The 264,182-nt window shown below is 35.6% G+C and overlaps 6 protein-coding genes, 1 long non-coding RNA gene and 1 other non-coding gene across 13 annotated transcripts; 4 read left to right on the forward strand and 4 right to left on the reverse strand.

Annotated features, from left to right (window-relative positions):
• The first annotated feature begins 10,110 nt into the window (after nt 1-10,110).
• LOC127871650 (uncharacterized) lies at nt 10,111-31,726 on the forward strand. The gene is made up of 8 exons (XM_052414769.1): nt 10,111-10,154; nt 13,115-13,169; nt 13,929-14,505; nt 15,121-15,244; nt 17,970-18,054; nt 22,536-22,606; nt 29,609-29,683; nt 30,979-31,726. Exons 2-8 carry the CDS (start codon nt 13,124-13,126, stop codon nt 31,297-31,299), a joined length of 1,299 nt encoding a protein of 432 aa, XP_052270729.1. The 5' UTR covers nt 10,111-10,154; nt 13,115-13,123; the 3' UTR covers nt 31,300-31,726.
• An 8,844-nt stretch (nt 31,727-40,570) lies between these two features.
• Nucleotides 40,571-44,748, forward strand: LOC127871657 (uncharacterized). The gene is made up of 3 exons (XR_008045494.1): nt 40,571-40,641; nt 41,190-41,317; nt 41,692-44,748. It is a non-coding gene; the product is annotated as an uncharacterized LOC127871657 (long non-coding RNA).
• A 5,881-nt stretch (nt 44,749-50,629) lies between these two features.
• On the forward strand, nt 50,630-77,256 carry LOC127871661 (protein kintoun-like). The gene is made up of 5 exons (XM_052414785.1): nt 50,630-52,281; nt 60,804-60,980; nt 65,698-65,870; nt 66,328-66,635; nt 70,793-77,256. The coding sequence occupies exons 1-5, from the start codon at nt 50,656-50,658 to the stop codon at nt 71,536-71,538; spliced, it is 3,030 nt and encodes a 1,009-aa protein (XP_052270745.1). The 5' UTR covers nt 50,630-50,655; the 3' UTR covers nt 71,539-77,256.
• A 1,394-nt stretch (nt 77,257-78,650) lies between these two features.
• On the reverse strand, nt 78,651-135,704 carry LOC127871662 (uncharacterized). Its single transcript, XM_052414786.1, has 5 exons — nt 135,108-135,704; nt 85,217-85,607; nt 82,477-82,647; nt 81,780-81,997; nt 78,651-80,286 (listed from the first exon to the last, which is right to left on the reverse strand). The coding sequence occupies exons 1-5, from the start codon at nt 135,420-135,422 to the stop codon at nt 80,056-80,058; spliced, it is 1,326 nt and encodes a 441-aa protein (XP_052270746.1). The 5' UTR covers nt 135,423-135,704; the 3' UTR covers nt 78,651-80,055.
• A 903-nt stretch (nt 135,705-136,607) lies between these two features.
• LOC127871664 (pecanex-like protein 1) lies at nt 136,608-206,499 on the forward strand. Of its 3 annotated transcripts, none has more exons than XM_052414787.1 (37): nt 136,608-136,889; nt 139,620-139,914; nt 140,277-140,423; nt 142,141-143,535; nt 145,393-145,902; nt 148,738-148,884; nt 149,670-149,705; nt 151,068-151,245; nt 151,879-152,006; nt 152,580-152,673; nt 154,065-154,203; nt 155,088-155,132; nt 158,984-159,165; nt 161,874-162,060; nt 163,736-163,907; nt 165,105-165,215; nt 166,419-166,522; nt 167,567-167,700; nt 168,366-168,489; nt 169,661-169,747; nt 171,171-171,321; nt 171,984-172,119; nt 172,745-172,922; nt 173,929-174,037; nt 174,712-174,841; nt 175,498-175,556; nt 177,278-177,493; nt 178,274-178,333; nt 179,601-179,794; nt 180,959-181,189; nt 181,684-181,790; nt 184,657-184,804; nt 190,719-190,885; nt 192,363-192,441; nt 193,212-193,486; nt 203,262-203,568; nt 203,804-206,499. In XM_052414787.1, exons 1-37 carry the CDS (start codon nt 136,737-136,739, stop codon nt 204,089-204,091), a joined length of 7,203 nt encoding a protein of 2,400 aa, XP_052270747.1. In that variant the 5' UTR covers nt 136,608-136,736; the 3' UTR covers nt 204,092-206,499. The 3 variants fall into 3 exon arrangements, with proteins under 3 accessions (XP_052270747.1, XP_052270748.1, XP_052270749.1); XM_052414788.1 differs by having other exon boundaries at nt 151,882-152,006; XM_052414789.1 differs by lacking the exon at nt 155,088-155,132.
• Nucleotides 206,500-211,956: 5,457 nt separating this feature from the next.
• Trnae-uuc (transfer RNA glutamic acid (anticodon UUC)) lies at nt 211,957-212,028 on the reverse strand. The gene has a single exon. It is a non-coding gene; the product is annotated as a tRNA-Glu (tRNA).
• A 14,078-nt stretch (nt 212,029-226,106) lies between these two features.
• Nucleotides 226,107-229,836, reverse strand: LOC127874350 (contactin-5-like). Its single transcript, XM_052418601.1, has 6 exons — nt 229,556-229,836; nt 228,843-229,136; nt 227,955-228,275; nt 227,638-227,751; nt 226,607-226,681; nt 226,107-226,409 (listed from the first exon to the last, which is right to left on the reverse strand). The coding sequence occupies exons 2-6, from the start codon at nt 229,099-229,101 to the stop codon at nt 226,393-226,395; spliced, it is 786 nt and encodes a 261-aa protein (XP_052274561.1). The 5' UTR covers nt 229,102-229,136; nt 229,556-229,836; the 3' UTR covers nt 226,107-226,392.
• A 9,551-nt stretch (nt 229,837-239,387) lies between these two features.
• Nucleotides 239,388-253,221, reverse strand: LOC127871665 (hemicentin-1-like). 4 transcript variants are annotated; one of them, XM_052414790.1, is made up of 13 exons: nt 253,097-253,221; nt 252,584-252,892; nt 248,548-248,841; nt 247,978-248,268; nt 247,453-247,740; nt 246,845-247,135; nt 246,298-246,585; nt 245,859-246,152; nt 245,246-245,572; nt 244,872-244,982; nt 243,468-243,542; nt 243,234-243,286; nt 239,388-242,975 (listed from the first exon to the last, which is right to left on the reverse strand). In XM_052414790.1, exons 1-13 carry the CDS (start codon nt 253,209-253,211, stop codon nt 242,883-242,885), a joined length of 2,829 nt encoding a protein of 942 aa, XP_052270750.1. In that variant the 5' UTR covers nt 253,212-253,221; the 3' UTR covers nt 239,388-242,882. The 4 variants fall into 4 exon arrangements, 3 of the variants coding, with proteins under 3 accessions (XP_052270750.1, XP_052270752.1, XP_052270753.1); XM_052414792.1 differs by having other exon boundaries at nt 252,584-252,889; nt 253,097-253,186; XR_008045498.1 differs by lacking the exon at nt 239,388-242,975 and having other exon boundaries at nt 245,295-245,572.
• Between the last annotated feature and the right edge of the window lie 10,961 nt (nt 253,222-264,182).

Below are 264,182 nucleotides of genomic sequence, written 5' to 3' on the forward strand. Positions count from 1 at the left end.
AATTTACCCCGTTTACCTCTGGTAACATAAATGATATGTGCTCATTAAAATAAACATGTAACACTTTATTACGCATCAAATAAAAATTGCAATTATTTTATCAGCCTTGTATTCTTCGAATGGGAATACTTGTAAATGTTATAACTGCCTTTTTTTATTTAAAACTTTCCGCTGTCTGCTGAAAACCATTGAAAATCATTACTACCAAAAAATCCAACAATGCCCATTGTAAGAGTAATTGCATATGTATAAACCCTTTAATAAGTGTATGTAATTTTTTTAAACATTACAAATATTGGAAGGCAGTCACCAGACAACAAAAACAATCGTAATTTTGACATTTTAGAAATGTATACTCTTCGTTTGTCATTGTTTGTAAATACTTGTCTGAAATAACATTAGATGTATTTGAACAACTTATATAAACATTATAAGAGAAGAAAATATCTTTATTTAATTATTCTTTCATTTCTTATTATGTAAATCGACGTCCCTGCCTATGCACTCAAAATAAATAAGGAGTCAAAATACTGCATTTAAGAATGTTTAATCAGACAGTGATATACTAGCAATAATACGAGGAAATAGTGTACACATAGTCTATACATTTGTCTCCCAATCTCGTCAGCCTTATACGTGTTGCTCTTACAATGGTCATTTTTCATCCGTCATTTACCTCCGTTACATACACACTTAATTACTTAATTTGATAGCTGGTTGTGCTTTTTTCTAGTCGCATTCCAGGATGACTAATCTCGGAGATTAATTATTACCGGTATCTTGTTACGCAAAACGCCTCCTGCAATGTGTGTTACAATGTGTTTAACAGGTAGTTGTTAAGCTGACAATTCCTTGTTTCTCGCTGCCTTGATGAACATTATCGATAGTGCTCTGAACTTACAGAGTCACACAAATGGAACATCACAAATCCGTTCTTTCGTTTGACCTGTAAAAAGCATTTCGTCTCAGTTCGTATAAATTGAGGCAATAAAGGTTCACTAATATTCTTGCAAAGCAAAATACCACATATGAAGCAATTAACATCAGTTGTAATATATCTTCAAACTACACTTGCGTCCGTTTCTTAGATTATTGTGATGAAAAATATCTGAAGTATCTAGGTAAAACGTCATTTCCAGCAACTGTTGCTACACCAATATAAATATAAATCCAATATCGAATCTCGATTACTCATCAAGCAAACAACACTTGAGCATCTTCTATTTATCGTTTTTCAATATTGCAATTAAAATGATCGTACCATGACACCAATCGAAGAATATGCGCTATTTATATGCGGCATTGACATGAATTGAATGAAATTCTACACTGGAACTGATATTTATTAAAATTCAATTCATATCTACAACTTACACTGACGTTCATAGCATGTCAATAGTATCAATGTACCATCATTGCAATCGTGTTTGCAGATTAAATACGTTTTCACTTTCACGTGTTGATATTTATGTGCATTTGTAGATATTAACTTGTGCACGTGTTTTAGCTGCACGCGATTTTCTCAATTTCACAATCGTGTTTACCTTTAAGCTTGTTCATGCGAGATTTTAAAAGTGATTCCCTTTCCACAGTCGTGCTCAAAATAAAGAGTGGATGTTTCATGTGTTAGTGTGTTCTCTATTTCACAGTTGTTTTCGCATTTAAGCTTGTCCATGTGTTTTTTAATGTTCGTGAATTCTCATTTTCACAGTCGTGTTCATATTATCATGTTCATTTGATTCACATGTTCGTGATTTCCTCATTTTATGATATTCTCCATTCAGTTTTTAAGTTTGTATTCCCATCACTTCTCTATGATTGAACATGGTCAAATGGCCAGCGGGTTATACTGGCCTTGGACCGACCAAACGTCCACAATGTCAGTGGTCAAGCTGTAGCCGTTAATCACAGGCCCATTGTCCTCCAGTGACTTGTTACGTCTCCATGCCAACCAAACACTTATACCAGTTCCCATGGCAACAATCACGACCATGACAACCGAGATTACAATAATAAAGTTTATATTCTCGTCCGAATACACATATCCATCCATGTTATTTGGAAAGCAAAATTATCATTGTTATATTTAGTATTCCAAATTATTTATGTAAGTTTTATTCAATGTTTGGCACATTTATGTGTATGTATTCTAAATTTCGAAACAGCCGCGTTTATAAGCACTTTCACAAACTCTGTTACTCCTGATTTCACATAGTTCATTCATTCATTCAGATGTCTTCAATGATGTTTTCCTAAAGAGCTTTTGTAAAAAAAAATGCATTTAAACATACACTTTACAGAGCGCACAACTGCACACTTTACATATCCAGATTATCCCGACTTGTTTATTCTTTCCGGTGGAGATCGAGCGCGAAACAAAATTTGCATACCGCAAAACCACTACTAGTTACCGGATGTAAAAATAAGTGTTCGCTTGTAAAATACCTGTCGTTGCTTAGTTAAAGCGACCAACGCCGGCCTGTCCGTACACCGGCATCTGTGTTGTAATTTAGCCATGTAATGTTGCTTCCTTGTTAAACAGTCGGCTAATATACTAACCATCAACGCTAGAATTTCAAAGTCAGCAATTCATGATCAATACTTGGGCGTGTTTTCCCATATTGCTTAGCTAAATATCTCTGGCTCTATCTATTACGAAGGGAACGTAGACTATGAATCATTAATGATGATGTATTGTTTGGCTATACAAAAATCTTCCATGGGTTGAACATCCAGGTATACACGACGCGAAAATATCTGAAAATTAGGTAAATGCGACTGTATTACTATAAGTGGTGGGGTTGATGGTGGACGTGATGGTGGTGGTCGTGGCGACGGCTGCGTTGGTGGTATCGGCAGCAGCAGCAGCAGCAGTAGTAGTAGCATTAGTAGTAGCAATAATAATAGTAGTAGTAGTAGTAGTAGTAGTAGTAGTAGTAGTAGTAGTAGTAGTAGTAGTAGTAGTAGTAGTAATAGTAGTAGTAGTAGTAGTAGTAGTAGCAGCAGCAGCAGCAGCAGCAGCAGCAGTAGTAGTAGTAGTAGTATTCAGTTTGCTGCATTCGATTTTATTCGCGAAGTTAACATTAAACAAACATAAAATAACTTGTAATAGAGATTTGAAAATTTCTTCATGTATTTTCATTTGTGTATTTGAGTGTTTAATCGTTAAAAGAGTCGCTAAAAAAAAGTTTAACCGACCTATGTTACCTTCTTTGACGATGTTACTGGACAAAAGACTTTAGGACTCTCTATGAGACCTAATTGCATTAATAGCTGTCAAGTTGTTCGTCTAACTTAACAACTACAATACGAACAGCTTGAATAATACATGATGGCAACACATTGTGACAATTACACTTACGTACGCAATTGCTTACATTATTATGCCCGGCGTAATGTGGAAAGCGTCCTTTAACTTAAGCGACCAACGTACCTCAAGAGAAGCCTGTACAATCGCGCAGTCTGGTCAGTAGATATCCCGTTCGCTATAAAGTCACGCGAGGCTTCGTGGTCTCAATAGCGGATCCGTGGTCAAGTGGTAACACACTGGCTTCACAATCCAGAGATCGCTGGTTCGATCCGCCGCTGCACCTAACCTACTAACCTCTTTCGCATGAGACGTTAAACCGAGGTGCAGTGTACTAGGTGCTATACACCGGGCACTAAAAGACCCAGGGTAACCTCTGGAACGGGGTGTCTCCTGTATATTGCACTATCCCCCGTAACCAACTAACACGTCTTTCTGGGGGCGATGGCCATATGGGAGACAATCCCGGTGCACTCGATAAAAAAAAACGGTCTCAATAGCGGACAAGGTAAATCCTGGTCAGACTGCGCGATTGCGCATGCTGGTCCCGAGCTAAGCCGGCTGCATAAGGCGTTAGATCGATTTTCGCATGACATGGCTTATTTATGTTCAAAAAATGTATTCCTGGAACTTCGCGCCAAGGGGCATGTCCTAGCCTTAACGATCACCTGCTCGAGAGAAGGGCTGTCTACATGGTAAGCCTACATAATTTCGATCTAGAAAAGGCGAACATGGTCTGTTAAAGGCAATACAATGGCATATGTGTTGTTTTTATTAACACATAGAAAAAGGTGTAATTTGGAACTTTGCATTCATTACCACATACAGTAACGTTTGCTTCAAAAGGTTTTGCAAAATGCTAGTAAAGTGTGACATGCCCTTACTCCACAGTACAAGGCTGTGCTTAAAATACACATAGCAGTATTAAGCCCAAATCAATTCGGCATAGGATAAAATATATAATACCAAAGATAGATATATAACTAGGCATAATGCACAACAAAATTGTTTGTTTCAATTACCGGTAATCCCACCAACCCTAAATGTTGGTGTCGAGCAAACACTTTGGGGAATTTCAGGTAAATTTTACATTCATTGTTTTCTGCATTCGATCATGTTTGAAAAATATGCTGATAAATGTAAAAAATAAATAATATGTTAACAAAATTAAGATCATTTGTATCATCGAAATTACTTTTGTGTATAGTGGACAAAAGTTGCCACTAACAATTTGGCTGATCTACCTACACTATGCTTTTAATGCAAATCTTTCATTTTTCATAACTCGAGTATTAATTAACGATTAAAACAATTAAGTTGGTATATTGAACAGTTTTCTAGAAATTATAATAATAAACTCGTGACGTTGCGTGAAGCCTCGGTGAGAACCGACTTTGTCTTTCGCAGACCGCATACAAGACGCACGATTTTGAGTTCGCAAGACTCCTGCATACGCTTGATGAAAAATTGTACGCACGGTCATCGTGCGGTCGACACACGTTTGTTAAATTTCAAAACGACTCATGTGATTCTGTGTAAGATCGTGCGTGCATCGAGCGTTAAACGCAGGGCGGAGGCAATACTTACGTGCGATAATCGTACTATTGTTAAGCAACCCTACGATAGCCGCATGTCTAAACCCGCGGTTGACAGTGTATCCGCACGCTCATCACAACTTCCGCCGCGTACAAGCGTACAAGCCACACTTAATGCATTAACAGGGTGCAGGATCACGTGACTTTGTTGGGTTCCCTATTGTTACTTTAATGGATGTAAAAATTACGGTAAGTAGTGCTTTATTTAAAATAACTTTGAATAACAATTTTTTTAAGAGCTTTAACAAGTGCATAAAAAGACCGTTTTTGTGCTGCTTATGGCAATGTGTGAAATACATCAGAATTAGTTTATTTAATAAGCCTTTTTTTTGCACTAAAGATTTTTGCAAATGTACTTCAATAATTTGAGATATTTGCAAATATAAATTCTTCACGGTGTGATTACATTCTATCCAGTCCGTGTGTAAACCCCTGAAAACTCCGTTGATTCTGCACCCATAAAGCGCTTGTTTATATTTAAAGTGATGAGTTATCGATGGGCAACAAACAGGTTATGAAGTAAATTTCTCGCGCCGGAGTGAACTTACTAATTGTAACAAAGATCAATACCGAGTTGCCTTGGAAAAAGAGAATTAAAGCTTGCTTAAATACAAATGAGTCACTCACTGTATGACTCTCGTGTCAGGTCCCTTGATCGAATTGCAAAACAGTGAATTTCGTTCACTTTTTATGACCTTGTTATGACTATAGGCGCACCCAGAACCGTCTCTTTACGCCAGCGCATCTTCTTGGTCAAAACATCTGTAGTGCACCCTGGTGTCGCTTGCATTTTTGTGCACTAATGAATTAACATTTACTTATTTGCGTATTATCAACGTGCTTCTATCGCAGTCTTCTTAGGCTGGTCATAACATAAGGGATATAGTCGTAATACAAGTCTTCCCACACTCTGAGAATTGTATGGTCATTCGGCGGACACATTTTTTAGGAATACCGTTAGGACTATCGTGGTTACACATTAAAATCCAGGGGGTGACAATGCGATAGTACAATGGCGACAATACGATAGTACGATGGCGACAATGCGATAGTAAGACGGCGACAACGTTATCTCGTTCCCACGAGTTGTTAAGAAGTTATATATGTAATTACCACGAGCTGACTATGCCATGACCACGAGTTAGCTATGGCGTTCCTACAACATAGTAAGATGTTCCCACGACTAAATTACTATTCAGTTTTCACGACTTTGTTATTCGTTCCCTAGAAATAGTTATCACGTCCCAATTACGTATTAAGACTCGATTAGTCATTGTCGGCTCGGGTACAACTATAAAGTACCCCGTGTACTCTTCCGTATATAACAATGTACGCAGAGTACGGAATATCACGGACCTATACACTCGTATATTTCCCTCGGGAAATATACTTTAAAGTGATATTATGGGCATCTAACAGTTTATAGGTGTCTATCGCAACCGTTGTTTATTTTTTGGTGTTTTCACTTCATATACACTTATATTTGTTAATGCAGCATCAACATACTAAAACAATATCCCGGAAAGAGAAAAATAATGCATTTGAATATCAACCGTTCTTTCGTTTGAGAACTGATCATGCATGTACGATGTGATACTAAATCTAGTAATCTAGTTTTAGTGCAGATTCGTCCATACGACACAAAGACCAGAGGCGTAGCGAAGGGGGGGGGGGGGCAGGGGGGGGGGGGGGCACTTTGCCCTGGGCGCCAACATAAGTGGGGCGCCCGAAGAAGACTCATTGTATTCGTATTGAGAAAGCTGCATACTGCTTTTGTTGTTTGTTATTTAATTCGGCGACTTCAAATTCTCGATCTTCCTTTGCAATGGCTGATGGATTTAAAAAGTGGGAAAAAAACTGAAAAACTTGTGGCACATGAAGACAGCCCAAGTCACCTTCAGTCCTTTACTACTTGGAAAGAGGCAGAGCGATGGCTCATGAATGGAAAAGACATTGATGCAAACATTTAAGATCAGATTCAAACAGAAAAACAACGGTGGCGCGATATTTTAAAACGTGTGCTTAGTTGTATTAAGTTCATTGCCTCTCAAAATTTGGCATTACGAGGCCATAATGAAAGTTTGACAGTTGAAGTCAACAACAAGATTCATTCGCCTTAAAGACTTGAACTCAAAGTTTGTATTCGTACTGGATGTTCACAATCTTGCTAAAAGCGAGGATTTGAAACTCTTCGCCAAAATTGCTTCGATTTAGCCAATTTTTATGACACTGATATTCAATGCGAAGAACTGTTTAACGAGATTCAGGACTGTAAAATGTTACTAACTAGGAGAGGACTGGTGATTTCTTACCATCAACACCTTTGGAACTTATTTCTTTCATTGTGTCGTATGGTGATGATGTATTTCCCAATTTGCGTATTGCTCTGCAAATTCTTTTAATATTTGCGGTGTCAATAGCCAGTTGCGAGCGTTCCGTCAGCAAGCTGAAGCTCATTCTCTCATACCTAAGGGCATCGATGGGACAAGATCGTCTCTGTGATCTCGCACTTCTCAGTTTAGAGGAGGAAACGTTTGAAAAAAAAAAAACTTTGATGCTATCATTGACAAGTTTGCGGGCATGAAGGCTTTACAAATTAATTTAGTATGAAGAATTTTGGAATGGGCGCATTGGGTGACTGTTGCTAAAAACCGGCAATATCATTGTGTTGTCGTTGTAGAAGTAAAAATTGTATTGTCTCCAATTGGTCTTCCTTGTCTGTCTTTTTAGCTCACCTGAGCACAACGTGCTCATGGTGAGCTTTTGTGATCGCCTTTTGACCGTCGTGCTACGTTCGTCGTCATCATTTGCCTTGTTTGTTAAAAGTGGTATTATGTCATGTTGCGTATCGACTTATGTGCTCTTATTTTTCAATGAGACCGAATACTGCACTCCAATGTTTCACAGGGAGAAGGGGCGCACATACATTGTCACCGGGCGCCGAGTAATGTCGCTACGCCTCTGACAAAGACACTATTTTGTTTTACGCATCATTTCGGTTTACAGGACTCACCAGTCACGTAAAATATCGAAAAGGTTTTATAAAATTTATTTTCATAAACAACTGGTAGCAAAATGAGTTGCAGATAATTGGTCAGTAACCACATTTTAACTAACTCTTTTGACTTGTTAATTCTTTTCATCTCAATTCAACGGTGAAAAATGCCCATACTATCACTTTAAACTAATCCGGGATACTTATGCTAAACTGGTCTTGTTGGCTCATTTTTGGCAAATTAATTTCAAATTAATTATGGTCATATAGTTTATGTAAATACATGTAGTCTTAAGGTTCATGTAGAGGCTTCATTTTGAAAAATGTGGGACCCCAAGCATTGAACTCAAATTTGACTAAAGGAAGAGTGCCACATTGAAAATGTATACATATATGCTTTAAAGGATGTTTTTCCTTCAAACTGCTACCAATTTTGTACATCAACGTATCATACCATCCACAAAATCAATCAAAATACAAAGCGATTTTAACACTAAAATATACATTATTTTCAAAAATCTGAATCATGTTTATTCCACGTATTTCGGCGGAAAATTATATAACTAGTGAATAATATCGACATTGACGAGGGCAAGTTACGCTTAAATAGTAAAACAAGTTTACATATCTAGAAATATCAAAACTCGAACACATGTCATTTCATCACCATGGGGGCAGCCATTTGTAAATTCATAACATAGAAAGAAACATGCTAAAAACTAACTCATCGCCTAATTGACATTCCAAACGGTTGACGATGACAAATGCATTGGGTTGTAATCTTTCCGTTGATGTTTGCAAACTGCACGATCAGACCTCATAAACACTCAAAAGAATAACTATGTAAGAAGCATTTCACCAATGTTTACAATTGTTGTCGAATCACCATACTTATATTATTGCGCATAAAATAGTACGCTTACAGACTGACAGAAAGATCGATACGTAACTCCGTTAAATTCATCACGGTATACTATTCTATTGATAATATATAATAACACATCGCTTTAACAATCTAAAAGGAGAAATAATTCTTTTAAACAAAGTTTTTAATAACGAAAGTGAAAACAACGGAAGTTAGATGGATATTCTGTGAGATGCACTTCGGCTCCAGAAAAAACAATACAAATAAACTAAAAAAGACGTGTGGGGGACAATTTTCAGCTGGAAAATATTTGAAATAGGGTAAGTGATGATATCTCTACGTGGTCATTTCTGTTATTGAGTGCGATCTCTTGCTGAATAATGTTAATAGTTGTTTTACTAGTTGCGAACCAACTGTCAAAATATGTTTGTGTTTTCTCAGGTATGTGTATACACATACCCGGTTTTCTCACTACTGCACGTGGTTTCGACCGATTTGTTTTGCACGTTTTTCTACGGAGCACAGCGAGGGCCACGTTTTCAAAATGGGTAGAAGTAATCGAAATATAAAATCAATCGGTTTGCCAATTTCTTTATAATTCTTTACAATTTTATATGTCGTCTGCAATCTATTTCAATTTTAGATGGTTTAAATTTGCAATTTGGTTGAGAGGTAAATAACAAAATTGTTAAGCCTTTGAAGAAGAATTGTGACTCTTACTATCCACCATACCTGGATTTTTAAAAAGTAGTTACGTTTTAGTTATTTTTAGAACTTTGTTTAGGAAATTTATCCAAAATAGGCAGTTGAATAAAAACTCATTTGTTGTTTTATGACAATAATTTTCTGTGAAATGTTGCTAACTTGACCTTGTATATGTATATAGCTTTGTATTTATTCAACTTAAGGTAGTGCATATCCTTCCTAACTTTAGATTGAGATTTTGTAAATTAGTGTAAAAATGTATTGGTTTTAAACCAAAATATGAATAAAGCACACAAATATTGAATGTCAAAAATGTGTTTATGTTATTCTATCCGTCTTTAGCTTTAAAATGATATATAGTTTGACCATATTGTACCACATTGAATGAAGAAAAACCAAAGCGAATTTTTAATGAATTTTATCCCCCCCATGAACCTTAAAATGGCCTCTATATTATCGAAACTCATACCCCAAAAAGCATTTTAAGTCTCAGATGCGTAATTATCTGTTATCTACGTCTCTGACAGTCTTTTGTTCTGGTGTACGTTCACTAGTTATTGCAGTCTGTGTTCAAGTCTGCACGTTTCATTATAGTATGAAACCAAGGGAAAATGAGAGATTTTTTAAAACGGGCCTCAGAGAGCTCTTCAGTCAGAAGGTCGGAAAAATTCCGCGAATTTCAAAACGGTAATATTTGAGATATAGTGTTCTTAAATTCGCGATTGTATATTAATGACACGTAAATATCGATTATGCTTAATTTGATTGATATAAACATCGGTAAACCTAACTATAAGCATGTTTGCGATTACCCGGAAGAAATAAATTTGTTCTAATTGACATTTTATCATTTTGCACCCTTGTCGGATGTTTCATGATTCGGACAATTGCGTCTAGTCATTAAAATAGTTCAGTTCATTACAACGGAAGAATGATTAAGATTAAAGACGTAAATTTTATAACACAATGTTCATCGTTGCCGGAGGTTTCATGATTCCGACAATTGCTCCTGATCGTTATAATGGATCAGTTTATTATGTATGGAAGAATATTTTAGATTAAAACTAAAAGCATACAATATCCAAATTTAGTTTTATGGGACCTAAACACTGGGCCTGGCAATATGAGAACATCTTAATTATCGTTAAATGTCATATTTGCTTTTATTGTAATTTTATAGAAACCATGTTTCGTTTAAATTATACATGTACCTCAATAACATGTACAAAATCTTGTAAACTGTTGTTGAAGTAAATGACATCAATTTCAATGCAAACTTCTGTATTTCCTTGTAAAGAATTAAGACTTGAGTAATTTGTTAAAACTTAAATTACAAACCTCTCAACATGTAACCTGACATAAACATGAAAGCCAGTGTATTTTTTTCTCCATTTTGGCAAAGTCCCTTCGGATTGATAAAAAATGCTGCATTTTGCCTAAAATAAGGGTAAATGCTTCAAAATTTGCAATACAAGTGTTTTGAGTATTGTATTTTCTAAGGTTGAACTTATATTACTGGATGGAAGATGTTAATTTTTTTATAAACCTACAAATATAAACTTTAAGGTCACATTTAGGCAAAATATATATTTTATGCTCCCAATAGGGTGGCATATAGCAGTTGAACTGTCCGTCAGTCAGTGCGTCCGTCCGTCCGTCGGAAAAAAACTTTAACATTGGCCATAATTTTTTAAATATTGAAGATAGCACCTTGATATTTGGCATGCATGTGTATTTCATGGAGCTGCACATTTTGAGTGGTAAAATTTCAAGGTGAACATCATCCTTCAAGGTCTAGGGTCGAAAAAACAAAGTCAAGGGAAGTAATAAGCTTTAAATGGACATAGTTATCTGACCTGCTCACGTATATATTTTTGTTGAATAAATCAAAGCAGCGCAGTAGGCGGCATTGTGTTTCTGACAAACACATTGTGGTAAAAGGTCAAGGTCATCCTTTACGGTCTACGGTAAAAAATACAGATTTAAGGGAAGTAATAAGCTTTGAAAAGGGAGAAAATTATTCAATATTGATCATAACCACTTTATATATTTGGCATGCATGTGTATCTCATGGAGCTGCACATTTTGAGTGGTGAATCTACAGTCACGGTAGTGGCTTTTAATTATTTGCTACTAAAAATAGAGATTTGTTACAGACAATTATTTTCAAGGGAAGTAATTTATATAATTATAAATCTCATTTTATATATTTTCTTACCTAGAATTAAAATTCTTTTCACAGTTACTGAACAGATTTATTATTTTGATTATTTATAACCCAAATGATTGATTTTTCAAAGTTTTTGTTTAAATGATATAATTATTATTTCTTTGATGTTCATAACACACCTGTGACAGGTCGGGCTACCGTAACCTCGTGAAGAGGCCAGTAGGACCTGTAAATAAACTCTGAAACACACATACACACCTGTGGACTTATGTCCATATATACATGATGAACTCTGGCTATGATCTCTTTTAAACCACAGGCCTTGGTTGTCAGTGATGTCTGACATGGTCATAATTGACATGACGCCTAATATCTATGATCGCTCCGCCCGCTTAATCACATGGCTCAGCGGGTAGCAAACCTAGACAAGCTAACACCAAAATGGCTTCATTGCCTATATACTGTATGTAGATTGACGCGATATTCCGGATTATTTTTATGGACTTTTTGACACCATATGACACTTTTTTACGGAGTTTGTGTCCTTTAGTTATTCTGCGAATGCAAAAAAATATACGTTTATAGAGAACATCAGTTAATTATAATGGCTTTTTCGGTACATGAATAACGCTCTCAAACGCTTGCGCCCTGACCGAAATCGAACCTGTTATCACGTGTGATGTTGGTATTAGCAATAAATTAACACTTTTTCAACGGCATTTACCCATGTTATTTACGAAACATTTCCACTCGTGTATTTGACACGAAATAGCGCTTAAAACTGGGATTTCGGTGAAGTTTTACACGCTTTTTGACACCGAGTGTACCAAAATCCCACATGTTATGACGTATAAAAGTGATATTAATAATATTAAACATTGCTTATGGGACATTTATCAATCACTATAATTGAAAGTGCAAGACAGCACAATAAGTTTGGTCATTGTCAAATATAAAGTAGGGCTGTATGAAGGGGAATTCAGTAAAGCTACCTGTATCAGACGCTGGCGCAGGTACCGACTTCTCCCAAGTTCGGCATTTATTGGTTATATCAGTAATAATAAATCTTATTATGTGGGATTTATCGATTCAATTCTATTAAAATAGAAACATATAATCGTTTCACTTGTTTCTGACACACAAAAAACTCTATTTATAACGGGGATTTCGTTAAGTTACGCAAAGTTGGTACCAATCTTCTCTATTATTCTACAAGAACACGTGATATAATGCATACTTAATAATGCGTAGTTATTTCTAACATAACATTTCCAGTTTTTTAAATAAATCATCTCCCCAAGGGAGATGATTGCTATACCTGCCTAATGATAAATAGAAATTTTATTTCAATGCGGCGCAGTAGGGGGCATTGTGTTTCTGACAAACAGATCTCTTGTTTCTATTGGGAATGGGGAAGAATAACGGACTTGATTTTGAAAAAGAAAAAATAACACTGGAAACCTTAATATTGTTTTAGGTAGACAAGATGCCATCAATACCAGTGCGCAAAGGAACAACATTGAACAAGAGAAGTAAAATAACTTTTTTTGTTTAATCCACATTCTTAAAGATATCTGAAAGGCATCAATAAATTTACATTGAATACAATTAAACAGAACTGATTCACATTTTTCATTATTAAATCAATGTAACGCGTATTGTTCAAAATTGTGAAAAATTTAGTTGCGAACTTCATGAAATTGTGAAAATTTTAGTCGCGAACTTCTTGAATTTGTGAAATTTTTAGTTTCAATTTTCCCAAAATTGTGAAAAACGGCCATTCTCACAGAAGGAAAAAAAGCCATTACTGCTTAATTAACATAAAGGGGTCCTTCTACAAACTTTCCATGGACCATAACTATGTGTTTCTAGTATATTTGTAGAGTCAGAACAGTTACTTCTGTTACTCCTTTAGTCGCTTTTCAAATTTTAAATAAATCAACAATCCTAGTGATAGAAATGTGTGTGTGCTAGCGTCTTACCCAGATAGAGTAGATTTAGGCCCCAGCAAGTCAATTTCAAAAGTTAGTAGTCCGGCTCAGCATATGTTTTCTTTTAAGTTTTGAACAATTTTATGTAATATTTCAGTGAACATCCCTGAATAGGGTTTGTCTATGAAAATAGGCAACATGGAAAGCCATGAAAATTGATTGCATATTAGTATGTTAAATATATAGTGATTAATGTTGTATCTTTTTTTGTTTGTTCAAAGTAAATGTAATATGTACACAACTTTTTTCAGCCCTATCGTTATATTTAGTTTCAATTGCTGCATCCTTCATTGATTTCAGATCTCCCAGAAACTAAGGAGAGAAACCCAAAAAATAAAATTCAAAGTAATAATGCAAATGATGAAGATAACCAGGAAATGGTGGAGGATATGGTTGAAATGGAAAATGATGATCATGACAAAGAAAATGTGAAGCCATCTGCTGTGATGGAACCACACAAAGAAGACTTGAAAACAAATGTGACCAATGAAAGTAGTGAGAGGAAAGAAGTCAATGCATTCAAAACACATAACCCTGAGAAACCTCTGGATACTAAGTCAAAAATAAAACAATATCAGCATGTAAACAAAGTGAAGACAAATGGAGCAAATGCGGCCACTAAACTGCAAGGTAATGGGAAGTCGTCTGAAAGACAGTGTAATGAGAACCATTCCGCCAAAGCAAAAACAAGGCATCTGTCTCATGAGGAGCAAGGTGCACGTCCCAAGACTGCTCTACATGGCGGCTTTGAGATGAAAGGATCTGAGATTGATTCTGAGCAAAGGGGTAATAAAGTTCATCCTATGGTGGAAGGACAGAAGAAGAGTGGAAGTAAACTGCTGTCTATGGTGAATGAGCCGCTTCAGCAACACAAAGGGTTTGTTGGCATTAATCCAGTAAAGCATATCTCACCAATCTTCAAGTCAGTACCAGATTGTGTTTTTGTGTGTGGGTTTCCTTAATATAAGAACTTTGTCTGCATTAAATGATAACATACAAAGAAAGTAGCTTACATTATTCACTTTTTTCATTCAAGAATACACCCTTTGCCAAAGTAAAGATGAAGTTCATAGAAACAATATGCAAACAAATTCTAACAAACTTTGCATTTTTAATATACATGAGGCAAGATTTACAATCATCAGTAGAACATACATGCACTTCTTGTGTTGGATCCTTATCCATCTTATCAGTATATGACCCTCGCTGTGGGAAAACAGGGCTAAATGGATGTGCGTAAAGTGCCTCCCAGATTTGCTTGTGCATTCTGCACAGGGGAATCAGGGATGACACTTCGCTTTAAGTGGAGATTTTTGCTAAGAAGAGTTCGTCTAAACGCAAAATACCATAAAAGCCGACAGGTCCCTGCCATGGCTAGTATGGCTAGATAATTGACTCACATGCATTCAGCCCTGTTTTCTTCAGAATGCAGCTCAGGTTAAAGCAGGTCTGCTCTTTGTTGGTTATTTTGCACAGGTTGTTCTATCTGCAGCCCCAAGTTTGGGTACCTGAGCAGCAAGAAGGACCTGTTGGCTGAGAACAGCCGTCTGAATGCCCTGCTGCAAACACAGGAGGCTCAGATCAAACACATGCAGGGGGCCTTGGATAGCAACCAGGTAAACTGAGGAGGGCACAGTGTATTGTGTAGCTACATCTGGGTAAGATCTTGTCTAAGACCAGAAAGCCAGTTTTAATTTTATGCTCCCCTGAAGGGAGCCATATAGTCATTGGTTCATTGCATCGTCTGTGCTTTTGTCTGGAAGTAAATCCATCTTCTTGTTCTGAGCTGGATGTATAGAAAATCATAATATTGATAGAGGGCTTGAAAGTTGAATTGCAGAGGAACTATGTCTATTGTCTTTGGGACTTTTTTAACTTTTTCATTTATAGAGAACATTGAGAGAAAGTGCAGATTACAAGAACTACAACTCTTTTCAGTAATTTTGGAGCTACATTTTATTGCTTTTAAATTATATTTGTATAGTCTGTTTCTTTTTATGCCCCGGGATTGAATGATCGGGGGTATATTGTTTTTGGCCTGTCTGTCAGTCTGTGTGTCTGTCAGTCTGTGTGTCTGTCACTAAACTTTAACATTGGTCATAACTTTTGCAATATTGAAGATAGCAATTTATATTTGGCATGCATGTGCATCTCATCAGCGTTATAGATAATTTTTTACCCATGGGGGTAAATACCCCCACTTTTCATTTAGCATGTGGGTAAATGGTCAAATTTTGCCATGCTTGAAGGGTAATTTGCTAAAAGTAAAACAAAAATATAGCCGGGGTACAGACACACTACTTTAATCATGTTAAACACAATAAACTATGTGTATTCCTACATAGTAGCATTGTATTGTTGGCAGATTTTCATTTGAGACGAACTTTGTCTTTATCGTCCACCACCGTGAGCCACGGAAAACTGTTTTGCCAACTTTCACAATACACTGTAGTTGTTATATGAGCGTTTAAGTGTGTCCTTTTTTATTTGAAAACAGAGGAAATCAAATCATTTAGTACTGGCAGTACATGGTTTTTACTCGATACAACTTTTGCCGTATAAAAAGAATCAATTTTACTTTGAGAAGTAATTTGTTTTGGCTTCGAAGAAGCCATGCTGACCTCTTCATGTAAATAAACACATAAGCGCTTGACTGTCTGTTATAAAAATTAATACTAAATTTACCATGCGTCTAGATGATATAGAGTATACATACAGACTGGCTAACTATTTCTACAATCCAACGCACAAATAAGCTCTAATTTTTACGATAGCCAGTCTCATATTTTGGCGAAAGACAATCAGCTGTTTATATTTTTTGTTTACGTTGTACGCAGAGAATTTACATCATTTGCGTTAGTCCAGATTGGCTTGCTTAAATGTACGCACGGAAATGATAAATTGAGCGTATCTTGATATTTCTAATGCGTATATTACGCTGATATGCAGCTTATCTAGAACGCTGCTCATGGAACTGAACATTTTGAGTGGTGAAAGGTTAAAGTCAAGGTCATCCTTTAAGGTCAAAGGTCAAATATATGGCTTCAAAGCAGCACAGTAGGAGGCATTGTGTTTCTGACAAACACATCTCTTCTCAGAGCTCCAGATAAGGATTTGTGAAATTAGTAACGGTACTGCCACTGACAGAAAGAAAAGGAGTAACGCTTAAAATCAATTAGTACCTGTACTACCATATCCAAAAATACAGGTAGTACTGTTCTACCCGTGTTCTTGGATATTGAAGGGTGTATAACTGACTTTACAGAAACATTGGCAGCAATTATAATACTAGTAAATATATGTAGCTTCTTAAACAGTTACTGTATTAGGTTTTCCATTCTGAATTATGATGCTAATACAACTACACATTAAAACTCATGACTAATACTATTTCTTCATTTTTCTTGACAAGAAAACACAAGCCAACTAGTAAGCTAAGTAAATGAACACTTATTTCACTGTCTCATCCGTTTCCCATCGTGTTTTCTAACGTTTTACGCCACCGATGCAATCAATTCGTTTAATATCGGGGCGACAATGTCTTTTTCTGGGTTTACAGATTTAATGTCAGCATGGGTAGAAGACACCGTATGTAGTCATTATATGACAACAAAGTGTTGTTTTGAGCCACTTTCGGTTAAGCCGGCATTCAATTGCGCGCAGAAATGTCGTTTTGACGGATTTACAAGTTACAGGAAATCACGCGACAGAATAGACAATAATATATGAACCCAGTCTACAACTTTTCGGTAATTTAAATTAACGAAAAGCGCCGTTAGGTTAGAGACAAACAAATCACGCCGCGCTGACGCAGAAGTATCGGTACGGCCAGATTTTTTTCGTAAATGCGTAAAATGGATATTAATGTCGTAATTGTACGTCCACTTTATAAAAATAAATGTGTAAATCTTCATGAAAAAGGCGTATTTACGGCTGTACGGCCCTTATCTGGAGCTCTGTCTTCTTTTAGCATGACATTCTTATTATTTATAATATCCATTGCTTGTGTGGTGCGTAAGTCTGCAAGTTGTGAATGTATTTCAATCAACATTCATTTAATGCTAAATGGCTTTATGAAAAAATGCCAAGTGCAAGACTATACCCTTCTTATATTATGGTATAATTCAGAGTTATTTCCTTTTATAAATGTTAATTTATGTTCAAGCAACTCCACAGCAGAGCAACGTGTTGGCCTGGAAACTATTATTTTAGTAGAAAAGTCAAAGAAGCCCTCCTGTTTTCTTCATGGAAATTTTAGAGCATGACCTATTACTTGATACAATCTGGGATGTTCCCTGTTCATTTTCAAAAACTTATATCTGTTGTGTTAATATTTGACAGGAAGACATTGCTAGGCTGCATCAGGAGACAGAAGACACCAGAGAGCTCTATGCTGAAACGCTGGTTCGACTTAATATTGATCCAGGTGGGTGGTGATTACAGTAATTACTTGAAATGGGTCATTTTAAACTGATTATCCCATATCATCATGATTTTCATTTTTAAAGCACAAAAAGCCAATACTTTTTAAACGCATCAAAGGCATAAATTATAAATCAACACATCACTCATGACCAATTAGGAAAACACACTTCCTTGTCAACTCAATTAATAATCACTATAATCGCTGTCAGGCAGGCAATTTACCTCCACTTATTTAATGTCTGTACTTTAATTGGCATTGTATTACCTGGTAATCCCATATTGTCCAGACTTCCATTTCTTAAAGCATAATCAGCCAATATTGACTATAAATGTGCATAAGAATTGCATACAAAGAAATGTATACAATCATGCAAGTGCTTTTTCAGCTCACCTGAGTGCAACATGCTTATTGTGAGCTTTTGTGATCCCCTTTGTTCCTCTTTGGTCATTCATCGTCAACATTTACTTGGGTCACTATAAAAACCACATTTATTTCCAATCTTCATGAAACGTGGTCAGAACAATTGTCTCAGTGATATCTTAGACAAGTTCGAAAGTGGATCTGGTTGGTTGAGAAACATGGCTGCCAGGGGACTTGGCAGTTTCCTTATATGGCTATAGTATAACCTTGTTAACACTAGAAGTCACATTTATCGTCCAATCTTCATGATACTTTGTCAGAACATTTTTTCTAATGATAGCTTGGATGAGTTTGAAAAGGGTTCAGGTCTTTTGAAAAATGTGGCTGCCATGGGGCGGAGCATTTTTCCTCATATGTCTATAGTAAAACCTTGTTAACATTCAAAAAGTTGTATTTTTTAGTCCTATCTTCATAAATTTTGGTCAGAACATGTGTCCCAATTATATCTTGGACGAGTGGAAAAAAGGATCTGTTTGGTTGAAAAACATGGCCGCCAGGGGACGGAGCAGTTGTCCTTAGATGGCTTTAGTAAAACCTTGTTAACGCTAGAAGTCACATTTATCGTCCAATCTTCATGAAACTTTTTCAGAGCATCTTTTTTAGTGATAGCTTGGATGAGTTCCAAATTGGTTTGGGTCTGTTAAAGAACATGGCTGCCAGGGGGCGTGGCATTTTTCTGTATACACTGTATATGGCTAAAGTTAAATTTTTATGACACTCTTGAAGTCTCATTTTATAGTCCAATCTTGAAACTTGGTCTAAAACAGTTTTTCTAATGATACTGTAGCTCGCTCGGCTAAGTTCGAAAATGGTTATGGTTTGTTGCAAAACACGGCCGCCAGGGGCGGGACATTTTTTATTATATAGTGAAATCTTGTTAACACTCAAAAAGGAATATTTTAGTGGAATTAAAATGAAACTTTAATAGTAAGAACACTTTGTCTCCTATGACTTCAGTAAAAACTTGTTGATGCTATATAATTGAACTTTTCTTGAATTTTTGTCCGAAACGCTTTCAGATATTGACTGGATTTTAGCTGTGTGATTCCGTTTACATGACTCACAGATAAAGTTCCAGTTTCGTTTGGGTCCATAGATTTTTGACAAATTTATGGGCCTGTGTACATGTACTTAGAAATAACTCTTTTCTGGCAAGGCTTTTTTTGTTCTGTGAGAATGGTCGTTTTTCAGAATTTTGGGAAATTCAAGTCTCAAATTTTCACAATTTCAAGAAGTTCACGACTCAAATTTTCACGATTTCAAGAGGTTTGTGACTAAAATTATTTTAACAATTTTAGAAAGTTTGCAACTCATATTTTCATAATTTTGTACAGTTGGCGATTCATTTTTTTCACAAAATGGGGGGGGGGGCCAAGTACTTCACAAAAACAGGAAAAAAGCTCTGTCTGGATTTTTTCTGAAACACTTACAGATACTGACCTTATTTTGGGGGTGAAAGTCTTCTTACATGACTTACAGATCAAGTTTGAGGTTTATTCTGGTCCATTGATATTTTTTACAAATTTACGGGCCTTGGACAATTTTTTTTCTAAAATAGCAGCAGCTCCAAAATGCTGTAGGGGGCATTGTGTTTTACAATCACATTTCTTGTTTTATATTTGTGTACAGATCGTTTTTGCTTCTTTTGTTTCACAGTGCTATAAATACATGCATTAGTTTTTATGCACCCATTCAAAACGGCACGGATTATAAGATCACCCTTGGCGGGCAGCGGTGGTCAGGCGGCATCCACAGCAGTTTCCGCTCTCTAAGTCAAATAGTTGTCATCCGATCTTCACCAAACTTGGTCAGAAGTTGTATTCAGACAATATCAAGGTCAATTTTGAATATGGGTAATGCTGGGTCAAAAACTAGGTCACTGGGTCAATTAGTGCATTTTAAGGATTTAGCATGGTGTCCGCTCTCTATTTGAAGTACTTTTCATCCAATCTTCACCAAATTTGGTCAGAAGTTGTGTCTAAATGATTTCTAGGACAAGTTTAAATATGGGTCATGCTGCAGCTGGGTCAAAAACTAAGTCACGAGGTCACTTAGTGCATTTTAAGAATTTAACATGGTGTCCGCTCTTTATTTATAGTAGTTTTTATCAGATCTTTACCAAATGTGGTCAGAAGTTGTGTCTAGATGATACATGTACCTAGGTCAAGTTCAAGTATGGGTCATGCCGGGTCAAAAAATAGGTCACAGGATCAATTAGTGTGTTTAAAACAATCACAATTGTGTCTTGTACACTTATAGTCCAGTAGTTTTGATGTCATGCAACAATTGTTTTGCTGGTTTTCGTTCCTGCTTTTGCACGATTTTGAGGAAATTGACAGTAGGCATGTTATTTACGGGTACTTTTCTGACCACAAGACTGTCTGGATCGGTATAGTTTGTATGGTTAGTTATGCAGTAAAATGGTTAGTAATGTAGTTGTTGCTTAATTATAAAAAATATATCAATTTGCCTTTCAAATGGTTAGTTATGACATAAAACTATCATTTTGCCACTCGAATGGTAAAGTTATCAAGTTGTCCAAAACCTTAAAACGGGCGTATCTTTGACAGTTTGGCCCTCTTGTTTGGTTAGTGATGTGATTGCAAGACATTGCATTCACATGTAACACTTGTCTCCCTTCCTCAGAGATCAAGGTCACACTAAGTGGTCAGATGTCAAATACCTTGTCTGTACTGTACTGGTCACTCATTATCAAATTTAAAGTAACTCGCCCCTTATGATCACCATGATGGGACAGAGTGTTACATGTATCACCTGTCTCCTTAACCAAAAAGGTCAAGGTCATATTAGGTGGTCAAAAGTCAAATAATGCGTTGAGTTTAAAAACAAATGTGGTCTGGAATGTGGGGGCATCCATGCCTTATGGTTGCAGGTCTTTTTATGCCCCCGGTAGGGTGGCATATAGCAGTGGAATTGTCAGTCCGTCTGTCTGACTGTCAGTCTGAGTGTCCGTCCGAAAACTTTAACATTGGCCATAATTTTTGCAATATTGAAGATAGCAACTTGATATTTGGCATGCATGTGTATCGCATGGAGCTGCATATTTTGAGCTGTGAAAGGTCAAGGTCATCCTTCAAGGTCAAAGGTCAAAATCCAAGGGAAGTAACAACTTTAAAGGAATTTCTATTTTTTATCATTTGGCAGGTATAGATCATTTTCACAAGTGAAGTAATATTTTTATGCCCCCGAAGGAGGGCATATAGTGATCGGACTGTTCGTCCGTCTGTCTGTCACACTTTGCGTTAAGGTTTCGAAAAATGCTCATGACTTCTATGTCGCTTCAGATAGCAATTTCATATTTGGCTTGCATGTGTATATGGACAAGGCCTTTCCATACGCACACAAATTTTGACCCCTGTGACCTTGACCTTGAACTTGGGGTCCGCGTTTAGGTTTTGAAATCTGTGTTTAGGTTTTGAAAAAAGCTCATAACTTCTATGTCCCTTGAGTTATAACCTGCATATGTGGTATGCATGTGTATATGGACTGTGTATATGGACAAGGTCTTTCCATAAGCAGAAAATTTTTGACCCCTGTGACCTTGACCTTGAACTTAGGGTCTGCGTTTAGGTTTCAAATCTGTGTGTAGGTTTCGAAAAATGCTCATAACTTCTATGTCCCTTGAGATATGACCTTCATATTTGGTATGCATGTGTAAATGGACAAGGCCTTTCCATACGCACATAAAATTTGACCCATGTGACCTTCACCTTGAACTTAGGGTCTGCGTTTAGGTTTCGAAATCTGCATTTAGGTTTTGAAAAAGGTCATAACTTCTATCAAGCTTTTATAGGGGGCATAAGTCATCCTATGGTGACAGCTCTTGTTTAAAGGGATATAATAAAAAAAGTTTGTTAATTCAAAGGGGCACAGAAGGGGGCATTGTATTTCTGACAAACATATCTCTTGTTGTATACCCGATGTGTGTGGAATGTTACAGTATAAAATTGATGATAAATATATCTACTTGTAGGTCACTTTGTCATTTTTCCACTCACACAAATCATTAGACTTACCAATATACATGTACTTGATTTCAGAGACCATGAAGCCCATTAAGCCTAGTGCAGAAAACAGACTGCAGATGCAGGCAATCAGGGAGACAGCTAAGGTACCAGTATTTCAAACAATCTTAGATGCAACACAAATTTGTCAGTGATCAAATACACAAATGGACAGTTTAAAGGGTGGTCATATTTTTAAGCACGTGCCCAATAGGAACAAAGAATGCTAGAAGTGGTTTTGGTAGTGTTGAAATATGATTATCAAATTGAGTTCCTGTCTGCTTAAATAACACATGGTATGGATATGTTTTTTGCTCATTATCCCTAAGCAGAAGTTATTGTCATTTCTATATAAATTACATCCCGTTAGGAGAGGGAGTCACTGTCTCTCAGTTGGTCATTTTGTCCACCTGAAATGTTATAAGTTTGTGGAGTGGACTAACTCCACTTTTTCTCAGTCGATTAAATTTAAACTTAAAAATATTTTGTCACAATGAATTTTTTTAGTAGATGTGCAAGACATTTTCTATCCCTGGTGATCCACACATTCCCGAGTTATTTGTAGCTGACAAAACAGTGTGGGAGTACAAGTCATGTCTGTTTACTTTCATGTTGAACATTTTCAGGAGAGTTCAACAGAACAAATCAATATTCAGCAACACAATTTATATTATGTAATTTTTACACATTTTTGGGACATTCCTGTCAAAGATTTTTAACCAGGTTTTCCAAAGGAAAAAACTGGTTATTAGATTGGCGAATATAGGCGGGCTGGCAGGCAGAACGAGCTTGTCTGGGCCATCACAATGTCATTCATTTTGAGATTTTAAAATCATTTGGCACATTTATTCTTCATCATTGGACGGTGGGTCGCGCGGAAGAATTACTTAGATATCTCCAAGGTCAAGGTCACACTTTGAGTTCAAAGGTCAAAAATGGCCATAAATGATCTTGTCCAGGCCATGACTATGTCATTCATTGTGAGATTTTAAAATTACCGGTACTTGGTACATTTGTTCACAATCATTGGACAGTGTATCATGCGAAAGAATTACGTCGCTATCTCCAAGGTCAAGGTTGCCACGACTAAAAATAGATTGAATTTGACACAAGGGGGGTAACTAGGAACAATCAGTAACAATGCACATTTTGAATTTTTAGCTCACCTGAGCACAATGTGCTCATGTTGAGCTTTTGTGAGCGCCTTTTGTCCGTCGTGCGCCGTCAATATTTGCCTTGTGAACACTCTAGAGGCCACATTTATTGTCTGATCTTCATGAAATTTGGTCAGAACATTTGTCCCATTGATACCACGACTGAGTTCGAAACTGGGTCAAAAACTAGGTCACTAGGTCAAAAAAAAAGAAAAACCTTGTGAACACTGTAGAAGTCACATTTGATGCCCAATCTTCGTGTTACTTTGTCAAAATGTTTGTCTAAATGATATGTTGGTTGAGTTCAAAAATGGTTCCGGTCTATTGAAAAACATGGCCGCCAGGGGGCAGGGCAGTATTCCTGATATGGCTATAGAGAAACCTTGTGAACACTCTAGAACTCACAATTTGTGCCCAATCATCATGAAACTTGGTCAAAACATTGGTTGCATTGATATCTCGTACGAATTCGAAAATGGTCCATATCGGTGAAAAAACATGGCCGCCAGGGGGCGGGGCAGTTTTCCTTAAATGACTATAGTAAAACCTTGTTAACACTCTAGAGACCACATTTATTGAAAAAGATTGGTCTGTATGATTTCTTTGATGAGTTTGAAAATGGTTACGTTTGCTTGAAAAACATGGCTGCCAAGGGGCGGGGCATTTTTCCTTATATGGCTATAGTAAAATCTTGTTAACACTCTAGAGGCCACATTTATTGTCCGATCTTCATGAAACTTGGTCAGAAGATTCATCCCAATAATATTGTGGACGAGTTAAAAAATGATACTGGTTGGTTGAAAAACATTGCCGCCAGGGGGCGGGGCATTTTTCCTTATATGGCTTTAGTAAAACCTTGTTAACACTCTAGAGGTCACATTTATTTTCTGATCATCACGAAACTTGCTCAGAAGATTTGTCCCAATGATATCTTGGATGATTTCAAAAGTGGTAACCTTTGCTTGAAAAACATGGCTGCCAAGGGGCGGGGCATTTTTCCTTATATGGCTATAGTAAAATCTTGTTAACATTCTAGAGGCCACTTTTATTGTCCGATCTTTATGAAACTTGGTCAGAAGATTCATCCCATTAATATCTTGGACGTGATACCGGTTGGTTGAAAAACATGGCCGCCAGGGGGCGGGGCATTTTTTCTTATATGACTATAGTAAAACCTTGTCAACACTCTAGTTATGTTATAAAGTGCTGCTTTAATGTATTCTTACAATGAAGACAATGTTAAGTTAATATCCTTCCTATTTTGCATGTTAAACTTGCAATAATGTATAGATTCTTAAAATAAAATATCACCATTTATTCATAACGTCTTTATTTTTTCGGCGTAAGCTGTATTAAGCCAGCTTTTCACCCTGACTTGACCTTTGTAAGTGTCCAATAATATTCAAATAAAATTTCCTGCGGCTAGGTACGAATGAATACACTTCATTTATTCCATTGGCTGATTTGAGTATAACACCAGAACATTGGAAACATATCCGCGTCTTTGTAACACTGTTTTACTGCATGAAACAATTTTATCTCTAATGAAAAGGCTCAATAGATAGAACAGTTTTACAATCAATTTTCGACATAAATACAGTTTGTGCGTTCACCTTTTATTTTCAGAGAATTACCAGCGCAAAAGCGTTTATACTAAAGGCTATATTCTCATATTTAGTACTTACTTGCATTGCATTTCAACCCGCGAGGTTTCGGGTCAATTCGCGGTTAGTTTGTGAAAGTCAGAGTTTATATACAGTTCATCACCGGAGTTCGCAGAAGGGGTTGCGATCTTTTCATTGAAGGAAAAAATTTGAATCTATGCTATTTTTGTCTGATGGAGTAAATAGTTCGTTTAGTCGCTTTGTCGATATATCAATATTTTAGGCACAGCTGTTGCCTTGGTCGTGTACAGTTTGCGTAAACAAGCCGTCGTTTCAGCAGCAGAATTGTTACCTAACTTTAATGCATTGCATTCCAATCCGCAAGGTATCAAGGTCAGTTTGCGGTCAGTTGCAGAAATCTTTATATAAACGCCGTCTCGTAAACTTTGTGCACTTGAAGTCTGTTTTGATCAGAAAGATACTTAATAAAGATATTCGGCGATATTATTGTGGTATGTCAATCATCGATTTTTAATATGTTTTCAACATTTGCATGATAAGGACCAATTTTGATAAAATTAATTAGAAATATTTATCCATTTAGACCAGTTTATTAAGCATGAGCACAATAATTCACTATACTATAATTATGCAATTAAATAAGATTCGAGTATTGCCGGCTGACCTATTTGCACTCGTTTATTTTCATGTTTCTTGTGTTTTTCTATTCTGTAAATATAGATATCTGAGTAATAATATCACATAAAGCAAAATAAGCCACGAAATCTGGCGCAACACCCCGTAATTGATTTGCTTGTGATGTAGCTAAGAACTGCGCAGAAAAAAGGCATCCGCATCTTTTTATCTCATAGAGATAACTTTTGATCGTTCATAAACATCGACCACAATCAACGCCGTATATCTTTTTTAAAGATATTTCTTGTTTTATTTAATTCAGTTGACCAATTTTCATGAAATTTGGTCAGAACATTTGTTTCCTGTGTAGTAAAGTTTGGTTTTATTATGTCATTATTATGTACCTTTAACTGTTTTATTTAATTTTTCATAACACAGAATGTTCATAATTAACAACTGTTTTAGTCATTATTACTTATGGTAAGCCTATCAACTAAGAGATAGCTGAAAGAAAGACAACATGTACACAATTTTGCAGTATCTATCTCCCTTGTTTAACCTGCTGAGTCATATTCCCCAATCTATTTTTCGGCATAAGCTGTATACGCCAGCTTTTCACCTTAGCCTGACCTTTGTTAGCGTCCAATAGAATTCAAATAAAACTTCACGCGGCCAAGTACAGATGAATACACTTCATTGACTGCATTGGCTGATTTGAGAATACGACCAGAACATTGGAAACATGTCCGCGTCTTTGTAACACTGTTTTACTGCGTGTTCAGCATGAAACAATTTTATATCTAATGAAAAGGCTTAATAGATAGAACAGTTTTACACTCAATCTCGACATCAATACAGTTTGTGCGTCCACCTTTTATTTTCAGAAGATTTTCAGCGCGAGAACTTTTGCACTTAAAGGCTATGTTCTCATATTTAGTACTAACTTCCATATTCCTGTCAACATGTTAACATGTTAAAGTATAGAGAGCAGTGGAAGCGAAGACTCACTTTAATGCATTGCATTTCAACTCGCGAGGTATATCGGGTCAATTTGCGGCCACTGTGTGTGAATGTCAGAGTTTACATACAGGTCATCGCTGCGTCTCTACCCTATGTGCTGATCGGAGTTCGCGGCCAGGAAAATAATCGTTACATAATAAAGACGCTATAGCGTGAACTAGGTGAACTGGAATTTTCTTTAGACCAGACAGATGTTAAATGAAGATATCCAGCGATATCATATGGTATGTCAATAATAGATTCTTAATGTGTTTTACAACAATACCATGATAAATATTATTTTTAATTAATTTAACAAGAATTATGCCATCATATTGACTAATGAATTAAGCATGAGCGCAATGATTCTCGATACTGTTAATAATCAAATCAAATAGCAACGCCAGACAAACCACTAAAACAGGTTTGTTCGAAGAACGCGCGTATGAATATTTAAAATATGTACGGATACTTCGCGTGTGGCCGATTGACTCATATGTTTTAATTTCACTTCCATTCTTCTTTTGGTTTTCTGTTTTGTATCTATACGTTTATGACCAGCAATATGTAATAATGCAAAATAAGCCGCGAAAACTCTGCGTATCATCCCGTACTGCGTTTGCTGCAGCTAAGAACTGCACAGAAAAAGACATTCGCTATCTATGATCTCATTCATTGAAGTCTTTACCTTTCATTAACTGCAACCACAAAAACGCCGTATATCTTTTTTAAAGATATTTCTTGTTAGTTCTGCTCTAGAATTTGTTAGACCCCAGATATTGATCATTGCAGTGTGTAACTATTTACCTTACTGACCCTCTCACTGTGCTGTATGCCAGATGTTAATATCAGTGGTAAGTAATAAAAGCTGGTTGAACTGTTTGATATATTTTATTTCACAGTGGGAGTATTTAATGCATGTTTTTAATAATTAACAGAAAACAGGGTTTTTTTACCTTATATAACAGGCGCCGAATATCAGCATCTTCCCCCACCAAACTAGGCTGGTTTTTTCCCCTTTCAGAACCAAAAATTCCCCCTAAAAAAAAAAAAAAAAAATTTTTTTTTTTTTTTTTGAGAAAGATGTGTCTCATGATTATAATATCTCAATTCTATTTCAATTTAATCTTGCAAAACGTTATAAATTATGAAAAAAACAATATAAAAAGTGCAAACATGTACAAATGTATTGTAATAATGAGAGAGTAAGTAAACAAATCCCCCAAAAAGAGGAATGCCGCGAAAATTCCCACGCGCACAATTTTTCCCCAAAGTGGAAAATCCCGCGTAAAATTTCCCCCACATATGGGCTAAAGGCCCCAAGTTCCCCCACAACCCCAAAAAAAACCTGGAAAAATATGTAATTTAAATGCGAACTTCAAAACAAGATTCCATAATGATTCACTCTATATAATTAATATTTAAGATATGTTAACAAATATCAAATGGATACTCTATGAAAACAATGAAGAAATAATTTCAATTATAAGTTTCTGGAGTTAAAAAACAGAATCAGAATGAACCTTCAAAATCAAGATTTACCTTTCTTATTTGCCGAGTTAATTTATCAAGATTAATCATTTTCAGGCTTTATGTATTTAAATGATGTCAGAAAATTGAAAATAAAACGGTAATGAATGATACACAATATAAATGAAATGAAATATAAAATTGATACATTTTCATATAATTTCTAAATTGTTTAGTGTAAAACAGCCTACTGTTGAATAATATGTTTATGAAATGATTCAAGTAAACGGCAATACCTTTACTTAATTGAATTACAACCAGTCAGCAGTGTCGGAAATAAGCGATTGTGGAATAAATATTTCCGCATTACATAAGTGCTCACAAAGTTACATAACTCGTTACCATCTCGTGACCAGTTCACTTGCGTAAGTAAACTAGACTGCACTACCACACCTGGATACGACAGTTGAGTTCGAAAATGGTTTGGATCTATAAAAAAACATGGCTGCCAGGAGGGGGGTCTTTTTCTTTATATTTATATAGTAAAAAAACATGTCAACATTCTAGAAGTCAAATTTTTTGCTTAATCATCATAAAATTTTGTCAAAACATTAGTTATGTGGATGTCTCGGACGAGTTTGAAAATGGTCGTGATAAGTGGAAAAACATGGGCACCAGGCAGTGGGGCAGTATTCTTTATATGTGTTTAGTGAAAACATGTGAACAGTCTAGAAGACATTATCTTCATGAAATTTGGACATATCTTGGAAGAGTTCAAAAATGGTTCAGCTCTGTTAAAAACAACATGGCTGCCAGGGGGCCATTTGTTGTTCATTATTCATGAAAAATTCATGTAAGAAAATTGTTTCATTGATATCTTGGGCTGCAAAAAACAGGTCATTTCTTTTTATCTCAGGTGAGCGACTTTGGGCCTTTCAGACCCTCTTGTTTTCCTTGATCAGACTTTTTTTCAAATTTAAATCAACGTTGCCATGACTAAAAATAGATTCAATTTGATGCAAGGGGGTAACTAGGATCAATCAGTAACAATGCACATTTTGAATTGTCTCCCTTTATCAGATTTTTTTTTCCAAATTGAAAACCTGGTTTTGTGACAATTTTGTCCCTTGTTAAGTATTTTTAGTGCTGTTTTTTTTTCACTGTACATGTATATGAACATGTGCTTTATCATGCCTTGCTGAAGTATAAATACATCTTTCTTATATGTTATTATTCAATCTTTCAGATGAGAGTTGAGTCCCTGTTGGAGCAATTGGGAGAGATGCACAATAAATCACTAGCTGGACTTGCATTCTTAAGGGTTGGGCAGTTGTCGTATTTATTGTAGTTTTTGTTATGCCCCCGAGGGGTGGCATATAGTTTTTAGCTCGGCTGTTTTCGGAGGAAACCCGAAGTATTGTCATAGCCAGCTTGTCGTGTCGTGTCGTCCGCTTTGTGCTAAAACATTTCCATTTTGTCATGGTTTTGAAGATTGGCTCTAAAATCAAAGTGCTTCAACCTACAACTTTGAAACTTCGTATTTAGCTGCACCTTGATTGGGTCACTAGGTCAAAGGTCAAGGTCACTGTGACCTCTAAAAAAATAAAATCTGACAAGCTTTCATTTATTCAAAACTGCACCCGCAGCCGAGCGTGGCACCCGTTATGCGGTGCTCTTGTTTAACTGTCCATCTGTCAGTCTGTCCGTCTGTCTGAAAACTGTAACATTGGTCATAACTTTTGCAATATTGAAGATAGCAACTTGATATTTGGCATGCATGTGTATCTCATGGAGCTGCAAATTTTGAGTGGTGAAAGGTCAAGGTCATCCTTCAAGGTCAAATATATTGCTTCAAGGCAGCGCAGAAGGGGTTTTTGATTTTGTATTTTATAAAAAAATTATACATGAACATGCAGAAAATATGTATTAATAATAAAGTACATCTACACATGTTTACATAAACATGCATTTTGAAATGGCTGATCAAATAATCCGAATTGGGGCAATGTTGGTCCAACTGATAATTGCACAAAATGCATATGCCAATTTTTATGATGAGTTTTTTCACTCATCAAAAGTATAATTCATGTGTATTTGGAAATTGTCCATGAGTATTTTACGCAAATACGCATCTTATCTGGCCCTCTGTACAGAAATGAGTCGCCATATGAAGCCAGCGTAGCTCTAGCCCAGTCTGTGCTGTCTGGTCAAGAGCTACCCTGTCGTATAATGAGACCATGAAACCCTGCATGACTTTATAGCAGACAGTGTTGCACCAGGCCAGACTGCACCATTGGGCAGAAGAACCATTTCTGCATTACACTGGTCAAATTATATGTGATGTTGAACTTTCTAAGAACACATGCTATTTCATTATTTTTGCGCTAAGTTTTTATTCAGAAGTTTTTTAAAGGATTACCCAATATATGAGACAAAATGATTCTTTATTACATTTAATTTTAAAATTATTCATGACTGCATGTATTTTGGAAAATATTCTGGTATCTTCTGAAAATTCTACATGCATTGTCGAAAGATTTGAATAAGGTGCCCAATCTTATTTTTCCATTTATTAATTTTATCAAATAGCAATAAAAAATTAAGACTTTGTTTCAGGATGCATCTCAAAGGAGACTGGACAAGATGCCCTATTGTGTCATCTGTGACCATGAGGCTAAAATCAAAACATCAACTTTTGATCCAGTTGTTCAGAACAGTCAAGCTCAACATGTTGGCATCAGTGCCATTGACAAACCAATATCTGCTAAAGAGTGCTCTGAAAACACTGCAGCAATCCACAAATCGGCTGATGTCAGAAAGGACAAAACAGCAGAAACATTGGAAGACAATTTTAAAGCAATTGACTTGAGCAAGAAAAGTGCTGAAATTCACACTGAAAATATTCATGCTAATGATGATGGCCTTATATTAGCCTGATGTTTGGTATGTGAGTCTACCTGCATGACTTTCTGATCAAGGTTGAGTTCTTCTTTAAAGTGTGGAGTTGTTCGATAAAAGTGTAGTGAGGGGGCATATGTGCCTTTTGTTGAGGTTTTCATTTTCTGTAGTAGGTATATTTGACTGACCAATGCCATGCTTGTACTTTGATAAAATGGCATCTACGTCAAATACCGTCATGCAACTAAACTATGTATTAATTGTTTTTATAACATTTTATTTTATTTACTTTTAAGACCATTTGATGAAATGATCAGCCATGGTCTTTTCTGACCTTATTTTATTAAACTCTTCCTGGAAATTAGCTAGGAAACTCACCAAATTTAAAGTCACTATAACGCTCAAAATCAACGAAAATTTCGTTAAGTATTTCGTAAAATAAAGTTAACACCTTAACAATCAGTGTTCCTTATAGCAATAGCCAAAATTTCAACGCTAGATGTGGTATGATTACTTAGATTTTTGTAGATACAAAATGGTCGTTTTTATTTATTTGTGGCCACAATTAATTCCGGGTGTGTAGAAATACCGAATTCCCCGTAATTACCGATATCCCCCGACACCCCAGAAATCCCCCGAAATCCCCAATAATATTTATTATTTATCAAAATACTGCGGATATTAAGATAGAATATTGCAAAATACAATCAATTCACTGATGCCAAAAATTGTTTTTATCCATGTTTGGTAGTGAAAAACTAAAATATATACATAATTATTGGGATTCCGAGTATGAATTCATAGTGCATGTTTTCACAAGCACGATCAGGTACAGAAATCCCCGCTGTTAATATTGTTGTTAAGTTTTTGTCTGTACCTCTTCTTTCTAATATCAAAAAGCCACCCAGATGATTTTTTGACACTTGAAGAGCTTTACAGCGGGGATTTCTGTACCTGATTGTGCTTGTGAAAACATGCACTATGGATTCATATTCGGAATCCCAATAATTATGTATATATTTTAGTTTTTCACTACCAAACATGGATAAAAACAATTTTTCATCAGTGAATAGATTGTATTTTGCAATATTATATCTTAATATCCGCAGTATTTTGATAAATAATAAATATTTTTGGGGATTTCGGTAATTACGGGGATTTCGGTATTTCTACACACCCGGAATTAATTGTGGCCACAAATAAATAAAAACGACCATTTTGTATCTACAAAAATCTAAGTAATCATACCACATCTAGCGTTGAAATTTTGGCTATTGCTATAAGGAACACTGATTGTTAAGGTGTTCACTTTATTTTACGAAATACTTAACGAAATTTTCGTTGATTTTGAGCGTTATAGTGACTTTAAGGTTACTAACTGCAGTTCAGAACTCTAATAATTATACCCCCATTACCATTGGTAATGGGGGCTATATAGGAGTTACTTTGTCGGTCGGTCTGTCCGGAAATTTCATCGGATCTTCACCAAACTTGGTCACAAGTTGTATTTTGTAGATGATGGGTCATGCCGGTTCAAAAACTAGGTCACAGGGTCACTTAGTGCGTTTTAAACAGAAAGTTTGTTCTGACCATAACTATGTCATTTATCGTTAGATTTTAAACTGACTTGGTACATTTGTTCACCATTTTCGGACGGTGTGTCGCGCGAAAGAATTACGTCGTTATCTCCAAGGTCAAGGTCACACTTGGAGTTCAAGGGTAAAATGCTTGTCCTGGCAATAACTTTGTCGTTCATTGTGAGATTTAAAATTCATTTGGCACATTTGTTCACCATCATTGGACGGTGTTTCGCGCAAAAAAATTACATCAATATCTCCAAGGTCAAAGTCACGCTTTGAGTTCAAAGGTCAAAAATGGCCATAAATGAGCTTGTCCAGGCCATTACTATGTCGTTCATTGTGAGATTTCAAAATCATCTGGCACATTTGTTCACAATCATTGAACAGTGTGTCGTGCGAAAGAATTACGTCCATATCTCCAAGGTCAAGGTCAAACCTGAGTTCAAAGGTCAAAAATGGCCATAAATGCGCTTGTCCGGGCCATAACCATGTCATTCATTGAGATTTTAAAAAGACTCTGTACATTAATTTTGTTCACAGTCATTGGACGGCTTGTCATGGGAAAGAATTCAAGAGGTCAAAATGGCCATAAGTGATAATGGCATAATAATTCTTAAAAATCGCCATAAATTCTTGTTTTGTGAAGACCTCATGCAAAATAGTCTGTGTCAATGCAGCATGTGGAGGTATACGTCACGTCTGTGACAAAGCTCTAGTAAAAGTATGGTATGAAATGGCAAATAAGTGAGATCCCATATTTACCGCATACTTCTTTCAAATAGTATTTGTGTCAGACATTATGTGTTTAGCTGATAACAATTATAATCATTCATTTGCATGAACTTTTTGTTATGTATTAAAAATGTTTCAGTATTTTGTGTTTAATACAATGTTATTTGTTATACCAATTGTTTAATGAACTATGAATTTGTGTATGAATAAAAACTCAGCGTACATGTCCTGTGTACATTTGTTAAGGTTTCTGTCTCTCTTAAAGGGACCGCTTAGACGACTCGGCCAACCGTGCTGATAGTGGATGTATTTTGTACTTTATATTAGCAATACTCTTAATGTCACAAAAGATAATGATAACAACAGAACTCTCCAAATTATTCAATCGTTTCGCTTTGCAACGCTTTATAATTTTCAGGTTTTTTAATCGTCAAATGATGCATATACTTGAAATTTTAGAGCATGGTAAATGTTTAGTATAACTGTTTCCTCACAAATATAACTACAGCGAAAAATTGCTATATCTGTAACATTTTCTTATATTTTGTCAATTTACCAAAACGTACAAATCTCCATGTAAGCACTGTTCTTTTATGTTTGTATATCAATGAATTATATGAATACTTGAAAAGTAAGAAATCTGAAGTACCGGGGTATACAACTTACCCAAGATTATGTCGAAATATTTATGTTTTTATTTGCTGACGATGTAGCACAGGCATCGGATTCAGTTTTAGGTCTATTACAGCAGCTAAATTATCTTCACGAATTTTGTCATGCCTCTAATTAAATTAAATGTAAATGCGGATAAAAGAAAAATTGTTGAAATAAAAAATGGATTAAGGGACACAAATCATCATTTCAAGAAGAAGTATTATCTTATATTTGTTTCGTGAATTATCATACTGTATACACAATTGCTGTCCATGAACTTTTTTTATAATGTTGAGAATTTAGTTATTGTTTTTATTGAGTATTACACATGTTTGGTATATATAGTACAATATGTTTTATTCACGATGGTGACTTCTTAATTGAGTTGATAAATTATATTTGTATTTATTATACATGTAGAATGTGTTTATGCTCTGTTAATATTTGGGCCTTCGTATTGACGTTGAATAATAAAGTAAATATAACAAATAACATTATCAAATGTACGTCATGTGATGATGTCATTGCGAAACGACTGTTTAATGATACAACCTGCATTGGCGCTTCCATTAGCGCAATATCCTTAGCGTTGGCTTTGTCTTTTTTTTTGAGAAATGCAAAATTATCAATTACGTCGGCAAGAAGCCAATATGTGTATGCATGCAGCATCCTATACATGTTGTACGCAATCGTTTGATGTCGTTAGCGATTTAATTGGGTGGAAATTCGCTCGTCACACAGGAAAAACTCATCCCAATGCTTTTTAAAACTCCACCATGCCACATCTTATAAGGTTCTCGCGTTTTAAATGGGTTGAAAATATATGTTTCTGTAAATTTTTGGATGAATGAATCTTCGCTGAATCACACTACATTGCCCGATATGAAAAATAATGCGATACATGCTGAACAAACATATAAACTCTAATCACCCTGTAAAATTATCCATGAAACTTTAAAACAATCGGGCCTGAGCGGCATCTCGGAAGTTGCATTGGCTCATTTATTAATGCATCTCAAAAAAGAGGTGGCGCCCGTGATTAACGGTCGTGTATTTATGTTTTCGAATTTCTTCACATATGCTCATGCTTGAAAAGGTCCGCTTTTTGAATATAGATATGGACCAAAGGCTTTGTCATTTTTTAAAAACTAATAATGGAAATGATTATCATTTTCTTCTAACATGCACAACCATCTTCTGATATTTTCCTGAAAGTTTAAAGTTTGAAAGGTATATAGCCATTAAACTATACAAACAATAGGTCCCTGTATACACCCGCTACTACCACGGACTCTAGATGACTCTAGATCCGTGCTACTACCAAGAAATTTAATATACTGAAATCATGAGTTGCCGGGAAGAAAAGGGTATAAGGAGTATTTCTATGTTCTTGTATTATGCTTTTAAACGTAGAAATGCGTTACTTTATAGCAGTTAAATATCAATAGCTGTACCATTACATACATGTATATATGTGTATTGAGATGTTTGAATATGCAATGTTATTTGCACTTGCAAGGGCCGGAGGCCACATAGCAACAAAAATTGCATCTTGCATCTTGATTGCAAACACGTGCTTTGGAACAGACGAACAGGCAGTATGACGCACATTATCGATTTTTTTACGCGCAGAGAAGCAAAAAAGGCCGTCAAACTTATTAAACACTTCAACGACAATGGGTGTCGATAGCTGTCTTTGAACATATACTTCGCTACAGTTATCAACAGTTGGGTGTGTATATGTTACGCAATCAGTTGCTCTTCTAACGCAACACTTTGCGGTCAAATGTCTTGAATATGCTCAAAAGTAGATTTAGTTATTTGACAGCAAAAACCATTAGGGTCTGGTGTGTTTCCATCGAGCTGCGCGTGCCAAGTAAAGTATACGAATTGTGGATTTTTTCCCCCATAATACTACACTGTTAGGACAATACATGGCCATCTGACCGAAAAACACATACATTTGTTCTGTTAAAAGATCTAAAAAAGTAAATTGTATGCTATAGGGCCTATGTTTCTTTATAGATATTTGGTTAATTTGAGCAAATAAGCTCGGAACGCATAAAAGCACGCTTTCATTACATCCACGTTACTAACGTCTGCTTTGCAAACAGTATTACTGAATAACATAATATTGAACACTAAGATAAGATAAGCTTTATTTAAAGTCGGCAAGACAGCAACATATACAAAACAAGCTCATGTGAGCTTTTGAACCGACTAGTGTACAACAAGGGTATATAATAAAACAAATGTAAACCAGCTACAATGTTTAGAGGGTATGTTACATGATAGTTACACAATTGTAAAGGAGGCATAGTATTAAGTAAGAAGGCATCATAGTGCACCTAAAAAGTAAAACATCAAACAGTTTAATTAAAAAGACCATGAAAAATGCCTATCCGCTTATATATAAATGGTTAAATGAGTATCATCTCTATAAGCTAATGGGATGACATAAATAAGTAAAACAATTAAAAAGACTGTTTAAGAATTTTACAATAGGAAAACACAGAGACTTGGCACATGAAGCAGATTGGCAGTAGTCATGATTTGCAGCACAAATACAACACATAGCTATAGGCGATTTAAAATTAGATATAAGCAACGACATAAAATCGACACGAGCAACACCATGCAAAAGGCAAAAAAACACAGGCATAGTATATGAAACACTACATTGACTGCTAACTTAAACACAAAGGGGGGGGGGAAATATGACCATGCAAAAGGCAACACAAAAATACATGTAAGCACGTGAGAAAAAACCACATAGACTGCAAGCTGAGGCACAAAGGGGGACACGGAAATACATATAAGCACATGTACAATACCACAAAATACAAAGCTGAGACACAAAAGGGGAAAATATGAAACATGCAGCAGGCAAGCAATACAAAATACATAAAGCACATGAAATACCACATTTACTGCAAGCACAAAGGGGGGGGGGAAAGAATATGCAGCAAGCAAAACAAAATACATATAAGCACATGAAAATGTGAACTCCAAGAACTGCTCGTCGGTGATGTTGGTGCTCACCTACCCAGAATCAGAGGCTATGCATTTGCAGGTTCTGAAGTGATCTGGGAGTGAGTTCCACAGCACCGGCGCAGCGTACTTGAAGGAGTTCTTACCATAAGAAGTGGTTCTAACCGCTGGTACCTGTAATAAATTGGAGTATCTAAAATTTATACCTGTTGACTTTTTTACGACAAGGTCTGATAACACAGGAGGGGCAATGTTGTTGACTATTTTAAAAGTTTCTATAGCCATGGTTCTCATCCGGCGGACATGCAGCGATGGTAAGTTTGCCTTTGAGAGTAACATTGAAATACTTGAGGAGTAATCATCGTAAACAAATCTGAGTGCACGCTCTTGAATCTTTTTCCATTTTTCTAGTATTGCTTTCTGAGCAAAAGTGCCATGCCAATGAGCAAAAGTTAAAATTTGATAAAACAAAAGTATAAAATATAGTGAGCTTATTTAGTTTGCTAAGGTTGTTACCAATTCTTTTCAAAACATTGACCTGCTGTGCAGCCTTTTTACATATATTACTAACATGAGAATCAAATTTCAGCAGTCAATGTCCACTCCCAAGAGTTTGACGACTTCATCACATGATATACTGAATCCATCTAAATCGAAAATTGGGGATCTGCTGATAGTTTTTTGGCCCAAAAGCTATAGCCTGAAATTTGTCAGGATTTGCCTGCATACAATAAAATTAAACCAGTCAATTAAAATTTTACTTTCATCTTGAATTACTTGTTTCAGTTCATGAAAATTAGGGAAGTGGAAAGAGAGCGTATAATCGTCGGCATAGTTGTACAGAGTACCTCTTTTAATAAAGTAAAACATATCGTTTATAAAAATATTGAATAAGAGGGGGTCTAGTATAGAACCCTGAGGAACACCCTTGTGAATGTCTTCCCAGGAGCTAACAATATTTCCTATTTTAATCTGCTGCTGTCTGTTTGACAGGTATGATTTTTAGAGTTTGACAGAGTTTTCTGATACACCATAAGCCTGCAGTTTATGGAGTAGGATATCATGTGGAAGACAATCAAACGCTTTGGAGAGGTCCATTAGAATGGCAGCAACATATTCATTGTGATCTAATGCAAATTTTCAGTCTTCTAGTACAGTCCAACCTGCCCGAGCGACCGCCTGTTAATAGCGACCAACAGTCAATAACGACCACACCGATTTCCTCCCGAACGATTTCACTATATATTGAACCTGCGAATAAAGCCCACCTGTGAACAAAGACCAACGACCACCCTTTTACATTCCCAAATCTCCATTTTGATAGCTTAAAACGACCACTGCAATCATAAAAATCAACGATTTCGCAACTTTCAAAAAACAAAATGGCCGCCAGGACGCTGCGTAGTCACGTGATACAAATTTTACCAGTGGACTCGTCGGTCGCTATGGAGATATTGGCAAGTGACGGTTTATTGCACTTGATAGCAGTTGTTTGTTTCTTTAACATGCATTGCTAATTGGTAGTCGCCTGCTTCTTTTATGCATTTGACAGTTTGTCAAAAGTGTGAAAATTTGCCTTTGTATTTAAGTGACTCGCGATTAATGTACTAATTGCCGAAAATATCAAAGACAAATTTGGGGCTTTCATAAACTCATTAAGGAAATTAACGGTTTCATATCATTTACGATGCCTATTTAAGACAAATATTTTGATAGGCATTCTCTTCTTAAATTTCTCCGTTATAAGACGTTCATAGATTATAGAAAGGTAAATTGTCAATTCAAGTTAACCATCATGGCTTCCAAGTGTAAGTTCTTGACGTTGGAAGAACGTGTTAAGGCCATTAGTTTGTTAGGTAAAGGACACAGTTGTAGACGAGTGGCTAGTGATCTTGGTGTAGGAAAAACTCAAATTCAGAGCATTTTAAAGCGTAAACATGAGTTTATGGACGAATTCGAGGAGAACGTAAACTGTGAAAGTAAACGCCCTAAGCGTGAGTCGGAATTCGCGTCAGTGAATGACTTAGTGCATAAGTGTAGAAAGTGTTGTTACATGTAATAAATATACAAATGTAAAACAAAACTGTGTTTTCAATCCTTTATTTCATTATACATGCAATTTTAATAAAGTAGTCTGGCATACATGATTTTTTCTAAAACCGCAAAGCAAATTATCAAAAATCTTATCAAAGTAAGAGGACAATTGTTCACTAAGGACATTTTCAAAGATTTTTGATGGGATGGGAAGAATACTGACTGGTCTGTAGTTTGATTTATCTAAAGGGTCTTTCTTTTTGAAGATAGGTGTAACCTCCCAGCAAACATGCACATATGGGTCCCATATGGGCTGTTTCTGGGCAAACCCATATGGGAAAGCCCATATGGGAGTCATTTGGGTCCAATATGGGCTAGCCCATATGGGAATGCCCACAAGGGTCCCATATAGGTCCCATATTATTGCGCTATCGGGAAAAATATGTAAACTTGTATTTCTTTGATTAAAAACTCATTTCTTAAAACGTATGTAGGACTAACTTGATCTAAACTGCTAATATTCTACCCAAAAATAGAAAATCAATGCATAAGCAAATAATATGCGGCCCATATGGGTCCCATACGGGTCCCATATGGGAGTCATTTGGGAGCTATATGGGCCTGCCCATGTGGGAATGGCGATAAGGGTCCCATATAGGTCCCATATTATTGCGCTATCATGAAAAAGATGTAAACTTGAATTTATTTGATTAAAAACTCATTTCTTAAAACGTATGCTGGACTAACTTGATCTAAGCTGCTAATATTTTACCCAAAAATAGAAAATCAATGGATAAGCAAATAATATGCAGTCCATATAGGTCCCATATGGGTCCCATTTGGGCTGCCCAACAAAGGACAAAATCAGCTACCGGGCTGTTTCTGGGCAAACCCATATGGGTAAGCCCAAATGGGAGTCATTTGGGACCTATATGGGTTAGCCCATATGGGAATGCCCTTAAGGGTCCCATATAGGTCCCATATTATTGCGCTATCAGGAAAAAGATATAAACTTTTATTTTATTAAAAACTAATTTCTTAAAACATATGTATGACAAACTTGATCTCAACTGCTAATATTTTACCCAAAAATATAAAATGAATGCATAGGCAAATAATATGCAGCCCATATGGGTCCCATACGGGTCCCATTTGGGCCGCCCAACAAAGGACAAAATCAGCTATCGGGCGCACATTTTTTTTGAAAATTCTGTTTTTGATATGGCTTTGTTTTAAATAATGTATATACTATGATTAATATGAAGTTATTTTCAAGAGATAATTTCAATTTGAATAATCGCGCAGAAAAATAAAGTATTTAAATAATATGCGCATGCGCAGATGTTAATTCCGCCTCGCGAAAACATTCAAGACAAAAACACTCGAAACGGTAATTTGTTAAATTGTGATATTATACACGTAATTATATATTTCTTTTGAAATCAGATATATATTGCTGATCACGCATTATTTATTTATCTGTTACTTCAATGAATGCCTGTGTGTTTAATAATTTAAATTGCATATTATTTCTTCATCGCTTTGCCTTTGTCATGTATTTTCGCGACGTAAGTCGTAACGTTCGTTTATCGCCATAGATCAATCTCTTAGTTAAACTGCTTAATTCAACTTGATTCTGCCTAAAATTCAATACAAACTATTTATAGCAGACAGGCCCATGTCTGACAAAATGAAACACTAAATTAGTAATCATGCTAATGCATGAGAATCTTACATATCTCATACATTGATAATATTAATTGAAACGTATAATATAATGTCTTTTATAGGTCTTTGATTACTTGCACGCAAGCCAAGGTTGTCTGCCTGTGGACAAATTTTAATGATTATTTAAACACATATTTGCAGAATATTAAAAAAGTCTGTGTATTAGGAAATAATTAATTTCGTAATGTTTATTGTACAAATTTATTTCAGAAAATAAAATATTCACCACCACCTGGTTTGCCAACATCGTCTTTACAAGGAATGTCCAGCAGTGCATGACAGAGGCCGGTCACTCCCATTAAGTCCAGCTGAAGAGCCTTCCCAGTTTATAGGACAAAGTAACTAATTTTTGTGCTTGAAACTTTAACTTAAAATAATTTCAGTTTTGGAATTACTGCTTATTAAATGATAGTTAATTACATAAATAAATGATGTAAACAGATAATCCAACTGAAAAAATAAATAAAATACACAGTCATTTAGTGATCTATAATAATACATACTTCTACTAATAAAAGAAACAAATTGACGTTGACGGGCATATAGGTGCAAGTTGCTATAATCAGCCCTAGCCGTACAACAGCTGTTGGGACAAATCGGGCCCACCGCCGTTATATCGGCACACATCCGATATAATTATATAAGACCCAGCTGTGATTTATATTATTGTCAACATAATTTTAGGTACAGTTCTTTTTTACTCTGTCTTCAGATGCAGTTACACAGATTTTAACGGTGTTGGAAACAATCAGAGACGAGAACAGGGAAATGAAGCGGATGCTGCAGCGGCTCTTGGCTAGGTCAGCTACTGATGACGAGCCAATGCAACTGCCAGAGAACATCAGTCTTCCAATTGGAACATTTGAGCAAATGGATGAGTTTGAAGAGCATCTTGGTGATGAAGCTACGATCCATCTTTTCTAGGACTGCTGCATAGTTCAAGTTTTTGTATCAAATATATTAAGCAATGTTGTCAATGTAATTGACAGTTCTTTCTTCATTAATCCTAAACCATTCCTTTAAGGCTCATCTTCTAAGAAAGCATACAATTTTTTTTTATCTGGAAATGAAATGGTATATATTCCTTTGCAAAAGAAGAAACAGCATTCCAGTTTTTAAAGGTTTTAAAAGACATATATATATATATATATCATGTGCAATTACGAAAAACACTAGAATGTATGAAGATATCAAAGATAATAATATGGACTTGTTCTCGAAAAAGGATTTGCCATTTATTTGAGTTTTGGATTTTTTTGCAGGGTTTTTAATTTCTAGTTTATAAAATATTTTGTTTAGTCTTGCAAGTATGTTTCAAAGCTCTAGATAAGGATTTGTGAAATTAGTAACGGTATTGCCACTGACAGAAAGAAAAGGAGTAACGCTGAAAATCAATTAGTACCTGTACTACCATATCCAAAAATACGGGTAGTACTGTACTACCCGTGTTCTTGGATATTGATGGGTGTATACCTTACTTTACAGAAACATTTGCAGCAATTATTATCCCCACGCTTTTTGAAAAAAAGGTGGGGATATTGTGGTGATCTCCGCCGTCCGTCCGTCTGTCCGTCCGTCTGTCCGTCCGTCCGTCCTGGCCACTATCTCCTCCTACACTAAAAGCACTAGAACCTTGAAATTTACACACATGGTAGCTATGAGCATATGTGCGACGGTGCACTATTTGGAATTTTGATCTGACCCCTGGGTCAAAAGTTATAGGGGTTGGGGTGGGGCCGCGTCAGAAATTATCACTCATTTTTTTAGGTTATTTTACATTTACTTCTTTATTTCTACACCGATTCACTTCAAATTGATACTGGACCTCACCTATGACAATACGGTCAATCTCAACCATGCATGGCCCCATTCCCAACCCTGGGGCGCCCCGCCCACATAGGCCACACCCACCAAAAATTTCCATTTACTATAATTTTTTCATTTCTACACGGATTCACTTCAAATTGATACTGAACTTTTGTTATGACATTAGGGTCAATCTCAACTATGCATGGCCCCAATCCCAACCCTGGGGCGCCCGCCCACATAGGCCACACCCACCAAAAAAATCCATTTACTATAAAAAAAATTTAGGTTATTTTACATTAACTTCTTCATTTCTACACTGATTCACTTCAAATTGATACTGAACCTCTCTTATGACAAAACGGTCAAACTCAACTATGCATGGCCCCGTTGCCAACCCTGGGGCGCCACGCCCACATAGACCACACCCGCCCAAAATTGCCTTTTACTATAATTTCTTCATTAATACACTGATTCACTTCAAATTGATACTGAACCTCTCTTATGACAATACGGTCAATCTCAACTATGCATGGCCCCATTACCAACCCTGGGGCACCCCGCCCACATAGGCCACACCCTCCCAAAATTGCCTTTTACTATAACTTCTTTATTTTTACACCCATTCACTTCTAATTGATACTGAACTTCTCTTATGACAATACAGTCAATCTCAACTATGCATGGCCCCATGATCAACCCTGGGGCGCCCTTGGGTCAAACATGCGGCGTGGGGATACGCGTCGGCCTCTGCCGCGCCATTTCTAGTAATAAATATATTTTGCTTCTTAAACAGTTACTTTATTAGGTTTTCCATTCTGAATTATGATGCAAATACAACTACACATTAAAACTCATGACTAAATACTATAACTTTATTTTGCTTGACAAGAAAACACAAGCCAACTTGTAAGCTAAGTAAATGAACACCAATGTCACTGTCTCATCTCAAAAGAATCATTGCTTTAGCAGTCAACTGTCAAAGTTGGCATAGACTATGCCAACTATTACAGTTAAACACTCAAGCAAACACTTCAACTGGGCTTACAGATTGAATGTCAGAATGGTTAGACGACCGTATGTAGCCATTATATGACAACAAAGTGTTTATTTGAACCGCTTTCGGTTAAGCCGGCCTTCCATGCTCGCAGACATATTGTTTTTGACGGGCTTACAAGTTACCGGAATCACGCCACAGAATAGATAATAATACTGGAACCCAGTCTACAACTTTTCGGTAATTTAAATTAATGAAAGAGGCCGTTAGGTTAGAGACCAACAAATATGCCGCCCTGACACCGACGTATCAGTACGGCCAGATTTTTTTCGTAAATGCGTAAAAGGGATATTAAAGTCGTAATTGTACGTCCAGTTCATAAAAATAAATGCGTAAGCCTTCATGAAAAAGCCATATTTACGTCTGTACGGCCCTTATCTGGAGCTCTGATGTTTTCTACAAATGTTCTTTGAGTACATGGTGTGTTATTTGTATTGGTTAAAGATTTAATATGCATGGGTATGCTTTTGAGTAATGTGTAGTACATCAGGAAAATACTTGAAGGTATTCTGTATATGTATTATATATTAAATATCAAAATAATAGAAGTCCTTAATTCTATAGTTGTATAACTGGTCAACATATATAATGTTATAGAAAAACGTCTTATTGCTTGAAGTTATGTCTTTATTGTTCCATGAAATAGTTTTACTGTTGGTTTGGGTTTATAGATTATGAGTAACATTACTCCATGCGGATAGAACATTAGATAGAAACATGTTTTCGTTAGCAACTTCATGTAAAATATTTTTGCTGATGTTTCATTCAAAAAGTTAGGAATCACCATATTATTTTAGAATTCTCTGGTAGAATAGTTAACGTGGGATCCTCCTGCTATGTATGTATGTATCCATTTATATGTGTGTAATACTTTATGTGAATAAAAGTTGAGAGTACTTTAATAAATTTTTAAGTCTTTTAACAAAAACCTTGTATTTCTTGCAGGATAATGATATTTAGCTCTTGAACATTTTGATATCGCTCTGTTCCAGCAAGAAGAAATAGATAAAACATTTAAAAAAATGAAATTGGAAGTACATGTACAAGAATCTTTTGTCTGATGTTCAATTTGAACACAGTATTTCATGTTTGCAGCCTACATATTATTTCTAACATAACCTGAATTTCCATTAATGTGTTGTCCAAAATTTTACAGGCTCTGTGTACCCATATTAAATACAATGCTACCAGTTTGTAGCCCATATTTAGAACAATACTGCCCGTATGTAGCCCATATTGAGTAAAAGGGCTGCCTGTATGTAGCCCATATTGAGTAAAAGGGATGCCCATGTTGGACCTATATGGGTCCCATGTGGGCACCTATATGGGCCCCATGTGGGCTGTTAACATGGGACCCAGATGGGTAGTGCAACCGGGCTCCACATGGGTCCTATCTGGGCTGCCCCATATACTTTCATGGGGCAGCCCAGATGGGACCCATGTGGAGCCCGGTTGCACTTCCCATCTGGGTCCCATGTTGGCAGCCCACATGGGGCCCATATAGGTGCCCACATGGGACCCATATGGGTCCCATATAGATTGTTTGCTGGGCTGGGCTTTTTTCAATTGGTCTGGAAAGATACATGAGTCAATGGATTTGTTTACAAACTTAGTAATAGGTGTAACTAGAGCCTCTTTGCCAGCTTTCAATAATTTCACAGAAATCTTATCTACTCCTGTGGCCTTTTTTGAGTCAAATTTGTTTATAATTTTAATAACCTTACTTTCATCAGTATGTTCAAAACTAAAATGTGTTTTTGAGATTGTATTCATTTTCTCTTCAATTTTACATAGGCTTGGGTGGCTTTCACAGTCAAAAATATAATCTTTGCCTATGTCCTAAGCTACATTTGTAAAAAGGTCATTAAAAATTTCAGCAACTTCAACATTTTCAGTTACAATAGCATCATTTTCACTTAAAATTATTTTAGTTTGATTGTTTTTTGATTTATTGGAAAGGTAAGGTTTAATAGTACCCCAGAAATCAGATGTCTTACAACTCCCAATGCACCTTTCTTGAAAATATTTGTTCAGGGATTTTTTCTTAAGGCTTGTAACAGCATTTCTTGCTATTCTGTATTTATTCCAAGTTTTTGAATTTTTATTTTTCAAATATTTATGATACATCATTTTCTTCTGATAGATAGCCTTACGTAATTCTCTGTTCATACATGGTAACGGAGCATTTCGTTTATACATTTGTTTGTAAGAAAAAAATTGACAAAGAGCCATAAAAAAAATCCCCACCCTCTGATATTAAAATCCAATATCAGAGGGTGGGGATTTTTTTTTATGGCTCTTTGTCAATTTTTTTCTCATTAAACATGATTTTATATATTTATTTGAATATATTGGGCTCCTAAAAAATAAAAATAAAAAAATACTATCCAGGGTACGTTACTTCCACCTGTGATCTTAATCAGTTATATAATCATCAACATTTAGTTTTCTGAAGCTTCTATAGCTAACCTTTTGTTTTTCAGTTTTTGGCACATTATTGTTTACAACAGTACTAATAAAATTATGACAGTCACTAACACCTGTGCTAAAGTGAAGAGTTTTCATGCATAGCTTATTTCTATTTGTTAAAATAACATCAACAAGAGATGGTTGCATATTTTTCATGAAACATGTAGGTTCTTTAATTAAATTAACAAGGTCAAGAAGGTCTATTATATCACAGAGTGGTTTCCCTTTAGTGTCACTAAGCAGGTCAAAGTTAATATCTCCAATAAACATACAGTTGTCAAATTTTGTAAAGCACTTGTCTGCAAGGCTAGTAAAAATTTCTGAGAAACTGTCAGGTTTTATATTTGGAGGTTTGTATATACATGAAACTAGCCATTTGCACTTACTAAATATTATTTCAAAAGTCATACTTTCTAAGTGTTCTGCTTCAAGATCTTTTATTCTTCTTGCAGGGATGTCAGACCTTATAAAACAAGCGATACCTCCTCCGTGGGCATTCCTGTCTCTGCGCTCAAACTTGTACCCTGGGGCAACAAACAAACTGTCCAAAAACGTTTCATCTAGTTTTGTCTCTGAAAGATATAACATGTCTGCAACTTTATTTATGCCCCCTTCGAAGAAGAGGGGTATATTGCTTTGCTCATGTCGGTATGTCGGTCTGTCGGTCCGTCCACCAGGTGGTTGTCAGATGATAACTCAAGAACGCTTGGGCCTAGGATCATGAAACTTCATAGGTACATTGATCATGACTAGCAGATGACCCCTATTGATTTTGAGGTCACTAGGTCAAAGGTCAAGGTCACGGTGACCCGAAATAGTAAAATAGTTTTTGGATGATAACTCAAGAATGCATACGCGGCCAACAGGGCGAACTCTGAACAATATAACTGAAGCAACTGGTCTGTAATCCTAAATCTATAATTATCAGTCCAATGAAACATCATCCTTTGAGTAAAATAAAGTGGACCAGTAAAAATATTATCAGAATATGATTTTTTTTTGAATATTTTGTATATTAAATATTGTGTTAATGTTTAATTTTGTTGATTAATATAAATATAAGCAGGACAGGGGAGGTAATACACTATTATATCTTTCTTATATACAGGGGAAACAAATGCAATAAGTTAAAACTTCATGTTTAATGAATAGAGGATATCACCCCCCCTAATTTTTTTTTAAACATCATCTAATAAATTACCACAACCCCACATTAAACCCCCCTCTCACCCCCCACCCCTACCCCCACCCCCCCTACCCCACAACCCCCGAACCCCCGTCCCCCATTTTTTTAAACATCTAATAAATAACCCCACCCCACATTATACCCCCCTCTCATTCCCCCCTAACCCCCGACCCCCCCCCAATTTTTTTAAACATCTAATAAATTACCCCACCCCACATTATACCCCCCCTCTCACTTCCCCCTACCCCCACCCCCCACCCCCCCATTTTTTTAACATCTAATAAATTACCCCACCCCACATTATTACCCCCCTCTCACCCCCCCACCCCCTACCCCCCCCCCCATCCCCCTCACCCCCTAATTTTTTTAAACATCTTATAAATTACCCCACCCCACATAATTACTCCCTCGCATCCCCCTACAACACCCCCACCCCCAACCCCCCCCATCTTATAAATTACCACACCCAACATTATACCCCCCCTACCCCCACCCCCCATTTTTTTTAACATCTTATAAATTACCACACCCCACATTATTACCCCTCTCACCCCCCCACCCCCCCTACCCCCCCCACCCCCCACCTCCCCCAATTTTTGTTAAACATCTTATAAATTACTACACCCAACCCTATACCCCCCTTTCACACCCCACACCCCTACCCCCCCCCCACACCCCCTACCCACCCCCCCATCCTCCCCCTACCCCCCCCACCCACCCATCCCCCCCAAAAGTTTTATTTTTTTAAACATTTAATAAATAACCACACCCAACATCATACCCCCTCTCACTCCCCCCCCTACCCCCCCGACCCCCACCCCTCCACCCCCCCCCATTTTTTTTAAACCATCCTTATTAATAACCACACACCCAACACTATTACCTACCCCCTCTCACCCCCCCCCACCCCCCCCCCCCAAAATTTTTTTTTAAAAACAGGGAATAAATTACCACACACAACATTATAACCCCCTCTCACTTCCCCCTACCCCCCCTACCCCCCCACCCCCACCCCCCCATTTTTTTTAAACATCTAAGAAATTACCCCACCCCACATAGGACCCCCTCTAACCCCCCGACCCCCCACCCCCCCCCAATTTTTTTAAACATCTATAAATAACCACACCCCACATTATTACCCCCCTCACCCCCACCTCCCAACAACACCCCCCACCCCACCCCCCCCCCCAAAGAAAAATGTTGTTCTTTTTTAAACATCTTATAAATACCACACCCCAACATTATACCCCCCCCTCCCCCCCTACCCGCCACCCCCCCAATTTTTTTTAAACATCTAAGAAATTACCACACCCCACATTATTACCCCGCTCACCCCCACCCCCTACCCCCCCCCCCCCACCCCCCCCCCCAATTTTTTTTTTTTAAACATCTAATAAATGACCCCACCCCGCATTATTACCCCCTCGCACCCCCTACCCCCCACCCCCTCCCAATTTTTTTAAAACATCTTATAAATTACCACACCCCACATTATACCCCCCCTCTAACCCCCCCTAACCCCCACCACCACCTACCCCCCACCCCCCCAAAAAAATTTTTTTTTTTAAACATCTAATAAATTACCACACCCACATTATTACCTACCCCCTCTCACCCCCCACCCCCCTACCCCCCCCACCCCCCAATTTTTTTTAAAAACATCTTATAAATTACCAACACCCCACATTACAAACCCCCCTCTCACTCCCCCGTATCCCCCACCACCCCTCCTACCCCCACCCCCCAACCCCCTAAATTTTTTTGTTAAACATCTAATTAATAACCACACACCCCACATTGTTACCCCCTCTCACCCCCACCCCCAACACCCCAACCCAACCGAACCGACCCCCCCCCAATTTTTTTTTATAACATCTTATAATTTACCACACCCCACATTATACCCCCACCCCCCCCCCCCCAAAATTATTTTGTTTAAACATCTAATAATTACCACAACCCCACATTATTACCCCCTCTCTAACCCCCCACCCCCAACCCCTCCCAATTAAAAATATTTTTTTTTATAAATTACCACACCCCACATTTTACCCCCTCTCACCCCCCACTCCCATGCCCCCCACCCTCCCCCTTCCAAATTTTTTTTTTAAAACATCTAATTAATTACCACACACCACATTTTACCCCCCCTCTCCATCCCCCCTACCCCCCCCCACCCCCCCCCCCAAAAAAAAATATATATAAATATATATATTTTTTTAAACATCTAATAAATTACCACACCCCACATTATACCCCCTCTCACCCCCCCCCCCCACCCCCCCGCCCCCCCCCCGAATTTTTTTTTTAAACATCTTATAAATCACCACACCCCACATTATACCCCCCTCTCACTCCCCCCTTGATCATGACTGGCAGATGACCCCTTTTGATTTTCAGGTCACTAGGTCAAAGGTCAAGGTCACAGTGACTCGAAATAGTACAATGGTTTCCGGATGAAAACTTACATAAGGTCAAAGGTCAAGGTCACAGTGACAAAAAACGTATTCACACAATGGCTGCCACTACAACTGACAGCCCATATGGGGGGCATGCATGCATGTTTTACAAACAGCCCTTGTTTGACAAGATTTCATAGATTTCTGAAAATTTATAGCGTAGACTATTTATGTTCAGGTGTCCAGCAATAAATTTTTGCTGATGTTTTTACGCAGTTCATATAGTTCCTCAAAAGGAGATTTTATTGGTTCTTCATTTTCTGAATTTGAGTCTAAGTTATTTTGGTCCGGTAATTAATTTAGAATTAATTTTGACGAGTTATAAATTGGTTAATGACTAGTGTATCTCTGCGTATCGCTCAATTTATGGGAAAATCTATAATTTTATAAACTTTTTTAGAGCTACTAAAAATTCTTTGCTCTAGCCTATTTATTTTCTTAAATTTTCTATGATCCGTATTTTAGTCCATTCATGCCGTATCAAAATTTTTTAATTTCTTTTTTCATCTATTTCAAAGTTTAATAAAATAGTGTAAAGAGCTAATATAGATCCACCATTTAACTTGCAATTACACATCTGTCAGATAAAACTGATCGTGCATTTACACGTTCCGGGCCTCAGAATTTTCTCGACCTTGCGGTTAACTCCCTTTACATGTTTGCGCATGCTCGTAGCAACAAGCACAAACAAAAATAAGCATGGCGTCGAAAAAGACATTCGAAGATTTGGATCTTTCTCAGGAAGAATTAAAGCGCATAGAAAACGCTTTAAAAGATGAGAAATTTCGAAAGATGTTCGTTGAGTATGCAGAAGAAATTTCAGACCCGGCGAACAGAAAACGATACGAGGAAGAGATCGCGATGATGGAACAAGATCGGGGCATGGATGTGCAATTTGTAAATCCGAAACCAGGTCATGTTCTCAAAACCATTATCGATGGTCAGAAAGCCTTTATCAACATTTGTACAAGTGACAAAATGGGACAACCGACTTCGAAGAAAAGTGTCAGCGAGACCGGCGTAAAAGGCCTCATGTGGCAACTTCCCCATTCCTTTTCCCCACCCAGAGAGGATTATGACAAGGCTAAGAAAATTTGCATGGTTTACGATGTTGTTTTTCATCCTGATACTTATACCATGGCCCGTAATCCAAAGTTCTTGAAGCTTGTTGAAGATACTGCTATAGAGGGCATTGAAAAACAGCTTGGGGTTAAAGTTGATAAGAACAACATCCGCCGACCAAAGAATTTAAAGTATAAAGGCAGCCCAGTTGCTACTGTTATTAGAACACGTAAAGATCAACAGAAAAAAGAAAGCAAAAAAGATGAGAATGATATTCTGTCAAATATGCCATATCCCTACGGCAGTGAAACCACTGCGGAACTAACAGAAAAAAGAGCAAAAGAAATGGAAAAGAAGGCAAAAGATGAGGCAAACAAAGCAAGTAAAACCAAAACAACAGTTGCGAAGAAAGCTGAAGAAGGATTCACAATGCCAAAGTACAGCATTATTCATCGTTCTGATATGGACATTCAGGAATTTAGAAATGCCCCTGATTCCCGTCCGTCTACAAGACCAAAGGTGCTGGTGGTGACCATTGATTTGCCTCTCTGCAACTCTGCTACTGGTGTTGACTTGGACATTTTTGAAGACAAACTTTCACTGAAAAGTGAAAAGCCTCCTTATAAACTGGACCTGAAGCTTCCTTATGCAGTTGATGATGAGAATGGGTCAGCCAAATTCGATAAAAGCAAGAAATGCCTGATTGTCACATTGCCTGTTGTACCGGGCATAACTCCTGATTTACCAAAGTATGGTGAAAAAGGACAAGAAACTCAGCAGGATGTTCCTCCACTTATTGAAGAGCTGCCACCATTGGAAGCTGCTACGGATCTTCCGCCCCTTGAAGACATTGATGAACCATCTGGCTCAGCAGATGAAAAGTCTGAAAAGGATGATCATCCAGAATGTACAGAGAAGAAAGTGAAACCTCAAATCTCCTATTCTTTGCCCGAATATGATTTCAATCAAGACTCAGAAACTGTTACATTTATTTGCCATGTTCGAAACGTTAAAGATGACTCAGTCAGTAGGTCATTTCCATCACCATCATCTGCTGAAGTCAAGTTTTTATCGATTGGGTCTGGGGGGTTTCCCATGCACTATTGTCTCTTTGTTGCATTTGATGCAGACTGCAGGATTGTTCCAGAGCATACGACCATTGATGCCTCAGAGAAGAATCTGACAATTACATTTTTGAAGGAGAAGGACTGTCGAGTTCAATGGAACAAGGTCTATATTGGTGCAGACAGTAAAGCAAATGAGGTGGGTGTAATCTAAATGCTTTTTGGTATCTGTTTGTGATGTAACCTAAAAACAAATGTGTTGTGGACTTGTGTGTGTTTATAGTCAAATTTGCATTTTACTCTAGTTCATTGAATGGATCACGGGTATTGGGCGCGTGGCCAAGTCGCTTTAACACTATCAATATGTCATAAAACAACTTTTTTCATCAAAAAAAATAATATAAAAAATTCTGATATAATATATCGTCGCTTTTCGTTCTCAAACCTCGTAGCTCCAAAAATTTTAATATAATTTTTTCGTCTTTTCCGAATATATGAAGTCTGGCGCATGTTTTGTGCTATATCTCGTAGCTCTACGCCATAAGAGCCCTAGAAAAAAGCCACGTGACGAAATGTTGTAGAATGATTGTTGGCTTTTTTCCCTGCGAAAAGTCGTAGCGACGCTATTTCACCTATAGGTACGTCGTTTCGTTTGGACAAATTTGACAAAAAAGTTTTTATAATTTTTTTTTATTTGCAACTACGAGGTTTCCTATCAGGACGAATTGTTGTACCTCATAAAAATGACAAAACTGTGGTGACAAAATATCGTAGCTACCATGTCTGACTGTCAGTATGACTTATCAGTATGACTTACGCGTCTACGGCTTATACCGTATTTGGCAGCTTTATTTGTTTGGTATTTTTACAGAATTTCAATTTCTAAAACATCGTTATAAAAAAATGAGACGTTTTTTTCTCTCTCCTGAAAAGTTGGCATTTTGTAGCTAAAAGGTTTGAGAACGACAGCGACGATATATTAGCTATACATTATATCAGATTTTTTTTAATATTTTTTTTTTGATGAAAAAAGTTTTTTTATGACATATTGATAGTGTTAAAGTGACTAGGCCACGCGCCCAATACCTGTGGAATGGATATGTGATACATACTTTTGCTCAAAATGTATTATTTGCCTCAAAAGTTATTTTTTTGTATTCCTAAGTAACTTATTTATTATTATTACATAAATAAATCTTATTAATTTTGTTCAATGTTGTCATTCATAATCATATTTACAACTGATTTATTTGTGTAATTGTGAAAACAAGCAAAAAAAAAATTATATTAGGGCTTTATTTATGCTTCTTTTGGGTTCATGAAGTTATACCTGTATTAAATGCAAGGAAATGCAATTGTATGAGTATTAACGCCCCTATTACCAGACAAAACTAGAAATGGCGCGGCAGAGGCTGATGCATATCCCCATGCCACATGTTTGACCCAGGGGCGCCCCAGGGTTGGTAATGGAGCCATGCATAGTTGAGATTGACCGTATTGTCATAAGAGATGTTCAGTACTATCAATTTGAAGTAAATTGGTTTAGAAATGAAGAAGTTAATGTAAAATAACCTAAAAAATGAGTGAAATTCTCTGACCTGGCCCCACCCCAACCCCCATAACTTTTGACCCAAGGGTCAGATCAAAATTCCAAATAGTGCAGTCGCACATAATTATGCTCATAGCTACCATGTGTGTAAGTTTCAAGGTTCTAGTGCTAATAGTGTAGGAGGAGATAGTGGCCAGGACAGACGGCAGAGATAACCACATAATAGATTTCAAAATCTAAATGCGGACACTAAGTTCAAGTTCAAGGTCACTGGGGTCAAAAAATTTATTTGCATGGAAAGGTCTTGTCCAGATACACATGGTTACCAATTATGAAAGCAATATCTAAATGGACACAGACATTATGAGCTTTATTTGAATCGCAGATTTCAAAACCTGACCGCGGACCGCATGTTTAAAAATTTGATGCGCATGGAAAGGTGTTGTCCAGATACACATGCGTACCAAATATGAAAGCAATATCTGAAGGGACACAGTAGGTATGAGCCTTTTTCGAATCGCGGTACAAGATTGCGAAACCTGAACGCTGACCTCAAGTTCAAGGTCAAAGGGGTCAAACATTTTTATTTTTTATGCGCATGGAAAGGTGTTGTCTAGATACACATGCATACCAAATATGAAAGCAATATCTGAAGGGACACAGTAGTTATGAGCCTTTTTCGAATCGCGGTCGCAGGAAAATCTCTGACCCGGCCCCTCCTAAACCACCATAACTTTTGACCCAGGGGTCAGATCAAACTTCCAAATAGTTCACCGTCGCACATGTTTCAAGGTTCTAGTGCTAATAGTGAAGGAGGAGATAGTGGCCAGGACGGAGGGACAGACTTTGTCAGTTGGTCCTGAAAATTTAATCAGATCTTCATCAAACTTGGTCAGAAAATGTATCTAGATGATGTCAAGGTCAAGTTTGAAAACAATAAAAAGGGTCATGCCGGGTCAAAAACTAGTTCACTTAGTGCGTTTTAAACCGAAAGTTTGTCCAGACCATAACTATGTCACTTATCGCTAGATTTTTTAAATGACTTGGTAAATTTGTTCACCATCATGGGACTGTGTGTCATGCGAAAGAAGTACGTCAATATCTCTTAGGGTCAAGGTCACACTTGGAGTTGCCCATAAATGAGCTTTACCGGGCCATAACTTTGTCATTTATTGTGAGACTTTAAAATCATTTGGCATATTTGTTCACCATTATTGGACGGTGTGTCATGTGAAAGAGTTACATCAATATCTTCAAGGTCAAGGTCAAACTTTGAGTTCAAAGTTAAAAAATGGCCATAAATGAGCTTGTCCGGGCCATAACTATGTCATTCATTGTGAGATTGTAAAATCACTTGGCACATTTGTTCACCATCATTAGACAGTGTGTCGTGCGAAAGAATTACGTCGATATCTCCAAGGTCAATGTCACACTTTGAGTTCAAAGGTAAATAATGGCCATAAATGATCTTGTCCGGGCCATAACTATGTCATTCATTGTGAGATTTTAAAATGACTCTGTACATTAATTTTGTTCACAGTCATTGGACGGCGTGTCATCTGCAAGAATTCAAGAGTTCAAAGGTCAAATGGCCGTAAATGATAATGGCATAATAATTCATAAAAATTGCCATAAATTAGCTTCTCTTGTTTTGTGATGACAGCGTGCAAAATATTCTGTGTCAGTGCAGCATGTGGGGGTATATGTCACATCTGTGACAAAGCTGAATTATAATAATATACTATAATGAGCATGTTTAAATATTTATATTATAATTTGAAAACTTAAAATAGGAACTGGCAACATGCAGTCGTCTCATTGTTACCTTATAATTTAAGCATGTCCTGGGTCTGTGTATGATGTGTTTGACATGCAGGTATTCAGTGCGTCAAAGGCACAGCGATTACAAGTCCTCCTTGCATTAATTAAGAAATTGCTAAACATTCCCACAGTGGTTGCATGCCATATTCTTGAGTTAAAGCCATATAAATGAATCAAAGGCATATTTTGTGGAGTAAATGCCTTATTTTTCAAGGTGAGTTTATTGTTGTTTTGATGTCCCAAGATTTCCATCTTTGGGTAAAACAATTGCAGTGAACCTTTCTGCTAAGAATGTAGTCTTCATGAAAACAAATGCTTAAAAAATAACTACAGCAATTATTCAGGAGAAGAAGGGCATGATAGCTTTTGTTTAGATAAATTGCTCACATTGCATGTTTTTTTGTGCAAGCTTCTTCATTATGCAGTGTTTTTTTTCACCGTTTTGGGAATGGGGCCGGGTCCCTTTGGATTGGGAAAATTCGCAGCGTTTTGACTACATTTATGTAAAATTGGGAAATTAGTGTTGTTGTTGTTTTGCTAAAAAATATGCTCCTAAATTGAGGATACAAGTGTTGGTATTATATTTACTAAGGTTGAACTTATATGGACGGGAGATGGAAAAAAAAATTGTGATCCAAAAAAAAAAATTTTTTTTTTTGTGGGGATTGGGAATTTTGAGCTCCCATTTGGGAAAAATGTATACCTTTTTTCATTGGGAATGGGTTACCGGATCCGATTTTGAATGAAAAAAAACAATGTTATGTATCCTATTGGATTATCAATGGTCTCCTTTCAGATTTCATATTTATTTTATGCCAGGCCACCATTAGTCTCAGCTAAAATAGCATGATTGTGCACTGTATGAAATTAAGGAATTGTTTTTGCAAGAAATAATGAATATATTTATCCACCTTAATGCCTAGAAATTTACATCACAAAAAAATGTGATCGAGGCATTGTTAACATGCGTCTAACGCAATCTCATTATGGTGGTCGTGATTAAATTGTCTGTTTCAGACGTATGACATACATGCGATTAATGCATTAGACAATTACTCAGTGCTCGAAAAGTGTCCTATGTCTTCTGCAGACACTAAGCGTCTCCAATGAGTAAAATGGCGTTTGTTCAGTGCAGAACGTGTGCACAGTGCCCTTTCTATGCAAGATTGACTCAAACCAAGCGCTTGACATTAGATTGTCGCATACAAATTGTGACCACCCCTTAAATTAAGAAGTTATTGCTATATGATGTATTATGATTGCTATTGTGTGTATTTTTGTTCGTCCTGAAATTGAGTGTACTCAACTGAAAAAACTTCTTGATGGACTTAGCTCGTTCACATCATATCACCTTAGTGTACACAAAGTAATTTTGACTTTACAATTTTGGCAGAATTATAGCTCTTGTCATTTGTCACATTATAGAAAAATGAGTCACAGAAATTGTCAAATATTGCGTGTCCACTAAGTACTCTTAAACTTGGAGCCACATTTTGACTTGACTATATAATTATGTACTCACATTATTACAATGGGTTAATTTTTGCTTTTTTAGATTTGTCAAAAATGCTTATTCATCATTTGAAAAAGAAGTGTAATTATTAGTAAATTAATAAACTGGCATTCATGGTATTATTTTGTAAATGACAAAAAATGGCTTGTTTTGGTGTAGCAAACAGCAATCAAACATGGTTGGTTACCTGATAAATACATTTTGAGGTCTATTTATAGATTTGAAATCATTTTGGGGATCCTTGGTCTAAAATTAATGTTCTGGAACATTACCACATTGACTTGGCAGTAATTTCCATAATGTACATACATGTCATGTGCTATTTTTGTCTGTAACACAGTGTAGTGTATACCTGCAGAAGTCAATACACCCCAGGTAAAATGGGCTTGAGCATTGGTTTTCAATCCATTGCTGTAATGCACACCATATAACAGGCTTAGTCAGTTAGTGACTGCCTGTGGAGTTGCACAAACTAAATTTTCATAAATGATAAATTATGTTTAAGTTTGAAGTGATCTATATGTGTTGACATTGCACTGCATGCAACTGAATTTTCAATAGAAAATATATTTTGATCACAGCTTGTGCTTTACTTGAAAATAAAAAGTGGACATTTTAAATGTAAAAGTTTGAAATTTCATACATAATCAAATTCATCAGATCATCTGAGCTGTGTCATGTGACATTGGGCCTTATGCCATTATTGTATTGAAAATTGTGAACTTAAATGTACATGTACGATCAATACATGACCTTAAGGTATTGCCAGGAAATTATACTGATATGGATTTTTTCTGTCTGCCCATAAGGCACCAATAAGTGCTATTGGTGTTTCATAGTGAAGAATTGATCCTGGAGTTGGCTTAATACCTTTGACGATAAGAATAGTATATGGCACCAATAGCAATGTCTGGAGCATGCAGGAATACCTTGGCAAAGATAAAACAGATGAGAATATTTGTTCATTTACTGACAGTTATGTTAATGGTCATTTCATACACTGTGTTTAAGAAACATTTGTAAACAATTTAAGTTTTCCTTGAATACATTTGAATGTTTTGCTTTCAATTGTAATTCTGATTGGATACTTAAAAAGCCTGTGGGTTTCAAATACATGTGAGTGGCTAATGGTAGATGGAAGAAGGAAGATAAAAGACTTTAATGTGCATTGTAAAACAAACGCATCGTTGCAGTGTGGAGTGGAATATACCTATCTCTTCCTTGAAAACTTTTAACTGTCAAACATGTCAAATGTTGATGATATTGTTAAGGATCATGGAAAGTCTCTGTCGGTGATTGTGTACCCATTACAGGCTGTGATTTGGGTAACATGCCACATCTGGAATATTCTGCGTTTGCTCTTGGTAGGTGTTGACTCGCAGGGATCCATTCTTAAAACTGAAATGCATCAATTATATTGTACAAAAAGATCACAACACAATGGATCTTATGCCATTACGCGCAGTCTGGTCATAGCCTTTGCTTTCTGCTATTAAGTAACCCAAGTTTAAGTGACCTCTTACCAGAATGGCGGCATTTGGCAAAAGACCCATTTTTGCATGATATGGGTCAAAATGTTTTCCTGGGTTGTTACAATTCAGACATTAAAATATAACTAAGTTATGTTGGAGGAAAATTAATATGTACTTGATGTGTTTTATCAGAAGGGATGACATATACAGATCTCAGTGACATTCTTTGTAAAATTTGTATATCATCAAATTAAATGCATTATTCAAACAAAATAAATAACAACATTATGGCGCTTAAATGTCTTCTTGCATTTAAATGTTTAGTAAAGAAAAATCAATATATACTAGTTGTTCTTGAATGCTCTGAGCTTTTATGAGGACATAAGTACAGCTCATCCCAGGACCCGGAGGGTCAATAGCTGGGAGTTGGATTATTGCAACAAAAATATATACTAAATTAAGGTTTACATGTAAATCATTGCTGGTTTAATTAGTGTCCTAAAATGATGTTATAAGGAAGAGTGTTTAACTGGGTATTCACACCAGTTCTGAAATGTTAACTGTCTGATGTGAACTGTCTGATGAAATCGACAAACTGGTATGCATGATGTGGCTGTATATCAGTAAAGCTTGCAAAGTGGGTCACAGAACACTCGAGAATTGAGCTTTCAGTATTGGATATCATAGGGAAATAGAAAGTACAATTGGCTTATTATTTGAAGGTTTGCTAATTAAATGTAATTTGTAACCACAATTTTTGGCTTCATTTCAAGTAAAAGGATCTTTAAAATAGAAAGGTAATTTGTGGCTTAGAATGTTTAAATTATTTCAGATTAAGGTTTATACTTTGTTGCACAAGAAAAGAAACTTGGTAATGATCCCGTTTCTATTTGTTTTATAACTCAATGAAGAGAATGCATCACTGCTAAAAGTTACATTTATTGAAATCCACAGATTAATGATTAGCCCTTTCAGTGCGGGAACCGAATTTTAAAGGCCTTTGCAAACAGTTTGGATCCAGATGAGACGCCACAGAACGTGGCGTCTCATCAGGATCCAAACTATTTGCTATTCTGATAGTATTCTTTGAAAAAAAATCAAAGAAAATGCTAATTTTAGAATTTCAGCAGACATTTTAGCAGATGACAAATTTCCCAGCATGCAAAGGGTTAGGTTTGTATGTGCTTGACCTAGATAGGCATGTGTGCAGAAGCCGTGCAGTCATGGCCGAGATGTTTACACCAGATATCTGATATCCTTGACTTCTTGAACCTATGTTTGCAAGGTTTTTATCATTTAGCAAACCCTGCAGTGGGAAGATACAATGTTTCATACAGTTTTGTCTGTGTGTTGTTTTTAATGAAATAAAAGTAGTGTAAACATTCAAAATACTGCCAAATTGCAGCTTAAACATTTTTCATGTTTTGTTATTTTTCATGTTTTGTTTTAAGTTCAGACCAGTGTTGATGTTGAAGAAAATTAAGTTCAACCTTAGAAAAAACAAATGTTCTGATTTATCTTAGCAAGGTAATGTTTTGTGTTTGTTATGAATTTGTCAAACAGTAGTAATTTTATTTTTATGATAAGATATCAGTGTTGATTTTTAAAACAGGCCTTTCTTTAAAAAAAAATTATAACAGCATTTTGCATAATTTAATTTTCAAGATTTGTTACTAAACGTTTTCTAGGTAGTGTTTAAACTTTGATTCTTTATTGTAAATAAAACAAACAATGTGAACGTCCATTTGCAACACTTGGAGATTGACCTGATCATCTCTTTAAGGTCCTTTTTTATGGGAATTAACTGACAAAAAGCTTAACAATAAGACAAGGGCAAACCACAAATAAATAGAATAGCCTCAGTAACTGCCTTGGAACGTTAATGCTAGACATAGCATTTGGTGTTTGAACTGTACCAAAGATACATTGTATAAAGTGTACTTTTTATGCACGCACTTTCAGAGATTGGGTATACAGATTTGCCCTTGTACTTTCCATCATTCTGTCAGTCTGTAAAACAAGTCTTGCAGCTAAAATGACTTGTGGCACATGTAACATGACTGTTGATAGTAAAATGAATTTTACAAACATATCAACCTGCATGTAAATCTTCACACCACTATATGTTGTTTCTAAATTGTACACATTATTGGGCCCACTTTTTAGACAAAAGTGAATCTGGGGACACCCTATCAACACTTAAAATAATCAGGTAATAATATGCCAATAAGGTTAAACTAACCGCCAGTGTTTGAAATTAACCATTGCAGATCTTGTGTTTATAATTTACATCCCCTGTCAAGTTACATATAAATATATACATCTTTGCGACACCCATGAACAGACATGTTACTCTGTGCTTGCAGGAGAAGCTGTTTTTGACCACTGAGAATCTTCAAGAAGAGCTTGACCAGTTGCAGGCCGAGGGTGAAGCCATGGGACGAACGGAAGAACATACCCCTGAAGCATCCGAGTCAGAGGTCAAGGTTGCAGAGGTCAAGGTCACAGAAATGAACCCTAAGAAACTTCGACTGAAAATCACTGTGAGTGTCCTCCGTGTTGGTTTCCTTTGTTGTGTGAATGGTCAACAAAGGAATTCATACACTGTGTCATTTGGCCATTAATATTTTAAAACTGCTCAACAATTCACTGTTTTAGCAGTTTTTATGTCCCCCACTATAGTAGTGGGGGACATATTGTTTTTGCCGTGTCTGTTGGTCTGTTGGTTGGTTGGTCTGTTGGTTGGTTTGCGCCAACTTAAACATTTTGCAATAACTTTTGCTATATTGAAGATAGAAACTTCATATTTGGCATGCATGTGTATCTCATGAAGCTGCACATTTTGAGTGGTGAAAGGTCAAGGTCATCCTTCAAGGTCAGAGGTCAAATATATGTGGCCAAAATCGCTCAGTTTATGAATACTTTTGCAATATTGAAGATAGCAACTTGATATTTTGCATGCATGTGTATCTCATGGAGCTGCACATTTTGAGTGGTGAAAGGTCAAGGTCATCCTTCAAGGTCATAGGTCAAATATATGTGGCCCAAATCGCTTATTTTATGAATACTTTTGCAATATTGAAGATAGCAACTTGATATTTGGCATGCATGTGTATCTCATGGAGCTGCACATTTTGAGTGGTGAAAGGTCAAGGTCATTCTTTAAGGTCAAATATATGGGTCAAAATTGCTCATGTAATGTCACTTCTGCAATATTGAAGCTAGCAATTTTATATTTGTATTGCGTGTGTATCTGGAGCTGCACATTTTGAGTGGTGAAAGGTCAAGGTCATCCTTCAAGACAAAACATCATATAGGGGGACATTGTGTTTCACAAACACATCTTGTTTCTATTTGTAACTGTCTATATTAGCATAGGGATGTAGAGGGATGGTTTTTTGACTGTTGTGTTGTTGTTTTCTTTGTTGAATCTTTACTGACTTTGCATCATTAGCAAAAATGAAAGCAAATATTTTCCGACTCAATAGACAATACTTGTGTTTATTGCTATTCTAACAAAACATCATGTATTTAAATTGAATGCACTATAAACTATAATAAGATGGTGTGTATTTTAATTTTACCTCAATAGTAATTATACCCCCATTACCATTGGTAATGGGGGCTATATAGGAGTCACTTTGTCGGTCTGTCGGTCTGTCCCGAAATTTCATCCGATCTTCACCAAACTTGGTCACAAGTTGTATCTTTATGATGTACAGGTCAAGTTTGAATATGGGTCATGCCGGGTCAAAAACTAGGTCACGGGGTCACTTAGTGTGTTTTAAACCGAAAGTTTGTCCCGACCATAACTATGTCATTTATCGTTAGATTTTAAAATAACTTGGTACATTTGTTCACCATCATGGGCCGGTGTGGTGCGTGAAAATAGTACGTCGATATCTCCAACGTCAAGGTCACACTTGGAGTTCAAGGGTCAAATGCTTGTCAGGGCCATAACTTAATCATTTATTGTGATATTTTAAAATCACTGGCAAATTTGTTCACCATCATGTGACGGTGTGTCGCTCGAAAGAATTACGTCAAGATCTCGAAGGTCAAGGTCACACTTTGAGTTCAAAGATTAAAAATGGCCATAAATAAGCTTGTCCGGGCCATAACTATGTCATTCATTGTGAGATTTTAAAATCATTTGGCATATTTGTTCACCATCATTGGACGGTGTTTGGCTCGAAAGAATTACATCGATAACTCCAAGGTCAAGGTCACACTTTGAGTTCAAAGGTCAAAAATGGCCATAAATGAGCTTGTCCGGGCCATATCTATGTTGTTCATTGTGAGATTTTAAAAAGCGTTTGGCACATTTGTGTACCATTATTGAACTGTGTGTCGCGCGAAAGAATTACGTCGATATCTGCAACGTAAAGGTCACACTGTGAGTTCAAAGGTCAAAAATGGCCATAAATTATCTTGTCCGGGCCTTCACTATGTTATTTATTGTGAGATTTTAAAAATACGTGGTACATTTGTTCACAACCATTGGACGATGTGTCATGCGAAAGAATTATGTCGATAACTCCAAGGTCTAGCTAGGTCACACTTGGAGTTCAAAAGTAAAAAAATGGCCATAAATTTGGACAGCATGTCATGCGAAAGAATTCAAGAGTTCAAAGGTCGAAATGGCCATAAATGATAATGGCATTATAATTCTTAAAAATCGCCATAAATTTGATTCTCTTGTTTTGTGAAGACAGCATGCAAAATAGTCTGTGTCAATGCGGCACATGGGGGTATACGTCACGTCTGTGACAAAGCTCTAGTTAAAAATGAAATGTGATGTGTTCTTTGGTGTTTTTATGTCCCCCACTATAGTAGTGGGGGACATATTGTTTTTGCCCTGTCTGTCTGTTGGTCTGTTGGTCTGTCTGTCTGTTTGCGCCAACTTTAACATTTTGCAATAACTTTTGCTATATTGAAGATAGAAATTTGGCATGCATGTGTATCTCATGAAGCTGCACATTTGGAGTGGTGAAAGGTCATGGTCAAGGTCATCCTTCAAGGTCAGAGGTCAAATATATGTGGCCAAAATTGCTCATTTTATGAATACTTTTGCAATATTGAAGATAGCAACTTGATATTTGGCATGCATATGTATCTCATGGAGCTGCACATTTTGAGTGGTGAAAGTTCAAGGTCAAGGTCATCCTTCAAGGTCAGAGGTCAATTATATGTGGCCAAAATCGCTCATTTTATGAATACTTTTGCAATATTGAAGATAGCAACTTGATATTTGGCATGCATGTGCATCTCATGGAGCTGCACATTTTGAGTGGTGAAAGGTCAAGGTCAAGGTCATCCTTCAAGGTCAGAGGTCAAATATATGTGGCCCAAATCGCTTATTTTATGAATACTTTTGCAATATTGAAGATAGCAACTTGATATTTGGCATGCATGTGTATCTCATGGAGCTGCACATTTTGAGTGGTGAAAGGTCAAGGTCATCCTTCACAAGGTCAAGGTCATCCTACAATGTCAAACATCATATAGGGGGACATTGTGTTTCACAAACACATCTTGTTGTAATGTTTAATTCAAACAACGGTAAGCAACTGTCAGTCTTGATTCAATTATTTGATTTATTTTATTGCATTTAATTATTTCTGTTGCACATTTAGTAAAAGTTTCTTTTCAACTACCATACTTTCCATTCTTGAAACGTTTATTTCTCAGAATAATTGATTGACTTAAACTGGCTTGTTGACTCATCTGAACAGTCATCCACTTAAAAGCACTGTTGAACATATTTATTAGAGCAACATCATGTTTCTGCATTTAATATTTATCATTAAATTATGTTAAAGGCTGTTTTATGGCAACATCTGGAATGGCATCGATTTTTGCATGTAGTGGAAAGTGTGAATATACTGTAATTACCCTAATTATTGGAAATGAAGGATGTCAAAATTATTTACGATTAATATTTATGAAGCTGCGCAATATCAATTTCGAACAGTAACTTTGACACTTAATAATAATTTCCCTTGTTTTTGGTAAAAAAATCGCTTAATTTATCAGGTTTGGTTTGGATTTAACACATTATAGGATAAGTCATTTTAAAATTTCCATTTATTAAGACAAATGACAATACCCAGTACTTAGGGTAAACTTTGGTAGTTATTTGTGGCTTAACTGTTGTAAGGTAGAGTCATTGTTTATGACATGTGTTGTTTGTGGGGAGGGTTTAGGCGCCTATCTGAAGCAAAGGCCACTCATGCCTGACTGGGGCGGTTCTGAGCTTAGGGATTATTGAATTCTGAGGCTGGCAGCTGTGTCAGTAAGTGAGAAACTAACTTTTCAGCAACAGCGTATTTGCTTATTTATTTTCCATAATTTTTGGCTGGCTGTCCAGGATTGACTACTTTCATTGAAGATAATTTTATTTTATTTCTGTTTATATATATGAATGGGTAGTCGCAAGTTGTCAAGTACTGGAAAAACAGCTTACCGAGGAAAATGTTAATTACATGTTAACTGTATCTGTCTGAAGTACTCATATACCCTTAATACTGCCAAAAATCCTAACAAACAAATGCACATCATAAATAATTACTTCAAGTGAACACTCCTGGATAGCAGAGTAACTGTTGCAATATAATAAAGCTCAAAATTACTAGCTTGAGGCTTGTAAACTCGATTAGCAAACATTATGATGTTTTATCAATTTCTACTTAATACATGTGCTCTGTTTTACTCATGCGTACACGTATGTTTTACAAGTTGAAATATACTGTAACACTAATTTGATGAGATACATTTTCATTGCTTACAGTTGAATCTTTAGGAAATCTTGTTTTGAAATAATTTTTTATGCATTTAGATCAGTGTGAAGTTAGTAACATTTTGAGCTTTATTGCAAATATAGTCTTTAACAACTGAAATGTTGTGTATGTATAGATTGTGTCTCTTGAATGAATTTTGATTTGCCCTTAAACAGATCTGACAAAGCAGTGCAAGGGTGGTACATGTAGTCCCACTTATGACAATTCTCTAGTTCCATTGTGAAAGCATTTATTTTATAAAAGCCGCTGCTGCCTACAACCACCTTTGACTTCCGAATTGATCATGCACCAAAGGCTGCTCCATCATTTGAACTTTTGTTTGCAACCTTTCAAGTATTGATTTGAAAGCAAATTTTAGTCTAGTCATATACAGGATAGTACCTATTTATAGTATTAAAAATACATGCTGCATAATATCCCGCAGTGTTTTTCTCAGAGACTTGGTTTTGGTTTTCTCCAGAACCCAAAGGCAACATTTACAACGCTAGAGGACGGTCTCCCAGAGTGCGACGATGATGACCTACCGCTGTCAGCAAACATTGAGGTGGTTCACACCAGTGAGGTACCTAACCTGCAAGGCATCCTGAAGTCAAGGTCAAGCTCAGAGTGCTCCACGGAAGATCAGTCATCCAGGTAGGGTTAGTAGGAAAAGGAATGAAAGGGGGGGGGGGGGGGGCAGGTGTAGCAAGCTTAAGTTGACTACTGTTGTGCTTTGAGTCAAAATGTGTGCATGTACAAGAACATTTGACAGATTTAGCTTGTTGATGTCGTCCAGCTGTTTTCATTGGATAACACCTAACATTTGGAAGGTTAAAGTTCAATGTTTAAGCACTGAGCTATTCTTTATCATAAATCTTATTGCATTATCAACTGCAGAGTCATTTATCAAACAAATCGTTTTAACAGTTCACTTTTCCACATCTTGAGATGTCCAACAGAATAAATCCAACTTATTTTTATTTTATCATACAAAATTCATGACAATTATATTCTCACACGATTGCTTTTTAAAGATATGACTTAAAAGAAACACCACTGTTTTAAACCAGCGCACATTTTTTATTCATAAAAACAGTTCTCCTCCTAACAGTGGTGACAGTCCAACAAGCCCACGTGACAGCGACGGTAACCGGCGGTCCGTGACCTTCAGCAACCACGTGGAGAAGGCCACGTTCAAGACAAATGCCACTGTTAGCAGCCTGACAAAGGCCCTTAAGAGCAAGCGCCGTAACCAGCGGCGCCGTGAGGGTCGCAAGGACGGGAGACAGCGGCACAACAGCAACGGCAGCGAAGGCAGCAGCTGTGATGACATGGAGACTCAGAGGCGCAGCAGTGAGAGCCATAGTGAGGAGGACCTGGAGTGTGAACCAGACAACGATCAGAGGGAGCAGGCTGCTGGTAGGTGATAGGAAAATCTATCAATATGGAACACTTGAACCTGTGTTTTACCTGTGGGGCCCCTAGGCAAATCTATCAATTTGGAACACTACCAGTGTTTTACCTGTGGGGCCCCTAGGCAAATCGATCAATATGGAACACTACCAGTGTTTTACCTGTGGGGCCCCTTCAGGTGTTTAAGAATGTTGTCATTTTCAGGGAGAACATGACTTTATAAATTGAAATGTGTGATGGTGGTACACTGTAACTCCAATACAACGCGGTCAATGTGGTCCAAGCCGCGAAACAGCGTTATAAATGGATCCGCGTTATAAGTTTTGAGCTCATTTATTGAAGGATGCTATAAAAAACAGGTATAGTATAGCCTATAATTTAGGTCTTGTTTATTGCCATGCTTTGTTGTCATCAGAAAATACATGCATATAAACCAAATGGTATCGTTGACAGTATACATACCGCTTTTCTAATGTGCACATTTATCCGATAACCCAATAAAATTACATCACTTAAAAAATAATAATCTTGAACATTTATGACGATAAATATGCTTAAATTCATAAACACAAAGCAAATGCATACGCCATTTTTTAGAAGTGTAAAGAGTGTACGCATTCATGCAAAAAACTTGTCTGGTACCCTGCCTCTTTTACTGCGGAAAAGAAGCCATTACGTAGTGAAAGGGGAGGGAACCCAGACTAGCAAAAAACGTGTTTACCGGGGACTTTCTGATACAGGGCAAAAATTAAAGTGAATCTCTGTTAACAATTACACTGCGTTAGCATGTAAATAAATCGTCTGGATTATTTAATTAATATCTCGTACATAAAACTGCAAGATTAAATGCCTAAATACTAGAATGATAATGAAATGACAGAAAAACTTGTTTTATTCTGTGCGCAGTATATTTCACAGCCGCTCTTTTAATATAGTCAAACTGCAATCATAAGAAAGTAAGAATGTTTTAATCGTTTTGAATAACTTTAATTTGATATTTATCCCGCTTGCACTTAACTTATTGAAATTAGCGAACCATACCGCTCTAATAAGGAATACATGTAATAAACACTGACACGCGAGTTTTTCACACTTTTATTGACATTACATAACAGATTAACACCAATTAGCTGTTGATGTTGTTGTCCTCGAAGCGATTAAAATCCGTTAAACAATCGGTTGAATAAAGCAATCAAGATGTGATCGCCGCCATCTTTGAATTTTTTGAAAATACACGAAGTTGCATAAAATGGATTTGAATCAGAAATGGAAGGTTGGAGAAAAAAACGGGATCCAAGCACCCCCCGCGTTATATTGGATTCAGCTTTCTAACTGAGAGCGCTATATTGGAGTTACAGTGTATTCCCATTTCAGATGCATACTTCAAGTAAAGTAATGTAAGCACATTGGGCAATCTCATTTTAAAATAGGGCGACACTGAATGTGAACTTATTTGATGTAGTTCCTTTGCCTATATTAAATATATCTGATTTATTGTCCCCTACTGGTTTCACAGGAGTGGACTTATGGTTTTCGCTCTGTCTGTGAGTCTGTCACACTTTTCTGGATCCTGCGATAACTTAAATCTTCATATTTTTTCATGAAACTTGAAACATGGATAGATGTTAGTATGGACATTATGCACGTCATTTCATTTTATTCCTACATCAATAATTCTGGTTGCTATGGCAACAAATATATATAAAAAATCTGACAATGGTGGAGCCAGTAGGGGACATTAATTGCTTGGCAATAGTCTTGTTTATTGTGCTTTTGTTGTGTCCTTGAGGGTTTGTATGTCACATAATTATATGCAAACATTTGTTTAATTTCATGCGTTTCACTGGTTTAAAAGTCTTATTGAAGGGCTAGATGCATATGAGATTGTATGCTAAATCTTCTGGTGTAAGTGTTCTAACATACACAATTGTTTTGACAGATTGCATGTGCTTATTAAACCATGATGGTATAAAACATAGGATACTTGTAACTATTGATGTCATTTGTTGTACTAGGGTATAAAGTAATCATGGAGTCAGCTTTTTTTTAGCTCATCTGAGCACAGCGTGCTCAATGGCTGTGCTCAATGGTGAGCTTTTGTGATCACCATTTGTCCATCGTGCGTTGTGTGTCAGCAACATTTGCCTTGTTAACACTCTAGAGTCCACATGTATTGCCTGATCTTCATGAAACTTGGTAAGAATATTTGTCCCAATGATATCTTGGACGAGTGTGAAAATGGTTCCGGTTGGTTAAAAAACATTACCGCCAGGGTGGGCATTTTTCCTTATTTGGCTATAGTAAAACCTTATTGACACTTTAGAGGCCACATTTATTGTCCAAACTTCATGAAACTTGGTCAGATCATTTGTTTAAATTATATCTTTGATGAGTTCGAAAATGTTCTGGTCTGTTGAAAAACATGGTTGCCAGGGCAGGCATTGTTCCTTATATGGCTTTAATAAAACCTTGTTAACACTATAAAAGTCACATTTGTAGTCCAATCTTTATCAAATTTTGTCACAACATTTGTTCTAATGATATCTTTGGCTGTAAAGAACAGGTCAGTTCCTTTGTATCTCAGGTGAGCGACTTAAGGCCTTTCAGGCCCTCTTGTTTTTAACACAAATAATCAGACTTTTCTTGAATTTATATACAAGACACAGAGAAAAAAATTGGAGGCAAAAAAGCGTGATTTGTATTTGAGAAATCTTCGTATCAGATCATGTTCAATAATCCTCTGGTCAAAATTTGTACATGTGTAGCGTTAGAACTTAGAGATTGTTTGCATGATCTGTTTATAAACAGGGTCCTTTTCATAGGCTTTTATCAAGTGTTACAGAAATATCATTCTGCCCCTTTTATGAAAATGGTAAATTTATTGTATAAACACATATAACCATGAACAATTTTATGAAGATAAACCAAACAATAATTGAAACTGTATATGCAAAAATATTTTTTTATGCTCCCCGAAAATTTTCGAGGAGCATATAGTTGCCAGTTTGAATTACTTCCTTACTTCCTTCCTTTCGTCACACTTTTGTTACAGTTTCTCATTGCGCCTTAAATATTTTACTGATCTCTTACATATTTGGCATGTAGTTACCTTGCATGGACCTCTACCTTTTGATGCGGTTTGAGGTCACTGGGGTCAAGGTCACCAAGGCTAATAATAGATTTTCCGTCACAATTTTGTTACAGTTTCTCATAGCATCTTTAATATTTTTCCAATCTCTAACATATTTGGCATGTAGGTACCTTGCATAGACCTCTACTTTTTGATGAGGTTTAAGGTCACTTGGGTCAAGGTCACCGAGGCTAATAATAGATTTTTCCGTCACAATTTTGTTAAAGTTTCTCATAGCACCTTCAATATTTTTTCGATCTCTCACATATTTGGCATGTAGGTACCTTTTATGAACCTCTACCATTTGATGAGGTTTAAGGTCACTGGGGTCAAGGTCAAGGTCACCGAGGCTAATAATAGATTTTTCTGTCACAATTTTTTTACAGTTTCTCATAGCACCTTCAATATTTATCCGATCTCTTACATATTTGGCATGTAGGTACCTCTCATAAACCTCTACCTTTTGATGAGGTTTGAGGTCACTGGGGTCAAGGTCAAGGTCACTGAGGCTAATAATAGATTTATCTGTCACAATTTTGTTACAATTTCTCATAGCGTCTTTAATATTTTTCTGTTCTCTTACATATTTGGCATGTAGGTACCTTGCATGGACCTCTACCTTTTGATGAGGTTTGAGGTCACTGGGGTCAAAGTCAAGGTCACCGAGGCTAAAAAAAAAATTCCGTCACAATTTTGTTACAGTTTCTCACAGCGCCTTCAATATTTTACCGATCTCTTACATATTTGGCATGTAGGTACCTTTTGATGAGGTTTGAGGTCACTGGGGTCAAGGTCACTGAGCCTAATAATATATTTTTTTACGGTGGTTATTAACACATAGATTGACAAAGCACATCATCGGGGAGCATCCATCAGTTTCACTGATATTCTTGATATAAAAATGTAATATTTTAATAATAATTATTGTTATCCATTACTAAAAATATGTTTCCATCAAATTTATTTTGACAGTGTTTTTTTTATTGACAATCATTTTTGATAAGATAAAGAACCATATCTTCCAATATTTCAGGTCAAACAGTTGAGGAAAGTGGCAAGGTTACTGAAGAAATCCTTGAAGACAAAACAAAAGCTCATGAAAAGCAAAATGGAAAAACCCCTGGTTATCAGATACATTCTAAGAAAGGCAAATCTAAAAAGAAGGCCAAAAAGATTGCTGAGGAAGTGAAAAGCAAGATGGCAGCAGTCAGAGCTAATAGCTCTTCTGGCAATGATAGTGATGATGATGAAGACCATGCTTTGGAAAGAACTAATAGTGTTGAGAGTGAAGAAGCTTTTGTGACTAGAGATGAAAACCAGCAGAAATTGGTCGATGTGACTAGAGAGAGTGCTGCTATGGAAATAGTGGAAAAGGTTGAAATGGCCGCAAGGAAAAGTGATCTCAAAGCTGATAAATATGGCAGTATCAATGACTCAGGTGGTAAAATAAGTGATACATCAGGTGCAATCAATGATGAAATAAATGGCAGCTCTAAGAAAGGTGTGAGATTTAGTGAAAACGTGGACCGTGAGAAAGGTGATGGAGGTAATGGCGAGACTGGAACAAAGGGAGGTAACGGGAGCATGTCTAGCAAGAAAGACAATCAGGGTGAGAGAAAGGGGGAACAGAGTGGAAAGGGGGATGATGTGAGAAAAGGGGAGGTGGAAACAGAATTGAGTTGGAAAGAAGTGGACAGGGCTAGTCCATTTAATGCACACAAAACTCAGTGTGCATTCAACTTTTCCAACGATGTGATGTTTGATTTAGATATTGACTAGACAAGGGCATGTAATGGCATTAGCCACTGGGTTTACATTTATGTGTGAGTTATTGATAGACAGTTAATGTGGACAGTTTTCAAAACAGGTGGCTTGTGGCTAATGCTATTACTGAGATGTTCACATCTTGAAATGTACACAAATGACACGAGATATTTACAAATAGTAAAAAAAATCATAAAATGTATGAAAAAAACAAAAACAATAATCGCTTTAGATTCTGTTTGTTATAATCATACGTGTACCATGCATGTGTCACTATGTGGTTTCTGTAACTCTTCCTTTGTTGCGTGGTCTGTCCTTGATTTCAAATAGGTATTGTGTTGATTGGTTGTCCATTGCAAGATTGAACTGCTTGTTGTCTAGACTGTATCTAAACCTCCCTTTGAGTGTGAGTGGCTTGGGTGAGTTTCCTGCATTTATATATTGAGAATTGGGTCACAGTTATGTGTGTACATGGATCATAGATTTGGTACTTTTTTGTTAACTTTATATTTGGTATGTTTTTAAGGGCTAAGGAAGAAAGAAGTTTTAAGTTCCAATCATTTAGAAGTAAGCATGTTTGTGAAGATTTCGAAAAAAAGCTTGGGGTAAAAATGTATCTGTCACAGTCACTTAACCTTATACATAATTATTGCTTTTTGTCAATCATTAAACCACAAGTATTTTTTTTTACTTTATTAGTTGTGTTCATGCCATCTCAATAATTTTGTATGTTTTTAATTTTTACAACTACATGTGTAAGATTATCACATTTAATCAATATTTCTGGGTATAACTGTACATAATAAGCAGGTTTTTTTTCCACTTTTTGGGAAGATAGCCCATGGCTTTGGAATTGGGAATTTTATCGGCATTTTCATGAAATTGGGAAAATAAATTCATTAGCCCTTTTTTCCACATGAAAAGTCCACTGATTAGGGAAATACTAATTTTGATTTAACTCTTTATAATCATTCAAATTAAAAGAAAAAAAACATATAATACTGTGTTAGATGTAATTGAATTAAAATTGAGATAAAATACACATAAGACTTCTTTCAAAAAAAAAAAAAAAAAAAAATTTTTTTTTTTTTTTTTTTTTGCAATTGGGAATTTTTTGTTACATTTTGGGGAAAAAAGTATACTTTTTGGGATTGGGAACATAGCCGAATTTCGGCTATAAAATCGGGCAAAAAAAAAACCCTGATTAGTATATGACTGAAATTACAAATGTACGTACATTTTCTTGAAGAATTCAAATGGTCAAACATATTTGTAAATTTAAATATAGGGCCATATGCTGCAAACGCAGTACCTTACATACACTTAAAACTTGACAATATTTATAATAACAATCTGTCATTTAATATCTCCATAAGTGAACATCCTTGTATTATCTTTCCTGTTGTGATTATGCCACATCCATCATGTGCGTTTTTAATGCTCATGCTTATATGCTTGTCATGAAATGACGTTTTTGTATTTTGTATATTTGCAGATTCAGTGTCATCTTTTATAAATTGCATATTGATTTTTGGTTAAAATCAATTGTTCAAATAACTATGAACTTTGTTACAGGTTTTGTTCATATTTTGTTAAATTTGTTTTTAAAAAAAAAAGAAGAAGAAAATATGTCTGTGATTGAGATCATCAACATGTGATAAAAGTAGTGTTGTCTTGAATATAAAGCAATTTCATAAGTGCTTTACAGTGATATTTGAGTAATATGGAAATAGCTGGCAATTAAGTCATTGGTTATCACTTTGTGGATCATTCATTCATTGAGAATGGCTGGCTTCCAAGTAGTTGGACATGTTTTGTGAGACATTTGTAATGCTAACTTGCAAGTAATTGTCGGTTGTTGACTTTTGACTCGATTCTAATTGTAAGGTAAATTTTCTTAATTTCTAACTTTTATTGATTATTTTTTAGAGTATGTCCATATGAGAATGACCAATTTGCCTCTCATGGTTATTACTAATTTTTATGTCATTGATAATGTCTAGCTTGTAAGTCATTTTTAATCGCTTACTTGTATGTCATTGGTTATTACTAACTTGTATGTCATAGGATGAGTTGTAAGTAATTGGTAATCGTTTTGTTAATGTTTATTTTTCAGTTGATCATTAAGAATGACATACTGCATGATTAAGATTTTATAGGAAGTCACAATTGTTTTTGTTTTTTTTCATTGGTGATTTCTAAATCTATAGCTATATATGTTTTTGTAGATAATATTCGAAATTAATGGGGAAAACAGTTCATATCTAAGGAACTATAAAAATGTGTGGAAGATGCAAAACTTCATTTTGGTGCATGAGGACGATGCCGCTTTGGTTACTTGTTTTTTTTAAATTGACTATTGAACAAAATGTCAGAGATATTCTACTCATTCATATGTAGGCATCTGCATATTGCTCTGATGAAGGCAATGTGCAACATCTTCATGTCAGTATTTCTAGTCTTGATATTCACTTGAAACATTACAAAACATTTTTGATTCTTTGTATGAGGGCACTGACTAAGTTTTAAGAAGCTTACCCGAGTGTAGCAGAATTATACCCCTTTTTATACGCCCGTTTTTAAAAACGGGACATATTATAGTTTCACCCTTGGCGGGCGGCGTCCACAGCAGTGTCTGCTCTCTAATTCAAATTGTTTTCATTTGATCTTCACCAAATTTGGTCAGAAGTTGTGTCTAGATGATATGTAGGTCAAGTTCAAATATGGGTCATACCGGGTCAAAAACTAGGTCGCGAGGTCACTTAGTGCATTTCAAGCATTTGGCATGGTGTCCGCTCTCGTTGAAGTAGTTTTCATCTGATCTTCACCTAATTTGGTCAGAAGTTGTGTCTTGATGATATGTAGGTCAAGTTCGATTATGGGATATGCCGGGTCAAAAACGAGGTCACATAGTGCATTTCAAGCATTGAGCATGGTGTCCGCTCTCTAATTGAAGTAGTTTTCATCTGATCTTCACCAAATTTAGTCAGCTGTTACATCTAAATGATATCTAGGTCAAGTTCAAATATGGGTCATGCCGGGTCAATAACTAGGTCTCAAGGTTACTTAGTGCATTTCAAGCATTGAGCATGGTGTCTAGAACCTTCGAACGGGCGTATCTTGTGACAGTTTGGCACTTGTTGTATTTATGAATTTTATGTTAATGCTTGTGTTTAATACTTTATGGCTTGGAGGTTATCATATTTGCTCACTGACAAAGGGGCTACAATTCTTATCTGCATTGAAGCAGAGTAATGCCCCTTTTGTACTGTTAAAGTTTGTGCCATTTGCATATATTGACCAACGTTTATGAAATTTCTGATGCAGTTAGAATTGGTGTTCTTTACCGTAATTTCGGTGTAAACATAGTGTACATGCAGACATTGCTGGGTATTGATTTGGACCTGTGGGTTAAAGGTCATTGTAACTAAAAATTAAAAAACATATTTGACTATGCTTTGAGTTGTTATGCTAAAATATGGTTTGTTATTAGCATACATGCAGACTTATCTTTGGGTTTGTATATCTGGTCAGTGGAGTTCTGATGAAGGTCACTTATACTACAAATAAAAACCAGTTTCAACTCATAAACTAGAGTTTGATAAAGGTTTTGCTTTGAAATTTGTGTGAAGGTAGCTTATGTGCAGACCATCCTTGGCACAGTAATTCAGATAAAATTGGTAATGCGATGGAAATTTCTTTAAGCGGCATCACCACATTTCTTGTTGCAATCTAAACTGTCATCTTTAATAAAGGTTTGAACGTACTATAAAACTGTTGCAAAAATTCACTATAAAAAATGTACTTTTTACTTTCAAATCCCAAGAGTAGTTGATCTTGCCGTTTTGAAACAGCCCTTGTTACTCTTACCGTGAGGTAAGGTGGGGTTACTGTCCCTTTTTATGTCACCCCACCACTATAGTGGGGAACATATTGTTTTTGTCCTGTCTGTTGGTTTGTTTGTTGGTTTGTTTGTTTGCCCCAACTTTAACATTTGCCATAACTTTTGCAATATTGAAGCTAGCAATTTAATATTTGGCATGCATGTGTATCTCATGGAGCTGCAAATTTTGAGTGGTGAAGGTCAAGGTCATCCTTCAAGGTCAAAGGTCATATATATGGGGACACAGTTTTTCACAAACACATCGCTTGTTGGTTTATTGCTTTGGCAGTGTCTTTGGAATGAGTTTAACAGCTGTGTTTCAAAACAGTCTGTCATAGGTGTTGACATGTTTTTTTCAAGACAGTTAATGAATGTTGTTTTTTATGAGTTAATGTGCTAATAATCAGCAACTTATTATACCCCGCCATAGGCGGAGGGATATTGTTTTTGCGTTATCCGTCCGTCTTTCCGTCAGTCCTGAGCCGTATCTTAGAAGTGCTTTAGCGGATTTCATTGAAACTTGGTATGAGTATATATATGGATAATTGGATGATGCACACCAAATGGCATTATATTCCATCTGTAAATAACAGAGTTATGGCCCTTTGTATCTTGGAAAAATGCTTTTTGTGTGTGTCCCAAGCCATATCTTGGAAGTGCTTTGGCGGATTTCATTGAAACTTGGTATGAGTGTCCAGAAGCATATTGGCAGGGGATATCAATTCAACGAATTTGCTTGTTATTTCTTGGCTCCACATATGCAATTTTTAATTACAAAATCCAGTTTGTTCAATTCAATACAATTGTGTTTTGTTTTGACCTGGTTTTCTCTTTCTTGTAAAAAAAAGAAAGAGAACAATTCTTAATTTGCTAGTAAATGTTTATGCAAAGTGGGTTAATGCCAAGGGTGTAACTTCTTTTAGGTCACGTAGGCCTTGGCCAACACTTTTCTCCCGAAAGTCATAAACATACAAATCTTACAATTTCATTGAAATAAGTTGGGGAGGGATGTCTGAGGCATTGCGTTTAATTAAACTGGTTGAATTTTCGAAAGTTACACGTGAAATGTTCCTAATACAGTACAAATATACATGTATAATGCTATATCATAAAAACTGGGGCTGATAAGAGCATGCACCTGTTATTCTAATAAAATGTTATGTAAACAATACTATTGTAATTAATGTTTAGGAAAAACAAAGGTCAATGTTTGATAATGAACAAAAAATTTAGAAGAGAAGAAGAACTTTATCTCATTTAAAACTGAAGGAAAAGCACTCTACCATACAGGGCAAGGGATATCATTAATAGATATTAAATGCTATCTTCATTAACAACAACAAAATATATTTTGTATTTCATTGTTGTCATCGCTTATTTGATTAAATGTTTTGAGATATGTGATGTAAGAAACATTAAAATATCTTTGAGTATATCCTCAAGGCACCTAAGATACTACCCCCGAACAATTGTCAGGCCTGCCAGACCCCCCCCCCCCCTTCTCACACACACTCCTCACAAGTATCCAGCCTTCACTTTTGTTTTCTAAGCTACTTAATTTATTGTAATTTTTTCACATATTGGTAACATCTACCTGTACTTTTATGTTAAAGCTGGATTGAACAGATGCTGTTTTGTTACTTCTGCTTCACTCTTATTATCTTTATTAGCGATAATATAAAAAATACATGAAGTACAAATATTCAACTGACATGTGAATAAAATTCTGGTAAAAGTTATGATGTTAATTCAGATGTATCTGTTATAACATCATCTTCTGCTTTCTGGCAATTCGATTGCATTTCTACAGTGTTGTTATGGGACCTGCAACAATAAACGGTAAAACAGTTTGCTCTTCATGTTTTTCTTTATTCAAAGGTTAAATTAACATTTATTGACTGTTTAAAGCACTCTTGAACCATGTGTCTGCATTATACTGATATTAATACATATAAATGTGATACACTGGTGCCAATTTGCACATTGTTGCTGGACACTGGTGCAGGCAAAAGCCCCTCCTACACCCTTTCACATTACCAAATGAAAACTGGTTTTGTTTCCATAAAATAAACTACATTTTTGTCCCCTATCTGTGAAACCTGAGGGGACTTGCATTCCGTCCGTGTGTCTGTCAGTCAGTCCGTCACACTTTTCTGGATCCTGCGATAACTTTAAAAGTTCTTAATATTTTTTCATATAACTTGAAACATGGATAGATGGCAATATGGAGATTATGCACGTCATTTCATTTTGTTCCTTTGTCAATTCTGGTTGCTATGGCAACAAATATATTTAATAAAAAAAATATATTTTTTTTAACTGACAATGGTGGAGTTTATCCGCTAAAGGACCATATTGCTTGGCAATCTCTTGTTCATTAGTAATTATTATCACCCGCCATCGGCGGAGGGATATTGTTTTGGCGTTGTCCGTCCGTCTTCCCGTCCTTCCGGAGCCATATCTTGGGTGGTGCTTTGACAGATTTCATTGAAACTTGGTATGCGTATATATATGGATGCTAGAATGATGCACGCCAAATGGCATTGTACACCATCTGTTAATAACAGAGTTTTGGCCCTTTGTATCTTGAAAAAAATGCTTTTTTGAGTGTCAAATATAACACTTTTGTGTCCAGAAGCATATTGGCGGGGGATATTAATTCAACCAATTTGCTTATTTTTTCATGATGGTTCAATTCTAAATTTAAGCTTCGTGCTAAATATGTGATATATAGAGATTGACAATCTGCTCTTGAAAAGAGGAAGAGCATAGACACTTGCCAAATAGATATATCGGTAGGCATTTCATAGTGGCAGAAAACATTCGCGTTGCTGCTTGTAAAACAGAACTTATATACTACTATAATATAACATGGCTGGCGGTCATAAGTACTGAATGATATCTTCTGGCATTGTTAGTTAGACTCGGCTTTTGCATGCCGATATTCCGTTGAAAGTTCACTAGTTATCGCAAGATTGAACTGTAAAGAAAAGTTCGTTGTGGTCTGATTAATTTGAAGTGATCCAACGGTTGCGAAATGGATCACTGTAATTATATGAAACTTGTTATATTTACTCATGCAGCGGACAGACAGGCTTTATATACTTATGTTTCGAATAAGAGTCTAACAAACATACACGATAATGTTTGATCTATTTTTGTTCATGCGAAATTATTGATTATTGTAATCTGTGTTTGATTAATGTTCATTGGTCAGAAAAATTAGTTAGAAAAAGACACCTGCAATCTTTACTGAGTTTATTGCACATAAAATACGATATATTACAAATAAACAAAATAATATACACACGAACATTACACACTGCTATATGTGCATGCATACAAGCATTCACAACACACATGCGCCAGATCTGAGCAGAAACCGGACTCTGCTCTGCAAGACACACCGTACTCACCCCTACAACCAACCCATCACCATCGTTCTACAGATACGACAGTTGACCTGGTTCACAGCAAATAATTTAAATTGTATTTCAGTTCATGTGAAGTAATGGAACTTCATGTAGATATATATAATGTACGGTCATACACAATTTTGCGTATCTTCGTAAGCACATCTTAAACACAAAACCCAATGGGCACAAAATAATACTTTTATTAAAATAATTTATAATTAATTCATCCCGTTTTGTTATAGCACCCTCATATTTGTCTCCAAATATGTAATGGATACATTATTGACAAGTAGGATGTAACCAAGGATAATTTTGAGCCGCGATCGTGAATGGGCAAACGGGTTTTTATACACGTGCGTTAAAAGTCTTCCCAGACTAGGCCGTGCAGTCCGCACAGGGTAGTCAGGAACAACACTTTTCGCAAAGAAGATACTTCCTTAAATCGAAAAAATACAATAAAAGCGAATAGTTTTGTCCCTGATTAACCTGTGCGGACTTCACAGGCGAATCTGGAAGCCACTTAATGCGTTAAATCCCGTTTCACCAGAGCACGGCACATTTACAAATTATCATCAATTTGGAGAGTGTATTTTGTATGTATTTCAATGTATTTAATCTGAAAGCGTCTTCCGTAAACATCGTACGTTTAATCAAACTTGTTCCACTTGTTTCGAATATTGCCTCGGAGAATTAGACAGCTAATACATACGTGAATATTATCGTAAGTGTAAACCCGTTTACAGTAAAGTACTCGTTAACGCAAATTAGCAAATCTGATACACACATTATCCGGCTGTCCGGTAAGCACAGTTTGTACACGCGCTTCTTAGCTAGGCGACGCGGGTTCAATCCCCGTTCCCGGAAGTATGTGAGTTTTAATGGTGGTCACCATACCGGACAAGTGGGGTTTCCTCCGGATACACGGGCTTCCCCCACATTACAAGACCACACCAACATTGAAAATATATTTCAGTAAATAACACTTGACAGAACATAGCAGTTATAATTCAATAATGCGTCCCAGCTTTCGTGTGTAGAACAGTGAATAAGTAAGGAGTGCTAGGACACAATCCGGATCCTCACACAGTGAAGCACCAGGCGAGGAAGAGGAAGGACCTCAAAAGCTTTGAGATACGCACACTCACAAATAAAGAATATAGTACATATACAGATCAAAACTTTGCATGTCGTTATGTACACACATTTCTTGAACCCAGCCTTTGGGCCGCGCACTCACAGCACGGTGGCCCCTTGTCGCGCGCGGTATTGCATCTGGGGCACGTGGTTCTGCAGCTGCGCCACGAAGTCACGTGCTCCTGTCAGCGACATCTTCGGGTGCAGATGCACTAGCAGCACAGCTGGTGTTCGCCAAGGGGGCAAATAAACGCCAAGGCGGATAACTCTCTTCACTATGTTCACCGACAGCGGAGGAGTTGCATCCCATGTGTATCCGCAACTTCCTACCTGAAAACAAATTATTACGTGAAGTTCTCAGACTTTATGTGAAAAATGTATTTTACCTGTATGTTTTTCACTTGAACGACATCTATTTCTTTGATTTATACAACACATTTACTCCAGGAGAAACATTTGATTTCAAGGCGTCGTGGGAGACAGATGAACTAAAAAAAATACATTCGGACAAAGAATTCTTTTACAGCGTTATCAGCATGTTTTATTAGATAAATAGGAAAAAACGATTACTCAACAATCAAACGCATGCGCGATTTGTTTTCTTTTGAACCTTTTAAAAGTATTCAGCATGAACCGGTACATAAGATTTTCGACACGGATGGAAAAACAATCCTACTTCCAAATAGCGATTCAATTACTTATTTTTAGGATAATTGGTTGCGTTTTTTTTTCGATTTGCAGATAATATATCATTTCTAAAACAACAGTATTGTGGCCATGAACACACAGCTTATGACGCGAATAGACTATAAATGTTTTCTGAAAAAAATGTTGTTTAAGATACCTCGATGCTATGTTGCAATGTTGCTGTATGTTGAATTTAATCGTAACAGTATGCAGATGTGTTTTCACAAACAGCAACGCTTTGTGTTTATTAACGTTTGGAAATGTTTTAATCACCAACCAATTCAATAGAACGTTTAAATACATGTTTATTTATGCTAAAGTCGTACAATTCATTCAAAATTTACAATTTCAACTACTGCAAAACGTATCGTTGGTCGGTCGTAGTTTAAACATATATGAGCATATTGCTTTGCATCTCGTAAACTAAAGAGCAAATACATGTCGGCATCGTTGGCGCTAACGATGCGATCAAGGTTCATTTTCTCCATCTGTACGTTGCATCTTGCCATGATACGTTCCACAGCATATTCGTTTTCGTTTAAAAAATACTTAGGATTCTACATCTTCCCAGGTGCGTGTACAGAAAACCGGAAATATCATCTGTGGATATAAGTATCTGCACCTGTGTTCTCTATTGTTTAGCGAATTTTTTAATCATTCAGAAATTATCATTAAAGAGGATACATTTGTACCCCGCGTCGTTTTAATGTTACATGGATGCAAACATTTAATCGTTTAATCATGCTAATTCGAACATTTAAACTCTTACAAGTATGCGGCGTCCAAAATGCTCGTTCGATGTTACCATTGATTTGCATGTATCGGAGCATTATATGGACATAATTTGTTTGAAATTGGGAACTTATGACATTTGTCACCATAATATATATATATATATATATATATATATATATATATATATATATATATATATATATATATATATATATATATATATATATATATATATATATATATAGTCAATATTTAATGGGACACAAAAAAACACAAAGTTGGAAAATGTCTTCCGAACGCAGGCGTATTTCGCCCAATTTACCCACCATAACTTCACGTACCAACAAATCAAAACTGACAAACGCTAGTCGCCATGGAGACGCTCACGTGTAGCTACTCACCCCAACGCAAGAGAAGAGCCCGCAGCATGCCGGCTTCCGCTCAGACAGTTTGCTCTCGGCCATGACGCCGACACTGGAGCTTAGTTCCACGCTCTCGAAGCAGTCGATTGGAATGTTCTGGAAAAACACGTGGTTCACTTTGGACACCGTCAGCTTGTAGCCGCCGCTGCCGCCCTTGGTACTGGGAGCAGGTTCTCCAAACTCGGAGATACTGGCGCCTGACAAACAAAACTAATCATGCTTTTTTATCGCAAGGTGCCAATTTATAGGCAAACTGCACGTTTACAGTAACAAAAGCTCACAATACAGTTTTGTTTGTGGATCGTAATCTCTCAAAAACCGCATTTTAGCTGCATACATGTCATTTGAAGGCTACCTCTATGTCATCTTTAACAAACAATTTGTATCTGACAGAGGAGTTGTCGAGTAGGCTTTATCGTTTCTATTTGTCGAAGATGTACGCACTTATTCGGACGTTGTTTTGATGTTAACTGTGATTAACTTTGCCCGCGTACATATATTGTAGGCATAATTGCTGTAATACATACTGTATATAGATTATTGCATGTATGTGCTATTGTTTCATTCTATTATAGATGCGCTTTTGTACTTTTTATTGCTCCATTATAATAGAACACAAAAGCGCTGTTTCGAAACAAGAAACTTAAAAAAGATAAGTCATCATATTACTACCAACCTGGTGACATTTCTGCGCACATCAGCAACATTCGGCGGTTAGTAAGGCATATTCGACCATCGCCTAGCGGCGGCTTGATTGGCCTGGCGGTCCCTGCCTCCTGGAACTCCACATCCCGGAAGTACAGCCAGCTGCCTCCCAGCAGTAGCCGCTCCCCCTCCGACAGCACACCTGCAGTGGTGAAAAAAAAACAACAACAATACGGGTAAAAAGCTTACAGAAAATATCTCATTATGGTGCACACAGAATGTTGATGCAATAGATGAACTTCTTACCAAGACTATTTTCTAATGCGCCATCATGATGATATTTACAAGTAAGTCGTCCATAAAACATGTATTCACCAAAGAGGCGTACATTTCGGTTTAATTTAAAGGACAATTGACTACTGAATCGTCAGGTGCGGGGAATAATGAACTACTAGTATACGGCCATCTTTAGGCATCGGTTATTTGCACTGTTGATTTTCTGACTGTTGATTCCACATGCGTCACTGGGAATACAATCAAGATTTGATTACTCGATAATGATATTATTAAACAACTTTTAGCTGTGAGCATAAAGACTTCGAAGCCAGAATTCGGATGATCAGGTCCTACATGTTTAAGTCATCACGGTTTCTTCTGGGAAACGAGGCTCGTACATGCGCGGATTTATCAAGGTTTATTGCGCGGTTTTACTACAGCGTACGCCGCAGTCCTATCGGCACAAGGTTTACTGTTGTGCACAGGTGCAAAACGAATTAAAACACGTGCTCCGATTTGCCACGCATTTGTGGAATCAAAAGAGTTCCGCTGGCAAGGGTATTTTAATTGGGCGACCATCCGCCCCAATGTTATGCAGAATAAGAATGCCAGATTAACAAATCATATCTTATTATCAAACAGTACCCGCATGATGATATTGATCTATTTCATGTCAAAAGCTTCTTGACTGTTTTCCGTTTGTGATCGATGTAACTTTTTTAATTTACCAAATTCATTTGCCCTTTTGCACTGCAGAAGATATGTACGTGTTAAGCAGCATACACTGGTATTCGGAACCAAAATCGAAACATTTTTACGATTTGTAAAACACAAGGTTTGCACCTTGTATTATTACATTAAAACTTCAATTTCGCTCAAAGCGATAACATTACCACATACAAATATTTTAAAAGATAAAATATCATAACCAATTACATTCTTAATTCTTATCAGTTCTTCTTCATTCCTCGCATACAATATCCGCGTCTGATTTATCAGAGTGTTCAGATATTACAACGCAATAATATTGATGTTAGACATGCCAAATAATCCGGTGGGAAAGTGAATTGGCCAGGTGAACGCGGGTTCTTGGAATAAAGTTAACGTATGTTGTTGATCCCATTCACGCTAAACAAGTTAAATAAATAATATCAAATTATAATTTATTTTTGAATAAAATCATATGACGTTTGACTAGGAATGAGCCGCGTCATGCGAAACTTTGTCTTATGCAACCTCTTAGTCTGGTCAGGAGCTACCCCGTCCGCTATAAAATCACGCAACGTATCGTCGTCCCTTTATATCAAGACCAGACTGTGCGGATTCGCAGGCTGGTCTGGAGCTACCATGTCCGCTATACAATCACGCAGCGTATCGTCGTCCCATCGTCCTGTCGTTTCAAATAAGTTTTGCCAGTTTTAGGACTTAAAATGATTATTCTAAATAAATGTGAATACTTTCCAACGACATAATTTTGGTAAGCCATTATGTCTGCAGATTGAACAGGGTGACTAAAGTTCACATAAATAATACACAATTCAGAGCATATTCATAATGGATTTGTAATTGTGTTCGGTATAATTAGCTAATGAATAATAGTTTACGAATGCTTTGTTATTCCAGCCAAATCAACAACTGGTTCTCATTATTAGCTCTATAAACACACGCGTATGATAGCGTTGTATTTGATTGTGGCTATAGGGGTATATAAAGCACGTCTCTTAAACTAGAATAGCTAATTGACACGTGGCAGTAATAACCACTTGTTAATGATTGAAATGAAGCACGTGGCGGACAGATAGAATGGTAATAAATGATGGTGCAGAACGTAGTGTTGCTTTTGGCCAGTAATTCAGTAATGAACTTACACAATGATATTGACGATTTACCACAAACAACTGACCCGATCAGAAGTAGTTGTCAGTTGAATTAACTAATGCCTTATGCATTATTCAACAGAAAATTGGTTTATTGGATGTGTGCATGATTAAATGGACATATACATGATTCGAACACCGACGCACGATTAAATGGGCAGACGCATTATTCAAGGCACAGACGCATGATTAAAGGCACAGACGCATGATTCAATAAGGTGACGTATAATTCCACGGACAGGCGCACGATTCAAGGCACACACGAATTATTCCAATGACACATGCATGATTCAAGGCACAGGCTCATGATTTAAGGAAAGACGTATGCATGAACATATTGGTGAAAAAAATAACTAATATTGAAAGAAAGATTCACTAGATGGACATGTGATGAAATTGATGACCGCATGAAAAGCAATAGACTTTACTAACTGACACCTGATTAATCAGAGGGACGCCTGCCATTATAAATCAAAATAAATATACATATAGTTCCAGAGAAAGACCTACGGACATCGATACACCAGACATACTCATGCTCCAATTGCCTTACATCTGTACACAGACACACGCATATACATAATTCCACAAACGGTCGCATGGCTCAGCCATACTTACCTTGCAGAAGCTGCTCATACGTCATGGTCTCGCAAGGCTTCCCGGGGGCGTCCCAGATTCCCACTTTCATTTTCGTGCCCTGTTTGAGAACCTTGTCGCTGAACTTATAAAAGTACTTGTGGCGCGTGTGCGCGTTCTCGAAGACCTCTTGCGACATCGGCGTAAACGCGCCCCAGGTGAAGTCCTCTTGTTTTGATTGGTCTATGACGAGGGACTGGTGACTATCACGTGACGGGGACGGTGGCGGTTTCGGGGACGCCTGCTTCAGTAAATTCTGAGAATGGTTGGTTCGTTTGTCATTTCCGTTTACGTTCTGTTGTTTGGTAGGTGTAATCACGTGGTTGGAGGCTCGAGGTGGCGTCGTTATGACCGTCAATGCAGAGTTGTTTGCCTGAAAAGTAAACATGTAGCAATAATGTGGGAAAACAAACTTCAAAATAAAGAACGTAAATTAATTTTATCGGTGATCATTCGCAAACGCTTTAATCTTCCGTGATGCTTGTAATTGAACAAGTATATACTCGTACTTGTTACAATATCACTACCGTTTTTAACGAACAACGATAACTTAGACATAAACTTGCGTTCAATAAAACCGCATGTTCATTCGAATATTGTGAATATTGTGATTCTTGAATAAAGTTCAAGAAACCACCATCTCATAATATGCGGGTTGCAGCTTGCATTCAACAATTACGTCTGTCAAAATGAAGATTGCTGCTTGCATATAACAAACATATTTTTTCGACATGTGCATAGCAACTTGCATTATACAAATCTCTCTTTGCTTATTTTCATCGCAACTTGCGTTCATTTCAATGTTAATGTATAGCTACAGAGAATGTTCACTAGCTTAAATAAACTTCAAATGCCGAAATCACAAACAATTAAAATTGAAATTTTTGTTAACGACACATGGTTCAATAGTTTTCTCTTGAGCAATTTTTAACAATTTGTGTCGTTGTCTATATATCTGCCAACATCGTTCGCCTTTCCAGTATTAACATTCCAGTACAGGTAAACAACAGGTATTGGTAATGCGGATATATCTAAATGTCTTCATAAAACAGTTCGCATGATGTCAAGGCAGTACTTTGATTGGCAACATCAAAACATATCAGGCAAACATGTTTTGAGATTTTAACCCATTTATGCATAGCGTCTAGAAAAAAGGGCTCGGAAAACAGCGTAGACCCAGATGAGACGCCGCATGATGCGGCGTCTCATCAGGGTCTGCGCTGTTTGCTTAGAGGAATTTCTGTAAGATTTTTTTTTGTTTTTTTTTGTAAGAAATATTCTTAATATAGAAATAAATATACTAGACATCCCTAATTTTGGAAATAAATTTATCCAATTTAGAAGGATGGGAGAGTCCACTAGGCATAAATGTGTTAAAGTGTTCAGAACATTTGCAACGTATGCTAATTTATTCTGTATCCTCACATGTACCTGGTAAATGTAAGTTATACACAGAGGACACGTTAATACTATATTATATGAATTGTTGATATAAGCATAAACATAAAACTGATGGTGATAAATAATGTAATGTTATTTCTGAAATTTGAGCTCGCGTGCTTAAAGAAAATGAAAAGTATGCTTCTTTCAATGGCCATGGCGTCTGTGAATGGGTTTTTAGGTTCAGATAAACTTCTCAGGAATGGTTAAGGTGATTTCATTCCAACGAAGACACTAGATCCCTTCATTAAAATACATGATAATCTAGTTTTGCAATCTAGTCAGGATCTTTCAGAGCGACTGGGTATGTTTTTATGTATTTTCAAAAAATTAACTCAGCATTTTAACTTGCTAAGCAAAGTATTTAAAGATATCATGAATAACAGACATGTTGACGAGAAACAGAAGTTACTCACGGTATTCGAATCTGAAGCAACTAGATCAAGGTATTGCACTTTGAATACTTATGCACACTGGTTTGTTAGCGGTCCTTATGTTGTCAGCAATTGTAAATTAGTCTATCTGTTTTTGGTACTAATTGTTGATATTTGTTTGCTTTAACTGATAACCCACTAACACAACTTTTTTATATGATATCTCTGTGTGTAACGTTATTTTGCTCATTTATAATTATATCATTTATGTATCTACAGCCGCTGGAAACGGGCCATACTATGGGCTTATTTGACATATGCTGAATGTCTAAATGATTACATACTTAACAGTTGCCCCTGCAGTTCTCCTCAGAAATAGGTCAATGGTGTTCCTCAAGTATGTGCTATGTTTGTCAGAAATGTGCGCTCTCCTGATATTATGTATGTATAGAGGTCTTTTAAAAAGAAGACATACTTTTTAGTTAAAACAAAATACTTCGTAAGTATGTCATACTTCTATAATGTTTTAGAATAATAAATGCAATGGTTTAATGTTTGGTCTAGGAGTCAGTCTTTATTTGATAATCAATGTGTGTAATAGGAAATAGCATGTCGTTTAACAGCAATTTCAGGGAAATTTCATAAAATATCGCCTTTTAAGACGGCACCAATGTTACATATTGAGCAACCGTGCACTTAAAATGCACCAACGAACAGAACGAAATAGTTGTGAAGTTCGCAGGTGCAGGCCAGGATATCAACGACGCTATCAGCATCGCCGAGAGTGGTTTCGCACCCAGCGGTCACCAGCTGATGAAAGAGATATTTAAGAAAAATACAGTATCACACAATCGTATCATGCCTGAATTCTTACAATACTTACTCTCACTGAAGAGCTGAGGGGTATATACACCTGTGCACTTATGTACAATGAAACGAAATATGAGATTCTGAACATTCCAACCAAAAGCCAGTATTAGTATCCTAATAGGGTAAAGTTTAATCTAATGTATTGAATGAATTATAGCAGGACAATAACATCTTATTTTATTTGATTAATAGTCTGTATTCATATACATATAATAATACCACTATTTCATTTTTTTTAATGATTTTGAGGACGAATGTAATTAACGTAGTTAAGTGAGAAGCATTTGTAAGTTTGTATTTTATATCTGACATTTTCCTATTAATTGAGAGTTTAAGTTCAATACAGATGTAAAATATTTACCACAATTGCCATAATAATCCATGGGCTCTGTATCGGGGCCCATCAGCGTGTGCGCCATCATAATCGTGCTTGTATGCCGTGAAAACAAAAGGAAAAAGCGAAATTCTGGAAACTTTACGACTCAATTAAGAAAATCATTTTGTTACAAATTATTTTTTATTCTACCATGACCCTCGACACTCTTTGTGTTCACAAAAAAAGAAAGTCAGTGTGGTATATTTTGCCACAAAGAATGGGTGGAACCTAATATTGTGAAATTCAAGAAAATGCACATACTTAAATGCGCGATCTAGCAAACTTATGAACAAATCCATATGACGTCAGATCAAATATTAACTCATTTCCTCTTGTTATTGTACTATTACAAATCGTCTTAAAATCTGTTGGCATACTATATAAATTTGTCTTACCGTATTTAATTTCAATATGCTTTCTAGATTTGAATGAATGTCATTTTTTTACATTAAACAATAAAATGCGTATGTTTTTTTTTTTGGCGTTTTATTTTATTAAAATTGTATGGAAGTACATGGATATTTGTTAATAGCATTAAATGCGTTTTTTTAATTTAAATATTTTATCTTATTTGCTTTTAAAGAACAATACAAGCTTTTCTATTCATCCTGTATTTTCGTCATTTCCCAAGCTAGAGCAGAGCTGGTTTTGGTAACTTTCCCAATGATTTAAGGAATTTTAGCCAAATATACAGTTTTACTACTTTATTAAATGATTCCAATTGAATAAAGTGAGCATTTTACAAAATCGACGTTAAATTTTCATTTCCACTTTCTAAATTGTGAAGATGACCATACACTCTTTAAAACTTGGGAAAACAACTTTTAAGAAAAATTTTAAGTAAAATTGTCGAATGCTCACAATTTGTCAAACATAAACAATATAAAAACATACATTAGGAGGAGACAGTGATACCTACACTATCAAACATTCATTCGCAATAAAAAAAATGACCATAATTGTTCTGGCTTGAATAGTACTTCATTAAAAAGAGCTTCACAAATAGTTTATATATAAGCGTCGTGAAAAAAAAATCCGGCAATTACACTTTAAAGAAATTGCTTTACTGGACGAGTATCTAAGTCTCTTGCGTATTACATATTTGGTGTTAGTTTGATGCTTGTTAGTGCAGTTGACAATATTATTACACCATCTATGATGATTAAATGTTGGGGTTGGTCGCACATATGCTATCAAATAGGTCAAAAACAACTGCCTATTTTGACTTCAAAAGTACGTACAGTCTTGGACGCATTGTAGTTAAATTTCTTATGAAAACGATAGATGAAATGAAAATAAAGTGAAAGCAAATATTTTGTTTGCAATAGCGTGACGTATAGGCGAAAACATTATGATGTTGTTTTGTTTTTTACTCTGAGTGTTTTGTAATACTTACACATAATACGTGTTCGATTTTAAGGCACTTTTCAAAAGGAGACATTCTGTGGCATGTACGAGCATTTTATGTATATAATGTCTTTTCGTGATTACGGGACTAGTCTTATATCGTAGGTTTGCAAATGCAATGTTTGTTTTCAAAGACACACATGTCTAAGAATTTCTCATTATAGATGTTATTATGAATAATATTGTTGTTCTTGGCTAGCACTCAAATCCAAGTTAATTAGCAGTGCTTACAATTGCCCTACTGTCTTTTGCCTCACCTGTTATCAGCCTGTCATGTGATATTTTATAACAATTTGACATGGCAGGGCATAAGAACCGACCGGATCTTGCGCTGAAATACTTTTGCAAAATTCAGGTCCATACCTTTACAATTACCAATTTTAGAGGTCAAAGTTCAATATCCTGAGTCTGTGTCTAAATTTGTCTTAACTGTCAAAATAGATTTCGGAATTAATTTGTTGAAATGTTCAAAACCATGAAAATGCAGAGGTTTACATTAATATCTTGTTATCTACAATTTAATATACAATGTAAATTCAACTGTTCTTAATGTCTGTATGTATTCTACACAGCCATTGATAATAAGTCAATGTAAGATTCATAATTACCGGTACTTCAAGTGTTGTTATATCGAGAACACTCGAAAATATATTTTTTCGTGAGCGATTTCTGGTTCCGATTTTGTTTATTGTGGTTGATATACACAAAGTTCAAGTCATAACGTATTGAGAACATACATTAAGAAAATACATCTTAAGTGTAAAGAGGTTTTTAATGATTTAGCTTGTTGCCTAAGACCTTTCATTTGTCGGGAGCAAATGTCATTCGTAGAAGAGTTAATTATATGATGTACTACGCTTGTATGCATGTATGCCTGTGTTTTATTTACGATTTTAGCGAATACAATTATGTTACCATCTGTTCACGGGATTTCATAACACATACATAACATTGTGCTTTTGAATGCAATAACAATATCGATTCTATAATGCTATAGCATTCATGTGTAATGCTTTTACGGATTGATTGATTTTGGACCAGTCCAGATTCATAGTTAAGGTCAAAGTTACAAGAAAATAGCGCGGCCCTATGTCCATATAGTCAAGAAAACTGAGATCAATGTGTGTTCAACGAAAAGTTTTAATTCTGATCTCTGATCCAGACCCATGCAAAACTTTGCTGCTTACTTCTCTATTATATCAAGGCTTAACCTTTTTTCAAGTAAACTGCGGAATATCAGCGGTTTGGTAGACCGTAAAGAAATGTATCTACATTTACAACCAGATCTGTACCATTTTAAACAGATAACTGTTTTGCATATCCGACTTTTGTAAACAGATGTATTTTTGAATTCAGTTCAACTTGGTTGCCAACCAGTCACGCTATGTAAAAAGAAGAAATACTGGTCTCTGACATTCGTTCTTGTGAAACGGATTTTGCAACATTATATTTTTTCTGGTTAAGTAAGCGAAAAGCATATGTGCTCGAACAAACGTGAAATATACATTTTGTAAACATTATACATATTAGTTTACAATATGCAGAACACTGAAATATTTTAGATGGAAATCCTTAATATTATAGGGATAAATATAATATTACAAGTGTCGGTTTTGCTAGATAATTAGCAAGCGTGATATTTTATTTTATTCATAAAGCAAAACTACTGTAATGAAATTACCTAGGAAACACGTTCGGCATTATTTCTCGATTATTTTAAACCAAATGTTCATGATTTTATTTTATTCTTCACTTACTGAAATTCAATCATCTTTAGAAACAATTATTACTGTTAAACGAAACACATGCACACATTTAAGTGTTTAAAATTTGTTCACCTTCACTTTCAAGTGTCTACGCCATTTCATTTTCTGTTTGCGTATGCCTTGATAAGATTCGAATTTCCTGACATATTTCACACAGTAATTTTCACAGCTGTTAAGACATTTCTGATCAGATTTTCACATTTAAAGTATTTACAACTAGAGCAGTTATTAAGGCAAGTTTGTTTTTTACTAGACTATGTTGCATTGTTAAGTTAATGTTATATCCTGTCACAAAATCGGCCTCTTTAAAGCAGATCATATAATACACCAATCGGCATTCCTCAGTAAGTCCGGTTACTGTAAACCGTTTGCGAAAATCTGCCGCTAGATAGAATGCATGCGTGAGATTGGTATTATTTTCTAAGATCAAAAATATATATAAATATGTAAACCAATTGGTTGATGATTATTATTACTGAAACACTTAATTTTTATGATCAATAAAAAGTGTTGCAGAGAACATTCCCCAATTAATAAAATGAATAATTATTCATTCAAACGCCATTACAAACCAGACTGATTTTGTAAATAGCCTAACTCACACGCGCATCAAGTTTTGTAATCATTTTCATATGTTCCGTCTTTTGTTTAAGTGTTTCAGTGATCACACGAACGTGTGTGTGAATTTGTTGAAAGATTCAAGTAAACATATAAGTATATTTCATGTAGGCTTAATGTAAATACAATGTTTGTCTAAAACTGGAATAAGCTACAATTTTTAACTATTTAGTCTTGTGTTTGAGAGTGTACATCTTTTTAGAAATTTGCAGACAACACAATGCATCTATTGTTTATCTACGCATTAAATCTCTTAAATAGGTGCTTGTACTGAAGTGAGCAATGAGCCATTTAAACAACAAAAACACATGACTGTATTTGTTATAATTACTACAAATTTTCTAAAATGTGTATTACTATATATAAAATATATAAAATATGCTCTCAATACAATCATGGTCTACATTTAATCTGAATAACTCAACGTTCTGTTTCCTTGATATGTCATGGTTCTAGTTTTTCTTGTGATTGACTTTTCCTGCGAATCGTCGAGGCAGTTGAATTAATAGAAAAAAAAGAAAGATACTGATGCACATTGTTTGAAACTGTTTGAAGCAGTTTTAACCAAATAGTATAAATGGTGATATTGTTCAAATTCTTAGTGATTCTTCCAGAAACCACTAGCTCCGACATAGAAATGCTACTTTCGGTAAATCTTAACACTATTTACAAAGAACCTTTTGTCTCGCACGACGGAAGCCGTTATAAGCAATACAGAAACATACACCTGTCTTCTAATAACCTGGGAAAATATAATTGTTTTGGAGAACAAAAATATGTACATATTTGTTTACTCTGCACTATTTATGAGAAAATTCAATAAAATTATATGTGTTTATTTAATTATTTCCCTATAAAGCTGTGTAAAATGCAGGATCTTATGTGTTGCAGTACAATGACGTATGCTGGTTAGGAGTATATGGGACAGAGGCCCCATTTACGTAATCTAGTGCTACGGCCCCAAACAACTTCCTCAGTGTGGATTGACCGATTGAACAAAACACGTTTTAAATATCAATTTTGAAAGTGAAAGTATCTTTTTTTTTATTGCATTGAAACATTTAAAAGGGGAAAGATAAATAATAATTGTATATTTGTTGCTTTATAACATCACATTTTGTTGTTTAAATTGTTAACACGCGTTGATTTGTAAAAATGAAAATTTGCAGTCTAGTTGTTTTTATGGAAAATAGTATTCGTGTTATCACTTTAATGGGATAATTGAGATCTTGCGTAATAAATCTACGTACGTTTTATCACAGTTCCCGTGATGAAATGATTGTAAACCATTTGCATGTAGCTATCTTCGTGAGGTGCTAATCTTACATTAAATTTTATTGTTTGTGGGTTTGAGAAAACATTTATCTTCAGAATGAGATACTGATTGAACACATTTACGAGATCAACCTGTTACACTTTTTATTACATTAAACACCAATAGAATGCACCAACATGTAAGTTGTATCTTATCTCTCGCTATTGTTGATATGCCTGAATTCAAGGATTGTATGTGATGTATAACATATTAAACGGCACTTTACTAGACGAGAGTAATAAATATAGCATACCGTTAACTTTTATATAAAAAGGATCTTGGTCTAGTGTTTGATTATTATATTCAAACATGCCACGACGTTCTCCAATGTCTTAGCCGAGATCTGATAAGTAATTTCAGTTAAAAAGATATCGTAGTTGTACCGGAATTCATGTTTTGACTTATTACCTAAACTAACGTTGGTGAACATTTTTTTCTTCGCGAACAACAACAATTAATCATAATTCCAGTTGTTTAAACATAATACCATTGCCAATACTGTTATATCCTAAGGGTTTAATGTTTTGCGTATGTTGATTGTTTTGACATTATACAAATACGAAAAAAGACAAAACCACTTAAGCTGTAAATTATACGTTCTCAAATGACAATACAATGTCATTAACAAGTTGAACATATTCAATCTCGAAAAATGTAAAAAAATTTATCTGAATTAGTATTCGTTTTTTCCATAAGAAGACTTACCGATTTTCGTAAAATACTTGTTTATGCAAGTTTAAGAAACATTCATGAGCTTAAAAAACTTGCCTAAAAACAAACATAAACGTATAGGTGTTGCATACATAATTTATGACAAATATGTTGATTAATTTGTCTTACAAGTATATCATTAGAAACTAAACTTCGGTTAGAAAGTGTGATGAGTTTCACAGGCAAGTTAGCTGGTAACGTCGTCAATAAAACTGCACGAGTCTGTGAAACACACCCTATACATCTGCAGATTTCTATGGCAGTCTAAAGAGTTACAGTAACTATGACAGCAAAAAAAGTTTGAACTCGTACTGAATGCTAGCGTATAAAAGTATTGGAAACGTTAAATGTATCAGACAAAACGCACAAATGCACTGAGAACAATCAATGCAAAGCATTTTGGGTTTAAACTTGTTTAAGGAGCTCCACACCATACATCATACACAGAACATTTAAGTATAATTTTTATACATGAATAAAGTTATTGACAAGCAGATCCTTACTACAATATCGGCCGTATTATATGTTTTTAAAATCCATGTACATTTCATGTAAGATTGAACCATTTATTAAAGTGATATGTATTAGCAAAAGTATACCCGTGTTAATGTAAAGTAAAGCTGTTGTAGTATGTCCTGCTACTTTCTTTGTATATGTCGGACATCCATGATAAATTGCAAAAGCGAGTGTACGTATGTGTATCATTATATCTATGTGCTGAATGCATTTTCGTAGATCTATCGGAGATTCTTTTAATAGAATGTATCCTGAACATTTGTTTATCTGCTTTGATCATATTTCACTTTGTAGACATTTTACATCCAGAATTATTTGATAAAGATCATCGTTTTGCATGATTTTAATATTCAGCAATGTGTGCAACTAATACATGTATGCATTTATTCGTAACATACATAACGAATATCACATATACAGGATGAGAAACAAAATCACCGATCTCTTCTATCTTAGTTCACGCCATTTGATGGCTTATGCATCAATAGCAGGCAGCAATCAGCTGACGTAGCCAACTTGATGTATTTGCTGATAAAATGGATCACCAATTATATGCAACGCAAATATATATGGACTACCTAAATAGGTTTTTTACAGAGATAACGGTAACTATATGTTCAAATTATGCAAACGGTACCAACGACTTATATGATAATTTATTGAATAACACGAATAAATGGCCAAATTTTAACAGATAAACGCTGGGTACATTAAACTATTAAATATTGTTGTATGGTTTGATTATTAATATTCAACATTATCTAACATACCTAATATTGCTCTCGCACCGCTTCCCTATTTAATATGTAATCGTAAAGATGAAGCACTGTAATGTATATATGAAATGATTAAATTTTATAGATTGCATAACTTTTCAATACGAAACAGGGATTTGTTTATGCTGTTTGGTAACAAAACCCATTTAAACAAATAGTACGTATCAGAAGTAGTGCTTGCTATGAAACCGAAACGCGGAAATTCAAAGCAGCAAGCTATTACGTCAAGTCAGGTAGGATTATATTAATTCTGTATTATTTGTTACATTAAAACTGTTACTACTTTTTGCAGAAAGTATCTTGCCATGCATAATCGATAAGTTGTTCGGAAAGTAATACATACTATATGAATTACTTGTGAGATTTCAAGAAATACTTGAAGTGTTGATCGATGTATATGTTGTATTCAGGAAAACAACAATTACAACTATTATATCTAGCCTATCAATGTATAATATTATAATATTTGTCTAAATATATATATTCCCAGTCATGATGTCGAAAATTTACTATGAGAATATTGGTGTTTAAATATCAACGACATTTTCAGCGAATGGATGATCATTTTATCTTGCTGGCGAGCATTCACTCACAAAGTAAATAAACGTTGGTGTGTAAACTTACCTTTAACAAGTGCATTCATTCGGTATCTGCCAAATACGAGAACAATTCCCATGTAGAAAAGCAAGGAAGTAAATAAACACAGATGAGTAGTGCGTTTTGATGTCTACGCATTCGTTGCTGTGTATGAGTGTTTTATTAACATTTTCAAAGACTAAACAGATCAAGTTATGTAGTATTTGGTTTCACAAGTATAGGAGCTTTGTTTTGGTCGATTACCTTAACAAATATGGGGAAACTTGTTACTGGTCTATCGCGAACAAATAATATTTTGTTTCTCTTGAAACACCAATCAATGCCCACGTTGATGCTAAACATGGATCGACACTTATTATTCATTGTACGTAAATTTTGACACTTTTTTTTTTTACAACAAATACATTGATATGTTTACAGACACACCACTTATATAATTAATAATTATACACTGACACAGTTGCGTGGGGATGGAATTGTTGTCTAAGTTGCTATTAATGTAAAGCCTTCGTTGTTCCAACTCTTCACGAAAATTAATTAAACGACAATCACATGACCGAAAATACCGGCTAAGCTAATTTACCGCAAATACATACACAAAGAAGACATCCAACCAAAAGTGATAGAACCGCGAATATGTGTGCAAATGTTATACTTCTTACGTGATAAATGCACATATACAATAACAAACAGTGAACAGTAAATATTGTCTCCAATGACATTGGTGTTGTTATTTAGAAGCTATACTATCACATCCTTGAGAGAAATACAAACATACAAAACACTAAAATGATAGCCATATTTTTTTACCGCCACATTGAATCTGTTTGATATAACGTTGCCTGATATATTTTTTTAGATCAGTTCAACAGGAAGTTTCTGTATCAGTTGATGTTTTGAGGTAGGTTATATTACTCGGAATGAACTATAATGTCGTCACTTTTAGTAAAATGATATCAAATTTAACAAAACAAACAATTTGATACCAATATTTAATACATTGGTGATTAAAAAAGCAATACAAACAGCAGAATACATATTTTACAAATATAAGGCGCATGTGCTCATGACGTCATTATCAACAGCTTAAACGTCAAAAATCATATTCATTCCCATTAAAAATGCAGCGTCGTAGCGATTTTTTTTTCATTATATCTTTTAAAATGGGGACGTAGAAGTATGATAAACAGCAAAACAGGTTACCGCCTAATCGTTTTGTAATATATAAGGCTCGGCACGAATAAACTAACAGCTCCGCAAGCCTCGCCTTTATTTTATTCTAAGCCTTGCCTAATATATTACAAAAGAGCACGCAATAACATGTTATTCTCTCTATATAAGAGCATTACAAAATATCCGAGTAGATTGTGTATACGAAGATATGTGCGCATAACTACATGTATAAACATTTTGCATGGCAATATATAGCTATTATTTATATAGTATCTCATAAGACACTTCACCTCGGAATAAAATTTGATGAGTTTCACAGACAAATATAATGATAATCTTATGAAAGAAACTACATGACTAATATGTATAGCCTGTTAATAGAGATATATAATATATATAATAAGAACGACGTTAGTACCAGAAGGTCCTATTTCCTTTCACATTTGTTAAATACGCCCGTCTTGATGGCGATTCATGTTTTTTTTTATCATATTCCTTACTGGTGACATCACAAAACTTTCTTCCCCGCATACCCCAAAGTATGCTTTATATATATTGATGATGAGATGAAGACATAAACGGGAATAGCCAAATCAAATTTATTCCCAAGTGCAAAGCTCGTGTGTCGCCATCGACACCAATAATCACATTGTATTTCTTCTCTAACATTTCCGACCATCCAAATAATTATAGGTTTGACAAAACCGACAACAGTTTTGAATGGTCGGATCTTTTGGCGGAAACAACAGTAAAACATACGAACTGCGCTTTTTGGTAAACCGGACTTAATGCGTTCCCGTAAAGTGACCATCCCGATAAGCCTGTGCAAACCGCACACTGCACATATTAATCTGGAAGACACTAAACGCAACTTCATTACACCAGGTTTTCCCAGAGAGTGTGTCTTATGTGTGAAACGCCATCTGTATAATTATGCAGGGCAGAAACATGAACACATATTTGTCAAGTATGGCCTGTAACTTTTCCCATTTCACAAAGATGCGTTTTTTCATTCAGGTCTTCGTTCGGCTTTTGGCAAAAAGAGCCTCAATAATTATAAATTATTCAGAAGGCGGATATCTCTTTTGAACGCATTCCATAATTTGCAAACCTGCAATTTACAAAGAATAACAAGCCTGTGTTTTACATATGTTTCTCTAGCACCTCAACCTATTTATACTGGCTTGTGTAAATGAAATAAAAGAGCTAAAAGTTCTTCACCTTTCCATTGTCTAATGTAAAAGTTCATTACCTTTTGACGTGAGCTAATTAGTTGTAAAAGAACAATCGCAGCCACTTCTAGTGCCAAATTATTTGTACAGATTGTCACAAGAGCGTATTTCTCGTAGCGGGGACCTCCCAACGGCGGTAAGATATTTAATGACATATGCTTGGAAGGTGTCGAATATCTGCCCGGAGTTTGTTACTAGGATTATACTTTTTGAAAGTTTATGTTTATCTGTTTATATTGACGATATTTGTTGGCTTTGGAAAATTGTCGATTTTAATTCACGAGTGATTAGATTTGTTTTGAGTGGTGTATTGTCTATCATCAGAACCACATTTAAAACGGTAATCTACTGAAACCAAAAAATTATATATTAATTAAATGCTTCTACACCGTTCTTCTACATTAAACAGATTTAAACTTTACTATTGTGCAGGAATGTTATGTCATGACGCCTCACTAACGACGTAATTAAAAAAAGTGAAAACTATCAATCATTTTGAACTGTTTAAAACAGTGAATTGCCAGTTTTAAATAATATATATTTCGAAACAAAACGAGCGCATAAAATTAAAGTTATTCTCCTGACGACTATGACAATCGATTTAGTGCGTTATCAAGTGTCGATCTATTGCATGATAGAAAGCAATAGTGATATTTTATTTTATTCAGAAAGCAAAAGTACTGTAACGAAATTCCTAAGGAAATAAGTTCGGCATTATTTCTGGTTTATTTTAAACCAAATGTTAATGATTTGTGTTTATTCTTCACTTACTGAAATTCAATCATCTTTAGAAACCAGCTTCCCTTGAGTATTACTGTAACTGGAAACACATGCACACATTTTATTAAATGGCTTCATTTGTTCACCTTCACTTTCAAGCGTCTGTGCCATTTCATTTTGTTTGCGTATGCCTTGAAAAGATTCGTATTCCTGACGTATTTCTCACAGTACTTACCCGTTAAGAAATTTCTCATCAGTTTTTGACATTTCAAGAATTTCAAATTACAGCAGTTATTAAGGCAAGTTTGTCTTTTTCTGGAATATGTTGCATTGTTAAGTTAATGTTTTGTCCGGTACAAAATCGACCTCTTTAAAGCAGATAAAATAATAGCCCAATTGTCATTCCCAAGTAAGTTCGATTATTTTAAACCATTTGTGCAAATCTGCCGCTAGATAAAATTCAGGCGTGAGATTGAATTTTTTCTATGATCAAAAACAACCAGTATAAATATGTAAACCAATTTGTTGATAATTATTATTACTTAAACACTTTATTTTTATGATCAAGATGAAGTGTTGCAGAGAGCATTCCCCAATTAATAAAATTGATAATTATTCATTCAAACGCCATTACAAACCAGACTGATTTTGCAATAGCCCAACTCACACGCGCATCAAGTTTTGTAATCATTTTCATGTTTCGTCTTTTTGTTTAAGTGTTTCAGTGATTACATTTACGTGTGTGTGAATTTGTTGAAAGATTCAAGTAAACATATAAGTATATTTCGTGTAGGCTTACTGTAAATACAATGTTTGTCTTAAACTGGAATAAGCTACAATTTTTAAATATTTAGTCTTGTGTTTGAGAGTGCACATGTACATCTTTTTAGAACTTTGCATACAAAACAATGAATCAATTGTTCGTCTACGCATTAAATCTCTTAAATATGTGCTTCTACTGACGGACGTGAGCGATGAGCCATTTTAACAACAAAACACATGACTGCATTTGTATATTATAACTATTAATTGTCTACAATGTTTATTATATTATATATATAAAAAGATCTCAATAAATGATCTAGATGTAATCTGAATTCTCAACGTTCTGTTTTTGCGCAGCATATGGCAAAACACTTGTGACAATTTGTTATAGTGGCTTTTGAATCCATATATTGTATGAATTATTTTCCATTTCTGATTTTTTAATAAATAATGTTTACTCGGTTTTACGAAGAAAGCTTAAAATGTTAGTTTCCTAGTGCTCTTCCTCGGTTTGCCTTGATATGTCATCGTTCAAGTTTACCCGAGATGGACTTTTCCTGCGAATCGTCGAGACAATTGCATAAACAGAAACAAAACATAGATACTGATACATATTAGTTGAAGCTGTTTGAAGCAGTTTTAACCAAATAGTATAAATAGTGATATTGTTCAAATTCTTACTGATTCTTCTAGAAACCACCAGCTCCGACATAGAAATGCTACTTTCGGTAAATCTTAACACTATTTACAAAGAACCTTTTGTCTTGCACGACGGAAGCCATTATAAGCAATAAAGAAACATACAACTGTCTTCTAATAACCTGGGAAAATAGTATTTGTTTTGGAGAACAAAAATTATGTACATATTTGTTTACTCTGCACTATTTCTCAGAGAATAAAATAAAGAGGTACACACGTATATAATATTTGTTAATTTAATTATATCCCTATACAGATGTAGCTGTGAATAATACAGGATTTAATATGTTGCAGTACAATGGCGTATGAGAGTTAGGAGTATATGGGACAGAGTCCCCTTTTAAGTTATCTGCTACTACGACCCCAAACAGGTTTCTCAGTTCGAATTGACCGATTGCTCATTAAACAAAACACTTTTTTGAATATCAATTTTGAAAGTGAACGTATCTTAAAATTGTTTGCTTGCATTGAAACATTTAAAAGAAGAAATATAAATAATAATTGCATATGTGTTGCTTTATAACATCACATGTCGTTGTTTAAATTGTTAATACTCATTGATTTGTAACAATGAAAATTTGCACTAGTTGTCTTTATGGAAAATATTTACGCAAATACATTACATTCATGAACTTTTTTATTCTTTTTATCACTTTAATGGGATAATTGAGATCTTGCGTAATAAAACATTAGTTATCTAAGTTCTTTTTTGTGGGTTTAAACATTTATCTTCCGAATGAGATACTGATTGAACACATTTACGAGACCAACCTGTTACACTTTTGATTACATTAAACACCAATAGAATGCACCAATATGTAAGTTGTATCTTATCTCTCGCTATTGTTGTAATGCCTGAATTCTTGTATTGTAGGTTATGTATAACATATCGAACGGCAATTTACTAGACGAGAGGAATACAGATTGCATATTGTTAACTTTTATATAAAGAAGGATCTTGGCCTGGTGTTTGATTATTATTTTCAAACATGCCATAACGTTCTCCAATGTCTTAGACCAGAACTGAAAAGAAATTTAAGTTAAAAAGATATCGTAGTTGTACTGGAATTCTGTTTTGACACATTACCTAAACTTACGTTGGTGAACATGTTGTTCCTTCGCGAACAAACGTTATTCATGATGTTCTTTACACAACAATTAATCATAATTCCACTTGTGTAAACATAAAACCATTGCCAATTCTGTTATTCTATAAGGGTTTAATGTTTTGCGAATGTTGATTGTTTTGACATTATACAAATACGAAAACAAGACAAACCACTTGAGCTGTAAATTATACGTTCTCAAATGACAATACAATGTCATTTACAAATTTAACATTTTCAATCTCGAAAAATGTAAATAAAAAAATATCTGAATTAGTATTCGTTTTTTCCATAAGAAGACTTACCGATTTTCGTAAAATACTTGATTATGCAAGTGTAAGAAAAAATCATGAGCACAACTTGCATGAAAAACAAACATAAACGTAAAGTTTTTGCATACAGAATTTATGACAAATAGGCTGATTGATTTATTGTACAAGTATATCATTAGAAACTAAACTTCGGTGAGAAAGTGTGATGAGTTTCACAGGCAAGATAGCTGGTAACATCGTCAATAAAACTGCATGAGTCCGTGTTTGTGTAGCGCTGGATAGCAAATAGATCAAATACTGACCGGTATGTAAAGGGCCCATCCACTTGATTCTCAAATGATGGACAATCTCTTGTAAAACTAAAATGACGTTTTATGTTTGTTAGGATTATTTCCTCGTAACATCCTAACAATTTTATCCACCACAAAACCCGTATTATGATTGATATACCGTGGTGAGTATGGTTTTGCAGCCTTTTGCGAAAATGTATCAGTCGACGTGAATTATACCTTATCATTTTTATGTTTAAGTGAACATCGCGTTTATTGCCATTGTTGAATAGCGGTTAGTGTGTGCCTTCTCGATCTTTTCCGATCACCTCAATTGCGTATACGATGAACTTGATACACACAACTTATATAACATGTAATAGTACCGATTACAACGTGAACATATTGTGTTGAACTTCACTTCATCAGCAGGATGGAATTATCAAAAACCGTTCGTTCATAAAGGGCATGTTAAAAAAATAGCGTGTTAACTTCGTGCATTTTTACAATGTATACAGAAAAGACGATAAGACGAAGACCATAAATTTGAATAACAATATATTTTGCAACATAATAAACATTTATTCATTTACAAACGCATAATTTTGACACAGTTTCATACTAAATATACATCTAAAACACATCCCAATAACTGGCGCATTATTAACAGTTCAATTGCGTTCACAGCACTGAATACCTCTATTGAGCAACCATGCCCCACTCCCAAGATGTACTTGTATACAATTAACCGATGTATTTGCGTTAGCGTATTAAATTTTGAAACACTAAATGTATCGTTAATTCTATTATCCTTTAAATTTTACATCTCAATTTATAAAGCATGTCTATGAAACACACCCTATATATCTGCAGATTTCTATTACAATCTAAAGAGTTACAGGAACTATGACAGCAAACGCTTAGAAATCTAGAACTTACTGAATGCTAGCGTATAAAGGTATTGGAAACGTTAAATATATCAGACAAAACGCACATATGCACTGAGAACAATCAATGCAAAGCAGTTTGGGTTTTTAACCGTTTTAAGGAGCTTCCAACCATACATCATACACAGAACATTAAAGTATAATTTTTATACATGAATAAAGTTATTGACAAGCAGATCCTTACTACAATATCGGCCCTATTATATGTTTTTAAAATGCATGTACACTGCATTTAAGATTGAACCATTTGAAAATGGTAAATTATTAAATGGATATGTATTAGCGTAAGTATACCCGTGTTAATATAAAGCAAAGTTGTTACAGTATTACCTTCTACTTTCTTTGTATATGACATCCAGGATAAACTGCAAATGTAAGTGTACGTATGTGTATCAATATATCTATGTGTTGAATGCATTTTCGTAGATCTATCGGAGATTTTTTTTAAAGAATGTATACTGAACATTTGTTTTTCTGCTTTGATCATATTTCACTTTGTAGACATTTTTATTTTATCGTTAAATCGCTTTCGTAGCCAACTTGATGCATTTGCTGATAAAATGTATCACCAATTATATGCAAGGCAAATCTATTTTGCCTATCTCGATAGGTTTTTACAGAAATAACAGTTACTATATTTTCAAATTATGCAAACAGTACCAACGACTTATTATGATAAATTCTTGAATTACACGATCATATGGCCAAATTTTACCAGATAAACTTTGAGATCATTGAACTTTTTAATATTGACCTGTGATTTGATAATTAATAGTTAACATTTTATAACATATCTAATATTTCTATCGCACCGCTTCCATATTTGTATATGTAATCGTCAAGCTGAAACACTGGAATGTATATATGAAATGATTAAATTTTAGAGATTTTATTAATGTTCAATGCGAAACACGAATGCATTCATGCTGTTTCGATAACAACACCTATTAAAACAAATAGTACATATCAGAAATAGTGCTTGATATTAAACAGAAACGCGGGAATTCAAAGCAGCAAGATATTACGTCCTGTCAGGTAGGATTATTTTCATTCTGTATAATTGGTTACATTTAACCTGTTACTACTTTTGACATAAAACACTGCTCTTATCCTTTTATAACAAATTGCAGAAAGTATCTTGTCATGCATAATCGCTAAGATGTTCAGAAAGTAATACATACTCTATTAATTACTTGTGAGATTTCAAGAAATACTTGAAATGTTGATTGATGTATATGTTGTATTCAGTAAAACAACAATTACAACTATTATTTATAGTCTATCAATCTATTATTTATAATATTTGTTTCGACACCATGACCGGGAATATATATATATATATATATATATATATATATATATATATATATATATATATATATATATATATATATATATATATATATATATATATATTCGTTGCTTTGTATGGTGTTTTATAAACATTTTCATAGACGAAACAGATCCAGTTATGTAATATTTGGTCGGAGCTTTGTTTTGGTCGATTACCTAAACAAATATGGGGAAACATGAAATTGGTCTATCGCGAACAAATAATAATGTATGCTGTTTCTCTCAAAACAACAATCAATGTCCACGGTGAGGCTAAAAGTTGATCGACACTCATTATTCAATTTACGTAAACTGGACACTTTTTTGTTACAACAAATTGATATGTTGACAGACAAACCACTCATGTAATTAATTATACACGGACACAGTTTCGTGGGGATGGAATTGTTGTACAAGTTGCTATCAATTTAAATCCTTTCTTGTGCCACGCTTCACGAAAATTAATTAAACGACAATCACATGACCGACAATACCGGCTAAGCAATTTTTCAACAAAAACGTAGAGGTATGATAAACAGAAAAACAGGTTACCGCGTGATCTTTTTGTAATGAATCAGACTTGGCACGAATAAAAGAAATAATAATAATAAAATAAACGGCTCGACAAGCCTCGCCTTCATATGAGTCTAAGCCTTGCATGAAATATTACAAAAAGATCACGGAGTCAACTGTTTTTCTCTATATATAAGTACATTATAACATATCCGAGTAGATTGTGTATACGAGCATATTAGCGAATAACTAAAAGAATGTGCATGGCAATATATACCCTTCTACAAAGTATCTCATAAGAAACTTAACCTCGGAGTGAAATTCATTAAGTTTCACAGACAAATGTGATGGTAATGCTATCAAAGAAACTGCATTACTAACATTTAGAGCGTGTTAATAGAGATATAAATTACTGTCAGTACCAAATGGTCCTATCTCATTTCATATTTGTTAAATACGCCCGTTTATTATATGCTTTCCGATTGCTTTTAGAGAAATATCAGTGAACTAAAACTGATATTTCACTGATATTTCACCGTATCAAACAGTGAAAAATAAACAGTGAAAATTATCGATAATTTTCATTGTTTTAATGGAACTATTTTTGAATATGTTTGGTTTTCCCATTGTGACCTCCAATTATACCAAGGGTGACTACTCTGCATAGAATGTTTATAAAAAACATACGGAAACAGCGGGGAATTATATTGTCCGGAATGGCAAAAATACAAACATATTCATTTGTAAGCATAAAATAAAAGAAAGTTTGTTGGATTCGGTCGAATATCAGTTTTAATTCACTCGAGATCATAGACATTTTTTTTTACTCTTGGCAGCGCCGCTCGTGAAAATATCATTTTGAATGATCACTCGTGAATATCAAGAGCTGTGTTCGTGAAACACAACGCCCCCTACTGCGCCGCTTTGAAGCCATATATTTTACCTTTGACCTTGAAGGATGATCTTGACCTTTCACCACTCAAAATGTGCAGCTCCATGAGATACGCATACATGCCAAATATGGAGTTGCTATCTTCAATATTGCAAAATTTGATCTTTGACCTTGACCTTGAAGAATGACCTTGACCTTTCACCACTCAAAATGTGCAGCTCCATGAGATACACATGCATGCCAAATATCGAGTTGCTATCTGTAATATTGCAAAATTTGACCTTTGACCTTGACCTTGAAGGATGACATTGACCTTTCACCACTCAAAATGTGCAGCTCCATGAGATGCACATGCATGCCAAATATCAAGTTGCTATCTTCAAAATTGCAAAATTTTGACCTTTGACCTTGACCTTGAATGATGACCTTGACTTTGACCTTTCACCACTCAAAATGTGCAGATCCATGTGATACGCATGCATGCCAAATATCGAGTTGATATCTTCAATATTGCAAAATTTGACCTTTGACCTTGACCTTGAAGGATGACCTTGACCTTTCACCACTCAAAATGTGCAGCTCCATGAGATATGCATGAATACCAAATATCAAGTTGCTATCTTCAGTATTGCATAATTTGACCTTTGACCTTGACCTTGAAGGATGACATTGACCTTTCACCACTCAAAATTTGCAGCTTCATGAGATACACATGCATGCCAAATATCAAGTTACTATCTTCAATATTGCAAAATTTGACCTTTCACCTTGAAGGATGACCTTGACCTTAACCTTTCACCACTCAAAATGTGCAGCTCCATGAGATACACATGCATGCTAAATATCAAGTTGCTATCTTCAATATTGCAAAAGTCATGGGCAATGTTAAAGTTTTCGTACGGACGGACGGACGGACGGACTGACGGACGGACTGTCGGACGAACGGACAGACTGACTGACGAACAGACAGACGGACAGTTAAAAAACTATATGCCACCCTTCAGGGGCTTTGAAAAGTTATGGCGAATGTTAAAGTTTTCGGACGGACGGACAGATGCCATATATTTGACCTTTAACCTTGAAGGATGACCTTGACCTTTCACCTTTCAAAATGTGCAGCTCCATGAGATACAAATGCATGCCAAATATTCAATATTGAAAAAGTTATGGCCAATGTTAAAGTTTTCGGACACACAGACATACGCCATATATTTGACATTTGACCTTGAAGGATGACCTTGACCTTCACCTTTCACTACTCAAAATGTCCAACTCAATGAGATACACATGCATGCAATATATCAAGTTGCTATCTTCAATATTGAAAAAGTTATGGCCAATGTTAAAGTTTTCGGACGGACAGACGCCATATATTTGACATTTGATCTTAAAGGATGACTTTGACCTTCATCTTTCACCACTCAAAATGTTCAGCTCCATGAGATACACATGCATGCCAAATATCAAGTTGCTATCTTGAATATTGAAAAAGTCATGACCAATGTTAAAGTTTTCGGACGGACGGACAGACGCCATATATTTGACATTTGACCTTGAAGGATGACCTTGACCTTCACCTTTCACCACTCAAAATGAGCAGCTCTATGAGATGCACATGTATGCCAAATATCAAGTTGCTATGTTCAATATTGAACAAGTTATGGCCATTAAAGTTTTCGGACGGACGGACTGACACACTGAAGGACAGTTCAACTGCTATATGCCACCCTACCGGGGGCATAAAAATCGATATTCCACCAAATCCAAAAAATTTCCTCTATTTAATCATGAGTTGGCGATTCATGTTTTTTTATACGATTCCTTACTTATCGCAAAACTTTCTTCCCCGCATACCCCAAAGTACACGTTATGTATATTGACGATAAGATGAAGACATAAACGGGAATAGCCTTATCAATTTTTTTTCTAATTGCAAAGCTCGTGTGTCGCCATCGCACACCAAAAATCACATTGTATTTCTTCTCTAACATATTCGACCATCCAAATTATTATAGGTTTTATTGAACAAAAAACACTCTTTAATAGTCGAAACTTTTGCGGAAACAGCAGGAAAACATATGAGCCTCGTTGTTTGGTTAACCGGGCTAAATGCATTCGCGTAAAGTGACCTCCCTGATAAGCCTGTGCAATCCGCACACTGCACATGTTAATCTGGACGCCACTTAACGCTAATTCATTAAACCAAGTTTTCCCAGAGAGTATCTTATGTACGAACCGCAATCTGTATAACTATGCACGACAGAAACATGAAAACATATCTGTAAAGAGTGGCCTCTCGCTTGCCCTTCAGAAAGATGCGTTTTTTTCATTCAGGTTTTCTTTCGTCCTTTGGCAAAAAGAGCCGCACTTATGCTACATTATTTATTTAGTGTATAATTATGTTGTTTGCATAATACGCGTTAGATAAAGTTATGTATGTGAAACAATATTGAGATGGCGGCAATCTCTGTTGAACACATTCTATAATTTGCAGACCTACAAGTTGCAAAAAATAACTTCACTGTGTTTAACATGTGTTTCTAAGGCATCTCAGCCAATTTATACAGGCTTGTTTAAATATAATAAACGAGAAAAACGTTCTTAACCTTTCCCTTGTCTATTGCAAAAGTTCATTTCATTTTGATGTGAGCTAATTGGTTGTTAAAGAACAATAGAAACTACTTCTAGTGCCAAATTATTTGTACAGATTGCAACAAGGACGTCTTTCTCGCAGTGGTTACCTTCCAACGGCGGTACGATATTTAATGACATATGCTTGGAAGGTGTCAAATATCTGCCCGGAGGTTGCTACTAGGATGATACTTTTTGAAAATGTATGTTCATCGGTTTATATTGAGAATATTTGTTGGCTTCGGAACATTGTGGCCTTTAATTCACTAGTGATCAGATTTTTTTTGTTGTGGTGCATTTTCTATTATCAGAACCACATTTAAAAAGGTTATTTACCGAAACAAACAAATTATCTTTTTATCTAATGTTTTTAAACCGTTCGTTTACTTTAAAAAAAACGTCATTTCGAACTGTTTAAAACAGTGCATTGTCAGTTTTAAATCATATATATTTCCAAATAAACCAAATAAGCGCACAATTAAAGTTATTTTCGTGACGATTATGACAATCGATTAAGTGCGATCATTTGTACACGTATATTCATCGACTGACAGGCGCGTAATCTATGCAGAAAAGTAGTCTGATGACGTGTGATATTCAAATATTATGCAAAAAAATTATATAAACATACATGAAATTAAAAACACATAAAATGCAGTAATAATTAGACGCAGTACAACTTACGGTATTTGCGCATTTTACCATTTATTATTAGTATGAAGTATGCACCACGCAAGCTAAAATAATTTTGTATATAATAAATCAATCTGTTCGCGTTCGTTTGTGTTTAACTGCATATTATATTGATTTTGGCTTAACAACGAAATCATTTGGTACTGCATGACCCTTTTCATCATCATACTATTTCCGCAACTAAATATTTAAAGAAGAACATACCCTCTATGACATAAGGTCCTTAATGAAATCTAAATCTAAATCGTTACATACATGCATGACAACAAACACCTTCACAAGCCAGAACTCATCATAAATGATAGTACATTAAGGTTTGTGTTCAACTTAATCCTCGTTTTCAGGTTAGTGACGAGCGTAATGAATTTCGCAGACAAAAAATACCGTTACCCTTTTGTAAACAGAAGCTGCAACAATTGAAGTCAACATGGTAATTTGTTACTATGGTTTGATTACTCAAGATTTACAGTGCACCATTGGCTTGCAATGCGTTCTCTGAAAGTCCTTATCAGATTTATACAATAACATTATTTCAAGAAGTGCAAACAACTTTTTGTCGCCATGGGAACAGTTGATATAACAAGTTTGTTCTTTTCTGGAATATGTTGCATTGTTAAGTTTATGTTTTGTCCTTTTACAAAATCAGCCTATTAGAACTTAGTAACATTAAACCCAAATCGTCATTTCTCAGTAAGCCTGGTTACTGAAAACTGCTTGCGCAATCTCATTTGTGGTAAATCTAATGCAGCTTGTTTCATAGACCGGGCGGCTTTCTTAGTAGTAGAGAATGAATGGGACTACGAATACGATGATCGCTGGTTCGAATCCCGGCCTGGAAACATTGCTTGTTGTAGTTGTTCATGGAATTTATTATAAATTAAGTATATCCCTTATTCAAGTATGGCGGTTGATAGTATGTTTGTGCACTAAGTAATGGTAATTCAGGAAAATGCGTAGGATAGCTGGCGCTAAATTGGCAATTGTCGGCTAATGTACTACATAAAAGTACACCGGGTGCTATTAAGTATGCTAAAAAGTACCCGGATGGAATGGCCGGATACCTTTAAGCGTATTTTTCGTTCCTGGGTTTAATTGTGTTATACCTAAGAATAAAGAGTACACGGAGTATTTTTAAGTAGTACGTGAGCCGAAAACGACCCATGAAGGCAACTACTATTGGTCATTGTCAACTCTGGTACTACATATGAGTACCACGGGTAATCTTGAGTATTCTACAAAATCAACAGGGTACACAAATATACAAGGAGCTCTCGTTACAATTCATTTAAAACACGGGTTCATTGTTTAAATGCAGACCTTCTCTTTTTATCAATATGTATTTTTTCCGTGGGTCCAGGACCAAACCTTTACTTTTCCTTTCCTTTTCCTTCATTTGAAAAATCCCATCTGTAAGAAAAGGAAACGGTTGTTTAATACCAGTGAAACAATATATGGAATATAGAACATTCCATATAAGCTTTACATACCAGTGCAGCTCGAACATAATCCACGAGCATTGGTGAGTAGTTCAAACTTTCTTTTTGACCAAATTCACGAATTTCTATTCAAATTAATCACATTAACAAAATAAAATCAGTGAATGAAATGCATCAAATAAGATCATTTAGTTTATGCTTTCCGGTGGTTTATAGAGATATATCAAACTGATATTTCACTGTTTCAAACAGTGAAAAATAACAGTGAAAAATATCGATATTTTTCACTGTTTGACTGTGAAATGACGCCATAAATCCAGCTAAATTATCCAGTTAAACTCTTATATAATGTAAATAAACGGTGAAAAAAAAGCATAAAATAAAAAGAAAATGTGTTTGATTCGATGGAATATCGATTTTATTTCACTCGTGATCATAAAAAATACATATTTTATATGATCACTCGTAAAATAATATCGATATTCCATCCAATCCAACAAATATCCTCTATGTAGATATTAACTCATAAAATGCGCCAGTTTGTTTCCCTCATACTACGAAAATTTACTTTCAATTTATCCATATGAAAATAAGCTACTAAATAAGTGTAGCCTTGACATGTTGTAAATTAACAGTTAAACGAACGTTTAAATCCATCAAGGCATGTTAAGAAAACTATTTGCACTGATTAGACTTATGTCAAAACGTACGCGACTCAAATGTGATTATATATTTAAAAACTTACAAATATAAGTCATGGAAACATTAAACATAGAAGATGTTACATAACATATGTTACTTTAAAATAGCTTATAATTTGCATTTGCGCCACCTCCTGTTCTTAGAGCCACCCCCTTGGAATAAGGTCCATCTTTTTTTGGAAAAATGAACAATCCTCACATAGATCGGCAAGAAGCCAATGTTTTGTTCATGCAGCAACTTGTGAATGCTTAAAGCAATCGTTTGATGTAAATCACGATTTAAAAGTGTGGAGTTTTGCTCATCAAACACGTAAAAGACATTGATTTGCTTTAAAACAAACAACATGCCACAACTTATAAAGGTCCTCACGTTTCCTAATGGGTTGTGATTGTATGTTTCTGTACATAAGGGGACGAATTAATCTCCGCTGAATCGCACTACATCGACCGATTTAAAAACATTGAAATATATTGAACAACAACAACAAATAAAACCTACTCATCCTGTAGAATTATCCGGGAATTTTCAAAACATACAGTCCTTTGCGCCACCTCGGAAGTAGAATTCGCTCGTCTATTGATGCCGCTCAAAAAGGGATGGCGCCCGTGATTAACGGTCGTGAATATACCGATAGATAAATGCAAATGTGACATTGAAATTATTTTCTTAGAGCCAAAACACAAGATTGAAATATGTTAACCAATAAGTTAGTTGATGTTTATGATTCATTAAACACTCACTTTAAACGATTAAGTTCAGGCGTTGCAGAATGCCTTTTTCTATTAAAATTGATAAAAATTCAAACGCCATAACAAGCCAGGCTGATTAAATTATACTCTTACACACACACAAACACATCAATTGTTGTATAGTGTTTATCATTTACGTCTTCTTGTTTAAGTGTTTGAGTGATTTTATTTACTTGTGCGTGAAATAGAAAATAGATTCATTATATTTGCCTTAAATTGTTATATGTTACATAAAACAAGTTCATGGAATCATGTTCAATCAAGATTCTTAGTGAGTGTAAATATTTTTTTTTGATCTGCATACAACATAATGATACCCAGTGTTTGTCTTAGCATCGAATCTCTTTGCTATGTGCATGTACTGATAGACGGAAGCAATCAGCCAGTTGACGTGTAAGTTTCGTTTTTCCGTTACTACAACACATGACTGCATTTCTACAAAATAAAGACTATAGTCTAATATGTAAATTACTTTATATACAATATGCTCTCAATCTATGATTCATACGTTTTCTGAATGTCCTTTTCTTTTAACTCTTCCTTATGAAAATGAATTGCATACTTAGTTACTTAAATATGGATAGTTCGGTCTTACTTGGCCAGCATATGGGAAAACACTTTTTGGAATTTGTTCTTGGCATTTTAAACCATTTATTGTATGGATTATTGAACACTGTTGTATTGTTAATCAATTGTGTTTAATAAGTTATACGTCTATGTCGAAAGTTAACACATTCAGTTTTCCAACGCCTTTCTTCTGTGTATATTGATCTGTAATGGTACTTATATTTCCACTGATCGCCCTTTGCGGATTGAACATAGCACATGGTCCCTGCAGTTGAATCAATTAACAGAAGCAATATCACGAAACTGATACCTAAACCAAAGAGTATGAATGATGCTATTGTTTAAATGTTTAGTTATTGTTGTAGGATCCACAACCTTCGACATAGAAATGATTCTTTCAGCAAATCATCACACTCATTACACAGAACCTTTGTCTCGCACGGCGGAGGCCGTAACAAATGATAGATAAACCTACTCTTTGCTTCTAATTTCTTGATTAAACGTCGTTTTCTCCAAACTAATGCATTTGCACTTGGTTAATTGTAACTTGAGTAAATAAGATTTGTTTTGGAGAATAACACAAACATCGCTTAAAGATTTTTTTAACTCTGCGCTCTTTCTGATGGGCATAAAATAAACGATATACACTTGATTATTTTATTTGTTTATTGCATTATGTACCTGTGCAACTGTAGCTGTGTATAATACAGGGCCAATATGTTGCATTTTTATATTGTAGGAAGGTGAAGAGAACCATATAACATATATGAGACCCAAATTAGTTCCTTAGAATGGGTACACCAGTTGCTCAATAAACAAAACTCATGGTTTAGTCTTGATTTTGTAAGTTAACGTAGTTTAAATAGTTTGATCTCACATTGATAAATTTACTACAAGATGGACAAATCGCTATATATTTAATAAATTGTTTATGTGTTGTTTTTAAAAAGCCTTCTATTCAGTGTGTATGTTTGCATTTTAATCTTTCTCTATACACATTACTATTACACTACTTTGTGATGGATTACAAATCATTGTTGTTATTTACTGTGCATTTATGTTTTATAAAATATATTTAAACATTATTCAACTGAATGTATCATGAACATTTGTTTATCATATTCGATCATATTTCGTTGTCTAGATGTTTTACACACGTTGATTTATTATAATGACTATTTTGAACTTGTTTGAATGTTTGTACACAACATATTATACTTTTAAACTGTATTACTATTGCTATCTCTTGTATGCGATGGTTTAGAACTAACATAATAAAACTACATAAGTTTTGATCACAGTTCGCGTGATCAAAGGGTTATTACCTGTAGCTACCGCCGCGAGGTTATTATCTTACATTTATTTAAGTTCGTTTATACGTATACGAAATATTTTTTCTCCCGAATGTAATACAGATTTAAAACATTAACGATGCCAACCTGTTACACTTTTGATTATATGATACTCATGTTGAGTACAAAAACATTTGTATTATATGTTACACATCTATCTTGTTAAAATGCCTAAAGTTTAAGACGTTGATTTTTGTTCACAACATCTTAAACGGCAAATCACTTAATTATACAACTAGATAAATAAAGATAACATACTGTTAACCATTGAATAAAAGACGTATTTTTTCTGATGTTTGATTATTATTTAAGACCATGTCATTTACGAAGTTTCCCCAGTTCTTAGCCTTGAGCTGCTAAGTGTTTATGTTGAAACAATGCAACAATAGTACTGGAACGTTTGAAAATCAATTAAGCTTTGTTTGATGTAAACTTACAAAGAAAGCAAATATCATTTAGATCGGGTTTGTTTGGGTTAGTTTTACTAGAAATGCATGCATATTAACAACACAACTGAATATGTTTTGAAGACTCAGTGGTAATACAATAATATAACAGTTCAAACTACGCCTGACGTGTGTGTTCATAGCATATTGACGACTTTTGTGCAAGCGCATCAAGCCCCGAAACTGCTTTTAAAAGGGACTGTCCAAAGTATGTTCGCGTATTGCGATACATTTGTGGAAAAGTTATTGACCTTGAATTATCATTTAATAAATTTCATCGTATTTAACCGAGATTTCAACATGGTACAGCTGATCCAAGAATATTGTCTTTTGACAAATGCTTGGTCTTTCTGAACCTTCACCGTAAGAGAAAAGTAGCCATTATTGAATCACTATAATGGTAAATGCATGTGTGGATTTATTAATATTATCGAACGACAATCTCATGTACATGATTTTCTGTTTATTAGGACTTTGTTTCTAATAGCTAGTAACAGTTATCAAAATATTTTAGATACATCGGCAAATCGTAACATTTTTTTTAAAGGATTGTATCTACTCGAAGGAATGTAGACATTCCCATAACGAGAACTATTATAAAGAGTGTATATTTTGGTTAAGTAATTTTATATCTATTTGATTGCTCATATAAAAAAAGTAAGGTCAGATGTTGGTTGCTCCATAGTTTAACATTTATTATTATGTAACAGTCACTTTCCGTACACTCCTTGCTATTCTTTGACCCATTACCTAAAACCAAAGTTGGAAAACGTGTTAGTTCTATGCGGACAGCGTTATATTCATGATTTTCTTAATAGAGCAATAAATCATTAGTCAACATAAATAAATATAATGATATTTCCAATTATCTAATTACATGAGGTTTCAATGTTTTGCGGATGTTGATGATTCCGACATGTTACATATGATTGGAAAAAAGAAGAAAACACGAGCTGTAAAATATAAGTTAACAAGTGACAAAATATATCATTTTCAAATTAAACATTCTCGAGTTCGAATAATGAAAAATAACAAAATAACCTGATTCAGTAACCTTTTTAAAGAATAACGTTATATATTAGAATACTTGTGTATACATATGTTTAAAAAAATAATGCGCATATATTGCATAAAAGGTCTTTGAATAAAAAATGTATTACATAAAAGTATATGTATTTGGTGTAAAAGTATACCACAAGAAACTTAAGCTCGGTGAGAAAGTGTGATGACTTTCACAGACAAGTAACCTGGTTACGTCGTCATTAAGGCTGCATTACTTGTGTTTGTGTAGTGCTGGATAGCACAGATATAAATGTTGGCCATTATGGTATGAAGGTCCAATCTGCTTCAGTAGTGCTGGATAGCACAGATATAAATGTTGGCCATTATGGTATGAAGGTCCAATCTGCTTCAGTAGTGCTGGATAGCACAGATATAAATGTTGGCCATTATGGTATGAAGGTCCAATCTGCTTCAGTAGTGCTGGATAGCACATAGATAATGTTGGCTATTATGGTATGAAGGTCCAATCTGCTTCAGTAGTGCTGGATAGCACATAGATAATGTTGGCTATTATGGTATGAAGGTCCAATCTGCTTCAGTAGTGCTGGATAGCACAGATATAAATGTTGGCCATTATGGTATGAAGGTCCAATCTGCTTTAGTAGTGCTGGATAGCACATAGATAATGTTGGCTATTATGGTATGAAGGTCCAATCTGCTTCAGTAGTGCTGGATAGCACAGATATAAATGTTGGCCATTATGGTATGAAGGTCCAATCTGCTTCAGTAGTGCTGGATAGCACAGATATAAATGTTGGCCATTATGGTATGAAGGTCCAATCTGCTTCAGTAGTGCTGGATAGCACAGATATAAATGTTGGCCATTATGGTATGAAGGTCCAATCTGCTTCAGTAGTGCTGGATAGCACATAGATAATGTTGGCTATTATGGTATGAAGGTCCAATCTGCTTCAGTAGTGCTGGATAGCACATAGATAATGTTGGCTATTATGGTATGAAGGTCCAATCTGCTTCAGTAGTGCTGGATAGCACAGATATAAATGTTGGCCATTATGGTATGAAGGTCCAATCTGCTTCAGTAGTGCTGGATAGCACAGATATAAATGTTGGCCATTATGGTATGAAGGTCCAATCTGCTTCAGTAGTGCTGGATAGCACAGATATAAATGTTGGCCATTATGGTATGAAGGTCCAATCTGCTTCAGTAGTGCTGGATAGCACATAGATAATGTTGGCTATTATGGTATGAAGGTCCAATCTGCTTCAGTAGTGCTGGATAGCACATAGATAATGTTGGCTATTATGGTATGAAGGTCCAATCTGCTTCAGTAGTGCTGGATAGCACAGATATAAATGTTGGCCATTATGGTATGAAGGTCCAATCTGCTTTAGTAGTGCTGGATAGCACATAGATAATGTTGGCTATTATGGTATGAAGGTCCAATCTGCTTCAGTAGTGCTGGATAGCACAGATATAAATGTTGGCCATTATGGTATGAAGGTCCAATCTGCTTCAGTAGTGCTGGATAGCACAGATATAAATGTTGGCCATTATGGTATGAAGGTCCAATCTTCTTCAGTAGTGCTGGATAGCACAGATATAAATGTTGGCCATTATGGTATGAAGGTCCAATCTGCTTCAGTAGTGCTGGATAGCACATAGATAATGTTGGCTATTATGGTATGAAGGTCCAATCTGCTTCAGTAGTGCTGGATAGCACATAGATAATGTTGGCTATTATGGTATGAAGGTCCAATCTGCTTCAGTAGTGCTGGATAGCACAGATATAAATGTTGGCCATTATGGTATGAAGGTCCAATCTGCTTCAGTAGTGCTGGATAGCACAGATATAAATGTTGGCCATTATGGTATGAAGGTCCAATCTGCTTCAGTAGTGCTGGATAGCACAGATATAAATGTTGGCCATTATGGTATGAAGGTCCAATCTGCTTCAGTAGTGCTGGATAGCACATAGATAATGTTGGCTATTATGGTATGAAGGTCCAATCTGCTTCAGTAGTGCTGGATAGCACATAGATAATGTTGGCTATTATGGTATGAAGGTCCAATCTGCTTCAGTAGTGCTGGATAGCACAGATATAAATGTTGGCCATTATGGTATGAAGGTCCAATCTGCTTCAGTAGTGCTGGATAGCACATAGATAATGTTGGCCATTATGGTATGAAGGTCCAATCTGCTTCAGTAGTGCTGGATAGCACATAGATAATGTTGGCCATTATGGTATGAAGGTCCAATCTGCTTCCGCTTCATATTATAGATAGGGTCTTGTAAAACTAAGATGCTGTTTTATTGTTTCGTTGGATTATTCTCTCGAAACATCCCATTACGTTTCTCTCTTACAACACTCGCAGTATGCTTGATATACCATAGTGATTGAGGTTTTGCAGCCTGTTGCGAAAATGTCTGGGTCTACGTGAATTATACCGTATCAGATTTATTTCCAAGCAAACACACTATGTATTGCCACTGATGAAAAAAGGTTATCGTAATTCTTTTCGATTGTCCCCGACCATCCGAGTAACACGTATAATGGAGTTATTAAAAGCCAACTTAAATAGCATATAATGGAACGGATTGAAATGTGACAATGCTGTTTTAAACTTCTTTAGCAAGATAGAATACTCAATAAACAGATCCTTTATATAGGGAAAGTTGCAACTTTAAACAAATTATAATGGATGCGTGGCTTAACGATAAATGCAAAAAAAGCTGAATCATCCTGACTTGTGGAAATATTCTTTTGCAACATCATGCACAAGTACAATACAATTCTACTTTATTATTTACGTATTGGCCGACTTTCCATGATTTATATACAGTTCAACAAAGACACATCACAGCATTTAAGGATGTGCCATTGTAAACAATTGTAGAGCTTACTCAGAATGGGCTACATGCAGTATGCAATTAAGCCCCACTCCCCAAACATTAGTTTATACAATACATCTATGTATTTACGTTAGCGTGTTAATGTGTGACTTATAAAAATTAAAGGTATCGTTACTTCGTGGCCATTTGTATTGTCTTTACTATTTTTATCTAAATATTTAAAGCAAGTCTGTGAAACCCAGATCTACAGATGTCTATTACAATAGTTGCATTAACTATGGCAGCAAAAGTTATTCTAGTCACAACGCGTACTGAATGCTAGAGAAAAAAGATATTGGAAGTATTTAGCATTGCAACATAAGTAAATATCTATTTAGTCTACATGCAATCAGTATCCCATGAGAAACTACATATTCGGAGTTTCATTAACAAGTTAGCTTGTAATGCCATCACAGAAAATGCATGACTTGCATTAAGCGCTCAAGTTAAAACTCGCACTGAATGCTAAAAAATTACGATATTACAAGCATGTATTGTGACAACAACGAAACTTCAATGAGATATTGGTGACAAGATTTTGAATTCTGCAGACAAGATTTCTGGGTATCTTACAGACACTCCAATATAAATCATACTCAGGTTACCATAGAGTTCAAAACATTGTCTTCATTCCCGGGGACGGCATGTAGTTTCCCATCCACTCTACGAACGCAACGATTATTACAATCTCTTTACGTTATAAATGACCAAGCGGAAACTGTTAAAACGGTATCACTTTGTAATTGTAAATGTAAACAAAATATAAACAAAGTTTAACGTGTTTTTACCTGCGAAAATTCTTAGTAATGCATTTGGTCCTTTGTTAGTGACAAAGAAACACTTGTCAAACAGTGAGACACAAAAACAAAGTACTAGACAAAATGCACAAATGCACAACTAACACACACGAAAATATTCAAACTGGGGTCACAGCGTTAGACCGATATATGCTAAGCATTGCATTAAGAATGTATTTGGTAATAAAGTGCTCGTATGTATATCTATGTATCTATATGCTGCATGCTTTTTCTTAGATATATCGGAGAATCTCTAGATTTAATGTATTCTGAACATTTGCTTATCAGCTTTGATCATAATTCCATGTCTAAACATTTTACATCCATGATGATTTACAAAAACAAAAGCATTTTGAATTAGTTTGATATCAGTGTATTAGTGTATTACTAAGATATATGTGCATGTATGCTCAAATTACATTTATAATATCACAAACATAAAATGGTAAACAACACCGATCTCTTGTGTCTTATTCAAATTATTTGATTTATTTTAAATACATTTTTCCTAAACAGTTTTTATTATCATGAAATCGTTGACGTATCAAACATGATGCATTTGTTGATAAACATGGCATGCAACGCAAATCTATTTGGAATATCTCAATCAACAGAGCTTATGATCACTATATTTTCACATTATGTAAACGGCACCAACGACTATTATGATTATTTATCAAATAACACGAGTATATGACCAATATTCAACTCATAAACATTGAGTACATTAAACTGTAAAATATTGTTCTGTGGATGCATAAGTATTATATCAAAACATTTTCTAAAGAATATAATAATTCTCTCCACCGCTAGCCTATAATAGTATTGTTAAATGTTAAGATAAAGCTGAAACACTGGTATGTATATATGTAATTATTTAATTTTACACATATGACCAATGTTCAATACGAAACAGACATTGATTGATGCTGTATCTGGTAGCAATACCTATTCTAACAAACAGTACTTATAATAAGCATGGTTTGATATGAAACAGAACCCTAGTCATTAAACGCGCTAGAAATTAGGTCATTTCAGTTCAAATGTGTTTTATTCTCGATTATTTGTTACATTTACCCTTTTACATAAAACACTAATCTTATCATTTATAATATAAACACCACAAGTATCTTGTCATGCATTATCACTTAGTTGTTCAGAAAGTAATATATAAGCTGTAATTGTCTGTGATATTTCAAGAGCAATAGTGATAACTCATTTAGACATTCGGTATACATGTACGTGCAATCAAGATCTATGGAAAGTTTATGAACTGTAATATGGAAGGCTTTGTAGAAGTGATAGATATACAACAATCTTATAAATGGCATATTTACATGATGTTTTCCACGTCAAAGTATGAAGACACACCCATAACGAGCACTTGAACAAAGTGCTAATATATTTATGGTTTATGTCTCGCATAAATACTGATTAACATGCGCAAGCATCACACATGTGCAAACCTACGTTGAAACATTTGTTCGATAAAAAAGTAGAGTTCCAAGTCGCAGCGTCGAGTTCTGTACTGTGATAACAACAGTGTATGAATATCACCGACGTTTCAGAGATTTGGTGTGGATAAACATAGGATGATTGAAAGATCATGCTGGCGACCATGCAGGGCCCAAATAAATAAACGTTGGTGTATAAACTCTGCTTTCGCCAGCGGATTTAATGCGTTATTTTACACAGTCCGAGGACCACTCTGATGTAGAAAAGCAAGACAGCGAATAAACAAAGAGGGTTAATGCGATTTGATATATGAGTATTATATATGAGTATTCATTAATTGTAATTAGGATGTAATTAACATTTTCATAGGCGTAACACATCTCGTTATGTAACATTCGATTTCAGAAAAATCGGCGCTTTGTGTTGGGTGATTATCTAAGCTTATAGGGGGTAACACGTTATTTATACTGTGCAAAAAATAAGTATGTTGTTTTCTTTAAAGAGAGTATACACGATTTCATTTGTATATGTGTTCAATTGTGATATATTGATACAAATATGTTATAATAACACAAAATAGGCAAGAACAATTATACATTGAAGACGAATTTGATAAAATGCAGCAAAGACAAATTAGCGCCCCGAGCCGATCGTGACGCAGATATTTCGTATATATTTTCCTACAATAACCGAAGCATTCATCTTTTTATTAGAATCGGAGTTAGTGTTCGTGTGTCGTATGAATAGATATCGTTGCAAGAAATTAAAATAATCCGTAAAACTAAATTTAGATTCACATCGTACATGCATGATGTACATGCTGGCGAATTCGACCGTTAAGACATTTTCGATTTCAGAATTAAATATATGGCTTATTTCGCATTTTTCGACACATGTTCTTCTTAACTTTTATTTTAATTTATATTGAAATATATGTATAATAAGTTTTTAACACGTTTTATATAAATTTATAAATATTTGACAAAATCGTGCATACTCGCTTTAAAACAGTAATAAAAATTCGTGGTAATGTTAAAGGTGGAATTACATTCATTATTCACTTTCAAGACTACGGCTGGTATAAGTAGCTAACTTTTTACATTAAAATTATATTGTTAAAACTTTAAACTTCACATCGACAACAGTGTCGACCATTTGGCGTAAATAAGGATTGAGTGGCAATGTACAGTTATCCTCGGCTACCGTTGAACGACCATGTCTGCAAATTTTCAACCTGTGTGACAACGGGCCTGTCAACGACCATTGTACGCATGGAACGAATAAAACACTGATATCAAACTTAATCGTCGAATGTTAATAATGTAGTCTCCCCATCCTTGCAGTTCAGTAGAAAACGTTAATTTAATACATAGAACGTAGAACATATCATTAAATTACAAAATGTACATAAATAGAAAACTAGGTTGGTTGTTGAATACAGAAATGTATTTAGCACACAGTAAAATGTCACTGGTAAAAAGGATTTTGGAACGTTAAAACTTGCTATTGCAAAGGTGTAAGTGGTGGGTACAACTTAGTTTGTCGTTGTAACATCATATCTTACGTCTGTGAAAGACTGAGTAACTCACGGAAACAACTGGTTTGAAGCATGGTTACGACATAATTTACCAATAATTCTACACAACGATTGGTTTAATGCATGTGCGTAAAGCAGTCCGCATAGGCTTATTAGGGACGACATTTTTCGCTGTTATGATATTTTCTGTTTAAAGAAAGTATTGTCGCAAAATTAGAACTTCGACGGTAGTAATCAAAGTTAAACCTTGCACAAATTATCTTAACTAAATTTTAATTTAGTCAAGAACCTGTGGTCTTATTTACGGATGCTGCCACCACTCCATTTGGACACATTTCCATGTAACTTGTACACTAGCCGTGCTAGTAGAAATTAAATAAGCCATTTGTTTCTGCAACAACAGTTTATTTACATTATATACACACATTATTTCAGCATTTCCAACAAAAGTCAAACATTAGACATTTAAAATATATACACCACGTCAGAAATATGTTAAGTTTAGATACATTCTCAAAGCTCCAAAAACAACAAAAACATCCCTTCCAAAATCCCCTCTTCAATATAACTTCAGGTTTATATACTTAACCCCCTACCCGAACTCTCAGGTTAACCTGAATCCTCGGTTAACCTGAATCCTCGGTTAACCTGAATCCTCGGTTACCCTGAATCCTAGGTTACCCTGATGAACAGCTCTGTAACAATGACCATTCAATACCGAAGTGTCAGATACCCATTGATAAACAATTATCCAGAACTGATCTGATAATGAGTGTTGTAGGTGTATCTGAGTTTACATAATATATTGTAATCTACCTGAAGTTCTATCACCTTAGATACATGCACATGTTTTATGTAGTACATATTGATACCAGTATTAATGAATAATACCTCAAAAAGTGAAAATAATCATTATTGCTATTAAAACATTTTAGATGCAAAATAGCAAAAGAATCACTAAAAAATAAATAAAGAAGTAAATGTCTGATTTTTAAACATGCAACACTACTCCCCCCTCAGCTTGACAACCCCTGGTGTCAAATAAGCGAAAAAAAAAAAATTTAATCCAAAAAAAATCGACATTCCCCTTTAACTTAAAGAGGGAAAAAAACAATACAATAATGAATACAGCCCTAATATATATAAGTTATACTGAATTATTTTTTTATTTTTCAAAAATTGAAAAATGAATACATGAGATTATATATACAAAGTACATTTTATACTATCATCATTTTGGAAACGGTTCTAAAACATTAGAATTCATTCATTTACAAATTAATGCAAATAACAGTAGTGTGCTTAATGTCTCTTTCCACATACAACATATGAAAAGTTCGATAATACTTTAAAAGATTATTCTAGTTAGAATTATTTCAATGAAAATCACATATTATCATTTTTGGTGAATGAATCACTGAAAAGCTTTTTTTATTTTAATGAAATTAAATCCAGTCACAAAAGTAAATCCAATTCGCAGGGAATATTTAGTCCAGTCACACCAAATAAAAAAAATGATGTAAATTATTTACAAATAAAACACAAACACACGAAAAGAATCCATATTAAACAAAATTAAATTGTTCATCTGTGCTAGTCGTTTCGCCTCACACGTTTCGCCTCACACGGACATCACGGTGGGAATTCATCAATCATGCCTACCCACTCATGGTCAACAATGTCGCCTGACCATGGTGGACCCTCCGGGGCGACTTACCCGCGACTGCCTTGTCTGGAGCGGCAGGAGGGTCGCCCCCGGAGGGTCCACCATGGTCAGGCCACATTGTTGACCATGAGTGGGTAGGCATGATGGATGAATTCCCGCCGTGATGTCCGTGTGAGGCGAAACGACTTGCCAATGATGAACAATTGAATTTTGTTTAATATGGATTCTTTCCGTGTGTGTGTGTGTTTTATTTGTAAATAATGTACATCTTTTTTTTTATTTGTGTGTGACTGGACTAAATATTCCCTGCGTATTGGATTTACTTTTGTGACTGGATTTAATTTCATTAAAAAAATGCTTTTCAATGATTCATTCACCAAATATGATAATATGTGATTTTCATTGGAATAATTCTAACTAGAATAATCTTTTTAAGTATTATTGAACTTTTAATATGTTGTATGTGGAAAGAGACAATAAGCACACTACTGTTATTTGCATTAATTTGTAAATCAATGAATTCTAATGTTTTAGAACAGTTTCCAAAAATGATGATAGTATAAATATGTACTTTGTATCGTCCCTTCCGGTGTTCAATTTTAAAATTGAATTGTGCCATAATCTCCATCCATCTCGCCATTTTATCTGTGGGAGATTTGAATGACATAATCCATCGTAACGAAGAATAATCTGTCCTCACTAAGAACTCGCGTCCCAGTAAGTAAGTCTATATTTGTGCATGAAGGTAACCATTCAAAGCAATTCTCGACGAGCAACACAATATGATCTCTGCGCTTTTGTAAGAGATTTGCTGGCGAAGAATACAGGTTTCTCTATTTCACATCCTGCTTTGTCACAATACTGCATCTGGGACAAGCAACCACCAACCCAAGTATCACTCACATCAACATCCAAAATAAACATTCCTTCATCCTTTGGATAAACTAAGATGTCTCCACTTACAAAAGCAGACTTTAAATCTTCAAATGACGCCTGTTGCTCCGCATCCCAATGAAATTTCTGACCGGCCCTCATCAGTTCATTCAATTGTGCAGCTCTAGTAGAAAATGACCTGATAAATCTTCTATAATACGAACAAAATTGAACGAAACTTCTAACTTCAGTTAAGTTCTTTGGCGCCGGCCAATTTTTAATTCATTCAATTTTATCATCATTTGGTTTAACTCCTTCCTTGCAAACTGTAAATCCAAGAAATTTAACAGAGGTTTGAAACAGTTCACATTTCTCAGGTTTCAGTTTTAATCCAGCGTTCATTAAACGTTGAAACATTTCACGCAAACGTTGTAACTGTTCTGTGAAATCTTTTCCAAAAGTAATAAGGTCATCTAAATATATTAATAAAGACTTCCATTGAATGCCACGAAATATTAATTCCATACAACGCTGAAATGCCGCAGGCGAATTTGACAGTCCCATAGGTAATGTCTCATATTCGTAAAGTCCATTTCTACTAGTACAGAACGCTGTCTTGGCTCTGTCTTTTTCCTCTACCTCTATTTGCCAAAATCCTGAAGCAAGATCACAAGTACTAAAATAGACAGCTCCATCCAAACTGTCCAAACACTTGTCAATTTTGGGTAGCGGGTATGAATCTTTGACTGTAATGTTATTTAAAAGTCTATAGTCAATACAAGCACGAGTACCGCCTCCCCGCTTTTTGACAAAACACATTGAAAAGACCAAGGGCTATTACTCTCCCGTATAACTCCTGCTTCAAGTTGTTGCTGAATAATCTTTTCTTCCTCGCCTTCAAATGCCTTGGGTACCCGCCGTGGGGGTACTTTTATTGGTCTATGATTTCCAACATTTATGGTATGTTTTACAACACTGGTACGCCCTAAATCACTAGGACCAATTGAAAATATAGGTTTAAATTCATCCAATAGATTCACAGGTAAAATCCTTTGATTATCAGAAAGTTCTGCGCTTTTACGTTTGTACAAATCTTGTAAAGGTTTGCACCACTTGGAAAGAATTTTCTCTATGTCAGAACTATCACTGCACGCTTGGTTTAATCCATGTGAAACATTTTCACTTTGAAGTCGAGAGCTTTCTAAACCACTTTCTTGTAAATCCTCCGCATAACCAAGAGAAGAACCTTCTTTAATGGTGACACTTTCTGGCGATGCATTTATTATCCTAATCGGTATTGGACCACCATTGTTCACTTTTTCGGCATTGAAGACATTATTTCCAATTAAAAGTCCCTCACTAATGCCTTTATTTGCTAGTGAATTTTTAACAAATTGACCGAATTTTGTATCAAATACACTACCATTTGATTTAATTCCGGGAATTAAACACTGTGATTCTGCTGATAAAACAATATTTTTGTTACAGGTTACCCTGACTGCTCTAAGAGGTACATTTTCAATAACAGTGTCATATTTCTTACCATTTAATTTCAGGCCAATCTTGTTTAAGTTATAATTGAAATTATGTAAGAAATCTAGTCCCAGTAGTCCATCATCTCCAATATTTGCTACAAAAACGTCCCACTGAAACACGTCTTTACCTATATGAATTTCAACACTAGCAACACCATCTATACTTAAAAGTCCATTATCCGCAACTTCAAGCCTTATGGATGAATCCACGGGTTGTAATTCCGGCCTTAAATTATCAGCAATTTTATTGAAAAGTGCTGTAGAATTATTGTTGCACAGGCACCTGTGTCAATTACAAAATAACAAGTAATATCACTGAGTAATGTTTTCAGCAAAACTGATGTTCGAAATTAATCCCTCTGCATTTCACAATTTTATAACGTTGTCGTTCGCTAGGTTGGACCAATACAGGGCCGTTTGTACCAGTCCTTCCTAGTTTAACTTATTGCTTCCCAGGTTTCCGCCATTATTCCGTTTGCAATCGCGTGAAATATGGCCATTTAAGCCACAGTTATAACACACAATATCTTGCGGGGTTCTAGCAAACTCCTTGCGAGGTTGTTGAGAAGTAGCCCTCTTATTGGGTTGTTGGTAGGACTGCCGGTTAACAATCTTAAAACTTTTCATCTGATTTGCAAAAATATCAATTTTCTTGCCAATTGAAGACTTGATGTCTTTGCCGAAAGCCTGAAGTCTCTCCTCTGTAACATATTCAGCAGAAGCTGGCTTGCTCGATTGCTGCACCTCTCGTACTCGTGCGCTGTCTTTCACTTCATCTTTAAGACTATTGTAGGTCTCAAGAATAGTCCTAGCCTCCTCAATGGTCTTTGGATCCTTCATGCCAATATTCAGGGCAGCCTGTTAATCCTGTAAAGCCTTAATGAAATAACGAATGTTGATTGTCTCCCTTGTTATTCCATCCGCAGTGGGGTATCCTTTTATCACCAGTCTCCTCATATCAGAGATATATTCCGTTAACTTTTCCTTCGATTGTAGCTTACGACTTTCCAACTGAGCCAGATAAGAGGAACTGTTACGATGTTCCTTATATCTCGTCTCGAGAGCCAACATCAATTTACTATATGATGCTGTGGTTTCTGATGTCGTCTGGTTGAAGGCAAACTCAGCAGCCTCTCCTCTGAGACTACTTTGAAGACGGAATAAACATTCATCTTCATTCCAACCGCAAGATTCTTGTAAAGCTCTAAAAGGCTTCACAAAACTTTCCCAGGAAGTCTTCCCATCAAATAAGACTTGTCTTGGCATGGGTATTTCATGCCCCTACCTCCGTGGAACTCCCCTGTTTTCCGAAACTTCTGCCCTAAACAATTCATTTGCCTTTGACAGAATTCTTATCTCATCATCTTTTTCTGCGCTTACTCTATTAATTTCATCTTGATATTTATTTATCACAGAGTTTCTTTCGCGAATGGAATCTTGTAAGTTTCTTTCTCTGGTTTCTTCCGAGATCACCAGTTTCTTTTTTAAGTCAGCAATTTCTTGCCGAAACATTTCTTCTTCACTATTATCATCGGACATGTTGATTATTTATTATTGATATCGTACTGATATTATACTATCACTATGACACTAGTTTACACCAAATGTAAGAGATAATCCAGTTATTTATGGTGAAGCAAACGCTATAATCCCTAGATCCACTTTACTGAATTGTACACTGCTTTCAAATGAGCCATCCGATCCTGGCTTCCAATAGGTGTAAAAAAATAATAATACACAAACTCATTAAATACAATATCTGAATAACTTGGTATTGATTTGCACCTTTTAACATAAATTTTATTTTGTGGCGAATGTCTTTTGTATGTTTCTGCAAAACATGTAACTTTTTTTTTGGATGAGGACACCTCTTGTAAATTTCAGAAAAAGTCACTTTCACTTTGTTATTTTCCATTGATAATTATCAAAATTTAATCAGATTTTGATTGTCCTTCACCACCTTTGGGTGCTACTTTCGTGAGAGCATCTTTAAGTTGACTAATTTCCCTTTTTAAGCCTGTAATATTATCATTTTTCTGCATAATAATGGCACGTACAACATTTGTAAATTCATCCAATTCTTCCCGAAGATGATCGCACATTGAAATTCAAGGCCAATCTGATGTAACGAAGCTTCTCGTTCAGTAAGTTGCTCCATCAATTTTCTGAATTTTAACACAAACGCACGTGTTATATATATATAAGTCCATATCCCACCGCTTGGCACCAGTGTCGCAAAATTTAGACTTCAACGGTAGCAATCATGTTAAACCTTGCACAAATTATCTTAACTAAATTTTAATTTAGTCAAGAACCTGTGGTCTTATTTACGGATAAGTCCATTTGGACAAATTTCCATGTAACTTGTACACTAGCCGAGCTAGTGGAAATTAAATAAGTCATTTGTTTCTACAACTACAGTTTATTTACATTATATACACACATTATTTCAGCATTTCCAACAAACGTCAAATATTAGACATTTAAAATATATACACCACGTCAGAAATATGTTAAGTTTAGATACATTATCAAAGCTCCAAAAACAACAAAAACATCCCTTCCAAAATCCCCTCTTCAATATAACTTCAGGTTTATATACTTTACCCCCTACCCGAACTCTCAGGTTAACCAGAATCCTCGGTTAACCTGAATCCTCGGTTACCCTGAATCCTCGGTTACCCTGGTGAACAGTTCTGTAACAATGACCATTCAATACCGAAGTGTCAGATACCCATTGATAAACAATTATCCAGAACTGATCTGATAATGAGTGTTGTAGGTGTACCTGAGTTTACATAATATATTGTAATATACCTGAAGAACTATCACCTTAGATACATGCACATGTTTTATGCAGTAAATATTGATACCAGTATTAATGAATAATACCTCAAAAAGTGAAAATAATCATTATTGCTATAAAAACATTTTAGATGCAAAATAGTAAAAGAATCACTAATAAAGAAGCAAATGTATGATTTTCAAAAACTGCAACACTATATTCTAAGAAAAAATCAAGTTGAGGTGGAAAGTGTCGTCCCTGATAAGCCTGTGCGGACTGCACAGGCTAATATAGGACGACACTTTACGCAAATGCATTAAAATGGCTTTTAACAGAGCACGACTCATTTTAAAGCGCGACTCTTACCGATTGAGTTCGTCCGAAATAAAAGCCTTCGTTGTATCAGTCATATTGAAACATGCGTGATGTCGGTACCACGAGATACCGCGTTGTATCAGCCATATTGAAACATGCGTGATTTTTGGTACCACAAGATACCGCGTTGTATCAGCCATATTGAAACATGCGTGATGTCGGTACCACGAGTTAAGACGTTGTATCAGCCATATTGAAAAATGCGTGATGTCGGTACCACGAGATACCGCGTTGTTGAAACATGCGTGAGGTCAATACCACGAGATAACGCGTTGTATCAGCCATATTGAAACATGCGTGATGTCGGTACCACGAGATACTGCATTGTATCAGCCATATTGAAACATGCGTGATGTCAGTACCACGAGATACTTCGTTGTATCAGCAATATTAAAACATTCGTGATGACGGTACCATGAGATAACGCGTTGTATCAGCAATATTGAAACATGCGTGACGACGGTACCACGAGATACCGCGTTGTTTCAGCCATATTGAAACATGCGTGATGTCGGTACTACGAGATACCGCGTTGTATCAGCCATATTTAAACATGCGTGAGTTTAATACCACGAGATACCGCGTTGTATCAGCCATATTGAAACATGCGTGATGTCGGTACCACGAGATACCCCGTTGTATTAGCCATATTGAAACATGCGTGATGTCGGTACCACGAAATACAGGCAGCTCAGACGTTCCCATGACTTACTTATGCGTTATTGCGACTTTCTAACTCTTTCTCTGGACTTAATAACTCGTCATTATGACTTTCTAACTCGTACCCACGACTCACTAATTCGTTTTCACGAGTAAGTCAGTCGTTGACGCGAGTTTCTTAGTTGTGGGAATGAGTTACGAAGAATTGAGAACGAATTACTAAGTAAATAAAAATTGCAAACGTAACATCAGTGTCACCGTCTGCCCCTGTAGCTGTGGCGTCCCGACGTCACAATCACATCACCGTAATTACCCGCCAAGACATTTTACCGCAAAATGCATACAACAAGGACAAAACTATCCAACGCGAACCTCGAATAATTTGTTTAAGCATGTTTGATATTGTTGCACATGTTTGCTTCTTACTTGATAAATGAACATTGAACAGGCAAGTTGTAATTATTGTATTTATTGACATGAATGTTGTCATTTACCAACTACACTTTAACACCCTTGAAAGACATGCAAATATACCATAAAGAACTTAAGTGATGGCCGTCTTTTAAAGTACATTAAAAGACATTTACGTAGATTGTTTTTACGAACAAATGTTCGCATAATATTCCAGGTTTTGCATGACAACATAGATAACGATCTATTTAGTCTGCAGGTAAAACGTATCTCATAAAAAAACTACATATTCGGAGAGAATGTAATGAGTTTCACAAACAAGTAAGCTGGTAATGCCATCACCGAAAATGCATGACTTGCGTTTAGCGCTTGTTAGCGGTGATATAAAATAAGCGCCACATAAGTGCTATAAGGTCCTTTCTTACCCTTTCAGACATGAATGATACGCCCGTCTAGTCAGTAGATTTCGAGTCATGCTTTTTTTCTTAGATTCCTTCCTAGTGTCATCAGATAGCATTCCTCCCCCACAAACCTCGTATTATGATTTATATATCCTGATGATGAGATGGCGGCAGTTTGCTGCTCTCGGATAAATTTTATGTCTATGAGTCTAAGGAAATAACCTTGAATATATTTCCAAGTGCAAAGCTCGTGTATAACCACCGCATAACAAAATGTATTACTTTTCTAACGTTCCCCGACCATCGAAATTATTATAGGTTAGATACAACCAACGGCACTTCTGAGTATTCGATACTTTGGCGGAAAACAACTTAATAACATAAGAGCCGCGCTCTTGGTAAACCGGGCTTAAAGCATGTGCGTAAAGTGACCTCCCAGACAACCCTGTGCAATCTGTGGATTACACATGCTTATCTGGACGACACTTTACGGACATGCTTTGAGTCCGGTTTTCTCAGAGCTTGGGTCTTATGTGTAAAACGTCATCTGTATAAATATGCAGGGTAGTACGGAATACCGTTAGGGCCATCGTGGTTACACATTAAAAGCCAAATGGCGACAATGCGATAGTGCATTAGTACGATGGTGACAATGCGATAGCACGATGGCGACAACGCGATAGTACGATGGCGACAATGCGATAGTACGATGGCGACAATGCGATAACGCGATAGTACGATGGCGACAATGCGATAGTACGATGGCGACAGTGCGACAATACGATGGCGACAATACGATGGCGACAGTGCGATAGTACGATGGCGACAATGCGATAATACGATGACAGTACGACAACGCGATAGTAAGATGGCGACAATGCGATAGTACGATGGCGACAATGCGATGATACGATGGCGACAGTAGGACTATCGCATTGTCGCCATCGTACTATCACATTGTCGCCATCATACTATCGCGTTGTCGCATTGTCGCCATCGTACTATTGCATTGTCGCCATCGTACTTTCGGATTGTCGCCATCGTACTATCGCATTGTCGCCCTCTGGATTTTAATGTGTAACCACGATGGCTCTAACGGTATTCCGTAGAAACATGAAACATATCTGTCAACAGTGGCCTGTCAATTGACCTTTTTTAATTACGTTTATATAAATGTTGCTTTCGTAATACGAGTTTGATAATGTTCTTTCTATGAAACAGTATTGAGAAGGCGGCAATCTCTGTTGAACGCATTCCATAATTTGCAGACCTACAATTTACAAAGAATAACTTCACTTTCTGTTACATGTTTTCTCCGTCATCTAATTCATATACAGGCTTCTATAAGCAATGATAAAAAAGCCAATATTTCTTCACCCTTCCCTTGTCTAATGTAAAAGTTCATTCCTTTCTGACGTGAGCTAATTGTTTGTAGAAGAACACTCGCATCCACTTCTAGTGCCAAAGTATTTCTAAAGATTGCCACAATGACACATTTCTTGCAGTGGTTACACCCCAACGGTAAGATATTTAATGACCTATGCTCGGAAACAGTCAAATATCTGCCAAAGATGACTACCATGAGTATTCATTTGTGAAAGTGCATGTGTATCGGTATATATTGAGGATATGTTTGTTTCCTCTGCACTGTCGATTTTAATTCACGAGCGATCATAGTAATTTTTTTTGTCCACATTTAAAACGGTAATCTTACGAAACCATCGACATTTATTTTTATTCAATGCTTAAGAGTAACAACGTGGATGCGTGTATCATTGATTGATAGAACGTGCCATCGATGTAAAGTCGTGAGATAACCATGTATCACAACTATCTTGCACAAATTAAAAAGTATCATATTGATATTCATGGAATAAAAAGTACATCAAAGGCAGTGATAAAACGAGACCCATGTTAGTATAAAGAATGCACCACGCCGACTAACATGATTTGGCATGCAATAAATAAATTTATTTACTTTCGTCTGTTTATTACTGAATGTTAAATTACTATTGGCATTGAAACACATACATTAGTGTTACTTCATGACCCTTTTGATTACCTGACATTTGCGTCTTCATATTTAAAGAAAAGCTATGGAACACACCCTCTATGGCACAAGATTCTGAGTGAAATCTAAATCGTTACATAAATGTTTGACATCAAACGCCTCTAAAGCAAGAATTCTGTCTTAATGCTACTTCGCTGTAAGGTAAGTGACGAGCGGAATGAGTTTTACAGACACGACTACCGGTAATCCTCTTGTAAACAAAAGCTGAAACATGTTATATCAACATTTTTTTTGTAACATAGGTTTGATAAATTCATGTTAACCCATTTATGCCTAGCGTCGAGAAAAAAAGGCCTTGGCATGATGCGGCGTCTCATCAGGGTCTGCGCTGTTTGCTTAAAGGAATTTCTGTAAGAAATATTCTAAATATAGAAATAAGTCTACTAGAAATCCCTAATTTTGGAAATAAATTGATGCAATTTAGAAGGATGGGAGAGTCCACTAGGCATAAATGGGTTAAATCAACATTGGTTTTTGTAACATAGGTTTGATATTCATGTGAACCATGCACATTTTGTTTGCGATGTGCTCTCTGAAATTCCGTCAGGATGGCGCAATATAAACCTCCACCCGCGCCGCGAAAGCTTTGATCAATATGTCTTGTCCTTATTATTAAATAGAAACATAATTCCGCATTACTGACACCTTTGACATGTAATTCATTTGAGTTACGTCTGGATATACAGATCTGCCGAAAGTTACAGCCCATGCAGGCCTTGTTATGACCACATTTGATCTTTAACCTCTGACCTTGAAATTGACTTTTGATGTAGGGAGACAGGAATTAACACAAGAGTGTCGTCTCCTCATGCTGTTCTTAAGTTAATTACACTAGCATGAAGCATGACAAAGGTAAAGAGTGGACATGCTTTTTGTATTGCCACGTTCTGCCGTTTAACTCTTAAGTGTAGCCATACGATGGAATGCTTTGTGCCAAGTTATTTTAAAAACCATCAATATATTGCAAAGTTATTGCTGAGACAGGAATCTTCAGTCTGTTGTATGGCCATATACAACGTTGAACTATATGTGTAACCTTGAACTTTGAGGTCGAAGACGCATGAAATTATTGAGGATATATGTGGCAAGTTTTTGTTTTAATCCATCAATATATATGGCAGAGCTATGACGGACCGCGCGGCATACATGATTATGCCGCTTTCTCCGAAGGTGGTGGCATAAGAAAGTGCATGTGTTACTATATCACACAACAGGTCAACCGAATATGTCTAAGAATATGAGCAACTATTGAATATCATACTTGATAAGATGCATTCTTTATCCTGCGAAAGTCTGAGACTGTATTTTACAAGCTTATTTTGCGCATCCAAACTCATTTAGAGTCAGGGCAGGTAAATGCGAGGTCGAACGACATAAACGCGTATACCAACAATATCCCCTCGCAAAGAATACTTGCACAAGAATTCCACAAAACCTTTCCATATATAATAGAAAGCTCGAGTTAATTAAGACATGAGATTGCGAGAGAATTTCGTGTCATATATACACCGAATGTATCTTACCTGTCCAACATTTCGAGCTAACGTGCGGGATTTTCTGTGAATCCAAAGTGTACAAAATCATATGTGCATCACATGCACAGGTGCATTGTATGCAAAAGTGTGCAGGTGTTCGATTTTCGACTTTATAATAAGGAAACTCGGATTTCCACATTGTATCGTACATTATACCTTCTGCATCAAACATCATGTATATTATATGGGCAATCATCTGACCACATTTTTTATGAACAGACCTACATGCATATTAACATGCAATAAAAGCTCGTTTACTTTCAACGAATCTTTGTATGTGGAGCCACGGAAATCCCCTTAAGGTTTTTAAAGCTTCAAATATTAATAAGACACAAAAAGTGTTATGAAAAATGGTTTAATGTTCAATCCCCGGCCTGGCCGCCTAACTCGAGTGGAATTTGGTCATACAATCCTCACAACAGCCATTCTTCAACTACCTCTGATCCAAGCAGGACAGTAATATAAATGAAGTATGAGCCTTCGGTACTAATGAACCAGGGAAAAGTGTAGATTGTTTAACTTTACCGCCATTTTATGACTGAAATACTGTTGCCAACGGTGAAAAAGTGATGGTTTAATTTTAAATGGTTACGTACATTGGTCGGCGAGACAACGTTGATCTGTGTAACGGCAGCTCTTTGTCGAGGATCCTCCACCCTGATTTCCGTTCCAAGATCGTCTTCGTCCACTTCCGGTCCTCCGCCCTCAGCCACCGGCGGTAGGGAGAAACCAGGGCGCTCCCTCGTGGCGGTACCGCCTGTCACCAGGGTCTCCCGTTGCGTCGCCGTCATGAAAGGGTTCACCCAGACGGCCGGACTTCCACCGCCGCCACCAACGGAAGTGCCGTCTTGACGTCGTATCGGAAACTCTACATTGTCGTATGGTTGATTGTCAATATCCGCTGACATCATTTGCAATTAAAACAAACCAAATAATTAAAAACAATCTCTTTAAATTAAAGCGCTCTTGTTCACTGTTAAGCATACATTAAACCTGCATTTATTAGACGCACATTTTAAGTGGTATATAATCCACGTGGGAAAAGCGGACGTTTTAACAAGAACAAGAACAACACAACAATCGAATTATCCTACATCCATTTCCACTAGTCACTTTGCATTACGGCTTCTGTTTGTAAACGATCGGTTGTAAACCGCACTAATAGAGATGAATATTTTCCCGGTGATGCTCATTATAAGCTGTCAGAATCCAGGTGCTTTGACGACTCGTGCATCATTAAAGGGCGTCAACTCTGATATTTAAGTTAAGTGCATTTGACGGTGATTACTGCCCATTTTGACAACACGCTTTGGCTGGTGTGTGCTATTCGGGATATCTCCGTACGAATTGGGTGCTAGGTTTACATGTGTTCTCAATCTTATCAACTTCATCTATAGTCTTACGGTACTACAACATCCGCTGAACAAATCTGATGGAATTACATATGAGCCGCGTTCTGAGAAAACTGGGCTCAATGCGTGTGCGATAAGTGTCATCCCAGATAAGCCTGTGCACAGGCTAAATAGGGACGAAACTTTCCGCTTTTATGGTATTTTTTGTTTCAAGGAAGTCCCTCCTTACCGAAAATCAAGTTTAAGCGTAAAGTACATATGTAGTAAAGAATAAGCTGGTACACTTTGAGAAGTGCTTTTTAATCTTCGAACACACGTCATTGCGTTGCTTTGTTTACACATTTATACACTATCTTCAGGGTGGTGAAAGCGAGTGTTGCTTGTAACTCCTTATTATTCAAGGAAAATGATGTCCAACGGATAGTTTATTTAGCGAGGCTTTGATAACCTACATCGCACGTCTATTTTCTTCATGCATGGTTACAATTGCGTGTGTCTACAATCGGTTGTTGACGTATAAAGTTAGGGCTTCGATAGCAATGTTTCGTTGTAAATTAACCAAATTATATATCAATAAACATGTTTAATGTTTTTTTAATAAATCTTGTATCTACCCGCGCACTCAAATTTGCGGTATCTGATACACCGAAGATGTGAAAATACTCGACCATACGAATACGAGAGTGTGTTGTAGCCGTTTCTTTTCATGACGACGATTCTAACAGTCTGTCACTTCACCGTACCTATAAATTCAACATGGCCGAAAATGTACATCCTGGTTGAAATATCGAAAGTTCTTTTCGCTTTTAACCATAGCTCTTCAATAAATTAAGAAAACATGACATAATAATTAACTGCTCTTATTTGTAAGCGATGGGTTCACACGTCCTCGATGTCCTTCGCCAGGGAATATGGGCGTCGCTAACTGGAGGCTGGTTCTTCGATCCTCACCTTAGCATTTTTATCAACACATTCCACCTGTATCTATGGATGTTTCTGTTGGCTCTTCCGTTTATTCTTCACCTAGTATGTACTTGTTTTGGCTACCGTAGCTTAAACTCTCGCTTTTTGTGATGACATAATGTTACATGTACAGGAAACCTCCATAGCAAAGTCTACCAGGATTTGACAGTTAATCGAAAATCATCATAGAAGCAACAAAACAGAACTGACTAAAATTAGGCACCATAATTGGATAGTCCATATAAACGTACTCCCAGAGCCTTTGATAATTTTTGCTATGGCAGCTCTGGGAGTACATATGTGCTCCTTCATATACACAATCGCAAATATGCTAAAAGATTTCATGCGCATCACTTAACCAATGGCGTTCGTTACCAATTAAGGAAAGCCCTGAATAAACTTCATGAACACATTAAGTTTATTTGAACGGCAGCCTACTGACGTTATCTTTTGCATGCAACCTAAAAAACAGGACGATATTTCAACACACTATTCTTGCTGTCATTTTCATTTTGAAATTTCGAACAGTGTTATCCAAACTAACTATCTGAAAACCAGAGTGAGACCGAAGGTCAGTAACTAATCCTGTAACGATTATATCACTCCAACTACTTTCCATCTCATCAAATTAACAAGATTAATGAATAATCTCTGTTGAATCGACGATTCCGGGTGGCCATTTTAAATGTTTCTACTGCCCGATATAGTCTACTGACACCATATAGAATATATGGGGTCAGCATGTGACGTCAAACAGCCAATGCAAGAAGAGTATTTTGTTGATGGCATGATATAACAACATCTCAAACCACTTGCACATAGTATGCCCACAATAGATTAATGCGGTATATATAGTATTTGATGTATTGGGGTTTGAATTCCCCAAACAGGCCACTTATCAAGAATTTATGCTGATGTACCTCAGTGTCATTCAAATTCCCAATAGAAAAAAAGTATATATTTTTCCCAAATGGGACTTAAAAATTCCAAATTGAAGATTTTCATTTTTTTGTTAAGATTTTAACATTGAGTTTATCTGATCTCCCTTCCCGCTCTTTAAGTTCAATCTTAGTAAATATAATCTTGAAAACACTTTATTCTCAATTTTGAAGATTAATAAGCAAAACAACAATATTGATTGCCCATGTTAGGTAAAAAGAATGTGATATTTCTCTTTCCCTAGGGACCCAGCACCATTCCCAAAATGGTGTATAAACATGTACATTGATTTCTTTATTAAAGTTCAAAATTATTGTTTTATAAGGAGACATAAATAAATTATAACTCTGGTAGACTTTCTATATAGGCTTACCTTCTGCAAACAGGTCTAGTCAGTACTATAAGACATGTTAGCTGAAATTCGATTAGCTAATATTTATCATTTGTAGATTTTAATGCTTAACTATTCAAACAAGTCTATGCAACGTTTTTTTCCTCTTGACCAGATGGGTTAGTTTGAATTATATGTTGACTTCACTGTTAATTTTGTTCCACAAGAGTTCTTGTTGTTTCTTGGGGTACATACTTGATTCGATCATGACCATTCTGAATTTGAGCAATTTCCATATGTTAACTGGTTAAAATTAAAATACGACCTAAATTATTGCCAACAACAAAACAAACGTATATGACGTAACATAAAATAACCATTTGCTATACTTGAAAAAATAGTACCGAAATGACCAACACAGATCATATTTACTATAAAAATCTACTTCATACATAAAGATATATTTGATCAGCTTTCCTTGCGGTCTTAAAATAAATGACCTGTCACCTAATCTCATCCGGACAAATATGAATAACACTATAAAGTCACAGTGTGCCACAATGACATGTTTTCTCTGTGCATTCAAATAGAAGTGCGTGGTCAGTGTCTTGTTTTGGCCATATTTTGCGCTGAAATTTGGTTCCATTTCCATTAATCTCAAGAAAAATTTCCTCCTCAAATACATGTAACTGCCTTTCATTCCCAATAAATGGTTTCAACATTTTTTTATTTTCACAAATATTGCTTAATTCAGTTCATCTGGGACTCCCTATCCACTGGGTCACATCTACGAGTTAACACAATAGTGTGCAGTTGTTTATTCTTAATTTTACACGTATAGTATTGCAATTTAGTCAAAACTACATGACTTTTTACTAATCTAAAAGTTCTCAGCCCTATGCCCAAAATGGAGATAGAAAACTTGACAGATGATTTTCTCTTGCAATTCATTTATTGGCTTTAGTCAGATTTTAAAATTACATGGTAATACAAAATAAGATATAAAAATGGTGTTTTTGAAAAATGTTTTTAGTTTTGGTTGCAAGTGCAACAAATGATTTATCTTTGGACATATGTAAGATGGTGACATCATATGCACTTAAGTTAATTAAGTAAAATAGCACAAGAAAAAATGTTTGAGGTTCAAGAATAAGTATCGTAACAAATGACAACAAACTATGTGAAATAATTATGCTGGTATTTCTTTATTCTTTATAATGCATATATTGTATCTTTGTAATATCTTATTCCAAATATTGCCAAAATTTTATATTTACACTTACCAAAATCTGACGTCTTTAATAATTTTTCATTTTTCCTACCATAAAAAATTAAGTTCGCTAGTATTTTCTAAAGAATCTCAATGCTTAAATTTTTTGCTAGAGCAATTCTTTGTAAAGATCAGTTGATTGCTATTGTTAAGTGTGAACTAAGGCAGTTTTATCTTGTAATAACCTTGGATGTACAATTTATGGCACTATTATTAACCATCTAATATATTAGTAATTATGAAACTCTTTCAGACGCTGTCCCCTACATTTCTGGTATGGGCAATCTACTGTGCAGTCATAGGGGTGGTGTTTGCCTTATTGAAGTTCTTCAACTATCAACTACACCACATGTTCGACACTAGTGAAGTGATTGAAGAAGTGAATGAGAAAAGCAACAAAGATGAGACAGCAGTGGATAACTCCAGCGAGGGTGTTAAAATGACTGAAATGGGCAGCACTAGACCTGAGCAAAGTGATGATAAATCAGACACACTGGCAGAAAGCAAACTAAATATATCACCAAATCCTCTTAGAGATAAATTTGAGAGTAAGCAACTTTGTGTGTTAATTTTTTTAATATCATTATTTTCTGTCTTGTAATACTTTAAATTGATTTCAAATATTTTATCATCAAAAAGTTTACTTTTATTATTATGCTAATTACCGGTATTTTTCATAAAATGTCTCACATTAGTTTCAAATATCAATGTACATGTTACTGATTAGGGCATTCCTGTTTGAGCAACACAGTTTTTGAGCACCATTAAAACAGTTCCCCTTAATAATGTTCAGAGCAGACAAGGTTTTGTAAACATGATTAAAAGAGTCACCCATTTAAAAGGTGCAGTAATGTATTTTTGCCTTTAGTAATAAATAGATCATTGCAAGCTTTTTATGATACATTTTCAGGTAAACTAACTAAAGATGGTAGATGTTGTATATCTATTCGGGCCGAGAATAAAGCACCATTAGCTGTAATGGACAGAGATGAAATTGAAAAGCAGGCAGTTGGTACTTCCAAGGATGTACTTTCACTGTTGGGAGAACATTCTGACGGTAATAACAGTCTTGCATTTGAAATATTGAATATAGATGGTATTAGCAGTTTTAAGACTTTCATTTTAGAGTGCATGATTTTCGTACTCTTACAATAGCTTTTATTGCAAAATACATAGTTTACTGAAAGTCTGTACTTAAGTTGTCAAACAATCAGATTTTGTTTGGGCTAATATTATTGCACGTCATAACACCACAATATATCCAGTCTACCTAGCCTAAAAATGTGGGATTAAGGCTAACATCTACTATACTTTTTATGTTTGGAAATATAGGTACAAAGTAAAGCTGCCTAAAAAAATATTTGTATGGGTAATTCATGCATTGATTCCTGAATCGGAATACTATTACTCATTACTATGCACTGGTGTTTATTATGTATTAGGTTTAAATAAGGGATGAAAATGAATACTAAAAATGATATTTGCATATTTTTTCTTCATTATTTGAATATATTCTAATATAATTTATTTTTGAACTTAAGATTGTCCAAATTTACAAACGTCCAAAGTAAAGTACTGTTCCTATTTGGCACAAATTCTACTAACTTTAATGCAGCTTTTATAAAGGGGATAGAGTTATTCTTTTTGAAAATGATTAATTGTTGTTCATTTTCACTTAATTCTAAAAAATTTCAAAAGATATAAGATATTTCTGGTATATATACATGTATAACCATGATTTTCATGTATTTGGTCGTATCACTTGAGTTTGTAAAATAATATCGAACACCAGAGAGTAGCATTGTGAATGGATTTAACTTGCTTCAACTAAAAATTGTAGATGTATATTGATATTTGAGTAAAGGGGCCTTTTCACAGATTTTGCATGTTTTGAAGTTCGTTACTAAATGCATTATATTGATAAATGTAAAAATTGGATCTTAACAGCTCCAGTAAAAAACATGAATGCAACTGGGCTCAAACCACTGGAGTAAATGGAGTAAAAGTCTATCGCTTAGACCACTCCGCCATCCGTCCTCGCACAATGTTTGGCGTATTTTATACTTTATATAAGGAATCCTCGAAGTATCACAAAATATACCTACAACAACAAAACTCTCCAAATTATTCAATCGTTTTGCATTGCAACACTTTATAATTTTCTGGTTTTTAAATCATCAAAAGATGCATTTAATGGATATTTTAGAGCATGGTTAATGTTCAGTATAACTGTTTCTTCATACATATCATTACTACAACCAACATTTGTGAATCTGAAACATTATTTAATTTTTTTGTCAAGTATCAAAACGTGGGAAGGCCCGGTTAAAATGATTGGTCATTTAAAGTTTACTCAAATTGGGTTGCCTCTGTTGTCTTTATTGCGAGACGCTGAACTGTGAATGACTTGTCAACTATCTAAGATAGTCAATAGATAAAACACAGTGTATTAACAATTTGTAAACTCTAAGATAAAACCAATAACGACACTACCCCTCTGTATATTCCCACCAGTGTGCAAATTATCATCTCATTCATTAATGGCAGCTGTTATCTTAACAATTACTGTTACAGGAAAGTCATCAGCACTAAACAAAAAATGTGACTGTACTTACATATTTTTTAAGTTTGCTATAAAAAATGAATATTCGAACAATTTCAATTTGAAAAAAGCAATGCAAGAAACAATGACAACAAAAAATCTTCTATATACCTTGATTCAAATAACGACTGATACATTATTTTATTACTAACAGCCTTATGATTTTTTCCAGAAGATACACCAACAGATGGTGAAGACGAAGCTAGCATTCCGAACACTATAACAACAAAAGCGGATGTAGAGGCTGAGCCTTCCGAGTTCCAGCTTAGTTTTCCTGATAACAGCACTGTCTCTGTAGCAGCCAAGTCCCCTAGCGAGTCAAAACATTCCTGGGATGCGGATCTTAGCGACACCTCGCCCAAACATAGGCCAGAGAAAGTGAAAAAACCCAAGCGTAAAGCTCACAGGGCTAGAAGTAGTGCCCTGGAATCAGCTGGTCCTGCCTCTAGAGATTTCTACAGAAAGTCCCTTCAGCCTAGACCTTCTCTTCCTCCAAGACCTTCTCTCCCTCCAAAACCAGCTCGACAAAAGTTGGACTCTGTGATTAACAAGGACACTGGGGTGAGTATTGTTAGGCCATGGAGTGACCAGACAATATCTAGAACGAAACAGATGCTTGCAAGTGATGAGATAACCGTGATTGATTTTGAGGTAATGAAAAATATATCTATGGAGTATGAGACTAGAAACAAGAAGCCAGTGGTCGAGCAGGATGACAATAATAGTTTCCATGATAATGATGAAGAAACCACAATGAAGAAGACTAGTGTTTGTACTATGAATCCTAAATATGTTTCCGGATTTGCAGCTAAGAAAGCGGAGCATAGTGACAATAAATCTGACCAGAATGTACCTCCTTGTAGTGATAAAGTACATGTAATTACGCCAAATCTGCCACAGGAATCTGTCTCAAATACTGTAGATTATGCTGATGATTGTACAAAAGCTCAAGAATCAGGTTTTGTTTCTGACTGTGAAGAAACTATCAAAGGCAAAGAAACCCATAGTCATGCTTTTAAGAGAAATGCCATAAGTGAAGAACGCACTGTTGCCAAAAGCAGTAAACCCCATTTAAAAACATACAGTCATCCATCAATGAAATTGACACGGACAAAAATTGCTTCTAGTAGCAGTGACTCTGAATCTGATCTTAGTCTTGGTGAGGTCTACGTGGCAGATAGAAATGCGTCAGTCTGTGATACTAGTAGTCATAAAGACCTTAAAGCAAAAAAGAGCCCAAAGCACAAAAATGGAAAGATCTTAGCCAGGCCAATAAGTGCTGAATTTGTGAAATCAAATTCATTTAATGGTACCAAAAGCAATTCAGGAAAGACCAAGATGAAAATTCATTCCAGTCCTACTCTGAATACAAGTACATCGCAGGCCAACAATGGAAAGTCAAAAGACGTTGGCTTTGCAAGAGTCAGCAAGATGCTGGCACGAGCAGCGAATGAAGTGACACGTGCTGACTCGCCCGCGTCTGTCGGTGGCCATCCTTCCACGTCACAACAGAGCAGCATTATAGGCATCGACTGGCTCTTCGATGGTACTGACAGCGATTCTTCTGGTGAGTTTTATAATGAGGAAGTGAGGGTGAAGCTGTCTTTTGTAAAAAGATGTTAATGATGACAGGGTTTTAATCTGAATTTGGGGAAAGGGCCCGGCCTTTTTTTAGGGGGAAAAAAATCGCACGAAACTCCGGATTTTGGGAAAAAAAAGCACGAAACTCTGGATTTTGGGGGAAATAAGGAAAGTCTTAAATAATCAATTTAGCATATTTTACTGTTTTTAAAACAAATTCAAGGTAACAGATAATTAAATTATGCTATATTTTTCTATTTTCTACACTGGATCTGGTTAACTTACATATTAAAAGGTTAAAAAAAAAAATTTTTTTTGGGGGGGGGGGATAAAATCTAGGGGAAAATTTACCAGCTGAGGGGAAAAAAAAACGGGGGGAAAGGGCTGTTTTTCGGCAGGTCACAAAGAAGGAAACAAAACCTGTCAGATGGATATTTTTATAAACCTTTGGTAATTTCCTCACACTGATACGCATTTATAAAAGTTTAAAATTGCCATTTATCATGTGTGAGTAATTTATTGTAAATTATAAAAAAATGAATATTGGCTGTGCTTGGCACTGTTAATGGTACTTAAAACGTTATTGATTGCTTAGAGTTTAAAGAACTTAACTTGATTATTCCTAATATGATTTGGTCAACAACTTCTGTTCAGAGTTTTAAAATGTCTGAACATGTTTGTACCCAGGCAAACAAAGTTAGAGAGGGGGGTAATTGCAGTCACTGACTCTGTCAGTTATTATGCTCCCCCAAAAAAATTTGGGGGGAGCATATTGTCGCCGCTTCGTCTGTCCGTACGTGTGTCTGTGTTTCCGTAGGTCCGTCCATGCACAATTTTTGTCCGGGCTATTTCTCAGCAATTAATGACTGGAATTCAATGAAACTTTATGGGAAGCTTCACTACCAAAAGGAGATGTGCATATTATCAGTGGGTTCTGGTCGGATGATTTTTCACAGAGTTATGGCCCTTTGAAATTTTCCATTAACTGTACATATAGTGCAATTTTTGTTCGGGCTATTTCTCAGCAACTAATGACCGGAGTTCAAAGAAACTTTATGGGAAGCTTCACTACCAAGAGATGTGCATATTATCAGCGGATTCTGGTCGGATGATTTTTTTCACAGAGTTATAGCCCTTTGAAATTTTCCATTTACTGTTCATATAGTGCAATTCATGTCCGGGCTATTTCTCAGCAACTAATGACCGGAATTCAATGAAACTTTATGGGAAGCTTCACTACCAAGAGGAGATGTGCATATGATCAGCCGGTTCTGGTCAGATGATTTTTCACAGAGTTATGGCCCTTTGAAATTTTCTATAAAAAAATTCTTGTCCCCCCAACTACTGAGCCCTCAAGACGTTTCCTTTTATCTGAATATATAGTGCAATATTGTGACAAAAAAACCTTTGGGGAGCATCACCCGTCTTTGACTGTTTCTTGGTTTGTCTGTTTGCCGGTCAACCAGTTAGCATTAAACATTTTTAGTTTGGTGAGCTTATTCCTTTTACATTCTCAAGGATGTTAATTGAAACTTTACATGTGATCATCACCATGTGTGCAATAGTTTTTGAATCCCCGAATATCTATACATTTGAGCTTTATTAGCCCTTGAACATAACTGGCACAGCCACTGGTGTAATAGTAATGTTTATGACAAAACTTAAGTTGTATCAGTTATGATTTCTCCTCTTTATCTGGTTTATTCTAAATTCCAAAGCATTTATTGAAGTGCATCTTTAAAAAGACCTTACAAAACATTTAAAGAAGCTTTTTATGTGCTTATAATTGAAAAAATAAAAATTGTTAACAATTATTAAACTGGTTGGAATAAATTGTTTCCAGATACCAGGACACATCATGACCAAGATTACGACAGTGTGACCTCCACGTCCAATTCCCTTGACGACAGTTTCTATGACAACCAAGCCAGGCAGGGATTTGCTGCCAGCCATGACACCGACACAGTGACCTCCCCTGACAGCACTGACCTTGACCCTCAAAGTAACAAGGGGGAGCAACTCTCTGATGGGGAGATTGACCCTTTGACCATTTTGTGTTATGAATTTGCACCTAAGAAAATTGGATCACAAAACAAGGCAAATCTAAGCAATGCAGATGACTATGAAGTTATGTCTGCACCAAGTGATAAACAGACCATCGAAGTGCATGGCACTGATGAAGCAATGGCTGATACAGAAGTTACTGAAATCAAAGTGGATGACATTGCAACTGAGCAGGCTGAAGTTCCCTCGGTGGACACTCAGTTAGAGGCGATGAGAAAGCAAGGGGCAATTCCAAAACACTTCAACAAGCCTGTACCAGCATTGCCTGAACCAAAAACAAGCACAGAAGGTAAAAATGATTTGTTTAAGCTTTCATCATATATGAAGTAATGCTCGAGCTCTGGATAGCTTGGGAGCGAAATAGCGTGGATGCCACACCCTGCTTCTTTTGATTTTAGCTCGACTATTATATATGAAATATATATAGTGGAGCTATTCCACTCACCCCGGCGTCTGCGTTAGCGTTAGCGTGCAAATATTAAAGTTTTCGTACTACCCCAAATATTTTCTTTGTCCCTTGACATATTGCTTTCATATTTTGCATACTTGTTTACCAACATGACCCCAACCTATAAACAAGAGCAGCCTACTCTATCAAGCATTTTGTCATAATTATGGTCCCTTTTCCTTTTAGAATATGCAGCAAATGTTAAAGTTTTCGTACTTCCCCATTTATTTTCATTGTCCCTTGACATATTGCTTTCATATTTTGCATACTTGTTTACCAACATGACCCCAACCTATAAACAAGAGCAGACAACTCTATCAAGCATTTTGTCATAATTATGGCCCATTTTCCACTTAGAATATGCAGCAAATGTTAAAGTTTTCGTACTACCCCATTTATTTTCATTGTCCCTTGACATATTGCTTTTATATGTTGCACACTTGTTTACCAACATGACCCCAACCTATAAACAAGAGCAGACAACTCTATCAAGCATTTTGTCATAATTATGGCCCCTTTTCCACTTAGAATATGCAGCAAATGTTAAAGTTTGCGTACTACCCCAACTATTTTCTTTGTCCCTTGACATATTGCTTTCATGTTTTGCATACTTGTTTACCAACATTACCCCAACTTATAAACAAGAGCAGACAACTCTATCAAGCATTTTGTCATAATTATTGCCCCTTTTATACTTAGAATATGCATATTATTGATAAATCTATGTTAAAGTTTTCTTACTACCCCAAATATTTCCTATATTCTTTGACATATTGCTTTTATATTTTGCATACTTGTTTACCAACATGACCCCAACCTATAAACAAGAGCATACCACTGTATCAAGCATTTTTACATAATTATGGCCCCTTTTACACTTAGATAATTGAACATTTTGCTTAAATTGCCATAACTTCTTTATTTATGATCACATTTTATTATTACTTTGACAAAACAACACTTACCTGAATACCACAATGGATTCCACCCAAACAATACCCCACACCCCTACCCAGAATCCTTTCCCCCCCCCCCCCAACCTCCCCCCCCATTATTTTATATATATATTTTTTAAACATCATCTTATAAATTACCCCACCCCACATTAAACCCCCCTCTCATCCCACCCCCCCTACCACCCCCTACCCCCCCCCCATTTTGTTTAAACATCATCTAATAAATTACCCCACCCCACATTATACCCACCTCTCACCCCCCACTCCCCCTACCACCCCCATACCCCCCCCATACCCCCCCCATTTTTTTTAAACATCAACTTCTAAATAACCACACCCCACATTATAACCCCCCCTCTCACCCCCCTCCCCCCCTCCCCTGACAAAAAAAAATGTTTTTTTCCTTTTTTTATTTTTTAAAGATCGTCTAATAAATTATTGAATATGAACAATTTCCTTATGATGGCTTACGTTATAATGTCAAGCACTCGAAAAGTCGAGCGTGCTGTCCTCTGACAGCTCTTGTTTATCAATATTGTAATATTTCTTCATAAATGACAGTTTCAGCTTTGTTAATGAACATACTGCTACATGTACCGGGGGTAATTCTAAAATTATAAATGTGTGCCCTGTAAGTTATTTATTGAGAATTTTGTACTTAACAAATGCGCTGTACATGTTCAAATCTATGATTTTCCTTGTTGTTAGTAAGACACTATCAAAAGCTTATTTTAAATGCTATGTTTGTAATGCAGGTATAAAACAGTTTCAAACAAAATTAGCCAAATAGTTAAAAGTCTTTTCCTGGTTTATCTACGGGTCTGTTAATCAGAGTGTTCCCAATGCAAAATCTGTATTCCAAATTTGAAGTCATTTTCCCAATTTCAAAATACCTTTTAATTTATTTTTTAAGAAAGATGATTCCAATGATTATTATATCACAACTTTATTAGCTCCGCTGTTTTCGGAGAAAACTCAAGGTATTTTCATAGCAAGCTAGTCCGCTGTCCACGTCGTGCTAAAACCTTAACATTGGCTCTAAAATCAAAGTGCTTCCACATACAACTTTGAAACTTCATATGTAGCTGCACCTTGATGAGTTCTACACACCACGCCCATTTTTTGGTCACTAGGTCAAAGGTCAAGGTGTGACCTTATATAAAAAATATTCTTTTATTCAAAACTGCACCTGCAATTACATCTAACAAAGAATATAACTATAATTTATATAATTTTGGTCTTCTAATTTCAATTATTATAAAAAGTTATATTAAATTTCCAAATTCAGTTGACTTCGTGTGAAGATAATCCCAATGTCATAATTTCATTTCTTCCAAAATGGCCCGTAAAAGGCCTGAAGTTTAATATATGATTTAGTATAAAAGAACATATATTTTTAAAAGTCTTATTATCATTGCTATTTTGCTTGTCTGATTATGAGGCACACATTCTTTCTTAAATCTATGATTTTTTTTTGAAAATTGTCATTTTGCAAAGCTCTATTTGTCCAATCCAATTAAAAAAAATGCATGTCAACCACAAATTAGAAATACATGCCAGGAGTTAGTACTGTAAATGCATATTGGACACTTGAAGGCTTCAGCCCAGTTGTCTGCTGCTCGTGGACTTGTTGTCATAATTTGGGCATCTTTATTACGAATCTGCAACCGTTCTACTCAAAATTATAATATATGAAATAAAAATAACAAATGTTCTTCAGATGTGCCTGACACCAAAGCGTCTAGTCCGTCATCATTTGACCTTTCTGACCCGGAGGAGTTCCACAGGAAGTTGATAGAGATCCTTAATGAGCCGCCTGAGAGCTCCCAGGAGCAGCTCAAACGGGTCATGGCTGCATTTGATAAGAGTAAGTCCTAATCAGGTCCCTCAGTTCTGTAGACTTTCAAAGCCAGGGCCCTTATTCACAAAGCTTCTTATAGAAAACTGTAAAATGTTTGAAGTATGTCGCTGATTCATGCATATCATATTTTGCAATAAAATGTATTATAAATTGTTCATATGTAATTTGTATGTCCCCCAGTCTATACTGGGAGACATATTGTTTTTGCCCTGTCTGTTGGTTTGTTGGTTTGTTTGTGTCAACTTTTAACATTGGCCATTATCTTTTGCAATATTGAAGACAGCAACTTGATATTTGGCATGCATATGTATCTCATGGAGCTGCACATTTTGAGTGGTGAAAGGTCAAGGTTGAAGTCATCCTTCAAGGTCAAAGGTCAAATATATGGGGGGACATAGTGTTTCACAAACACATCTTGTTTAAATTGTTTTTAATGTTTTACCAGCTTGTTAACCCATGCTTAATGAATTTGACAAATAGAATTTTATATGAATATTTTACTGAAATGTTTTATTAGTAGTTTTGTCAAAAATAGTTAAGAAGTCATATAACTTAAAGATTTATATTTTAATTTTAAAATGTCATTATAATGATATGTCAAGTTTTTTGTGTGGGGCTACCTTATTGCACCATTAATTGGCAAACTGGAGAATGACATACTTGTAGTTTTGCTTCTCCAGAAATTCTGATCTAGGTATCTAATTATAGAAAATATTTTATTGAACTGTATTGTTTGTTTCCAATCCAGCCAGTTGCTTTATATACACACATATATCTGTCATGTTTTGCAGAAAATAAAAGGAGTGGAAGACAAGGTGGAAAGGAAGGTATGTGACATATATATAACCATATGACTGTGTGGACACAGCCCCCAATCATAAGCAAAGTAATAATGGCTATGTACAAACAGCATAAAACCAGAACAGCCTGTGAGTAACTTGCAGTCTGTTCTGGTTTTATGCTGTTCGCTGCTCATCAGCATGTAAGGGTTGGAAATGAAGCATTTAACATTGAATTCAGTAAGAAGGGTCTTTAATTATATTAAACTTTCTATGGGACTAAAAATGCGTCTAAGTTGTCAAGGGTTAAAAGTTGTTACAAAACACACCTCCAACTGGCCAATATTAAACGTCTTAAATATTAACCACTTTGTCTGGTTGCCCTTAGCCACTTTTTTTTTTATCAGAGCAGTAAAAAATAAACACTTCATATGAAACAGAATCTTTGTAAAAGTATCACACAGTAGCTTAGGGAACAGTCCGGTCATATAATATGATTTAATAATTAAGTGAAGTAAAAACATTTTAAATAAGTGTTTTATACAGTATTTAGCATGATTTGATGTATTGGTAAAGCTAATTCCACCAGGTTGTGATACCAGTTATTGAAAAGAAACTGCTATACAAATGTACCTGTCTGTTATACATGTATGGGGAAATTCAGTATTATATCACATTTTGGCTATATTAACCCTTTTACCCATAAGGAGCAAAGTGAAAATGGCTTTTGCAACCAGCATAAATCAGAACAGCCTGCATGTAACTCGCAGTCTGTTCAGGTTTTATGCTGTTTGCTGCTCATCAGTATCTAAGGGTTGAAAATAAAGCATTTAAAACTTGAATTTAGTAGAAAGGTCTAAAATTTCATTTAAGTTTCTAAGGGACTACAACTGCGTCAAAATACTATCTAAGTGGTAGAGGGTTAAATCACATTGTCGCTTTATTAGTCTCCTACCAGTGAAACCGGAGAGGGACTAATGGTTTGCGCTCTGTGTGTCTGTCAGTCAGTCTGTCACACTTTTCTGGATCCTGCAATAACTTTTAAAGTTCTTCATATTTTTTCATGAAACTTAAAACATGGACAGATGGCAATATAGAGAATATGCACGTCATTTCATTTTGTTCCTACCTCAAGAATTCTGGTTTCTATAGCAACAAATAGACTAGAAATATTGCTGAATATGGTGGATCCTGCGATAACTTTATAAGTTCTTCATATTTTTTCATGAAACTTGAAACATGGACAGATGGCAATATGGAGATTATGCATGTCATTTCATTTTGTTCCTAAGTCAAGAATTCTGGTTGCTATGGCAACAAATAAGCTACAAATATTGCTGAAAATGGTGGATCCTGCATAGGTAGGGGATTTTTATATCTTGGCAATAGTCTTGTTAAAACTCATTTCAGATAAGAGTGTGAGCGTGGGTGAGTCTGGTCAGGACCTGGGAGTTGGTCTGTTCAGCGTAGATGATGTTGACACTAAGTCTAATGAGTCCAAACCAGTAACCCCGACTGAGATATGCAGTCTATTGCCTGATGATCAGGAACACCGCCGTATGAAACGGAATGCACGCAAACCAGTCAGGTAAGAGGTTCAAACTGCTTCCTTGTATATGTTTTGATACAACTCACGTATTTCTGTGATATATGTTTTGATATTTGTTCTGATTTTGTATGCCAGTCATCTATTATTCAGATTTACAATTAATAAAGGGTAATACTCTTAAATAGTTTACTATGCACGTTTTTTTGAGACAATTAAAACTAGATGTGTCATCATGTGCATCTGTGCTTGAAGTCTACATGAATGTCTGGACTGTAACTTCATCATCAATCAACCAATTTAAAAATGGCATTCACCAAATGGGGAAACAATGGTGCTAGCTCTAAGGCCAAACTCACGCTTAGAGGTCATTTTTAAATGAATAAAAAATGAATGACATTATGGAAAACCTGCTGGAAACGTTGCCAATGGGCATTTGGTATAAAGTACACATTTATGTGAACCATCCCAGCTATGTTCAACAGATGAATTAGTGCACTAAAATTACCCGAAAGCAAATAAATTTCCTCTGTATTATAAATGAATGCTTAAAAGTAGAGCAACTTTTTCCTGAAATTTCTTATCTGAAGAGCTCCTTTACACCTACAAAAGGTGATGACCCCACACACCCCACCAATATCCTCCATGCTAAGTTAATGGTGTTTCCTTTGTTAGCAGGAAGCGTCGTCCAGCCAGACGCCAGTCCCCTACTCCCCCTGTGTTGCTAGGTGACAATTCACACATAGCGGAGTCCCACGAGGACACAACAGAGGGGGCCACCCACCTGTTCCAGGATGAGGAGGGTATGCCATCCCTTTGGGGAGCATGTCATATACATTTTAAGGGTTCATTTAAGCCATTCTGTCTGTGAAATTAAGAGGGGCCTTGTTGAAATTGACAATAACATCATTTTTTTGACAATCACAAATGTCAATAATTGATTAGGCAAAATTAAAATAAAAAACACATACAAAAGCAGCTAAGATTCAACTCCTTTACAGGGACAAATTTCGTTAATCTTCTATCAGATCTGATATCCGATCAAACTTTATATTTAAAATCAAATGTTGTCTTCTTGCTATTAGATATATAAGTACCAGTGTATGAATATTTATTCCCATGTTGTCTTCTTGTTATCAGTAACTATATTTGCCATTGTATGAATATTTATTCCAATTGTGTCTTCTTTTTATCAGTAACTATATTTTCCATTGTATGAATATTTATTTATGCTCAATATTTTTCATAAAAAGTCCTAATCATAAAAAATTCAGATACTTGAGCAGGACTTTAAGGAGTTTTTCTTTAAAATTTTCCTTAGGATCTTTTTTTAATATATAGGTCAAGGCAAACTACTGGTATATTGTGTGTTTCAGGGAACTGGTTCTCTTACACGTTTGGAGAGAATGGTATGGGAGTAGCCATGTCACTGGCAGAGGCAGAGGAAAAGAACAAACCAATCTCTGAGGAGTATGAAGTCTTTTCTATCTACACTTCATGTTTTCAATTGTTTAAATGTGATCTCTTTTAACTTAAGTGTGTTTTCTTTGGTGAATATATCATAGCATGTTTCCTCTTTACTCACTACTACGACAAACACTGAAGTCTTATTTTTTTATGTAACTATATAATTTATTATACCCCCATTACCATTGGTAATGGGGGCTATATAGGAGTCACTTTGTCGGTCGGTCTGTCTGTCGGTCTGTCCCGAAAGCTTGTCCGGGCCATAACTAAGTTTTTCATTGTGAGATTTTAAAATCATTCGGCACAATTGTTCACCATCATTTGACGGTGTGTCGTGCAAAAGAATGACGTCGATATCTTAAAGGTCAAGGTCACTTTGAGTTTAAAGGTAAAAAATGGCCATAAATGAGCTTGTCCGAGCCATAACTTTGTCATTTATTGTGAGATTTTAAAATCATTTGGCAGATTTGTTCACCATCATTGGACGGTGTGTCGCGCAAACAAATAACGTCTATATCTCCTAGGTCAAGGTCACACTTTGAGTTCAAATGTCAAAAATGGCCATACATGAGCTTGTCCAGGCAATAACTATGTCATTCATTGTGAGATTTTAAAATCATTTGGCACATTTGTTCACCATCATTGGACAGTGTGTCGCGCAAAGAAATAGGGCGATATCTCCAAGGTCAAGGTGACACTTTGAGCTCAAAGGTCAAAAATGGCCATAAATGAGCTAATGTCTGGGCCATAACTATGTCGTTCATTGTGAGATTTTTGAAATCATTTGGCACATTTGTTCACCATCATTGGATGGTGTGTCACGCGAAAGAATTACGTTGATATCTACAAGGTCACACTTTGAGTTCAAAGGTAAAAAAAAGGCCATAAATGTGCTTGTCCAGGCCATATCTATGTTGTTCATTGTGAGATTTTAAAATCATTTGTTCACCATCATGGGACGGTATGTTGCACGAAAGTATTATGTCGATATGTCCAAGGTCAAGGTCACACTTTGAGTTCAAATGTCAAAAATGACCATATATGATAATGGCATATTAATTCTTAAAATCGCCATAAATTAGCTTCTCTTGTTTTGTGAAGACAGCATGCATAATAGTCTGTGTCAATGCAGCATGTGGGGGTATACGTCACTTTTGTGACAAAGCTCTAGTTTAAACAAAATGTACTATTTTCTATATTTTCACACAATTTACTGTACTTGAACACCATTTAATATGCTTTCACACAGTTAACTATATTTAAAACAATTTACTGTTTTTCTAACGCATATTTCTATATTTATCACACTTTTATAAATTTTATTAAATGTTAAATCAGTTAACTCTATTTTGTCATAAATACTATATTTAAAAGTAGTTGACCATATTTTCCAGCCCCTGGAGTTCTGATTCATGTACCTGTGGTTCCCTGGTGGTTTTGGACTCATTGAAGGACGATGTTGACAAGCCTGGCCCCCACAGCAACCGTCACCCACCTGGGGTCGATGTACGCAACCCACGTGGGGTGCTGGAGGTACGGTATGAGAGTGGCTAGCCTTGTAGTGTAGCTTTGCTTGCTGTAGATCATTGTGTGTGTGTGTGGTTGTTGTGTGGCAAGCTAGAGCCTACTAGAATAATAAGAAGTGATATAATCAGTGTGATTATCAGTGGGATTTAAATATTTGCTGTTATTCATTATAACAAATATTTAAATATTTGATATCTGAATGTTTTAAGTTGTTACTGTTGTTTGTGTTGTTTTTTTATTTTTACTGGAGTCTACATGGTTTAATGGAATTTACTGGAGTCTACAAGCCCTCTAGTTTCGTTGTATTTTGTGTGTTTATTTTGTATGTGTGAGTCTTGTCTACTAAAATTGTTTTGTGCCTTGTTTTGGCAATTTGCCATAAATAAATGAACTCATAGCATAATAGTGTCTCTCCTGCTGGTACACTTTGTGTATATGATTGCAGTCTGTGTGTTTCAGCTGCAGAGTCTGAGGTTTTATCCCTATACAGTTTACTTGTTACATTTTTATTAGAAGCCATTCACAAACTAAATTTGATGTTGATTTACATATTTATTAAAATATTCAGCAGGCAGAAATAAAATTTTCTTAAAGTCGTGAATTATGCAACAGTACTACTCAAAATTAATTAAAAAATTTCTGTTATCTGTTAGAATAGTCAACAGAATGCATGTGCACTATTGTGTAGTTGATCAAAAAAATACTTGAACATGTTCTGATGCAAATATCCTTTGTTCTTGACGACTGTCTAGCAGCATTTTTTATCAATCCAATCTTCAAATACAAATGTAAAAGAACATTTACTTGTAAAATGATCAATCCTAATCACAGAATATTTTTGGTGTTGCGTGCACTAACCTGCAGTTGTGTTGTGTTTGTTTTATTAACAGCATCTGAGTGGACACTTTGATCCAATAGTTCTAGCCAGTCTGGACGTAAGAGTTGTTTGCATGTTGGGTTAAGGTGTTGCCTGTTATTAGACAGGGATTTATTTCCTCCGATTAACAGGTTTATTAATTCTTTGTTTTGTGCTTAAATATTGAATTTTTTTTTATTTAATAACATTTCTATGTTTTGCATGAAAAATATACCGTAGATTTTCCAATGGGAACAACTTTCTGACCGCTTGCACATGTAAAAATTACTACTCAGAACTTTATTTACATTAGACAAGCAGTAAATAACACAAATTCTGACATAAAAAAATGCCTGCTGACTCCAGCCACTGTACTGCATTTTCAGCCTGCTGCAATTTCTAATAGCCATTTGAATTTTGTATTTGGGATGGAACATTCATGTAAGGCATGACATTTTTAGCTTGACTATTTATCTCTTAGCTATACTACTCACCCAAATGTTGATACCTGTGTCCGTAAAGTGCCATTTGGTAAAAGGAAATGTGCAAAATCTCTGTATAACTGACTTGACTACAGTTTACTTAAATTATTTATTTGAAAATTCACATATGTGTTTGAAGTCATGAGGTCGCTATTACAGCCTGCAATTATTTAGCAGAAATATTCCCCCTTTTTGTACTTTCAACCTTATGGTAAATTTGCAAGAACTCAATTTCACTGTTTCTACTACAGGTATTTACATGTAGCTATATGAAACTGAACAGATCTATTTTGAGTCATTGTGTGAGGTCACTGGTGAAGTGCCAAAATTATGACCGGTAATTTAGCAGAATTTTGCCCCTTTTTGTACTTCAAATTATTGTTTGCCTTCACGTTCTCCATAGTCTATATTTACTGCAGGTATTGCAATAAGTACTTTTGGATCATTATGCAAGGCCACAGACTAAGGCCTATAAATCTGACATGCAATTAAACAGAATTTTACACCTTTTTATGCCCCCGGATCGAATGATCGGGGGTATATTGTTTATGGCCTGTCTGTCTGTCATTCTGTCCCAAAACTTTAACCTTGGTCATAACTTTTGCATTATTGAAGATAGTAACTTGATATTTGGCATGCATATGTATCTCATGGAGCTGCACATTTTGAGTGGTGAAAGGTCAAGGTCATCCTTCAAGGTCAAAGGTCAAATATATGTCTTCAAAGCGGCACATTAGGGGGCATTGTGTTTCTGACAAACACATCTCTTGTTGTTGTTTCATAATTCAGGTTTACGTTTGCATGTGACTACTCCTAACTCTGCTTTTAGCATGATTAGCTTCTTTTTTAAACTTTGAAAAGTCAGGTTTATATTAGTGTGCAAGTTATGATTCCCTTAAAGCTTGCATGCGACCAGTACTTTTTTTCTGCTTTCATTCTCCACCTAACATGTAGACCTGTTGGTTGCATTTTGGGACAAGGTCAAGGTCACCAATGCTATCAATGTATTAAAAGTTTGCATTCAGTTACTACAGTTAGGTTGGAGATATTGTGCTGAAATGTTGCGTGTAGGGAGCTTACATGCTGTTCTAGCAAATAAGTCGATTGAGTTGTCATGGTCACTTAAACTAAAAATAGAAGAAGAGTTTCTGCGCAATAAATTAAGTTCAAATGCTGGTATTTTTCTGTAATTTTGTTTGTAGGTAGCTTTAATGCAGAAGATGTTGGAACTGTATTTTGGATAAAAGGAATCAATATCACTGTTTCTTAAAATAGAAAATCAATTTCCATTTAAAAGGTTTAGTTTCGATAGAGTTAGTGTGCTAAAGTTGCTTGTATATAATTTACATTCAGAACTAGGTTGGGATTGCATTTGAGGTCAGTTGGGTCAAGGTGACTGTTACTAAAAGTAGAAACATGGTTATGGTTGGAGATATTGTCATGGTTATTGTCATGGGTCTGGAGGGATGTAATATACTGTAATTTTCCGTGTAGGTAACTTATATGAAGACCTTGCTTTGCAAAATTAATTAAATTCACCTAGATATTGTTAAAATTTTGAAAAATTAATTTTTTATTTTGCTCATTTGCTCATTTTAATTTATAAATTGACATCTTTTAGTTTACATATACTATACTATATAACAATTGCAGATATTTAACTTCAAATATGTATTTGTGGTGATTATATCAGGCGACTTCCAGAAAACTTACATTATACTATCAAAGTGGAAGAATAGTCAAGTGACAGCCCTTGCTGAAAAAGCTGGGATTGGTATTTACTGGTTTTAAGTGTCACACCCCTGTATTTCTTTTTAATGTTCGGAGTATATATTATATGAGGCAACTATACGAAGCAGGAACAAAATTAAAATTGTACTTTGTACTATATATATTATATGCAATTTGTGCTTTTGTACATGTAGGTACATGTCATGGTTATTATATACAAGGACACTTTGTATTCTTATCTTGAGGATGATAAATCACAAGGACTTCTATACAAAACAAAAAGGCAGTAAAAGAAGTGTTAATGATTTTTGCAATGAGTAAAGACAGATCAAAATTAAATAAGAGTTATTGCCCTTTGTTACTTTTGTATGATGTAACTTTTCAGGGCTATATCTCAGAAACTATATAAGATTTCAACATAAAACTTCATGGGTGTATAGATATCAATGAGGAAAAGTGCTGTGCACAAGAGCGATAACCCTACACTTTCCTAAATTGAGAGTTATTTGCCTTTGTTTTTTGTATGATTTAACGTTTAAGGACTACAACTTAGATAACGATACAATATTTCAACTTGAAACTTTATGAGTGAACTCGGCTAAGAATGGGGGGAATTTTCTTGCAAAAGAATCATAACCCTACACTTTCTTTAATTTTTTTGTATGATGGAACTTTTTAAAGCTATACTTCACATACGCTACAAGATTTCAACATTAAACGTCATGGGTGTATAGATACAAATGTATAAATAAGGAGAATTGCAAATGCATAAAAACAATTACCTGACGCTTAATTATTATTTTGAAAATAATATGTATACATATATCAAGGGATTTGCTACCATCAAAAAGCAAAATTTTTTAACTGAGGTAGATTGATTGAACAAATTTGCTTGTTCTGTTATGCACATTCAATTAAAGGTAATACCCCAAATTTTTTATTTAAATCTAATTTCTTATAAACGGCTCAAGATATCTAATTGAAATTTTGCACATTGTTGTAAGTGAACTTTCTCTACAAACTTGCTTTGAAATGATTCATCCATGACGTTCTTACACTTCTGAACCACATGCAGGTTTTGTTGTCTAATTCTTAACATGCAAATAGATGTATGCAACCAGTACTATTGAATTCCTTTGCCTATAATTCTTTTCTTAGGATCGAAACAAATATTTTTTCTTTGACTTATATTTGATTAAAAAGCATGCAATATAGAAATGCAAAACAATTATGGGAGTTTTGATAATCTGATATTTTCTAATTATGTGTTATTATCAATTAAAATGTTTTGAAATAAGATTGAGAATAAAAGAGAACATTTCAAATGAAGTGTCTTTGACAGTTTTAAATGCTGGAACAAAGGGTAATTTTTTTTTTTTTTAATATATAATTTTTTTAGTACTCAAAGTACCCTTCAGTTTAAATTTCATCAATACACTTGGTGCTAATGTCTTAAAAATTCTTCAGAATGTTCTATAAGAAAAGGCTTACGTTCTCTATTCTCATTATGTATAATTTTATAGCGTCATGCGCATAAACATTTGTTTGAAAGAATTCTTTCATAAAAAAATTGCATGTCAGATAATGAAAAAAAGAGTTTGCTTTAACATTAAAAAAATATATATGATGAATTGATTGATGAAACAATATCTATACATAATTTTGTTTACATGGATGCAAATAAAAATGCTAAAAAAATTGGCCTGTGTCGTTGCAGGACTATGTTGACCGTTTACTGGAGAGTGGGCGTCGCTTTGATCTCTCAGATGACTCGGACTCCAAAGACACATCGTCCCAAGATGTTCCTACGACCAAACACTTCTACAAGTTCAAAGTTCTACCAAAGAAATTCCTCAAGATATATTTTGACAGACTGGCCTTGTTAGCTTTGTTAGATAGGTAGGTATGATTGATGTATGATTCAGCCTCTTAACACTTAATCATTTAGATACGTATTGTCATAGCCAGCTCATTGTGTCGTGTCGTGTCTGTTGTCGTGTCTGCCGTCCGCGTCGTGGTAAAACCTTAACATTTTGTTAAGGTTTTGAACATTGGCTCTAAAATCAAAATCTAAAATCAATGTGCTTCCACCTACAACTTTGAAACTTCATATGTAGCTGCACCTTGATGAGTTCTACCCGCCACACCCTTATTTGGGTCACTAGGTCAAAGGTCAAGGTCACTGTGACCTCTTAAAAAAAAAGAAAAGAAATTCTGACAAGTTTTCATTTCTTCAAAAATGCACCCGCAGCCGAGCATGGCACCCGTTATGCGGTGTTCTTGTTAAGTATTTGTAGTCCCTTAGAAAGTTAAATTTAATTAAAGACCTTTTTTTTGCGAAGTTCAACCTTTAAAGGCTTCATTTTCAACCCGTAATAAGATACTGATGAGTAGCAAACAGCATGAAACCTGAACAGTCTGCAAGATACTCGCAGGTTGTTTTGATTTTATGCTGTTTGAACATAGCTATTTTCACTTTGCCTCTGAGTGGGAAAGGGTTAAGTGCTTTCTGTTTTTATATAGATTTAAACCACGTGTTTGTTTGTTTAACATTAATTAATTGGCTTACTCTCATATTTAAGGTTAAAATACTTCCCAGCAAACCCATAATTACATGTAGATATGAAATTATAGATATTAATAATAATATTTTTGTTTGTTTTTATAAGCATCCCCTCCCCTCCAATGTCAAGGTTCAATTGGCAAAAAAGTGTTTACTTTATCTAGTGAATATCCAATTACAGAAGGTTTCATGGTTCCTGAGACAGATAATTAAGCGGAAATGTTTGATATGAAAACAATTATAACCATATTGATTATTTGGATCTAAGTTAGCAATGTTGTACTGTGATTGCCTTGGACAGGATATCACACAGTATATTGCAACTAGTAATTTTAATGTGGCAGTTTAAACTAGTGTTAGACTAGTGTTTTGTAATTATCAGCAAGAGACAAACCATGCCTTTGACATGGTAACCAATGGAATAAATTTATACTCTTGCAAAGGAAGTTTGACAGGGGCACATTGGAGGCATTCTATCGGTTGGGTGGTCGATGGGTTAGTCTGCCTTAAATGTAATATGTTATAAGGTGGAAAAAATACTTTGTGTTATAAGGTGGAAAAAATACTTTGTGTTATAAGGTGGAAAAAATACTTTGTGTTATAAGGTGGAAAAAATACTTTGTGTTATAAGGTGGAAAAAATACTTTGTGTTATAAGGTGGAAAAAATACTTTGTGTTATAAGGTGGAAAAAATACTTTGTGTTATAAGGTGGAAAAAATACTTTGTGTTATAAGGTGGAAAAAATACTTTGTGTTATAAGGTGGAAAAAATACTTTGTGTTATAAGGTGGAAAAAATACTTTGTGTTATAAGGTGGAAAAAATACTTTGTGTTATAAGGTGGAAAAAATACTTTGTGTTATAAGGTGGAAAAAATACTTTGTGTTATAAGGTGGAAAAAATACTTTGTGTTATAAGGTGGAAAAAATACTTTGTGTTATAAGGTGGAAAAAATACTTTGTGTTATAAGGTGGAAAAATACTTTGTGTTATAAGGTGGAAAAAATACTTTGTGTTATAAGGTGGAAAAAATACTTTGTGTTATAAGGTGGAAAAATACTTTGTGTTATAAGGTGGAAAAAATACTTTGTGTTATAAGGTGGAAAAAATACTTTGTGTTATAAGGTGGAAAAAATACTTTGTGTTATAAGGTGGAAAAAATACTTTGTGTTATAAGGTGGAAAAATACTTTGTGTTATAAGGTGGAAAAAATACTTTGTGTTATAAGGTGGAAAAAATACTTTGTGTTATAAGGTGGAAAAAATACTTTGTGTTATAAGGTGGAAAAAATACTTTGTGTTATAAGGTGGAAAAAATACTTTGTGTTATAAGGTGGAAAAAATACTTTGTGTTATAAGGTGGAAAAAATACTTTGTGTTATAAGGTGGAAAAAATACTTTGTGTTATAAGGTGGAAAAAATACTTTGTGTTATAAGGTGGAAAAAATACTTTGTGTTATAAGGTGGAAAAAATACTTTGTGTTATAAGGTGGAAAAAATACTTTGTGTTATAAGGTGGAAAAAATACTTTGTGTTATAAGGTGGAAAAAATACTTTGTGTTATAAGGTGGAAAAAATACTTTGTGTTATAAGGTGGAAAAAATACTTTGTGTTATAAGGTGGAAAAAATACTTTGTGTTATAAGGTGGAAAAAATACTTTGTGTTATAAGGTGGAAAAAATACTTTGTGTTATGAGGTGGAAAAAATACTTTGTGTTATAAGGTGGAAAAAATACTTTGTGTTATAAGGTGGAAAAAATACTTTGTGTTATAAGGTGGAAAAAATACTTTGTGTTATAAGGTGGAAAAAATACTTTGTGTTATAAGGTGGAAAAAATACTTTGACATTGCTCAAGGTATTTCATTAAAAACGAATCACCATGAAGTGTTGCTTTCAAGCCACTTGTTTCATCCCAAGTGATCTACATATTCCGTAGCTATGTCCCGTTGTAAAGAGAAGAAAAAGCAGTGCTGGGAAATTTGTCAGAGTTGTGTCAAAGCTCTAGTTTATTCCTGTCATATAATCCATCTTAATGTTTCACTTCAGAAACCTGTCTGTGATAGAGAATGTGATTGCCACAGTGATGGCGGTGCTGGTGGGAGCCCTGGGGGGTCTGGTGCTAGCGGGCAACTTCTACTACGACATCTGGATGTTCGTGTTCTGTCTCATCATGGCAAGCTGCCAGTACTCCCTTGTGAAGAGCGTCCAACCAGATGCTGCTTCCCCTATGCATGTAGGTATTGCAGTAAAAAGAAAATAACAGGTTACTATCCCATATTTACTGCCTATATTCGAAAGCATAAGGAAGTAACTTTTGTACAGCTCATCTGTGCTCAATGTGCTCGTGGTGAGCTTTTGTGATCATCTTTTGTCTGTTGTGCAATGTTCGTCGTACATAGTCAACATTTACCTTGTTAAAACTCTATATGCCACATAATTGTCAAATCTTCATGAAACATGGTGAGAACATTTTATACAAATGTTATCTCAAGTTCAAAACTCGGTCATGTTGGGTCAAAAACTAGGTCAAATTAAAGAGAAACTTGTGACCACTCTAGATGTCACTTTTTTTTCACAGTTTTGTTAAAATGCTAATAATTAAACATTGTTTACACTCTAGAACTTGTAGAAGTAACAGTATTTGCCCAGTCATCATTAAACTTAATCATAACATTTTTTTCTTATGATATTTTGTCAAATTCCCAAATGGTTCTGGTTTGCTTTAAGGCATGCCTTTGGGGGCTATCACATTTTTGAGTGCAATCTTCATTGAACGATTGTATCAATAATAACTCCCCCAAGTTTAAACATGGTTTTGATCTTGAAAGCAAATGTTGCTTCCAGGTGGCTGAGTAGTTTTCCTTTATGGCTTCAGTGAAACTTTTTTTAGCACTCCAAAAGTCACATTAGTTGCCAAATCAAAATATAGCTTGCTGAGAACATTTGTTCTAATGCTATGAAAGCTAAATTCAAAAACAGTTTTTTTCTAATGATAAAGATCTGCTGGGATGGGGTGGCAGTTTTCCTACATGGCTTTTATGAAACATAATCAGCTTAGAACAGTTCAGTTCCTATGGGTCTCAGGTGAGTGTTTACCGGTAATGGCTTTTGGTCCTCTTATTCTGTTTATCAAACAACTCACACCATTTTTTAAAGTAATAATAAAATATAATCTAATTGTAACACCCTTGATTTGATTTCCATTGCCATGTAGATGCCAAAAATAAATGTTAGTTTGTTTACATAGCTTTGTTTGTGAATAGCAATTTTTTTAAAATTGATTAAACAAATTTACATCAAGGCAGGGGTCATCAGCGAAAATTTCCCCGAAAGTCGGCCAATGTCGCTTTATTTTAACAATTAAGATAATTGAAAAAGCAGGACTCTTAATTTACATTTCCTGATCTATGATTTCAAATGGTTAAATAATGCAACTTATAACAAAAATAGATAAGATATAACAAACAAAACAGGACTTCTCCATTTCCCCTGCTCACTTCTCCTTATATGCCAATCAAGAGAGTAGTGACTTCCCCCTTAAACTTGACCTTAGGCGACCCCTGCAAAATAAAATTGCTGATAAAATTGTTGTATGATTTTGAAATTAAAATACAAAAACAATTCCTAACCTGTCTACATTATTTGTGAGGGAATTGGTTATGAAATAATTTCTCCAGCCATTTCCTCACTACATCATTTTTAGCATGGCAGATGTCATTAACAACTGTCTTGACATGATTGAAATACTGTTAAATATCACAACAGAATAAACAAGTAAATAACCACAATTAAAAAAAATAATTATAATACGGTTTTGTTTGCTGTTCTACATTCACACAGATTCTTGTTATATAACCAAACTCTGTCCTATTTCCGTGGGCTTTTACTATACTAATCACTACGTACAGGGTTACAACCACCTGATTGTGTTCAGCCGCCCGTTCTACTTCTGCCTGTGCTCTGGGCTGATGCTGCTCCTAGATCACGCCAGCCAAGGTGCCTCCCCGCACACCATTTATGTTTATGGGATGCCCTTCACATCAACATCAGCCCTCTGGTTGGCGAGGGATTTCCTCAAAGGTGAGAATAGAAATTATAGGATTTATTAATATTGATGGTTTGTACAAAATGCTTATAATAATAAAGAATTATAAGGCCTCCAAAATTTAGCCTGTGTTTTCAACTCCTCTTTAATAACTATTGTATGTTTTTCCACAATAGAATGTATGGTTACAAAACGTCGTGTTTTTAATTATTTTTTTAATTGCTGTATGAATATTTCTGAAACTTACAAAGTTAAATAACTGTAATGTGTATACGATTCTAATTAAAGAAATTTGGCTACCACAAGATCTGGGAGAGTAACTGCTATTTGTCTGATATTCCTCCATAAAATATTATAGAATCATTATTTATATTTTGGGTCATGAAATTTGTTGTTTAAAAAAAAATGACTGTTGAATGTTAAGTTGTAGGATTTCTGTTTGTGCCAAAAAAATAGAAGTCCCACGAATAATAATATGTTTCAGCGTATAGTCCCACAATTTTGTGTTTTCAAATCCTCTTTAACTACTGCTTTGCTCAAACTTTCATACTTGAATAATATTTAGATGATCAAAAGATAAGAATTTTGGCTGCGATTAGTTTTTTTAAGCATTATGGGCCTTTTTATGTTTTCCCTTTATAGAAGCCTCTAGAGGCCACACTTATTGTCTGATCTTTAAGAAACTTTGTCAGAACATTTGTCACAATAATATCTTAGATGAGTTTTAAAATGGTTATGGTTGGTTGAAAAACATTTTGGCCAGGGGGGCAGCATTTGTCCTTTTATGGCTATAGTAAAACCTTGTTAACACTCTGAAAATTTATTGTCCAATCTTCATAAAACTTGGTGAGAACATTTGGTCTTATGATATTTTGGATGAGTTTGTAAATGGTTCCAGGTTTGTTGAAAAATATGGCCACTAGGTATTGGGGCATTTTTCCTTATATGGCTATAGTTAAACCTTTTAAACACTCTAAAAGTCACATTTATAGTTCAATCTTCATGAAACTTGGACAAAACATTTTATTATGATATCTTGCGGCATATAATTGGCCAATTCCTATGTATCTCAGGTGAGCAACTTTGGGCATTTCAGGCCCTCTTGTTTTACAATTTGAATAGAGCTAACGTGATCAACAAATGTTCTCATTTAATAAATACCATATGATATGAAAACTTTTTTCTAGTAATTAATACAAACAATACAAACATTTCTCTGTTTTGATTTTCAGTGTTTCTGCTTTGTCTGCCACTTGTGTTCACGGTGGGTCTGCTGCCTCAGGTCAACACATTCTGCATGTATGCACTGGAGCAGATAGACACACACATCCTTGGAGGCAATGGTAATGAGTATACAAGGAAGGCAATTGTTTGAAATCTGTTTGAAGTTTAACCCTTGACCACTCAGAGGCAAAGTGAAAATGGCTTTGTGCAAACAGCATAAAACCAGAACAGCCTGTTCGGGTTTTATGCTGTTTGCAGCTCATCAGTATCTAAGGACTGGAAATTAAGACTTTAAAACTTGTATCTAGAAAGATAGGTCTTTAATTAAATTTAAATTTCAAAGGGACTTCAAATGCGTCAATATTTTGGTATCTAAGTGGTAAGGTTAATAAGTGCATCAAAATGTCATGGTGATTGAGAGATCTTCCCACTAATATTACAAAATTTATTTAAATATCAAATATAAAAGTAATATACAAAATTATATTAAGCAAAATGTTGATCAGTTTTGAAGTAAATATAAGTGTACCCCTTGTATTGAGTGTATCCTGAAATAGCTATGTCATAGTAAATCAAAAATGTTTAATTTTAATGGATTATTAAGTAAAAATGGCTTTTGCAAACAGCATAAAACAAGAACAGTCTGCGAGTTACTCGCAGTTTGTACAGGTTTTATGCTGTTTGCTGCTTATCAGTATGTAAAGGTTAGAAATGAAGCCTTTAAAAAACTTGAATATAGTAAGAAAAGTCTTTAATTATATTTAACTTTCTAAAGGACCACAAATGCTTCAAAATACGTATCTAAAAGGCAATGGGTTAATATAAATATGAATCTGTTTAAATATTTGCTACAATAAACAGGCCAACATCACCTGACCTCATTTTGACCTTAGCATTTACCTTCTTTGGTCAAACTTGTAAAAAGGTAAAAAAAAACTGCAAAATAACAGATATTTTGTCTATTATCAATAATACTTCTTACAAAGCTTTGATGCATGCATGGATCATGTCTTTGAACACTATCAACACACCCACATCACCTGACCTCATTTCAACTTTGACCTTCACCTACTTTTGGACTTAGAGTTTACCTACCTGGTTGGACTATTTTGAAGGTCAAAATACCACTTCATTTTTAAACTTTGATACCTGAAACACTGTTATCTATGGAAACTATCAACCTGACCTCATTTTGACCTTGAATGATATTGACCTACTTTATGACCTCCACTTATTTTAATGTGCCCATCAATCAATACTGCCAAGGCTTCCTAAGGGGGCATATACGTTTATTGAATGCAACATGTTCTTGCCTGTTTCAGCCACAGTTAGCCTGGTGTCTTCTGTGTACTCTATCTGTCGAAGTCTGCTGGCTGCAGGGATCCTGTATGTGATATGCTACCTCACACTAATACAGCTAGGCAAGGTAGGTGCATTTGTTGGCTGTATTTTTTATGAAATAATGTCAAATGTTTGAAAGCTCCCAACATTGGGGGTGTGGAGATAGAGAATACTATGTTAGTGTGCTGTGTACTTTAATTTATCCCACGAGTGAAGAAAGGTTTACATGGCAAGCCTCGCCATGTAAACCTTTCTTCACTCGTGGGATAAATTTAAGTACACAATCACACTAACATAGTATTCTCTATGTCTGAGATTAGCCCGGCCATCAAAGAAGACACTTTCCGTCTAAACTTGATTTTTGCTAAGAAGATATTTTCTTCAAAGGAAAAAGTTCATAAAGGCGGATTGTTGTCCCTGAATCTGGGACGACACTTTATGCATGTGCATTAAACCCTATTTTCACAGAGCAATGCTCATATGTATATTGTTTCGCAACTATCAGTAAGTCAGTCAGATTGTCTGTTGGTTGGTTCTTATCTTTCCACACCGTATCTAAATTCTTTTTACTCAGTCTTTTATATGGTAAGCACTTGGAAGGGAAGGAATACACAGTAGTACAATTTGAAATCAACAGGTAAAGGTTTTAGTTTACAGGGTTTTTTAACATGAAAAGAGGTTTCTTCATTAACAGCAGAGTATTTAGCATATGCTTTTACCTACTGCATGTATCATCTAAGTTAGTATGCTGTTTATTGGGAAGAAAGGAAGAGGCCTGTTGATGTTGAAGTCAAAGGTTTATTGTACATGGCTTGTAACAGAGACACTTCTTTTCCTCAAAATACCTAGTGAATGATGCATACTTGGACATATTAATAAGAATTCTAGTGAGTCTTTACAGAAGAATTATGAAGTCACAGAGAACAAAGTGAATGCAAGATTGAACAAAATCTCCATTGCACTCAAAGTGTTTAACAAATATCTCTTGTTTTTACATCAGGCATATCATGGGAAATTAGGAAAACTGGATGATATACATGTTTTAAAGTTTCCTCAGGTCACCATATATAAAAATAGCTGTTTCAGATTATGATTTCAGATAACTTTACTCAAACCATATATTTTTTAGAACATTGTGGATGACCCAAATCCCTGTCAGAACCGTGAGTTTGCCCAGACAGCAGCTTTCTCCATATACAATGCTGTGCTGATAGCGGTCTCCTACCATCTAAGTAGATCTGCCTCTGACCCAAGTGTGCTCTGGTAAGTTGTCATATTAATGCTAACAGTACAAATAAAAAGTCATTTGCTAAACCAGCGAATTTTTTTTGCCAATCAGGAAAAGTACCAGTACCAAATTGGGAAAATTGTGAGCGAAAAACTCTGAAATTGGGAAAATTTGTCTAATGAAGTCTTCATATTGGGAAATTGGTGTATTTGATTTTTTTACTCCTAAAAACTTTAAAATTGATAACTAAATGTTGTCAAATTGTCAATATTTTACTTATGTTCAAGCCATAGAGCTACATAGAGAAACTAACTAAATGTAATATTGCATTTTATTTATAAAAAAATTAATGCCTAGCAAATGTTGGGCTCATTTCTCTAATATTCTAAGTTTCTAGTTTTTCTGTACTATGTAAATAATGTTGCATTTTCAAACAACATGTTGTGAATCCTTATAGTCCTTCGCTGTCAATTTAGAAGAGATACAAACAAGCAATGTGTAAGAATAATCAAGTGCAATGTCTTGGGAAAGCTCTTGTGTATTTTTTAACATGAACATGTTCCTGTTAGGAAAACTCCATAAATATTTTTTTGCTTACTGTAATACATCTAATGAACATAAATTAATTTAAAAAAACCTGTTTCTGCTGCAAACCTCTGTGATCAAGGTTCTATGTAAGATACACCCCGCTATGTTGCAGGATGTTGATACGGGACAAGGTGTTGGGAGAGAAGCAGGAGAAGGAGCCCGTGAAGAAGGCTGAGGACTCTGAAGTGACAGAGGAGATGGAGGACCCATTGCCGGACAAGATGAAGAAATGTGTGGTATGTACATGCCAATTTTTAACAGCAAGCTTAGAAGCAACGTGAAAATGGCTGCATGCAATCAGTATAAAACCAGAATAGCCAGCAAGTTACTCGCAGGCTGTTCCGGTTGTTTGCTTATTACTGCTTACCAGTATCTTACGGTTGGAAATGAAGGTTTTAAAACTTGTTTCTATGCAGAAAATGTTTAATGAAATTTGATTTTTAAGGGACTACAAACTTGTCAAAATGTGTATCTAAGGGTTGAAATCCTTTCTTGTCTAGATCCCCATTTTGATGTTTTTTTTGTGGTTCCTTAGAAAATCTAATTAAATCAAGACCTATCTTAATAGATTCAAGTTTTAAAGGCTTCATTTTCAAACCTAAGGTACTGGTGAGCAGCAAACAGCATAAAACCTTAACATCCTGCGAGTTACTCGCATTTTTACATTGCTTCTGAGTGGGGAAGGGTTAAAAAAAAAACTGTTACTGTAAAGTTTAAAGATGAACTATGATGAATTTTCGCTTCTATTCTATATTTTTTAATGCATAGATAGATTTCAATTTTTACCTCGAATTCCTCATAGCCTGATGATGTGTCATGTTTACAACTTCCATGCTCTTTGGTTAAATTTAAGGACATAGCTCAAGGTCATGAATTTTCATTTCCCCTCTGTTATTCATAGTTAATCTTTTAAGGGGCCTTTTCACGTTTTGGTAAATTTACAAAATTGAAAAAAATTGTTTCAAATTCGCATCTGATTAATGACTAGGATGATATGATTTTTATTATTATTGACATTATTCCCAATGACTAGAAGATGTTTCATGAACATTGCTTATGCCCCTTAGTGGAAGGTCAAGGTTATAATTCAAGGCCACGTGTCATGAATTTTCATTTCTGCTATTGAACCCTTATTAGTTAATGTTTGTCTAGTTTCTTAAGTAGTTGTTATATTGAGTGACACATCTGGTCTTCTGCAGGTTAAGTCACATTTTGCCTGTTAGTGATTTGCTGTTCTGGCGTGCTATTTTTTCACAAGATGGCATCTCAAAACCAAATATTTCCAATTTTAAGATCTGCCTAGTTATTTTAAATGTGAAAACACATGAACTATGTATGCAAAGACAAAAATGGACAATGAATGTGAACTGTAGTTATTTTATTTGAATGTATCTTCATTTGTGACAGAGCGAGCGTTTGCAGTCGGACCTGTTGATCAGTATCGTGATTATGATCCTGTCGTTTGCCATTCATGTCAGCACAGTGTTCATTCAGGTAAGCCCGAGTGCAACAAAGACTTAGGGTAATAGAAATAGTCCAGAACCTGGGAAGAACTAGTACTTGGTGTCTTAGATGAACTTTTTTATGCCCCCAGATAGAATGATAAGGGGGTATATTGTTTTTGGCCTGTCTGTCATTGTATGTGTGTGTCTGTCCCAAAACTTTAACCTTGCTCATAAAATGAAAACTCTTGGATCTATGTTCTTAAAACTTCACATGTGTATGCATCTCATTGAGATCTACAATCAAGCATGGTTTGAGGTTACTAGGTCAAAGATCAAGGTCACTGTGACCTTTACATTCAAAATATAACCTTGTTTCTAAAATAGCTGTCATGCGGCTTCAAAGCGCAGTAAGGGGCATTGTGTTTCACAAACACAGGTCTTGTTTAGCTTAACTCAGACGATCAGATTTGAATTTCCACTGATAACCAGTCTTTTTTCGAATTTACATGAATAAACAAAATTAGAATGAACCTTATGGTTATGCAATATCATTTAAATAAAAGTGAGCTTCATTGTTATGTCGAAATATGAATATTCATGGGACAAATTTGTTTCAAAGAAATAAGTGGTATGTACCTACAGACTAGTTGAATTCTAAACAAGTTATATTTCAAATAGACTGGATATGAGCAAATCCCTCACTGTATGTATTTTAGCCACTGATATATCAAGTGCTGTATTTGACTGTGGGTAATATTTGGTTTCTCATCCACTAAGTCATACGGATGTGTGTCTTTCAGCCACTGATAGATCAAGTGCTGTACTTCACTGTGGCTTGTATGGGGTTCCTCATTCACTACTTCATACTGATGTATGTCTTTCAGCCACTGATAGATCAAGTGCTGTATTTCACTGTGGCTGGTATGGGGTTCCTCATTCACTACGACATACCTATGTATGTGTTTTAGCCACTAATAGATCAAGTGCTGTATTTCACAGTGGCTGGTATAGGGTTCCTCATTCACTATGTCATACTGATGTATGTCTTTCAGCCACTGATAGATCAAGTGCTGTATTTCACTGTGGCTGGTATCGGGTTCCTCATTCACTACGTCATACTGATGTATGTCTTTCAGCCACTGATAGATCAAGTGCTGTATTTCACTGTGGCTGGTATAGGGTTCCTCATTCACTACGTCATACTGATGTATGTCTTTCAGCCACTGATAGATCAAGTGCTGTATTTCACTGTGGCTGGTATTGGGTTCCTCATTCACAACGCCATACTGATGTATGTCGTTCAGCCACTGATAGATCAAGTGCTGTATTTCACTGTGGCTGGTATCGGGTTCCTTATTCACTACGTCATACTAATGTATGTCTTTCAGCCACTGATAGATCAAGTGCTGTATTTCACTGTGGCTGGTATCGGGTTCCTCATTCACAACGCCATACTGATGTATGTCTTTCAGCCACTGATAGATCAAGTGCTGTATTTCACTGTGGCTGGTATCGGGTTCCTCATTCACTACGTCATACCAATGCTGCGTAAAGAGATGCCGTGGCTCTGCTGCTCCCATCCAATGCTCAAGAGCGAGGAACGAGACATGTATGAGGCCAGAGGTAGGCAAGGCTTTCGATCCCATTGATTAAGATTTATGAACCTGTCTATTCTAATTCCATTACATATAAATAATTTAGGTTAATGGACGACTCTTGAGTCTGGGTAGAACCAGTGCTCAGGTGTTTTGGAGAAAATTCTGAGTGGGGTTCAAAACCAGAACCTTCTGATCACTGGGCAGACTTAATATTTACTAGACTACCATTATATCATTGTAGCCAAAGTATGAATGTTAAATGGCAGTTAAAGAATACCATTAAGAAAAAGGAACAAAGGCTGGATATTCTAGTAATTTATTTTTCCCTAAAAAAACTATGCCCCCAAAAAATGGTTTATTATTATTCATTACCTCAAACTTTAATTATCTGAATTTCTTTCAACTTATAATTATATTTTCATTCCTACTTCTGTCTAATCTTTTTAGAAATTAGATATATGTTTTAATTTTAAGTGTTTTTTTTAACATATCAAATAAAAAGATTTGTTGGAATTGAATCATTTATAGCCAGATGCCTTTAAATAACTCATTTTCAAAATTTTTAAATTATATGTTCACATGTTCCGAACATACACAATTTGAAAAAAAATAACAACAATGTATTATCCAATAAATAATGGTCATTTTGAAATAGAATTAAAATGAAATGACTTTGTACGCCTCCAGGCCCTGCTAAGATCATGTGCTTTGAGAAGCTCTACATCTGGCTGAGGTTCATAGAGCGTAACGGCATGTACCCAGTCATCATGATGTGCGCACTGACACGCTCTGTGCCTGTGGTCATATGCAAGTTCGGAGACTAGTATGTATGATTTATTATCTACTGTATTATGTAAGTTAAGCAATTTTCAAGCCATATTCCTTTTAGTGCCGATGTGCACACCAAGTGTTACTGGGTGTCGACCATTACCATTTTGAAAGACAGATTGAAGAAAACAGATTAACCCTTTGCATGCTGGGAAATTTGTTGTTTGTTAAAATGTTGTCTGCTGAATTTCTAAAATTAGCATTTTCTTTGATTTTTTTCAAAGAACACTATCAGAATAGCAAACAGTTTGGATCCTGATGAGACGCCACGCTCTGTGGCGTCTCATCTGGATCCAAACTGTTTGCAAAGGCCTTCAAAATTCTGTTCCAGCACTAGAAGAGTTAAATAGAAACAAAATGTAAAGAGATAGTATTGTTCAGATCTTTACCTTTGTACCCACTGTATCATTCTCAGAGTAAATTATTAGTATGTACTTATAATTGTTAGGATTATGTAGGTTACATATCATCTGTTCATGAAAACTGTAAGTCGCAAGTAGTTACAAAGTATTGCTTTAAATGTCACATGTAAACAACACAGTGTAGTTTTTGATACAATAACAGCTTTTAAGTTGTAGATTTGACATAGTTGACATGCATGTTTCAATGTTTGATTTCAGTGTTGGTCCGCTTGTCCTGGCAATATGCTCGCTAAAGATGCTGCGATTCACGTTTTCCAACACGCCGAAACAGCACATGATCCTAGCCTTCACCACACTGTTCTTCAAGTATGACATGCGTTGGGCGTCAGAAACCATGATCATTGACTACTTCTTTGTTGCCATCATTTTCATGAAGGTATGAGAGATTATCTTAGGGTTTAGATATGGAAACATTTCCATGAAAAACTCATGGTGGTGCTTTAAAATACTTTTCTTCAGTAGATTTATTATGCCCCCTTTCAAAGAAGAGGGGGTATATTGTTTTGCACATGGCGGTCGGTCGGTTGGTCTGTCGGTCCGTCCACCAGATGGTTTCCGGATGATAACTCAAGAACGCTTAGGCCTAGGATCATGAAACTTCATAGGAACATTGATCATGACCAGAAAATCCTACCTTCATCTGTTTTAATGTGGCGATGTTTTTGGGAAAAGACTTGTTGACTTGTTTTTATAGCAAGCTAAGTAATTAAAATTGACAAATTACTTATTTATTGCTCATTGCAAGAGATTTTGCACACAAGTTTTGTACACTAGATATACAATGGAACATGATATGTTTTCTCAAAGGACACTTGACCATTGAGTTTTCCAATAGTTGTTGTACGTTGCAACTTGCATACATGATTATTTTCTTGTTCTTTTATCTCCACACTATGGTTTTGTATTTAAGTTGTCATGTTCTTGAAAATGAAGTTTAATATCCCCCAACATAGGCGGAGGGATATTGTTTTGGCGTTGTCCGTCCGTCCTTTCGTCTTTCTGTTCGTCCGGCACTTTTGTGTCCGGAGCCATATCTTGGAAGTGCTTTCGCGTATTTCATTGAAACTTGGTATGAGTATATATATGGATAAGAAGATGATGCACGCCAAATGGCATTGTACACCATTTGTTAATAACGGAGTTATGGCCCTTTGTATCTTGAAAAAATGCTTTTTTGTGTCTGGAGCCATATCTTGGAAGTGCTTTGACGGATTTCATTGAAACTTGGTAGGAGTATAATATATGGATAAGAGGATGATGCACGTTGGCGTTGTCTATCCGTCCAGAAAACTTTTGTGTCCAGAAGTATATTGGCGGGGGATATCAATTCAACGAATTTGCTTGTTATCATATACATTGTCCCCTATGGTTTTCTTTTTCAGTTCTATGACCTGTACTTGAAGATGAAGTTTATCATCACTTACATCGCCCCCTGGCAGATTACCTGGGGCTCGGCCTTCCACGCCTTTGCACAGCCTTTCAGTGTACCTCGTATCCTTGACAATGGCTTGCATTTCCTTAGCAACGGCTTGCATGTCCATAGCAACGACTTGAATGTCCTTTGCAATGGCTTGCATGGTGTGTTTGTGTTTTATCGGATAGAATCCGATAGATGTCTTGTTGGTGTGTTTTGCATCAAATGATCTTATACTTGCCCTCTGTCTTAATCCTTTGACACTCAGATACAATGTTGAATTCTTTTGTTTTCCCATACAAAATCAAATTAAATTAAAGACCTTTATTATAAAATTCACTTTTTTAAAGGCTTCATTTATGCTGGTTGCATATTGCTATTTTCACTTTGCTTCTGAGTGGAAAAGTGTTAAGATTACCATTGCCATGGTCCATATTCTGGGGAAAATTTACCAGATTGTTGTTAAAGTACATGTATCCGTATGTACTTCTTCAATTCTATGTTTGGTTTAATACCTTTAATTTGATATTTTATTTAATCTTTCACTGGTGGCTTAGTTTGTTATTGATGATTAAACCATTTGCCAAAGTAATTTTGTATGGCTAATAATTTTATATAAATGTTTATTTCAACCATATAAACATTGCAAAAAACACTTAAAATATCTTATAGATAAAATCTGCTCCAAAGTTTTTTTTCCGTACATAATTGTATACAATTCATCCCATTAATGTCCTTGACAAAATACTAGATTCTGCCATGTTGTTTCTGCAAGCGGGGGTGTCAGCTTTATTCTCAACGCCACTCAACCCATTTTTGGGCAGTGCCATTTTCATTACCTCCTATGTGCGACCAGTCAAGTTCTGGGAGAAGGACTACAAGTGAGTAAAACCAGTCTACTCATGGACTCATTATTAACAAGGTCCCTTACCATTCGGGAAATTGTAACTTAAATTGAACCATATTTTATTTGAAAGCTAGCCGTAAAAGGACCCGTGCACATTTTGTGAGAACTTTCTGATACATTTTTGACATCACTTCGTTTGACATTGCTACGGATAGTTTCCCAAAAGAATGTCCTGAAATCGGTAAGTAAGAGAAAATGTAGCAAATAAAAACGCTGATACAAATATTGGTAATGATTGTAATAAACCAGAAGCAAGGTATAGGATATTATAAATACTTATTTAAATATTTTTTAATAAAATGACATATTCGTAAATTTTAAGATGCTTAAGGAATGTCATGAATTTTAGAACTTTACATTATTCAGTATTGTGGTTATTGCCAATGTTAAAGTTTCTGTTTTAAGTTCACTATTCACTTGCATTGTGTAAAATTCATGCATACAACTGTTGTTATAAAAGTGTTGAAGTTGTAGTATATTGGGCTAATGTATAACAAGTAATTTTGAGCAAATTATTTTGTTTAGTTATATGTATTTATAACAACTATTTAGAAGGGACAAATATGTACTTTTGCATTATGTTTTTTTAAAAGAATCAGTACTTATTTGTAATTTTCTGTTCTATTTCAGTACAAAGCGTGTGGACCATAGCAATACAAGGCTCTCACAGCAGCTAGAGAGGAACACAGGTTGGTACGATAACTGAGGTTGAATGATGGAAAAATGTGTCTTTTTTTTGTTCACTAAATTTCATGTTTTACTGTGATGAGTATTGAAGAGGATTGAAGTTTTAGTGTAACTGGACTGATCACAAAAATGATTAAATCAGAGGAAATATTAATCATGTATGCTCTAGAATGGAGCAGAATAGATGTTGATTTATGCCCCCACATATTGGGTAAGCATTACACTTGTTAGTCCCCTACCAGTTTCACCAGAGGGGACTTGAGGTTTGCGCTCTGTATGTCCGTCAGTCTGTGAGTCTGTCACACTTTTCTGGATCCTGCCATAACTTTTAAAGTTCTTAATATTTTTTCATGAAACTTGAAACATGGATAGATGGCAACATGGACATTATGCACGTCATTTCATTTTGTTCCTACATCAAAAATTCTGGTTGCTATGGCAACAAATAGACTAGAAATACTGCTGGAAATGGTGGTTTTCTGGATCCTGCGATAACTTTAAAAGTTCTTCATATTTTTTCATGAAAATTGAAACATGGATAGATGGCAATATGGACAGTATGCACGTCATTTCATTTTGATCTTACGTCAAAAATTCTGGTTGCTATGGCAACACATAGACTAGAAATACTGCTGAAAATGGTGGTTTTTTGGATCCTGCGATAACTTTAAAAGTTCTTCATGTTTTTTCATGAAACTTGAAACATGGATAGATGGCAATATGGACATTATGCACGTCATTTCATTTTGTTCCTATGTAAAAAATTCTGGTTGCTATGGCAACAAATAGACTAGAAATACTGCTGAAAATGGTGTTTTTTTGGATCCTGCGATAACTTTAAAAGTTCTTCATATTTTTCATGAAACTTGAAACATGGATAGATGGAAATATGGACATTATGCACGTCATTTCATTTTGATCCTACGTAAAAAATTATGGTTGCTATGGCAACAAATAGACTAGAAATACTGCTGAAAATTGTGGTTTTCTGGATCCTGCGATAACTATAAGTTTTTTTATGAAACTTCCAACATGGATTGATGGCAATATGGACATTATGCACGTCATTTAATTTTGTTCCTACTTCAAAAATTCTGGTTGCTATGGCAACAACAACAACAAAATCTGACAATGGTGGAATCTCTGACAATGGTGGAGCCGGTAGGGGACTTTAATTGCTTGGCAATAGTCTTGTTCATCCATATGTCTTGTTGTTAACCCTCACAGTGCTGGAACCGAATTTTGAAGGCCTTTGCAAACAGTTTGGATCCAGATGAGACGCCACAGAACGTGGCGTCTCATCTGGATCCAAACTGTTTGCTATTCTGATAGTATTCTTTGAAAAAAATCGAAGAAAATGCTAATTTTAGAAATTCAGCAGACGACATTTTAGCAGTTTACCCAGCATGCAAAGGGTTAAGGCATTTTGTGACTACTCCTCTTGTGACGCATTTTAAAGTCCAATTCCTCCAGTCTTAGAGTGTATATCTCCCTGCAAATCACAATTTAGTTATACAATGACCACTCATTGATGAGTAATTTCATATTTTATTTTATAGCATATTTTATGTTATAGAAATGATATTATGGACTGTTTCTGTATTGGGAGTTTTAAAAGTTCAATGAAAAAAAATTATTTTCCCAATCCAAATGCCCTTGCAACTTTTTCAACAAATGACTGGAAAGACTACAGAAAATCATTAAATTTGTATTCCCCTTCTAGGTGCTGATGACAACAACCTGAACTCCATCTTCTATGAGCACCTCACCCGCTCGCTACAGCACAGCCTTGGCGGGGACCTGCTCATGGGTCGCTGGGGTAACGCAGAGCAAGGGGACATCTTTATCATGGCATCTGACTCTCTCAATGCCCTTGTTCACATCATAGAGATGGGCAACGGGCTGGTCACATTCCAACTCAGGGGTCTGGAATTCAGGGGTAAGACACTTGCATTGATGCTCTTTGAACAACATACCAAGCATTAAGGGTGAAATGTTTGTATGTTATTAAGAAATGAAATTCAAATATAACAGATTCATGGTTAACTGTCTTTATCATGGAAGTATATCTATTTAAACAGAAATGTTAATATGAAAACAACTTGCTCAGTACTTTACTGTTAAGTTTTTTCTGTGTTTGTGTACATTGGCTTACTTGTGCGGTTAACTTTATAAGAAATACAGATATAAGTATTGAATGATCAAATGATATGGTGTAGATTGGCTTACTTGTGTGGTTAACTTTATAAGAAATACAGATTCAAGTATTGAATGATCAAGTGATATGTACAATATCAATTCTAAGCTTAAGAATTTATGTTTATTTGTGTTTTCAGAAAAATTTCTGGAAATTATTTCATTTGTTAAATTTGTTATGTGTGTTTGAAACCAGATAAACGTGAAAGCTGAAAGAGATAAAAGATCCTCTCAGTCAAGTAAAACATTAACCCATTATTGCCTAGTGTCTCGAAAAAGGCCTTGGCAAACAGCGTAGAACCAGATGAGACGCCACATGATGTGGCGTCTCATCTGTGTCTACGCTGTTTGCTTAAAGGAATTTCAGTAAGAAATATTCTAAATATAGAAATAAATATACTAGACATCCCTAATCTTGGAAATCAGTTGATCCTATTTAGGATGAGAGAGTCCACTAGGCATAAATGGGTTAATAAGACTATAAAGTGGGGTCTTTACCTACTTGTTGTGTTTTATATTTCAGGAACTTACTGCCAGCAGCGAGAGGTAGAGGCCATTACAGAAGGGGTTGAGGATAACGAAGGTGGGAAGTCATGACTTTTAAAGTGCAATTAAATAGCAAAGACATTTATCGTTGAAGCAATAGCTTAAAAATATTAATATTAAGTACAAAACACAGATTTTGTTATCTCTCGCAGAAGGAAGAGGGATATAGTTTTGGTGTTGTCCTTACATCTATTGGTCTGTCACAGATTTTTCACGGCTATATCTCAGAAACTGAAAACAATTTCAACATGAAATTTCATGGTTGTATAGATATCAATTAGAAGTGCCATCCATGCGCAAGAACCTTACCTCTTCAATTTATAAAGTAAGAAATATTGCCATTTGTTGTTTTCGTATGATGTAATTTTTCAGGGCTAATATATATCAGATATGATATAAGATTTCAATACGAATCTTCATTGATGTAAATATATCAATGAGGCAAACCTTTTCTTTAAATTCTGCACCCATTAATTAACAAAATTTATTTGGCAGTGAATATCTCTTTTAGGAATTGCTAGTTGAGATTAGACATTGAAGCTGCCATATAAAAGTTTTTTAAATGTATGCGTGCCTCTAAAATTGTCATTCTGACATAATACTGGGTTGTTTTCTTTTTAATCTACAAAAAACTGCAACAATTTTGAAAGGAATACATGTCATAAGCAATGATACAAGAAGTCTGGAAACTGTGAGGAGCATAGTTAAAAATAGCTTTCAGTTCTATTGCCAAACTATTAGTCAAATATTGTTTAAATGAAACTAATTTTTTCATTATTTATTAGCAAATAAATAGCTATCATCCGGACATGCGGCTACAAACCACAAGGAATCTTGCTCTCTTGGTTTTATTAGCTCGGCTGTTTTCGGAAAAAACCCGAGGTATTGTCATAGCCAGCTCCTCGTGTTGTGTCGTGTTGTGTCTGTCGTCGTGTCGTCCGCGTCGTGCTAAAACCTTAACATTTTGTCAAGGTTTTGAACATTGGCTCTAAAATCAAAGTGCTTCCACCTACAATTTTTGAAACTTCATATGTAGCTGCACCTTGATGAGTTCTACACACCACACTCATATTTGGGTCACTAGGTCAAAGGTCAAGGTAATTGTGACCTCTTAAAAAAAAAAAAAAAAAAAAATAATTCTGACAAGCTTTCATTTCTTCAAAAATGCACCCGCAGCCGAGCGTGGCACCCGTTAAGCGGTGCTCTTGTTGCCTGGGCAACAAATCTAAAAAAACAACATTGGTCCTTGCTTACAAACAACAATATATATACCGGGTATGTATCAATCCTTAATTTATGTGCAGAGTTCTGTTGCTGCGAGCCAGGACACTTGCCCCATTTCCTGTCCATGAACGCTGCGTTCAACCAGCGCTGGTTAGCGTGGGAAGTCGTGGTGACCAAGTACGTGCTTGAGGGCTACAGCATCTCTGACAACAATGCCGCCTCCATGGTGGGCGTGTTCGACTTCAGGAAGGTCCTCATCATGTACTATATACAGGTATGCATTACTTTTACCTGGAACTTTATACATAATAAATATTACTGAAGAATCCTCATAAAAAATCATGCAGACCAAAGTTTGACAAACACTATTGATAGTAAATATTTATTATGTTATGTAGACTATATTTGCCAAAGTTTTCTTAAAGGCTCTATAAAGGTCACAAATCCAATTATTATGCATATCGACTGGTCTAATTTTTACCTGATTTCAGTTACTCTTGCATAAAAACTGCTAATAACACAGCTTAGGTACAATGTTGTCAAGAATTATGGAAGATAAACCCGTTTCATAATTGGAAGAAATGTTTACATTTTTGCAACTAACGTGATGTGTAGCCTCAGAGCGTTGACATATGCTAAAAATAGCCGAAAGAAAATTCTATTTTAATTCTATTTTAACAACTTTATACCAGCAGAAATTAACTTATTAGATCACTACAAACGTTTTAACCATTTAGAAAAGACCTACTTTGTGAGTGATACCGGAAAACGTTAAAAGTCATCGTTATATTTTTGGTGACCCGAGTCACTTTCACTTTCTCTTTCGCGAGTAAACAGTGATGTAAATAAACTGATTGTTTGTAAACACAATTGACTTGGAGGACACTTTATTTTGAGCCCAAAACAATTTGTATTGCTAATTTTGTTATTATTATGTCAAATAGCATATATATATATTGTTTTTTGATAACCTTTATAAATAAAATATGAAAAAAATATTTAAAAATCTGTAAATAATTACGTATCTTCACCTTTATAGAGCCTTTAATAGAATAATACACTGTCACTAAGATCCAATCATGGCTTTTAACTTAACGGTAAGCTTTCAGTAAGTACAAGAATTTTTTTGATGAAACATCACTTTTTCTAACATTAGGTGATGATATGTGAAAAACCCTAGCAATGTTCATACCTTAAACTACATTAAATCAAGAGGTTAATGTCCCCTTGAGTTTATTGCTGGATTCATGATACAAGTGGCTTAAAATTTATGTTTAATGTTACAGAATTTTGCTGAAGTCAATTATTTCTCAAAAAATGCTGAAAATAGGAATTTGTTGTGGCACAATAAAGATGGTTTGATTTCTCTGACTTGCAGTTCAAAACATTGCAAATTTGAAATGTAAACAGATCCACATGTTTTTAATTTCAATTCCAGAGCATCATATATTACACCGTACGATCTCCGCGCCTTGAGCAGTGGCTGGAAAATCCCACCATCATGGAGGCCCTAGCAACGGTTGCTAGCGACGACTATGTTGATGTTGACCACATATTCACAGCCGAGGTGGACGATGATTATGCATCGCACAGTTCTGGAATCTCCCGCAAGAGTTTCTGTGGCAAATACTATGAATGGATACAGTACTGTGCGTCTAGGAGAGAAAAGGTTATAATTGTTTGTTTATATTTTAGATATCGAATAAATCTGATTCAATTCTTTGTAGGCTCTGTTAATTGAAAGGATTACATGCTTTTTGAGTGTTCAAATGTTGCAAATAAATAAAGGAAAGGGTCTTGGACATAAGAACTAGAAAGTTAAGGCAGCTGCTGTTTTAATGTTTATGATGTGGGTGGCGGTGCTGGAATGGTAGCTGGAATAATGATTGTTGAAAGTGTGCTCGCTTTTATTAAATAAATTTTCAAAAATCTTATCAAAATACAGGCATAATAAATCACTGAAATACATGTAGACAGGGAAAAAGTCTTATTTTACTTACTGCATATATGATCTTGTATTAGTATACGAGCCAGACTTCTTTGTACATGTTGTCATTGTTCAGCAAAAAATATGTATCAGTGTTGGCTTGCAAGCTATTAGACTGATACATTCTGTATGAACATTCAACTGGCCTAATACTCCTTATGTATAACTTGTTTCAGACGGTGGAGTGTGGCAGAGATTCCCTGCTGGTTTCCCTATGTTTTGCACTCAGTTTGCTGGGTAGAAGAGCACTCGGAAATGCCTCCCATAACAATGGCTCTAGCAGGTATTTATCACAGCTGATAAAATATCATCATCCTTTTAAACATTTCATTTGATCATTCTGGGAAGGCAATGTGTAAGTTTGGGTAGTTAATATTCTGTTGAAATGTTTACAACTTTGGTATTTTTAGCTCGACTATTATATATGAAATATTTACATACTTCTTTATCAACATGAATCCAAGCTATAAGCAAGAGCACAGACAACTGTAACAAGCATTTTGTAAGAATTATGGCCCTTTTTCCACTTTGAATATGCATATTATTGATAAATCTATGTTAAAGTTTGCGTTCCACCTCAACTATTTTCTATGTCCCTTGACATATTGCTTTCATATTTTGAATACTTCTTAACCAACATGACCCCAATCTATAAACAAGAGCAGACAACTGTAACAAGCATTCTGTAAGAATTATGTTCCCTGTTTATACGTAGAAAATTGCAAATTTGGTTAAGTTTTGTGTTTAGGTCCACTTTATTCCTAAAGTATCAATGCTATTGCTTTCATACTTGCAACACTTACTTATTTTCATAAGGGGACTGTGCAGGCAAAGTTATGTAACTCTGACTGGCATTTTAACAGAATAATGGCCCCTTTTATATTTAGAAAATTAAAAATTTAAATTTAAAATTTAAAAAAAGTATCATAGCTATTGCATTCAGAATTGGAACATTCGCTAACTATCATAAGGGGACTGTACAGGAAAAGTTGCATAACTCTTATTGTCATTTTGACGGAATTTTGGCTCTTTTTAGCTCTACTGGCCGAAGGCCTGAAGAGCTTATGTCATGGCGTGGTTTCTGTCGTCCGTGCGTGCGTTAGACTTTTTCTTGTTTATGCGATAAAGTCCACAGTTTTCATCCGATTCTTTTCAAACTTGTTCAGTGTCTTTATATTAATGAGGACTCGAACGCTATTGAAAATGAGTTACATCAGAGTAAAAAGTCCAGAATTATCTCCCCTTGAATTTGAGAAAATTGTAAAATAAGGCTTGTTTACGCAATAAAGTCCACAGTTTTCATCCGATTCTTTTCAAACTTGTTCATTGTCTTTATATTAATGAGGACTCGAACCCTATTGAAAATGGGTTAGATCAGAGTAAAAAAGTCCAGAATTATCTCCCCTTGAATTTGAGAAAATTGTGAAATAAGGCTTGTTTACGCAATAAAGTCCACAGTTTTCATCCAATCATTTCCCAACTTGCAAAGTGTCTTTATCAGAATGATGAGTCAAACCCTATTGAAAATGAGCAATATCGGAGTTATAAGTCCAGAATGATCTCCCCTTGAATTTGAGAAAAAAATATAAATCTTTAACATTTTGCCATAACTTTTGCAATATTGAAGATAGCAACTACATATTTGGCATGCATGTGTATCTCATGGAGCTGCACATTTTGAGTGGTGAAAGGTCAAGGTCAAGGTCATCTTTCAAGGTCAAAGGTAAAAATAATAATAATTGAAAGCGGCGCAGAAGGGGACATAGTGTTTCCGACAAACACATTTCTTGTTTGTTTACATATAAAGTTCTATCCTTTTGAAACTTCAACGGATGTTTTATATCATCAAGGGCCAGAACCCCATTGAGAGTGAAGAAAATTTGTCCAACTTATTGTTGAAAAGGAGCCATTTGAAGTTTAAATTTTACGTTTCTTCTTGTTTATGTGATAAATTTCCCATTTTGGGTCTGTTTATTTAAAACTTACTCAGATTGTTCATACTATCAAGGGCTTGAGCCCTATTGATTCCAGCCAGTAGAGCAATTCAGGCCCTCATGGGCCTCTTGTTTAGTTTAAACCTATTTATTTTAGCTCGATTGCGTCGAAAGCCTTAGGCTTATATAAACGCTCTCGAGTCCGTTTCCTGGGCCTAGAACCAGTACTTGGTGTCTTTGGGGGAAATCTAAAGAACGCTCCCACGGTGGGGATCGAACCCGTGACCTCCCGGTCGCAAGGCAGACACCATATCCATTACACCACGGTTGAGTTAGTAACTTTGAATATTTTTTTAAATTTTGTGTTTAGATCCACTTTACTTCTAAAGTATCAAGGCTATTGCTTTCAAACTACAAATACTTTCTTACTATCATGAGGGTACTGTACCTGGCAAGTTGAATTTTACCTTGACCTTTGAATTACCTTGACTCTCAAGGTCAAATTATAAAATTTTGCTAAAATTGTCATAACCTCTTTATTTATGATCAAATTTGATTCATACTTTGACAGAACAACACTTACTTACATACCACAATGGACTCCACTCAAACCATGCCCCGCGCCCCGAAAGATCATCTAATAAATGACCACACCCCCACATTATTCCCTCTCTCCACCCCCTACCAAAAAAGATTAGTTTTTTTTAAACATGGTAAAAAACCCACAAATATTTATTTTTATAATTTTATTTTTGAAAAACTGCCCACCCAAGCTATTGCTATCAAACTTGAAATATAATCTTATTAGTTTGTTGTATGTCTTTACAAATATTCAATAGATAGAGGAAAATATACCTGAACTCAGAATCGTCTATAATGTACCACTTCTTGAAATATAAGCAATCAATATGTTTCAATTATTGTCCTCTTCCAGTTAGAATATGACTATGTTACCTTGACCTTATTGAATATGAACAATTTCCCCATGATTGCTTACGTTATACTGTCAAGCACTCAAATAGTAAAGTGCGCTGTCTTCTGACAGCTCTTTTTATATGAACAGTTATTGTATTACGCTACAAGTCCATAGGCGGAACAGAGTTGTTGTTTGTTTCTTGACCCCCCCCCCCCCTCCCTCAGAAAATTTGGTTGAATATGATGCATATTAAAAGCTGATTATTATATTCAAAGAAAATGTATTTCTCTTTCTGTCAGTGTTGAGTTTTTCCTGTACGGACTTCACCAGCTGTTCAAGGGAGACTTCCGTATCACCTCCCCTCGAGACGAGTGGGTCTTCGCTGATATGGAGCTGCTAAGAAGAGTTGTGGCCCCTGGCGTAAGGATGTCCCTCAAACTTCACCAGGTAGGGAGATATGGGCTGTGTGTGTTTGCTGCTTAGAATTTGGGTGATAATATTTCCTCCTTTCAGCTGATTCCCTACCTTTTAATAGCAAACTAATTTTACAAATAGTTATAAACTTTACTGAATCTATGTAGAAATGAATTGTTTAGTCAAGCCCCTTATGGGGATTACAGCCTTTTTCTTCCCTAAGGTGGTTCTTTTATCACATTCCTGTGAATTGAGTCCATGCCCTTATACTAGTGTTATCCTTAAGCTAATAGATATCTGAGTTATTTCAAACATGCAAGCTTCCTCCAAAATAAATCTGTTATCTTAAATATTCAACCAATAATATTTTCAGCCTTCATTGCATATAAGCTTTCTGATTCTGATTAGTACAAAACAATGTTGAGCTTTGAAGATGTTGCAGTCATAGATTCGGAAACATTTTTAGCTCGGCTGTTTTCGGACAAAACCCGAGGTATTGTCATAGCCAGCTCGTTGTCCGACGTCCAACGTCCGTCATCGTCGTGCTAAAACCATAACATTGTCTCTAAAATCAAAGTGCTTCCACTTTAAACTTTGAAACTTCATATGTAGATGCACCTTGATGAGTTCTACAGGCAACACCCATTTTTGGGTCACTAGGTCAAAGGTCACTGTGACCTCTAAAAAAAATATAAAAAAATTCTGACAAGCTTTCATTTATTCAAAACTGCACTTGCAGCCGAGCGTGGCACCCGTTATGCGGTGCTCTTGTTAGTGAAGGCAGTTAATCTACATATAATAGTCTGGATGTGAAGCAAAAAACCTGGATGATAAAATGTATCAGGCTTCTAGAACCATCCGAAAACTATAACACATTTGAAGAAAAATTAAGCGGCACCTTTCTTACAATTAAAATTTAAATAAATTTATTAACAAAAATTTAGTTAACCGTTGACATAAATTGCCCTTTGGTCCTTTCGTGCGAGGGTCACACAATTAAGCAAATTTCAATTTACACAAAGTTACACAATGACATTTGCAGCATTGTTCATGATATTGACCTTTGTTTATGTTCTCATTAAACATATTTACAAGCAAATTATACCAACCATATTTATTTTACGACTACAACGATTAAACAACACATTGCTTCAGTTAACTAGTTTAATGACACCCTTCCAATATATTTTGCCTCCCAATAAACATCACAAGAATGTAATAGAATGCTGCTGCATAAAGTATTTACTAACAGATCTATTTAATATATTATACAAGTAAAAAGTGGGATATAATGGCCGCAGCTTTAAACAGAAAAACAGCCGGTGGTAACCACTAGCCCCGAAAGATCAGCTATTCACTCGTGGAAACCGGCTACTTTAAAAATATGCCTACAGGGGGTGGATGAGCACACATTAAAATTACAGATGTGAAGTAACACCGTTATAGCAGAAACACCCCCTGCCTAAAATAAAATAATGCTATTGCTCATCAAGCGACCGAACTAGGAGAAACCATATACTTGACTGGGCTAAACCTAGTTCTGCCAATCGCTTGACCATTGAGAATCGCTCCACTTGCGATCACACTTTTACATGACTCTTAATATCAATGATCGCTTTTATTTACGATCACACTTTTACATGACTCTTTTAATATCAATAATCGCTACACTTGCGATCACACTTTTACATGACTCTTTTAATATCAATAATCGCTACACTTGCGATCACACATCAATAATCGCTACACTTGTGTCATCACACTTTTACATGACTCTTTTAATATCAATAATCGCTACACTTGCGATCACATTTTTACATGACTCTTTTTATATTAATAATGGCTACACTTGCCATCACACTTTTACATGACTCTTTTAATATCAATAATCGCTACACTTGCGATCACACATCAATAATCGCTACACTTGTGTTATCACACTTTTACATGACTCTTTTAATATCAATAATCGCTACACTTGCGATCACACTTTTACATGACTCTTTTAATATCAATAATCGCTACACTTGCGATCACACCTTTACATTACCCTTTTAATATCAATAATTGCTCCACTTGCGATAACACTTTTAAATGACTCTTTCAATATATCAATAATAGCTACACTTGCGATCACACTTTTACAACCAGCGATACCACCTTTTCACACACTTACTCGGACATTAAAATACCAATCATCGCTCAACCAGCGATTTGACACCTAAATGTTTTTCCCCTACAGTATTGCTACTACAGTCTACTCTCGTTATCTCGAAGTCGGTGGGAACAAGAAAAAATATTGAGATTACGAGAGTTCGAGATATCCGATTAGGCGTTTTCAACGAAAAAATGAGACGACAATTTACCTTGTTTTTAACATCTATATACTTGCTAAGTGGTCTAACTAAAGCCGTCACCATGTGGCATAATACTCTCTACTACCCTATCTATTACCTAATAATATACACGTTTTTAGGAGGCACGATTGTATTTGCTATTTAAATGCTTACAAGAAATATCTTTAAAAAAGATATACGGCGTTGACTGTGGTCGATGTTTATGAACGATCAAAAGTTATCTCTATGAGATAAAAAGTAGCGGATGCCTTTTTCTGCGCAGTTCTTAGCTACATCACAAGCAAATCAATTACGGGGTGTTGCGCCAGATTTCGTGGCTTATTTTGCTTTATGTGATGTTATTACTCAGATATCTATATTTACAGAATAGAAAAACACAAGAAACATGAAAATAAATGAGTGCATATAGGTCAGCCGGCAATACTCGAATCTTATTTAATTGCATAATTATAGTGTAGTGAATTATTGTGCTCATGCTTAATAAACTGGTCTAAATGGATAAATATTTCTAATTAATTTTATCAAAATTGGTCCTTATCATGCAAATGTTGAAAACATATTAAAAATCGATGATTGACATACCACAATAATATCGCCGAATATCTTTATTTAGTATCTTTCTGATCAAAACAGACTTCAAGTGCACAAAGTTTACGAGACAGCGTTTATATAAAGATTTCTGCAACTGACCGCAAACTGACCTTGATACCTTGCGGATTGGAATGCAATGCATTAAAGTTAGGTAACAATTCTGCTGCTGAAACGACGGCTTGTTTACGCCAACTGTACACGACCAAGGCAACAGCTGTGCCTAAAATATTGATATATCGACAAAGCGACTAAACAAACTATTTACTCCATCAGACAAAATAGCATAGATTCCAATTTTTTCCTTCAATGAAAAGATCGCAACCCCTTCTGCGAACTCCGGTGATGAACTGTATATAAACTCTGACTTTCACACACTGGCCGCGTATTGACCGAAACCTCGCGGGTTGAAATGCAATGCAAGTAAGTACTAAATATGAGAATATAGCCTTTAGTATAAACGCTTTTGCGCTGGTAATTCTCTGAAAATAAAAGGTGAACGCACAAACTGTATTTATGTCGAAAATTGATTGTAAAACTGTTCTATCTATTGAGCCTTTTCATTAGAGATAAAATTGTTTCATGCAGTAAAACAGTGTTACAAAGACGCGGATATGTTTCCAATGTTCTGGTGTTATACTCAAATCAGCCAATGGAATAAATGAAGTGTATTCATTCGTACCTAGCCGTGGGAAATTTTATTTGAATATTATTGGACACTTACAAAGGTCAAGTCAGGGTGAAAAGCTGGCTAAATACAGCTTACGCCGAAAAATGAGGTTTTACGTGTTACTGAATTGCATGAAAACACACGGTTATCATTTTCTAAACTGTCGAGTAAACATCTGGTTAAGTTGCTATTTAAAGTTATGATGCAATCGACGTCCAATGAAGACGAGAGTTTTTTATCTGAACATGAGTAAATCACGTTCGGGAATACTGAACTGTACATGTACATTTTGTAGTTTGAAATGCAAAGTTCAATCGATTATTAGTACAGGATAAAATAAACCCACAGATTATAAAGTGACAGGCCTCACTCAAGTGTTAATGGCTAACAACATGACACACGTGTGTTCATTGATGCAATTAACGAATCAATTATCTACCGCACAGTATCGGGAGCAGCGTGACGGTGAAGTATCAAAGAAAAAATTTCTGACCTTTGCCGACACTGGGACAGTTATTCGCACTTCGAGATAAACCACAGTAAATACATGTAAAATCGGGACTCAGGACAAATTTTTATATCGAGATATCGAATTATTCGACATAACGAAAATCGAGATATGCAATGTTTATTAATATAGATAAAAAAGGAAAAAAGTTGGGACATCGAGCTTACTTTGACATATTGAGAAAATCGAGATATCCGATGTCGAGATAACGAGAGTTGACTGTATTTTTTTAAGCTTAATCTTTGATAACTTGGAATTATCCGAAAGGACTAGGTTGATATACTATGCATGTAGCCCAGAGTCCATTAGAGTAAATGTGTTGAGTCATTGCTGCTAAGACTAGCTCGGAGAGATAAATGTTTTAGAATAAATGTGCATGCCCATCCTACCCTCAGAAAACATAATTTTTCAGCACTGCCACAGTATGGCAAATAAAATAAACGAGACATATATGACAATTAAATAACCAGACATATTTAAAATAAAAAAAAGCTCAAATGACAATAAAATAACAGACATATTATATTAAAATATAAAAACCGACGACATATTGAATTTTCGCATATGGAAGCTACAAAATTACTGTGCACTATATAAACACAAGAGAGTTTGTTGGTCATGGCAAAATGCATGTGCACTATATAAACACATGACAGTGCATTGGTCAGTTGTATCACTCAAGACATTCCAAGCGCCATATCAGGCTGTCTGAGGGAAAGTTCCGCCCAAGTTGTACAAGACCAAGGTTGGCCCCATCTCGATCGTTTGTGAGAATGTTGCCTGGCCCCGGCACCAAAATGGGCTTGGATGTGGGCCATCTGATTATAGGAGCCCGCCAGGAGCCAGTGTACATTTACTGGAAATAAAAAACTTTCCGGCAGAATCATATAACTAAAATGTTAAGTCCACATTTCTGCAAGATATGGTTTTAAATCAACTCTGTGCATCTTCAACTGTGGACATCTGACCAGTCTCGATATTAATCAGGATGCGGTGGGTGTTTTTTTTTGGCGATCTCATAATTTTTCTTTAAACATTTTAAATGTCAATTATTCATTTTTTTATTAAAATGTTTTCAGTAGTAATTACATTCCAAACGATTTACAACTATGTTAAAATAAATTAATAAAAGATAAACAACTATGATAGAATAAAATAATACATGTAAATAATTATTTCCCACAATGTATCTGTTTTTATGAAATTGTATGGTATTTACAGTTTTTGATTATGAAATATATTACCATGATGAGTTATTTCAGCTTATATAATTCTTATATGCGCACAGAAAAATAATGTAGATGAATGTGGTATAATTTTGTATGATTGTGCTTGCGAAAGCAGGTTTAAAAATAAATTGTTGTGAAAATACCACACTTTTGTCATTTTGGTCACCCTATTGGCCACCATCTTGGCAGCCATTTTATGTTTTTTGCAGCAAGAGCACTTTTGTGGTATTTAATTCCTCCAGGATGTTGATATATACCTAAACGAACAATTCAAGTGAAAAAAGATGAGTATTCCAAAAATATAGGGAATAAAGGAAATTTTGTACTTTTGACAGCCATGTTGGTGGCCATTTTGGATTTCTAGCAAAATGCTCAATGATGCCAAAGTGGCATCCGATGGATTTAGGTTCTAGAGATGTTGGGGAATAATAATACAGCCAACCAATTTATGCGTACTATAACTTAAGGTCAACCCAAAAATCAGGGTTTGACATCTAGACTATAATATTTCTCTCAACGAATGCATATTTGTAAAGAAACCGTTCTTTTATTTCCTGTGCAAATTGAATGAAAAATAATGAACACATCATTTCAGGACCATTTTCTCGGATCTGATACATACGAGACGGAGAAGCCGTTATACAAGAAGCATTTGTACGATGCAATCACTGAGTACGAGACCAATCTGGTGATATCCCATGAGGCGGATCCTGCATGGAGAAATGCAGTCTTGTCCAATACGCCATCGCTGCTAGCTCTCAGGTAATAGACGCTTGCATAAATGTCAATCATGTTTTTATTAGTCTGCAAAATTAACCAATCATCGCATTTGGACTTCATGTGTGATGCTGTGAGTATTTTAGAAGAAATTTCATTTGCTCATGCATTTGGTTTGTTTTCCAAAGGGCAGATGGTAATGATTGTGTTTTTTGAATGACTTAACATTAATCCTTTAGCAAAATTTTGAGAGAAGCTTAACAGGTTTTTGGCAAAACACGGATCTGTCTTTTGCATTTTCATGTGTGTGGCTAAACCCCTGATCTGTCTTGCATTTTTATGTGTGTGGCAAAACCCGGATTTGTCTTTTGCATTTTCATTTGTTAAAAGTTTTAAAAATCTCAGTCATTATAAAAGAATGATGTTTGAAGGCTTACACTTAGTAAGGCACTTGTTTGTCAGTTGTCTAAGTAAAACTTATGCTTGAAATATTTTAACAAACCATAAAAATTCCAAACAAACAAAAGCAAGTGGATTAAGCTAAACATTTACTGATCAAATGGTTGACCATATACATGTTTTCAACTTGACTTCAATTTTGATATATGGAAAATACCCTCTTAAATATTTGTCTGTTTCTATCTTAAACCATAGAATGGAGCTAATGAAGCAAATTCTTTTTGAAAAGGTACATCCGAAGAAAAGTGAAAATGGCTATGTGCAAACAGCATAAAACCAGAACAGCCTAGGAGTAACTCGCTGTCTGTTCAGGTTTTATGCTGTTTGCTGCTCATCAGAATCTAAGGGTTGGAAATGAAGCCTTTAAAACTTGAATCTAGGAAGAAAGGTCTTTAATTAAATGTAACTTTCTTAGGGACTACAAATGTGTTAAAATACGAATCTAAGTTGTAAAGAGATTACCTCATGAGATACACTGTTAGGTTTCTACTCAAAACATGTTTACAGGATTGACATATTATGATACCCCCACAAACAAAGTTTAGGGGGGTATATAGGAGTGAGCTTGTCTGTTGGTTCGTCGGTCCATATTAAGTGTCCGCTCTATATTTCAAGTTGTTTTCATCCGATCTTCACCAAACTTGGTCAGATGTTGTATCTAGATGATGTCTAGGGCAAGTTCGAATATGGGTCATGCTGGGTCAAAAACAAGGTCACGGGGTCACTTGGAGTGTTTCAAACATTGAGCATATTGTGTCTGCTCTCTAATTCAAGTAGTTTTCATCAAAGCTTCACCAAACTTGGTCAGAAGTTGTATCAAGATGATGTGTAGGTCAAGTTCGAACATGGGCCATGCCGGGTCAAAAACAAGGCCATGGGGTCACTCAGTGCGTTTTAAACATAAAGCATGGTGTCTGCTGTCTTTTGTGAAGACAACATGCAAAATATACTGTGTCAATGCTGCATGTGGGGGTATTCGTCACGTCTGTGACAAAGCTCTAGTTATGAATAAAGTCTTCTTATGACTCTGTATTTCACATCAAATATTTCTGTTCATTGCCAGGAACGTGTTTGATGATGGTTCGGACGAATACAAAATAATCATGCTGAACAAACGATTCCTCACATTTAGAATTGTCAAGGTAGGTCTATCAGTGTTGATAACATTTGAATTGTGTATAATGTTTGAACATTTTGGATGTGATATTTATTCAGATTAATTAGATAATCTGCTCACTTCTTTGATGCTTTTAACCGAAAATATATGCACAATGAGTTGATTGCTTATGATGCTTTTAAAGGTAATTTTGAATCATTAATTGTATGCTTTATTTTTGTTTAATTAATAATTTATACACAAACATTTGAATATGTTTGTTTGACATTTGTTATCTTAAGAGTATTAATTAACCAATTATTGTCAAAGTTATGTTAGGTCCAAAATAAATTTTCATCAGTATTAAATTATATAAATATGATCGAAAGTGTATTATCAAACAAATTAACAAATTATTGAAACATCCATCATATCAATCATGCTGTAACAATCCAAACATATTCGTTAACCCTGTCCCGCTCATTAGCAATGTGAAAATGGATATATGCAACCAGCATGATCAAGAGCAGCCTGTGCATAACTCGCAGTCAGTTGAGGTTTATGCTGTTTGCTTCTCATCAATGTCTTAGGTTTGAAAATGAAGCACGTAAAACTTAAATCTAGTAAGAATGGTAAATTTAATTTTTTTTTTTTAACGGAATACAAACGCAGTCAAGCGCATATCTGAGTGTAATGGGTTGATATATTGGTAAATCCATATCTACCCACCAGGTAAATAGTTAATATATTGGTTATCCCTTATCTCCCCACCAGGTAAATAGCTAATGTATTGGCAAACCCATGTCTCCCCACCAGGTAAATCGTGAGTGTGTGAGAGGGCTATGGGCCGGCCAGCAGCAGGAGTTGATATTCCTGCGCAATCGCAACCCCGAGCGTGGCAGCATCCAGAATGCCAAGCAGGCCCTGCGTAACATGATCAACTCCTCATGTGACCAGCCAATTGGCTATCCTATCTACGTGTCGCCACTGACAACCAGCTACTCCTCCACCAATGAGCAGTACACCTCAGTTGTAGGGGGAGAGTTCATTATTGCCAATGTCAAACGTTTCTTTACAAATGCATGGCAAAGGTAGGTTCCTTAAAAATATTCTTAAAATAGTTTGTCATGCCCCCGGATCGAAAGATCGGGGGTATTGGCCTGTCTGTCTGTCATTCATTCATTAATTGTGTGTGTTACCTTGGTTAAAATTTTGCAATAACTTTTGCATTATTGAAGGTAGCAACTTGATATTTGGATGCATGTGTATCTCATGGAGCTGCACAATTTGAGTGGTGAAAGGTCGAGGTCATCCTTCAAGGTCAAAGGTCAAATATATGGCTTCAAAGCGGCGCAATAGGGGGCATTGTGTTTCTGACAAACACATCTCTTGTTTTAATATCATAAATACGTTACCTGTTATCTCTAGCTTACCCCTTTCCAAGGGAGTTATTTCATCCGGAAAATATTCAAGCGCTGGGAATCGTCCACCTCTATAAGAATCCAAATCAGGTTAAACATAGTACAATGCAACCTAACAGGAAATCAAGAACCACAACTCATCTTTCCTTTCCGGATAAAACCATGTGCACGCCTATTTTAGGCTCAGGACTTATGTGTTCTTTTCACTGTGTTTTTGGCGGAGTTTAAAAGGATAAAGTTTATTTATCTTTTATTTGTATCATTCGGTTTATATTTCTATACTTTTTGTTGCAGTAATTGTCATATTTCTGCTTTTGCTGGGTTTCTTTGTTTGCATCGTCGCTCATGTACATGACGTCATGAGCACGTGAACCACGAGGAATTCGTGCCTATTCCCCAATAAGTAATTGAGGTCAATTGGACAGCGTTCTTTGTGTTTACATTTTGTGGTTTAACTTTTTATTTGAATTTATAATCATTAATTTGTTTTTTTGTAGGTTCTTTCTGTTTCTTTTATTTCAGAATGAACTTACAGGATAGAGGTTCTTGTGGTCATATCAAAGCAAGGTGGGATTCCCACGATACTTGCTTGGCATGTACCGGTTGCACATTTAATAACAAATGTGCGGTTTGCGATTTGTGGGCTTACGACGTATGGACAAAAGCAGGTCGCCGGAGGACGTCGATCAGCCGCAAACGCAACGAACCTCCATCCGACGTTGATTACCCGGTGACTCCACTGGTCAAGGATGACCAGCGGTTTTGTCAGTCACCGGGTACCGGGCAAGATGGTGTTGTTGTCAGTCGATCGTCATCAGATCTTATGACTCACACCATGCATACCGGCGACATTGATCATGGAACGACTGGATCAATGTCAGACCACATGGCAGCCGCCATTCTACGGTCTTTGTCCGGTGACGTAACCGGTCATAATATGACCGGCCGGTCACCGGTCCGGTCCGGTCACCGGTCATGTCACCGGTCCGGTCCGGTCCGGTCATGTCACCGGTCCGGTCCGGTCACCGGTCCGGTCACCGGTCCGGTCCGGTCACCGGTCCGGTCCGGTCACCGGTCCGGTCCGGTCACCGGTCCGGTCCGGTCATTGATCACCGGTCCGGTCCGGTCACCGGTCCGGTCCGGTCCGGTCACCGGTCAACAGTCATCAGTTGGGCCTGCCACCGATAACACCAATCGCCGGTCAAGAAGAACTCGGTCTTCATCATCGGCGTATTCTTCTACATCCGATTCGTCGTCGAATACATCGTCTTCATCAAGGAGTGGACATCGGACACGCTCTTCTTCGTCGAGCAGTTATCATCGTCGCGGCGCTCATAAGCGATCACGTCGTCACTCACGGAGACGGTATTCCAAAAAAATCTCGATCACATCGCAGCCGATCCACATCTCGACAGCGCAGCCGATCCAGATCTCGACATTGCAGGAAACGAGGACGTCGGCAACGTTCACGTAGACAGCATCGGACTTACCATACGTATAGTCGTTCACCATCGTGTTCCGTTATGGAATCGCATGTTTCCATGCCAAATGTGTCGGTTCCAACGTTGACTGCCACACGTATTGCATCTTCAGGAGCTCATCTCACTACTACGGCGTCAGTGTCAACACCACGAGTATCATCTACAGTATCTAGTCGTGTACTCCCTACAGCTACCCTGTCGAATCCTGATACACTATGGATACAGAATTCAGCGGGACATTTTGTACCGGTCAATGCTGATAATTTACCTTCTTCCGGTTTACATTATCAGTTTACTGACGTCGGGGATGATCATTCGCTGTTACCAGACAATTACAATCCGGTACAAGATATTCTCACTTCTGTTCCTGCTGATTCTATACAAACCGCTGGTGTTGTAGAGAGTGAGGCTGATTCAGATGCAGAATCTAATGTTGAGACGGATCAATATTTAGCTCCGATTGGTCAGATCTATGAACTGATGTTTCGTACTCTTGGTGAAGATTACTGTCCAAGACCTGCTGAACTGTCTTCAAATGCGACGATTTCTGTGACAGAACAACTTTTTCGTACATTTGATCCCAACAGGGTTATTAAGTCGACGGCTCGTCCTGACCCACGACTTCCCATTGGTTCTACTGTTCTATCTGTTCTTCAATCATTGGAATCAGCTAATAAGACTATTCCAAAACGAGGAGAAACATGGAAAATTCCTAAGGAACTAGCTGATCCAAAACACCAGGAAGGTAGTAAAAGTTACAAACCTCCTGTACCACATGCAACATCTGGGTTGGATTTTTCAAAACTTCCGGTTCCAGATCCGGACATAAGCAAGCTATCTCTTGTAATGCCAAGTGGTTCCAATTCAGTTTCTGTTCCGTTTTCAATGTTGGAAACTTGGGAAATGAGGGAACGTAGATCATTAGGTTTGACTAACCAAATTGACTTCATGCTAGCGACAATTTTACAAATGGTGTGTGATTGGTCGGAATCTGTTCCGGAGGAACTCCGTGATTTGTTAATTCATCTCTCACGGACCACACTGGCCTTATCTCACACTTCTGCTTCTTCAATGTCCGAGATGCTAAGGATTCGTAGAGATCTTATCCTTACTTCTTTACCTAAAGATTTTCTGTTGGAACCTGGTATGAACTCGCTCAGAACAGCTCCTCTCACATCAGGGTTTCTTTTTGGTGGAAGGATACAAGAAGCAATCACAGCTGACAAGGATGACCAACTTCATGCTTCTTTAGCTAGAAACAACTCTGGACAACGCCAAGGGGTCTTTAAGCATCCTGCTTCTAGGCCACCAGCAGTTCCAGCATTCAAGACGGCTAAGAGAAATAACCTTTTCTCTAAAAAGCCTTCTTTTAATCCACGGTCAGGTCCTAATAGGCAGTCTTCCTATAACAGACCTTCTTTGTCACACAAGTCTTCTAATAAAGATTCTGGGAAAAAGGGCAAACCCAAGCCGGGACAGAGGAATTTCAAACCTTCTACCGGCAGGGGCGCACCTCCTGCTTATCAGCCCTAGGTCCCTTCCCTTTCTACCGCCACAACCTCCGATGCCGGAAATACCAGTCGGGGCCAGACTTTTCCACTTCTCAAATCGATGGCTTCAAATTACTTCAGACGCATGGGTTCATTCTCTTGTGACAAAAGGCCTGACTTTTCAATTCGAAAAAAGGCCTCCACTTTCTCGCGTCCCTATAGAGCTGGTATCTCGGCATCCACATATTCCAGAGTCCATTTTCGGGCTCTTGGAAAAACAGGCGGTAGAAAGGGTTCAAGATCCTTATTCTCCAGGATTTTACAGTCGTCTTTTTCTTGTTCAAAAGAAAAATGGTTCCTGGAGACCAGTAATAGATTTAAAAGTGTTCAACATGTATCTCCTCAAACCAACTTTCAAAATGGAGACTCCTTCTTTCATACGGGAATCCATCAAACCCCTGCACTGGGGGGTGTCTTTGGATCTGGAAGATGCTTACTTCCATGTTCCTATACATCCCAACTACCGAAAGTACTTGCGATTCGCCTTTCAAGGCCAAGTCTACCAGTTCCGGTCTATGCCTTTCGGGTTGGCGACAGCCCCACGAGTTTTTACCAAACTAATGTCGGCAGTCGGATCACACCTCAGAGTTCACGGGATTATTCTTCTTCAGTATTTCGACGACTGGCTCTTACACCAGCTCGATCGTCAATTGCTTCTGTACAACCTAGAATTCTCTTGGAAGGAGCTCCTCTCGTTAGGGCTCCTTCTCAATGCAGACAAATCAGACCTCATTCCTTCACAGGACTTTACGTTTGTGGGAATGAATTTCTTGACCCACATCAATCGGGTCAGAGTGTCTATTCAACGTATATCAGACCTTCTGATGAAGGTCAACTGGGTTTTGTCCCAATCTCATATAACAGCTCAAGAATTCCTCTCTCTCAACGGTATCCTGAGCTCAGTAGCAGACTTTGTGCAGTTGGGACGTCTCTTCCTACGTCCTCTTCAGCACTATCTCTCAGCTTGTTGGAAATGGTCTCCAGGCAATCTATTAACACAGATTCCAATCCTTCCCTCCTTAAGGTCTCATCTTCAGTGGTGGCTAGACGAGGAGACTCTGTTGGCAGGAGTACCCCTTCTTCCCCCGCAACCGTCATTATATCTAATAACGGATGCGAGCAAGGAAGGGTGGGGTGCTCACCTGGAACCTCTCAGTCTGATAATTTCAGGGTTGTGGTCTCATCAGGAATCTCACCTTCATATCAACAATCTAGAAATGCGAGCAGTATTTCTAGCTGTATCTCATTTCCAATCACATCTTCGAGACTCTTGTGTGATGGTGTCAACAGACAACACATCTGTGGTGGCTTACATCCAGGCACAGGGGGGAACACATTCTCAATCCCTGTATCTGGAAACCAGAAAATTACTTGTTCTTTGCAAAACACTCAACATTCATCTGCTGGCAAAATATATACCAGGTCGCCTCAACGCCCTGGCGGATGGTTTGTCTCGCAAACACCAGTTACTTCCATCGGAGTGGACACTTCATCAAGAAGTGACCAACCAGATCTTTTTCAAGTTCGGTTATCCCCTGGTCGATCTATTTGCAACCAGACACAATCACAGACTTCCTCTGTATGTGAGTCCAGTTTACGATCCAGCAGCGTGGGCAATCGACGCGCTTTCGTTCGCATGGGACCAACTGGACGCTTACGCCTATCCCCCACCCATTCTAATTCCCCAAATATTGGGAAAAATCAGGGTGAGCTCTTGCAGGATACTCCTGATTGCCCCTTGGTGGCCCAGAAGATCTTGGTTCAACGATCTTCTCAGTCTCCTGTACGATTATCCCAGGAATCTTCCTCACAGGTCAGATCTTCTGTCTCAAAGCGGCAGACTACATGCGGACCCAAAAATGTTCCACTTACACGTCTGGCCGTTATCAGGCAATCTTTGCAGAAGAAATGTTTTTCTGTCAGGGCTTCAACCCTCGTTGCTTCGGCAAGGAGAAAATCCACCAGAGCAGTCTATGATGCTCGTTGGAAACTCTTCTCCAATTGGTGTTTTCGAGGGAAAATTAATCCCCTCAATCCCTCTGCTAGATGAATAGCGGATTTTCTCATTTATCTTTTTGATGATAAGAAACTTTCTCTTAGTTCCATCAAAGGATACAGATCTATGATTTCGCATACATTGGCTTTCACTAAGTCTTCACAAGTCTGTGCTGATCCAGCTATTTCAGAACTTGTTCGAGCTATGGAACTTAGTCGTCCTGTATCTCGTACACTTGCTCCTAAATGGGATTTAGCTTGTGTGCTTGGTTCCCTTATTAAGGCTCCCTATGAACCTCTTGATCAGGCTTCATTACAATTCCTAACATGGAAGACCGTTTTCCTTCTTACTATGGCTTCAGCCAAACGGAGAAGTGAAATTCATGCTCTTTCTATCGAGGATAGTCATCTTCGTTTTGACTCTTCTGATGGTTCTGTTACATTGTTGTGTCAGTCAGGATTCCTTGCTAAAAATCAACTCCCCTCTATGGCTTCCAAACCCTTCAAAGTTCCAAGTCTATCTAGAACTTGTGGACATGAAGATGATGATAGACTCCTTTGCCCGGTCAGGGCTTTGAAGTTCTACCTTAAAAAGGTAAAGTCTATTCGAGGTTCTCGCAAGAGACTTTTCATTCCATTAAAAGGGGGGGGGCGATGTGTCTGCGGCTTCTATTTCTCGTTGGATAGCCTCGACTATAAGGAAAGCTTATTCTTCTCTTTCATCGAGGGATTTATCCCTGTTTAAGATAAGACCGCATGAATTAAGAGCTCTTTCGGCTTCGTGGGCTTATATTAATCAGACCCCACTATCTGAAGTGCTTCAAGCTGCTTTCTGGAGGAATCCGACCACCTTCTCCTCTTTTTATCTTCGTTCTCTTGAGTGCCAACAAGACAATTTGTATAAGTTGGGTCCTCTTGTAGTGGCTCAAACTGTAGTTTCTTCTATGGCGTAAGTACACTGGTGCCATCCGAGAATTAAGTACTATACTGTACTAACAAAGATTATAAGAGGACTTGATTCTACTATCTCTGGCTGTAAACCCTCTATATGGGTTTTGCTGTGATGGGAAAAAATATGCGAACCTTCCCGCCGCAGCTGCAAAATCAGCTAGAGATAACAGGTAACGTATTTATGATATTAAAACAAATTTTCTTAAGTAAAATTCATTTTAATTATTAAATACTTACCTGTTATCGGTAAGTCCCACCTCCCACCCCGCTCATCGCCTTTTTATGTTTGCGTAAAGGAAAGATGAGTTGTGGTTCTTGATTTCCTGTTAGGTTGCATTGTACTATGTTTAACCTGATTTGGATTCTTATAGAGGTGGACGATTCCCAGCGCTTGAATATTTTCCGGATGAAATAACTCCCTTGGAAAGGGGTAAGCTAGAGATAACAGGTAAGTATTTAATAATTAAAATGAATTTTACTTAAGAAAATTTGTTTTAACTACCAATAGTTGAGAATTTTGTACCCACATTTTTAGCTCGACTATTATATATGAAATATATATTGTGGAGCTATCATCCTACTCACCTCGGCGTCTGCGTTCCCGTTAGCGTTAGCGTGCAAATGTTAAAGTTTGCCTACTACCCCAAATATTTCCTATGTCCTTTGACATATTGCTTTTATATTTTGCATACTTCTTTACCAACATGACCCCAATCTATAAACAAGAGCAGACAACTGTATCAAGCATTTTGACAGAATTATTGCCCCTTTTATACTTAGAATATGCATATTATTGATAAATCTATGTTAAAGTTTGCGTACCACCTCAAATATTGTCTATGTCCTTTGACATATTGCTTTCATATTTTGCATACTTCTTTACCAACATGATCCCAATCTATAAAAAAGAGCAGACAACTGTATCAAGCATTTTGACAGAATTATGGCCCCTTTTATACTTAGATAATTGAACATTTGGCTTAAATTGCCATAACTTCTTTATTTATGATCACATTTGATTCATACTTTGACAAAACAACACTTATCTAACAAACCACAATGCACTCCACCCAAACCATCCCCCATGCCCCACCCCAGAATTCCCGCCCCCCCCCCCCACAAAAAAAAAAATAAAATTAGTTTTCCTTATTTTTGAAAGATCATCTATTAAATGACCACACACCCACATTATACCCCCCCCCCCCCCCCCCCCCCCCTCTCCATGATGGCTTACGTTATACTGTCAAGCACTCGAAAATAGTCGAGCGCGCTGTCCTTTCACAGCTCTTGTTATTTGTGTACTGGTATCTACAGCTTGGTTGAGGCATATATTGATTGGCCTGTCTGTTTTTCCATTCATCCATCGGTATGAGGTTAATCTTGGATAAAACATTTCATATAGGATCAATAATGCTTGCCCAAAAACTGCATGGATCTTTTGCGCTCTCTGTACACACCCACATCACCTGACCTCATTTTGACATAGGCCATCTTTTGGACTTCAACTTATTTAAAAGGTTCATAATTATTTTAAAGGTTCAAATTCTTTGTTTACCTAAAATGACGAGGTTCGTCTAACAACAATACCACATGCATCAAAGCTTTGATTCTTGTGATGATGTTATCTATGAAACTATCAACACACCCACATCACCCTATTTTGGACTATTTCAGATGGTCCAAATTATTTTTAACCCAGAATAATGCCTTTTATTAGAACTTTAATAATCCTTCATACAAATCTTTTATTCTTGCATAGATGATATCTTCGAACACTTTCAACACACCAACATCATCTGACCTTATTTGACCTTCTCGTAGACCTACTTTCAGATTAAGAGTTGTTCTGTAAATTCTATGTTTGGGTACACCCAAATAATGCATTTTTAACCAGGTTTTCCGAAGGAAAAAACTGGTTATTAGATTGGCGAATGCGGGCGGGCTGGCTGGCTGGCTGGCGGGCTGGCTGGCTGGCGGGCTGGCGGAATAAGCTTGTCCGGGCCATAACTATGTCGTTCATTGTCAGATTTTAAAATCATTTGGCACATTTGTTCACCATCATTGGACGGTGTGTTGCGCGAAATAATTACGTCGATATCTCCAAGGTCAAGGTCACACTTTGAGTTCAAAGGTAAAAAATGGCCATAAAAGAGCTTGTCCGAGCCATAACTATGTCGTTCATCGTCAGATTTTAAAATCATTTGGCACATTTGTTCACCATCATTGGACGGTGTGTCGCGCGAAATAATTACGTCGATATCTCCAAGGTCAAGGTCACACTTTGAGTTCAAAGGTCAAAAATGGCCATAAATGAGCTTGTCCTGGCCATAACTATGTCATTCATTGTGAGATTTTAAAATCATTTGGCACATTTGTTCACCATCATGGGACGGTGTGTCCCACGAAAGAATCACGTCAATATCTCCAATGTCAAGGTCGCCACGACTAAAAATAGATTTAAAAAAAAAAACAAACTTACAAAGGGGGTTAATTTTTTTTGGTCATTTCAAAAGTTCAGTTTGAGTTTTCTCCCTTTATCAGATTTTTTTTTCACAATGAAAACCTGGTTTTGTGACAATTTTGTCCCTTGTTTTTCTAACATCAATACGGCTAACTACAAAGCTTTGATACTTGCATGGATGTTATCTATGAGCACTCTCAATTCACCCACATGACCTGACCTCATTTTGACCTTGGCATTTACCTACATTTGGACTCAGACTCAGACTATTTCAGAAGTCCACAGTATTGTTTAACCCAATTGACTGTTAGATGAACATCAGTACTATTTAATAAAACGTCTTGATGCCGTCATCCAACTCTGCAGACTCACATTACCTGACCCTATTTTGACCTTGACATTGACCTAATTTTCTACTGAGACATATTCTAATAAGCCAATTAATCAATACTGACTAGGCTTCCTCTGGGTCATTAGCGTTTATTGAGAGCAGGATCTTGTTCTTGTTTGCTGTTGTCATTTTCATGTCAGACGTAAAATATGTGGATTGTTGTTGGCATGTTGCTAATTATTACATATGATTCAGCAATAAACAATTAATATTTATTAAGATTTTTATAAGATTTTAATACTCAGATTTTGTTAAAATTTGTAGGTGTTTTATCACCTGTTAAAAGATGACCAAAAATTAATATCTGTTGAATTTTGATCTGTTATGTAAAGGTATGTGCATGCTTGAATGCTTGTCAAGCAATACCTAAATCACTTAATAATACAAATCCTCTACACAGGTACTTTGAAGGATGCAGATATTACTTGTTGCGATAATTGAAATTATTTTCAATGAAAAGAACTGATGTTGTTACTTGTGGCAGGAACTGATATTACTTGTGGCAAGAGCTTTTATAACTTGTTGAAAGAACTGATATTACTTTTGGCAAGAACGTGAATCATCTATATTAATTATACATGTAAGATTATGTTCACTTTTTGCCCCAATTATTCAGTTTACGTCGCCACTGCGGTGCCTCGTGTTCTTCTGGAGGATCGGCCTTTGTGGAGGGAGATATTCCCTACAGCTGCACGCACGCTTCAGCAGCCACCATCCAGGGTCTGTCAGGTAGGGGCTGTCTCAACCCCACAAACCCAGTCTCCAGCCCCCTCGAGTTGGCCCTAACGACACGGGGTAACCGTGGCAGCCTCATATCCACGTCGAGTTCCGCTGCCAGCAAGCCACGGTCTTTGGTCATGCTGGCAGGGTTTATTGGGGAAAGTCAGCCCAAGGAGAAGGAGTTAATCAATCAAAAAGTTAAAGTATGTGGATTTTATATTTGTATATAGATATATATATATTATGTAACTATTCTATTTTGTAGTGATTGTTAAATTATTCTTTAATTGGTTATAATGTATGAATTAATTCTAATACTGTGGTTGTTGAACTTGTGTTAAATTGAAAACCCATTATCTTGCTTCAAACACATTTTATCTGTACAAGCAAGTTATAACATTTTTTTTTAAGTTACAAAGGATTTCTTTCCAATTTCAGATCACAGATGCAAGCTGTGTTCTAGACAGTCTCAATCAAGGCCCCAGGTCTGAGCTACCAGGGCCGTTGCAGGACTGGCGCAGCAGTGGAGGTGTCAATGTCTGGGGAGGTTGGAGCCCTGCAGTGGGTATGGAGGGAACCGTGGTGCACCGCTGGCCCGCCTCCAACTGGGACTGGGAAACCAGGAGGCGTTTCCATGGTGACAAAGCTGTGCTGCTGGTTCAGATTGGGGACCGATACGTTCCCGTGTCTGAATCAGGGGTGCAGCCAATTGGAACAGAGCTGTAACAGGTCATAGGTCACATTGGATAATCAGTACAGAATTGTGAAAGGTCAAGGGTCACAGAAGCTTGAAGGTGTGTAGCCACTTAGTACTGAACTGTGAAAGGGTTTGGAAATCAGACCGCTTGAATCCATCAGTTGGTACAGTTGTTAACATACTGACAGTTCAAAGGTTACAACATAAAGTGTTGTGTGTGCTGGTGTAAGTCTGCGCTATCCTTTTTTCTGAATGACAATCAATGCATAGTTAAATGTGCAGGTTCTTTGAATGGGTGCAGTGGCCAAGGCTATCCCACAATTCCAAATGATAATGTGGTGTTTAGTGTTGCTAAGTTTATTCCAGTTTCTACCAGCAAGACGTCATTTCCTTCAGTTAACATTCCCAAAGAAAATATGACTGAATCAGCATTTCCATGATAGACTGGATGAGATGTAATGTAATGAGAAGTACTTAATGTTGTGCAATAATGCTTGCTCATGAGCATGATATTTTTATGATGTCTATCAGACATTTCATTGACTTGCATATTATGCTTTAAAAAAAGTAATTTCATAGCCTAAAATGGCAAAATAAAGTCCCTACTTGTAGTAAAGATTATGTTCATGCAGCATAAAATGATAAAATGTTGAACTCGGGAATAATACTTTACTGGGAATTATGTAGAAAACCTAAAACATAACAAATTTCCCACATCCGCAATATTTTAACCATAATGAAACGCTTATTGATCTGTTTGACAAAGTTTTATTTTGAGCAAAGGTTTTATTGTATAAAAAACACTCAATTATTAACTTATTTTTAATATTTCAAGGAATATATGTTTTAGCAACATCCAGCTTTGTTATATCTAATATAACAGAATTCTGACTGCATAAAAATTAACATGTTTCAGAAATAACTGAAGTTTTATTGTGAACATAGCACCAGGAATTCTAGTGAATATGATGGTGTAATGTCAGATTTTTTGTTTGCTTAATTTGGACTGTGATATTTGCTGCTACAATGTTGCATTACTGTCTACAAAAGAGCTTTGCACAGAGAATAAATAGATATATATATGTATGATACTAAAGGTATGCTTTAATATGTATGATAGTATTGCATTAATGAATAAATAATTATACCCCCACAAACAAAGTTAAGGGGGGTATATAGGAGTGAACTTGTCTGTCTGTCTGTCCGTCTGTCGGTCAGTATTTAGTGTCAGCAGTCTTATTCAAGTTGTTTTCATCCGATCTTCTTCAAACTTGGTCAGAAGTTGTATCTAGATGATGTCTAGGTCAAGTTTGAATATGGGTCATGCTGGGTCAAAAACTAGGTCATGGGGTCACTCAGTGTGTTTTAAACATTTAGCATGTTGTCCGCTCTCTAATTCACGAGTCTTCATCCAATCTTCACCAAACTTGGACAGAAGTTATATCTAGATGATCTCTAGGCCAAGTTTGAGCATGGTGCTCCCTATTTCAAGTACTTTTCATCTGCTCTTCATGTGGGGGTATTCGTCACGTCTGTGACAAAGCTCTATTTAAACTTCTTTTATTTTCACTTAAATGATGTAATCTCATCACAATGACTTTGCTTTTATTCATTATAAGCAAATTGAAATCATAGCTTGATTGGTTGTTATTATTAGTTTAAATAGCAAAGTGACTTTTTCACAGAGTATGAACTGTGGGGAAAGTATGCCCAATTTTATGCATTGGCGTTTCCTGAAATTTCATACACTGATGACCTGCAGAAAAAAGCAATTCATTCTTAATTTATTGTGTTATTTTCAAGAAATTAATTCAGTTCAGTTTAACATTTAAGAAGAAATACCAAATTGAAAATGGTGCCTTGTCTCTAATGCCAGTTTTGTCAATGAAAACAAATAAATCAATAATCTTAGTATACATACAGAAATTTACCTACATTTTTAGCTTGACTATTATATATGAAATATATATAGTGGAGCTATCCTACTTGACATGGCGTCGGCATTACCGTTTCCGTTAGCGTTAGCGTGCAAATGTTAAAGTTACGTACTACTCCAATTATTTTCATTGTCCCTTGACATATTGCTTTCATATTTTGCATACTTGTTTACCATCATGACCCCAACCTATAAACAAGAGCAGACACCTGTATCAAGCATTTTGACAGAATTATGGCCCCTTTTATACTTAAAATATGCGTATTATTGATAAATCTATGTTAAAGTTTGTGTACTACCCCAAATATTTCCTGTGTCCCTTGACATATTGCTTTCATATTTTGCATACTTGTTTACCATCATGACCCCAACCTATAAACAAGAGCAGACAACTGTATCAAGCATTTTGACAGAATTATTGCCCCTTTTATACTTAGAATATGCATATTATTGATAAATCTATGTTAAAGTTTGACAAAACAACACTTACCTGACATACCACAATGCACTCCACTCAAACCATCCCCCATGCCGCCCCCCCCCCCCCCAGAACCCCCCCCCCCATTTTGTTTTTCTTATTTTTGAAAGATCATTTATTAAATGATCACACACCCACATTATACCCCCCCCCCCCCCCGCACTTGGCTTACGTTATACTGTCAAGCACTCGAATAGTCGAGCGTGCTGTCCTCTGACAGCTCTTGTTCCAGAACTACCTCAGAGAATGAACAGAAAGAGAAGGAAACCATTTTTATGCACACATTTGCTTTGCTTAGCAAAATTTCCTCCTTTTGAAATTTGTGATGAAAAATATTTTTCCTTTAATGTGTTTCAGATATATTTATAGACTTTCTAAGATATTTAGTTAATTATACAGCATACTTCAGCTGTACAAGCTTGAACGATTTCTTTGTGAATTGTCAAAACTCACTGTTTGCTAAAATTAATTGTCCTTTTTGGTTGCTTAAAATACAGTCTTAATTTGAAATGCATTCTTAATTTGTATTTGAATTGATATGTGTAATAGAAGCTTTAGATGCAATCTTAGAATAATTTAAATGGTTTTCTTATCCCTTTACATGTTAGATTTTAGCCTTTAAGATGCATTCAAGTTTTGCAGTCTATTAGAATTGTTTAAATCAAATCAAGTGTGGTACTTTTAATGTAGCATTATCTAAAGCATGGCTGTATTTAAAAAAGAGAAAGATTATTAAAAATAAAAGTTTCCTGTTAGGGATTCTTTCGTAGTTTTACTTCACTAATTATTTAATTTGTGACATGTATCTTCACAAATAAGTATTTTGTCCCGATTTAGAATGTCTATTGAGAGGCTAGTTTACAGTACTTTTTGTTGTTATTTGAATGTTGCATTTATTAAAAGGGAAAAATATAAATACATACTTCAGTATGTTTAATTTGTTTGAATTCATTTTATGCATAAACTTATCAGACCGAAGTGTAGATAATCATCCTTTTTTGTAAAGATAATGGGTCTTGTTCACAAACAGGACCTTACAATGATATTGTGTAATGAGACTTTGTCTCTGTCTTTTAAAAACTTCATTTAAACCAGTGTTTTGTAATTTTATCATTGTCACACATTATGACGTCTCGCTAATTTAGTTGGTGTTTTGTATTAATTTATCAAGTTTATTTAGCTTAGATGACAGAACCTGTGCGTTAATAGTACTATATAGTGCTATAGAGAATGTAGATAAATTTAAGTTGTTTTGAATATTGATAGTATTTTTTTCAAATCACAGTTTTAATATCATATGTAATCATCAATCTAGACTTGAACTAGTGCAATAATTTCTGTATAGATTTCACAACATTATATGTATGTCATTTTGTAGACCCTTAGATTTATGTTTGTATAAAAATTGAACGCTAATGCCATTTTCAGAAATATTTATTTGTTTGTCTGTATATTAAGAACTGTTGTTGAATGTGGTATTAGTTTCTTATTTGCCTTAATTGTTATCACAAAAGATTTAAAATAAAATGATTGAAGACCATATTTATTGTGTTGGTTTCCTTTTTGCATGTGAAATCTCACATTCAATACAGTTAATTTCCTTTGAATAGTTTAAAGCTCACCTGCTTGCTCAGGTGAGCTTTTGTGACCGGTCTTTGTCCGTCCGTCTGTCCGTCCGTCCACATTTGTTCGTCAACACTCTAGAGGCCACATTTATTGTCCGATCTTTATGAATCTTGGTCAGAAGCTTTGTCCCAATGAAATCTCGGTCGAGTTCGAAACTGGGTCGTGTCGGGTCAAAAACAAGGTCACTAGGTCAAAAAAAGAAAAAAATTGTAAACACTGTATACATTTCATGCCCAATCTTCATTTAACTTTGTCAAAATGTTTGTCTTAATAATATGTTGGTTGAGTTCAAAATTGGTTCCGGTCCGTTGAAAAAAATGGCCGCCAGTGGGCGGGGCAGTTTTTCTTATTTGGCTATAGAGGAACCTTGTAAACACACTAGAAGTCACAATTTTTGCCCAATCATCATGAATGTTGGACAAAACATTGGTGTTATTGATATCTCGGACGAGTTCGAAAATGGTCCAGATCGGTGAAAAACATGGCCACCAGTGGGCGGAGCAGTTTTCTCTATATGTATATAGTGAAAACATGTGAACACTCTAGAAGTCACATTTTTGGCCCAATTTTCATGAAATTTGGTTAGAACATTTGTTTCCTTGATATGAGAGTTGAGTTCGAAAATGGTTCCGGTCAGTTGAATAACATGGCTGCCGGGGGGGGGGGGGGGGGAGCAGTTTTCCTTATTTGACTATAGAGAAACCTTGTAAACACTCTAGAAGTCACAATTTTTGCCCAATCATCATGAAAGTTGGTCAAAACATTGGTTTTATTGATATCTCGGACGAGTTTGAAAATGGTCTAGATCGGTGAAAAAATATGGCCGCCAGTGGGCGGGGCATTTTTCTCTATATGTATATAGTGAAAACATGTGAACACTCTAGAAGTCACATTTTTGGCCCAATTTTCATGAAATTTTGCCAGAACGTTTGTTTCCTTGATATGAGAGTTGAGTTCGAAAATGGTTCCGGTCAGTTGAATAACATGGCTGCCGGGGGGGGGGGGCAGTTTTCTCATATTTATATAGTAAAAAAAGCTTGTGAACACTCTAGAAGTCACATTTTTTGCCCAATCATCAAGAAACTTGGTGAAAAGATTGGTTTTATATATATCACATAATTAATGCCATAATTATTGCCTTTAGATTGTCCAAATTTTCATTATATTATACAAAATCATTGTAAACACTCTAGAGGTCACAATTTTGTTTCAGATTATATGAATCTTGGTCATAATATTTTTTTTTGTAAGCAAAGTTTGATGATTGGTCAGGGGGGGTCAACTCAAAATATAGGTCACCAGGTCAAATCTTACAAAAACACTCCATACGCCAGAATTTTGGTTCAATAATGATGAAACTTGACCAGGATGTTTGTCTGGACAATATCTAGGTCAAGTTTGACGTTTGGTAAAGATTGAATGAACCGACTCCTCTCAGGTGAGCGAACTAGGGCCATCTTGGCCCTCTTGTTTATATTCATAATATTGTATGACAATACAGTTTGATGTTTGGTCAGGGGGGGGTCAACTCAAAATATAGGTCACCAGGTCAAATCTTACAAAAACACTCCATACGCCAGAGTTTTGGTTCAATAATGATGAAACTTGACCAGGATGTTTGTCTTGACAATATCTAGGTCAAGTTTGACGTTTGGTAAAGATTGAATGAACCGACTCCTCTCAGGTGAGCGAACTAGGGCCTTTTTGGCCCTCTTGTTTATATTCATAATATTGTATGACAGAGCTAATCCAAAAAGGATTAGAATACAAAAATATGTTTGCGATTGTTTAAATGTGTATTCTTTTGTAAAGCCCACCATATGTTAGCTTGATAGAGCTGTACCAATGGTGAGTGTGTGTTAGTCTGGCTGATTTTGTCAGAACTGTAACTTCCATCATTCATCATGGAATTTTAGAATAACTTACAATAATGTTCAACATTTGCAGATTGCATATTTTGCGTACGACTCGTGACTAGTGACAATGTGACACTTAGATGTTCAAGCCCAAATGGCAAATTATACAGCTGGTTTGAAAAGTAACTTCATCATTTATTATGCATATTAAGAACAATTGGTTTGGAATTCAACTTTATCATTAATTATTCAATTTTCAATTTTGATATTATTTGTGAAATGTTCAGAATGATTGTTTGAAAGAGGCTCAACACTTTTTCTGACAGGAGTAAAGTAAAATATTTTTAACTCAAATGACCACTAAATGTTCATAGTAAGCTGTTGTGGAGTGTGGTCCTCCGGCGTCCTTTGTCTTGTGTAAGTTGTCAATGATTTGCTACATCTACTCCTTTACCTCGGAGGGGATTTTAATGAAACAGAGGAATGACCCTCTTCAAAAAATGTTAAAATCGTTCCGTTCTGATGCATAAGATGGTCACCAGAGCCTAAGACCTATAATACACCCCTCTATATATACGTCTTTGCCAGAGCTTAGCATTTCTAAAGTGGAAACTTTAACAATCTTCTTTGAAACGGCCGAGATCAGACGTTAAATATTTAGTGTGTAAGATTGTCTTGTTGTCCTCTACAAAGACTGTTCAGATAATGCCCTGGGTTAAACCAACGTGCTCATGTTGAGCTGTTGGCATACTCTGATGCCTATCGTCCATACGTGAGTGCATATGCCGTTGGACTTTTTCTTCTCCTGAACCTATCGGCAGATTTTGAAAAAAAAATCAATCACAAGAATGTTAATTAAGTCTGTTAACTTATTTCAAATTATTCTGGTCTGCTGATTATGATCGTGTGGCTTATTAAGAAGTTTTAATTTTCTTAAACCGCATGGCAGAGAGGTCTAATATTTAGTTTATAGAATTGTATTGTGGTCTTCTACACAGTTTGTTCAGATCATGCCCCTGGGGTCAATCTGGCCCATTCCCCTCTGTGGTCACCAGTTTTACATTGCCTTATATATGCGATACCTTGTGTAAAAAACCTTCTTGTATGAAACTGTTCAACCCAAAGCATTCATATGTGCTGTCTACACTTATCTTGAGGTCCTATACAAATTGTTTTTGTCTGAAACCTCAAAGAGGTCTACTACACATTTTATTCGCGGTGTCATCATTTACTTACTAGACTTACAAAGTTTGGACGAATCTGATTCCAATCTTCAATTTCAAGCTAACAAGTTTTTTCCAAACTTTAACGCCACCTGTACGTTTTTTATTTGACCACAAACAAAACTCGCATGCGAGTGATCATTCTACATTGACTTATACGGAGAAAATTAAACCGGTTAAACCGCCAAGCACATGTCTGCCATATTTTGAATGGAGCGTCATTTACTCATTAGTTAATTGTTTTTCGTTTCACGTATTGCGCTTGACATGCATTACAAAAAGAGATTATCAATAAGCATCAAACGTGAGTTATCAACCCATCTTATTACTTAAGATTAAAAACAAACACTACTCAGTTTCAAATCACCGATTCCTGGTTTTAATTATTGCATACATATCTGTTTGTGGAATTTATGTCCGTCCAAGAAGTTCAAATGAAAAACCAGAGACTTAGATAACAGTTATCTACGTCTCTGGAAAAACTGGTTATAAAACAAGCAAACTCACAGTGATATTCATGACAGAGTCCAATATGTTAATCGTTCTAGTTCTTGTTTGTTCATGAATCAGGTAAAGGGGCTACAAAGAAGGACATAAAATGAAACATAACAAACACCGGTCACCGAGTGTTTGAAACTGTTTCATATTATTTAAATGTGGTCTTCTGGTTAATATGATTCTCGGCAACGAGCAAGTATGTTTTTCTTTAGCCAGTGGTTGGTTTCTTGTTGGTTACTGAAAGTATACTTATTTTGCGTATGATGAAAAACAATGTTTCCGGTGCCGGGAATCGAACCCGGGCCGCCTGGGTGAAAACCAGGAATCCTAACCACTAGACCACACCGGAGTACGACACAAATGCAAATGGATTACAAATATTGGTCAAGGATGTGATTATCGTTGATACGAACCAATGTCAAACACCGGTCACCAAACTCACTTAGTTCAAACGATTATTGATCCTATATTTAGCGTCCTTGGCTTAGTGGGCTGTTAACTTAAACATAAAACAAATCAAACATGTAAATGGACCTGTTCACAGATTTTGACAGATAATGAAGTTGTCATTAAATGTTTTATATTGATAAATATAAAGATTGGATCTAAAAGGCTCCAGTATAAAACAAGAAAAAAAACAAAAAAAAAACAACAGTAACCATCAACTGCGCTCGAACCACTAACCCCTGGAGTAAAAGTCTAAAAACTCGGATATCCAAGCTCATACAATGAGTGATTTATTTTAGACTTTAGATAAGGAATCATGGTAGTGTCACAAAATATAACGACAACAACAGAACTCTCCAAATTATTAAATCGTTTCGCGTTGCAACGCTTTATAATTTTCAGGTTTTTAAATTGTCAAAAGATGCCTATAATGGATATTTTAGAGCATGGTTATTGTTCAGTATTACTGTTTCCTCACACATGTCATAACTCTAACTGAAATGTGCGAATCTGAAACATTTTTCTATTTTTTTTGTCTATTTACCAAAACGTGAAAAGGTCCCTTAAAGCGGGTATATACGATCTTGTAAAATATTTATTTATTAATATAAAATGTGTAAAAACTTATTATACATATATTTCAATATAAACTAAAATAAAAGTTAAGAAGAACATGTGTCGAAAAATGCTAAATAAGCCAGATATTAAATTCTGAAATCGAAAAAGGCTGTACAGCCGAATTCGCCAGCATGTATATCATGCATGTACGATGTGAATCTAAATTTAGTTTAACGGTTCATTTGAAATTCCTGCAGCGATATCGATTCATACGACACACGAAACACTTACTAAAAAGACGAATGCATCGGTTATTGTAGGAAAATAATTACGAATTATCTTCGTCACAATCGGCTCGGGGCGCTAATTTGTATTTGCTGTATTTTATAAAATTCGTCTTAAATGTATCATTTTTCTTGCATATTGTGTGTTATTATAACATATTTGTATCAATATTTTACAATTCAGCACATATAAAAATCGTATATATCCGCTTTAAATAATATTTGTAAAAAAAGAGTATACAGTGAAATACGGTTAAACAAAGTCGCCGAGGAGTAGTGGATATGGTGTCGGTCTAGCTACTTGGAGGTCACGGGTTCGATCCCCACTGTGCGAGCGTTCTTTCGATCTTCCCCAAAGACACCAGGTATTGGTTCTCAGTCCCAGGAAACGGACCCAAGAGCGTATCAATAAGCCTTAGGCTTTCGATGCAATACAACTAAACAGGTATAAACTAAATAATGCAAGGTATTTAGAGCATAATATTCGTATGGACCTCCGTTAATAACTGTTTTGTTTTAGGATGTTGAATTACTTTTGAACATTGGCTCGGCGGGAATGACAACACAATTTAACAGCTGGCACTTACACGCTTATGTTAGTGAACAGATTAAACAGCACATTATATTTAGCTCCACTGGCCAAAGGCCAGCGGGGCTTATGTCATGGTCCTTTGCCCGTGTGTGTGCGTGCGTGCGTTAACTTTTTCTTTAAACATCTTCTTCTCCTAAACTACTGGTCCAATTCTGATGAAATTTCTCAGGAATGTTCCTGTGGTGAACCTCTTTCAAATTTGTTCAAATTATGCCGCTGGGGTCAAACTTGACTCTGCCCCTGGGGGTCAAAAAATTGAAAATTTACTTATATAAGGCCTATTTTGTGCAAACTTTATAAATCTTCATGTCAAGAACCATTGGGCCTAGGGCTACCGAACTTGGTATGTAGTGATATCTTATAGTCCTCTACTAAGTTTGTTCAAAATATGCACCTGGGGTCAAATTTGACCCTGCCCCGGGGGGTCAAAATATTGAAAATTTGCTTATATAAGGCCTATTTTGTGCAAACTTTAAAAATCTTCTCGTCCATAACCGTATGGCGTAGGGCTACCAAATTTGGTATGTAGTGACATCTTATAGTCCTCTACCAAGTTTGTTCAAATTATGCCCCTGGGGTTAAATTTGAACCTTCCCCGGGGGGTTAAAAAATTGAAAATTTGCTTTTATAAGACCTATTTTGTGCAAACTTTAAAAATCTTTTTGTCCATAACCATTGGGATTAGGGCTACCAAATTTTCTATGTAGTGACATCTTATTATTCTCTACCAAGTTTGTTCAAATTATGCCTCTGGGGTCAAATTTGACCCTGCCCCGGGGGGTTAAAAATAGAAAATTTGCTAATATAGGCCTACTTTGTGCAAACTTTAAAAATCTTTTTAACCATAACCATTGGGCCTAGGGCTACCAAATTTGCTATGTAGTGACCTCTTATAGTCTTCTACCAAGTTTGTTCAAATTATGCCCCTGGGGTCACATTTGACCCTGCCCCGGGGGGGGGGGTCAAAAAATTGAACATTTGCTTATATAAGGCCTATTTTTTGCAAACTTTAAAAATCTTCTTGTCCATAACCATTGGGCCAAGGGCTACCAAATTTGGTATGTAGTGACATCTTATTGTCCTCTACCAAATTTGTTCAAATTAAGCCCCTGGGGTCAAATTTGACCATGCCCCGGGGGGTCAAAAAATTGAAAATTTGCTTATATAAGGCCTATTTTGTGAAAACTTTAAAAATCTTTTTGTCCATAACCATTGGGCCTAGGGCTACCAAATTTGGTATGTAGTGACATCTAATAGTCCTCTACCAAGTTTGTTCAAATTATGCCCCTGGGGTCAAATTTGACCCCGCCCTGGGGGGTCAAAAAATCGAAAATTTGCTTATATAAGTCCTATTTTGTGCAAACTTTAAACATCTTCTTGTCCATAACCGAATGGCATAGGGCTACCAAATTTGGAATGTAATGTCATCTTATAGTCCTCTACCAAGTTTGTTCAAATTAAGCCCCTTGGATCAAATTTGACTGTTCCCCAGGGGTCACAAAATCGAACATATTCTTATATTGGGCCCATTTTGTGCAAACTATAAAAATCTTCTTGTCCATAACGATTGGGCCTATTTATATCAAATTTGGTAGGTAGTGACATCTTATAGTTCTCTACTTAGTTTTTCAAATTATGCCCCTGGGAACAAATTTGACCTTGTTATCACAAAAATGAACATATGCTTAAACAAGCAAATTCGTAGAATTGATATCCCCCGCAACATATGCTTTGTTTGAGGATGGGTGCAAATCGGACGGATGCTCCGGACACAAAAGTGATGGACGGACGGACAGCGGACAACGCCAAAACAATATCCCTCCGCCTCTGGCCTCTGGGATATATACTCATACCAAATTTCAATTAAATCCGCCAAATCACTTCCAAGATATGGCTCCGGACAACAAAGTGCCTATAGTAAAAAGCATTTTTTTCAAGATACAAAGGGTCATAACTCTGGTTTTAACAGATGGTGTACAATGCCATTTGGCGTGAATCATCCTCTTATGCATATATATACTCATAGGAAGTTTCAATGTAATACGCCAAAGCACTTCCAAGATATGGCTCCGGACACTAAAGTGACGGACGGACGGACAGCCGGACAGACAGCCGGACAACGCCAAAACAATATCCCTCCGCCTCTGGCGGGGGATATATATACTCATACCAAGTTTCAATGAAATCCGCCAAAGCACTTCCAAGATATGGCTCCGGACACAAAAGTGCCTATAGTAAAAAGCATTTTTTCAAGATACAAAGGGCCATAACTCTGTTTTTAACAGATGGTATACAATGCCATTTGGCGTGCATCATCCTCTTATGCATATATATACTCATACGAAGTTTCAATAAAATCGGCCAAAGCACTTCCAAGATATGGCTCCGGACACAAAAGTGTCTATAGTAAAAAGCATTTTTTCAAGATAAAAAGGGCCATAACTCTGTTTTTAACAGATGGTGTACAATGCCATTTGGCGTGCATCATCCTCTTATGCATATATATACTCATACCAAGTTTCAATGAAATCCACCAAAGCACTTCCAAGATATGGCTCCGGACACAAAAGTGCCTATAGTAAAAAGCATTTTTTCAAGATACAAAGGGCCATAACTCTGTTTTTAACAGATGGTGTACAATGCCATTTGGCGTGCATCATCCTCTTATGCATATATATACTCATACGAAGTTTCAATGAAATCCGCCAAAGCACTCCAAAGATATGGCTCCGGACACAAAAGTGCCGGACGGACGGATAGACGGACGGACGGAAGGACAACGCCAAAACAATATCCCTCCGCCTCTGGCGGGGGATAATAAGGCCTATTTTTTGCAAACTTCAAAAATCTTCTTGTTCTTAATGATAGAGCCTAGGGCTACTAAATTTGGTATGTTGTGATATCTTATAGTTCTTTACCAAATTTGTTCAAATTATTCCCTAGGGCTCAAATTTGACCCTGTCCCGGGAGGTCACAAACCTGAACATATGACGTTTACCAGGGGAGATTACTGCAGCCGTGTGGCTGTGACCAACAACAACAACAACAACATCTTGTAAACATGAGATAAAACCCTGTCACTTAGTGCCATTTTAGATCAGATGGTGACTGCTTACAAAGGAATTGAAGTAAGAACATGTGTTCTGAATGTTTTTCTTATAAACTGAAAAAAGTCGGGATTTATTTAAATATGTCGAAAGTGACCATATATCCGGATAAAAAATTTCGGATGACATGTTTATTTAATGTCTTTTTTTTAGTGTTTAAACCAGTTTAATAATATCTGATTGATTTTAAAACACAACTTCCATGAACATAATTGTTTCCAGAAAAGTCAATATATGATACTGCATTGTAAACTCAAACTTTGTATCCAAGAGGTGTTGGAATTAATGAAGTGCAATGTTCTTAACTATCGTATATGCTGCTTTTTAATAACTAATGATTCATTGTTCCATTTGTGAATTGTGACTCATGAATTGTGGAGATATGATTGTCAATTGCTCAACGATCCATATAAATTTCTGATCATTTTATAATTTTTAGCTCATCTATTTTTTGAAAAAAAATTATGAGCTATTGTCATCACCTTGGCGTCGGCGTCGGCGTCGGCGTCGGCGTTGGCGTTGGCGTTGGCGTTGGCGTTGGCGTCGGCGTCCGGTTAAGTTTTGCTTTTAGGTCCACTTTTCTCAGAAAGTATCAATGCTATTGCATTCAAACTTGGTACACTTACTTACTATCATGAGGGGACTGGGCAGGCAAAGTTAGATAACTCTGGCGTGCATTTTGACAGAATTATGTGCCCTTTTTATACTTAAAAAATTGAAAATTTTGGTTAAGTTTTGCGTTTAGTTCCACTTTTCTCAGTAAGTATCAATGCTATTGCATTCAAACTTGGTACACTTACTTACTATCATGAGGGGACTGGGCAGGCAAAGTTAGATAACTCTGGCATGCATTTTGACAGAATTATGTGCCCTTTTTATACTTAGAAAATTGACAATTTTGGTTAAGTTTTGTGTTTAGGTCCATTTTATTCCTTAAGCATCAAAGCTATTGCTTTCATACTTGCAACACTTACTAACTATCATAAGGGGACTGTGCAGGCAAAGTAATGTAACTCTGACTGGCATTTTGACAGAATTATGTGCCCTTTTTATACTTAGAAAATTGAAAATTTGATTAAGTTTTGTGTTTAGGTCCACTTTATTCCTACAGTATCAAAGCTATTGCTTTCATACTTGCAAGATTTATGAACTATCATAAGGGGACGGTGCAGGCAAAGTTATGTAGCTCTGACTGGCATTTGGACGGAATTATGGGCCCTTCATACTTAGAAAATTGAAAATTTGGTTAAGATTTATGTTTTGGTCCACTTTACCCCTAAAGTATCATAGATATTGCTTTCATACTTGGAACACTCACAAACTATCATAAGGGTACAGTAAAAGGACAAGTTGCATAACTCTGGTTGTCATTGTTACGGAATTATGGCCCTTTTTTGACTTAGTAACTTTTAATATATGGTTAAATTTTGTGTTTCGATCCACTCGAAGTATCAAGGCTATTGCTTTCAAACTTCAAATACTTACATGCTATCATGAGGTTACTGTACCTGGCAACTTGAATTTTACTTTGACCTTTGAATGACCTTGACTCTCAAGGTCAAATTATTAAATTTTGCTAAAATTGCCATAACTTCTTTATTTATGATTATATTTGATTGATACTTTGATGAAACTACTCTTACCTGACATACCACAATAGACTTCACCCAAACCATCCCCCGTGCCCTCCCCCCCCCCCCTCCCCCCCCCTCCCCCCTCCCCCCCCTAATTTTTTTTTTTTTTTTTTTTAAGATCATCTCACAAATGACCACCACACCCTCACACTATACCCCCACCCCACCCCCCCACCCCCCCCCCCCCCCCGCCCCAATTTTTTTTTTTGATATTTTTTTTTTTTTTTTTTTTTTTTAAGATCATCTCACAAATTATCACCACACCCTCACACTATACCCCCCCCCCATTTTTTTTTAAAACGGTTATGTTTGAAATACCGTCCAACCATCGCACCCAAACCCCCCCCCCCCCTCCCCCCGATTTTTGTTTTTTTTTTTCGCTTTTTTGGAAGGTAATGTAATAAATGTCCACAACCCCACACTATACACCCCTCTTCACTCCACTCCTCCCTCCTTTGTGATTGAAAATGAGAGTCCCTTCACCTTTAAAAAGAAAATAGATGAGCGGTCTGCACCCGCAAGGCGGTGCTCTTGTCTTAATATAAGTTATGAATTGATCTTAGAAGTCAAATGTATTACTTAATTAAATACATTTATAAATATAAGACATAATCTTTAGATTATCATAATATTCTCAGGCCTGTTGGTCTAAGGGATGTATGGGTTGTTAATTATATTTATGCCCCACTTCGAAGAAGAGGGTGTTTATTGTTTTGCACATGTCGGTCCGTCCGTCGTCCGTATGTCCGTTGATGGTTTCTGGATAATAACTCAAGAACGCTTAGACCTAGGATCATGACACTTCAAAGGTACATTGATCATGACTCGCAGATGACCCCTGTTGATTTTGAGGTCACTAGGTTTAAGGTCAAGGTCACGGTGACCCGAAATAGTAAAATGTTTTCCGGATGATAACTCAAGAACGCTTATGCCTATGATCATGAAACTTCATAGGTACATTGATCATGACTCGCAGATGACCCCTAGCAATTTTCAGGTCACTAGGTCAAAGGTCAAGGTCACGGTGACCGGAAATAGTAAAATGGTTTCCGGATGATAACTCAAGAACGTTTTATGCCTAGGATCATGAAACTTCATAGGTGCATTGATCATGATTAGCAGATGACCCCTATTGATTCTCAGGTGAAAGGTCAAGGTCACTGTGACCCGAAATAGTAAAATGTTTTCCGGATGATAACTCAAGAACGCTTATGCATATGATCATGAAACTTCATAGGTACATGGATCATGACTCGCAGATTACCCCTATTGATTTTCAGGTCACTAGGTCAAAGGTCACGGTGACTCAACTTAGAAAAATGGTTTCCGGATTATAACTCAAGAACGCTTACGCCTAGGATCATGAAACTTCATAGTCGCATTTATCATGACTCGCAGATGACCCCTATTCACTTTCAGGTCACTTTGTCAAAGGTCAAGGTCACAGTGACTTCACACAGTAAAATGGTTTCCGGATGATAACTTAAGAAAGCTTACGCCTAGGATCATGAAACTTCATAGGTACATTAATCATGACTCACAGATAGACCCCTATTGATTTTCAGGTCACTAGGTCAAAGGTCAAGGTCACAGTGCCAAAAAACGTATTCACTCAATGGCTGCCACTACAACTGACAGCCCATATGGGTGGGGGGCTTGCATGTCGTACAAACAGCCCTTGTTTGAGATGATTCTTTACAAAGAAAGATGCTACTATTGTATTTGTTATAAATGTGTGAAAGGCTCTAAGAAGGAACCAGAGATTATTAACCCTTTACCAAACACCAACAGGATTTTACGGGTTTATAGCTGACGACTTTATAAATAATTATGATAAAATGAGAAATTGCTCAAGATGAGCAATTTCTCCTTTTATCACAATTATTTCTACCCTACCTGATTATTTCCTTAATATTCCATTACAATTTAATTGTCATCTGCAACCTTTTTCAAATTGGGAAAGTCCACAATGTGTCGTTTGGTAAAGGGTTAAGGCATTTTGATTCCTACGGGTCTTGTGAATCTGTTTCAAATCAAATGCGTATATTTGATCTTCAGCATCTAAAAATATGTGAAATAGAAAGAACGACAATATCTTTTGGAGAGATAAATGTACCTACGTTATAAGCAATGGGACTGTGCTTCAAAGGAACAATTCCCGGGCTTTTTAGTCTGTTTAGTAAACACGGTAGTAACTTTTTCCATATATAAAAATGCTCACCCTTCCAATTTTAAGCGCCCAGTGGAACGAGGGATAGACAGAGAAAGTCACATGCTTGAGTACATTTCATTTGTTCGCATAAAAAAACAGTGGAGCGATACAGGGCCATCATGGCCCTCTTGTTATTTGATGCAGTTAAAGTTGTGGCAACACATTTTCTAACATTATTGGTATGTTTATATAACAACAAGAAATATGTTTAAAAAAGATCTTCGGTGTATCCTGACTTTGAAATTAAGTTATGACAATTACGTTTTAAAACAATTAAATTGAAAAAAGGTTTAAAAGTTATTGTTGTGTTGTTTTTTTCACTTGTTAGTCGCCTATCCACAATATGAAATTTTTGTTATTAAGTGCACGTATATTAAACCACACAAAAGCGTTCGTAAGTAAAAATTATACCACGGGATATCACATCATATGTGTTCTCAATTGGCTTAGTATGAGTTTTTTTCTTCTCCATCGGACTATATGGTATGTTAATGTTTGATTAACTCACAATTTTCTTTCTGCACATTAAAATCACATGTGAAATAAAGGATCTTATCACGTTTCGGCCAGCTTAACTAAGTCTGGCTAGGAGCTGCACTGTCCGCTATAAACTCACACAAGGTTTCGTGGTCTCATTACAGTTCCTGACCAGACTGCGATGTGCGCAAGCTTTGCTAAGTAGTACTGCTATGCTGGCCGCATATGGCATAAATTCCAATTTCGCATGACGCGGATCTTTATAAAATTCTCTTTGCTTCTTTAAAATGAACCATGTAAGCCTTATAAGTTTCAATAGAAAATTGTACTTAGTTTGTTATTTATGGCAAACTGGCAACTTTAGGTTGCCTATTCAGGCTCTCAGGAACGATTACATGACGGACTGACCGAGTACGGCGAACATTTGTGATTAGATAATAAAACGATTTCCGTCTTATCGTGATATTATACTTTTTCGGTTGTGTCTGATTTCTCAACTTAAAAGCAATACTGTGTTATCATCGTTTATTGAAAGCCCATTATGTCTTCCCCTGACGATTTAGTGACCGAGTAATGACTCTGAAATTCTGCGAGGTGGATTTTAAAGCGTAATTGTAACGGTGTCTGTGTCTATGTGTCATATGAACATGTAGAGAGTAGTCCGGAATTCCTTACACTGAACAATGTTACATCATATACTCTGTACAACGACGCAGTGATGTGGCCAAAGTTCATGGGGGATTTCTCTTGAATCAACCAATACAGAATTCTAATGTAGTCATACGGGTCTGCTGTTGATATGTTAAGGTCACTAAAGATGAAAAGCTTGTTTAACTGAAACGCCAAAAAAACGCACGTAATACAGGCATATTCGATCAACAGGTATGATCGTGCTGTATTCTTATAAACGGGCATGTATATACGAATGTACATAAATAAAATATAATAAATTTGTATGAATATTTATAACACTTGGAAGTTGAGTTTCTGCTTCACATCACCTGTCCCCAAAAAGTGGTCGCTCGGGACTGGTCTAAAGTCCATTACACTTGATGTGGACGTAAATGTATAATACTGATTGACAGGTGTGCCACTTGTTATGTAAGTATGATGTAAGAAGCAGCGAAATTGCGAAAATGCCATCTGCAACGTTGTATTTTTAATCAGGCGATTCAATTCTCACTGATACTGCTGTGGTTGTATAAATGACAAACATTAAAATCAAAACATGAACAGTGTAGAAAGACTATATGGGAAATATAAGTGTCTTATTTCAATATTGAGCAAGTTAACTTATGCGCCGTTACATCTAATAAATACGACTACTTAGACTTATATCCAAACTGAAAGAAGCTTAGTATGCGTACACCCTCAAAATGATTTAAATGTTTTGAATAATTCATACTTTATATGTTAACAAGTGGAAATTAAACTCAGAAAATAGACTTGATAAAATAATAAAATCATAAAGATGACGAGTTCATGCTATTGTCGTATATTATGATTACACCCGATTAGGTACGGATATAATTAAATGCAGCTTATTTACAAATACACTTTATAGTTGCATTCATTTTATGAATAATACTATCTTAGTTCTATCGATAACAATAAGTATTTACAAGAAGTTGATCACGTATTAACAAAGGCTTACTGTTTCATATGATTCCTTGTTTTCGGTTTTATTGCATTTCACGCTAAATCTTAACCTTTCAATAACTTTTTACATCGTTTTAAAATATCTAAAATTATCAAACTAATCATGTGAAAAGTGCTTTGTCTTGACAAACTTAATTTAAAATTCAGATGTGTTTAAGGTTTCGTGCACAATGTATGGCAATTCAAATCATTTGTCTAATCACACATACAATACATTAGTTTAAGCAATGTGCAATTTTCCGGCAATGATAAAATAATATCATATATTTTATTTCAGACTAAACATGTATTCACATGATTGTATTTTCGTAGTTTCATCTTTCATAGAGAAGATATTACACACGTGATTAGATTTCATGGACATTTAAATGATTATAGGTTCAAGTGCTTTGTAGAGTCATAATAACTACCGTTTGTGTTCTACATTGTTGCGTTGTTTCTTCATGGATATTGTGAGATCTAGAGGTTTCTCATGTAGGACTTATATATGGGTTATACAGTATACGCTTAAAAATGTTCTATTACCATTTTCATATTTTGTCAATGTGTAAACTTTAATTTCACGTTCAAATGACATATTCAAACACAACGCACAATAAATAACGGAACGAATAGAAGAATACAATTTGAACAAGCAAATTATGATATATTGCGAAGTGTCATTAGAATTCTACTGTAACCGTCTACCTGCATATAAAATATCAAATAAAAGAAGAGTTATATAAGACATATTTCTTTACACATTTAATAAGAAAATTATAAAATAGAACGTAATATAATAACATAAAATGTACAGTTGCTTAAGACTGATTTATATACGGGCGAACAAAAATAAGTTATTACACAAATCACACAAACTAGTACGTCACTGTGCAGTCCGCACAGGCTAATCAGGGACGACACTTTCCGCCTAAACTGGATTTTTGAGAAGAATCATACAAGCGGAAAGTGTCGTCCCTGATTAGCCTGTGCGGATTTCACAGGCTAATCTGGGAAGACACTTTACGCACATGCATTATACCCCTTTTACACATAGTGCGGCTCATTTTTTTTTCGTATCAGAACCACCTTATCGATATTGAAAGCTGCACTAGCTGTCTGCACAAATAGTCATATATGCCAGCACATATGATGAAATCGATATTAAGACCTGGAATACATATTTCCAAATGTGATGCAATCTAAATATCTGATGGATTAACGTTACAATATATTTAATGTTAAACAACATTGTGCCTATTTATGAGAAAACTGTAAAAGTACTTTAATTATCTTACATTATGTACATAATTTAAAAGAAACATTTCAATAAGTTTCAATGTTGTAGAAAAATTCTCACTCCATACTATTCAATATATTGTTTTGTATTTTTATACTGAATTTTAAATCGTAACCATACACTGTTTTACATAACGCATTTGGTCATTTATTCATTTTGACATGCTAGCATCAGCTGACTTATTCTTACAAAAGCATAGATATTTGGAAACTGTTAGATTCAGTTATTCTAAAACATTAAAATTTAAGAATGGTGAAGAAAGACGCCGTATTTATGAGCAGTGTTGCCCATCTCTGCCAGTCTTATATCTCTATGGTGTACGAACTGGTTCAAAACTAATCTAAACCGTCCCGGACGGTTTGTAAACCGTCCCGGACAGTTTAAAAACGTCCGGGACGGTTTAGGAAAGATTTGGACCGTTCGTGCGCATAAACCGTCCGGGACGGTTTAAACTGTCCATACGGTATTATTCCTGGAGTAGGGTTACAATAATGCTTTACTTTGGAAGTTTTACGAGCGTAATGTAATATCGTTGTCATCTGGAGCGACGCTATTTTTCTCGGACAAAACATGAATTTCAAAATATTCAATCAATCATTGCTGCCAAACACGTCAGAGTTAAAAATGAATATTTTAAGTACTCGAAATAAATGTATTTGCCCAAAAGGTATTTCTGACATAGGTAACGAATTTCATCTTTAACAGTGCATTTTTGATACATAGAAGGAAGCAGCTTTTAAACCGAACAGGTTTAATAGACTGAATAATACTTTTTCAAGTAAGCAATTGACAAAAATACCACAAGCAAAGCCGGAGATTTAAAATGTTCTGAATTTGTTAAAGAAATACTTTTTTTTTTATTGACTCCTCTTCAAAACCTATGCCGTACTATAATTTACGCCAGGAAACCGTCCCGGACGGTTTCCAAAACTGTATCGGACGGTTTGTTATCCACAAAATAAATCGCCCGGTACGGTTTACAGACGCACGAGCGGTTCAAAATTATGCAACTGTCCGATATAGTTTAGTAAACCGTCCCGGACGGTTTAGAATAGTTTTGGACCAGTTCGTACACCAGATATCTCGGCGTCCCCATTCGCGTCTTCCTCTGTGACAAAGATTTCTTCTTGACATTATTACTATAATGTTATTAACTAGTTGAATTCATATTGGCTTTGTTATTGAGCTGAATACAGCCGTATTGCCCTGAGGCCGCCGGCCGAAGGACAAAACGGCTGTCTGAAGCTCAATAAGAAAGCCAATATGAATTCAACTAAATAATGACAATTTTATTAATTAACTTTATAATATTATTCAGCAAGAAAAGCTTGAATGTCACTTTCGAATTACAGGTTTTACAGGCTGATGTGTATTATATTATTGATTCATCCGCGTTGCCGGAAAGACAATGAATTGGATATTTTCAAATGCCGAAGCGGATAAGAGAGCGGACTATTCGTAATCGTGCTAAATCGTGCTGTCAACTGCATGTATGCCTGGGCGTTATTATGTGGATTTTTTAAAAAGTTAACGTACGTTTTATGAGCGCGGCGTTTTATCAATTGAAGGAAACGCAAAACCGAAGACAGACAATAATAATAATTTATAACTGTTAAAAGTGATGTAGCCAATAAAGGGATGAAATAACTAATTGTTGTCGCGAGCCTTTCGGTAAACTGCAATATTATATTTTTAAAGATTTAAACTTTTGCACCAAAACTAAGCATACAACTTCAAAATGGCGTTCAAAATTGTCGAATTTTAGATTCTCATATAAGGCCGAGTTTTTCCTGATTTCTGATTGGCTGCATCTCGTATTTGCCGACCTTTCCCCGTATTGGCCGTGTTTTTTCTATATTGGCCGACTTTTTCTCGTATAAGGCGAGTTTCGAGCTTTATTGGCGAGGCTCAACTTGTATGGTCCGAACAAATTGAACACATTCTCGTCTTATATTATAAAGTTAATTAATAATTTTCCGTACACACGCTAATTTATATCAGTCATTAAACTATTAAAGATTGTTATGGTATAAACATTTGGTACATGCTAAAACATGTCTTAACACTGCAAATATTCAATTTATTGATCAATATTAAAACAACCCCACAACAATCGCATGAACTTTTAAAATACAAAAACGTGAAAAAGATACGACTAGTCATATTTTATTCATATCAATCTATGCAGGTCATACATGAAAATATACAAACACCATGATAACAAAATAATAAACATGTAAAACACATACAATCGTGTGGGATGATGCTATTGTATTACAGCGATCCATTCACTCAACAATACGAGTGTACCCATTTAATAATTTTTTAATGTCATTAATTGTTCTTTTCACAATCTGTATATTCCACTGATGTTCGGATGATAATATACTATATTCATAGTCCAATGTTAATATGCATTAATACTCTACCTCAACTTCAGAGTAGTAGTTGTCATTTCAGAGGATTACATCGACACTGTATCTGAGTAAAATGAGAAAATATAATACAGAACATGTTTTCGAACGGGTTGGATGTAATTAATCATTGAAAGTATTTTTGTTATAACCGCTTTATTTCTGCTAGAAAACATTAAGCAATTAAATACATTTAACATTAAGATTTTGTTGTTTTATATTAAATCAATAAATAACTTAACAACAATAACGCAACTGCATTACCATCTTTTTGTGTTACTATCTCATCTATTATAATGTCATCAGCTGATATGTACATCGGGTTCTCCACTGTTTCATCTAAGGATACACAACATTTGCATAAATTCGGTCATATGTCCAAGCAAATGCACGAGGTATTACATTCTATGCATGTGTGTCACGGGTGAGAAATGCATTTCAACTATACAGCAGGTTCTTGTGATTTTTTTTGTTTCAAATATTTGTATTACAAGCTATTGCATTGTACATTGTATCTCGTTATAGTACAGCATACTAACATTTTTGGAGAGGCATTTCTAATGGGAGTAGGCATTTCATGTGCATATGTATTATTGTAAGCAAAAATTGTAAGCAGACATAGATATAATTTATTTCCGAAATTACGGATGTCTAGTATATTTATTTCTATATTTAGAATATTTCTTACAGAAATTCCTTCAAGCAATCAGCGCAGACCCTGATGAGACGCCGCATTATGCGGCGTCTCATCTGGGTCTACGCTGTTTGCCAAGGCCTTTTTTCTAGACGCTAGGCATAAATGAGTTAAATGTGTGCTGCATTGATCTGAGGATTTGTACAATATCTGCCTTTAATGTCCTGTACACTTAACTTGTATACAACACGTGGTAGCTTACTGACAGATCATCGATAGCGAAACGTTTTTATGAGTAAACTCTGTTGATTGTTAGCATTAAACAATAATAATGATTAATGCCAAACAATGCGATGTAGTATTTGCATATAAATCCTCACTAGGCTTTTTACACCTTCTATAACGGTTTCGTCCTGAGTTTCATTGCGATAATCTGGGGTTCTACTATTTGATGTTAATATCGAATAGCTTGTAAACAAGAAGGATTAAGGAATCGAGCTGATCTTTGAATTAACTTCATGTAATAGTTCACTCATTAAAAAATTTCTTGAGTTTAATCAATCTTATATAGTGTGAGCCATATACAGATCTACCACATGGAATAACCTATACATCGACATACAACGAACAATATTCTTTCTTGATTATTCATTATAATTACCTTGCTTCCCTCTATAGCGCATTCTACATCTCCAAACTATGGCAGCAGCTGTCACTAGAAACAGTAACAAGCTCACACCTGCGCCAAGGAGTGGTAACAGGACACCAATAAGTGCTGTGCAAATATATGTAATCAATATTTATTAGTTAAATGAATTCAATTGCATAACATTTTTTGAGTATATACACAATATGATTAAAATTACATATAATCTTACATAACGCAAATGTGAATCTGAGTAGTGATATATTTAGTATTATTAACATTTGCAAATGAAATCATTGCAAACTTCAAAGGTCGCCAATCTGAACACATACATGGCGATGCAGATTTCATGACCTCATCCTTTATGTTGATTAGAATTGAATTCTCCGATTGTCCGGTCTTGTTTGGGCCAAACGACGGGGTCATGACATTCTCTGCCACACATCTATAGACTCCTGTGTCAGCATCCTGGATGTTCTTTACGAGTTGTCGTCCCCCAATCTGAAGTGCGGATGCATGGCCCACATAAACCGACGGAGTTGGATTACCATGGCTTTGACACTCAATTAGCACGTTGCTACCTCTTAAAGCAGTGAAAATTCCATTGTCCACTTGAGCACCGTTTATGATGAATTTAGGTTCAGAAGGCTCATCTGCAATACAAATTTCCTTAGTGTTTATTTTATAAATAATAAAATAACACCATCAGATAATGCGATATATATATAAATAATGATGGTGTAAAGTTTTATATGTTTTCTTAAGGCAACTTTTAAAAACACTATATACTATTTACGATCACAAAATAAATACGTGCATTTTATAAAGCAAAGTGACATAACCAGAAAATCACCACAGTCAGTGATGAAGAGTACACAACACTCGCAGTTCTAAAGATTGTTATGACGTACAAGTCTGCCTGAACCCAACAAATCAGAGTCATTTTGTTGTTTGCGATGCAGGTTTATTTTCGAGCGTCCAAATGTCGCATACCAGTCAGTTACAGCGTGTTGCTTTTATGCAAAATGTTTGTTTGTATATCCCATCGAATAATTGCATTCCCTTCGCTCAGACACGTTTATTTAAGGTTTGTTTCTTCTATGACCATTATCACGCTTTTTGTTATTAATAAAACGTTGAACAAAGACATGGGCTAAGTCGTTGGATCTAAAATTCATGGCAGTGCAATAGTGAAATTTATATTCGCTGTTTGTACATACATAATACGTTTATATCCAGCGACATGTTTGATTGTCCAGGCAGAATAGGTCCATATGTTGGCGCCATCACATTCTCAGCAACACACGTGTAGGTTCCCTTGTCTGAAGTATCACCATTCAATACAATCCTATTTTGATTTAGCAATTCAATACCATTCTGTTCCCAGCGGTAAGTTGGCATCGGGTTTCCCGAACAGTTACATTCCAATTCTGTTGTCGTTCCGTTGAAGAATTTCAGATATTTAACGTTGATAACCATGCCATTGTGTGAAATTGTTGGAGCGCTGGGCGGAACTTAAATGTAACAATAGGTACATATAGAATAAAATTGATATTTTTCAATTTTTATTAAGATATTGAATAAAAATTATGTGACTGCATTTTTTTTAAATGTGAGTTGCATTTTAGGAATTTATGTGGCATATATGCATTTTAATGGAAAACTTAGTTATTTTCTTCTACGTATATAGAACTTATCCCGCTAAAAATAGTACAAGCAGTTTCGATTTATGTTATGAATACATGGCTCTAGCGAAGTATTTATTTACAAATCGTAATTTCTCAATTCATTTGATGGGTCTATTGAAATTAAAGGTTTTTATAAAACAGTTTTGAAGATAGAGTTTAATTATATCCGTATACTGTCATACTCTAATAATGTCATATTGTTAAACGTATACCACTTCAATTTAATGAATGTACGTAATACATACAATATACGTTAATTGTGGACCCTTGTGATTTGTACGTCACATGTCTTATCTTCGCTTCGCAGTAAATTTCCCATGAATGATGGTCACGAGATGGTCTGAATAAAACCCCACTTTCTGAGTCTGTATATGTATAATACTGAATGACAGGGGGCTCGAGTGATCGTCGAAAACTTTGCTTTTTCAAGAACCAGCGAAAGGCCGTCACAGCAATATCCTGTCTGGTTTTGCAAGTGATGGGTAACTGCAGACCTTCTACAACATTGTATACATTGTCTGGCGGCCACACAACCACCTCCCCCTGGGCGGCTGTGGTTATAAAGAAACATTAGTTATAAAAAGACAAACACACAGAGGGCCCTATGGTGTAATAGTGACCAATCAAACAGGCCCATATACAGTTTTCGGCTGTCTGAATGGTGACTCGTATGTGGCTTTCTTGTTTTGACGTCGTACATCACAATTTTATCGGTGTATCAACCAGTATATGGAGTTATAGACCGATTTTAACTTCAGCGTCACACATTGACAAACATTTGATCTGAAAGTTATTTATTAGAAATATTAATTTAAAAGAAAACTTGTTAAGTTTCAAATAATTAAACAGTTAAGCGCTACCGAATAACATTTAGCACTTCAAATTTTGCACGCGCGGTCAGTATAAATAAACACAGCAGCATGAGCATATACTTAAACTAGCTTTTATTTTATTGTATTGATTTGAACCGGCATATAAATAAAGACGGACACATTTACGTGAGATACAACATACTCTTACATTTAAATATTTGTTTTCGATGCTTTGTTCGGAACTTGTCATATCTCAATATGGATGATGCTAATTTTTTACTTGAAATATAAAGAATTCTAGAACAGTGTTTAATACAGAACAATTTATTTGAGAGTGGTTCAGGCTATCTCTTGCAAAAGAATTGTCGGTGTTCAAAACCTATAAGGTATTCTGTTTAAAGCACCATGTTCGCTTTTGTGAAAAAGCAAATGAAGTCACCATTTCAAGCGCGTTCAGTACAACATAAGTTATCAAAAGTTCCCTAGTTAAAGTGATATTATGGCCATCTAACAGTATATAGGTGTTTATCGCAACCGTTGTTTATTTTTGGTGTTTTCACTTCATATACACTTATATTTGGTAATGAAGCATCAACATACTAAAACAATATCCCGGAAAGAGAAAAATAATGCATTTGAATATCAAACGTACTTTCGTTTCGACTACTGACGACAGAAATGATTCGATGTACGATGTGAGTCTAAATGTAGTTTTCATGCAGATTCGTTCATACGACACAAAGACACAATTTTGATTTACGGATAATTTCGGCTTAGAGGACTGGATGAGTCATGTAAAATATCGAACATAATATATATATTTTATAAACAACTGGTAGCAAGATGAGTTGTATATAATTGGTCAGTTACCACATTTTAACTAAGTCTTTTGACCTGTTAATTCTTTTCGGCTCAATTCAACAGTGAAAAATGCCCATAATATCACTTTAATGTGGGTGAAATAATTGAATACACAAATCATAATTTGATTTTTTTAAGAATAATATATTGAACATGGTATATTATACATGAAACCTTGCACGAGTATGATGTATCAGGCTCATCGATTATGTTAAGTCGTATCGCACGAAAGGCTGGTGCATTTAACACATGCACTGGCATTGTATTATATAATTTTGTTCCATGTAATACTTATACCAATAACTACTGCCATCACTAAAACAAGAACTACCACAACAACAGTTATAACAACAACAACAACGGATGAAGTTACAACTACCATTTTTATGATTACTAGTTTAAATAATAATCATACTCATTGAAACATAAATAATATATATATATATAATGATTTTAAAACATATTACCAATAAGTTTTATATGTAAAAATAATATCCATCTTAAATTGCATTTCATTATTCAGATTGAATTTATGAACTTCCATACATATTCAATATTTTTAATAATTGTGATTATGCATGTTTAATTTGATTTATTACAAGGAAATTTAGTTTGTTAAATCACCTTTCTCTTTAAGTCATGAGTGTCCAGTAAAACGTGATGTAACAATGTGTCTGAATCATTGGAAACATCTAGCGCTTTTCTGTATGATAAGTATCGTCTTAACATTTGCTTCCTGTAGAATACGTCCTGACAATAAATCAGTATACAAGGAAACAGGATTTCCATAGACCTTATACGTCTCCTAAATAAACAACACACACAAAGATTTAAATTGAAAATACGACTTGTATTTTGGTATCTATGCGCTCGACCAGATGACACATTTATAACGTATAACAACAAACAAATGTGAACAGTTCACATTTTGATATAGATTTCATAACTCATACACGAACTAACGCCCATATAGTTTACACAAAAAACAGTCTATATTCATGCAGATAATCATTTTCATGAGCAAACTTGTAAAATTGTATATCCAATAAAAAAGTAGGAAAATTAACTTGTTCACTGGTTAGTTGGCTATTTTTCTCGTGGAATAGCCGTTTGACCATGTCTTTTAAACAGTTTATCTCTAACACCACTGTCTGCAGCAGCTGTAGCTCCTCCTGATCTCAAAGAGTCCAAACCAAAGCTAAAAATATCTGTCACATGCGGTTGAAAAGCCTTATTAAACTGTTCGCGTAAGCTTATATGAGACATAGATTTCATTACTTTTCTTGGTTTTAAACTGGATTAGGTCTTAGGTAAATTGCAAAATATATAACCGTCTCCTTTTAAATTTGCCCATTTAATATACTTCTGTAAATTTGTGTAAGGACACAAAACAGTTCCCGATTTAGCGATTGGTATCCATGACCCATTTATATACTTGTAAGTTTTACTCGACTCAACAAAAATTATTATATACGTATCCTAAAACACAATATCAGATACTTATATATGTAGTAATTCTGCACTGTTCATAAACACCGTATAGCATAATAAACTGGCGACACTTATTCTTTAAGACATTAAATCCTTATCTTTGTTAATACGTTTGTACATAGCGAATAAGATTTCCAACGTTTTGGATTCCTTTTTATTAGTTTGCGTTGACAAAATTCTTTTTGCTGACTCTAAAACATAAGCTACTATTTTAGAATCAGTAGAAGAATCCCGAGCATATAAGTTTTGCATCCATTTAATCATATAGAATGCAGATATACCTGGTGCAGGGGTTTTAGCACTTTGTAAAAGAGACTCTAAATACAACGCCACTGGAAAAGCCTTAGCGAGCAAAATGTCACTACTCCCTAACTGTTTGCGCAAAGCCCAATTTCTACGTCGAATAAATGCTCCTTCATATTTGAAACATGTACTTTCTGCTCTTGATCTGCGCAAGGTGCCTGGGTGCAGCTCCACCCTGTCCGCCAAGACCTCCGGAAACGCCTCAATTTCATACGCATTATTAAATCTCCATAACCGAAGTGTAAAAAATACAACCTATTTACTTCCTTAGATCCATGTAACAAGAAGGCATGTCAACTTTTAAATTAAACATACCCTTTCCACTTTGACATGGAACATAGAATCGCCTGTCAGATGGCAGATGAATAACATCCAAAACACCAGGAATAAGACGTCCATTAGGACATAACAATGTCCAAAAAATCACAGAGGTCCATTGCGGAACAACTAATACACCGCGTGCTCTATCAACCACCATACTGTTCACAACACTTGATATAACAGAAAAAGGTGGCAAAAATAATTCTAACTCAAAAGACCTTCTAGCAGTAAATACATCTATACCTTTCGAACCAGGGTAAACAAATCTGGAATAAAAACGATCTAACTTTCTGTTGTGATGCGTTGCAAACCAATCAATGGTAGGCACACCAAACTTTGCGACTATCAACGCCAGTAACTCGTTTGATATCCCCCAATCAGTAATGTCCTCTATCTATGACAAATAGTCTCCCCGTTAACTGTCATTTCAAGGGACACACTCAACCTCTAAAATAATGTTACTGGCGAAACATAAATTGAAAATATTCATTGCCAAATCTTGCAAATATCGTTTTCTGGAATCTTTTTAACGATGGACACAACAGACTGATTATAAGAGAACCAATTAATGCTCTGATGGACAAGAAAGCGTTTGAGAAAATATAGTACTCTAAACACAGCTGTTAATTCCCTCCATGTTGAAGACTTTTGTGCCTTCATCAGGTGACAACATTCCATGCGAAACGCTATTGATCGCACCGACTACATAACCACCGTAACCTGCGTGACTAGCCACGGAGTACACAATTTCCTATGTGAATTACAAATATCCTTCATATTCAATTGAGAAAGATTTGCCTGCCAAAACTGAAGTTCCGTAACACTTTCTTTTGTTATTACTATCTTAGAATTCAAATAACTGGATGAATTGATATCAAAATTCAAGTACCTGGTCTTGATTTGAGCGATATTTGCAATAACAATGGGCATTGATATGATTTGAACAACAAAACAGGCTATTTTTCTCACGGAAATATACCTAAATAATGTAGATTCTTCAATCAATGTAGAGAATGTACAAAATGCCTTACTTTCCTATGCTCGGCAATCTGAATCTCACCCTTAAAAGAATTAAGCCCAGCTCCCAAAAACTGAACAACTGGAACTTGTATCCAAATGCATTTGTCTGCTTTTGGAATAAAACCTGAACTAAGTAAATCTTGTTTTACTTGAGTGCCTAAAACTAAAGTGTTTGTGTATGAATCTGAACAACCAAATCCGACATCAAGAATCATAAGTACGGATTTACCCTCGCAATTTCTTGATCAAAGGGCGTCAAAGCTTTGTAATAATCCAACAAGCACTACTTAATATAAACGGTACGACTAGAAACCGGAAGTAGCGGACCTTGAAGTCCGTCCCCTTCCAAGAAAATCCTAGAAAATCGCTTTGTGGTTTAAAAATTTCAATTAAATGATAAGCGTTTGTAATGTCAAATTTCACAATGAAAAATCAGTTTTTTTTTTCAAAAACGACAAAGCCATTTTAAAATCATAAAATTTAACAGTTTGTTTATATAAATGTTTGTTTACGGCTCTTAAATCGAATATAAGTCTATTTTTCCATTACTTTTTTCTGAACTGTCAACGGATTAACAACATAGGAATGTTCCTCGCAAATTAAATTTGAATTTCAATCTAACGCATTATGAATGACTTCAGGCTAAAAATTCAGTATTACTGCTAGCACATATATTTTTGTTCAATAACTGCCTTGGTGGCTTTGTGTAAAACGGTATTTTATAACCAGATTTTATAACACCAAGAACATAATTTTTTGTTCCAATACTTTCCCAAAATTTAATATTTTCACGTAGTCGTCCTCGCACAATAATGTCTTTGTCACAAAGTCTTAAGTAAATTTAGTATAATCATAACTATACTTATCTTTCAATGTCTTTGATTTCTCGCGCTTGGGACTGCTGCTTTGGCCCCAGAACCGGAAGTGGATGCTTGTGTGTTTTGACCTCTCAGGACGTATGGACAGTTTCGCCGGAAGTGTGGGAATTCTCCACAGGCGAAAAAACTTCAGGGACCGGTTGCACTCGCACTACTGGGTCCGCCGATGTTAAATGGTCTGCTATCTCGAAAAAGACCACTACGACCACCGCCATAGAGCCCCCGCATGAGAGAAGAAGCAAACGGGTGGAAACGCGATGCCGTCATCAGATACGACTTGCCTGTCGTTGCGTTTTTCTTCTTCTTTACTGCTTTATTCTCAGCTCGGTTGATGTTTGTTTCGTCCGCGCTGTCGCAACCACAGGATTGGACTCATACAGCTTCACAGTGTCCCAGCCGCCCTCTGACGTGTCTGCTATTCGTATCAGTCTGTTGCGTTACTTTACAATTGTTAAAATTTCCGCCGCCAACTCACGACAATAGCCCGTTTTGCCATGCTCAATGCTCCAGTCTATTTGTTTGAGACTGTCTGCAATGTCCTCGTTGAAATCAAACTGCACTCTGCTACCTTTAAAACGCCACGTAACGTCCTTTTCTTTATTGTACAGTTTAACATCCTCTTCACTAAACAGTAAATTTAATTTTGCTTGTATATCGTCATTCGAATTTTCCTCCGCCATATTTCCCAAATACATAGGTGAACGTAGACAATGAAAAAATTCACGTGTTCACTGGCCAGTTACGCAAAGCCGAATGGCTATTCCAAGAGCATAATTACTCGCCATTACAATACACTGAGCGACCCTTACCGGAGACTTTCTTATGCAATTTAAAATAATTTTCCTCTAATTCGCTGCGCTAAAACTTTGAAAATAATATGTACACCTTTTAATTATATATCAAATATCACAATGGTCATTTAAAAAATATCTTCTAATGCATACGATGCTCGGTGATTGAAAAACAATGTTTAAACAAGATGAGTTTATGAAAAACCATGTCTCACCATATGTTTAACCTTTGACTCTTGTGAATGACCTTGACCTTTCACCTCTCAAAATGTGCAGCTCCATGAGATACACATGCAAGCCAAATATAAAGTTTCTATCTTCAAGATTGCAAAAGTATGGCCAATGTTTAAGTTTGACGCAAACAAACCAACAAACCAACAAACAGACAGGGCAAAAGCAATAGACTGGGGGACATTAAAATATACTTCAGTACTAAAATGAACACGGTCTAAATTGTAAACGTCTAAGGTAACATTTATTATCATTTCATAGGTATTCAAATACGAACAACTCTATGTTATAACTCAACAATACATCGAATCTTTTATAATGGAAAAGCGATCTTGTCAATAAATACAGCGATGTATTGTAAAGCGAAGCAGCCATAATAGAACAGAAGAGAATATATTTTAAATATACATACAATCCAAGATACTTTGTTGTGTAATAGTGTTCAAGAACATTAATAATAATATAAGTTTAAATATTTCAGGAAATATGTTTAGTTTCCACGGCATATATTTATGTTTGAAAACAACATATTTGAAACGTATATATATGGACTAGTATACATATGCTGATTATTGTAAAAGAATGGTGTAAATATGTTATGCTCTGCATGAATTGGAGGAATTTATGAATCGACCTATCTATTTGAATACAATACTTACAGCAATATAAATAAATGCATGGAATGAAAACTGATTTTCAGTCATTGTATTTCTTTGTTACATTGTTAAGACATAATATTTTTGAATATCTGTTGGTTAACTGTAAGCCTTTGGAAAGCAATATTTTTGAAGATGATATCGTAAAAACAAATTTAACATGAATGTACGATACAGCTATTAACTAACAAATATATTACTATACATAATAATTTTTCACTTGGTTTCCCGAATTAAACCAAGACGGGTATTCAAAACTCTAACGCATAAAACCATGTTCTTGCATTCAACTTTGTTTTGCTGAAATAAAAGACACATCCGCAAAATGGTTCCACATTGTGCGTGAACGTTATATGTTCTTAGTATTCTTTATCGGTCTCGTCTTTCTTGAAAACTAAAACAACAATACGAAATGTGTCCAAGTCTCATATATGCACATCTGAACACGACACGCATCTGTTAGCTGATACCCAACACGGTACAAGTGTTATGTACGTATTTGAACTGTAGACTGCATTACGAGCAGTATTTTGATTGTTTTGTTCTTTCTTACCACTAACAAAGAGGCTTTGTGGTAAGAAATTACTAAATTATATATTCTAATTTGGTATTACGTTTTTCCAACGTTTCATCGGATTCATTATACCGTCATAGATTTTTATGACATTATAAAGGAACCATGGACAGAGGTTTAAAAAAATGCTAAGTGTAAAGCCTGTTAAATTGATATCTGCTTTTTTCGCAATTCATCATACTACCACTGTCCTCAATCTACCGCACAATCTTAATTAAAACTTCACAAACGACGATTATGATGTGTTGGTATTGCCCAATAAAGACGCTTTCGTTAACGCCACCGACACATTTTGTCTTGACAATCCAAATATTTCAAGATTACACATTGTTTTTCTATATGAGCCAGAAATGTAAATAGCATAGAAGTAAAAGTCAATTTATTCAAAGAAACAAAATGGTTGAAAAAGGAATACATTAACGCACACGCTAGTTATTCGATACTGGTTCTTCGTATGATAATCAATATCAGCAAGAAAAATTTCTAAGCATCCAATTGTGAGAACGGAGATTTTTGTTTGAAACTGCAGCTATATTTCAATATTCGGCGGCTATCGTGTGTTAAAGGGGCCTTTTCACAGATTTTGGCATTTTTTTAACTTATTCATTAAATGCTTTATATTGATAAATGTAAAAATTGGATCATAAAAGCTCCAGTAAAAAATCAAGAAAAAAACTAAAAAAGGAAAAGAACATTGCCTGGGGCAGGTTTCGAACCAGTGACCCCTGGAGTCCTGCCAGAGTCCTGAAGTAAAAACGCTCTAGCCTACTGAGCTAATCCGCCGAGTAAGGATTTGACGTATTTTATACCTTATATAAGCAATCTTCGTAGTTTCACAAAATTTAACGACGAAAACAGAACTCTCCAAATTATTCAATCGTTTCGCGTTGCAACGCTTTATAATTTTTAGGTTTTAAAAGTCGTCAAAAGATGCATATAATGGCTATATTAGAGCATGGTTAATGTTCAGTATTACTGTTTCCTCACAAATATCATAACTAAAACGAAAACTTACGAATCTGAAACAACTTTTTCCAATTTTGTCAATTTACCAAAGCGTGAAAAGATCCCTTTAAGTAAATTATGGAGGTCAAAATGGTGAGACACAATTCGGGTTCTCACATAATGTAGCCTCATAATATAAAGGGTCTCATAAACTTCTAAATACAAATACTCTATCTATAAAGTCTTGCAAACTGTACATTATGCTTCTTGAGAAATAATTGTACAAATCACCTTTACAGTGTATCAACAAGTGCATGCCGTATTCAATGAGTTTATCAACACTGTCACACATTTACACATATTTTATCTGAAATTAAGTTCTAATCAAGAAACTATGTACAGTCTGAAATATTTTTCATATGAAACGTTAGATTTATAAAAAAATAAAAAATAAAATAAACGTTAGATTTATAAAATAATTTAAAATAAGACTTCATAAAATAACTCTTTTTTCAATTTCAAATAATCGCCAAATTCAACATCGAAGAACAGTCAAGCGCTAACGCTTATTGCAACTGTATATCCTATAACGTAATTAAAAACATGTTATTTAAATACCACTAAAACTACTAACACCTTTGCAACAACAACCACAACAACATCATCAACACGTATAACGACAAAAAAGTTAAAGCAACACATAATACTTTTAAGAAGACTTTTACCAGAACTACGTTTACCAGAAGTAATAATCATAATCAAAATCATAAAAACATACTGAATTTATAGTTAATGATTTCAAAACTTATTACCAATGAGATGTATAGGTAGAAGTTATATCCAACCGAAAAATCTTTTCATTATTGACATTGAATGTACCATATAAATTCAATATTTTTGATAACTGGAATCGTACAATTTGACTTTTGATTTATTACAAGGAAATTTAGTATTTAATTTCCCATTCTCTTTAAGAAACGCCTATCTAGTAAAACGCGATGTAACAATGTGACTGAATCAGGGGAAAACATAATTCACTTTCGTGTATGATAAGTTTTATCTTCACATTTTCTTCGTGACAAATATGTTTGAAAATATAACAGACATTTGAATGTTACAAAAATGCACTTAAAATAAATCAATATGCAAGAAAACATACTTTTTTTCATATGTTTATATATATTTAATATCACTATTGTCATTAAAAATATCTTTCAATCCATAACATAATGGGTGGTTGAAAAAGAATGTTTTAAGCATACTGTATACTTCTTTTTATTAAAATGAAGATGGTATATTCGTTTAAACGTAAATTTTAACAGTATCATTGATTTTTTTGTCTAACGTATTTATATACTCTTTAACAACTCTATGTTATGTCGGAAAAAAGAAAAAAAGATGCGAAAAAACAGGTAAGAAGAATTGGTCATTATTAACATTAAAACAGATTAGTTTTAATTTATTATTTAAATATGTTATACTCTACATGCATTAGAGGAATTAAGAATCAATTCATTTCAAGGCAAAACATATAACACGATAGAAAAATGCATGCACTTATTTTATAGGTAAACATGATACGCTAAAATTACATATAAAAGAAGTAGAAAATGTACTTGTATGGATGGTCTAGTAAGTAAATACAATGTTTCGCCGTCGGAGATATTTGTTTCGTGTACATGGAGTGAAAAGTGATTTGTCAGTCATTTTCTTTCTTTGTAACATGGTATATGTGTAATATTATTGAAGTTCCGATGCTGTTGGTTAACTGTACGATTAATATAAGTTATATTTGTGAATGGGACATGATTCAAGCAAAATGTACAAACATGAACAATACAGTTATTATATAACAAAGATATTACTATACATAATACATTTTCTCTTACTCCGAATTATATAAAGACTCTCATTAAAATATCGTATGCCTAAATTCATGTTTACACAGTGTTGCTTGAATATAAGACATATTCGCAAAGTGTTGCCACGATGTTCTTGCACATTATATTCGTAGTTACGCAAAGTGTTTCTTTCTTTCGAATCAGACATATGAAATCGTTCGTATGTGTATTCCCGTTCATGTTGTGGAGTACATTACATTACTTGTACTCTCTCAAGTAATCCCGTGTTACTTGTTTAACGCTTTGCAAACTTAATGACATGTTATTTGTGTCTTTATTATATTTAAAATAGTTTCAATGAAGATACTATAAATAAATATGAAACATAATCATAACCTTTTGTTTGGCAAAAGTTATTATAGTTTACATGTATATATTTTATTAAAACTAAGACATTGCTTTGTTTTACCCTTGGTAATGGTTTACTCATCACTTTCCAGCACGCAATCAGAAATATGATACTGTCAAGAACATTATCTCATATTTCCTTTAGTAAGTTTATAACGTTTTCTCGTTTGTTTTAAATCCAGGCAATTATATTTAATCATCGTGTCATTGAACTGTTTCATGTGCTATTTAATCACAATGCCTTTATGATAAGTATCATGTAAAAGGTTACTTCCTACTTAAAAGGAAACCATTGTGTCAAAGCACCAACAGACCCATTAAAGAACTCAATCATTACATACGGTTATGGAAATATACGTATAACAAAAGTAATAACAATCATAATTATGAACATTTTACAAACAAAGTATATTTGATAATCGGCGGTTGCTTAAAGTATTTTTTGCGAATTATAACGTAGTAAAATAAATTTCTCTTAACAGAAACTTCCTCCAATATAGTAATTAACATCTATTACACACTTTAATACAGCTTTGATGTAAGAATAAAAACAATACCAAATCGATACAAACACGCAAAAAGCAGCACATAACATGCAACGGCGTATACATCAACACACAACTACTTGAAAATAGTTGTTAAGTTGCCATATTTGAAGTATATTCGATAATAAATTTTCTGGGTACAGGTACCAGGTAACTACAAGTTAACTATAAATAACGCAAGTAGATTGAGCATCATCGTCACGTGTTAAACCCAGGAATGCAAATTATGCATGCGCAGTGAATTGTATATATTTTATATATAAAATGATCAATCTACTTGCGTTATTTATATGTGTATATCGTAATGTCACATATTTTCGTTAGGTACTTTCGATTTCACATCGCGAAATTTTATTACCGAATATACTGAAAATATTATCTTTTTCAAGTTAGATAATATACCAATCGTGATATTTTAATCAATATAAACTAATAATTGTAAAAAATACGGTATTTTAGAACTTTTCTTATTTCGTCAATCGCGGTTGACGGTCCCTTTAACACATTTATTGCCGAACGTATCGAACGTATTTACATGTACAGTAAAAGTACAATACAACTGTACAGAACAATGTATACATATTAGTTATATGACATCGTAAATAAGACAGAGGTTTGAAGATTTTCTCTCATAAAAACATACAACACAATATATACACATAAAACTGATTTAAGCTGTGTTCACCGCGTTGTAACCGTCACTGCCAAACATTTGAATGTTTAAACAGATTAAAAGACGCGCTGAACCGTACCAAATTACCCAGAAGTAATGAACAAACACAACAACAACACATGTGTTATCAATAAAGCTTTACAATTCTAATTAGAAGTAATACAATACCATTAACTTTCGATGCAACTGTCGTTTTTATTACTCTATGGTTTTATAGTACCAGAGAAACAGAATAACAACTTTCTGGGGTAGAATGCAATTCAATAACATGCAAGAATACAGACCGCTACATTATTATAGTACTATCTCAAGAAAGATAGTATATGAATGTCAGTCGGACCATAGATTACCATACTGTAAAATCGGATGTATCGCAAGTGTTTATTATGTCTAGATTGTATGATCAAGGGTTATTTTTAGATTTCGCATAATATCTTTTAGATTCCGTGGGATGGGTTCGATTTTAGAGTTCATATTTAAGTTGAACTAGAAAATGATGCTTACTATGCCGGTGATCTTTGACATTTTTTATGTTTTGTTTAAGATATTATTTGTGATTATATTTAATATGCGTTGCATTTCACTAGCCAGGTGTTAGAAACTATATTATTTCATCAATTGTTAGATTGGGGGATACGTTTGAGAAGGATTATCTGCAGTGAAATTCTATTCTTTAGATTGTACAATATCGTTTACGTATTCAACAAATATAAAAGTCATAAAAAGAACCATGTGGAACTATTGTTTAAATGCCTCTGGGTAAAAAACACATCCATGAATAGAAACACTTACACAGTTGATAGAAAGTAAGAAAAGCTTTTTAAAAAGGATCCGTTTTCATGGACAGTAATGAAGCTGGCTATAAGTCCTTTGTCCAAGCCATACTTACATGATTATACAATTTGTTAAAAACCAAGAACTTTATTAACATAACTTAAATTAGATATATTTCAATACAATGATGATTCAGATACGTCTCCGGATTTGAAAAGACATTTCACGATGGTCATCTTCCATGACGAGGATACAGCACCAGACATTGATTGAGTACTGGGCGTAACTGCTTGGTACAGAGTGTAAAATGAAATATATCACATAAAGCCACTCATCAAAATTGTCACAAACCAGTATGTTTTACTATAACTATTCATTGATCCACACGTTTATCAGGCCTAATGTAGATAAAGAACAATGGTGGACCAAGACGATTCCATTTTATTGTTTATTGTTCTGTTTCTTTGCAAACGTCCTGCACCTCAGCGTAGCAATAAATGTATTCATCTGGAATATGGTGGTTTCCCAATGAGCAGCTTTCCTGTACCATATAAACATACAACGATCCACTAAAAAGTTGGATATTTCTTTTCACACAAAACTATTTGTAATTTTCATTTATAAACACATCTGAATTTCCCACTGGATGTTTTTGTATTGCTTTTAGCACTGTACGCGCTCATTTATCGACACAGTTTTTTTTAAATAAATATTTCTAATCTTTATTTTCATGTGTTTATATTCAAATATTCACTCGAATGAATATAATTATAATAAAAAGCATGCAACTACTTAATACCTCCACAAAGACACTTTGCACGCAACGTTCATCGGTTGAAAACGACCCAGTCTCTGAGAAAGATAACATAACTTAGTATATTTAATGTTTAAAAGGGTTGATTTCATTTTATATTTGAAATTATATTTGTTTGAACCGCTTTATCATTACAAAATAATGCCTCCAATCCTACGTTTACATGTACGTTTTAATCGTCGATTATTTATTCAAATGATGCTCAATACGATGTTTTACCTTCGTGTTGAATCGCTATCCCATCACTCTCAATGCCGTCCGCTGATATGTACATCGGATTCTCCACGATATTATCTTTAGGATACAACACATGTACTTTATTATAGAAACTGCAAATTTTTTATTAAGTTGATTCGCTGATGTAAAATTATATTTCGAAGTGCTGTTTGTATATATAGTTTCACAGAAACAATAAAATGTGCTCATACACATGTTCACACAATATGAAAATATGTTTTATTGGATTAAATACATTATTATTGAATGTTGGAATGTTGGAATCACATGATGTGTTTAATGCAGACCTATTTTGTTACAACACATCATAAAGTATTAGTTATGTATAACAGAAAAATATGTTCGACGATAAGTATAGTAAACCATGTTTCTGGAAAATTAATTTACCTTCACCGACGTCCTTTCCTTTGTATTCACGAGATTCACAATTCCCGTAATGATGATATTTTTTAATGATTTTAATATATTGACATTCATAACATGCTGCAGGTTGGTCAAACCAAAAGTAAGTTAAGTGTTGCCCTACAGCAAGGCATATAATATTGTCTAGGGCATTGCTTAAGAAACCGTTATGACTTAATGCCAGTTTTTTTTTCTGCCAATAAGTCGATACAATTAACTATGAAATGTATACGCTAGTGAACTTAAACGTGATACTTATCAACAATTAAATACTCGAACTGCGTCCAATATTTATGATCGGTCTTGTCCGTGTGCGGCTTTAAACAGAATCATAACCACATAACAGTAAGTTAGAAGGTTATTATTTTATCTATTAACCAGTATCCAGCACAAGTTTAATAATACTAATATATTCATGGTACAAATCTGTCAGATGCATGTTGGCGAGCAATAGCATGTATTATCCAAACTTGCTGTACAATATAGGTGCTACAACTGTGAGACAAAATATAAACAAACAGTTCAGTGTACAAAGGAACAAGGACGCAAGGAGACGGGCTGAATAACAGAACCTTTATTTAAATATAAAATGTCATTTACCTGTCGTTAACCATATCGATATTTGAAGAAGAAACATAATTGAGAGACAGTATTTAAACTTGAAAATAAAATATTAAAGCAGAGTGTATGTGTACATGTAAGCCTGTGCATTATTCTAGACGGAACCAATCATCTTATATAACACGTTTGGAAAACGCCTTTTTATAACACAAACTTGAAATTAAAATTAAAAGGCTTTATAAAACGTGCTCTTTGTATATAACATAATACAATCCAACTACAAAAGGGAAGTGCATGGATATGACATCTTAAAACATGTATATATCAATTTACTTAGGCAATAGACTTGCCTTAAATAAATGTCTACCGGAATGAACAAGAGCTTCACTCCTGAATATATTTCTTAAAATTTGTTGAGAATACCTTGTGCTCCACTAACGCGCAATCTGCACCTCCAAACTATGACAGCAGCGATCGCCAGAAGAAACAAGCTCGCGCCACCGGCAATGAGTGGGAACAGCAGACCAGTGTGTGCTGCACAAAACATTTGATAAACATAAAACAACTGAATTGATTTAGTTGCATTATAAATATATATAATATTCCAGTCATTTTTGTTTCGATGTTACAATTTTACAATAAAAAAATATCATTTAAAAAAGGCTAAATTTCATATTTTTAACCTTACAGTTTAAATATCATTACATATAATAATGATAACAGTTAAGAAAAACATATTCGAAGGACATTTAATTACTTGGAAAATACACATAAACACAGACTAACGAAGAGCGTACATGGCGGTTCAGACATAAGGTGATGCGTATCTTTAAGAATAATTCGCACTGAGCTCTGCATTCGTCCGATTGTGTTTGGTGCAAAGGTCGGAGTCATCACGTTCTCTGCCACGCATGTATAGTTTCCTGTGTCGCCCTCCTGGATGTTTTTTACAGAAAGCCGTTCCCCTGAAGTCTGAAGTGCGAAGTCATACCCCAAACGGATAGATGGAGTTGGTTTACCCTGACTATGACACTCAATTAACACGTCACTACCGTGTGTAACCGTGTACATGTCAGTGTGCAACTCAGCACCGTTTATAAAAAATTGGGGCTTGGAAGGTGGATCTGAAATAATATATCCGTACTGTATTAATTTTCTTATTGTTCGGCATTGTTGTATTTTCGATACTCATTTTTAATTATAAATAAAATAAAATGTGTGAAAACTGGGAATATAACCATTAAAATGGATGTCTATATATCGGGGAATTACCATTAATACGCCCCTTTAATAACAATTGTAAATTAATTTAGAACATGAAACCAACTTGTTGTCGGCAGACAGATACATTTTGAATATCTGCCTTAAACAGCGTAAAACTGAAATAAGTGCATCATATATACAGCATACACAAAACATGCAGTTCTAGTGTGTTCCTTGACTTATTCTTTTGGCTGGATCCAAAGGTAGGGATCATTTCGTTTTTCGCCACGCACTCGTATTTTCTAGCGTCAGAAGGTTGAATATCATACAGGAAAAGCATGTCGCCTGCATGCTTTGTTCCGTTGGTTTTCCATTGAATCGTAGGTGATGGATTAGCGTCGCTTACACACTTCAATGAAAGGCGTGTCCTTTCTATGACAGTTAACACGCTATTGTTTACATCTGTACCGTTCATCAAAATCTTTGGATCACTCGGCGGATCTATAAGAAAACAGGAACTAAAAAAGAGATAACCATATACACTTAAATAAAAAGGAGATAATTATGAGATGAATAAATAGAATATGTTTAATATTCATACATGGAATTAAAAATATATTAAAAGAGTATTATATGTAATACGTACATAAAACATTTACAGCAAGCGACTTTTTGGTATGACCTGTCAGGTTTGGGCCAACTGTTGGTGAAATCATGTTTTCAGCAACGCACGTATAGGTTCCATTGTCTGATGTATCAACATTCAATTGAATACTGCTTTGATTAAACATTCGAGAACCATGTACCCAACGGTATGTTGGCATTGGATGTCCTGAACTATGACAATCAAGCAGTAACATCGTACCGTTCATGATTTGCAAGTCCACGTTCAGTTCAGTTCCATTATATGAAATTTTTGGAACGCTAAGAGGATCTAAAATGTAAACTTATTTAAATAGGGGAAAACATGGATAACATCACAGTTTTTTTTAACTCATGTCAACATTCTCCCGTTTATATTTAAAGATGCATATGAACTTCATTTAATGAATAAATGTTTTTTCTTTGAATACTAGATCTAAAACTTTGTTGTGTTAATTTATAACTATATAATACCGTCGAATTGCAGCTGATACTTTTATTCGTATATGTATGTTTAAATGGAGAGTTTAATTATATATTATCATACGCACATAAGACATCTACATAGAGCGACTTTTCGGCTTTCATCGTTTGATCGAGTCCAATTGTTGGTCGCATAAAATTTTCAGCAACACACGTATACGTCCCATTCTTGGTTATGTCCCCATGCAGTTCGAGACGACTGCCGCGGAATTGCATAGAGCCATGCTTCCAACGATAGGAAAGCTTTTGATTACCAGAACTCTGACACTCCAGTAATATTGCGGTGCCATTGATTATTTTCAGAGAATCTGTTGAGATGTTTGTTCCATTGACAATAATCATCGGCTCAGTGGGTGGATCTGAAATATTCATATTCTGAGTGTTACAATCATTGGCAATACAACACTGGTTGGTGTCGTTATTTCTATTTAAAAATCGTTTTTTTCTTTCAAATTAAGTATTCTTATTTTGTTTCGGACATGTTGTTCAGATACAGGGACAATTAAATATGCATATATTTCATATAAGACTTACATATATTTTCATAAGACTTTTTCGAAAGTTAGATTTTCAGCACTTGAACGAGTTAAACGAAACAAACAAACTCACTTATAATAATTAAGACTATTTACAGAAACGTTAACACTATTTAAATATTGTTAATTTGTATGAGTACATAAAACATCTATTTCCAACGATGATACTGATTGGCCAAACGTGTCGTAACCAAATGTTGGTATCATCAAGTTAGAAGCAACACACGAATATGTTCCACTCTCGAAGGTATAACCTCTCAGTGTAATACGACTTTGATTATAAACACTGGAGCCGTGTTTCCAACGAAAGAAAGGCATGGGATTTCCGAAACTATGGCACGACAGATCCAGTGCTGTATTACGTACGACGCTCATTGTTTGGACTTTGATTTGATCTCTGTACATTAATATCGGAGCACTTGGTGGATCTTTGAAAAAAGACATTTGCATGTTTATAATATGGAAAACAACAAACAAGGGCATACAAAAACAATGACGAACAGAGTACTGTCTTTTTCATTTTATAATAAAGATTCCTTGATTCTAGTCATAGTTTTTCGAAAAGTTAAGCCGACCATTGGTGTAATGTTAAATGAAAGCCAAGTAAGTATTAATTAGAACGTTTTCAATCTTTTACATAATAAAACAAGGATACGTTTACGTACATAAAATGTCTACGTGTAGTGTCCTATTTGCTTGACCAGTTTCTGTCGGTCCAAATGTTGGAATCATGATGTTGTCAGCAATGCAAGTGTACGTTCCAAATTTGGAAGTATCGCCTTTTATGGTAATTTGACTGGAGGCATGGCGTCTGGACCCAAGTTCCCACATGTAGGATGGTGGTGGATTTCCAAAACTCCTACACTCCAATACAAGTTCTGATCCGTTGACGACCTTCAGCGGTCCATCAGGTATTTCCGTACCTTGATGCAGTAATGATGGAGCTATTGGGGAAACTGTTAATGAGAGGGTCTTTATTAATTAAAGTTTGTTAAGACATTATACAATCGAATGCGTATATTTATGAGCGTGTGTTGTATTTTGATATGAAATAAGACCTGACACAGAGCACCAATCAAATTGACTATATATGTTGTACATTTTATTCAGAACCTAAATTAAATACCTCGAGAAACATTTAACGATTTAATAAAATAACTCAAAAGATGTTTTTAGAAATACTTAAAACATGTTTAAGCAGATAATAAATCGCAGTGTAGAAATGCTGTAATTACATAGAACATCTATGTGCAGCGAATTGTTGGATTGGTCGGTAAATGTGTATCTATCAGTGAGAGTGGTCTGGTATGTCGCAACACACACATAACGTCCGGCGTTCTCTTGTCTGATGTTACGAATCGTGAGATATCTGTTGTCGGTCGGTCTGGTTTTAGTTTCCCAGCGGATTGATGCTAACGGGTTGCTATCCGTAATGCACTCAATAAATACTGAGCCGCCATTGATGACTTTGTAAACGTTTTCTCTCAAGAATGTTGAACCACTTTTGAACGCTGGTTTAGCAAGAGGATCTACGAAATTGCGCATTGAAAACAATTATTAAGGAAAACGTTATTTTGATTAGCTGAAGCAATATACAAGTTAAAGGGGCCTTTTCACAGATTTTTGCATTTATTGAAGTTTGTCATTAAAAGCTTTATTTTGATAAATGTAAACATTGGATCTTAAAAGCTCCAGTAAAAATCAAGAATACAATTATAAAAAGAAGACAAAAAAGTAACCCTTAACAAAGCTCGAACCACTGACCCCTGGAGTTCTGGAGTAAAAGTCTACCATTTAGACCACTCGGCCATCCATGCTCATAGAATGAAGTATGCATTTTATACTTAATAAGCAATCCTCGTAGTTTCACAAAATATAACGACAACAACAGAACTCTCCAAATTATTAAAACGTTTCGCGTTTAAAACGCTTTATAATTTGCAGGTTTTTAAATCATAAAACGATGCATATAACGGATATTTTAGAGAATGGTAAATGTTCAATATTACTTTTTCCTCACAAATATCATAACTAAAACGAAAATTGGCGAATCTGAAATAACTTTTTAAAATTTGGTCAATTTACGAAAACGTGAAAAGACCCCTTTTAAAATTGCCATATAAATGAGCTGTGAATAATTATACCATGCCTTGTAAACTGCTGAAAAGAGCCAACACTTCTGGAATTACCATTTGGATGCCAAGGAAATTAAAAGGAATTAATTGAAGGAATTAATACTGACACAAAAAACGTTTTAAGACGTTGACATATAACAGCCAACGTTCGCGACATATCGTCGATGCTTATTTACATAATTTGTATCCTGGTAGTCACGTCAGTAAACAACGCAGTTTTTGGCCTGCGGCCTAGCCCCAAGGCCATAGTAATGATACACATTTCTGAGACAGTCAGAATTGGCTGGCTGCCAAAAAACCAAATTCCCAAAACTCCGATTCACCCTTTAATTTATGCACAATGAAACAAGTTCTTCGCAGATCTCAATAATCCGCCTTGTAAGTACAGAATATCACTATATAACATGACCGTGTCATAAAAGTTGCAAAAAATATTATTCAAGCAAAATTGCTAAGCATTGTCTACGACATAGTTTTTATTGTGTGCATATTCCTGCGAGAATAAGTTCCTCAACTGGACGGTCTTGGCCGAAAAGATACGAGTGTCTACGGGGACAGTAAGAAGAATTTTTTTAAGATACATTTTTGAAGACATTATATATGGTATTTATAAACATATTTTAAGATATTGTTATTTTATTTTGCGTTAACGAGACATTCAAGAAAAAAGAGAACGAAAACAACAACAACAAATATTCATGATCATTCTCGGAAATATACGAAGTTACCGGATATGATATTTCACTGCGCAGATCGAGCGCGCAAATCGAGCGCGAAAAGTTTTACGTGAGACAACGTACACAATCTGTACTCCGTTCTTTATCAGGGTAAAGGCCCAGTCTCACTATGATGCCGGCGGAGCTCTACCGGGATGAACCGGGGCTCCACCGGGGACGACCGGAGAAAACCAGGGCTCCACCGGGAAAGTATTAAAATGTTTAATACCTCCGGGATGAACCGGGAGTCACCGGGACGGGCCGGCAACGACCGGCGCGGCACCGGGAACAACCGGGACGGCATCGTAGCTCCACCGAGGCCCATACAGACCCTGGAAGAGCTACGGAAACGCCCCAGTGGAGCCCCGGTGAATGCCGTTAGAGTCCCGGTATAGCTACGGTACATAAGCAAACCGGCGCTCTGCCGGGACGCCACTGGCATTCACCGGGGCTCCGACGGGGCATTACCGGCGACGACGGGTTGAAACCGGGGCGTTGCCGTAGCTCTGCCGGGTACTGATGCCGGTATAGCCCAGGTGAGTGCCGGCGGTGTTACGGTATACCGGGCTATGCCGGGACGCTGCCGGCTTTCACCGGGGCTAAACCGGGGCACTACCGGCGACAACCGGGGCTCTGCCGGGACTTCACCGGGGTAAACCGTAGCAAGTCCGGGTTGACAGGGACTTTACCGGGCTGTTGACCGGCTTCAAACGGGGCGGCACCGGGAAATAGTGTGACTGGGTTCAAAAATTTATACGAATCATCCCGGTCCTCGCCGGTCGACCGGCGTTAACAAACGGGATGGACCGGGGCTCTACCGGCAATATTGAGACTTGGGCTTAAGTGGATTTTCTTTTGTATACACATTACAAAGGAAGTATGAGTGTTTTCCTGATCTGTTAATGTGATAGAACGCTATTTTATGCCATTGAAAGTGATTTATTTGACGCCAACAATAACAGTTTTTTGCGGCCATGTTGTTGTTGTAGTATATCTTTACCGACTATGTAGACGAATTCTACAAGATCTTTAGAGTTGAACAAAAGGTTATCGTTCCCACAACCAGTATCATGTTGTCCTCCACCGTCTATGTACACTGTTGTATATTGTCTCTTCTTACAGTCTCTGAGCTTCTCCACTCAACCGCTAGGGTCAATCCGTATAAATTCGGACAAAGGGAGAAATTCGGACAAAACATCCTAAATGCATTTTACCAATCTCCACGCAGAGTTGTCGTTCCTTGCTCTCACATACAACTCTGCGAAAGGCTCAGCACGCCATTTTGTCTATAAAATAGCTAAAACCGAACAAACGCATTCAATGTATATTTGATTGGATATTTAAGATCGCATGCATTAAATTAAGAAATATGGCTTTTAAATGTACGATTAATCGTGCAAATACTTGCGAGTTTTAATGCATCTCTTTGGAACTATTTTATTGCCCATTTACGCAGATGGAAACATTCCAAGCACTTTACATATGTAAATAATTGATCATAATGTGTATTGAGTTGCGTGAGGAATTGCTTCGACGTGTGTATGTATGTTGGTTTCTTAACATCAGAAAACCATATCAATTTTATAATAATGAATTAAGACTGATATAAGATATCATGGTATGAGATGGTTTTCTTTAATGCAGTGAATGCAATGTAACCGTCGTGCAAGAGATTGTTTAGTATACTGTAACCTCAATGATGAACGCTTGGTATGATCATGACATGAATGAGACGCTTTCATAACAATAGTCCGTTCTGAGCCCAACACAGAGGTGAATGTAATGTAACCGTCGTGCAAGAGATTGGCATTTTACATCACACTAAATCAAGCCCCAGGCCTTCAGCGCCTACAGCGCTTTGATTATAGTTGGAGTATTAGCAAAACTCAGGTCATATCCGCCAATAATTACTAAACAGTCCAAACATTCATCTTTTTGTTACTCTGTGGATAGCATCAGCTCCAAAATTCGTGCACAAAGACGAACGTTCACCAATTATATAATCAGTAGCCAAAAATCGGATATGTTTTTCTTAACCTTAATTGTTAGCGTGAGAATAACAAGAAATCGGTGTTCTTGTGACATGCTTCGTAAGCTGATTTGGTCAATCGAGGAAGATGTTAGTATAGTAGAGTAGTTATCTGATAAATTGGTGTATTTGTAAACTCATTTTTGCGCTGATTATTTCCATTAAGTAACACAAGGCTTCATTTGCCGATTTTTTTTCGGCCTGTTTTTTTATATTGCAACGCTATTTGATTGGCTTCTATCAGCGCAATTTATAAAAACAAATAAAAACCACATGATTTTCATCGATTCAAAAGCATAAATGTGATCTTTAAAACAAAAATGGCAATGTTTGGCATACGTTATAACATATATTTTTATACCTTCAATAAAATACAAAATTGTGTTCATACCATAGACGTTTATTTTAGACTTATTGGAATAGAACGTTCCGTATTTTGTCTTGGCTGCGCAGTAAATGTCCCAGGAGTGATAATGACGAGCTGGTCTGAAATCCAGTTTACTGAATGTTGCCGTAGATATATGATACGGATTGAAAGAATTGGCAATCATTTCTGTGTATTTTTGATTTTGTAAGAACCAGTGAAATGCCGACGCACTAATGCCCTCCCTTGTTTCGCAAGTGATGGTCATCGGACGACCCTCTAAAACTTTGTATTCGGAGTCAGGTGGCTCCATCATCACTTCCTCACGGGAAGCTGCTGTTTTAAACGTAAAATTAAAAATTATAAAAATGATAATAATAATTATTATTATAATAATTATAATAATAATAATATTATTATTATTATATTTGTTATTATTGTTATTATTATAATGATCCAAACAGAATAGTATAACATTAATTATATTTTTAAGTCAGTATTGATAGTATTATTTTAAATAATGATTCAAAAACATATTACCCTGAAATCTAATGTTCACAATAAATGTCCAAACTAAAAAGTGTTTCATTATTCCAAATGTATTTCTTGTACTGACATAAATAATTAATGTTGAACATAATTGAACAATATACATTTGATTTGAATTAAGGAAATTTATTCTTCAAATCTTCCTTGCCCTCGATTTAATACTTGGTGTGTTAAGCTTGATGTAAAAATGTAATTGATATTACGCAACTTAAAAACTTTGTACTCAAGTGCACTAGTGGTGTAAGAACTTTTGCACAATTGTTGATTTCGTTTCTTATATAATTACACGAGGGTTGATCCAGAATTACTGTACTTGCATAGTATTGAATCATCAATAACTATTTGAGACATACATTTTCATTTATGGTTTAATACTGAAACAACACAATTATTATTGCAAAATAAACCATAATAATGATGTTTGTTGCCGTGGCGTCCAATACCCGTCTTACGTGAGGCAGTGAGTCTATTTATTTAAATCTTTTAATTTCGGTATACAGTACAGTAATGTGTACGTTTAAGTAAGAAATATCGTTTAGAACCTTTCAAAAATGCATCTGTTTTTAGAAAGCACCAAATCAAGATGCATCTTTACTAATTACACAAATCTGACGCTTATGTGTTATAGTTTCAGAAGTTCTTAATCAGCCAACTTGGAAACCGTTTTTCCGAAGTCTTTATTTCGGTTATTAAGTACGTAAAATATCCGATGATAGCAGTATAATGAATTTAAATGTTCGTTTAATATCGAATTGATGAACAAATTCATTTAATGTTCGTACATATAGTTTTCTCCTGGACATTACGCTATCCATTCCTTTGCATATAGAGATACGTATGGCATAATGCGACACTATTGTTATAAAAAAAGTAAATTTATAACACTTCATACAGTTACTATATTTTTGTCGCTATTGACTTATATGTGTCGTGTTCTGAGACTTTTGGTACTTATTCGGCAAGCGTCATAATGAAAAAACTCATTCGAAATGACGTCGCTTAACTTGCGCTGAATTTTGATACATTGCCTAAGGTTTTCTGTGATTTTACCATTTATCTTATTTAAGTAATATCAATATCGGCATAGACTGGTACTTGAAAGAATTTTTTAGCAAACAAATAGTTGATTTTAACCTTTTAATGTCAATGAGCTGAGTTATTACTTCCCTTTTACCAAAGTCGGCCACCGAATATTTCAATGAGCTGACTTGTTACTCCCCTTTTAACGAATTTGGCAACGGCTAGTTTATAGCCACACAAAATTTTTCAACTCGTGTTGATACCGATTTCAGCTCGATGCTAATAATAATGTTTGGATTAGTCTTTGAAAAGGTAAGTGTTATTCTTTTAATCAAATTCACTTTTTTATGTCCAAAATATTTACAAAATACAATATATTTACAACTGAAATTGAAAACGAAAGTAAAAATGACGACCGTGACATTTTCCAGTTCCTTATATTTTGTTTACATTAAGTTAATAAATGAAGTTCTTATTTGTTTTATTTTAATTGATTGCGAAATTCCATCACTTAATTATTCATATTTCCCACCTAAATTTGTTAAAAAAATCACAGTTTTGGTTTGGATAAATTTCTATCAGGAAATTCCCCTATACTCATTGTCTGTCACTGTTTAAAAGTGAAATTGCAATTTAAATTTTATGTTGCCATGTAGCAGCATAATGACCTCAATTTGCTTAATTTCATGAAAACTGATTAAATCTCATTTTTGTTTTACATGTACACAGAATAACATCAGACATGCCAGCTGGAAGATAAAAAGCCAGACAATGTGCAGAAGATGTGCAGAAGATGTCAAGTAAAACTTGACCTTCTTGGAAAGAAGTTTCATAACCTATTGTATACCAATCCAACAGGAAACACTAAGCCTCTCTGCTCAATGCCTGTGCTATAAGAGGAAGAATAAGAATGCTGTGCAAAAGGAACTATTCCTGTCTATCCCACTTGCAGATGTAGCAATGCCAACAATATGTGACTAATAACTCATAGTACACCTAGTTGCTGTAATATTTTCAAATCATGAGCAGTCTATCATTATGTGCTGCAACAATTGTAGATTTAAGAGTTATAAACTTCCTCAAGACATCACACATATTAATGGAATATGTTTGAATGTATAATACATTTTACCAATACTCATTTTATTATGCAGTTTTTTTAATTATTTTAATTCATTCTAATATTATATGTCAACTTAAACAACTGAATGCATTTTTAATTTTTACAATAGTAACCATGGTGACCACAAAGTTGTGATCATTGCCATGCAACTAACACTTAAAAATAAATGATTCCTGAATGTATTGTCATTTAATAGGTTTTAAGATAGCCATGTGTAAATTAATTGTAGGATTAAAAGAATATTAAACAAATCTGAGAAAATTATGTTTGTCTATATATGTACTTAATTAAATGGGATATGTTTAAATTCTTTAGAGATGTATATAATACTTGAATTACAATTAAACCTGAATTGCTAAGAGATTTAAAAATGCAATTTGTTATAACATTGCTTTTTTGTTTGTTTTTTCACAAGGTTTAATAAACATAATATTTAATGTTCACGTCTTTTAAATACATTATTTTATTTTCACCTCTTTCAAAAAGATATGTTGTGTATAGATTTTGGTTTCCATGGTTACAGTACAATTAAAACATTGAGATTCTTTGTAAACAATCATTGATGATTTTTGGAAAATATGTCATTTAATTTGTTAAAATTTGCTAGTTGTAGGTAATCGTATCCGATCCAAATGTACTGCAAACGAATTTAGCGCAAATAACCACAAGAGAAGCTATATCTATTGAGATAGACACTATGACTTTGTATTTGCATTAGGTATGGAAGATATGTATTTTTCTATATAACACTTATTAAACAAACAACAGTTAAAAAGTGCATTTCATACACAAAATTTCAATAGTTTGAATTATTTAAGGTGTCTCCATGGTAACCAATAGACATTTTAAAATGTTTATAATGTTTTCTAATTCTTGAGAAGTATTAAGTATATTATCATATTATAACACCATATGTTACTGATTTATTCATGCACTTGTAGACGTATTAAAGATGTAGTAACATAATTTATTGACATGAAAATAAATCAAGAAATGTTTATTTTTTGTGTTTTAATAGGCATTTCTAAATCAGCCCTTTAAACCTTAAACTGATTTTTTTGTGCAAAAATCTTAATTTTACCCTGTGCACCTAGTCCAAATTTTTGACGCTTTTAAATATTAAGCTACTTTTTATATGGGTAATATTTGGAGCGTACAAAGGGTGAAAGACCAATTATGTGGTGGGAATTTTTTGTTCTTTGTCTATATTGTTGCGCAAGGATTTTGTGCGCAACATTCAAGCCCCGATATAAGACACTTAATAACAACGGATTGCAATAATATTTACATACCTGTGTAGATAATTCATTTCTCGATAATGTTCCGTAAAAATTATGTAATGACACTTTGAATTTTTCACGCCTGAGCAATTTAAATCCAACCACTATTCCATTTTTCAATATCTCTCGATTCTCTCGCTGTGTAGATATAAATCGATAACACGACCTCGATGTAAAGCATCTGGTTTAAAGTGGAAGAATAAACAGCGTAAAATACAGTTTGCGTTCGTCTGTTGTGGTGCAGCGCGTTACATAGTAAACCGATGTTATACTTTTCTGGATTAATTTAGCATTGTTTTTTTTCTAAATTGACAATTAAAAAGTTCTGAAATAAATTACATCTTTTATTTTTATACTGTACATAAATAATATTGAAACAGATCGTACAGTATACCGTCCTTTGTAACGTAGAATGTAAGTACATAAAACAACACAGACAGAGGTGCGAAAAAGACATGCATAAACACTTCCTGAAACTTAGAACAGTGAATAGAAACTGCACCACATCTGTTTTGAACATATGCTTATTAAATCAACAAAGATTAGCATACTAGATCTAGTTAGGTAAAAGTCGGTGTTAAAAGCTCATGTTAAATAAAATTACGCGTACACGTTACACCGTAATGCCTTCATCTGATTGGTTCATATTTAAATCAGTTTCATGACATGGCTACAGGTCAGTGATTGTTTTTCGATTTAAGCAAAAGTTTAACTACAGAATTTATGCCTTTCTAACTTCGAATCGACGATATTTGATGTAAAAATGAACTTCTGAATTAAAACTGAATGAGTTGGTAATGGTATTTTGCAATTTTACGCAAATTGATGAAAATTTAAACTTTCTGGTTTCCACCACAAAAAAGGTCCTTCAACGATGAGACGTTCCAAAGAATTTAGCCCATATAAAAAGTATCTCTAATTTTTTTGCGCGTCTTATAAATGAGACTACCTGTGCACCATACATGGAGCTTTCTGAAAATGTAAATAAGTCAATTTTGTCCATGTACCCCGTTTTGGCCCAAAATCTCAGAACAGTCCACATATATAAACCTTCTGTGAACATACCCACGCGGAGAGTGCTCATTCATGAAGTAGTGTTATTGACCCCACAGCAATGGATGTCGTATCATGACTACTGTTTGGTTTCTCAAATGTGTAATTATATAAGGTGACGTCATCAAAGCGGTGGTTGATCTTACGATTCACGGGACACAGTGCTCTCACTGCCCTGTCAGCGGTGTGTCCATTGAAAAAGATAGAGGTAATGTGCTTCATATGGATTCATGCATTTTTGTAACACAAATATTTAATTTAGTAAGTCAGCTGTGGTATATAAGCATGTCTTGCCGTCATACTTGTATCTCGCTAATACCACAATGGTCTGAAGTAGCTGTATGAATTTCATTTTTAAAGTGCTTAACTTGATTTAAGATTGGCATGAATATTTTAAAGCTAATTTAAAGGTTCTTATTTTTTAATGTTTCTTTGTTTGTTAAGCCCCTCTTCGCGACCCTAATAAAGAGCTTTTTTTCTGCTCGCATATATTATCGTCCATCCGTGTGACGAAGATGAAATATGTGAAACAAACGATATCGGTACTAGTTTTGTGTACGTACATACACACACTTATCTTGGTCTTGGAAATATAAACACAAGAGAGTGACAAACTATTTATGTTTAAAACAATTTCTTTGTTTATTCCAATCTGTGTTTACCAAAAGTACCAAATAGATGTGTGATTTGGCGTTTCAGAAAAAGAAAACCTACAAAAGGTAAATAAGCATGTTTATGTTTCTCGTAATACATTGCTATGGCAATTTACAATGAAGCGTACCATTTAGTTTATACTCAAGCGTATACCCAGTTCTATATCCATAACGATAATATTTAACTTGCAATGTTTTTACCTTTTACACGACTGACTTATTCTCAGTTGCACGCATCAGCAAATTATATAAGTGCGGTTAACGCTCTAATTGTTACTTGTTTTATAATATAAGTGCACACATTATCGGTTTTAGAATTCGTCCATGTTTTTTTCACACAGATGAACGTGATGGACATGTTGATTTAGCCATATCCTTGTATAAAGCCTACATTCGTCGCCTTATAATAATTTGTGATAAATAAAGTGTAATTATTTGGAGAATTACTGTCGTTGTGTTTACAATACTGTAATACAACCTATAATGCAACATATAATTGTGTTAACGATGTTTTGCAACGTTTACAATTTCGCAACTGACTTTTTACTGCATTTTGAAATTATTTTATTATTTATGATCGAATTATTTACTTAATTCGCGAGTGAACTTCACAACTCAATACAAAGCCACATCTCAAAAGGGATTTTAAAAAACTGGGCTTACTCTATCCAGTTGTACATCCTTAGAGTTATCATCAGTATTTGAACATTCAATGTTTTCGGATTTTCATTTATTAGTAATAAATGAAAATCCGAAAACATTGAATGTTCAAATACTGATTTACCTATTTATTACGCAAATTGTAAAATGTGTAGTAATACATATGTTATCGCTGTGTATGCTTCGTTAGTTAATTAATAATAGCGATTGTAACTTAATAAATTGTTGTTCTTAAAGCCACACACCTTGCCACTGACTTTGAAATGAAATACATGTTTATAAATACATATACAAAATTGTCATTAAATCTATAGCCTAGTTAGCAAGTAATTTTTCAAACGGTACCACTTTTAAAACCGAAAGTAGGATTTCTATACGTATACGTCCATTTCGACAAACGCGATTATTTTTAAGTTTTAAAGCGCAAAAAAGACGGATTTCTACCTTGCAACCTCTAGATATATTCTAATTGGCATAGATAAAATATGTTTCTTAATTATACTTTAATTTAGTATGCCAAATAAGGTGTGTGGCTTTAAAAATACGAACGGAACTGAATCAATAAAAACCTACATAATTACAATTTACAATACAACAAAAATGCATCGAAAATTTGGAAGGCATCTAGTTTTCTTCTAAATGTCAATTGCATTTAAATGTATATTTTTACTGTATTTATTTTACTTAAGTTTAGATTATATTATCAAATCTGATGATATGATGCGGCGTAACATGTACTTGCAGTACACGGTTTTCCTCACTTCAGAATATATAGGATGAACTCAAATTGCACTCTTTCAAAAAATAAAAAAAACACAACCACAAACTTAACATAAGATTAAAATTGAATTATGTTTAAGGACACAAGTCTCATTTATGTAAGCGGTATGGCTGCTTGTAAAAGGTTCCCCTGCAGTTATTTTGACATTCAGATATTGCTTTTCATTTGCCGGTTGGTCGGTCGATCGGCCTATACGTAGACAGAGAGATATATATAGAACGCTTAGACCTCCAATTATTCACAACGTATTATGGTTACTTTAAAGAAAAAAAGGCCGCCAATCAATTGTATGGCAAAGGACAAAGCCGCACGCTTGTCCGGACCATATTTTGAGAATGTTTTGACTTGTGCTCATGTGATTTTTTTATAATGGTTATTTGGGAGAAAGGAACAACGCCTCTTGAGTATGAGGTCACCAGGTAAAAAAAAAGTTCACAATGACCATGTAACGAAATATTCTGTTTGGCTTAATATTTTGAGAACGTTTCGGCATACGATCATTGCATATGGTGAAGTGATGATATAGATGGTATAGAAGACGCATTTGTATTTGGGGGAAACGGTTACATTATCCTGAATCAAGAAATGTGTTTCTGTTCTGCATGATATCTAGGGAAGGCTTTTGCCCTGCAATCTAACTTAATTTGATATACTGTTTACATGGTAGAACACAATACGCATAATTATATTGAGTTAAACAGTCAAAAGGTTGCGGTTACAGGGACTAATTAAAGGAAATTCAATTCGGAACGCTTGATCTTTAATCATGCACATTTGTTTAGTGGTTAGTTTGGTGAAAAGGAAGCTTCAAATTATAAAGTCAAAAGTCAATTGTACATGGGTCTGTTTTATGAGACTGTTTTTGCACAATATATGGAAAGCGATATGATTATCAGGTGTGCTGTTTACTTGGGAATGTTTCCAAATCAACTGATCAAATTTGATGGTCACCGAGAAGGTTTCGCTGCATGTCAAGGGCAAACATGTTTTTAAAACAAATTATCTCAATGTATTGCTGTAGAAAAATCGTTTTTACACAACACTATTACTTCACTTTGTATTAAACAATTTGACAATGTATCTGTCGAGCAAAGCAAATCTTTAGAAGTCGTTTCATAAGAGCATATGCATGATGCTTAAGTTTACTGCAATCGTTCTTAAATCCAATGATTTTTACGAGACAGTAGCACATTTGAATGTCACCGTACAGGGTCCAGTCCTGCAAAAGACTAATATTTCGTCTAACTTGGTTGTTTGCTAAAAATAAATCTCCCAATAACCAACAATACTGGTAAATAAAGAAAGTATTGTTTCTATTATAATTTAGGATTAACCTTGTGTTTCATTACATTTTATTTATATTACATCTATTGTGCAAACAACAGACGTGTTCTAAACAATTTTACCTTTCATCAATAGCTAAAGCAATGCAAGTAATACGCTGTTCCTAAACTTGTGATAATCAAGGCTGAAGAAGCACAAATATAATACAAAATGGTTAATACTAAAGCGGTTAGTTTCTACTCACCAATTTTAGTCTCCAGCTTCACTTACAAGGGCAACCACGTCTGCCACTTATCAATAAGCAATAGCAAAGCTGTAGATCAGAATTTGACCCGGAATATTTCATGCTCAGTTAATATTGCTCACCTACGTAATTCTATTATTATATTTCATTATATAATATTTACATTGTCTAAACATATGTTTAGAGAGTGAAAATAATAGATAGTTTATAATGAACATATAGTTTAACAAAAACAACAAGGCCAATATGACTTCAAGTAATAAGTAACATTATAGAAGACGCTTAATGTAAGTTATTTCTTATTGAATGTGTAATAAGACGAGAGACTCTTTCGTTTTCCTCACCATTTAATCTTTTAGCTCGGCCTATAAAACGGGAAAATGGCATTCTATAAAACTGGTGAATAACGACTTCATTAAATATAATCAAAGCGCTTTAGGCTCTGAAGGCCAATGGCTAGATTTAGTGTGCTTTGGAAGAAGTTTAGTGACTAAACTGTAGTAAATGTAAACGAATCCACGCTCTTTTACTGCTAGATACAGTAGAAAACACACCGTAATCGTCTTCTGAAGAAGCACAAATATAATACAAAATGGTTAATACTAAAGCGGTTAGTTTATATAGGTCGCTATGGTGTAATGGATATGGTGTCCGCCTAGCGATCGGGAGGGCATGGGTTCGATCCCCACTGTGGGAGCGTTCTTTAGATCTCCCCCTAATACACCAAGTACTGGTTCTAGGCCCAGGAAACGGACTCGAGAGCGTTTCAATAAGCCTGAGGCTTTCGATGCAATCGAGCTAAAATAAATAGGTTCAAACTTACCGTCTTCCTTTCGGTTTGAAACATTTTTTGATTTTGTTTTCAAATTTAGTTTTCTTGTACAAAAAGAAGGATTACATTGAAAAATAGACGTTTTACGATAAATTCATCATTTCTCTGTTTATAATGACAATTTTGGCTCCCATCGTCGCCTTTTAAGACTATTTTCAGACCGTAATAAATTGGTACCAATACTCGGGTCACGTTTCGCTATTAATGAATATTCATAAGCTTCCGCAAGGAAGGTCACTCTTGATTTACTTGGTATTGCTAAATATACGCTCATGTTTGGACTTGAACCCGGGACCCTCGGGTCAAATGATGTTTGAGCCATATGAGTCAAGACGCCTTAGCTATCACGGCTATGTAACCATATACTCGAGAAGCGTTATTTTGTAATTATAAAGACAATGTTTACAATTCTATCGATAACATGTGATTTTTTTTATTATTTCAGTGCATTACGGTGACGAAAAATATGCCCTTATTTTGATGTTTTCTTAACGATCATAACCAAAAAAAAGTCGGAATAATCTAAAATGTACTTTGATTTTTTCATCTACGCAATCTGAAGGTCAGTATCGTCAAAGCCCCCGAAAATTTGATTGATATCGGTAAAGAGATCAAAGGTGTCGGAATTGAACGGGTGTCGAAAAAAAGACGGATTTGCTCTAATTGACTTTATCAAAAACTTGAACATAAGAGCAGAAGTTCAGAGACTGTAAGAAAATACAATTCTTGTCTGTATACTACAAAGTACATAGGCGGCGGAGGACTTCACGATACTGGTGGTGGGAACAATAACCTTGTGTTCAACTCTACAGATCTGGTAGAGGTTCGTCTACATAGGCGGTGAAGATTAAGTTACAACAACAGTAACATGGCCGCAAAAACTGTTATTGTTGACGTCAAATAAATCACTATCAATAGCCTAAAATAGCTTTCTATTACAGAATTAACAGATCTGGAAAACACTCATACTTCTTTTGTAATGTGTATACAAAAGACAATCCACTTACCCTGATAAAGAACGGTGTACTGATTGTGTACTTTGTCTCACGTAGAACTTTTCGCGCTCGATTTGCGCGCTCGATCTGCGCAGTGAAATACCCTATCCGGTTACTTCGTCTATTTCCGAGAATGATCGTGAATAGGTGGTGTCTTTTTTTCATTTTCTTTTTTTCTGCAATGTCTTGTTAACGCAAATAAAATAACAATATTTAAAATATGTTTATATATACCAAATATAATGTCTTCAAAAAATGTCTTACTGTCTCCGTAAAAAACTCGTATCTTTTCAGCCTAGACCGCCAAGTGAGGATTTTATTCTCGCGTGAATATGTAAACAATAAAAACTATGTCGTAACCAATGCTTAGCAATTTTGTTACAATAATATTTTTTACACTTTTTATGACACTGTTATGTTATATGGTGATGTTCTGTATTTACAAGGCGGGTTATTGAGATCTGCGAAGAACTGCATTTATTTCACATGAATAAAATTATTACATTCACGGCTTTCCCGAAGTTCAAGCTGAATCATTGTTTGTTATTGTGACGATAGTCTCGGAGAGTTGACAAAGCAAGCACTTAGCTAAATGCCGAACCCCATTTATTAATTCTTCTATTTATTGAATTGTAAGCTAACAATTCAAGTATACTTTATTCTATTTCATTACAACAAGAGCATAAACATGCGCTCAATTATAAGTTTGACCCCAAACGATGTTTTGGGTATATTTCGTCCGAGTCTGTAAACCTGTTATGTTGTATACCTTTTCAGTTAATGGCGCAACAGGAATTGCAAAAAATGTAACACATAATTGACTACATAACTCCTTTTGCAATGATTTTTCCGAAGTTGCATGAGGTAATCGATGCTGCTTTTACATATTTGTAGTAACCATAATTTAGTATTGTAACTGGCGCATGTTTTAAACGTATACTACAATAAATTTTAATAACAGCATTATTTCAGATTCATATAGTGCGCCGAATATACAATTTATGGTTAAATATGTTGAATAAGCAGTAAATATGTACGTTTTTAATATTATTAAATTGATTTTTTTCGAACTTATAATTAATTATAAAAAGATAGATATACATTAGATAGAATTTACATTAAAGAAGTATTATTTAAAATGTAAATAAAGTC

The sequence above is a fragment of the Dreissena polymorpha genome, chromosome 3 (assembly GCF_020536995.1).
Source record: "Dreissena polymorpha isolate Duluth1 chromosome 3, UMN_Dpol_1.0, whole genome shotgun sequence".
Lineage (NCBI taxonomy): Eukaryota > Metazoa > Mollusca > Bivalvia > Myida > Dreissenidae > Dreissena > Dreissena polymorpha.

Excerpts from the sequence above, each read along its gene's own strand:
- LOC127871661 (XM_052414785.1), top strand. The coding sequence starts at position 50,656 with ATGGCGTCGAAAAAGACATTCGAAGATTTGGATCTTTCTCAGGAAGAA. Across the intron at positions 52,282-60,803 it reads CAGACAGTAAAGCAAATGAG|GAGAAGCTGTTTTTGACCAC; the intron begins GTGGGTGTAATC and ends CTGTGCTTGCAG. Across the intron at positions 60,981-65,697 it reads AACTTCGACTGAAAATCACT|AACCCAAAGGCAACATTTAC; the intron begins GTGAGTGTCCTC and ends GGTTTTCTCCAG.
- LOC127871664 (XM_052414787.1), top strand. The coding sequence starts at position 136,737 with ATGGGTTCACACGTCCTCGATGTCCTTCGCCAGGGAATATGGGCGTCG. Across the intron at positions 149,706-151,067 it reads AAGACAAGGTGGAAAGGAAG|ATAAGAGTGTGAGCGTGGGT; the intron begins GTATGTGACATA and ends AACTCATTTCAG. Across the intron at positions 167,701-168,365 it reads TCTGACCCAAGTGTGCTCTG|GATGTTGATACGGGACAAGG; the intron begins GTAAGTTGTCAT and ends GCTATGTTGCAG.
- LOC127871662 (XM_052414786.1), bottom strand. The coding sequence starts at position 135,422 with ATGATGTCAGCGGATATTGACAATCAACCATACGACAATGTAGAGTTT. Across the intron at positions 82,648-85,216 it reads GTATGAGCAGCTTCTGCAAG|GTGTGCTGTCGGAGGGGGAG; the intron begins GTAAGTATGGCT and ends TCACCACTGCAG. Across the intron at positions 81,998-82,476 it reads GTGCGCAGAAATGTCACCAG|GCGCCAGTATCTCCGAGTTT; the intron begins GTTGGTAGTAAT and ends TTTGTTTGTCAG.
- LOC127871665 (XM_052414790.1), bottom strand. The coding sequence starts at position 253,211 with ATGTATATTGTTCAATTATGTTCAACATTAATTATTTATGTCAGTACA. Across the intron at positions 245,573-245,858 it reads ACTAGAACTGCATGTTTTGT|ATCCACCTTCCAAGCCCCAA; the intron begins GTATGCTGTATA and ends ATATTATTTCAG. Across the intron at positions 243,543-244,871 it reads GCGCGTTAGTGGAGCACAAG|ATAATATCGTGGAGAATCCG; the intron begins GTATTCTCAACA and ends TGTATCCTAAAG.
- LOC127874350 (XM_052418601.1), bottom strand. The coding sequence starts at position 229,101 with ATGGTTATCAACGTTAAATATCTGAAATTCTTCAACGGAACGACAACA. Across the intron at positions 228,276-228,842 it reads GCTGGATATAAACGTATTAT|ATGAGCCTTCTGAACCTAAA; the intron begins GTATGTACAAAC and ends TTTGTATTGCAG. Across the intron at positions 226,682-227,637 it reads GCGCTATAGAGGGAAGCAAG|ATGAAACAGTGGAGAACCCG; the intron begins GTAATTATAATG and ends GTGTATCCTTAG.
- LOC127871650 (XM_052414769.1), top strand. The coding sequence starts at position 13,124 with ATGCCATCAATACCAGTGCGCAAAGGAACAACATTGAACAAGAGAA. Across the intron at positions 13,170-13,928 it reads AACAACATTGAACAAGAGAA|ATCTCCCAGAAACTAAGGAG; the intron begins GTAAAATAACTT and ends CATTGATTTCAG. Across the intron at positions 18,055-22,535 it reads TCGACTTAATATTGATCCAG|AGACCATGAAGCCCATTAAG; the intron begins GTGGGTGGTGAT and ends ACTTGATTTCAG.